Genomic DNA, 288358 nt, shown 5'->3' with positions numbered 1-288358 from the left:
AGTTTTACTTTAGTCCAGAATATTTTGGCAAAAATGGAGAGAGAATAATAGAGAGTTTATATATGTATATATGTAAGGCTAGGTGTATTACATTCTGGTTGGTGTGAATCTCTGCCTGGCTTGCCACAGAAGAGATTTTAACTAGGTTCTGCCATTAGTCAGCACTCTAGTCTCAACACTGTAAGTTTTGATCACCCATTTTTCCTGGGTTTCTTAAACTGTGTTGCACTAAAAGGGGAAGACCTGTCCTGTTCACACTTGCTTTGCAGTCTTTTGGGTTCACACTACTACCAGGCATGCTCAACCAATTCAGCTCACTCATCCAGCAGGAAGCTGTCACTTGGCTTTGAGGGCATTGTTTGCAGCCCAGTGAGCTTGCTGCTACAGCTTAGAGCAGAAATGAGAATTGACAGAAGAGGGAAGGGCCAGAATGTCTTTTTTCACCATTAATCCTGGTTCAAATCAGCCTGAATTGCTTGGTAAACCACACCCATAAATACTTTCAAGCTCTGTAAAGGTTTGACTTCGGTATTTGTTTTAGCTAAAAGTATTTCCATAAGCTCTGGTAAAACTGTCTAGATGCCAGTGGCGCTTGGCAACAAATAAAACAGTCCTGTGCCCACTTCCAGGGAAACAGCAACTATCCCAAATCCAGAAACACTAGCAGATGTGAGCTGGGAAAGCCTGTACCCTGGAGAATGTTTAACCAGGAAAGCAATCCCTGAGTACCAACTGCACCTGTTCTGGAGAGGACAGCACCACAAATGCAGCACTGTGGGACTGACTTTCCTGACTCACTGCTCTCCCTCCAGTACTAGGTTACTCCTGCTAGCAAATTGAGAGTGATATTCACAGCCCTTTCCTTCCTCAAGCTTCTGGGTACAGCTAATTCTGGTCCATCTGTTGCTGAAGGTAGGGTTAGTACTGAAGAAAGGAAAAGAAAGTTTGCTGTGCTCTTGCCTGTGCAGATGTGAGCTATTACCTCTCCACCTCAATAGGACTTGGGCTTTACATGCTATGACAAAACAAGCACTGGGAGGAGAGAGGCTAGATGGAGGTGGGGATGAAAAGGCACAGAACATGAAGAAGAAATGTGGTACTACTCACCATTAAACATTTTTGAGCAAAACTCATCTGTGTGTCATCTGTCCCCGTTCATCTCTTTCATTATATCCATCAGATATTTTTAGTCTATTGGCTTTTGGATTTATTGCTTTCCTTTCAGTTTGAAAATAAAGGGGGAAAACTGCATGCTTTCATAGATAGGCAGCAGCTGCTGCAAATGTTGCTTCCTAAACCAATATAATGAGTAAGTTTAAATTTAAATTCAAAGTACTGTTACAAAACAAGACTCAATTTTCCATTTCTTGCACACCCAATACCACTGGTGGTATCAAGACCTGAATCTACATCACTCTGTCTGGGAAAACATTAAAAAAACAAGCCAACAAATCATGCTAGTTCTGTCAGTGAGTCAGAGAGCATCTTCCTGTATTTGAACAAAGCCTGGTGAATTTAATGGATGTTCTGTGATCCTGCTTCTGAGAATGGTCTTCATTTAATCTGTTTGCTCTTCACCCTGCAAAGCAACATGGTTTGCCATGCTGTGGCTGGGACGTGGTCCCTGTTGTCTGCAGGGGCCAAGCTCCAGGGCCAGTCTTCCAAGAAAGGCACCACACTGAGAGCAAGAGCAGAGGTCAGCTTGGACCTTGATACCAGGTCAAGTGTGACCAAGGATTAAGGCATTGCTTTTGCATGGTGGGTTTCCCAGGTATTGCAGCTGGTCATGGTAGTATCACAACTAAACCCTTTCTGTAGATTAGGGTGAACTTTTCTCCATGTTTTCTTACCCAAGAACTTACACCACTTCTCACAATTTGACCTGCTTGCGGGAAAGAGGGTATTTTTTGTGCAGTATCAGCTGCAGACTCATCAATGATGCAGCCTCCTCCCATTTCTCCCTGTCCCAGGATGTTTTCTGCACTGTGGGGAAGATGCACAGATTGGGAAAGTCACACTTCATGTGAATGGAGGATGGTATAAATTTTTACAACTTCCAGAGTCTTTGTGTCTCTAAGTAGTATGTGTAATAAAAAGGAGTACAGAAAGCTATTTATAATTTTATTAACATGTATATTTTGTCTTTTATTTACTGTGTATGGAAACCCCATTAATTTATCATGGCTTTGGAAATCTGTATTTGTGCATTATTTCCTCTTCATGTATAAAGCAAATGTACAGACCCATCAAAATAAGTAAGTAGAAAGGACTGTGCTGTGCTGTGCTGTGCTGTGCTGTGCTGTGCTGTGCTGTGCTGTGCTGTGCTGTGGAGAAAAACTGCCCAGTTCAGGACAGACAAAGGGTCTGTCATTGCTGCTGCTGTGGATAACAGTGGCCTTTAAAACTGTTTCCAAAATGCAGATGTACAACTTCTACCTCTCCAGCAAATAAAAGAATACACTAGCTAGGATATGAGATACATTTGCATTGACTTGAAAGACATAAACCTGAAATGGAAATAAAAATAACAAGAATTTTTTTCAAGTGGAAAATTAGAGACAGGCGAGAAGGGCAAAATGTAAGTAAGCAGGTTTTTCACATCAGCAATTCTTTCAGGCTCTAGATTATTATTTTTTCTGTTTTAAAAACTGGCTTCTTCTTATTTTTTCCTGCTTAAATGTTTAAGGGTGTTTTCTTTAAAACTGTTGAAAACTAGCTTCAATAGTTGAGTACAGGGAAAAACTAAGAGAACATGTAGTGCTAAGCAGAAGAGTCATGCAACCAGTCTGTGTGAAGATACTTCCCTGCGTAAGTATTTTATGTAAGCAAAACCCACTAAATACCTTTGAAGACTAAACTGAGAAATCCAAATGTTGAAGATTTTGTTGGAAGCAAAGATCTTCTTAGAGGGAGTAATCTGTAGACACCCCCTTTTCTGATCTCATTTTCCCCTGCTAAGATAAGCCAGGCTTTTCACTAAGTATTTATCAATATTATTAGGGCAAGAGAAGGAGTACAGTCCCATATTCTGAAGCTGAGTTTCTGTAAAGAAACAGGAACCTGACTTTTTGATTCCCTTGGAAAAGCTGTTTTTGCAGTGTTACAACATGCCCTTGGTGCCCCCTGGAATTCGATGAGTTTCTAAAAGCTGCCTTTTGGCAGCATCAATAACCAGGCATACAAATAATCTCTGATGTCTTCCTGGCTGTAGCAGTTTATCAGTAGCACTGAGAGAATAACATGCCTCTGTCTCTGAAAGGAGGCTTCCAGGAGCTGCCTGCAGCTTACAGACACAGACAGAAAGTGTTGCTGGCTCTTTAGCATAGACACAGGTAAGAAAGTTCAGTCTTGTCATCAAGAAGGAGTGGGAGGAAGTGTAAGGGACTTTCTGAGAGCATCCTCAAAGAGCTCTAATGTGGCATATGCCAGCTAAGAGTTTCTTGTAATTGCAACTGTCACATAAAAGAGGCGAGTGCAAGTGAGTACAGAGAGATAGGCAGGAGTGCAAACCTCAGTCTGTTGTGAGTCAGTTACAGGTAACATACACCTGGCAGTGTAAAGATGCTTGCAGCCAGCTCTTACAGATGTCCTGCTCTAAGTTAATGCAGTTCCAGAGCCAAGAGCAGCTTTGACACTTGCTCACTCATTATTAAACATCAGAATATTATTTGCTGCTGTTTCTATCCTAAAAGTCACCCAGACTAGAACTGCAGGTGCTGCACTTTGGTATGAATCATAGCGTAAATATTGCCACAGTCACTGCTTGTCACAAACAGGTTTATTTCAAAATGATCATTGCCAAATTCCTCCTTTGTATGGCTGTTTTACAATTCTTCCTCTATTCCTGTCAGCATACTTGACACTGGGAGGTGAGAGAGATGGTCTTGTTTTTGTCCCTCCTCACCCTTGGAGGTACAATCTGTACAATTCACCCATGAAAGAAGGTGAGGGTTCTCTCATTTGACCATTCTATAAGATAAACAAACATGCTAATTTCACACCGTTTTTGTTGGTTTATTTTTGTTTTGGTTTGGGGGGGGAGGGTGTTGTTTGTTTGTTTGTTTGTTTGCTCCCAATTTTTTCCAATATAACCATAAATCTGATTTCCTCCACAGCAATGCATTCCGGTAAAATAAGGGGAGGTGTCTGGTGCAGGGAGACCCTGGAGTGCAATGCTGCGGTGGCTGAAGTCTCTGCCTGGGAACGCAGCATTGCACAATCATCAAATTGCATAGCACAGCTTGGCCTGACCCCACCTCCTCACCTCTCTCACCTCCTGTCTGCCTGTACAGGGGCTTCTGGGGAGATACGGGGCATTGCAGCAAGATGGACACATCTCCCATCAGACCTCCAGCCATCCCAGCCTTTGCAACATCGTGCCTTCAGGCTATCTGTCAGCCAGGGTAAGAATCCGGTAAACAAGAGCACAAATCAAAAAACAACATTGTGACCTATTTAATGGGAAAAAGACTATGTCAACCCAAGCTGCTGGCAAAACTTGTTTCATTGCAATACCTGCTAGCCAAATAAGTCATGTGTGGGGCACATGCATTTAAAGTTACCATGCTAGCAGGGTTGCTTCTCCACACTTTTAAACATCTCTGTAAAGGCTTGGTTGGATGGGAATGTATGCAGGCAGGCACATGCTACTTCTCCAGCAACAAGAAGAGTCTGAGACTTGTTTCTCAAAGCCAATCATAATGCCTTTCTTGTGTCAAGCATTCTAGACACCCATAGTATCTTCCCATGTTAGTGGTAAGTGGATGTCCCTCTGTGACCAGGCTCCATTCCAAAGAACACACTATAGAGGACACTGTTCTCCACTCCATCTTCTGCTGCATGCTTTCCATTACCTCCTCCATGCAGACAGCTGGGCAACAATTTGAGAAGAATGAAAGCAAAGGTTTGCAGGGATGTTTACAGCACAGGGGATGACTTTTGAGTCAAAGAGAGGGGGGACAGGCAACAAACCAAACACATCTATTCCAATCTGAGTAAGCTCCAAAGAAACTAAATTATTCCAGTGACAAAAGAAAACTCTACAAAAGACATGGTAAGACAAGAAGGCATAAAGCAAGGCTCAAAGTCTAGTAAAAAAAAAAAAAAAGCCATAAAAAGGTCTATGTAAAACAGCAGCTTTGATCTTCTGCCCTAACTCTGCTGGTTTCCATGTACAAGTAATGTGGCTGCAGATCTCATCTGTGAGTGGAATAGCTTCATCAACTCTTGCCTGAAGAAGATGTCCAGCTTGTGATGCTCAGAACACTCTCCTCCACATATCAGTGCAATTACAATTTTTAACGGAAGAAACCAGGAGATACTGAAGAAGAATGAGAAGCTTCCTTCTGTCATGAAACACACTGTACACAAACAGGAACACTACCACCATAGATTCACTGTATCCAAGCCCTCAGTTTGGACCCTTTGGACATTGGAGATATATATATATAACTATGAAATATTGCTGTAACACTAGTACCGGTTGAAACAAAACACTAGTGATCCTCATACACTTCATTGCAGAAAGCAACCCTGGCAAAAACTGCTGTGTGGTCTTCACAGCAGCTTTGGGGCAGGAAAAAAAATTGCTTAATAGTTCCACCTGGCCTCCACAGCATACAATTTGCTTACACAACTCTTAGAAATCTGTTAATTTCTCAAGTTAGGTGTTAAAAATGTCAGGTTACTCTCCATTTAGTCCTCTGAGAAATACTGTCTTAAATTATACATTCTTCAAAAGACACTTTATTCAGTAGACTGCATATAAGTGCCCTATAATTAGTTTTTTATTTTAGTCTTTCTGAAGTATAGTATAGTGCTGGGGAAAAAAAACGATGCAGTGCATTATAAGTGCATAGAAGACTTAGTGTTATCTGCTACTCCCTGAGCAGAAAAAACCCAATTCTTCCATCCCAATGAAACAGAGAACTTAGGTATTTAGGGCTTAGTCCTGCAAACATTTAAAAGTGTGTGTGTGTGTGTGTAGTTTATTCATGTGAGTGAACTGACAGAATTAAACAAGACCACTTCTGTGGATGGTTTTTCAGTGTCTTCAGAACTGGCATGACTGGACGTTCCTGCCAAGTGGTGTAGAAATGCCATCTATAGAAATGGAAAAGTGTTCTATTTTTAAAAAGTGTATTGAATAATGGATTACTCAGGCAATATATTGACCTTCAGTGATGATTCTTTCATCTTAGCTGTTTTTCTAAGATGCTTTTTTAGGAAAATGACTGATGCTTCTTATCAATGTTGGTTTCTACTACTGATGAGAAACACATTGTCACATCATACTTGGCAGACACAGGATGCTTAATCTTTAGTGATTTCACTTAACCCAGAAGACTCCACCTAATCAGAAGCAGTCAAACAGAAAAGTAAAACTCATCCTGCCTTTGCCTCCTTCTTTTTCTGTAGGATGCCTGCTGCAGTGCAAATCTTGAGCTCCATAGACAAGGATATTGCACTGCCCATTTGCTTCAACACACTTCAGTTTCTTTACAAAAGAAGCACAGGTAGGAATTATTCTTCTCACCTACATTCACTTTGGATGAATTCATCATTCCAAGAATCTATCAGACTTCAGTAATAACACAGAGGTATCTGTGGGTTCTTCTGCAAGTAAATGAGAGAGCAGCTGTGGAGATAGATGTTAACATGGATTGCAGAAGAAGTAGTGTGAGGGTAGAACCAATGCATTTTCATTATTTTTGGGACTCATTTGTCTCCTGCTCATTCTTTTCTCTCTGTATCTCTTCCCATCCTCACTGAGCAAGTGAAAGCTGTGCCACAGATAGGAGCTATAGATGCTCAGATCAGGGAACATTGCAGTGCAGCTGCCAAGCACTGGTTTGTGGCAGCTGTGGTCTCCCTGGCTTTCCCCCAGCAGAGGGTCTGGTTTGGCTTTCTTCTTTCCCATCAAAAAGCTTCCTTCCAAGCAACAGGAGATTCTCTCCAAGCAGGAGATTTCTCCCTTTCATACCTGATTTGTGATGGCTAATGCCCTCAAAGATACAGCAGGGAAATGACACATGGATGTGGTGCCCTAGATCTTGTATCCTCTATCAGAAAACAGAAACAGGAGGCACTGATGGTCTGACTAAGGGAGAGGGAGCAGGACAAGTGTGTATCTCACCATTTATTCTGTATTGCCTACCTAGCAAAACCCTTACTCGCACACTTTGAGCTCAGCCTACATAAGGATGCGCAGTAAGGCACTGTGCGCTTCACTATGATTCATGTGAAACTTGAATATTTTCTTGAGTAGGAAAGCTGTTTCAGAAATGTGAGGTAACCCTGGTGGTTCCCAGAACCAGTGGGAGAGAGGAACAAAATGGAAATAGTGGGGGGAAACAGGCAATAATGAGCAAGTCAATTATACATATACACAACTGCAGGTACATAACTGAAGGTAAGGATAAGGTTGTCCAGGGACCTGAGGATAAAGCTGTTCCTTTATGATATATCTCCCTTGCTTAGCATTCTTAAGAGCCATCCACAGCCCTGGTATCTGCAGTCTTGAAAAAAACCTCACTGCACCCTGCAGCTGAGTGTCATGAATGTACCTTTGCTCTAGTATGTGAGAACAAGTAACCAGTATCCTCTTGGATTTCTCTGCTTGAGGAGGAGGATAGCAAAAAGTCAGCTGAGACCTCACTGGGCCATGATATTTCTAGATGTTATTTTCTCCTTCCAGACTGTAGTGAATTCAGGATGCAGAACTACATCTGAGCTGAATTGAATTACAAACCCAGTTCATGAATTCTTGTCTTTCCAGTGTTTTGCATAAAAAAAGGTTCAAGCCCTTGTCAAAGAACATACTAGCAATTCAGCTTAAAAAAAAAAAAAAAATTAAAATCAGTTTGAGAATTGGCTTTCATCTTCTTCTGCTAAAGTTTGGGCAGAGCTGCAGCAACACATATGCTGATTTGTCAGCCCAAAAAATTTGTTTCTGCAACCAGGATCTAGCTAGGAAAATATGTAGAAACAAGTCCTGACAGTTGTGTGGAGGTTTTATAGAGACACTGGTCCTGAATTATTTTTAGGCTTGTTCCTCTACTCCCTCACAGGTCTTGATTAACAAAGCATTGTTAGTTAATGTTCGTGGAAGACAAAGGTGTTTAATCAATGCAAAATACTACCTTTAGTAGTGATTAATCAATGCAAAATATTACCTTTAGTAGTGATACCACTACAGTGAGGTATTTTATTATCTCTTTTTAATTTTGTTTTGATTATCTTCAGTCAAGATCTAGCCAAAAACACACAATGTGCATTAATGCAATATCTAGAGTGGCTGTTGACCTCTGCTTTTCTCAAAGGATAGAGATAAGGTAAGACTAGTACTTAATTAAATCAAATTTTACAGAGTGAATGGTCTTGGTGATAAAGCTTGGGGGCAGGAGGGAAGAAGAGTTTATTTTTGCTATTTTTTATTTTGAAGAATTTGAAGCATTAAAGAGCACTATAAAGGACTAGGAACTGACTCGATAGGTGGAAAAGTCAGGGGAAATGCTAGAAAATCCCACATATTCTGTTTAATCCAACTATCAGTCATTTCTAGCAACTCTGTCCTTTGTCTGTCTTCATTTTCACTCTGCATGAGGAGCCATCAGCACACAACCTTAGTCATCTGAGGGAAGATTAGGAGAAAGACCACTGGCGGCAGAGGGGCTCACGGCTGAGGAGATGGACTTCTACCTCACTGAGGTTACTGCAGGAGGAGCAAACAACCTCTGTGGCACTGGGTTTGTACAGAATCATCAGACAGGCACAAAATTCGCCTTGAGTTGAGGTGAAAAGGGCATATTACAGCCAGAGCTAAAACATGCAGACATATGCATGCTAGACATTCTGGTATCATTTAAAAATATGTTCATATTGATTCTGGTTTGAAAGCTAACTTGAAAAACCAGACAGTTGTCTGAGTCAGAATTTTCTAAACTCTTTCTTAAAGACTTTTCTTGGTGACTCTTTGATTTAATGTCTCCAGTCCCCTTCAGACAAATAAGGCAACTGAAGACTTGCATAGTGGGAAATAGGCAGCGTAGATCTTAAATCTGGCCAAATACAGAAAGAAGTGTGGGCTAGTCCCAGCTGGATTTTGCCACTTCTGCTTGGCTCTTCTTTCAGTGAGTAGTAAAGAAGAAGAGAAAACAGCTTTCTGAATGGTATTAGAAATCATTAGACAACCAAGTCTATTCCAGTATTTGATTATTAAAGTATTCTGTTGTTTTAGTTTTAAATACTGCTTCACAGGGAGACATTTTTAATAATATTATGATGGAGCATCTTAATTGAAATTATTATAGTCTGCTAAATACAGAACATTGCTGATGTTTTTCCATTAATAACTGGCCCTTCTTTCTACAAATTTTATTTTACAATCTGTGAATGGTTTAGGACAGTACAAACTCAGCCCATTGAAGAACAGATGAAATAATGTTCTCGTTATTATAATGATTTAATATTTGAGTTATGGATATATTTTTTCATGAAACCCAGGAAGAAAACAGCTGTGCCAGTATGGAGCCATTTTTGGGTGTCCTTGCCTTGTTACAATGTAAGACTATTTAGGGTGGATGTCCAGCTGTGCTAATGTAGTACTACTGCATGGAAAAAAAAAAAAAAGAAGTACAAAATTCAAAAATTCAAGCTTATTTACTGGGGGGGGGGAATAATTTTTTTTTTTTTTTTTTAATATTTGCCACTGTACATATAGTCAAAATAGTCAAAAAATAAGGAGTTTTTAGGTAAACTGTAGACTGCTACTATGTTGATTATTTTGTATATTTCTGCACTTTCTTTCTCCCTTCCTTCCTCTCTGTCTGTCTTCATCATAGTATTTGGGGAACCTTTTGCATGTAGCTTGTGAATGTACCTAGTTCCAATTCCAAGTGTCAGGACTGAGGGCCCCTGAAAATTTGCACTGAAACCTGCACCAAGGAAAGCCTTTGTTAACAGACAAGTTAGCTGGAGCAGACTACATCCACCCTGGCAAAACCCTTAAACACAGCCTCTGTATTGAACAGTTACTTGTTTAGCCAAAAACAAAGTTCTTAAAAAAAAAGTTAGCTGGGGAAAACAGCCGGCACTCTGGATTGCACTGTGTGCTCAAGTGTCTGCCCTTCATGCTAATGGGAGGGCTTGGGACCACTATCAGGGGGCAGGAGAGCAGAAGGCAACCCAGGTACACGGCATCGGGACAGGCTCTGAACAAAGGGGTTTCATCACCACCTTTCCAGACACGGGCAAAGGCCAGACTTTTTGTATTAGATCATGGATATGGTCAGTAATGAGTTGTTTGCAGGCCAGTGTGTAAAACAGCTTACTTAGCTGATATCCAAGTCTGACTTTGAGCAATAGAGCTCAGGGAGCAAGGAATCTGCAGGTAGGGTACACTGTAATGTGAATGGTGAGACTTGGCTGGAGCAGGGCTGAGTATTAGGCAGCAGAACCAGAGTCCAGCATAGCTGTAAGCTACTGTAGGCACCATCATGACCACTCCAAAAGTGAGCCCACTTTTCTGGTAATGCATGCACACCAAGAAATAGCCTTCCATAAAAGCAGTGGAAGACTCTGGTGACAAGGATGAGAAATGATTGTGTGAATACTGTGTCAGTCACTCACAGTGCTCTTCTTCAAGCCCAGGGGCAAGGTCTAGAAAAATCCCTGTGGATGTTTCCATATGGAGCAAGAGGAAATTGCATAAGCTTATATATAGCTGCCCATGAGACAAGTTTGAGAAGCAGCATTCAACTCTCAGCTCTGCAGCTGCTGCACTATGTATGGCCTTGTCATGCAGCCATCACAAACATTGCTGCAAAGCAAAACAGTTTCCTAAAGTATCTTGTTTCATGCTGGCCACTAACTAAATCAGCTTCACTTCATATCCAGATGACTCTTGCACATGCTCACTTTCAGTGGCAAATGAACAGCCAGTGCAGAAGTCATTTGCCTTCTGCTGTGCTGTCCTGAAGCTTGCAGCATACATTTCGGATGTCTCACAGACTGAGGCTGATCAAAGGAGATCAAAAGAAATTCTGCTCTACTGATAATGTGAAGATTCAAATCAAGAAGGTTCTTGGTCGCCATAAAGGTTCTATAAAAGACCTGGTGTACTGTGTCTGCCACAGTGATCAAGCAGTTATTAAAATATATTATAATGTAATTCTGGCAACAATTGCCAGAGCATCAATGGGCTGAGAATGCTTCAACTGACTCTCAGAGACTGACAAGGCAATGTGCATTTCACTCATTTATATCACATGTGTGATCATATTCCCCAAACTAGGTAACCCTTGCATTTATCTTGACTGACAGAAATAAGAAAAGTGATGTGATACATTACAATTTACTGTGGCTAATCATGGTATTGAAGAACCTACAGTAATTTGTTAATAGTCATTCATTTTATTTTGGTGGCCACAGCTGCACGTTACTGCTTCTTCTTTCCTCAGTCTTTCTGTTTGTAAAGCAGAAATAACAGCAGGTGTGAGTCACCCCTGCTCTTACCCAAAAAAACACATGCAGTCATTTTGCTTTTACCTGATTTTCAGGAAAACAAACTTTAGACCCATGTTCGATTGTTTCAATAGCCTCTCTCCTCTTCTGCAAGCAGCTTTTGTTTAATCTTCTCTCACATGATCTGTTAATGAAGCCCAGACTGTAACTTTTAAGTTTAAAAATAATTCCTCACCTCACTCACAGTCTCTAACCTTATCATGGGAAATGCTTTCCAGCATGTCAACTTGCCCTTTAGACACTACTGCTCCAAGAGAGACAGATTTGTCTTTCATGCTATGCAACTGTTTACAATGGCTTGTAGAAACACAAACATAATCAAACACTAAAATATTTATACTTCTCTGAACTTTATTACAGTTTCCATCTCAAAATAGAAATGTTGGATCGTTAAACAAAAACAAAATGTGATTTCAAATCTTAAATAGTATGTGAAATCATTCCTACACCTCCTTTGAATTATGTTAAAAAGCTTTCACTATGATCTGTAGAGTACTGATGGGCAGTAAAAAATTTATTTTGGTCAGAGGAATTTTACAATACAGACTGGATTTACAGCTTCCAATATGTTAGAATAAAATTTTAAATTAGGAGACTCAGGAAATGGTAAATACTTTTGAGGTTTTTTTAATATCCTTCTTAGTGTTAGGAGGAAAAAACACCAATTATTTTTAAATTTTAGACAAACATCAATACAATGTGAAAATTATTCTACATTTGTGAACTTCTACATCAACAATTCAAGATGATACTTCCCTGCATACTCCCATTATTTCCCCTGGTTAGCTTTCAGATCTCCCAAAACACAGAAATTGCCACCTGCCAGAAATCAGGAAGAGATACTGAGTAATCAGTGAAGAATCAATCAAATTGAAGTTTCAAATTTTAAGCATGTGAGTTACACCATAGTCAAAGCTTCAAAGCTGACTTCAAACATGACTCAGTATTTAACCTCTGTAAAAAAAAAATAAGGTAAAATAAAAAAGAAAACAAAATAACTGTATTTCCCCACACACATACAAAAAATACCTCCATCAAAAAACCTCACAGCAACAGAATATTGCTTTTGAGAAACCCTAATCCTGAAGTAATGGAAGACCCCCACCCGGTCTTTCTTGCAAGGCAAGCAATCACTTGCATCATTTCCCAACTCCTGTGACTAGGTGAGACATTGAGATGCAAACGAAGTCGTCTCTGCCTTGTGAGCTAGCAGAGAAGCTGGAATGTGGTTTCTTATCTAGCACTTGGGTGAGGAAATGGTAATTCTGGTAGATCACAAGACCACTGAAAACAAAGAAGTCTTTCAGGAGGATTGTGTCACTGTTCCTCAGCCATCTCCCAGGTCTTCAGATCACTCACAGAACCCTATCTGGGTTCCCTTGAAGCAAATGTTTCTTCCTTTTCTATTCTAATAATGATGCAACTAACTTCATTATGAGTTATGCTCCAGCTAAAGCAGATTGGGAGAATCTGAAACAAAGATTCTTAGAGCCTGCTTACGAATGAACGTTGTTAATCCCAGATGGACATTATAAACCCTGAAGCCACCTCAGATCTGTGGTGAGGAATGCCTAGGGTGTGGGAGAAAGCTGGTTACTTTCATGGAACTGCATGGAAGAAGAGAAACCACTTATGTTTATTTGGTAGCCTTTTTCCCAGGCATGTTCAATTCATGTTCACCAAATAATTTAGGTGAAAAATATCTGCAGTTCCTGAAATATTTCTGAGTGTGTCACTAATAGTAAGTATTAAAGCAAGAGCATAGGGATATCCCTGCTGCCTTTGTGTTCTTATGTCTGCCCAGCTTCCTGAAGCAGTAACTCTGGTTGGAAATTTACCATGCTTTTTTCCTGCAAGAAATCTTTACCATAAGGTAGAAGAAAATAATGATTATTTTTTAGAAAAGAAAGTTGGCCTATATTTTTAGTTTGATTTTCCTTAAGACAAATATGACTGGCGTTTGTTACACACAAATCAGACTCTGAGATGTAAAATCAGCAGTGTTCTCTGCAATGTAACTGTGATTTCCTAAATTGGATCAATTTTTGGCTAAACAGAAGTACATATGAGACTTGAGTTTTTTAATTGTTTTGTTTGTTTTTGGTTTTGTTTGCTGTTTTATTTTATTTTGTTTTTGTAGCATCTAATGGAAGCTGGTGAGAAAAAGCTTGGTATGAAATACAGTAATTTGCATCTTAGGCTATATAACACTAAACATCTTGATTGAGACCATACTCCTGTAGAAACCTAATCTTAAGCCACAGTCTAGAGTGAAATGACAGAAACTAGATTGTAAACTAGAGGATTTTAATGTTTGTATAAACAAACATGTTCGCATGCATAGCTTTTTAAGTAAGCTATTCAGTATTTTTATTTCAGGAACAAAAATCCTGAATTTAGTCTCAACAGTAATGCAAAAATCCATCCAACACTTTGACTAAATAAAATAAATGTCCTACCTTTGCTGTTCAGATAAAATGGCATACAAACAAACCACTTGTTTTCACTTCAGTAAATATCATGGCTTATGAGCTGAGATTGCTGTTTTGGGGGAATTGCTTGTGCACATGGTCTTGTCACAGCTGAGTGTGACATAGCTTATTGTGTGTACCAATATCCGTTGCTCAGACGGTTTTCACATAGCACCAGCCTCCTGTAGCTTGGCAAGTCAATTGCCATTACAAAGGAGCTTAGCTTTTCTGATTGCTAAATTATCTTCTGGCACATGCAGATTTGTCCCTTCCTCTGTGTATTTTTACCAGGAGAACAAAGAACAGCAAGGTACAAAAGTACCAAAAGAGTTTTAAAAGTTCAAATAAGTAGATTGGATCCAAAGGGAGATCATTCTGCTGTACATATGTGATGCAGCAACTTGTGCAGTACCAGGCACACTTAGTAACTGCAGCAGCACATCACAAGTTGATGAGATCTGTCCCCGGAGATTCAATGTTGAACTGACTCCTTCAGCTCAAGGGGCAACACACCGCTATGCAAGTTCCTGGCACTATTTAGAAATGTATGGGCTCTGTTATCTGGTAAATTGTAGGACCTGATAGCCACAGTGGAGTTGGCAAACTTTTAGCTGTTGCAATGGTGACATGACTAGTTATTAAAAGGTGTTGCTCCTGCATCTTAGAGAAGTGGTATGCCTTTGGCAAAATACCTGGAGTTGTGTGTATGTAGAGTTTCTCAAAAGCTGTGTTGGTTTTTTTTTAACTATTTTGAAAGTTATCCTCCAAAACTGAGAGATCTAAAGTAGTGGACAAGTGTCTTTCTTCCAAGGTTTTATCTTTGGATTATTGCAAACAGAACACTGACTACTGTGATTAGCATGGCTAGCTAAGTCTTCTCTGGATTGGATGGCATCAACTGAACTTTTAAGCAGAGGAACTGAAGGAGCTCTTGATTTCACCCCTTCTCTCTGCTAACCTAGAAGAAGTGCATTGCTCAATCCCCACAGGGATGTTTTCAATACAGCAAAGGCTGCTACGGCTGGTGTGACTGCAGCACACTGTCACGAGATTGTACAGTTTGATAGAAAATTATTTCTACCAATATCTGCCCAGTTATTACCTGTAACTGCTGCCACTGACCCTCTGTTCACTTCAGCAGACCATCACCACACTGGGCTTACAGTTTGGCTTGTGAACACATCCTGGTGCACAGGCAAGAGCAGCAGGGACAGTAACAGAGGGATGCCTAGTAGCTGTGTAACATGGTGTTTTTACCTTGTCTGAAATAATGAAAAGCTGCTGCAACATGCCTGTCAGTGTTCACATTGATGCATTATAGTAAAATTCTTAGAGAGGAAATGTGCATCCAGGAGTTGGAGGTGGTTCTAGTTCAGATTCCTATCACAGGTTTCTAAATGGGCACTCTTGTGATCACCAAATTCTGTCCATGGCTGTTGCTGAGCTGATTTCCTTTGCATATGCTTACATTTTTGCACTTGGGTTCTCAAACATCCTTAGCAAAATATCTAGGGAATTGATATATCCACATAACACTTATGACTCAGTACAAGCCTAAATCAACATGCTGAAGGTGAAAGTATTTCTGTCTCCTTAAAGGATTTCAACAAATTCTCCACTCAGATTTCCCTACGTACAGTTGTTAAATAAACTGGTAGAGAGAATTTATCTTCAGAGTAAAAATGGTATTTGACTCCTCTATGTGTGTGTGCATCAAGAGTGTAAAGGAGAGAACAGCACAGTGATATCATATGTTAGCTGACTACATGGTAACTTCCCCAAAGAGACAGGACCTCCTATCATCCAGAAAAGCATCAGTTTGTCTTGGTACATCTCAGGGCACATTACAGAATAGCAGACATGTGACTTATGGTGCAAGACCTCCTGTAATTTAGACATAACCTCCTGTTATGCAAGCTAAGTATCTTGTACTTCAAGAAAATAACTTTTTGTCCATAGTTCTTGATAATTTACTTGTAGCCTTTCAACGCTCAGTCAATACTAGACACAATTGCATAAACAGAACTGAGAAATCAAATTGCACAAAAAATATCAGAAAAAAGCTGTTAAGTAAAATATTTTCAAATGCCACACATCTCAAAAAAACCCAAAATCCAAGATAAAAAAAATCCCTTATTATGAGTTAATCAAACTAGAAGATGTTATATCTAACTCTCCTGAGGTATTTAAATGTGAATTGATTATGAAGGGAAAAGTTTCATGCTGGAAAGATACAAATGCATAGGGGAATTGCTCAAGTACTTTAAAAAGACAAGACAACCCCTCCAACACATCTTTATGTATTTGGCTCTGTGAGGTGCCCTTAGGTCAAAGAGTGCTCCTCAGATTATCTGGGTAAAGAAACATGTATTGCTTGTTTTAGCAATACACTGTGTGTCTTAAGGCATGAAAAAACTGAGAAGTATGCATCATATGATTTCTTCCTTTTCACTGTTGTGTAACAGTCTGCAAACCCTGATTTTTACACTAAATATACACTCTAAAGTTTATAAGCTAAAGCCATCATTAATGCTGGCTCTACAAGGGTTTAAGGGTGAACCTCACACAACTTGTAGTTATTCTACTACTGCAGACAAGTTCCCTGTTAAAAATCAAAGTTTGTCCACTACTGCTTACATGAAAACCAAGTCCATGTGTAAATCTACTAGTGTCTTATCTGTGTTGCAACTCTTGATGTCACAAACAGTGTTTTCCAGTAAGTATTACCGGATGCTATACACATAAACACTAGCCACCACTGGTGTTAAAACACCTTCTACCAAGCTTGGGTCCAGAGGAAAAAATAAAAAAAGGAAAACAAACAAACAAAAAACCAAACCAAAACCAAAAACCAAAACAAGATCCCTGAAGAAAAAACAATAAAGCAGTTTTCAGATACTAAAACATGGGGGAATAAAAGGACTTTCCTGGAAGTGTGTCTGGCAGCAGTGTCACCACCATGCTGCTGCGCACAGTGGGAGATGCTTCCTCACACCTGCGTGGTGCCAGCCTTATGGAAGCGGCCCTGCCGGCCGTGTTAACAAAACCTCTGGCAGAGTCGCAAAGGCAGCAGCTGTCCCAGGCAGGAGGAGCGGGCTGGGGCTGCTGCAGGGCACTCAGGGCCGGAGACCACCGGGGCACCACAGGAGCCGCCGCAACAACCTGACCCGAGCAGGATCCCTCACCGGGAGCACACGGACAGCGCTGGGACTGCCAACACCCGCCATTCGTGTCTCTTTGCCTCCAGACTTAGTTTTCCCCTCATTCTGCCAGCTGCCCACTTTAAGTCCCTCCGAGTTAAATTCCACCAGGCTTAGCGTGCTGCCACTATCTCCGGCCTGACAGCGCTCGGAATAAATACTTGAACAAACATTGCCCAACCTAGCGGCTGCGGCGGTGCAGGATGGCCCCGGGAAGACCCCACGCTGCCGCCGGGCACTCCGGGCCCCATACCGGGGATGATGGGGGGCAGCCTCTGCAGACCCCGCCCGCCCCGAGCCCGGCGGGAGGCGCGGCCCGGCCCGGCCGCCAATGGGCGCGGCGCGGCGGGGCGGGCACGGCCGCGGCCGGGATAAGAAGGAGTCCGGAGGGTGAGCGTCGTTGGGCAGAAGAGGTTGGGCAGAGAGGTGAGATCCTCAAGCGTGGTGAGCGTGGGCTGCGAGGGAGGGGGTGCGTGGAGAGGGCCGGCCTCGGCCTCGGCCTTGTCCTGCGGCCTTGTCCTGCGGTGGTGTGGTTCCTGCCTGGAAGCAGCCGCCATTCCAGCTGCTTTCTCGGGAGACTCCCGACTGCGCGCCCCGCGTCCCGGCCCTGCCGGCCGGGCTTGTTTACAGTCGCGGCCGAGGGCGGGGCGGGCAGTGCAGGGTGCTCGGCTCCGGCCGATCGTGGCAGAGGACGCGCCGGCGGCCTCGGGTCTGGCATCCCCCCGCTCTGGGCACCCTGCCTGACCGCTCTTCCTCCGTCCTTGGCAGATCCGCCAGCATGAACCCGTTCCTGATCACGCTGTGCCTCTGCTTGGGCGTAGTTCTCGGCGCGCCGAGACTGGACCCCGAGCTGGACGACCACTGGCAGCTGTGGAAGTCGTGGCACAAGAAGGACTATCATGAGGTGAGCCCCCGGGGGTACGGGCTCGGCCGGGCGAGCGCTGAGCGCCCGGAGCTGGGCCCCACCAGCTGAGTCATGTCTGCTTTGTTACAACGCCGGCCATGGGCAGCGCTTGGGAAGCGTAATCCTTCTCTTCCCAGGTTCCTTTCCTGTGTTTGTGTATTGACTCAGCTGCACTGTACTTGTTTTTGTTATGAGGGCGGCAAAAACCGCCTCTTAACGCTATTCACGCTTCCCATTCAAGTAGTCTACGTTTGCCCGATTATCATAAGCCTTGTTGTGCAGGCAAACGTGGTCTGAGATGCCTCCTTGAAGTATGCTGGTTTTTTTGGCTCCTTAGAGAGAAGAAGGTTGGAGGAGAGTGGTGTGGGAGAAGAATCTGAAAATGATTGAAATCCATAATCTGGATCATGCATTAGGAAAACACAGCTACAAGCTGGGAATGAATCAGTTCGGTGACATGGTATGTATAGAGATGTGCAATACATAGTCTATGTAATGGTGTGTAATAGATTGTAACTGCATATATTGATTTGTTTTTCAGACAACTGAGGAGTTCAGACAGCTTATGAATGGTTATGTACACAAGAAGTCAGAAAGAAAATACAGAGGATCACAGTTTCTTGAGCCCAACTTCCTGGAAGCACCACGATCAGTAGATTGGCGAGAGAAGGGATATGTGACTCCAGTTAAAGACCAGGTACTATCTGATGGTGAATTTCTAATCAGGTCCAGTTTCTTGAATGCTACATCCAGTTTCATAGAGGAAAAACACTATACCTGTTTAATGGTGCCTAGTACAAGCTTATTTAACTTGCACCATTTTGTAGCTGTCTGGGTTTATAACTTATGATTTCACTTTATACTTCAGGGTCAATGTGGCTCTTGCTGGGCTTTCAGCACAACTGGAGCTCTTGAAGGGCAGCACTTCAGAAAAACTGGCAAACTTGTGTCACTGAGTGAACAGAATCTGGTGGACTGCTCTCGCCCTGAGGGGAATCAAGGTTGTAGTGGTGGTCTCATGGACCAGGCTTTCCAATATGTGCAGGATAATGGGGGCATTGATTCAGAGGAATCCTACCCATACACTGCAAAGGTAAGTGGAGTAGTTGAATTGTATTGCAGGTGTCATGTGTTTTGTGGGGGAAAAATTGTGTGTTGGGAAACTCATACCTAGAAAGAAAGAAGTCTGTATAGAGATTAGTGCATCTGTAATTCCTGTTACACCTTTGCTAAGAGAGCATGCCTGCTAGCCCCAGTAGGAATCACTTACTGTACTGGTCCTTGAGGTCAAAATCTTGACAGACCAGTTAGAAAAACTGGAGCAAGTATTCTTATTCCTCCCCCTTGTTTCCCTTCTATCAAGCCTTATCTTGGTTGCCACACCAAACCAAGAACTCAGCCCTTGTCAACAGTGCTACTTAATGGTAGGACAGCAATTAATCTTCCCAGAACTGACCTATTACAGACTTGTTACCTATAGACCACCTAATTCTTGTGGCTAGTGTCAATTGGTTTCTTAACAGTTGTTAATGCCTTAAGTTCTTTTTCTGGATTAAATGTGCATAAATGGAGATAATGGACAGGCTTTTAGAATCCCTCTAATAATGTATCAAATGTTAAACAGGTACAAGAGGATGAAAGAGCAGTAGTTCAATTGTGGTATCACTTGAGAGGCCATAGTTTGTGGCGTTCACCTCTTAATAGTTCTGCTCACTATAGAGGTTCTTTCAACTTGTTTGGTGTTGTCTGAGTCAGCAATAGCAATGCCATTTGTTGTGAACAACATTGGCTCTGGGTTCCTGTTCACCTGTGTCCCTGTAATCTCAATTTTTTTCCTAATCTTGGCTGTTGTAGAGATCCCAGTTGATTATATAAAGTGCCTAACTTGCTAAGTGTGAAAACTAAGCAACTGAGTTGTAGTGTGTGTTCATTTAGTTGGGGAAACAACTTTGGTACTAACGTATAATGCAGGTAAGGGAAGGATGTGTTTGCTTGAATCTGTTTTAGTTCCACATGACCTGACTTCCAAACTAGGCCTCACCTCACCTCTCTTCTGCTGTAAGTGTATGTGACATCAGCAGTTCAGGCTTCACTGTAAAAAAAAAAACAAACAAAAAACCAACAAAAATGCTGCCCCCAAATGTTGTATGTAAGGTCAAGTAATACAAATTCTTAATTTTCAAAACATTCTGTACAGCTCTTCAAACTATGACACGTTAAAATTTTGGATTTTAAGTGCTTGCTCAATGAGCAGGTTCTGGATTGCTTTGTAATTAATAAATACTTGGCTTTCTTCCATTGCCCATTAATGCATTCTGGGCTTCTTTCCTTCCTGTGAGGATATTTTTCCTGCCCACTAAAGAGGGCAGAGTTCCAGAATGTGATGGCCCTCTGCACCTCAGTAAGGTTGGTGGGGATTTTTTGGGCCCCACTGTCATCTGCATTTCTGTACTTTTTAAAATCTCTGAAGTAGTTCCTCTGTATTCCCTGTCGGTTATCCTTGCAAAGTGCTGCTGAGGCATTTGGATCCTCCTCAGTTGTCCCTTGCTTTCAAAGCAGCAAAGGCACATAATGTGTTGTAGTTCTGTGCTCACCTGTGTGTTAAATGGAAAACTGTGTAATAACTACAGCTTTCTCTACTTAGGATGATGAAGACTGTCGCTACAAGGCAGAATACAATGCTGCTAATGACACTGGCTTTGTTGACATCCCTCAAGGACACGAAAGAGCTCTCATGAAAGCAGTTGCAGCTGTGGGTCCAGTGTCTGTTGCTATTGATGCGGGCCATTCTTCATTTCAGTTCTATCAGTCAGGTGGGGATTTGTTAATTACATTCATTCAGAGAGCTGGGTTCTTTAATTACTCAATATTCATTACCCTACAGTTAAATAGATGAAAAACCCCCTAGGTATGACAACTCAGAAGTCATTTTAATTCTAGGTCAGGTTTTCATATGTATTTCTTGCATATGTGTCTACTTGTCCCTCACTTTTTGCCATGATAAAATTCACTAAGATTCCTTTCTGTAACTTTCAAGAAGCTGTGCAACATTTAAGATGAAATAAATATATAAAGCTTCTTGTGAGTATAAGGGTTTTCTCACGAGAAAAAATGATTTTGCTCATGAGTGAACTTACACCTTTGTAGGTATCTACTATGAACCTGACTGCAGCAGTGAAGACTTGGACCATGGTGTTCTGGTTGTAGGTTATGGCTTTGAGGGGGAAGATGTAGATGGGAAGAAATACTGGATTGTTAAGAACAGGTAAGATCTGTGCCCTGTATCCAAGGGAGAATAGAAGGTAGTTTGTCACTTGTAAGGGCAGAGGTAGAAAGACAACAGTAATTAAAATCCATGTGTGGGAAATCTGGAGATTGTTTTCAGATAGTATGGTATGACAAAAGGTAAAATCCAGCTCGTGCTGCTGGCAGCCTAATAAACTAAGCCCAAAGCAGCCATCTTACTCTGCTTGTTCAGTTAATTTAAGGGAATTCAGTGCTTGAAACAGCCTGTGAACCTAGTGGATAATACAGCAGTGGAGCAGAGTGGGGGGAACAGGTGGAGAAAGCCTGCTTGTGAGGGTGTAATGAATTTTTTTTTGGAAGCAGAGTGCTGCTGTCTTCTGTGAAATAGGATAATACTTGAACTTTAAAGACGGAGTTGCCTCCTAGGTTGGAGGGAGAATAAATTAATGCCGAAGGGCACATCACATGAGCTTGTCTCATGTTCTCAGCATTACTGGGGCACCACCCTCAAATGCTGTTCGCAGCCTTTGACTTCTCTTAAATTGCCTGGGAGCAGTGTCTGAGCTTCAGGCACCTGTAGTCAAGGTTTGCACATCAATGTGACTACCTCGTGAGAGAATGGCTGCATTCTTCAGTTCTGTGAGCTTGGGATGCCTCCTGGGATGCTTTTAATTGCTGGAAAGCACTTAAGTTTTTGTCTGCAGTTATCTTGGATTTTCTCCACAAGTGTGGAAGGCAGCAGTCTTCAGTTTTCAACATTTTAGTGGGAGGGCAGTAAACGACTTCTGAATATGTAAACAAGCCCTTTGCTTTTGTTTTCAGCTGGGGTGAGAAGTGGGGTGACAAAGGATATATCTACATGGCCAAGGACAGGAAGAACCACTGTGGAATAGCAACAGCTGCTAGCTATCCACTCGTATAATTTGGAGACTGAACATTTCAGTACAAGAGGGGATCTAAACTGAATGACCAAACCCATGTTCGCATGTGGTAGCCTTGTGTCTTTCAAAACTCAACTTGATTTTTAAAACTTTTGAAGTATATTTTACATGTTGGTGACATGCCACTTGTTTTAATTTAATGTAAATGTTGGTATGTAAACAGCTTGTAATATTGCTGGCTTTGGACTGCTTAATCCAATAGATTCTTTGTATTTTAGCTTTTTTTTGAAATTGCAATGTGTCCAAAGGTTTACTTTTTAAATAAATACTTAAATTCTACTATATACAGATGACTTGGTATTTTGGTCTTTTTTTTTCTGCTTGGGACTTCTGTCAAATAGGCATCTTAAATCAAACTCTTAGGTGGAGTCTATATGTGTGCACCTCTCTCCCCATCCGTCACTAAAATGTAGCCTTATCTGGGAATGGCTAATAGCTGTCTTAAAAAGGAGTATAGAATTTATTATACAGATTATTTAAAATGGAAGTGGAGAAGTCTCTCTGGTTCTTTGTGTCTCGTAACAAAGATCTTCAGTTTTGTCGTCTTCTGTATGCAGCATCTGATCTTCACTTAGTTTTTAATTCTGTTAGTGTTTTCTTAATGGTACCTCAAAATACCACACTTGTGTAGTTTGTGCAGTTATGTCCTCTTGAGCATTATAGTAGAAATACACCCAAAGCACACCTGGACTGTTCAGATGGCTTGTTTCTGGAGATATGTAGGGCACTAGATACTGTCTTCCCCCTGTACCAGCTTCAGCTGGAGAAGGAAGGGGGAAAATGGAGAAACTATTTCCCTATGGAAAGTGACATTGGGCTGCTTTGTTACCTATGTACTTTGTCTGGCTTAACTGCGGTGGTTTACACAGTGCCCTATTCTCTGCAGGTATCACTTCTGCTGAAACATGAGTATTAGCTTTCTACTGTTCAGATGTGTTTTGGGTACCAGTACTTCCTGCAGAGGATGGTAAATACCAAAATCAGGAGGGGGAGAGAGCATGGCTTTTGGGTGTTGACATCAGCTCTTGCTCTTGGACATCAACTCTTGCTCTTGGGTTGTAGGTGAAGGAGGTGGTGTTCTGAAGCATATGAGCACAAGTTTTGAGTTCATGAACCCATAGGTTTTTGTGCACAATGTCTTTTCAGAAGCTGATAGCCATGCACTCAAAGGAACACTTAGATCAGAACTTGTGGATGATTAATTTCCTTATTGTTAATAATGCAGGTCTTTAGCTTGCATTTAATGAACTCTTTTAAAGAAAAAAACAAGATGAGTTATCCATAATAATAATAATTGTGAGTTCATGTGCTGCTTGTAGATGAATTCTTTCAACCTGAATTTCCTGACAAGGTTGGTTTGTTATTTTTTTTTAAGGAAGAGCCTCACTCAGCCCAGTGGCTATGTTACAAGCCACGGAGCAGAAATACTGGTTAGAATTTAGCTATTATGTTGACTTGCTAAGCTAGTTATGGAGAGCATCCACACTGCCTGGGGAAGCTGTGTACTAAATATGCAGCTCACCTGGTGGTCCTCTGAAGGCTGATACTCAGAAGGAAATGACAATGGTCTGTACATTTAAAATGAGAGTTAGGAGCAAAGTGCTGCCAGAGACTATAAGCACCTTATGCAGAAGATGATTTTTCATTCTTGCTGCTGGAACTGGGAATAGATTAACACCTGCCTCTCTTAACACTTTTTAATCCTAGAAGCTGATGTTACTGTGAGCCTGGTAATGCTTCATGCTTTGGGTTTTCTTTATTGGCTAAAACAGGAGCGAGACCATTACAAAACCTGCTAAAAAAATGGGCAACAGGGAAAGGTTTGGTTGCAAAACCCAGGGTTAAAAAAAGTTTACTGGAAAAAAAAAGTATTTTTTACAAGTAGATGGGAAATGAAAAGGAAACAGCATTCCAAAGCATCTGCTCATGAATGGGCATGTAGCTTACAAAGCCTTTGACTTTTTTAGAAAAAATATGTGATAATATAGCTATTTGTGTGGATTAAAACTTGCTGACTGTTCTGGCTGAACATCCTCAGAGTGGAATAATAATGAAAGGCACAGGGTAAGTCAGGTCATGTAGATAATATTTACACATATTATTTACACAATATATTACTGAAGTAATAGCTTCACCCAGAATTGCCTTACATGACACTATAAAGACTAAAATTTTTTTGTTAGTTGCAGTTTGTGTAAGTTTTTTCTTAGGAATATAAAGAACACATTTCAAGAGCAATGCTAAATCTGGTTTTGTGATTCCACTGCAGTGGTCCTGTCTTCTGTAAAATGGTTTTATTTACTTCAGAAATACTATAGTAAAGTAGCAAATGATTCAATAGTGGTATATGTTCTGTTGGGAAAGTGTTGTCTCTGTTCAAAGTTGTTCCTTTATGAAGATACATAGCAAATGGATGTTATGTGTGGTCATGGATAGCTCCAGAGCTGTTCCCAGAAAGCTATGGTAGTTAAAGCTCTTGATTACTGTTCCAGTGATTTCTGTCCAAAGCTTCTGTTGGTTACATTCCTACTGCTAGCTGAAGCTGCATTTATTAAAAGATGTGTTACTTTAAAATATACTAGTGCACATGTATTATCAGTAAAAAATCCTACCCTATCCTGGTTCAGGCCCTGTTAAAATTGCAGCTGTTACTGATGGGCTCTTACACATAGCTGAATGCATGAGCTGGGTATTATATTGTGTGCTAGATGGCAGTTCCGTACCATGATAAACCTTAGCAGTCCTTGCATGCTAGTATCTTAATTGTGAAAATGCACTTTTTTTAATTGGAATTTGGGAAGAGAAAAGTTTTGCATTTGATTTTCATGTGCTGCTGCTTCTAAGACTGTTCTTGTACTGAAGGTCTCTTAGCAGTTTCTCTGCTCTGCTTATTGAATGTATTTATCACTCACTGGACCTGAGTTTTTAAAGACATGTGTTCTTGAGGCAAGGAAAGTAATGAAATTAAATTATTTCACTTATAGGTGAAGTTCTTATTCTTTAGAGTCTGGTGAGAAATGAATTTAACTGTCATGTATGAAACTATTTTCCCTTAAGAGCACTCAATTTGTGATACTATCTGTTTCTGCTGAGTGGAATGGAATTTTGGTGGGGTTTTATATGTGATTAGTCTTTTTGTCTTTGCTAATGTTAAATTAATTTCCAAAAATTAACAGTGAAACAAATAATTTTATTATTCTGCTACACAAGCCATGCACTGAAGTAATTTTCAAAACACTTGGAAGAACTATGGTAACTAAATATTTGTCATTTCATGGTGTGAAAAACTTACAGGAAAGGCAAACATGATGAATTGTAGCAGTGAAGGTTCCTACAGTGAAAGATTAATTGTTGGTCTACATAACAGCGCTCAGAAAACATTGTTTTGAGACAACTGGACAAAAATGGGAATATCCACTTCAAAAAAACCCAAAAATGAGCTGCTGAGTATCAGTCATGCAGCATTTGCTCCTTAATCTCCTTGATAAAAAAACAAATCCCGTCATATATTTAAGCTTAATGCCAGCCAATAATTTTTTACGTATTGACAACAATTTCTGGCTATTAAGCAAGGAATTGAGCATATCCTGAAGCCTATCATAATGTAACCTGATGGTTCTGCTTTCTAGCTCTCTTTGGACTTTACCAAGATGTATGACAGATTGAGCACCAATTTTTATTTCTTGTCTGTCCAATACTCTTCAGTCTTTTTGCTGGGAAGTCATAGCACAAAATGCTGACTCAACTAATGCACTGTTTCAAATAAATAATTGTTTAAATCAGTAATGGGGATGTTATTATCTTATTTGTTAATCACAGTCTTATTGAATCACGAGTGAAATTTTGGGTAAGTGCAGAGTCTCCTAAAGCATTTGAAAGAAGAGCTAAAATCATAAAATTTCATTCACAATTCACAAAACTGAACTTGGGCGATACTCAATACAGCTCTTCTGAAAGCAGACAGGGAGCCCAATCAGGGACTTCGTTTGGGGGTGCAGGAGGGTTGGCCACAGGGTGGATGCCTGATCCATGGATCAATTAGTTTTAGGAAGATCAGGAGTCTCAAGAATATCAGAAGATGGCACCTGCATTTGTGTTCACAGGTGAACTTGACTGTTCTGTGTGTATTTTTTCAAGCTTGGTTGCACAAAGATTTACTGTCCAGTGATCTTGAAATATGATTTCTGCAACACTTTTTGTTTCCATCCTGTTTTCTGCTGAAGAGATACTGACAACCTTTGTGTGCAAACGAGCAAAGAAACCATGACAATGGCCATTTGTAAAATACTGGATTCTTTTTTACAATGCTTCTTCCTTGTTTTGTTCACTGACAGTTCTACCCACCCCTAGGAGATCCAAAACCTACTTCTGAGTGAAACCTGATAGATTTTTGAAATTAGGTGATGCTGGAAAACACATTGTAGAAGTAACACTGTGTGTTGTCAGGTGTGGTGCTGCAGTGCTGATACCTGGTACCCTCTACAGGCCTGGTTTGGGAAGAAGTGGTCAAAGATAGAGCAGGGTCAGAGAGTGAGCTATTCCTCTCCCCACCACCTTCAGAAGGCTGTTCCGGTTGGAGGGTGGCTTTGTGAGTTCCTCTAGGGAAAGACTGTTGATGGTCTGAGAGCTCAGCAAGGAAGAGATGATTCTCCAGCCTTGTTTTTTGTCTTACTATTGTGTGTTCTCCCAGGGTGAGAATGGTTTAGGTGTGCTCCCCTGCGATGCCACTGAGGGCCCTCGGAAGCTATTACAGCTATTACTTCCTGCCTCTAGTAGGAAAAACTGCAGTCTCAGGAGCTGCCATGGATATAGTCTAAGTTTTATTGAGTAAGATTTTTTTTTTTAATTACTACTGAAAGCTTCCTGCACAGCATGCATGCCATAACATAGATCTTTCTAAAATGAATGCTGGGCTACTAGACACTCAAACTGGCTTAGGGTGTCTGAGAAGTTGATGCTGAAATAGGATGTTGAGAAGGCCTTGAGGATGTAGCATGTCTTGAAACACACTAGATTTTGCTTAAAACTGAAGGTCAAATGGTTTCAGAGTTGCCAAGTCAGGTGTTTTTTCCCCACAAAGGAAGTATACTTCTAAGCACACCTCTGTGATATATTAGTTTATGCTACTGGTAACAAGGCAGAAAAACACACCTAGATAGGGCTGCCCACAGAACTTTAAACCAGTTCATTGCTGTGTGTGCAGGCATCCATTTTTGCTAGATATAAGGGAAAAAAAAAAAAACCCCACACCAAAAAAACCATCACGCCATGGCACAATCCTTTACCATAATAGTACAGCAATGCCAGAATTGTGAACTCGAGTTCTTCTCAATAGTTAACATTCCTTCTGCTCAGCACGTTTAGCAGTATTGCTTTCCTCATTCAAGCATGAAGCATAAACAGACAGCAGGGTTGTTTTGGAACAGGAAATATATACTGGAAACTTCAGCTGTATTGTAAAATTGCACTGGCTTTAGGAGATTTATAATAATACTCTCTTGTAGTTAAAAGAGATGTCTCTTTCTGTTTATATAGAAATTCCAATGCCTTGTGCAAAGGTTAAGAATAAATCCTGCTGCCTTTTTGCTATCCGTTGCTGGCTAGTCACAGGGAGAATGGGAGAGGACCTGTGTTTTCTGATTCAGTGCTGTTGTGAGCATTTCTGTCACATTACTCTCACAATGTAATAGAGCATTTCAGAAGCAAACCTTGTGTACACAGGATGTGATGGATGCCCATCAGCAATACTTTTGAAGTGGTATTTCTGTAGCAGTATTTCCAGACATTTCAATGAACTTTATAGCCCCTTTTTATCAGTAATTCTGCAAACCAAGAGCAAAAGAAACTTCCTGCACACTGCATTTCTAATCTAAACTGACACAGAGCTGAAAACTGGGAGAGGAAGGAGGCCAAAAGTAGTGAGGCCACCTGCCAGAGGGCAGGCAAGAGATTAGCAGCTGTGGGTGTGCATTTGCAAGAAGGCTCCCCCTTTGGCTTTGTTTTCTCCCACTATATCTCCAAGAGAGCTAAAAGTAAACATCCTCATTCATGTTCTTCTGCTGAGTTTAAATTTCAGATCTGGTCTGCATGGCCCTTTACACTTACCCTCCCTGCTTTGGTTTGAGCAGTTTCCTTTTTCTGCGCCAGAATAATAAATCATGCTGTGTTGTTAAAAGAGGGAGAAAATTGTCCACGCAGGAACAAAACAGGAAATCTGGTGATCAAAAGGGCAAAAGACAGCTGGTGTGGCACCTGGTACGGTGTGTCAGAGCTGTGCTCTCAGAGCTCATGGTGACAAGGCTGGTGCTGCGGTGGCTGGGCATGGAGAGGAGCTGACCTCTTTTTTTTTCCCCCGGCATGTGCCGACGGTGTATTGGAGCACCTGCTGAATTGATGAGACACGGTGAACAGTCATGCCTGGGCTGGGATTAGGCTGGCCGTGTTCATTCAGCCTGAGCACTGCTGACCCAGTAATTGAGCAGGAGCATTACCTCTTTCAGAGGTGTCCCTTCGAAAGTGATAAAATATTCACTGGGTGATCTGCTCAGCAGCTGACAACAATTCTTAGGCCATACTCTTGTTTATCAGTGTGGGAGCACATAGCTGTTTTGGCCAACACCCTCAGCAAGCTGGCTCACCAAACTGCCTTCACTGAGTGCAGTGGTCAGAACTACAAAAGCTGCTACCAGAAAACAGGTTGCTTGGCTCCCGATGAACAGTGTCTTGCCAAACCATGATGCAAATCATTGCATCGGATGAAAGCAACCTCCTCCGGGCAGATCACAGTGGAAAATCCTATGTCTGTGAAGTATTAAAATAAGTTCACTTGAATCAGATCACATGCTTAGTTTGAGGTTTTTATGTTTTCTGAAACCACAGCTGTATTTGCAGAAAGCTAGGAACAAAAACCAAAGGTGTTTCTGGTAGCAATATTTGGGGTTTATGAACACTGTCCCTGATGGCATGAAGCCTGAATGGTAGGGAATGTCTCATCAAAATTTCAGAGGTTCTGTTCCTCTAGGGAACTGTGTGCAGATTGCAATGTTCATTTACTCTCTGTTATTCCCACTTTTGTGTCTTGGATGTCTCTGGAAAATAGATACTTTTGCTGTCTCACAGAAGTTAATGGCCTTATCATCTTTCATTTTATTAAACCTCCTCTTCCACAGACACCAATCCCTCTTTTCTCACAGTAAATCTGTGTGGTATAATCCATGTAAGCTAAAAGCTCTTTCCTGTTCTCTGTCTCTAATTAGCTGGCATTTTATAAATGAAGAAAACTTTTGCTTGACTTTTCCAGAAATATGAGTTGGCTTTATTAAAAAAAACAGCAAAACTCCCTGTGTGTATGTTTCATTGAAAACAGAATGAAGTATTTTGATACAAATGCTCAGAAACACATTTGATCCTACATTTCAAAGAGCATCTGCATTTCAGCTGCCTGGCTTTCTCAGGGATGAGTGAGGTCCTCCTGCAGTGTCCAGGTCAGCTCCTCAGAGTGCTGGGCTGGCAGGGCAGCAGCACAGGCAGCCAGGGTGACACGGGACTGGTGGGAAGCCTGCCAGCCCCAACCTGTTCTCTGATCCCCCACCTTGTGATTGCAGTCACAAGGCCACCTCTCTGCGCCTGGCTGCTCAGACTAACTCAGTTTCCAGTCAAAGTAATTTGTGAACAACTGCTCATTTATTAGAGACTGGTGGGGTTGCTGTATTTTCTTGTGTTATTGGACACCACTAGGTTTAGGTAGTTTGCCTTTATTTTACTTCTGAAATAGGTGCAAATGTTCCAAATAATTGTAAAGAAGAATTATGTTTGGCAACAAGTTTGACAACCAGTGCTTTAACAGTCACATATATATATATATATATATATATATATATATATATACCTGGTACAGTACAAATAGTATAGTTTCTGCATATTCCCCCAAAAGTAATAAGTCAAATTTATTAATATATAATTTATACATAAATATAAAAAAATATATATCTATAAATATATATCAGTGATTAATTAATATATAATTTATGCCAGGAAACTATTGAATACTGATAAAAAGGCACATATGTGAACTAGTGTTTAGTTCACATATGTCTGTTCCTTCCTGTACTTGGTGTTTCCATGTATTTTCAATTTTGTATCATGCTGATGAGCATCTGAGGAATAATATCAGGCATTGCTGACTTTTGCATTTGGAGGCAGTCACAACACCTTCATCGTGAACACTGCCTGCTTCTCTCAGCAGCCTTGATGGCAGCTTGTGGTGTGTCCTCTTCCACGCCACTCCAACTACTAAATAGTCACTGATTCTTTAAAAAAAAAAAAAAAAAAAATCTGTGTCTTGCTTTCTCAGCAGCTCTCAGATACCTTGCAAAACCATGATGGGAGGCCATGGGAGGAAGTTGTGGTCCAGTGTTGCAAGGGTTTCATAGGTGGTGTGTCCCCTCACCCTCACCCTGCAGTGTAAGCGAGCTCTGTAGAAATGGTCTGAACTAGTATCTCACTGCAGAGGGAAACTTTAAAACTCACCCTGAGCCTTTTAGAAGGACTTTGTGGAGTGGTGTGGTTGCAGGGTTCTGCTGTATGTAGCAGAATACATACAAGTACTTGGGTATGAGTAGAATAGTAGTGAGGTAGATCGAAGCAGGACTCCAACAAAGAATATCCACTGTTCACACTGAATAAAGCTGCTTACTTTCATGCTTTTGGTGCAAACTGAGGAAAAATAAATGTGGGGAAAATAGCAACTGGGGTTAGATCCAGGCTTTGCTGTGAAGCTATACTTAAATGAAGGCAAGTTGGGTGCTGTAAGGCTGACAGTAAGTAGGGCAGTCAATGACTGGCACATTGCAGTGTGCAGGTGTACATATCCTGCCAGCAGGAACACAGATCTTAAGCACTAGACTGGGTACGCCCACTCCAAAACAAACTGGAAGCATGTCCCTAAGTGGTGGTTTTTAGAGGCCCTGTGGTTTCCCTGAGGACTACTCAGGGCATCTCTGTTCTTGCCTCATCATCTCTCCTGGCCCCTTGGGAACAGGACTAAGTTACCAGTGATCCTTCCGATGCAAAACCAGTATTGTTAGCTGACTTATACTGGCCTCAAATTACACTTGGTTTTAGGTTTCCAACTTAAAAAATGCAATGGAGTTCCTCAATAAATAGTGACATCAACATCTGTTTGTGTTTTGATATAAAGACTTTGAGAGACAATTACTATATATGCATATATGTCTAAAAAAAAGTTGTAAATACATGTACGTGCACATTATTTTCATAGGAAAATGGATTCATTAGTTTCCATAATCAGGGTGCACAAATGCAGTAAAAAGATTTTATTATTACCTAACCTGTCTTTTTTTTCTGCTTCCTCTTCAGTCTCTGGGACTTAAGTGTTGTTTGTGTTCTACTGTTGATAGTAGAGCTTTGAGATAGTAGAGCACGTGATGAGGAACAGAATAAACAAGTTCACACTGTACTTGCAGATTCTGGGAAGTTGTCACAGCTTTAAAAAGTGCCAGATAAACACCTGCAGAAAGAGTGCTTTGATACCTGAAGCAGCACTGAAATCACATCTTCACCCCTGGGATAGCAATAACTAAGGGTAAATACTCATCATGAATAATTTTGTGTCTGCTTTTGTTCAGCCTGCCTCTTCTTTAGGAACAGTAAAACACATTTGTAAGTTATATTTTAACTTGGATTTTCTTGGCAGGAGTATTTTCAACTCCTCCATGTGTCCTAATGTAATTCACAAAGTGTTCTTAATAAAGTTTTGTACCAGCACAGGGTGGGGGGGTGGGGAGAATGGGGGTGTGGATCAGGGGTGAAAATGAGAAGAGGGTACAGGAGTTGTTTACATCAAGGAGGTTGCCTAAAAAAAAGTTTGTATAATGAGACAGGAGAGTTATAAAGGGGGTTAGACAGAAGGGTCTAATACTTAAAGTGACCTAAAGCCCAGTTTTCACATCCTTATCACTCAATGAAATCACACATTTCTTTTAGTTCCTAATTTTTGCTCTCATTGGCCAATGACTACTAGTTACACAGTGTATTTCTGATCTCCTCAGGCAGTGCCAAGTCAGAGATCTAGCACCAGAGCACCTACAGGATGGATGGCTCTAGAAGCCTAGAAGTGTCCAGCCCACAGAATCATTAGGGTTGGAAGTGATCTCTGGAGATCATGCAGTCCAATCCCCCTTCCAAGGCACGGTCAGCTTCAGCAAGTTACACAGAAACCTATTCAAATGGGTTTTAAATGTCTTCACAGAGGAAGACTCCAGGGCAGCCTGTTCCAGTGTTCTGCCACCCTCAATGGAAAGAAATTCTTCCTCGTGTAGTGGTGCAACTTCTTGTGTTTTAGTTTATAACCATTGATCCTCCTGCTGTCTCTGGGCACCACTGAAAGAGTCTGGCACCATCCTATTGGCACCCACCTTTGAGATATTTATATGTGTTAATGTGATTCCCCTCTCAGTCTAAAGAGACTAAACAGACCAAACAGGCCCAGCTCCTGCAGTCTCTCCTTGTAAGAGAGATGCTCCAGACCTCAGATCATCCTTGGTCATCCCTCTGCTGGACCCTCTCCAGTAGCTCCTTGTCTCTTTTACTGAGGAGCCCAGAACTGGGCACAGCACGCCAGACACAGCCTCACCAGGGCCAAGTAGAGGTGCAACTCCTTCAACCTTCTGGCTGTGCTCTTCCCAGTGCACCCTTGGCCCTCCTGGCCACAAGAACACTGCCAGCTCATGGACAACTTGTGATCCACCAAGAGTTCCAGATCCTTCTGCACAGAGCAGCTCTGTAGCAGCAACCCCTGACCTGTGCTGGCACTTGGGGCTGTTCCTCCCCAGGTGCAGGACCTGACACCTGCCCTTGTTGAATCATTAAGTTTCTCTCTGCCCAACTCTCCAGCCTATCCAGGACCCATGGAATGGCAGCAGAACCTTCAGGTGGATCAGCCACTCCCTCAGTTTAGTGCCATCAGCCAACTTGCTGGGGGTACATTCTATCCCTTCATGGGGTCATTGATAAACAGGTGGAACAAGAATGGTCCCATTATTGATCCCAGAGAATGCCACTGGCTGTTGGTCTCCAGGTGGATTCTGCTGTGCTGATCACAACCCTCTGAGCTCTGCCCTTCAGCCAGTTCCTGATCCACCTCACTGTCCATTCCTCTAACCCACATTTCCTGAGCTTTCCTGTGAGATGTTATAGGCGACAGTGTCAAAAGTCTTGCTGAAGTCAAGGCAGACAACATCCACTGCTCTCCCCTTACTGACCCATCCTGCCATGCCACCACAGAAGTTTATTAGATCGGTCAAGCATGAGTTTCCCTTGGAGAATCCATGGTGACTACTCCCAAGTTGTCCTCTACATGCCTGGGCACGACCTCCAGAATGAGCTGTTCCATTCCCTTTTCAGGTACAGAGCTGAGGCTGACATGACTTATCTTCCCAGCTCCTCCTTATCCTTTTTGGAGATGTCAGTAATGTTGACTTCCCTCCAGTCATCATGCACCTCTCCTGCTCCCCATGATTTTGCACAGATAATGGAGGTTGGCTTAGCAGCATCTGCCAGCTCCTTGGGCACTCATGGATGCATCCCATCAGAGCCCATGGATTTATGGGTGTTAAGTCTCTCTAGCTCATCTCTAACCCAACCCTCCATTACCAGGGCAAAGTCTTCCTTTCTTCAGCCTTCCTCTCTTGCCTCCAGGGTCTGGGACTCCTGAGGGCTGGCCTCACCAATAAAGACTGAGACAAAGAAGGCATTCAGTAATTCTGACTTCTCTGTGTCTTCTGGCACCAGAACACCAGGATTCAGCAGTGGCCCCACATTTTCCCTAATCTTCCTTTTGCTGCTGATGTACTTGTCGAAGCCCTTTCAGTTGTCCTCATCCAATTCAATGCAAAGTGGGCCTTGGTCTTCCTTATCTCATCCCTGCATACTCTGATGATATTCCTATAGCACTCCCACAAGGCCTGGCTCTTTTTTCACATCCCAGAAATTTCTTTTCTAGAAACTCTCTGCTCAGCCATGCAGATCTACTGTCCCCTTTGCCTGATTTCCTGCTCATAGGGCTGTGAGGTCTTGAGCTTGGAAGAAGTGATGTTTGAATATTGACCAGCTCTCTTGGACCTCCTTATCTACTAGAGCCTTATGACATGGGATTCTTATGAGTAGGTCTTTGGAGAGGCCAAAGCTTGCTCTGAGGAAGGTCATGCAGGATCCTGACTCCCTAAGACAAAGGGCTAAAGTGTATGTCTCAAACAGCAATAACCAGACAGCTGTGGAGCCAACCAAGGATTGTTGATAATAACAACCAGTGATTGTTAGTAACGTACACTGTGAGAAAAAACAGGGTGTGGCTGGAGAAGGTGGCCATACAGAATTAGGGCAGTACTTTTCCAGGACAAACATCCTTGTTGTAACTCTTGGAGATAAGGACAACACAGTGCAAGCATAGGAATGAGACTGAGAAGTGGGCATGCATAGATTATAGGGAGGGATCAAGACAACCCAAGATGGCTCTGACCCATTTCCTGAAAGGCTGAAAAGAACAGACTGTGCATCATAACTAATTTGTATAGAAAATGAGAAAGTTATCTTCATGGCAGGGAAAAACAGGTATCCTCACAAAGCCCAGGCACATATGCCCCCCCCGTCCCTGGACTCCACATCAGCTGGAGTCAAGACTCTGTGTCTCCCCTGCCTTCCCCCTCCTCTTTAATTCATATCTCTCCCTGTCTCTCTCTCTCCCTCCTGCTTTCTCCCCTTTTGCCCTACCTCTTTATTCAAAACCCCCTACCTCTTTATTCAAACCCCCCTACCTCTTTATTCAAACCCCACTGCTGTGTGCTTATTCTAGGAGATTAGGGGCTAACTTGTATTAATTCTCACGCCAAGTGTGGAATTTACTAAAAGTTTTGTAAGCTTCTGCAGACTGTATGACTTGTGTTGTTCCCTTTGACCGCAAGCATAGCACAAGCATCTACAAAAGCATCCACAAAACCTGGAAAAACCAAAAGCATCTACAAAATTTGTGTGTTCCCTTCCACTTAAAGACAGGACAACACAGTGACTAAGGAATTGCAATATAATGTGTAAAAGGGCAAGCTTCAATCTGAAATAAGAACATTTCAAAGTAAGAGAAAATGGAGGTATAACAGTGTTTGTGTATCCTCTTACATAGGACAGTGGATCAGAGGGCGATGCAGAGGACAGTGGATCAACAGAACAGGCATGATTTGAGTCTCACATCCATAGCAATGATTTATTGTAATTTGTGCTTTGAAAGGTGTGTGTATACAACAGATGATATTTCCTGTTCTCATGAGAAATCAAATACCCTGGCAATGCTGCAGCCTTTTCATCTCTATTAATTACCCAAAATATATACAATTTTCAGCTTAAAAATACTGTTTCAGACAGCATGAGATTTCTGCTCTTCTTAGGGCTGTCAAGATAAAAAACATCTGCAAGAAAACCTGACAAAAAATCCAGATAATGGCATTGCCAATATTGATGTGGAAATCCTGTCGCAAACAATGCTGTCCATGCAATGTCAAATGTAAAGCTTCGGATCAAATGGGGATACCGTTCCTTTTGTTAACATTGTATAATACTATATAAAGTAAGTAGTTGCTGTTTGTCATGACTGTCTCTATACTTGACCTGCCTAAATCAGAATTAAAGGATTTCTACATTTGCCTGCAAGGAGAAACAAAATCTCACTATTTTTCCTCTTTTTGTAAATTGGGACTTTCACTGAGATTGGTGGTAAATGCTAGAATCCACCGTTTTGAAAGGTAAAGCTTTTCTTGGAAACTGAAAATGGACAAGCAATATTTGATGTGGAAAGACTTTAGCTGCTCTTCTGGTGTTTCTGAACACAATCAAGGTATTCTTGCACATCATCTGGAGAGCCAAGTATGAGAGGAACTCTCTGGTGAATATTCTCAGGTTTCACATCCAACACTGCTTTGGTCCCTGTAGTTGCCATTCCACCTGCCTGCTCAATGATGAAAGCCATAGGGTTGCATTCATAGAGAAGTCGGAGCTAGAAAGAAAGAAGAAACACATGATTGTCTTAGGGGGAAATTATATCAAAGGACTTCCCAAAACTTAGCATTCCTTTTGTGATTTTAGGAAATTTTGTACCGAACTTCAATTTACCTGAGTAGCAATGTCACTCAGAGAGTCCCCCCTTCCTTCTCACCTTCGCTAAAGCTTTTTGTTTGGAGGAACAGTGCACTCACTGACCTTACACCCAGGCATCACCACTATCATTTCCAAGCTGACATACAGATATGCAGCACCAGCAAAGCTGTATTTTGTCAAAAATGTCAAAAGTGGGTGTCCCACAAACATCAGCAAAACAGTTAAGCCAGTTAAGCTAACAGTTCTGGGAAAGAAAAGCCAAAATATCTTCTCATATGGAGCCTTTATGTGTTAACTCAGAGCTTGGGATAATCATGTTATGTTTAGTCAGGATGTTTTGGAGTTTGAAACTTGATGCTCCCAGTCTCATATTTCAGGATTTTATTGCTTCTCTTCAGAAATGTATATAGATATTAGTGGCCTGAACTTATCCAACTTATCCTTAGCTTCAGAAGGAGCTGCAGTTATTTATTAGAGGCAAAATTTCCTTTTTGGTTTGGACCCTGTTTACATTTTTTAAATGTTACCTTTTGAGGTGAGTGTGTTCTGGTGGAGTGCGAGCTTATTTAGGATATATGCCAAAAGTTCCTGTGTTTAAATGAACATCGATGATAGCTGGTCAGTTCTGAACAAACATTATTTCTGTAGGTTTATCTATGAAGTGCTCATGTACAACAATATTAACACATATTTTGTTTGAAGGACTCCAGAAGAGGGAATGTTTTCTGGGAAAAATGAAGTGTGACAGAATGCTACAGTGTATAGAGACAGAGAAATGGGTTGAACACAGGACTTCACTACCCGTCGTGCCTTTAGCACACTGCAATAAAACGATGATATACCACAACTTAAATAGCACTATATTACCTTCTTTCTTATCTTTAAAGCCCAGTGAAGTGCTACTTCTGGTACAAGGACTCCATCTCTGAGGCAACATAGGATCATTATATTTCACTCTTCCTCCTATTGCTTGGCCCAGTTCTGGAAGATCATGAGCCAGCAAACAGCAGTGGTATCACCATGGAACCACGTTTCAAGTTTCATGTTGCTTAGCTGTGACTATGCTTTGAGGAAAGCAGTTTTTCTTCAGGTAGCAGTGCAATTGCGCTTAAAGATCTACAGGTGGGCTCTGTCTTCAGATAGGTTTAACATTTTCACCTAATAGAAAACTATAAGCCTTAAGTTTATGAAAAATATTATTCAAAATACATTATTTGAAGATTTATTGGTAGTCTTGTACTGTAGTGTTTATTGAGCATTTAATTTTCTTTCTTTAACCTAAAGAAGGATCTGTAAATTTTAGGGCCTACATCCATGTCATTTGCATTTACTCTAGAGACTTTTGATCAATTAGTAACATTTGATTATTTTCTGCTCTCTAACAAAGTGCATAGACTGTCTTTCAGGGTACTTGCCACAAGAGTATAATTTCTCCAATAAGAAAGGATATATGTGAAAAGAACTATATACTCTTGTACTCTGAGATGGAAAGAAAACTTACTTGTAATGATAGCATATTTTATTTCTTCCATTACTCTCTTTACTACGGCAGTTCAAGCCACAGCAATCCAATAATAAATGTGGGTTAACTCCTGTGGAAACCTTTATTTTGTAAAGTTATGTAAGTACTTTGTTCCTTTGTTCTTTTGTCCTGTTTCTCATTCTCTCTTTTCAACAGTGGTTTAGTACAGATTTCAAAACAAAAAGTTTAATTGGAAGAGGCCAGTCAGCAAACCCACTTTTTTCACACACAGCAAATTCCTTTTTTTTCTCTTCCCTTATATACAAACAGATCCACATAATTTGCTGGGGACTTTTTGGGGTGGTGTTTTGGGAGCTGTTGGTTTTTTTTTTTCGCCATGGGATGCTGATTCAAAAATTTAAATCATTTTTGCCTGGACAAACATGCAGACATTTTTGGTTGTATATGTTGAAGATAATTATTTTCCTATTTTTGTTTTGAAGACCATTTGGATCTGCTGGTATTTTGGTAAATATAAGCTTACTATGATGGAACCAGTAGTCCTCTCTCCCTAAAGACTGTAGACATTAGGATATTTTGAGACCAGTATGGAAGATGGGGCAGATTCCTCCATGTACCAGCCATGTATGCAAAAACATTTGAATAGAAGGTTTTAAGTATGGTGTAGATCAGGAAAGAATGTATTCTTGGAGTCAGAACACCATGCCCAACCTGAGCAGGACTGAGGTACTGAGCCAATGATTTCCTAAGGATTTCTGCAGGTTACTGTTGATCCACAGATCAGCTGTACGACTAGGTCTCTTAAAACATATTTCTTTAAAAAGTTGATAATAAGGGTATCTGATGCTGCAGGAGAGAAGTTGAGGTTGACAATGGCCCGTGGCCCGTTGGTTTCAAAGACTGACTGCATTGCATTGCACTGCATTGTCATGGTGCACTTTGTACTGGTGTCCAATAGGGAAGTCATACTTTCCTGAAATATTGTATGAGAAACATACATTCCACTGTAATCACCTTTTCTGATCAGGTAGTTGAAGCCTGAGTTTGCAGAGCTGGTGATATAAGATCAGTGTCCTTTGGAAACATAAGGTAGGAAAACCCTTTTTTCTAGTATTGGACAAAACCCTTTCTGGGGCTCAGCGTATCCCACCAGCTGATGGGATAACTCTAGTTGCCAGTTTAAAGTCGAGAGGTTTTCCTTAGATCCGTGGTGTATCTGCAAGCTATGCACAGGTGTCTCAATGGGTTTCAATGGTACTGAAGTATTTAGAAGAATTATTAAGTCCTTGGTTGCAGTGAAAATCACTTGAGTATCTCGTAATATAAAAGCACAGAGGGAGATTTCTGGCCTAAATCAGCAATTGCCTAAATTTCTTTCCTAAATTTGATTTCTGTCTGTCATTTCGTTAGTAATTTTTTCCACAGTGGAACATTATTGTTTGTTTATTTATCTAAACTACTTCTGTGGTAATACCAGAGGTATTAGTTTGGCTAAGTTCACCAGAAAGTAATTCAGATTATATACCTTTCCTTTAGGACTCTTCTGGTTAGCAGGATACATGAAGATCCCACCATACATCAGTGTACGGTGAACATCAGCTACCATGGAGCCCACATACCTGGCACCGTATGGGGAGCTGCCATCCTGAAAAACATAGAGTAAAGCACTATATTTACCAGGCTAGACAACTAGTAGTGTGGCAAAGTGTAATTCTGCTATGAAACTGGAATCAAAGCTGCTTAAATCAATGGCTGTTTATGGATACTGCAAATACCAAAACCAGTCCTAAGTTCAGCCTTTTGTAAGATGTGATCATCTACAGGGTTTTAAGATAAGAGATTTAAAAAGCTGCAGACACAGTATGTAAACCAGAGTGCCTGTAATTTGAGGGCACCATTTGGAATCAAACCCCAGCCTGTGAAAAAACAAGGGACTGAAAACTTCTTCACCTTATCAGAACAAGATCAGAATAATTTGATTTTCGATCTTTCACTGTTTCCTAAGCCAGAGCATGAGGAGGGGTGTCATTCATGTTCAGATGGTTCCAAGAGAACTCAAACTTTTACCTTCTAGCTCCTTTGTCAAGTGGTGAAATTGTTCATAGAATTCATTCTGCAGCTTGGTTTGGGAGATTACCATTTATTCATTAATGTAATTTTCCTTGCTCTCAGCTTAGAAATTGATTTTGTTGAAGGACAGGCCATTTTAGCAAGAGCAATCAAGAAAGTATTCATGTCAGTCGCAGGTCTGCTGGTGACAGAAATGGTTAGGTAGGAAACACAGAAGACAAGCAAGGTGTCTTGAACAAATAGAAGTACGTACGGTAGACCAAATAAGCTCCACTCAAGAAATATGACATGTCATCATACTTTTATGAAGAGGAGATACAAAAGACAGATGTAAATTTAGGGAAAGCTTTTTAAGAGAAGAATTTTGCTGGTCTTTTCATATCTCTCAATCTGTCTTCAATAAAGCTGAGGAGGAATTTTCATCTTCCCAGAACATTACTATAGACTGAACTTCAAGAACATTTAATACACATATATGTTTTGTATTACAGTGCTAAAAGTCTGAAAACATCTCAGCATGTTTTTTTCTGTCTGGGTCAGTTTTCTAATAAAAGATCTTAGCACTTTCTACAAAGCTCATCTTGTACTGATAGCTAGATCTAGAAAAGTACATAGAGAACTTGTTCAGCAATGGCAGTTCGAAAACCTTCAGACACCACAAGTTAGTTACCTTTCCCAGCAAGGAAAGGCCTGGGAAAAAAAATCCACGCTTGGAAGGAAAATAGAGAAAAACATAATTCTATTTTGAGATCACTTTATCAAATTGTTCAATGTGACTGTGAAGTTTTGACAATTACTGTCTTTTAAAATGGAAAAAAATTCTCATGAAATTGCATATTGTAAAGCAACACAGCACTAGGAAGTTAAGTCCTATGCTGCTAAAGATAAGACTTGGATTTTTTATATAGCTGATAATAAAATAGGAAAAGAGAACCATTCCAGGCTACGTAATAACCCTTGTTCAACTGTACACATGTTGGTTTTCATGATTCGTGTTGTACACATTAGGAAAACTATGAAAAATTCAGAAGAAAACAATGCAAACTATGAAAGACTGATGGATAAGACACAGTCTAGAGCTTTTACATTTAGTTTTGTTTAAATCTGGTGCTATTAATTGTAGGCACAGGTGAACAAAACCTTTAAGTATTTGTTCCCTTGTTTTTCATGGCTTATGCTCAAATAATTGCATATTTAGGCTTCAAATGATGGCTTCTCCATCTCACAGCTGTTTGTACTTGTGACTTTGCAATTGTAAAAATCTGACAATAGGAAAAACCAACAGGAACACCTTAAGAGGTATTAAAAGGAGACAAGTGAGAATTTTCAGTTAAAATCTGGGAAAGATGTGATTATAGTCTCAAATTAACTTTAAAAATACAATCAAAAGAAGAGCTTTCTTTTGTGGTTTTAAAAGGTAATGAACTGAGTCCTACGAGCAGTTTGTTGAATACTAAGAAAAGCCATAACATATTAGCAAGCAGCCCCTGAACCAGACTGCTTAGGATTGCTTCTATGACATTATCAAATAAGGACTCTGTAAATCACAGGTAAAAAGTTTAATGCACAGCTGAGCCACCTGTGTACACATCATCTGACAGTTTTGGAATGTGCTAGATTTCCTATTTATATGCAGATTATTTACATAATTTGTGTGTACATGGACAGTGTTATGAGGTTCCCTTCTAACTCAGGATATTCTAAGCTCATGAGATGCCACTGACAGTTGTAGTTGCTTCTTAGCCAGACAGATATTCACCAGCTAGAGACATAATGCTGAGAGTGTGCTGAGAAAAATACAGAAGATAAATTCCTCCATTCTAATAAGGTTATCACTTGAACCACATACTGAAATAAAATTTTTACTTCCCTTAGCATACAGCTGCCTACATGGGAAGAATAAATACTACTTTTAGTTAGTGAAATGTTATTTCTTGTTTCTCCAGTTTTGCTGCTTACACATATTTTTTTAACATATGAGAAAGTTAATAGGTGTCACATGTGTGTTGGCATATTGCCCAGGCATTCTTCTCACACAAAATAATAGAGCATGAATGCTAGACCGGTTCATCCCCAGTCCTCAGCAATGCCAAGCTCTGTGCTTGCTCAATAAGCACTTCTGATTATTTAGTTGATGCCAGTGAAAGAACCTTCATGTTCCCTTAGTCAGCATCCATGGTGTTTGAGTAAACTTGTGGCTACTCTTCATTTCACCCCTTCTGCTGCTTTTTCTTTTGCTTAACACAAATGAACAAATATCATTCATAACAGATAGGTCCTGTGATATTTTTTCTTCATGTTCTGATAGAAGTCAATTTTTTTCATTTCTGTCTTCTACTGATTTCTGACAGCTCTGCTCTTCCACAGCAGAACAAGACCAGGTTTTTCTTATATAAATATGATAAGTAGGAGAGGGGGGGCAAGAAATTTTTTTTGCAAACTATAACAAAGTCTTACTGCATCCCTTACTCCACATACAGATGTGGTGACAAAAGAATAGTGGTTTTACTAGCTTTTTTGTATCATTCAGACGCAGCTTGGCTAGTTGACAGAAGAATGCTTCATACTGAAATGTGCTACTGGGGGTAAGTTTTTAATGGCATTGCTGGAATAAATCCTTAACCAACGAGTCTCAGTTGCATAGCTGTCATCATCCACAAGCTGTGATGAGACTCAACTTCTCTTGTCTCTGACTGTAGGAAGCAAAGATAAAAGTGTCCTAGCAAAGTGTGACAAAGTCCACGGGGAGTTTCAAATTCTACCATGGGTCAACCAGTGCCAGAAAGAAGGTAGGGCCTTGTGGCTACTAGGAAGGACCCATTCTGGGGAGAAGTTGTTGTAAAATTTGTGCAGAGACAGTTTCTGGCCCAGCAGTGCCCACTAAGCATTGCAGACTGGAGCAAACATGTTGCATTACAGGCAATTTTGTGAACAGAAACTTGTTCTTCAAACTGGTTAAGAAGCAGTGTGATTTTGTCATGCTTAGTAAAAAATTAGCTTCACTCTCATACCAGAAGAGATGTGGTTAGACATATGTTTCCCACTGCATCGTAGTAGTAGAAGGCTTAGGTCTGGCCTACAGAACATCAGCATCGTTCTAGTGCTTTTTATTCAGAATTGATGCCTTAGGTATATGGGGATCCACAAGAAATTTTGAGGGTCAATGGGGCTTTGTAGTCCAGGCTCTCTGAGCTGGGACACAGCTGTTAGATAGTAAGAGGAAACCTCTCTTCTACTCATAAATGGTTGATTTTTAGTGTTTTGTTGCTAATGACAATGATATAGAACATAGGACGTGTTGTGGAAAACTTTCTACTTTTGTTTCCATTTTATTTTTAACTTTTCAGTTTTTAGTGGCAATGTCAGAGAGTCATCTGAACAGCATGTTGACCGAGAAGCACAGGAAGGAGTTAATAGAGGTAAGATCTAAGGAAGAAAAATGAAAAAAAGTGACAAATAGCTAAAACTGGTGCCGGGTCTCCTGTCTTTTAGCAGCCAGAAGAGTATAGGGTGAGTAATCTGCCCGAATAAGAAGGTGTTTCCATGCCAAGGAATGTCAGTTCCTCCTCAAGTCAGAGGCAGGGGATATCCAGCAGACACCCTCACTACCCTTCTGCATGCTGGAGAGAATGGGACAAAGACCAAAACTGTGAAAATCTCAACCTGGGTCCTGCAGGGAAAGGAGGAACATCACCAATGTGGCTGTAGCTGGTTAGGCTAACAGGTGAGGCCAGAAAGCACGTCCCATGCTACTGAGAAATGGCAAAACCTTTTATCTCTAGTCCTCCCCACAATGCAAATATAATGTGCTTTCCAAATCAAGGAACTGAGTTATGCTGTTTCCAAAACTCAGGTTCGTAACAAGTTTCAGATGGGCAGGGCACTTCCTTGTGCTTTGTGGCCATAACATTTGTGCCTCAGCCCTTCTCATGCAGACAACTGTACATCTCAATGCAGCAAAAAATGTGGTTATTCAGCACAACTGAGAAGATTTCCTGTGCCCCAAATAACCCATGCACTTCTGTGCTGCTTGCTTTAAAGTAACAAAAATATCTGCCAACTTCTGTTGCATTAGACCAACAATTTCAGTATGTTTTCATCAAATGATGCACAGACTTGAGATAAAATAGTGTTTGCATATGAGTTTTTTCTGGTATGTCTCAATTTAAGGATTTAGTGAGTTACCTGATAGAGCTGTCCTCATTGATCCTGTGGGGAAATAACTCTGTCTGGTCTTTCCACTGAGTTTGATATCTCTTCAGTCTTTTCCTTGTTGCCTGGGGTTGATTCATTTGTTTAAGAGTTTTACGTTAAATAACACTTTGATGCTTTGCAAAAAAAATAAATTAATAAATCCAGTCTTAGGGCATTATACTGAATGCATAGCCTGGTATAACGTGAGCAGAATGAGAAGCACATATGTTCTTCACTTTCCCAGCTGGATTAGGTTTCAGGAAGTATGAAAGTTGTGTTGTGGGTTTCTGCTTCTCTCACAGCTGAACTGAATGCAGACTTTGAAGTCGCAAAATAATCTCAAAAATTCAAGGTCAATATATTTAGAATGCTGTGGTGTGACACTCTCTGTAGCTACAGTCTGGGTAATACAAAAAGGAGGGTTTGATATTCAGTCAGTAGCCTTGTAGCTACAGCTGATACAGTAAATCCAGATTTTGTAGTTCAGAAGGAGGAGCTTATCATGGGACCATAGTTTAAATGGTTACTCATTATATTTCCCTTTTACAGCACCCTGAGGTTTTTACTTAATGCATTTATTTAACACAAACCAAAATACAAGTATCCTTGACAACTAATAGTTTAAAAATAATCTGACTTTTTTTTTATAAGAAGAGCTTTAAAAGCAGTTTCCTGACCAAATTGAGTCCTGAGTTGATCCACATCACCGTATTTTATGAAGAATTACACTTCACATAGCCACATTTTCTAGAGAGCTTCTAGCCTTCCACACTGAGAGCCTGTGTTCTGTCCTCCTAGCACTGGTAAGTTAATAACAAAACTGTATTTGTCCAAGCAAGTTAATCAGACATGGGATGTCTCTCTATTTTAACCACCAAATATAGTGAAATTGTGCCTCACACCATTTGTTTAGGTTTTCTCCCCAGCATGTAGGTTGGTTCATGCTCCATATGAAGCAAGTAGAATGTGCAAGAATGATACTGCATTTTTCAGAGGCAAGAGGGCATGAGAAGGAGAAGGTGATGCCACCCAGATTCCTGCAAACACCTTCTGGGCAGCACGTGGAATCTAGCCCTGAATGCCCAGCTGCACATATGACTGAACTGCATATTCAGAAAATGAACTGCTAAAAAATGAGGGTATCCCCAGATGTGGTGTGCACATTTCCAGAGCTTTGTTGAAAGATCTGGTTCTTCAGCACATTTCCCTTCACACAAACAAGCTATGATTTGCCAAAGTCTAAGTAATAAAAGTTACAAAAAATGTCAGGATGCCAAAAAAACAAAAACAAAACTCAATTACATGTATATCCAAAATGGACCAGCTGATAAGAAAGGGTTACATGGGTCTGAACTCAGGAAGACCTTCAAATCCTTTTCCATCAGCCAGGACTGCATGGAATGCAGTGCTTGCCAGTGCGTGGTACATTGGGTACAGTGCTAATATTTTCTTACCTCAGGGAATTTCTTCCTTTGCAAGTATTCTGTCATTGCAGGATCAAAATACTTGGCATAACCTTCATTGAGACTGTATACCTTCCCCTTCTTCTTGATTTTAACATCTCTGTCCACCAAAATAAATTCACCAAGTCCCTGCAGGACAGGATAAATGAGATATTAGCAGGCAGCAGAAAATTTTGTTGACTTTCTGTAACAGTTGTCACACTAAACATGGCAGAAGTGCTAGCACAGCTTGATCCTTTCAGCACCAGCCTAGTGTATAAACTCACAATATTTCAAAGAGAGCAGAAAACAGAGAATTTGCATTAAATTAATGAAAACTTGTCACAATTGGTACTATAAACAAAACCTAATTGGAACAGAGTATCAAAAGAGCACCAATCAGCCCTGAAAGATGGATCATGAATCTCTGTCCTCAAATCATAAGGCTGCAAATTAAGAAATGACACTGCCTTCTGATTTTTGAACTCCTCTTGCCTGTCTTGTCTAAATATCTTAAAGTGAATGTGGTCAGCTACACCCATGTGTTATTGTCTGCAGTTTGATTTCAACTTTCACTGTCTCAACCAGAGCTGTTAATCTCTCAGTTCTTTCCACTTGGAACAAGACTATTTACAAAGGTTACAAGAAGTTTTGGTAATAATTCATCTTTTTATTTAAAAAAAAAAAAAGAGAAAAAAACCATAAAAAACAACACCATGTTATTTCCCACATCTAATTCTGGTTTTACAAATGAATGATCTTCCAGCATTCCCACAGTAACACCTCTTGTGTTCCTGGGCACTGAGGAGTGGCATAGTTCAATTGTATAGGCGGTGTTGTGCTTTTGCAGATTTTTGGGTGTGCATCTTAGGTGACAGCCATAAAACTCTACTGCTCTTGGGAAATGAAACATCACTTGGCTCGAGCTATCAAAAAAATGGTCCTTGCCTCAGGCTAAACAGTGAACATTCTGAAGTTCTTATTCAGACAGGAAAATCAAGAATAAAACAAACACAGATTCCTTTAAGTGAACACAAAGACATTGTACAAATTAAATTTTCTTAAGTGTTGGTTTGAATGAAGAGGGTTTCAAACACTTAATTGAGAATTTATCTTAATTTCACTTCTGTTGAGTAGGCAAAAACCAAGCAGGTATTGCAACCAACGTGCTCATATATTATTAAATACTTTAATACCTGGGATGCTCCAGGACATGAAAATAAAAATTGCACAAAGTGGATAGATTACAGAGACAAGGGCAAATAAAACGAAGCACAGAAGGCTCTAATGGACAGTGGCAATGTGATTAACACCATGACCGTACCGGATCGAGCATGAAGCAGTCCACTCCTTGCCCTGTGGAGAGGGCAACCAGCGTAGCACTACCATACAGGGCATAGCCTGCAGCAACAATATTGCGTCCAGGCTGCAAAGCATCTTTTTCAGAGGGCTCGTCATCTGTTTCCTGAGGAAAAATTACCATTGAACCAAAGGTTAAATTCTGATAATGAACAATAAAAACAACATTTCAATAATAATGCGCAACAGATTTCCTTTTTCTGTCTATGCAGGCCTTTGAAACAACAAAAACAGAGACTGTCCCCTGCCTCATTCAGGGCAAGTTTGGTACAGGTACATGTACATGCTGGGACAGGATGTTGAGAGTTTGTTATTTTATACATGTCAAGCAATCAATATGATACATGCCACAAAGCTGATCCCTTAGCATTATGGCCCCAGCTGTTAATTGAGGATAATCAGAAATCTGAGACAGAGCAGAGATACTAATTTTCTGTAAATGTAACATAACACCCCTCAGAGGGAATAACTGAAAGATAAATGCTGTAATTAACTTTACAGGAAAAATACTTCCACAGTACAGAATAAAAGGGTATGTGGAGCAACATGATGGAACCAAGTTTGTGCATTAGTCTCTGCTAGTGAAGGGATGTGTAACTGAACTGATACACATGTTCATCTGTTACACAGAAATGTTCATCATATTATATACAAAATAACGAAGGCATGTGATTATGTAAAGTGTGCATGTAGGCAGGAAAGTGTGCAGCTACTCATCTATAATTCTACATAGAACATTCAGGTGGCATTTTATTTCATGCTTTTAATCGATTTATGACACTCGTATTTTGATTAGGCACTTTGGTTATCATGGAGCAACAGTAGCCCCAGCAGACATGGAGCAAATATTTCCAGCCAGCTCTAGAGGTGTACCTCAGCCATGGCTTACAAGAGTTTGTCTGCTGGGGGAGGTAAGGAGGACAGCCAACAGTACTTGGGAAGGCTGGTTCCAGGCTTCATCTCCCACTGCTGCAAAATGGGTGGGGATTGCTTGGTATCAATATTTACTTAAAAGTTCATCAGTGAGTCTTGCATGGATGTTTTGGTGGTGGTCCATGGGGAACTGAAATGAAACACCCCCCCTTTCTTCAGGCCATTGCTTAGTATTTTATTGTTCCAAACTCAGACAGTTTCTCAGCGATTGCACAGGCTTATTTAGATTGAATATCAGCTAAATAGAAACAGCAGGCCTAGGCATGAATATCTGGTTAAAAAAAAATAAATTAAATCCATGAAGACTGTCTTGCGTAGAAAATAAATTATTTGCCCATCATGGTCCTAGCAAGGTGTTCCCACTCCTCATTTTATGCCAACACCCCAAGGAAAACTGAGATGTGGGACACCAAAACAACACTTTTCTTGGTACATGAAGACAGTAATTTCATATCAAAATGTTTTCATTTTCAACTGAAAGGCTTTGTTACTTAAGTTACTTCACTTACAGTTTTTAACTGCATTTTGATCAAATTTTTTATCACTACTTTGCCAAGTCATTCTGTGGAAATAAAAAAAAAAATCCAGTTGACATCCAGGCCTTCATGGGAGCTGAAATATAGCATGTACAAATATATGTGGTACTCAGTCCCTTCAAACTATGTGAAGCTGCTTATTCTGAGAGGTTATAATGCAGATAATGAAGGAAGACTAGTTTAAACTTTTGTTTGCATGTGTCAGAGCTTTGAATATTGACTATTAGTAGCTAATACTTTGTGAAACAGTCCTTACAGTACCAACTATTATGGTCTAGGTAGCATCATCTCATTCAAAAATATTCCCCTATGGCACATACATCTCACCACTAAAAGCAATGGTTGTCCATAGCAGACAAATTATTTGCAGCGTCAAATGCAGAATTAAACATTCATTTAGACAGTTTCAATCATATTAAGGTTGTCATAGCTTTTTGTATGCTCTTATTAAAGAAAAGATAATTTTGTATAAATATAGCAAAGTGCTTTGTTTTCTACAATCTGGTATATATACATGTAACTTCGGGTTATATATGATATTGTTTTAAAATACATTCTTTTTTCTGAGATGAGCTTTTCAGTCCTATTTCTTAAATGCATCTTCGATGTTAATATGGCTGAGAAACGATATATTTGTTGACTACTCAGAAAAAAACAGAGTAATACCTCCCTCAAGGTATTTGCCCAACTTGCCAAGGCAGTTGGGCTGAATTAACTTTTTTTTTCATCCTTTTTCACAACAGTGTTTCCAAGAGCTAGCTTCCAGAAAGGAGAAAAGGTTTGGAACAAACATTTTGCAGAGCTAGTTAGAATGTGAAAAAGCTACAGATCAGCTGATACTTCAATGTTAGGACTGCAGGAGTTTTGTCCTGCCAAGTACTGTGTACTGTTAAACAAGCCAGGGAATTAAACTGGACAGTACACTGTGATAATTGCTATTTTCTCTTCTTTCTGGTGCACAGATGGATTTCCTGTCCATTATATTTTGACTGTGATGGTGGTAGGGAAATACCTTTAGAGGTCTTTATGCAAAGCAATAAAGTAGACAGATGGACTGCAAATAATGAGATACAGTGACTCTGACATTATAACTCATAATTAGTGTGAGGCTGATGAAACAAAGGCTGCAGAGTTTGGCCATAGGGACACCCTCAGGTGATACCTGAGTTTGAAATTTTTTGTGTTTGTGATTTGCCTGACATCACATGAGGAAACTCTCATCAGCACTGGGATTGGCACTAAAATGACTAGATTTCCAGGTCTCCACTTGTGTCATGAATTTCATGAGTAGCCTTTGTGTTTATACTGAATTCTTACACCTTTTCTGTGAGGGACCACATGAAGGGAAGAACATTGTCCCCGTGACAGTGAAGGGTAGCAAATAAAATACATCAGAGGCATTGGGCAAAGTGACAAATTAAAACCACAGTGAAACAGAGTGAGAGTTTCATAACATATTTGTGCAGTATGAATTAAGGATTGTAGAGTCAGCTCAGTGGCATGAAAACCTGGGAAGAACCCAAGCAAAAGGCATTTATTGTCACCACATCCTGACACTTCGGCAACTGAGCGCCCCTCCAGTAGCAGCAGCTGTCATGGTCCAATCCCCTGCTGATTCTGCAAGGCTCCTCCCTCAGCCCCACTTTTCTGGTGTTTCTGATTTTCAGCAGCACCACCCTGATCTCAGAAAACAAAGGCCAGGTGGAAAATTAAATAAAGCTGAGATAGTATTTATTTCCTCATGGGTTTTTCTAAGAAACTGATAGAGCGCTCTTCTGCCATGAGGAAATGGTCCCTCCCACTGTGGTGGAGGGTGAGGATTGGGAGCAATCAGTCTTCAGGATTGAAATGCATTGTCCAAGTCTGGCCTTTTTGTAAGAGTGCTTATTATCTGTTTTGGGGTTCTTTTTCCTAAAATGAGCCAAATGTTTCCACTTTGGAGAGTGTGCCTTTGGAAATGAAGTTGAGACATGGTAGAAAATCAGTCAAAAGCTCATCTCTGAGCTGAAGAACTGGTAGGTGCTAAGGTTCACCCTTTGGAATCACACAATGGGTCTACCTTTTCAAAAATGTTATTCATTAACCTTTAATGGCCTAAAATTATGTTCTCTTTCTTAAGTGACACTTATCTACTGGAATAAACATTTCACTTTTATTCTTTCCCACTACCCTTTAGTAACAATCAATAAAGCACTTCTTAATAATTTAAAGGGAAAATGCAGCTATTGTCTACTGGGAGCTGCTGTTGTCATTTAGGGTATTTTTGGAGAGATAGCTCTAAAGAGTGGAGGCCCCTCTGCTTAACATTAGAGCACATTTCATAGATTTCATCAACACAGAAAAAGCATTTATCTGCAAAAAGCAAGATACTGCATGGTACTGGAGGTAGTCCCAGGAATGTCCTTTCCAGAATCATACCCAGGCACCATCTCAGTGTTGTCTGGCCTGCACGGCATCTGTGCTGTGGGTTTGCACTAACCATGAACAGCCAAATTTCAGGACTTGGCATGAGCCACAACCCTCTTGAGAATTGTGCCATAACTATTTGATTCACTAGAAGATGCACGTTCTCAGCAGTGATGCCTATAGTATTACCTACAGGAAATGTAAAAATCAAGGACTAACCAGCTGAAAAATACGAGGTAAAGAGTGAGGGACTTAAAGACCGTATCTTCATTTGCTTTACCATCTGAGTCTGCAAAGACTTCTTTGAAGTCACAAGTACTGCAAACTGTTATTTCACAATAGCAATGGCTGAGGGTCTCCCACAGTCATATGACCATGAGCTCAGCCTTTGGAAAAAACACCAACTGCTGGGAGATTAGCAAACAAATCACAAGACTTGGCATGACTGTAACTATTCGTGTTAGTAATTGGCTGCGTAGCTGCTGCTCTGTGCAGCCCCATGGGAGCAGACATGCCACCAGGACCCCGACGAATGCAGCTTCCTTCAGCCTTCATCGCTTCCATGCCTATGACCTCCCATCCATGGCAGGCACAGCGGCTGGCACTGGGAGGCCTCCACGCTGCTGGCCACGGCCCAGGGCTGCCAGCCCCCCACAGTGGGTGTCCAGGACAAATCCTGCAACTTGCTGGCACCTAACGCTGAGTCAAGCACCACTGAAGGAGCTAACCAGCGGCCTTGGGGGTGAGATCGCTGTGCTTAGCGTGTGGACACGTTGCCTTTGCGTGTGGAGGAAGGATGTGCTGCCACCTAACAATTTCATGGGGTTGGGTGTCCCCGTCCTGTGAATTCAGGTAGCATCTTAGCACACAAGAATATCAAGCTCTCATCTACTCTTTCTAAGGCTCCCTTTTGCCCAGAGACACCTAATGGACCATGGAAAGAAGCTAGGCAAGGTGATGAACTCAAGACATTTTGCTTTCAGCAAGTGAATTGCGCCATGTGTAATTTACTCCTCTTACCTTTTTGTAGATGGCAAATATTGTTCCTATTGGTGCCAAGCAGTCTATATTGGATGAACCGTCAAGGGGGTCAAAGCACACCACGTATTTACCCTAAAACAGAAGTGGCAAGGGAACCATTTTTAATGACATGTTGTTTCGCATCATTATTTCCTTTTACTTGAAATCTCCCATGTTTTTCTATCTGCATTTAGCCCTCCAAGCGTGCCTGATAGAGCTCGTCAGAGAAGGCTGCACTGCTGACCCAGCTGGCCCGCAGCACAACACCGACTCCCCAAGGGGCTGCCGGAGAAATTGGAGAGGACACTTTTCTGCTCAGACAGCACAAATAGACCATAGAGAGGAGCAGTCCTCTGCTGCCAAGCAGGGCAAGAAATCGTTTAAAAGCAAAAGGAGTGATTCATTCTGGAAGCAAGTATCTTCCTCGAATGAATATGTTTTGTCTTGCTACTTTTTGCTGTGAATGAAAGGACTTCGCTGTGTGGTGAGGTTTGAGGGGTTTAAGAAGGCAGAAAGAAAAAAACATCTTCGGGAAAGGGCAGGTTACATCAGGGTGAACAGTAACTCCCTGTAATACGATCCCCTCCTGGGGGAAGCCTGATGGAGCAGTCAGGTGTTTCCTTTGGACATGTAACATAAAACCGAGTTCTGCTAGCCTCTCATCTCACTTTATCTTGCTAAATACTAACGTAATCCAAAACCATCGCACCCGTGGTCAGGGAATGTAACAGTACACTTACACCTGCGATTTGGGATGTGTTAACAAGCTTAAAAATAATTATTCTCCCTCCTTCACAAAACTTTAATAATACTTTTACTGTCCACATCTCTTCTTTCTGTTGAAATCATGCCACCCACTACAGTTATTAATCAAAACAACACAGAAATGGTGCAAATTTTCTGAATTCCCCCGGGAAAGGGCTGGGTTTGGGGGCCAGATTTCCTACTTGAAGCAAGAGTGCCACCTGCTGCTGCCTGAGCCAACAACCCCCCTGAACGCCGGAGCTGCACAGACCCGCTTGTCTTTCGGGGTGATGATGGCCTCTTTGTTCTCCTCTGTGACTAGGACGCAGGTGCTGTAGGAGGACTGGAGCATGTTAATCACCAGGGAGTTGGATAAAACATCCAGCTTCTTCACCTCATCACCCGTCACATTCACAGTGCCAGCTATACCAAACCTACAGAGCAGTAAAAATGGCAAGAAACCTGAAGGAGGCCAACATAACAGGTTTTTAGGAAAAAAAGACCAACAAGTCAAGGTTGTTTATTCCTTTTATCTTCCTACACTTTTAGATAATCTTTGGATGAAAGAGCTTATAAGGTGCATTATGAGACTCTTGCTGCTAGAAAACAAAAGCATGCGTTTTGAGGCCTTACTTGGGTCCTTTTGCTCCTGTGTGGATGTTCTCCAGGCCAGAGGCAGAGCCTACAGCCCAGGTGGTAAGTGCCAGTCTTCCCCAGCAGCCCATGAGGCACCTGGCTGCAGTTTTGAGGAAGCAGAAAGTGCAGCAAACATCTGCAATATCTTCTGCCGCTGGCTGCTCAGAGCTCCACAATGGCCATTTAACCCACATTCACTCAGTCCCCTGCCACCCCAAATCACTTTAAAGGCATCCCCGGGAAATTTGCCATATGGAACTGTATCTCAGGGTCAAGGTCTGTCTGATTCAGTGATCCTCAGCTGAGCTAGAATTATGTTTCTTTTCCCTATCCTAGTTTTAGCAATATGCTAATGACACACTACAGTAGTATATATGTTTCTGAGACTTCCAGGTGAAGAAGTACTGTTTAGACTCAATGTGCATGTTCTGGGAAACCTACGAATACAAAAACCATACAGTGAAAAGATAGAGCTTTTTTATTCACTAAGGGAAATTAAAAGGAGGGCATGGGGGGCACAGAGGCAAGTGAGGGAAAGAAAAGGAAAAAGAAACAATAATTAGTCCCTAGAATGAAGTTGGCCAGTGGCAGGCCTGAGCTGGGAGTAAAGTAGGTATTTTTACTCAAAGCTCAAAGATGCCTGTCTTTGCTTTTCATAAGTACTGAGTGTTTGGGACATTTTATTGTTGGGTGTCAAGTTTAAGATTTTTAAAAAGGACCATGATTTTCATTGGTAAAGTATCTACTCTCCAGCCAATGTGTTCTCAGTCACAATCACAGCTTAGGCCTATGACTTGGAAAAAGTTCTCCTTCACTTTTGAATTGAAAATTTTTCAAAAATTCTAGCTAAGTGCTTTAACATTAAAGAAGAAACGTATAGTCTCCTATTTGGAGGGTCAAGAAAAGTCAGTGCTCATTAACTGCACAAATGCAGATGGATGCAAGCCACTTTCACAGTGGTTGATAGTTTGCCATAGAAATTCCTGAAATTTCATGGCTAGTTTCACTAATTTGAATGGTGCAAGTTACTCATTTGTATGTTTGGATACTTCAGATATTTCTGAGTCAACATCTGAAGCTTTTTGTTTGTAAAAAGAAATATTTGCTCCTTAATGTAATGGATGGTTTGGGGTTTTTTTTAAAGGTGAAGAATGATTATTATAATTAGATGTTATTCTACCTGTAGCATATCAAATTGTTTTTCTGCTGTTACAAATGATTTCAGAGATAGCCTCTATAAAGATGAAAATTATGTAAAAGCAGCTGTTCCTTTAAGCCAAGGAGGCAAAATAGCTCAATTTCACCTAGTAAGGACAGAGACAAAGTACAGTTTAAGAATAAGGGCATAGGAGCCCGATACTGTGGTTCACTTTGAGTATGTTTCATGTCCTCTCTAAGCACTATGGTCCTATAAAGTGAGGGTAATAGTTCGGAGACATTGAATTCATGATTTGCTACAATGATTGAGGACTTGGACCAAATAATCAACAGAAGTACAAAATTCCACGCCCCCCTCCCCCCCCCCCAACCCCCAACCCCTAGTATCACACATTTTGGTGTTTCTGTGGAAGAAAAAAAAAAAAAAATCCTGAAAGAATTACAATGTTAACTTTCTTTCACAAATGTATTCCTGGTCCCTTTCATGCATGCAGGTGTAAGTGCATACTGAGGTGTGTTCAGAAAAATATCTTTTAATATATATCAAGAACTTTCTATTTTAAACACACAGTTTTATTAGGGTATTCCATATCTCTGAACTCCTTCAGATATATCACCATTAAAAGACTTAAACTGATGTCTATTGAACTTGTCCATGTGGAACAGCTCAGTACATTCCAAGTTTTGCTAAGGCCACTTTTTATTCCATCTGTGAAAGCACTAGATGCCAGATAGTTATATTTGTTTTTCCTGCAGGGCCTTTTGAGACTCCCTGCCTGTGGGATACTGCTTGAGGAAGGAAAGAGAAATGCATCCCGGTATAGCAGCATATGGTGTTTCTTGCATGGCTGTTGCTTTAGAGCATTGCTTATACAGGAGACAGGGAGAAAATTAACTTCCCAAGGTAAGCCAAGCTCTGATTTGCACAGCTCAGCAGAGGGCTTGGATGTTAGCAGAATATATCACAAAGATATTCTGCATTAAAAATATCATGGTGCTATTTTCAGCAAATTCACAGTAAATTCAAAAATAGATCAGTATCAACAAGTACGAGAGATAACAAGGTGAGCAGTGCATTGAAGCTCTAACCTTACTCAGCTTAAAAAGGACACTTCCAAGGTATTTATGAATCCCTGCCCACCCCCCAGCCTTGCTATGCAAGTAGCTGTCTCTCTGCCTTCTCTTCCTCCCTGTAGTGCAAGGTAGGACTCACATGTGGGCAAGGCCTGCCTTTCTGACAGCAGAGGAAATGGCCTTTATGGCAGTCAGCATGGAGTTGAGCAGCTGTGTCAGCTCCCCCGTCGCTCCTTTTACGCGGCGTCCCTTCTCCATAACAAATCGCGTGAGCGTCAGCATATCCGTTTCGAAGGGGCTTTTGTCAGTCATTTTTGCTGGGTACCAGAGTTCCTGTCTTCTCGGCTGGACAAGGTGCTGTCTTGCTGTGTTGAGATCCTGGGTAGCTGTTTTGTTTTGAGGCGAAGCTGTGTTTGGCAGTGTTGCTGGTCAGAATTTATTAAGATGTTTCTGAGACCATGTGATTGAGTGCTCAGAATAACTGCACCCCAGGCTGGCTCCACGGCCCCTCTGGGATGCAGGAAAGGAGCCTGAGACAGGACTACAGCTGAGCAACTACTGCCCGTCTGGTCCCCCCACACACTGAAATTAGCTCTGTGCAGATCTAGTTACAGATTCTGACTGTACATTGGTCTGATTATAATGCAAAACTCTGGCTGGCTGCGTTCTTGGAAATGGCTTTCCTGTAGATCCTGCTCAGCAATGGGCTCAGCAGAGCCAAGGCTATGTTTACAAGGCACCAGAAATGAAGGCACCAGGCACCAGTAACCATAACCAGTAACCATGTGTGCCAGCATCCCACAGCACTGTGATGCCAGACAGGGAAGTTCCCTTCCCATAAGCCCAGTTTTTTCACTCTTTTGGCCTTCACCCTGAAGGAAGGTTTTGAAGGGGTGCATCTAGACATGCATTTGTTGAAGTGTTTTATGTTGCTAAAATCCATTTTAATGATTTCATTCCTGGCCTGGGTTGTTTGTAATATTATAGTGCTTGAATAAGTATTGGTTAGCTGTGGCTTGACTAGTTACAAAGTAATTATGTCTTAAATAATTTACAAATAAGACTCCTCTGATTTAAGCATGTCAATGCCATAACTCACAAAATGAAATTTTATGTTGGCTTTCATATTGTAGTGCACCACGTAAATACAGGAATGTCCAAATTTGCAATTATGCTGCCAGTAACTCCTTACAAACAATATCCTTGGAGCACATGATGACAATGTGAAGGTAGACACTCTCCAAGTAATGTATTAGATTGTGCATTGGATACATGCTATCTGGAGCACTCAAGTTATGGATCTTAATTACACTTCCCACTCTGACTAGACAGTAAGAGAAACTACATGAAGTTGTATGCTGTAGCCTTCATTTTACTTATTAGCATCACTCTTATTTTTAAGTAGAAGATATGGAAAACCCACCAGCAAAACAAGAAAATCTGGAGTAACAGAAGAAAAGTTTTATTAAGTTTCATTGTTATTCCTTTAAATCAAATTACTGCACTAAAATCTTGCCAGCAAGATGGAAACAAAATTCAGTAACAAAACATATACCTAATGTGTTTTTGTTAATAGGAACTGCAGCTGAAGCAAAAAAGTTTTGATTTCCCTTGGTGTTCCTTTTTTAATCTTTAGCATTTCTTCAGACTTTCCTGGAAGTGTCTCTTCATCTATGAAAAATACATTACTTGTAGAGTTTTAAAGGGATTTCAATGCTAAGGTTTTCTACTTTTAAATCAGCCACTAAAAGGTGTTCTAGAGATTGACAACACTGAAAGCTAGCCACAAGTAGAGAGTTCAGTGCTGCTTCCATCCCCTGTGCTTAGATTTGGGGATGTTTTTGCAGTCCTGTTCCAAGACAGAGAAAGGACTGGTGAGTGGAGTTGATCAGATGGAGCCTCAGGCGGGTCTTGTACTACATCCTCTAAGGCAATGGCTGAAGAACAAAGCAATCTTGAAGATTTCTCTTTTCTACTACAGTGATTATAGTTAAAGGTATAGGATACTGTTCACATCACAAGACAAACGTTACACAGCATGTTCTGCCTGGTTAGGAGACTTTCTTCTTTTGAACAGACTTGTAGAAAACCAAAAATAATGTATGTAGGAAGCTTTGGGATAGCACATGGTAGGATCAATAAAAGTAGGGGACAGGTTTCAGTTATTCATGCAAAAATATCTGCTGGCTTAAAGTACAACAATTACATTTTGCCTGCACATCATTGCATCATCATGGCAGCTGACAGCCTGCCCATAATAACATGCTTTTAGTGCAAAATCTCTCTGCTGTGTAGCTGGAATACCATAGACATACCAAATCAATTCAGCAAATAAGAAATGGGAGGGGGGCTGGCCTATAATTTCTAACTTCTGTCAAAACATCACATGCAGGTCTTCTGTTTATTCCAAGTGATCTTTTGCACTGGTCAAAAAGACAAAGTTCAGATCATCTTCTAACAGAAAGTTTGTTTTGGAGTTAGTGGTTCAAAGAGTGTTTTCAGAGCTAATAAGTCCACTATTTTCCTCTTTTTTATTTTTCCTTTTCTTTTTTCCTTTTTTTTTCCTTTTCTTTTTTTTTCTTTTTAGAAAATCTGCAAATGTATTTTATAAGTAATGGATTTTTTACTACATATAAAGTACAATGCTTTGAGCTTCTCAAATAACAGTCCTTCAATATGAAATTAATTTACAGTATTATGTAAAGAACACAGACTCTTCAGCCAGTCTTTCCATAAATATTGCAGCCAACAGTATAGCAATAAAAGAAATAAAACTTGGATAAAGGCACACAATTGGATTGCATGAAAGCTTCACCCTGTTTTGATAAATACTGTGATCTCACTGAAATGTAATAACCCAAATGATTATACACAATGATTAGGCTACATAAATAATTACCATTTTGGGGAGGTGGAGAAAGTCAGATTGTGTAAAAAATGTGTGATGATTGTCTATAAGCCTGAGAACCTCTCAGTACTAGGGGTTGGAACAGCTTAGGAATGTTAAAAAAATAAGCACCTCAATTTGACTGATCTAGGAGGTTTGCCCCCTAATATAAAGAGTTCTTGGGGATTATTCACACTTCCACCTGTGTATGGGCCAGTCCTGAGCCTTAAAGGTGACAGCTTTTCTAACTGAGATGAAATGTTAGTCGCTTGGATGGCGCCAGCTGAAACTGGAGCCAGTGACCTTTCACCAAAGGCCACAGTGCAGACTCTGAGGAGGGCACTGGGTAGAACTGAGAGAGGGGCTGACAGCAGACACTGTGACAAACCCACCTTCCTGCTCTGCACTGACAGGCAGGGAGACCTCTGGAAAGGGGGCTGTCAAAGGAGATTGCTAAGTAGTTCTCCCCACTGGTGGCTAGCCAGGGATGTTGCTCAAATATGGGCTTACATATTACTGATTAGAAGATAAAACCAGCTCACAATGGGTAAAATGCTAAGTATGAAATGTCAGCCTACAGGCAAAACCAAAACACTGAGAACTGACCTAGGAACATGGACAGTATTAACTTTCCTCCTATAACCTTTACATGATGTCAGCATGGTGTATTAAAAATAGATATATGCAGTCCAGGATTCCTGTAAAGTTAGAGGGCAGAATACAGACAAGGAATTATGGTAAACAGGCAAAAATCCCTGCTGTGGATTCTGTCTGCTGAGCCATACTAACAGACCACTGAGGCACTGTAGTCCAAATTGACTACTGCCAGCACTCTCACAGTCTTTTAACGGTTCAGGTCACTGAAAGTCATCTCCACTAGCCTCATTAGAATAAACATTTTCAGCAGAAACTAGGCCATTCAGCCCCTGACAGAAACGTCTTCCCCCCCATCGGCTTGGGGAACAGATGCATGTATAGAACTGTCGGTATGCCTCCAAATGCCCCTGCATGACCTTTTAGAATGAGGGTCCTCAGGTTTTTATCTGTCTGATACAGATAAAAGGGCCCTCACAGAGCATGCCCTTCCACCCTGGGTTTCAGTTTCCCCATACTTCTCTCTTGTTTTACACGAAGAACCACACTCAGTCAGGCTCTCTGCACTGATACATACAAAGCCCCCAAGTAGGTAGGTTTATAACTCATGACACCCCTATACAGGACCTCCCAGACCATGAACTGAGTTCAGTGTTCAGTGGTAGTTTACCCACAGCACATCCATGTGATCCTTACTTTGAGTTTGGTGAAGGTAAGTGGGCAGTGAGAAATAGCAAAGATTTGCTGATTTTAATTAATTCAAGAGCTGCATCCAGACAGTGGTGGACAGCCCATCTAGCTCCCAAGCACTAGCATGCTCTTCCCAGCAGCATACTCTGAATGAGCATATTAAATGTCATTATGCTTTGGGGGACTCTTTGCACCTTCCTCCTGCTTGCACAGCAGAATCCTTTTCCATGGTAATCCCCAACCCCAAAATAACACAAGGAATCTCTGGTGGAGATTGATAGCAAGACACAAATTCATGTTTTCATCAAGTAAGCAGGTTAATTTTTGGCAAAGATAGCCAGCTCATCACAGCAGAATCTGTGTATGTACAAGCTGGCTACACATATTCTTTATCCCATTAAAACCCCTCCACACAAACCTGTCATTTTCCATCCTTGTGTAGCTGGATCTGATAGAGTGGCAACCAGCAGTATTAACATCATGTGTCAGAATAAACATACACTAATACTTATGTTTCACAGACATTAATTCTCCATCGGAGTAAGCCCAGACCAAAGTATAGTGAGCAACTTTGGGAGTTCAGACACTGGTCTAGGAAAGGTCACTCACTGTAAGAGGCTGCTGAGTCTTTCCAAGACTTAAAAGAGGACAGAGTCAACTGTACTGATAGTCTGTAACTTGTCTGAGAAAGGTGAGTCTCTCCCCTGCTAGATATTAATTGCAACACAGTAATACTTGCCACACATGTGGCTCTTCCATAACCACAAATGATAAACGAAAAAGAAAACATATTTTTCCATTGCTTTAATTTTTAATGCTTCATTTAATGCAATCTTTTAATGCCTTTCATTTAATGCCTTTCAATTGCACAATGAAATTGCACAAGATTTAGCTTTAAAAAAATCTTATGAAAATATGGCTCATTTGCTCTTTTGCTACAGAAGTCAGACAGCTCAATCTCACAGTACTGCAGCGCATTCTTTGGTTCAGCTGTAAGACATTTTATCCCCTGTGCACAGTGAATCCAGCAAGCTTTCTTTACTTAGCTGAATGCTTCTTGACTATCTCAAGGTACTCCTTCACATCATCAGGAGACCCCAAGACAATAGGCACTCTTTGGTGGATATCCTCAGGCACTATATCTAGTACTGCTTGCTGACCAGTTGTTGCTATTCCCCCCGCCTTCTCAATAACAAAGGCCATAGGATTGCATTCGTAGAGCAGTCTCAGCTAGAAGACAAAAGTCAGAATGGCAGAAGTCAGGCCAGGCAATGCCAAAAATCATTAAATGATTGGCATATGATCTTAAGCCAATCAATATTCAAAGTACTCTTTGTTTCATATAAACACTGACTCAATAATGAAGGTGTGTGGATTTTTCTTTTAAAAACACAGTGACTTCTGGATTTGCTCAATCTGAGTGCTTTCTACATAGCCCATGTTTGCGTTGTGCTATTTACAGAGAGATAAAGCTTGTATGTTAAGACACAACTGTTCACAAGGGAGACCATATAGGACTGTGTGAAAATAATGAAAAACACGAGCTCTGAGCGTGGCACTAGGTTTCTCTAATGAATAACTCTATCTTATCTGCAACCTGAAGCAATATTTTACAGAGAATTACAAAACAGATCAAAGGTCTTTGCTGAATAAAGTCCCCTTGTCAGCCTCTAAGTGCGTGATTTTCCCTGACTGACCATTGTCCTGCAGATGCAGCCAGGCACAATTCCTCCACGTGAAGTCTTGTTATCATGTACAAAATGCAGATGGTGTTCTCTTTGGCAGAACTGACTCAATGGGCCAACTACATTTCAGCTTCTTACAAACTAGCTTCTAGAAATCTCAGGGTAATGCAGATTGTTTACCCTGTCATATTCTACTCAACCGGGAGCACAGCATCACCAGTTTTGGCTGATATGGTGCAGGGGAGCCTGTTTGAGCAGCCCACCCCCAGGTACATTCCACAAGCTGGATATGTTTGCACATAAAGAGAAGTCACTGCAGTTGAAACAGGTGAGCAGCAGCCCTAAAATGGGTGTCTGACAACAGGCTGCTGACACTTGTGACAGCCAGCAAGGGATGGCCATGTCCCCCCCACATAAGAAATACAAGCTACCAAGTTACAAAACACAAGCTTTGTAATCAAAATACTGATCTTGATAGTGAAATGTCTGCATAATGCAGTATTTTCTGTAACTGGGCTTATTTAGGCTTACCTTTCCTTTGGGACTTTTGGAGTTAGCAGGATACAGAAAGATTCCTCCATACACCAGCGTGCGATGCACGTCGGCCACCATAGATCCTATGTACCTCCCACCATACGGTGAACTGCCATCCTACAGAGAAACGTTCCAATAGAAGTAACTGTGGAGCACACCAGGTTAACCTCCCCCACATACCCCCCTTAGCAGTCCTAACATCTTTCATCTCCATATTTGGCTTCACTGATAATACTCAAAGTAGTTTTGGAGACTATGTCAGCATCACCTTAATTTTCTAACTAGGAAAATCCAAGGAAAAAGAGTGATAGAAGACTTCAGCATAGATGAGCAGTAGTGCCAATAACAGAAAATGTATCCCACCTCTCCACTGGCTTTAACACTCAGAAAACACTGCATTTCCAGTAGCAAAAACTCAAGTGCTAGGAATTGGTATCGGGGCTTTGTCTTTTCCAGCAGAAAAAGAATCAAAAATCAAAAGAAGTGATCTTTCCTACTTCTTCCAACCATTCTTGCCAGCTTCTGCAATTTTTTTTGTTAAAAAAATGTTAATAGTTGACTTGATGTTATTTCCTTATTGTACTCCATGGAGTACATTTTAATATCTACATAAACAACACCTTGATTGAAGAATGATGAAAACATCAATGTTCTTTCAAACCAAGATCAGGAAGTCAGGAAGGGACACCACCACTTAACAGTAGGTGTTCACCTTTCATTGCCAGTGAAGTAACTTCAGTGATGAAATGTGTAAGGCATGAGAACCTTTCATGGGCACTCCTTGTAGCTTTGGGCCTCCTGACACCAGGAAGTTGCACAACCACAAAGCAGGCCTTGAAACTACACCAGATTTCCAAGAGAGAGGCACCCCTAGCACACCCCTAGCTCGTGTTACCACTGAGCAATGACCCACTGCCATCTCCACTCCGCTCTCCAGCTACCCAGATGTTGCAATGAGGAAGCAGTAATACAACACATGTAGATAAGATTTCTTCATCATCAGACAAGATTTCTTCTCTACTTGATTATCAAATGCTCAGTATTGGCTTCAGCATCATTACTCAGGCCCTCATTCAGGGAAAAAAATATTCAAAAAAAAAAAAAGGAAGAAAGCAAAAAAATGTGAAAGATATACGGTGCAGTACTGGAGAATGCTGAAATATCTGGTTGCATCAACTGCTGCTCTCATTAGCAATCCTACATCACGTTATATTTTAAATAGACAGGAAAGGAAGCCCTGAACAGTTAATGAGAGAATGATTGGTCATAAAGCTGGAAATGAAATATGTTGCTTGTCGTCAGAAAGTTTCTCTGAAACAGGATCTTTTACCTCAGGGAATTTCTTCTTTTTGAGGTACTCTGTGACAGCAGGATCAAAATATTTAGCATAGCCTTCATTGAGACTGTAGATATTTCCCTTCTTTTTGATTTTCACATCTCTTTCCACTAAAATGAATTCTCCAATTGCCTAACAATAAGAAAGAAAAAGTGTTAGTTAACAGGAATTGTTCACTTACTTTCAAACCAAGGTAAAATCCAATAACATACACAATTTAATAAAAACTTACTACCACTATCAATTTTTTAAATAATTCAGTATCTACAAAAACATAGTCTTTGCAGTCTACATGCAAGGTATTTTGTTTAACTATATAGCACAGACAGAGCATGATTCCTGATGTCATGCAAGCTTCCTCGTACTACAATTCCAAGCACTCTATTTTCTATGCTCAAAAAATGCTATTTTACATTTGTTTATCTCGTTTATCTCTCCACTCTTTTGATAAACTTACAACAATGTAAGTCTCAGAATGCTAAGGAGTTTGGAAACCGAGAGTACTGGTTGAAACAATGCACAAATACCCTCAAATAGCTGCAGATACTCCAGCTCTTTTTAGCTTGGGCTAACTGGAAGCCTGTGACCAAGAGCTGGCCTGTTTAGTTTTCTCTAAAGTAGATTTCCAAGTTAGTCCTAAGAGTAAACGAAATAACATGCATGCATGCTCAAAGTTAAATCTGTTATATGAATAAAGTAAAAAATACATGCATTTATTTAAGCTGCTACTAATCAGCGAGTACCAAGTTATATTTCCTGCAGCTTGATCACTGCAGGTTATAAAAATTTAAGACTGGCAAATGGCACACCCTGGCTGAACACAAAGAAACAAGCCACTAAAGCAAACTACTTTCTGCTGTGATCAGTATGACTTCTGTTTTAAAACTCATGGTAAATGCATGCTAGAATGTCACATCAGCCACACACATCACTTACTCTTTTACATATCATGGTGGGATCTGAAAACACAGAAGAAGGTTAAGTACATATGCTCTTCTGGTTTACTAAGGTCTTAGCAATTAAGGAAAAGACAAATAAGACTTAAAGGATATTTTGTACTGCAGAAAACTGCTCATTTTAAATATCACATGATTACACATGCTGTGTATTTGCTCTGCTGACTTGGCTGTCTTCCTGTTGTTGAGTCACACATAGCACTGCTGCTAGGCAGGCGGAATGCAAGTCTCTTGACATTATTGCTGGTGGGTTATAAGTACATTTATACTTCATTCCTTCATTTACCTTGAAAACTGCTCCTTTGGTTGATTTTCCTGGGGATGAACAGTTCTTATAGACAGTACCTGGTAATCCCTAATACAGAAACAAAGAAACAGAAGATATTCTCACCGGATCCAGCATGAAACAGTTGACACCTCCAGCAGGAGTGGCCAGTACCAGCATGGTGGCACTCCCATAGAGCGCATAACCAGCTGCCACAAGATTACGCCCAGGCTGTAAGGCATCTTTCCCAGAAGGTTCATCAGGGGACACCTAGAACAAGAAAGAGTACAGTCAATTTCATTTCATTTCTATTGCTGGTACATGACTGGACTCTGGGATAGGGACAGCCTTCTGCTCATATCCATGCATGAGGTGGCACAACTGTTTCCATGATCCCCAACTGAGATTTTTACCGGATGCACTAATACAAATTATATATAGGATATAAACACATTGATCTAGCAATGCTCTTCTAACTAAGCCTAGCAGGAACGCAGGAAGCAGGAAAGGATTAAGGAGATATTAAAGAGCTATGTACCTCCTTGTAGGTGATGATGAACACAGCTCAGAGGAAAACTCAGAGGCACAGTTGAAATTAAATGAAACATGACTCTCAGAGTTCAAAGCTGATCAAAAGTATTTGGGAAGTTTTTTGTTTTCTTTTGCTTCCCACAAAAATGAAGTTGAAAATAGCTACTTTGGGATATATGACAAGATACAAAATATTATTAAAATGGACAGTTGGGTGTGTTTTATCTGATTTATTTTTTTCCCCCCATGTTGTGACCTGTATGTCTGGTATTTCAACCTCCTTCAGACAGGGTTTCTGCCTTTCAGAGTGAATTAGACACTTCAAATGCACATGACATGTTTCAGCTCTGGTTTGTTTTTGAAGTATGTCCTCAGGACATACTCAACAGGACTATTAGTACAGAGAGCAAGAAAACTGGAAAGCACGTTCCCCAAGTAGATGACAACCACATGGTATTTTGCCTCAACACAAATATTCATGAAATGTAGGACATGATCTTTTCCAAGGGGTAATTTCATTAGCTGGCTAATTAAGTGTCAGCTAGGCTTCCATAAACACATATGTATATGTATTCTTCTTCTAAGAGACTAATTCAAATCCTAACTATTTCAAATTCAAATCCATGTGTCTGTGAAATACTAGAACTAACTTAAAGCTGGCCCTGAGTCTTTTTCACAAACAAGTTTAGTTAGATTTTGGTCTTCCCATGCAATTTTATTTCACCAGAAGCTGCACAATAATAGTTTTTCCTAATCTACATGAAAGAATTTTACCTTTCTATAAATTGCAAAGATGGTCCCAATAGAAACAAGACAGTCAATGTTCGATGAACCATCTAGAGGGTCTATGCAGACTATGTATTTACCCTAGAAAACACAAAAGAGGGAACTAGATTAGTGACAGTATTCATCCACTTTTTCCAAGTAAAAACATTTCAGTAGGTAAATTTTCTCAGAGACTTACACAGCAATATAAACTAAAACATCTTTATAGATTATGAAGGAATCAAATTCAAATGTCAGCAATTCTTTGTCCCAGATTTCATTCTTGATTACAACTGTGATTTGTGCCAAACCAGAAGCTAAAAAATCTTTAAAGTACATAGCAGATGTACAGAAAAAGTGGAGTTTTCTCATATACTTTTTAATATGAGTTAAAAACAGGGGAGTACTTTTTTTGGTTTAGTTTCATCTGTGTAATTGAAGTCAATCCTCTTATATCCACCATGTAGGCTAGGCTGCACTTTCTCTTTGGTTACAACATGTCTTTCTGAATAATAAGGAAAACAAACAAAATGAAGATCAGCCTTTTTCATGTAGAGCTAAAAACTATATTTTACCTCTACCTATAGAGGTATTAAAAAGCACTTTAATGGCTGCCATCCTAAACTATACATTTTCCTTTATCTGTGCTCTGAAATGGTCAGGTACTACCTTAGCCAGACTGATCTTACCCAGGGTTTTGGGGGGGTCAGAAAAGAAGTCTCTGCTTTATTGCTGGATTAAGGAATCCTGTAGATATAGGAAATTGACAGTACAGGGGGAAAAGCTGAATTAACTGTACCTTTTAAATATTTTGTTCCCCCATCATTTTATTCATAGCTGTCTTAATAATAGTGTGTAACAACAGTGACATTTTTTTTTAATTGGTTTTATCCTGCATGTCACAAATTTAAGTTCAGCAATGCTCTACTCTGCAAGTAGGAATTCCTGGTATACATTGATAAAAACACTCTATTAGCTTACATTTAGTTCAGAAAAGCATTAATACTCAGACTCCCTCAGTGATCTTTGAGAATATTTGTTCAGATCTAAGGAAATCCAATGCCTAGAAAATTAACTTTGAAGATTTCTCAACAGGGAGAGAGAGAACTGCTTAAACAAAGCAAACCTTATTATACTTTGTAAATTATGTTATTGCTGTTCATTTTTACTAAATTTTTACTTAGAATTTTTACATGATCAGACCAAAATATTAGCTGGGAAATAGGGACTATCCCACAAGAAGCACATGCAGGCTTGTGAATATAAAGAATAATAAATGTAAAAAATGCTTTTGTTTCATTGTTGCTAATCATTCATAGGCTAAGTCATTCAAGGAGAATTTTCATGAATTAAAGACCTTGAGTTTTGACCTGGAGAGAATAACTCATCAGTGTGCTACTCAAAAAGTAACATTTCAAAGGAGCTTGACTGACTCGGAGCATAATTCCAGAGATCAGATGGGGATGAATGAAATGTTTTCTCCACAATAAGAAAAAAGTGGGAGAGAAAGAAGGTGGGGAGAAAAACAGATTAAAAAAAAAAAAAAATAAAACCAAGAAACATTAGTCTGGAGAGCAGAAATGACAGAAAGAACAAATGCTGATGAACACTCTCTCCACCCATTCACTTGCCAGTTTAGTTTACCTGTTTTCTGAAATTTTAGCTGAGATTTACTTTTTCAGATGTGGAGCAGTACACCTGTAAAGGCTGATCTGAAATCAAGCAGGGAGAACTTTTTAAGTCACTAACCTGTTTTTCAGTTTCCACTATCACAGCATCTTTGTTTTCTTCGGACACGATAACACATGTACTGAAGGATGACTTCAGCATGTTAATCACCAGGTCATTGGATAGAATATCCAGCTTTTTTACTTGGTCTCCGGTCACATTGGTAGATCCAGCAATTCCATAGCTAGAGCAATTGCAAGAGAGAACATTTCATGAGAATAGAGCACTGCATCTTCTAAAGTGTTCTGTTTCTTACGCCTGCAAAACCTCCTGTAAACAACAGCACTTTCAAATGACATCTCAGCTCTCTAAGCCGGTTTTTTATTTACTGCCCAGTGAATTCTTGCTGAGACATGTTACCATTTGCTGTGTTTGCATATCTAGAAGCTGCTGAAAAACACAATTTCAATAGTTTGTAAACTATAGTTTAACACAGCTAGACCAGGCTGTGAAGGCTGAGTTACCAACTGTGCTTTTTAATGAGCTCTTAAGATCTACACATTATTCCTGAATTCTAGGCTCTGCATACCCTAAAAGCTAAGAATTCATTAGAAAATTTTATGCTCTAAAAGTGATATAAATATATGTGAATGTATATATATTAATCTGACCACACTAGTTATGCTATATTCTCTGCATGTAATATACTCCTCTTTAGCAATATGATGTGCAAATTGCAGGAGCAAAAGTCTGTTCACAGACAAATCAACCTATTTATGGTTTAATGTTTTCAGTTTTGATTTGAAGTAGTAAACGTTTCCTTGGGAAAAGAACTGAAAAATACAAATAAGAAACACAAATAAAATGCTGCAAGCCAACCGGAATCAAACCATCTGGCATATGGAAATACCAGGAGATCTTATGATAGGTGATTTTGTAAGCACACATAACAGAGAAAGGGGAAGTTTAGCTCTTAGAAGAGAAAAACAGTAGCCAGCTCGGCACACATTTCAGATGTTTCTTCACATGATCACAAGATGTACTTCAGCTACAGTTCATTGATTAGGCTGAACCCTGGTATTTCAGGTTTTATGTAATAACACTGAACACACTATTTTAGCAATGCATTGCATTTCTTCAGTTTAATGCATGAGACAAAGAAAATGAACTGGCATAACTCTCTGTTCTTCTCTCTCTCTGATACAGTGACTTGAATATTTTTCCACAACTGTGAAAGCGCTTTTAGAAAAAAATGTACTTTGAACACTGTGCTTATGAGTGGAGGCACAGCAACAGACCAGCTTCTGCACCTCATCTTTTGGGGACTCCTGGGAGATGAAGACAAGGTGCCAGGTGTAGAGCCTGCAACTGGAAAAGGTCTGCGTGTCTTCCACAGCACCTCCCCTACCAAGCAGCATTAAGCACATAGTTGAGGCTGAGGATAGTCCAAAGAATTGGACTGAAGTGATCCCTACTTGTTCATATTCCCTGACAGCAAAGCAAAATCTCTGCTCATAAAATGCAGTCCCACAGCAGATGAACTGTTGAAGGAGGCTTATGAGTCCAAAACCTGCTGCCCCAGCACTGATGGAGAGTTAAACCCACTGTGCAGGGGACCATAAGGCAAGTCTATGCTCACAGATACCAAACATGTGGTCAGCTACCAACAGACACATATGTAAGAGATAAAAGGAATAGGGTCTTAAGCTTACAAATCAGATCACAGCTGGGAAACCCTGGTCTCTATGGATAGATACAGGAGGCATATGAAAGGGCTAGCACAAAAATTACCACAATTACATGTAGTCTGAAGTCAAATAATATAAAGAAAAATATATAAAGAAATATAAAAAAATATATAAAGAAAAATAGTTCAAACATACATAAAGTGGAGGATTTTTTGCCTTTTTTCTTATTATATTTTCCTCTGCATGGCTTGTAGAAGCAAATTTATTTTCTCTTTACAACATCTTCCATTAAGTAATGAAGTAGCCCATGTCTAAAGCCTTGACCAGCACACTACTGGGCATATAAAGAATATGTAGAATATTCAGGAGGATTAGTTACCCACAAGCAGTTTCAGCTATTTCACGTTTCAAGAGTTCCAGATTCCTTATGATGATGACCAGAACAACATCCCTCTGAATGGCTGACTACAGACACTATTGATCCTAACCAGCACACTTTCTAAAAGCCTTAGATATCAAAAGTTTCATAGAGAAACTCTAGTTGCTATGATGCACTATGAAAAAAACCCACACTGAATTTGATTCAACACTTCAAAGCATTAAATGGTGCTTTGATATATAGCAATATGCAAAGAGCAGTAATTCAGCCATATTTTGCTAAGCTTTGTCTTTCAGTATATTTGGTCTTATGGCTCCAGGCGCCCACACCTGCTAGAATGTATTCATGAAGTTCTACTGTCACCAGACATTTCTCAAAGACTAGACTATTGAAAAGTCAAAGGACCCGTGTCTCTTGAGAAAAATCAAGAAACCAACAAGTTACTAAAGGAGTTACCTTCAGTTCTGTGCAAGAGGATGGGCTGATGCAGCCTCACTCACAGGCTTTTCTGGTGAGAGAAACACCCATTCCCATCCTCGTCCCGATACCCACCCCACCCCCGGGAGGCAGCAGGATGCCCTGGACTCGCGGGGATGCGGGACGGTGCGGGGAGCATCCCGGGACTCACAGGTTAGCAATGCCCGCTTTACGGACGGCGGTGGAGATGGCTTTGATGGCCGTGCAGAGGGAGTTGAGGAGCTGCGTGAACTCCCCGGTGCCCTTGGCCCGCCTGCCTTCCTCCATCACGAAGCGGGTCATGGTGATGACATTGGTGTCGAAGGTGGAGCGGTCCGTCATGGTGGCGGCAGGAGCGACTAGGACCGCGGCCGCGGGCACCGGCACTTGCTTCAGCCGGGCGGGGCGGGGCGGGCAGGGGCGGGACAGGCGGCGGCAGGGCGGACAAAGAGGAAAGGGATCCCATCCCTCCGTCCTCCGTCCCACCGACACTATTTATTTATTTTTTAAATTATTTTTTTCTTTAACCGGGTCTTGGCTCAGACGTTGTGCGGGGACAGGGGCGGGGAGGGAAGGATGCTTTGGGCATTCGTTGTGTGAAAGGCACAGAGAGACGATCGACACACGGGTGCTGCGGGTAGCTCTTAAGTGTTTGCCGTGGTCGCACTTCAGTGCTAGCGGTCCTGAATTTGTGCCCCTAAATTCAGAAGTCAGTTTGGTTTCCACTTGATTGCAAAACTCTGTGTGTGTCCTTGTAGATTACAGCGAACTGCACACAACCTACAGAGAAAGGTTAGTATCTTCTGCGGCACAGGAATGCTCTCATCCTGACTCTTCAGTAGAGGAAAACCACATATTCAGTAACCGATTAAATAAGGTATTAACTTACTCAGTTTGCAGAGATCATGCTAAGCCCACGTGTCCCAGCCTTATACAACACCATGGAAGAGCTGTAAGGAAACAGCCCCTGGCAGCTGGACCCAATGAAACTTTTATAACAAGCTCTCCAAACCTGTTCAATACAAAGACATAGGCTGAGTCCTGCTTCAAAGAGTAGAAGTTAATGCACCACACACAAATACTGCTGCAATGGAATCTAGACCCCCTGAATTTCATTTCTTTTGGTTCTAGCCTTTCTGACTTTGCAGCAAAATCAAGCAATATGTTTTGCTGCTTATGTTTGATCAGAAAAATCTAAGCACTAGTAAGGGAAATCAGGTTCGCCCAACACCTGACTCTAGATACACTTTCACACAATGATTTGACAAACACAAACCTGAATACAGGTGTTCTACTCAGATTTCTTGTACTAGCCATTATTTTATATTCATGTTATAAAAAAAAATGAGTATTTTAAAAAAACACATTATTTTTCAGTAGAATACATTCAGTCTTGAATTCTAAGCTGAAAGTCTCAAATTCTAAGTTGAAACCACAGATTGAAATAATTCCAAATGGTGTCAAACACAGGGCAAAAAGTTTTTTACAAGATGTACATCTTTGCATATACATACATTCTATCTTCATGTAAAGCACATTGCATATCTATGCATTAAATTCTTCAAAGGTATGCATAAATGTCTGCTCCTGAAAGTGTAAACAACTTCAGCCTAATTTACCCATGCCCAGTATTACAGACACTCCTGCAGATATTAGATATGAGTAGTTGTAATGCTCTTCTGAACAAGATATTTCAGTCTTTGGCAAATGGTCAACAGCCCAGTATTATAAAAATGTTCTTTTAGAGGCAAGTGGATTAGGGAAAATTTACAAAACATGGAAGTTAGCTCATTCTTTAAAGGTAAGAAATGTTTTACAACCATCTAGAGCAGGTACTGCAATGTCAATAGTATAGAACAACAAATAGCAAAGATTTTCTATAAAATTTTGGATGAGTGAACTGACACTGGGTAGCAGCAAGTAGGCAGAACACCTGGGAATATATGACTAACGGAAACAAACCACAGAGTCTCTGATTAGGGACAATTTGCCTTAAATGTGAAGAGTCTAACAAGTACATCAGTAATCTGCAGGACGAGCTTCACTTCAGTATAAAATAGTCAAAATCAGTTCAAAATATACCTAAGGTTTAGATGTCTATGCCTCAGAATAACTAACCTCTTCCATCCTACAGGGAAGGTATATCATCCTTGAGTTGATGATGAGATTTTATCTCAGAACTTTTGGGGTTTGTGAGATTAGTGGGAGATGAGTTCTACTCCTCCATTCCCACTATGGAAGCCAGGTAATAAGAAGAAATGAAATTTCAATCATTTGAAAGTGTGCTGGTTTCATACAAGTCCATCCAAATGTGCATTTCTACTGTGGGGAAGGAGATATAGCCTATATAGCATGTCCTTAATCTTCTGTATTTGAGGCAACTCAATAGAACATTGAAATTAATCCACCTCCACACTCCTGGCTTTAGAATGTACGCATACATTGGTCATCTGTGGAATTCCACAATTAGTATAGAAATCTGACTTAACATTAATTAATTAACATCAAATTAATTGAGGGTAGACAAGCCATGCATCCCTTCAGCAACCATGATGTTTGGTAACTATAAAATCAAAGTAAGATTTAAAGATAGTAAAAGATTAAAAGTAGTATTCACATGTTGCGAACCTTTGGCTTTAGAAAACAGTAGTTAAATATTATTGAAAATGAATCTGTGGATTTGAGAAGGTCAGTCAGTAACGGTTGACTAAACACTGCTGAAATAGCTCACTTCTATAAGAAGAAAACAGGGACTTGTTTGCGCACAGGTGACGTCAACTAGACACGGTTCACAGCAGTTTTAGAACCGTAGGATTACAAATCCATGTAACTACTTTGAAACAAACTCTTCTCCCAGAACATAGAATCCCAGCAGCATAATTATCTTGAAAATAAGACAAACACTGATTAGAAATCCTTAATTATAAAGGTTGCCTCTTGTAGGTTCAACTGACAGCCAGAAGGACAATAGGAGTGAAACCTCCTTCACAGATAACTTTTTTTGTTCCCTCTGAAGTAAAGAATTTCCATGTGCGAAAACCAGCTTTAAATCCCACTTTTGCTGAAGAGGATCTTTCTTTGTGCAGGAGTCTCACAACTGCAGAAGTTTTATGCTGGTTGGGTAGACAGAGCGTTAAGATCAGGCAAGCTACACTGAGATAATTTGCAAGGCAACATCACCCCACCAGAGCAGACACTCTGTACCAGGTGATGCCGGGATGATTAGGGCTGGAGCAGCTTGAAGAGGATGAATGAGGCAGATCCTGGTTGCTACAATAGATGGATCAGTCTGAAAAGGGGAACAGCACACATGAAATCAGGAAGATTTCTAGATGTATAATCAATCTTTTGTCTTCTTTGCTTCAGAAAGTGCTTCATTTCGCCTGTGTGAATTTCCTGTGTGAAAGGGGTCCACACATAGCCACACATAGAATAGAACATTGATTTACAACTGTGATAGCAAAGCACTTCACCTCTCTGGACACAGGTGAAACATAACAAACTGAAGTTTAAATGTAGGCAATTATGAGAACAAATTGGCTAAAGGGTAACTTCTTTGTGTAGTAGATGTAAAAGTGGCTTCATTTGATATTATGCATTATAGTACTACCACTGATTAAGAAGTAGAGATGAACTGTAAGGTTGATATTAATGAATGTGAAGGGATTTTCCCGTGCCTAGTGCCCTCTTGTGGGAATGGGAACATTGTCAGCATCTCAGTGTGACACCAGCTATGTGAGAGTACCTTCACAGTTTTCTGGAGTTTTCTGGGACAAAGTACTTAACATGCAGGCAGCAGATCCTGGAAAGGAAGTCTGTATGCCTCTGAAATGTAGATGTTGAACCACAAGTTTTAAAATTCTGTAATTTTTACTTATCCACAAGATTCTACCATGCAAGTAAAACAAAATTATTAAATAAAAGTTACTGAATTTGCTATCACTTTTCACCTTGTAAAATGTATAAACTAAAAGTATTTTAAGTAATCACACCAAGTCTGTGTAAAGAAAAAATAAATTAAAAAACCCAAAACAAAAAACCAGAAAGAAACCCCAAAACCACAGTTAAAACCAGAGAGAGATTTCAAGGTTGAGAGATGAGACTTAAAAACTAAGCTAAGAAGGTAATTAAAAGTGGAGTTATAATTATATAGTCATAACAGTTCCCTTTGCAGAAATAAATAATTTCTGTCAATACTAAGTGACACGATGTCATGATTATATGACACAATTTGTCAATGTAACAACCAACTGGAAAAACAAAAAAGATTTTTTTTACATTTAATCTGTAAAGCTGCACAATTTAAGGTTGATGGAGGAAGAACATTTGGTATAAATGGTCCAACTCCATTCACAAACCCTAATCATAAGATTGCTGGACATGTTTTCCACTAATGTCCTTGAAGATTTTTTTGCTGTGTTTTCCTCCGTAAAGGTCCAGAATAGGGGTTGGCTTTCCCAGGTTTATCGACAGTCTGAGGAGGGTCTGATCTGAACACTTCTAGCAGTGATATACATACAATGAAGCATCACCCAGAAATGCAACATAATATCCACAAAAGACTCTTTTTGTGTAAGTGATGAAAAATATAGCCAACAAATGAATGAGTGACAGTTTAGATGGTCATTCCCTGTTCATCTTTATCATAAGAATTCTGTTCTGTGACTGAAGTACAGTCGATAAACCTATTTAAAATTACTGATAACTGTTACATTTTAAAAATTCATTTTATTCATAGTTCTCATAGTTTGCCACGGCTTCTGAACTCTGAATAAGCATTAGCTAATCCTTATAATCATGTTGTGATATAGGGAGGCTGGTAAAGAAAATCAAGGGAAAAACTCTATCCCGTTCCACAGCAAAAAATTGTGACTGCATGAAAAGCTGTTTACTTTGGGAATTCATGCATTTTGAGAAAGAATGAAGGAAAATGGAATAATGATGTATTTAACTCAAATATACAAAAATTACATTTGCGTGCATTTTCTTTTGCTCTACTGACTTGATATTTCTTTGGTGATGCAACTGTGAAAGGTATAGAAGAAACTGGAGAAGGGACATATCAAGCACATACAGGGCCAGCTCTGGAGAGCTGTAAAGAAAGTTGAACACATACAGCTGTGACATTACTGCAAGTTGGTATGACTTTAAAAACAGGAATGACAGGTGGGTAGAAAGAGCACTTTAGATTGCTAAAGAGTCCGTTTGATTGTGATAGGATTAGTAAACAGTAGCTAAAAATCCTCTTGCATTCACTAGTTCTCAGGATAACTATAAAATGCAGTTCTAAAGTCAGATTTTATTTTAAAGCTTGTCGTCATTGCTGCAAATAATCTTTCCTTACTGATGGCAGTAAAGCAAAAACATTTCCTTTAACAATGAGAATCAGACACACATGGCCATTTTGTGCTTTCTGTGTGCAGCCTTTAGCATGAGGGATCTAGTCCACAACTGAATCTTGTAGGTGACAGTGCAATACAGAAAAGGCAGCCATCACTCTTTCTTGAGATACATGTTGAGCAACTTTATCTTGACATTATATGCTTTTGTTCTTATCAAATTATTAAATTCACCCATTCATGACTACATGTAGAGGTTTAAATGAAAAGCATGATGTTTAAGACCACTTGAGATTCAATTTCATGACTTACACACATATAGAAGGGTTGCATAGGCTGAACTCCAGCCCTTGCCTTGCACGGTCCCAGTACCAGTTCATCACACAACATAAGGCTGATATGCAAAACACAGCATGTGTCAAGACAGGAAGAATTCAATAAACAAGATGGCAATGTAAGAATCAGGTTTTTGATCACCGGGAAAAGTATTTCTATTTGCTCAAGCTCCAACATCCAGGCACAGTGGTTCCCATTTGATTTTAGAATGTAGGTATGAGAGCTGAGGGACATAGCCTGCACACTTTACCTTCCTACTCCCTCCTTACATATGTGGATTAGAGCTGCTAGAAGGTGCACTCCTGTCACTGTAGTCCAGCTATTTTTGTGCTCAATAACCTAATAGGAAGCCATAACCTAAACACCAGTGCATTGCAAGATATGGCTCTGCCACCCTAGGGTCATGTTATATTATTAGGCAGGGGTACCTCTTCCTGTGAATCAGAGGGAAGCAGCATGAACACAGAGAGAAGGCAACAAGGATACCAAGGATATGGCTGAAGAAGCACTTTTTTAGTGTGACTCAGAGGAAATCACAGAATCACGGAACGGGTCGGGTTGGAAGGGACCAGAGTGGGTCATGTGATGCAACCTTCCTGCTTAAGCAGGATTATCCCAGAGCACATGGCACGGGATTGTGCCTAGATGTCTTGAATATCCCCACTGAAGGAGACTCCAGAACCTCTCAGGGCAATCATCATAAAGTAGTGTCAGAAAAAATGAAATCAGGTGTTCAGTCATAGACGCCTGATTCGTGAACTAGCCACTTGGTTTATTGCCGGCTTACCCTAGGCAAAGACACTGTGCAGTACCAAGGCTCTGCCATCAGATGGCAATGCTTATTTGACAAACTGTGCAGAACCGGAGCCTGGCAGCTCTCCGGGGGCAGAAGAGGCTGGTCTGGGGAGCTTCACGTATCTCATTCCCTTGGAAAGAGGTAGTGAAGCTCCTAGCACTGACGGTGACCAAGGAAACGGAGGGGAACCGAAAGGTCGGCTCTCTCCGTCTGTACCAGAAGACAAAAGACTGCCACTGTATTTCAAACCTACTGCTGATACAAAATCATAATTTAAATCCTAATGGAAACGTGCATTCATTATCCTGAGGTCTCTGCTTGTGCTCACTGAATACTTCACACAGTCCCATCTCTTCATCAGTCCTCCCAGTCTGGTTGTTTTCAGACAGCTTCCAGTGATTCAGCAGTACATGATTAGACCTTCTGCATTTGACGTCCTTACGTACTGCTGTTGGTGATGGCTGTGTTTATTATTTTTAGTACAGTAGTTGTTTAGGATGAGGGACATGATTTCTTGGCAGTAATTACTGGCAGTATACAGAAAGAGAACAAAAATTCAATCCTTGCCCTACACAGTCCACAGTCTGGGAATAAGAGAAAACAGAACAAAAGAGGCATATAAAGATGTTCCTGGTTTTACAGACAATCTGCTGCAATGCTTCTATTGCCATTCAAAACTTTACTGTCATTTATACACGTTTTCTTCTTTGCATGGTGCAGTCTAATGTTAATCTGTGAATGGCATTTTGCTAATATGTGCTGCATATATCACCTTAAGGAGAGAAAAAAACCAAAAAAATAAACGAGTTTTGGAAAAAATGAATAATCAGCAAGAATTACGTACATTGAACAAAAAAACCATAAAAATTCGATGTCCAAATTGTTTGAGACTGCCAAGTAACACATCCTTAACTCTTGCAGCTTACATAAACAAAAACTAGAAAACTGTCCCTGTACATTCAGTACTTCATTCTGTTTACAAACCCGGATTGTAGGTTCGGCCATTTACAGGCTGAATACCAAAACTAATTAAGTAGGCCCCATGTGTGTTTTGTGATGTGAAATCCTTATGAGACAGAAGGAGTCAAAACATCCTGTCCTCAGTTTCCACCATGTCTTAATTGCAAAGGATGAGGAAGCACTGTCAAACTCTAGGCACAGCTGGAAGTTGATTTAGTTAATTTTTATAAGGGAAAGAAGATACCTCCTTTTTTTTTTATCATGACTAATAGGATTTCTCTTTCATGACAGATACAGGCCTTAATAGGGCATTATACACGTATTTTATTCATTGCAGATGTGAGGGTTGCATAGCACTCAAGGAGAACTAGATGGTCTAGAGCAGAGGTCTCTAAACATTTTTGACATTGTGCACCCATGTAAGTGAAAAGCTCTTGAGTGCACTTCAATATATGAATGCTTAGTTATAAATTATATAACTATACTAACCTTAGGCACAGTAATAAAATATACACAAAATAGAAATGATAGAACAATGACATGAAGATAAACAACATTTCAAAGTTCTACTTTTATCTAATTATTTATTGATAAAAATGTGCTTTTTTCCTGCACCACAATGTCTTGTCTTGTGTATCCCATGGGATGCAGGCATGCCAATTGGGAGATGACTTCTCTACAGACAAAACCTGTGAGGTCTAATATCCATTGTCTCATATTCAGACAAAGGATACTTTTGTTCTGATTTACACAGGATATGACATGTCTCTCCATATCCATTTAACCTTTATGTAAGCAAAAGGTGTTCCTAGGTGAAAAGGACTTAAACAGCTATGTCAAGACTGACACCTACAGATAAATAAGAACCTGGGATCTGACAGAGCAGACAGAACAGGTTTTTAGAGATAAAAAGATGTATGTGGCTGCTTGTTTATGAAGTATTTGAGCACTAAACCAGTTGTGTGCAAGTGTTTTTAATGGCATTTTGGGATATACTTCCATTTAAAATGTAATTGGAGAAGTGCTTTTAGAAACAAAAGGATGAGATTAAATCATATAAAAACTTAGATCTTAGGAAGGGAAAAAGTGAAAAGGAGAGGACAGGAAAACAGGGAAACAAGAATGGAAGAAAAATATTATTGCACTACTTTAGAACTAGAACCAGTGCAGCTTATGAAATTTGTTCACAACAACTGTGAAAATGACATGGCAGAAATATACAGATAATTTCTCCAATGGAAACACTGTCTTTTAAAACACCTTTTTGCAATCCTGCACAGGAACTTCATTTTCGCTGATTTTTATGTAGCAGCTTTATGTTATACAACCTTCAGCTCCTAAACTTGAAAACATTCATATCTAACCATAATTTATCATGGTATACTACATTATTGCTTTAGTAATACCAGGATAATATTAAAGTATTACAAAAGCAATAATATTGCATAATTAGAATTTAAAAATATGCCTTCTGAGAAACCACTGAGATATTCTTACTGTTTGACTTTTTCAACCCTGGAAATTATTTGTTACATTAATTCAAGAACTCCCTGCCACTCCTCCCATTTTTTGTCACGTAGCAATGGCCTTCTGTAAGAAATGTGTCCCTGGCATCAAATTCTAATTGATGTACCAAAATGTTTAAGCAGATGTTTTAGTCAGGAGTTTCAGGATTCAAGGCAAAAGACCTTGAGTTCCCAGTCCTGCTGCCACTCAGGTGGATTTGTTAACATACTGGCTCCTGAGAGCCCTCCATCTAAAGCTAGCTGTAAGATACCTGCTCCCACTTCTCACAGAATTGCATGGGAACTTCTTTGGTCTGGTCACATAAAACTAGCTGAACAATTAGAACTGCTATGAGACACAGCAGTACCCCCAGGTCAGGTTTTAAGTCTGAAAGCTTTTCAACTGCAAACCTAGGGCTACTCAAGCTTTTGAGGAATAACTCTAGTTTATCTGTATTTGAAGATTTTAGGGTCACATTTCTGCAAGTAATTTGAAAGCTGCTGTGAGCACCAAATCTTAAACCAAATCTTAGCCAATAGCCTCTGCATATCCTACATCATACCACAATTGTTTGACTTATAATCCAGTTCTGACATTTATACAATACCATTTGATCCTTTCACATAGAAGGATAAATTGGATGAACCACACTTAGAGTTAAAAATGAAAACAGAGTTAAGCAACAGATAGATTTCTTGACCTCTTGCATTCTTCTTAAAGACAAAAGCTTGCAAATGAGCCATAGGCAGCTGTTGCAATGAAGAAACCCACTGATTGTTTTTTGGCAACTTTCAGGTCTATGAATTTTTAATGATATATTTAAAGTAAAATAAACCCTGTTCTACATTTAGCCTATTTTTTTTTCTTTCACTAATTCAGCTTTTTCTTGTCTACAATCTAAACTAAGTAGTTTTGGACCTGGAAAAGGCCTGTGATGTTCTGATCTTTTTTTTAATGTGGTTTTTTTTATGTTTTTTTTTTCCTATTTTTTTTTCTTTTTCCCCACCAATAATCTCATCATTTGCAACTAATAGCATGCATTTAATTCACTTTAATATATTAACATTAGTGCCAGGGAATGCATGTTCCATACACAAAGGCCTGTCTGAATAAGTACAAAATTTCTGAGTGGGCATGAGTTATGATTATTTTGCTTAATATAAATTAATTTTGCTGCAGGTATACCCTGTTGGTAGAGATTATACTCTCTACTCAAAGTTAAATTATCTTGGCAGCATATTTGTGTCCTGACTTTACATTAATTACACAAATATTTAGCAAGTGTATTCTTGCTTCCCACTGAACTCCTTTTGTTTGAATGCTCTTTATTAAAAGCATTTTTATCTAAAATGGCTTGGGGAATGTATGGCATTACTTTTTAATGAAAAGCTAGACTGGGGATTCTAAAGAAAGAAATGAAACACCCACGTGCCACCTTGGTTGCTGGTCTCCTGGAGAGCCTTACAAAGTTCAGTCGATAGATAGGACTGTGGCAGGAGGATACAGGGTTTCTGCACAACACCATGCACACTTTCTTTAGCCTGTGTTCCATGAGCTACTTATCCTCAGACCCTGGTCACAACTGCTCTTTCCTTTTTCCTTGGTTAAAACCAAGCTAGGTTTTAAGAAGGCTGACAGAATTTGAATAACAATGCTGGCAGAGCATATCAATAATGGGGAAATAGTAAAGGGCTTTGTTGCCTGATGTTCTGAACAAAAAAGAGCTTTGAAGAGATATATAAGTAAAAAAAGAAGATAAACAAAGGAAAAATAACATTTCTCTAAAATAAGAAGAGTGTTTGAATCAAGAACATAAGTCCATTCGGAGTCTCACCCTGGCAGAATACCAGGCTCCCTTTATACTAGGATGTATTTAAAATCTGATTTTGAACACTTGTTTTAGAAATGCAACTCTCTGTGTTCTAGTTCTGAGTTTTGACTTCAGGAAGACACAGCCTGGGACAGTTGGGATAACACTTATTTTTTGAATGAGCTTTGGAGTCTTGCTGGCTGAATAGCACTTGTGTCATATATTGTCTCCTCTGCCAAGAAAACCTGGCATGTTGCAATCTTTGCCTATAATTTTGTTCAGTCACTGAAGAGCATACTCTTACACTTGTCTGAGGTGGCAGGTCTCACTGGCATTCAGTTTTTACCTTGGATTATGTTTCAGATATTGGTTTTGTTGTGGTTTGAGGGGTTTCTCTCTTATACTGTCAGCTCTGTTATCTCAGTCCATTGATCAAGTTCTTATAAGGTTTGCACCACTATTAATAAGGAAGACTCCACAGCTCAGACTTAATTGACATCTCTGTAGACTAGGGGAAAAAATAGGACGTGTCATCTTCCTCTTAGATCTCAATCTGCTCTGAAAATTTAAGATTAAAAAGCTAGGTAAAGTCATTTTACCTAGAGAAGTAAGCAGGTGTACTCCTTATAGGAGAAAGGAAGTAAAACCTTGGCCAAATGAGTGAGTTTTACTTTTATATTTTCCTGAGTTTAGAACTTGTAATTCTATTTTCAAACTGTTAATTTCAGTTTACACAACAAAACAAAAGCAGAAGATAGCTGGAAATGCTGATTGCTTTGAAAAAACAGACTACAGCAATGGCCAAGACAAATGTGCTTTACTGAATAAGCAGAGTAAGAGCTATCTAGTGGCTATAATCAGCACATGAACTAAGATAAATAGTGACATATTTTAAAATCTAGCACCGTATAGGAAATTAAGGATATCTTATATCTGAACAAGAAATAAAAAATTACAATGATTTATGTAAAGCTACATGCTTTGAAATGAGAAGTTGAAACATCTCATTAATCAGGGATTTATGAGTAGTAGTGATGTAAGAACCAGGATATTTAAATGAATTAGTGGGTAGGTAGGGTAGGAATCCATAAATGTTACTCTGTTTCTCTGTATTCACTGAAAGTCAAACCAGCAAATTGTCAGTGGAGAATTCCACACTCTAAAGTAACCAAAAAAGCCAAAGGCCTCTCTATGATGGACTGCCAGAAGAATCCCTTGAGCCATCAGTGTCACATTTAAACTTTCAGAGGAATTAAAAATGAAGAAATACGAAAGCGACATGCAGGTGAAACATGCTGATCTGATATGTTATTACAATTTTTCTTTATCTTATGCAATTATAGCAGTCAAAGGGTCAGGGTACAAAATGCCAAAAGCAACCCCTTGGCTGATTTGTTTATCCTGGGAATGCTTAAGAAGGACTGCCTAGGCAGTCATAAAATTTTAAAGAGCTATGGTAAATTTCTCTGCAAATACCACTTTCATTTTTACTGCAAAGTAGATCAGTCACACAGAAACAGGTCACTCATCTCCAGTCATGACACCATTTAGACCCTAAGAGTCTAGATGTCTAAAAAAATAACTTGATTCTAATAATCTTATTCTAATTCACCTAATTTAGATGACTCTAAATAAGCGTCATTTTATTCTAATCCCTCTCTTCCAAGGCATTTTGTCTTCCCAGCATACCTCTGAAAACACAGCTGCCTAATGTGTCGGTTCAGAGGTCTCTTTCTAAAACTCAGCTGCCACCTACTCTTCAGCTGGCCAAAACTGATACTTATGTGCTAAGCAATAAGTACTAGTTTATACACAGCATAACACAGGAAAACAAAAACTAGGAGAAGTAATATAATCATATTCTCCCTGAATTACAACCGAGATCTCACATGCAAACTAACAATTACAAGAACAGCAGAGGATTGAGTAATGTTTTTCCACTGAAAAGAGTCCTTTTAAGCATTAACTCTTTTTGGTTAAACTTTCAAGAATAACTATTTGTCAATGAAATTGCACAAAATTGCCGTCAATTTTTATTCTTTCTTTAGAAATATACAAATGCATAATAAGAAGGTTTCTTCTTGGACTTCCATTGAATTCCCAGGTTATATGAGAGTTTCAGTTCCCTCCCCAACATCAGTGATACAAATTTTTATGGGTACATGACAGAACTGAGACAAGGTGACTCTCTTTACCTTAGCATTTATGGTCTGTGCCAGTTGTCCAGCAGTCAGGTCCACAGGACCTGTTTTTTATACAGAAGTGTAATTCAAATTCTGTCAGCATGACTGTGCACTGACATAAAAAGATCGTTATGTTCTGTACCAGGTATATTAGATTGTGGGCACTTGATGAAAAGGAAAAGCCAAGGTAAAACAGTTCCCCCAGCTAGAATTTAATGCTAGAAAGGTCTCTGCCTGACTGATCAAGTTCAATTTTCTCACAGCTGCACTTCACAGACAATAGTTATCAAATGGACAACCACCTACAAATACCTGCTCTGACACCTGCAATCTACAGACCACATGCTCATTTCTAACTTTGAACAGAAAGATGATGCTGGCAATCAGATCAACACAATTAGATAGCACTGATATTGTGCTGTCTGTGTGCAACAGCAGAGGTTTGGGTAGGAAAAAAGCTCTCCTGGAATTGCAATGGAGACCATCCTCTGTGCTGTGGAGAGGGACAAGGCAGCCTATGTGACTCCCAGGGAGACATGGACAGCAGTGAAAGGAATGTATGAGAGAAAAAAATCCTAACATAATGTCACATGACTGAACATGGAAAATCCAGGAGCATGAATGTAACAGAGATGTCAGTTTCACTAATTCCCTCATATACTGAAGAATATATCTCATGAAGTACACTAAGCAGTGGAAAAACAGAGGGGCAAGAAGTGTCATGAGGTGCCAAAGTTGTGTCTGAATCCAACAATTAACTACAGCATTTGCAATGATTTTCTCCTGATAACAATGTATACTCAGTGGGTTGCAGGATAAGGAATCTTATCACTGTTCATACTCTGCCTGGAAAACATCAGCTCTATTCTTCACCTTTGTTCAAGTTCCTATCCTGTTAAAACCAACAGAAAGTTATGAGAGGAAACATATCAGGAAAAAGTCCTTATACGTTTTCTTTTCTCCTTTGCATAGGGCAGGAAAGACCAGGCCTCCAAAAGTCCGAAGTGTTGCCTAGTTCTAGCAGAGATACATCTTTCTAGTGCTAGAGAAATATGAGGGTGCTCACCAGAGAGATATGAACTCAAATACAGAAGGAAATCTGTTAAACATCACGGGGGACTTGGCAAAGTTCAGTTTTGAATTTTGTCTTCAGGCACAAAGTTTTGAAATGTTCTTTCATAATGTAATTTTTTCAATTTGCCTCCATTAATGGAAGAATTGCCCCACAGACCTCTGAGGTGCTTATTAAAAAATCCAGTGTACAGGAAACATAAAGGAAAGGAGGAAATGAAGAGATTATGAGTGTCTTTGATTATTGAAAGGGAAGAGATGAAAGAATAAGTATATAGTATGGCCATAAAGAATGAGCAAACATGGCAGTTTTGAGTTATTATGACAAGACCTTATTGTCGTTCTAATTAGGAACGGCGAAAAGTATGACACAGACTCTCAAGGGAGTCAGAACAGGAGGATTCCTTAGTTTATTGCTTTAGGCTTGTCTTATAGACTAGTCTGTGGAAAAGTACAGAAAGGAAACTCTTATTGGTTAGTTAACTGCTACATCACCATCATTGGTCAGTGGTGTACACCACCTCCTGACTTTCTCCTGCAAGGAAAACAAGAGGACAGACAAACAGCACCTGGCAGTTGTTTTCTGTCTCTGAGGATTGTTTTGAAATCCTCCTATGAATTTCTCAGGCTAGCTTCTCAGGCAGGGAGCAGTTTCTGCAGGCTCCCTGCAGCTTGCTCCAAAGCTAGCATCCATACCTTATTTTGTGGATATTTCTGTCATAGTATATGTGGGTGATCCTATGATGAACTAATAGTAAAATGGCAAGATCTCACTATGTGACAGTTGTCATTTGCTAATATAAGCTCAACAGAACTAATTCACCACAGATGTAAGCAGATATTCTGAGCTATAAATCTGAGATTTCCAGAGCTGTGCTTTATTATATTAGGCCTGATTTGGACACAACCAAGTGATTATAATTTATGCTGGAATAAATATATAGAGAATTTGCATAAGCTAAACTTGATATTTTGAATATTTGCTCTCTTATTTTCTTACAGTACTTGTAGTACAATAACACTGAGTTAGTACAAAATTAGTTTTATTTTAATGTATTTATTTCCTCATTCTTACAGTCCAATCCTAGCATTATATTCACATAGCACTTGTGAGCCTTCTGTCCCCTTGGATGGGAAACAATGAGAGACAGTTGGAAAGGCAGCATTTTTCCATAGTTCAAGTCTCTGTAGGCACTGCAATATAAATACTTAATAATAAATTAGAAGTTCCAGACCTCCCATTTAGTTTGGTGAGAGTCGCAGTAGTATTTTTACACTAAGCATTCTTTTTAGTAAAAAATAAAATTCATTAATGAATCACAAGCAGGTAACTACCTGGCTTATGTTTAATGTCAAATAAAACAAGCCTCCAATATTCATAAATATCAAGCTATCCATTGTTCACTTGACAAGAGCAATCTAGAGTGATTTATTGTAAATGGGAAGCATAATAATAATGTGCCATGCCGTATGCATTTGGACAGATGCCATTTGTCAGAGAATTCTTCTGCCAAGAAATTAGTAGATTTTGGGTAAATATAGAGCAAGAAACAGGTTAGTTTATGCTCATGATGATATTCTGGTTTATTTTCTTTAGGCTATAATGTGCATTCTCTCAGTTCCGGGAAAAGCTGTTGTGTTTGCAAGTAAAACTGAGAATAGTCAACAATGATCACAATACACAGATCTTTAACAAACTGCAGGTAAATTAAAGAGCTCTGTATATCACAATTACATCAGTAGAAAAATTGGACCATATTGTACACTGAAAACAACAAAAAAATCCTCAAAGGCTGCTGTAGGGCAGCATTTGCTTAAGCCTAATTTTCCTGATCAGAAAAAAAATAATTACTTTTCTAGTATTTGCAAAGTAATATGTAATTTCATTGTTTATATATCTAATATATATGTATCTGCGTATCTCAGATCTTCTCATACTGAACTGATAAAATAGTGGATTTACCTGTATTCAAGACACATACTTAAACCTAACCAAAGTGGCACATTGACTTTAGACTCAGTCTTCCCTTGGTTACTGCAGATAGAACTAGTTAGACAGTTCTTCCTGAGTACTGGCAGTGTGGATACAATTCTCAAACAGAAGACCCTGTACTGGATCTGGCTGTGTCGGAGATACTTTCAATTATGTTCCTATCAAAGCTAGTATGATCCCATTACTTTGGAAAGACAGCTTTCTGGCAGTTTTTGATATTTTAAAAACCATTTCCACCAGACCTGCTTTAAATAAGTTCACAATTTACAAGGGCAAGTAGGCATCCAAATGTCATACAGACTCTTGAGTCCAGTCTTTGTGACCCCACATTTTCTGCTAACAGACATTTGCTACCAAAAATCAGGAAAAATAAAGAAAATCTTTAACACCAGTGTAGTATTAAGAAGCAGGCATTCTTTATTCAGCCAGATGCATGAAGGAATATCTCCTCCAAAAATTGTGCATGCTGAACACAGAAAAAGTTCCTGTTTGTGTACTATTTTTTACATACATATTCATTGATTTTCGTGGAATAAACATACATTGATAATGATTTCCCTGAAATCACTGACATATATTCTTTCCCCTCTGTGCATGTGTTCTTCTGTCCTGGGGGTCTCTTTGGGGGTGCCTGGTTGTCAGTGACTCTGAAGTCATACATGACCACCTGATGAACTGGTAAAATTTGGCACAATGAGCTGCCTACTTTCCAGTTGTTGCTCCTACAGAATAAACACTGTGTGGTTCCACAGGCCAGTGGAAGAGTAAACATTGTATTAGCCCACCAGGTGCAAACGATTTTTCATCTGACACATTCACAAAACTAAGCCAAATCCTTCTCCTCAGAATGATTTTCAAACTACATTCCCAAATTCCCTGCCTGGCAGAATGTGTTTGGTAGGGACAGAAAGTCCCTGTAATCCAAGGATAACAGTAACTGCTTTGGTGGGTTGAGAGAGAAATTTGTTCGTTATTTATGCTGGTGAGCAAGGATCTGAATCCAAATTTCCCGCCACCCTTGAAAATGCTCTAGAAAATGCAACTGTAAATTCTGGGAGAGACTCCCAACTTTTGCTGTCAGTGTCGCAAAAGTAATTAAATGTTCATGGCGTTGCTTCAGTGCTCAAAACCACTGGAAATGTTTCCATGGTTCCATGGAAATGGTTCTTCATTTTACTAGCAGAAGTAGGAACAACTTCCCACTGAGGTGCATCATCCTTGGCTTGCCTGGGAGCCTGCACCCAGCCAGCCCTGTCACACAGAATCAGCTAATGAGTGATGAACTGCTCCAAGAGCTTTATCATTAATTGCCAATCTAAATGACTGAATGAAGTAACTAATCACACATATGATGTAAAAATAAATGCTTTTATTTATGCTCTAAGCAAAGGCTACTGGGATTTTGGATGCCTTGCAGGTAAGTGACAGGGCCCCACCTCAGTGCGCAAACAAAAAGTGTGCGTCTCCATGAAGATATTTCAATGTGACCACCAGGGCTGGTACAAATGGCTGGACACCACCCCCAGCAACCACATGGGCACAGTTACTGCCCTGCCCCTCTTCCCCCACACCCTGGGAGACAGAAGTTCACAGAACCAAAAATTGTTAGGCTTAGAAGGGATTTCTGGAAATGATACAGTCCAACACCCCCACCCAGGAAGGGTCACTTACAGCAGGTTACATAGGAACACATCCGTGTGGGTTTTGAGTATCTCCAGAGAGGGAAACCCTTTATCTCCATCGCACCCTCTTCCGGTGTTCTGCCACCTTCAATTTAAAAGAAGTTCTTCCTTTTGTTGATGTAAAATTTCTTATGTTTATGGTCCTCTTCCTGTTACTGGGCACCACTGAAGAGTCTGGCACCACCCTCTTGGCACCCACTTTTGAGATATTTCTATGTATTGATGAGATCCCCTCTCAGTCTTCTCCAGACTAAACAGGCCCAGCTCCTGCAGTCTCTCCTCATGAGAGACCTGCTCCAGACCCCAAATCGTCTTTGTGTTCCCCCGCTGGACCCTCTTCATTTAGCTCTTTGTCTCTGTTTTACCCTGGAGTCCAGAATTGGACACAGCACTCCAGATGCGGCCTCACCAGGGCCGAGCAGACGGACAGCACCACCTCCCTCAACCCTCTCCTACATCTTCCCGATGCTGAGATACCACTGGCCCTCCTGGCCACAAGGGCACCACTGCCCGCTGATGGGCAACTTGTCACCCACCAAATCAACCTGTAGCTGGGGAGGCGAGGCCAGTTCTGCTGGCAGCGTTACCCTCGGTTACCCGCGGCTCGACCGCCCGGGGCCGGCCGCGGGGCGGGGCGGGGCGGGCCCGGGCGGGTGAGCTCATCCGCGGGCGCCGCGGCCGGTCCGCACGGGCGGCGAGCTGAAGCCGGGCGCGGGCGGTCGCGACAGCAGCAGCTGCCGGGCCGGGCAGAGGCCGGCGCGTCCCTGTGTGTTCCCGCACACGCCCCGGGAGCCGGCACGCAGGCGGGGCAGTGGCCGCCGCTGTAAGTGTTCCTTCGTTGTCCGTCGCCCTCTCGTCCCCGTGCTTCCGGCCGGGCCCCGCCGCGCTCGGCTGGACGGGCTGGCTTCCCTGTCCCGCAGCCTCGTGCGAGGGAGGCGTTGCTGGAAGTGACAAAACTTTCCGTCCCTGCTTTTCCTTACAAACGAAATGGCTGCAGCCAGAGCTCAGGGAGCAGAATGCTAAGCAGTTGAGAGTGTGCGGCCGGCAATCGCTGCTGTCCTTTTTTCACGCAGCTTGGGTCAGTGGCCTTGTGGGCTTCTGGTGTCCTGGAAGAGCTTTAAACGTGGATCTGTTCGACCCTCTCAAAGCTGAATAATGAAATGTTCCACTCATTGGCCTCTTTAACTCTGGAAACGTGTAGGTGAAACGCCTGTCTTTGTAAGTGGTGGTCTGTAATTCATCTGAGGATTTCAGCTTAGTTGTATGTTAGCTCCTTTACTCAGGATACTGCTTATATTGCAGAGGTCTAGTTAAATGGCTGAGGCAGCTTGCCAGTGTCAACATTTTCTGATTCCAGCCTTAAAGATTTAGCTCTTTGACACTGTAGGTGGTATTCATTAACAACAGCTACATTAAGTTGAAAACAGTCATTCTATTTAAGCACAGATTTTATTTGGGTGCTTCCTATGTATGAATATCATCAGACATGCATGCTCCGTGTCCTGAAAGTCACACACAACCTCTCCTTGTGTATTTTGAATGGAAATAAAATCCAAGGTAGTTGTGTGCCTCTTTAATGCTGTTCAGCATCTCCATAGAATCACTTACTTTGGAGGGACCACTGAAGATCATCTAGTACCTGTTCAAGCAGGGTTGGGTATAGCAAATTACCCAGGCCCATGTCCACCTTGAAATCATTTTGTAAAATAAAAACTGGAAAATTCTGTTCTTACACAAATGTTGGTCATAGGGTTTGTTTTGTTTTTGTGGGGTTATTGTTTTGTTTTTTCATTTTGGGTTTGGGTGGTGTTTTTGGGGGGTTTTTTTTCTGTTTGGTTTCTTTTTTTTGTGGGTTTTTTTTGTGTTTGTGGGTTTTTTTTCTTTTTGTCACAAATAAAGTAATGGTAAATTTGGGGGCAGAAAATTGTAAAACACATATTTGGTCTCTAATTATTTTAGGTATTTGGTCATTACTGTAATACAAATAATTGTCAATGGAGTAAAAATGGGTTAAGAGCAATATCAGGATACTCTTCCTTTACCATTTTTAAGTTATGTTTCTTTTTTCGTCTTGGATGGTTTTTTTTGGGAATTAGTATTTTGGGCGCAGAAGGGGACATCTTTTTTTGGTATTTCTCTTCTTATTTAAGCTAAAAGATGGAGTTTTCTCTCTTGGCTTATCGTTTCAGATCATAGAAATAAATTTCCCTCACTGCTAACTTCCTAGTGTAGTTGGTAAAGAATGTCTTCCATTATGCTCGTTATTCCTATAGTTTTCAGACTTAAAAGGAGACTTCTGGAATAGTACCTGTTGTTTTATCAAGGGATATCAGTGATTGAATTAATTTTCACATCAAAGCCTTATTACAAAATGTGCTATTTTTCTTGTGATGCAGTGTGAGGTCTGTAAGTTCTCTAGTTTGGATTGCTTTAAGATAGTTTTAACATGAGCAAATGTTTTTGTTAGTTTGTTTAACCCTTATTTTCATCTATAGAATCCATTCTTGCCTTAAAAAGCTTAAGATCTCTTAGGTATTTGTCTTATGTGTGTGTTGGAAAGAAGTTTGTAATTGCCAAAAATAATGTATACATATTACTTTGTATTTAAAGAGTAAAATTATTGTTGATACTAATGGTCAAAACTGAGTTCTTAATAAGATCTTAGTGTCTTATATTGTGTGGAAAATGTATAAACCTGGATTCATAAGAAGCTGCCTTGAAAGCAGTTTAAAGGACCTTAGTTATAAAACTCTTCTAATTATTAAAGAGAATGTTTATCCAAAAGGTACTTTTTTTAATTTTTAAGTTTCTTTAAATGCTAAGTAGATAGCATTGTAGCCTTAATTAGAACACCTGCTTCTTGAAAGCAATTGAATTAGCTTTTTTATACAAATGAAGAAAATCATGCTTGCCTGAAAATGAGCAGAGACCAAACATGGCTTTGTTTTCCTGATATAAAAAGGTGCTGCTTAAAAGTGTCTGGAAATTGGCCAGTGGCATGTAGGGAAAGTCTGTTTCACTGACATTCTTCTACACTTTTTGAAGAATACAGTGAGTACATAACAAACAAGTTGGTCTCTGTGCTTCAGAGATCCATGTTTGCAGATAGGATAGGATATTATCTTATGTTACCAGCTCAGGTACACGTGCCAGGCTGTGTGTTCAAGTGACTGTGTGTGGGAATAGCTGTCTCTGCTTAGTGTTAATCAAAGCAGATGATTGTGACAGAATCGTCTGCTCGGAGAAATATCTTTAAGCAAGCTTAGCTGAGTTAGTAAGGTCATCTGACTGTTCTTAGTTTGCTAGAAGACTCAATTTGCATAAATTTCTGTGGAGTTACTTCAGTGGGCTATTGTTACACAAACTCATAATAATGAGTTTGTGTAATTTATAATAATAATAATATACATTATTGCACAAACTCAGGGAATGAATTTGTGTGTGGTTTGAAAAACAGAGGAGCTGAGATAGAAAAGGGCACCATATTAGGGCTTGATGCCTGATACTTGTGTCAGCATTTGTGTGTGAGTTTGTGCAATTCTATTATTGTGCACAATAAAAAATAGTGCTTTGGTTTGTAAGGCATTAACTGGTTTATGTATTCAAATATTTGCAATAATTCCATGTTGGGAATTTTCCAGGGCTTGGCAGGTACCATGTACGGAGCTGTAGCTGCTTGGATTGGTTGGAGACTTGATCTTCTATCTATGGCCTTATCTTTCATTCATTTTTGTTTTCTGTGATTTTGGAAATGCACGAAAAGCAACAGCCGCAGTTGTGCTCTGAAACAAGATGTATTTTGTGTAGGCTTCATGTTTGGCGTACACCTTCACGACAAGATGCAGGACTATCTTAGGTGACTGTGTTTTGTGCCTGCCTTTCCCAGTCATGTAAGCCATGGCAGTCTCACATGTAAGACAGTCCTTTGCTGGCTGGTGTAGCAGGAGTGCAGTGAAATTACGTGTGCTTGGAAAGGGAGTAGATAATTCAGTGCATTCTTGATAGTGTGTTTATAGCTCCTGGCACTGTTTTATGACATCATCTCTAATGACCATGCATCTTCTGTATTTCAAGGTGGGTTTGTTTGGGGTTTTTTTAAAGTTTGTAAGTCTTTTACATGCTTACACATAGTAGTGCCTCTGATGAACAGAGGCAGTTTCAGCAAGTTCAGAGGGCTTTCTAATTTTCTCATCCAGATTATTACTGTTAGAGTGGAGTTAGACTGGAGTAGTTACCTATTAGCATTCAAAATAACTTATTGGAATAATGAAATATCAATATCAGGTATCATAATTGATCACTCTAGTTTTTAATGTGCTTTTACAAGTTTAACTAGACTCCTCTGTATAACAGTTCTCCTCCCCTTCCTGGTTCACCGTTTGAAATGGGTATTCTGGGTAGTTCAGCTGTCCCTGTTTGGTTTTTTTTTCCTCAGCTTTCACTGTACAGAGTATTTCCAAGTTCTTCCCTATTTCTTTGTTTCCTTTTTCCTTTTAACTGTAAAACCTGAGACTGAGTTACAGTGTACTGCCTATCAAAAATGAACTCTTTTTTCTTTTTTTTCTTGTAGATATTTTTAGGAAGCTTAATCTTTGCAACCTATTTTGCAGCTGTGTTTTATGTTGCCTGGAAACTTTTTTTCTCATATTTGCTTTCAGAGACCTGTGTTTCCAATTCAGACTGATGCTTTTTGTATTGAGTAGAAAACAATGTTATACAACTATAATTCCCCAAAGGATCATATCTATCCTGTTTCCCATTCTTCGTGTCTTTTATGCAACTCTGTTATGTGCTGTTGATCAAGATTGGCTCTATTCACTTTGGCCACCATCTGCTGTTACTGTTTCTTCTTTTGCTAGCAACCATCTTCTAAAATATTAAAACATATAAGTAAATAATCAGCTTTCCCTGTAATTCTATTACTTTTATTGCTTACAACATGTACTTTAAAAGTACATTTAATAAGAAAGATGCATTGAATTTAAAATCTATCTTTAAAATGTACTAGTAATTTTTTACATATCGGTGTGTGGAGGAAGTATGACATGAAATACTGTTTATGAAATTATCACCAGGACTTTGTAGCAGCATTACAATTTCTAATTTTTTTTTTCATGCCTGGAGTTCAGCTAGTGAACCTCCTTTTCTAAAGGTGAAATGTATTAACTGCACAGAAATGAAAACCAGATCTTCATATTATTAGTGCAATAAAGGAAAAAATATTACAGAAGATGATGTTGAATAAGAGATGTATTTAAAAAAAAAAGATGTCAAAAATAATGTATCTTTTCTGTGATGAGAGTACCTTGATATATCTGTATGTCCTGGGGTGACTAGGACAGTGTAAAATAGTGACGAGCTTACCAAACCAAATCCAAAGAATATTTCTTAGAACAGCCTGTGTATGAAGTAGTAGTAAAGCAATAGAAGTACTAAAAGATGTACTGTTTCCATACACCAAATTCAAATATGCACAGAGAACTTTCAAGGTGTACAGGAAGGGTTTTCCTTTAGAAGGTGAGGTAGCATGTTTCCTGTATTATATCAACACCATGATTAGAATTTGTTCTCTTTACCTGTTAAGGACAAATGAAAAGAAATACAGAACGAATGACAAATGTTAGACTGAATTAGTTATATGATTGTATACAGTGTGAGAGTTAAGTTTTTTATACTCCTTCTCAATCTCTCCTTAATTTGTCACTAAACATGTGGAAAGAGTTTTTCCTTTGTGGGAAAGAATAGTTTCTTTGTTTACCTAGGCTTGACTTGCAAATTTGCATAGCATTGCTGCTTCTATTAATTCTGCTTAGGATTTTGATAGGCCATATTTTAGTACCTGCAGTAGTAGTCATGTTGGAGGGATAATGATACTATGGTTTATTTACATTTTTGGGAAGACTTGATTGAAGAAGAGACACCATAAAATTATATTTATTCAAATGCAGTTCGACTCAAATGGTAAATAAAATTGTTATTTACAGCCTGTTCAGTTAAACTTCCCAAATTATCACATATTTATGAAAAGATGTCATAGTCTACACAAAGAAGAGCCTGGGGTTTACATATTTGATAGTTGCATAGCTACCTTTTTCCTCCTCAAGTATCAGGCATCAAGCCCTAAGATGGTGCCCATTTCTATCTCAGCTCATCTGTTTTTCAAACTCCACACAAATTCATTCCCTGAGTTTGTGGAAAAATAATAACGTATATTATTATTATAAATTACACAAACTCATGAGTCTGTGTAATAATAGCCCATTGAAGTAACTCCACAGTTACTCCACTCCGCACCAGTTCCTAGTACCTGTCATTACAACTTTTTTCTTTTGTGAGTGCACACATACTTTCTCTGTATATCATCTCAGTGGTTTAGTCATGCTGGACCCATGAGGGACAGTCTGATGCTATATTTCAAACAAAGGATCAGTATGTTGTTTTACAACACTGTTGAACTAGCATTACTGATTGAAAGCAAGTGTACAGATACCTAGACTTGAAACAAATATAACTATATATGTATATATATATATATAAATAATTTTGCCCTCTTCATTTACATGTTTTGAGAGTAGTAATTTTCAAAAATTTGGAGAGAAGATCATTACTTTTTAGCTCTGATATTACATTCTGGTTTAATTTTTATCCTCCTATTTTACTGAAGTGCATCCTTCCTTTACTGTTTTTTGCTTGTTTTTTTTTTTTAAACTTGGCTTTATTTCAGGTTTGCTTTTTATTTCAGGTTTCCTGTGTAATTTTTTTCATTGCTATAGAGTTTGTGTGTATGGTCATTCAGTGCCCTGATATTTTACTTCTTCCTTGATAATAAAAAGGCTGTCTATTTAATTGTCCACTGTCTTATTTCAGCATCCAAATAAACGGTTCATTCCTGTATTTCTTCTTGAATAAAACTGATAATTTCATGAGGTGGTTGAGGTCCAGTATTTGCTAAGCCAACCAGAGCCTGAAGGAACAGCAGATACCCATCTTGTCTGGGACGCAAACATTTATCCGTGTATTTGAATGTCATAAAACTAGCAGTGCTGTTCATGGCAATGCATCTGTTCACCTCATGTTAAGTTAATTTTTATGTAATGTGACTTTGAGCCCAAATGAAACATTAGATTATATTTCGAGCTCCTAATTAGATGACTGTCACAAAAATGCATTAAAATACATCTACTCAATTGCTCTGAATTCTGGATAATCTTACACTGGCTTTTTAATTGTTTGGGTTTTTTATTTTTCCCCACTATAAATGCTATGTGTTTTCAAAAAGTATATCCTTTTACCATCAAATTTGTCACATAAAAAGCAGGTTAAATAAAACAAGTTTAAAATGCACAACTGTTTTGCAGCTTTATTATTTGCTTTAAAAAGAAATCTTGAAAACACATTATGTAAACACTGATTATACTTCTACAGATTTTGGGCTGATATAAGTCTGAAGTTGGAAAAATAATAGTTTAAAGGCCGTGTATGTTGTTCATATTCTATAATGACTTGTAATTTTAGAGAGTGAAATTTTTTGCATATATGCTCAGCTGATTTACTGCATAGAGGGGTAATATCACCAACACACAAGAGGGTACACTAAGTCTTCTGGAATATAATTAGAGAAAACCTTTTCAATTAGGATAAATTAGTATCTGTAGAGAAAATAATGAAAGCACACTTTAAATGTAGTACTATTTTTAATGTTGACAAATATTTTGTATGAATATTTTATCTATGTACCAGAAAACTTAACTAATCCTATGTTTAAGTCCTTTTGGTTTAATTTAGTAAATATTGTGGAATTCTGTGGTTGAAGATAATTATTGTTGTTTAAAGTGTCTTAAAGAAAAAAAAATATTCTGGGCTTTTATTGAAAGTGTAGAGAGCACTGTTTCCTGGGAGTATATTTTGGTATTCTTATACTTAAAATTGTATATTTCTGTTCTTACTCTTTATTTCCTCATTCCCTTTTCATTTCGTGTTTCCATTCAGTAACAAAAAATACCAAAAACAGCTCTACAGAATACAAAAACCAATCAATTTTTGCAGTTTTAGAAAATTAGATCAGTGTAGTGCCTTGGAATGCATGGAGGATAATTGTATTTGCAAGACAGCTTAATTTTTTTTTGCTTGTCTTTTCTTCATGCCCCTCTTGGGGAGAGGCTGCCTACATCTGCTGTATACACCCAGTCAGGACCTAGGGTATAGCAGGTAATCTTCCCTAATTGCCTCATCCCAGGGCTGGCCTCTCCTCCCTACAATTGTGTTTGTACGATAGTACTCACATTTTATAAAAGGTGTTGGTATTATATTATAAATATTTTCAAATTAAAAATGTGTTTGTGCAAAACAGAGTTTGAATGTTATTTCAGTGCTGGGTTTTTCCCCACCAAGTCACTTTTTCTTTTCTCTATCATCAATAATTGTTTGACCTGCTACCAGTCATGAACTTTTGGTAGTCAGAAAAAAATCCAGGTTTCAGTCCACAGCATTACACACAGACATCATAGATGCATTGCTCATGTTGCCTGAATTTACTGAGCTATTTACTGAGCTATTTACTGAGTGAAAGAGAGTCTTATGATGTGACCTGGTTGCCCTGGTATGTTTGCAGAAGTACTGAAAGATTGTTAAAAATTAAAAGGAAGGTTTTTCTCAGCTTGCCTTCATAGACAGCCCTGAAAGAGATGTTTCTGACAGGTGGAAAGCCACTGAGGTGGGGAGATTCTTGGTATGTTTTTGTGCTTTTTGTGAAACTAGTTTAGGGAACTGTATGGACAGCTCTTACCCTGAGTCTTTCACTTAATGATAGTAGCTTAATAACATGCCCTGGATTCCTGCAAAAAAAGATATAGTAAGTCTTTGGGGAGTCTGAGTTCCCCTCTGTGCTGACTCTGGGAACTATATAAAAATTGGCTCTGAACGGTGAAGTCTATGGTGAGATGTAGAGCTGTGAAATAATGTCACAATGGAGTATCTGTTCTCTTAAGGCACTTAGAAGCATGCCTGGCTGCCTGTCATGGTGAGTGTCACTGAAATGCCGGGGAGAAAACTGTCTGTTCATCCTCTGACATCTATTTCTCAGCTAGAAAGCAAATAGAAAGGACTTATAAGTGGGCAAAATTGCATGACTTTGGCTCAATGGTCATAGCAAAACAGAGAATGCATTTCAGTTTAATTTTGTGATGAGTATCTGCCTATTGTTGCAAAACATGTTGGTGCATTTTAGTATTTTGTGCCTTTAGTATTTTGTGCTAAAAGTACAAGTATTTTTGTACTTTCCAGTGAAAAGACTTTTTGTTCTCTGTAAGGTGCCATTCTGAGTGTTGTGAGTTTCCAGCTACAAAAATGTAATTATATACCTGAAGTATTTAATTATAGATTTAAAAAATCTTCATGAGCGATCTCAAAGGAATAGTTGGAATGCACTCCTTGTAAATTGGCTCATTTTCTTGTAAGTGCTGATATGAGAGTGGTTGTAATGTGGAAAGTATATTAATCTATGGAAAATCATTGTATATGGGAATTTATTACTCTAAAAATTTAAGACCTGTGTGGTGATTTAGACTTACTCTTGTTATTTAAAATCTCAGTAGAAATAAGTCACTACCTTTTGATAGATACATTTGATTGTTTCATTTGGTTTATAAAAGCTGTCTAGAAATAATTTCATTTGAGTTCTTATCTGAAAAATACAACCACTGGTCCTTGACAGCAAATCCTGAAGCAATCAGATGCCATTCTAGCCTGATGCCATTGTGTGTAGATCCAATCACACTTTAGCTGTACTATTGTAATAAAGGCAGATGGACTTTAAATAGATTTAGAATCAGTGCATTTCAGAAATGGTTGTGAGATTATTGCCTTTCTCTTTTTTTTTTCTTTTTTTTTTTCTTTACAGAGTGCAAGAAGTGGAGAAACTACGATTTCAATATTCTAATCTTATTAAGAATTTTTTTTTGGCACTGGGAGGCTGAATATTCTCTTTCTGGAGTCATCATATATCAAAATTTGTGAAACTGTTTCCCAGTAGATGAATATGGAGACGCAGCTAGACCCCATGAAGGATGACTTGCCTTTAATGGCAAATACTAGCTACATGCTTGTAAAGCACTATGTATTGGACTTGGATGTGGATTTTAAAAGTAAAATTATTGAGGGCAGCATAGTTTTGTTCCTTGAGACAGGAAGCCAGTACAGGCAAACCAGCATTGCTGGCAAAGAATGCTGCCAGTCACAGTTTGATGAAACCTGTAAAATGAGGGTATCTGAACCCTGCCATGTTCCACTGATAAATGTGAGTACCTGTTTGTCTAAAACGGAATATAGTGATTTTGCTGTCAGTGGTAAAGAGGAGGAAGCTACTTCTGATGAAAACAGTAACCATAGCAACAGTGAACAGGCTTCTGGGATTTCTAGTTCAAAGGACTGCTCTGACACAGGGAATCATGGAAACAAGGATTTTCTCCTGGTATTGGATTGCTGTGATTTATCTGTGCTAAAGGTTGAAGAGGTAGATGTTGCTGCTGTGTCAGGCACTGAAAAATTTACAAGGTCTGCCAGGCTAACTGGTGCTTCAAAGGAGCTGGAAAATCTCAGGAATCTGATTGTACATGAACTTGTGACTTTACCTGCGGATCACTGGAAGGAACAGCTACACTATTTTACTCACTGTAGCCAGGCACCTGGCTGTGGGGAGCTTCTGTTTAGTACTGGCACCTGGAGCTTGGAGATAAGGAAATCAGGAATTCGGACTCCAGCAGACTTTCCTCATGCAATAAGAATATGGTACAAAACCAAACCAGAGGGAAGATCTGTTACATGGACTACAGACCAGAGTGGCCGGTATGTAACTGTTTCCTAAAAGCCTTGTGTACAATAATTTTAAAAAGGTGCAAGAATGGAGAATCATATAATTGCTGAGCAACGATGATGAGTACACTCTTCCATAGTTTATAGTTTAATTTCATCCTTGGTTTGAATGCTTTTGCTGTCCTCTAGGAGAGCAGACAATCTCTGCTAGTGAAACTTGCTAATGGACTTGAAGATCTCAGGCCTGTCTTGGTGATAGTGTTTGCTCTTAGTGAGAGTAAATAATTTGTGTGTATTTCAATAAGTGTATGCAGTGAATGGGGAATTATCATTTAGGGAAAGAAAAGCTATAAATGACAGGTTACTTTGTGCTCTTTTTCCTTCCTGGCTTACACAACATAAAGTTCAATATACATAACATTTAATAGAATTACTTCATATTTAGTCCTTTATCAATATCATAATCAGCTTAGAAACACAGTCTTTTCCTGTTTAGTCTCTCATAATCAACTTTCAAAATCTTCTCCATCTATAATGTTAAGAACATTGATGATAGCAAATGAACTGCAAACTGAAAGAAGAATTGGCATTATATCTAGTGTTAGTGAAGAGGACATGGTATTGTACTGAAATCTTCAATATAAGTCTTTTATAGAAAGGAAACTACAATCTGCTCTTGACTTCTACATCTCTAATTGTTTTTTTGCAATGTTGAAAGGTGGATTTTAATGGCTGTTATTTCTTTATGATGTCTAAAAAGCAGGAACAAAGTTGGAAGATAAGGAAGAAATTTGACCTAAATGAATATTTCTCTTTCTCAGTCAAGAGATATATGATAACCTTTTATTTCAGTTATGTTCATGTAAATGAATTTTTTTCACTAGCATCTATGTTGCTAGGAAAATGAGGCCTTCTGACTGTATTCGTGGTGGTTAAGGAGTTCTGCTACTAAACTGTAAGCACCATCAAACACAGAAATGTCTCAATCGTGTTTGTTATTTCTTTCCCTCCCTCTCCTCACTCCCCAAGGAGTTATTTCTGGTATGAGTTTAGGAAATTTAACTTGATATAGTCCCCTTATATCCAAAAATTCTGGATTTTGACTGCATGTGAATGTAGAGCAATTGCCCATGATCGTGTGTCTGTGTCTAGCTGCCCTACTAGCTAATGTTAGCAACACTCAGCTGGTACAGGAATCCTCCTCTGTGTGTTTTGAGTATTTGAATATTTCTTTTAGACATCTAAATCATGAACAGTTTTGACTCTTTATAATCCTTTTACTGCAAAGCCTTGTTTTTATTTTAGTGACATATCATGGCAGCTGTACACAAATGGATGGAATTTTATGGATCAATAATGGAGCAGAAAAAGCAGGCCTGACATGCATCCAGCAGTTTGATGGTATAAAATAGTATAAACTGATTTATTTTCAGGCCTGTGTAGGGTATTCCAAAAATTAATGCCTGTCAGAAAATAAGTTTTCATGGCACAGACATTAGAATATTTCTTGGTATCTTTTTAAAATCAAATTCTATATGTGATGAGCCCATAAACATAGTAGTAAATCTCATATTGCCATAGGACAATTCTTCAATTTTTTCCAATTTATCTGTCTGTTATCCTTTTTTTTTTTCCAGATGTCAAATCCTTTTCCAAAGGAGTCTATACTGTGATTCCAACCCTGAAGAAAAATAAATAACAAAGTCCACACATTGTGTAAACATTTCCAATGTTTCCTGTAATTTAACAACAGTACAATGTTTTGAAATTTAGCCTATGCTCAATTTTATCAAGACTTCCATTTTATTTGTTTTAAAGAATGATGTATTATAATACAAAAAATAAACCCCAGTTGAAACAAAGCTTTGTGGGATGAGTTTAGGCAAGATTAGATATGTGCATACAAACATGTTGTCAAAGCAGGACACACTTCTGGTTTTTAGCAGACGAACTGAACATGGAATTTCAGCATTTTCCTATCTGAGCTTTTGGGGCCAAACAAAAAGGCAGCCACAGAGCTGATGGAAAGGCAAAGTTGTGCTAATGGAAAGAGGGAAGGAGGGAAAGTATCAAGGAATGACCAGGAAGCCTGCCAAAACACACTTGATGAACAGGACACTTTTGACCTCTCTAAACTTGGATGCTGGTTACTTCCATCACTGGTATGATGACAGGTGTGTTTACAGCTGGGCCATAAGGCATATTAAGGAGCTAATCTAATTGAAGGTAAGCAGAAGGGGAAAGAGAATAAGATGTGTTTGGAAAATACTACCAAGGTTGGTTTGCAAGGTTATTTACTACAAATTAAAAAATGTGTCATGAAAATAGATGTTTGTTTTTCAGTGTTATGAGTTAGCATTGTTCTGTGCTCTTGGCAGCTGGAAATACGCAGGAAGGGAGTAAAGAATTTGGTTTTCTTCATAGGCAAGGTTTCATAGAACAAGATTGTCCAAAACCCTGCTAGGTCACAGACCAAATCCTAAGAGGCTATCCTCAACTGTGGGGAATCTCTACTAAACCTAATTATTTGTCTTTGTTATTCTGTCACATTCTTAGGTTAGGTGGTTATTTTTCTGGATCAAATGAAGAAACTGATCAATATCAGGATAAGAATTATATTTCTGGTCTTCTTATGTGCTGGAATTATGCTACCTGACCCCAAAGAAAGACAATTGTTACCTGCAGTGGATATCCTAAAGTAACGAGTAACTAGTGCACTATTACCTATGCTCTAAAAAGAAATTGCCACTGTAAAAGAAGTATAACAAATATCTAATTAAAGGCTGATATAATTATATTTCTGATAGTTTCCTTTAAAAATTTAGAACATGTCTGTTTCATTACTATTTTTTTAGTAGACTGACATAACTGGGTATATTTAGGTATGAAATAATGAAGTTAGTAAGTACACCTGAACAAATTATATGATAATGGGTGAGGAGTGGTAAGAAGTCCTAGTTCTGAAGAACAGATTATGTACTTGACCAATCTTTCTCCACTTACCTAACTCACTTTCTGCTTGTGCTTTTATGGTAGGCACTTGTGACCTTTCTGTGTGTATTTTAGCATTAAAATGTCTTAAGGGAAAAAAGCTACTGGACCAGGAGGCTTAGAACTAAGCCTGTAGGAGGGAAAAAAGCTACTGGACCAGGAGGCTTAGAACTAAGCCTGTAGGAGCAGTTTGAGTGCTAGCACTAAGCATATCTGTTCACTGAGTTTAATTTTCCCCATCTGTGAAATGGTATTGACATTATCTGTAAAATACCTTATGGTCTGCAGGTAAAAGTGCTCTCTGAGAGCAGATGACATTAATGTTCTTGGTAGTGTCTATTCCCTGTAATGTACAAATTGTATTTGACACAGCATCATAACATTTAGTTTAGCACTGTTCTGCCAGCCAGTTTTCTCTGTCACTGTGGCATTTCCCTCTACAGAATATGAAGATCTCCTACAGTACTCCTAAGAGTGGATTGTACTAATGGCACCTGGCAAAACAGCCTTCACAGTGCGTTGCAAATCATTGGGAAAATGTGTGTAGCAGTAATCGCTAATCCCACCTTTCCTCTACTAGGATCGCTTTTTATAAACCTGTGTATTTTGATAAAGTTTTCATGAATGAGAAGTCACCTTTTCATGCCTTCCCAACACATATGTGTTTTAGGGTAAATAATAAGCCCAGTAGCTCTTGATTAACATTGCTAGGATGAAGCAGGTCTTCCTGGAAAGTGAAAAAACAGGTTCTTCATTTTTCCTGTGAACTCACTGCCATGCACTCCTTGTTTTTACAGGAGAAAAGCCAATTATTTTTTGTATATCAGAGTTGGTTACAGATTCAGTTTTAGGAGCTTAGTTCCAACTAAGTTAATTAAAAATCATGCAGATTAGTGGTCTATCACATTTAGATATATGTTGTGTTTTGCTGTTTAAAAAACAACGAATTGTCTTTCTCTCCACTGCAGTTACCTGAACTTCGCTTGATGTCTTGGTCATACTCTATTCACTCTGGTACATGACGGGGAAAGTTAGATTATTTTCTTTTTCTGCTTGTGTGCATTAGCAATAGACCTACTTAACTGCAGCTTTCATCCCTGTTTTGCTGGAAGATCAGCTCGCCTGCATTACTTAAGCCACAGTAATTTAAATGTGCCAATACAGCACTGGATCTAGTAGCACAGATAACAGTGACAAGAGGGCAAAAATATCTTCAGAATATATTTAACCTATGATTGTCAGTATTTCCAAGTTCTTTCTCTCTTGTATAGTTTGAAGTTGCCTTTAGAGAAGGAATAATTTGAAAGGAAAAGTAGTTTGGAGGGGAGTAAATAAAATGCTAAGATCTTAGCCATAGCAAAATCAGTTTTGCCCTAACAATTTGTTTCCTACTTTTTAAAATGATTTGATAATTTTTCACCTTAAGTGATGAAGAATACTGATCAGATTATTTTTAGCCTCGAGCATTCACAAAATAATGTATTTTGCTCCCATAATATTTGGCTTTAAATATGGTAGGTTTTTAAAAGTTCAGTGTAGTGAAGTGATGCTTTCAGGATTTTCATTCTTTTACTGTAGAAACCTATTGACTGTGGATTTTTTATATAATTTATAATTGAAAAAATAACTTTTTTTTGCCTTAAGATATGTGGTGTTATGCAAGTAATAGGAATTTAGTTAAAACTGGAAAATGCAACAAAATAAGTAAAGCAAGAATCATTAAGTCCATCTACCAGTGGTAGCAAGTTAGAAGGAGCTAATGAAAGGCTTTATTACATTCCCAACTTTAGCTAAGTGGCTAATAAGAAATCTACTGGCATGAAATATTGCAGCTGAAATTGGAAAGGAGTGGTAGACTGAGAGGTTTTTCTGGGAAGGGGGTTAGAGTAACTGCAAAAGCAGTGGTACTACAAGGAAGATTGCTATGTAAGAATCAAGAAGGAGTATGGAGCTGATAGGATAGAAATTAATTATTATTATATACCCTGGGGTTGAAATTCACAAAGACAGGTGAGCTAGGGTGCTCTAAGATGAAATGTAAAAATGTCAGGATTTATTAAGGCTTGGACTAAGGAAGGCTGAAAACTAGACCTACTGCAGAGTATGCGTGAGCGTCCAGGTTGTTAATCCAGGAGACTGGATTCATGGTAGTGAAAGCACTGCTGGGATGATAGCAAGTAGGTGTCACAGGTGTTGGGGGAGCCCTGCCATGGCTTCATCAGAAGATACTCAGAAGCCTTCTTTGACATTATGGGTTCAACTGAAGCTGTTGTATGAGGCTGGAAGACTCAATGCAAAAGCAGGAGAGGGAAAGACTGGAGTTAGTCTTTTCTAGTTTGAAGGTATTGTGGTAATCTTGCTTTTCTTTTCTTAGATGACTTAGATTGTACTTTGATTGGTTCATGTCATACAGGTTTTGAAACCTGCAGAGCTGAAGTTAAAGAAAGAAACCACCTCTGTACAACACCATCTTTGATTTTTTTATATAGAATTTAATTCAGTCTTACTGTAATTTCAACTCCAATCTCTTTTCCTTCCATTCAGGCCATGTGTTTATACAATGGGATCACCAATAAACAACAGAGCCCTCTTCCCATGCCAAGAACCACCTATTGCCTTGTCAACATGGCAAGCCTCAGTCCGAGCAGCTTCAGGATTTGTTGTGTTAATGAGTGGTGAAAACTCAGCAGAACCAGTCCAGCTTCGAGAAGGTGAAATATATTTTTTAAGGCAAATTATTTTCAATACTTTTATAATTAGAAATCAAGCTTAGTAAGTACATGATTTGTTAAAGAATGAATTTCCTACCCTTAAAAACACTTTAATGTCTCTCTGTAATCTCCATGTCATTCTGTGGAAAAGTTACCTGCTCAAGGCCTCAGCATAACTTCATAAGTATTCAGAATATCTACATTTCAGCATTTCACTGTGCTGCTTACCTTTTCCCCCCTGTGTTTCCAAACCTAGATTTAACTTTTCATAAATTTGCTTTATTTTAATCACAGTGTACTCGAGTTTTGTAGAGGCCTTATGAAGTACCTCTCAACAACTTCAGGCCTTGGTAGATAGTTATCTTTCAGTTTTAGTTCTCCAGTCCAAGCATAGTTCAGCATGCGATCAGAAGCAGCCATTGTGTCGTAACTGGTGCCTGGAATACCTGGAATAGCTGAAGAATATTGGTTCAGTGCCCTGAAATCTGATCTCTGTGGGGGTTTTTGGATTGATAAAACATACCTTTTTCAACAGTAAGCAAATAAGCATTTCTTCTGTGTTGATTATACTTTATTATCTAAACTTCTTTCATGGAGAAGGAAGTTTTTAAGTCTTGTATGTTTATATAATGAAGTATGTCTTGTTCTCATGAGTTTTGAGATATTCTGTAAAACTGGGTCAGTATTTTCTAGTGTGAGTAGTCTGATGATAAGTAGCATATAAGAAAAGGTTAGAATGAAGCTTTTCTGGGGAAAATACCTTCTTTTCCCCTTTAAATAGGCAGGTTTATTCTTGAGCGGAAAAAAAGGAGAAAGTCTCCTTGATTTGAGAATCATCAGTGAGTTTATTTTCATGGAATTGTCTGGTTATATTTGGCTGTATATGAGACCTCTAAGGTTTGTTTCAGCTGCTGAAATATGGAAAACTTCCATGATTAGCTGCTCAGCTCCCTTGGAGAATAATATGTTCCTGTCTCAGCATTGAGAAAGCAAGAACATTCTTGACTTGCTAGGATAACAGCTTTTCCATCAGTGTTTAATGAGAGACCCTCATTGTCTTGCTTACATACAGCTGGAAATGCAAAACCAGCAAGCTGTTTGGAATTGTAAAAATTTGCAAAACTAATAGATATGCAAAAAGGGAAAGGAGTAATATTCTGAGGAATATTGTGTAAGTGCTAATGTAAAGCCTTGAATAAATATTCATGAGTTTAATTAATAGGACTTCTAAAAAGTTTGAAATGTTCTGTTGTTTTAAATAACCTGTGCGCATAGATATGGTTGTTTGGTAATTCTGGGAGGTACATGAAATGTATCCAATTTAAAATTTTGTCTTTAGAGACACCAGAAGGCCTTTCAAGGCCTTCAACTGAAATAAGGTTGCCAAGTTGTTTACATACAGTATGCTATTGCTGTGCTGCATATTTATAAAATTACACATAACTGACAGAATAATAAAATCTATCTTATAAAAATGCAATTTATTGGAAAGAACTAGCATTTTGGTAAATGGTTGTGAATAAATTTATTCTGAATAGAATTACAAGTTAGCGGAATAATTTTTCCCTTTAAAAGTCCTATTTAAAACCAGTATGCAGGCAGACAGTAAATGAACAGCAAGCAAAGTTGATTCCTTCAAGTTTTTAGAGAGCTGCATTCTGCTTTACAGGCACACATCTCTACATGTACGGATGCAGTAATCCAGTGCATAGCTGGGCTAGGTGTACTCTCGTATGGAGATTCCTCATTTACCACTTGTATTTGCAGGTCTTGACAAGAGTCTGTATTTCCTCCCATACGTGCCATTTTTCCATTCTGCCTCCTACAAAACTGTGTTTGATCTTGTCTTTTGAGATAGAGGGAGGCCATGTTTGTTTGAGAATAGTGATGGAATACTTACACAAGTAGAAGTGTGCACATTTGAGTATGATCAAAAGTGCTTAAAGTACGTCGCATTCTCCATGGAACATTTAGAGAAGAGAAGCTGATCAGAAAAATGCAATTAATAATTAATAATTGCCCTTTGGGAGAAAGCTTGACATGGACCACTACATGTATGTGTAATGTGAGCCATTTAAACATTAGACTTACTTTTCTACACTTGTTTTATTTTCCTTCAGCACATTACTGTAACACATAGAAGCTGCAAATACAGTTAGTCACAAGTACCTTTCTGTTTGTTCAATTCATATTCAAGAAGTAGATATTCAGCCATTAAGTGTGAAATAGACTGGCTTGTTTATCCTGTGCTTATTCTACCACTATGTAATCCTTGATCTTGTTTTGACATCTGCATTATAAGTGAGGAGTATGCTGGTACTGAGAAAAAATGCAGTGCTAGAAGAGCCACTGCTCCTGTGATGTAGTTAGCAGCAACAACAGTTGCCTTTGCTTGTGCTCCTCGCTTTCCACAAGGCAAAACAAAAGAGTGCAGTACTTGTGTTTGTTGATTGATCTCCAGCATGTGTCAGGGACTACAGCAGGGTAGTTGAGAGCTTGTCATATGCTACTCATCCCTCTGAGCCTGTGCTGAACTAATGCTCTGGCATGAATGTGAGAGACCTCTGTGGGAATTCTGGTTTTCAGATGAGATCAAAACATTTCTAAAATTTACAAAGCATTTCAGAAAGATGGAGGGTTCCTAATCCTGGTGCTCCCGCGAAGGAGTAGTTTCTACATAACTACTTATTTAACTGCATGTTTATATAATAGCACTAGCTCTTACCTCGTGTATCTATTGCTGTGCAGGGCTATCTCTCTCTCCTTTTCCATAGAGGTACTTGAACTTTGTGGGTTTTAGTAAATAGTAAACGTCATCTGAATTTGTGTTAGTGCAAACTATTTGACAAAAAATATGCTGGTAAGTAAAAATGTTCATAATGTTCTTGCATCTGGAATTAACAGATATAGCTTTGGCAGTTTTTTTTTGTTATAATGAACTCTGCAGGGCTCAAATGATTTTAATGATCTCAAAGATAGCTGAATGCATTAAAAATTCTAGGAAGTAATTACATCATTCATAATTATTATTTCAAGTAGGAGAAATAAATAATCTTTAAATTGTTCTTTTGCACAATTATAAATAGATTAAGATTTCCTGCTCCTGTTAAATATTTGCATGGAAAGTTTTTCACCTCCAACTCATAGAATAGGTGATTGTTGCTGCATGGTTAGTGCACTTATGACACAATAGATTTTATTTGCAGAACTGAAGAAAAAATATTTTCAGAATTATGGGCAGAGAAAATAACAAAATGCTTTGAAAATATTATAATTGCCTAAAATAATTTTGTGTAGGAATCAAGATTTTTAAAAAATTACAAGTAGAAGGACTAGGATGATCTACTTTATTTTTCCCATGGACTAACCCCAGCCCAAACTCTCGTTTTTCCCAGTGTGTCCTTGCTTAGTCTGAAGATATTTTTATGGTACAAAATGTTGTGTTTGGTAAGGAAGGTCACATCCCTGTTTCAGCTGCACTGTTTTCTGTTATCCTAGAGATGGAGCTGTCTCCAAGGCTGACACTGAAAAGCACGGTGCAGCTAGAGGACAGGGTGAGCAGCGAAAAGGGGTTGCTTGGAGCTTGTGATCCCAATCTATGGGCTAGGATACATCATAGAATACAGATGAAGGAAAAATAAAACAAAGCCCACTGACATAAAGACCATGTAAGGAAGGAAGTGAAATTATGGGAGAGGTCAGGCTGGAAGACAATCTTACCCGTTGTAAGAGAAGGCACAAGGTTAGTGAGTTAGTTAAGCTGCCTTTGAAACAGCTGCTTCATATTTCTTTCCAGAGCTAACTTCCGCCAGTAAAAAGACCTTTTCAATCACTGATCAGCAAATGCACTATTTTCCAGTCTGAAGGATTCTGTAGTTCTGTAGAGAGAACTCACTTGTCATGCCCGTGCGTGTGATTTCAGTCAACAACTGTAGGATAAATATACAGGTGTTCTACATAGTTCTTGAGTATGAATGCAGAAGGTATCAAAAAGCACTGCAGGAAATGGACTGAGACCTGGGTAGATATGCAGAGACATTATAAAACTTGGATCTTGCTCTGGGAGGATCCATAGTTCACATGATTTCTAAAATCCTTGCAAAGTAAAGGGGCTTTGGTACCTTCACTCTTTCTGCATTGAGTCAGCTCTAAATGACATGAGTTCATTGCTAATTTGTATAAATTTCTGAATGCAGTACATGCTGTTCTTCTCTCTGGACTGCTAATCTGATTGCCATTCCTTTTAGATATTCTGTTCAAGCTGTTTGTGGAGTGCTCTTTAGAAAAAAACCCTCTTACTTGCTCTAGCCTGTCTTACTAAACTTGTTTCTCACTGTAACCCTCTCTGATCTCTGTTTGCATAGAACAGGCCAACACCCTTTCCTTTTAGACAATCTCACAGTTGTGAGAGTTTTCTCCTTTATATCCCATGCCATTTGGAACAGTTTTCTGTAACTGCTTTTTGCCTTCCATGCTTTTTTCATAACATAGTTGAAGATACATGACAATTTTTCAATTACAATTTTCTTTGGTGTTATTTAATTCTTAAGATTTTACAATTAACTTTTATATAACTTTAGCTTTTTACATAACTACATGGAGCATTTTGTAATGCTTTATAGCATTTAGATGCAACACCAAGTGCAGAACCTCTGAGCCTTGTCCTGTGTGTATGCAAGTTAATGGCAAAGTTGTCACTAACCACAGTGTGTGCAGTCTTGGGCCTCTAGCACAGTGTCTATCAATGAAAGTCTGTACATCAGGAGTTTGGTATTCTGAAGTAATATATTATTACTGCTCTGGATAACCTTTATCTCTCAAGATGGCATTTGCTTTTCTGGGCTTATTTGAATCTTTGTGAAGTTAATAGTAATGAAAAAGAAAAAAAAGGGTGGAGTGAAATTTGGCAAAGTTGTCCTCCTTATTCTTAATATACTTGGAGCAAATAAATCCATTCTGCTTACATACTGACAGGAGGTTAGGAAAATTATAAGAGTGATATATGTTCACCTGACAACATTGACAAAAGGATTTTGATGGTGAATGTTGCCTAAAGTGGAATTGGGATGAAGGAGTTTAAGTGCCTTCTAGTGCATATAAGAGGCAAAGACTTTATCTGCCTCTCAGAAGACTTCACAAATGCTGTTGTTTTGTTATACTAAGTAGAAGGTGGAAAACTTGTTGAGGCTAAACATTAAGATTTTCTTCTTTGTCCTTCCTTTAGACCTTTTTTGGTCATTAAGGTAGGAACACAAGTGATGCTTTGCAGCAATTGTCTATTTCCTTTCCTATGTGCCTTGTGGTCTCCACTTAGTTGTGGTTTTTTATTTTTTCTTCCCTTTTGGTAGTGTTTCATAGCCCTAGTCAGAATACTTTTGCAAAAGATCAAGTACTGAGGTTCTCTCAAAATAACTGAAGTTTGTGTGTTTCCACCGTTGCCCTAGCTACAGACATATGCACATGATTCATCAGATTGTAACTCATGCTAGGCTCTTTTCAAGAGAAACAATCTATTAGTATGATGTAGTAACTGCATTATGATCATAAATGAATACATGCATGTGATTCTTAAACTATATCTTTTTAAAAGGACAAACAGAAAATTTAAGCAACATTTGTATTAATGAAAAGTATGCTGTTCTTAAACATCCTCCACCTTATAAAAATGTGTTTGTACATACAAGTCCTAAATCATGCTCCTTGTCTCCCCACATTGTCTTCCTATTTATTTACAGTTAAAGACACCAGCAGTTAGAGCAAAGTTGCAGGTATAAGCAAACAGAGCACAGAATCCATGGTGGTTATATACAACTGTTCTTACATGTTCAGTGCAATTATTTTTATTTCCTCCACAAAATACCAGGATGTAAGGTGGGAAGTTTGGCCCAAAATCTCAAGTACATGAAAATGTCAACTACCTAACATGTGCTGTAAGACTTATGAGTCTGTACAAACATTCTTTTGTTTACAGGTATGTTGAGCTGGTACTACTATGTGTCTATGCCGATGCCAGCATCCACCTTCACTATTGCTGTGGGGTGCTGGCAGGAAGTTAAACAGCAGTCCATCAAACAAACAGTTGCTGAAACAAACACTGAGTTTTCCTTGCCATCATCACAAACTGATTTCAGGTTGGTGTTTATAATATTATTGAAAAATTATATGTATGGGTGGCATTTCCATTTACTCTGGGGAATGTGAAAATGAGTCATATTAGCACAGGGATCAAAATAGAACTTGTTTAATCTGAACGGAAAAATCTTGACAGGACAATAATTCCAAAGGCATTATTTCATGGGAGTGGTTCTTTTTATGTGAAAACAATCTGCTTAATGGGCAACAGGGTTTGTAAATTCCACTGTCCACTAAATTTTTATCCTATATCCTTAACACTCTTCTGCAACAATGCCAGATGCTGTCTTGTTTCTTAAAATACTTGACTCAGTCCATTCTGGATACCTAATGACTCCTGCTACAATATTGCAAAAATAGTTCTTTGTTTTGCTTCAGTCTCATTGCAGTTAGAGCTGGCCTGTGCAATGGTTTGCCTGGATTGATGTAATGGTATAATGACCAGGTTCCTGAAAGATCTAGTGCAGTGGTTCCATAAAATAGAGTTGGACCAATGATTCTTAGCTCTTTTTGACCAAACTAGTATAAATGTAATTATTTTGGATACATCTATTCCTCCTCCCAGTCTAATCAAAATTCACTGAGTTTGAATTATTACAGAGTGATGGATAAGCAAAGAAATTTATGCCTGAAGATAAGATTTGAAGATAGAAAACAAGTTTCTGGAAAAATACCATTTGTTTTCACATGTATTCACCTTAGTTAGCAGAAGTCTCAGTCATGGGATTTGATTTCCTCATATATTACTCTCAGCTTTTCAAATTCATATCATAGCATCATAGAATAAGCCAGGTTGTAATGGACCTTGAAAGTTCATCTAGTCTATTCTTTCATGGGAAGGAGCTTAGATGAAGATACCTAGCACCCACTGGCCCTTGTCTTGGCCATGTGGCTCCTTGTAAAGGGAGCGACTCTGTGCCCTTTGTAAATGCCCTTCAAGTACTGAAATACTGTCGTGAGGTCCTCTTTCCCCTTCCCTGAAAAGGCCTAGCTCCTTCTGTCTTTCCTGACAGGGGAGGTTCTGCAGCCACTTGTTCGTTTTTGTGTCTTTCTTGAACTGTGAGGACAAGGAGGAGATGCAATGCCTCAGGTGCTGCTGGACAAGCTCTGCTCAGAGCGTGGTGATCCCTCTGTCCCTCTGCCAGCAGTGTCCCTGCAGCTGCAGCCCAGGATCTGATTTGCCTTCATAGCTGCAGTGTCACACCAGTTACTTGGTTCAAGCCATCGTCCCCTGAACTTCTGTGTCCCTTTCAGCAAGGCTGTCCCCAGACACGCGGGTCACAGCCTGTGCTGGGCCCTTTGGGGATGTCACCCCAGGAGCAGGGCTGTGCACTTGTCTCTGCTGCACCTCACACTGCTCTTGCAGCCCTACCTTTCAGCCTGTCCAGGTCTCTGAGATGGTGTTCCCTTCTGATGTGTCAACCTCAACAGCTAACCTGATGACGGTGCCTTCAAACCCATCAACCAGAATGTTTGCGAAAATGTTGAGCAGTGTGCAGCCCAACACAATTTCTTGGGGAGCTCCACTTGTGACAGGCTGCCAGCCTTAGTGAAAACCACTGATCACCACTCTCTGAGTGTTGTCTGTGTGTCAGTTTTGTACCCATCTTGCACCACCTCTCCAGTTTGTATGTGGCCAGTTTGTCCAGAGGGCTGTGGGAAACTGTGGCCAGTTTGGCTTTTACGGAAGTCCAGGCAAACAACGTCCGTATCAGCAGGAATTGTTATTTTATTGTGATTTGGGTTCACAGAAGGTGATTTGGGTTATAAGTATTTATGTAACATTTTTCTGTTACTCAGTTCAAAATTTTACTGAAAAAATATTTGTCTTTTAGACAGCTGTTTTGAATAACACTTTGTTAGCATTAAGACAGTGAACTACTGAGACTTTGGAACTTGAGGACTTCATATGGATTTTTTTGTTGGAATTTAAAATTAAATTATTCTAATGGCTTGCAGTTTGGCTGATTTTGGTTAAATTAATCTTGAGAATAGGAATTTACATACTTTATGTAGGATCAGTAAGAAATGCCTGTTCTAATTTTAAAATATACGTTTGACGAGCTTCTACAAATTGCTTTGTGTTTATTTCTTTGCCACTTATTTGTTTACAGTATGACTGCCTCTGCAAAAATAAGCTGTGGATGTATTCCTCTCAAAAGTACAGCACATTTGACAATAGGAATTTATTGATTTTGGTGCAAAAGATTATTCTGGCTCAGTATTGAGAGAACAAATGAAAGTTTCTGGGTTTTTTATAAAATTTCTGAAAGAGGGGAATATTTTTGTAATTTTTTTGTAGCAAAAATTAGTGGAAGTTTTAACCAGTGTGATGGTCATAGTTATGAGTTTATCTATGTGATGGTTATTGGATGAGTTAATTGACACAGTTTGATTTATCTGCAGCAGTTAGTGTCAGTGGAAGAAACAGAACTAATGTGTCTTGGGAAAAAAAAATGACAAAAAAATACAAAAATCCTCTGCAAATGTGGTGTCTGTTGTACACAGACAAAGAGGAGACCCTAAGTGTATTAGGTAGTTTTGCAGTTAATCAGGATATAAAAATCTGCGTCCTTAAAAATGTGCTCTTACAGTTATTTCTTGTTAATCATCACTTGGGAGTTAGCACAGCAGAGATTGTTGCTTATTTTAGTCAGTGAGATCAGGTAACCAAACCAGCATTATTCACAATAGCAGACACTTCTAGGAAGGGTGTGAAATGGATAGACAAGCAAATGCTAAGCATATATCTCAGATAAGATAGTGGAAATAAACTTTAGGGCAGCAGGAAAAGAAAGGAATTCTTAAAGAAGCTGTTGAAATGTGTAATGTAATTTGTATCCAGGTGCCAATGAGTTTGACCTCACGAGGCTATATCAAAGTAAATGTTAAATGGGGCTATGATGTTTATAACTTTTTATCTCCTTGTGGTCATTAAGAAATTGGCAATTTTTATAAGAGATATGGTGCTAGCTTTCATGCTCCTGCCTAATCTCAATTCTGGTAATAAAATAGGAAGTGACATTGTTTTAGAGCAGAAATATACTAGATTAAACTACCCTTAGAAAAAAAGTTGTGTAGCGACATATGTGGTTTCTTTGCATATGTAGTCAATGAAAGTACTTAAGAGTCCACTTCTTTGACAGAAAGACTTGTGTAAGGTGCTAAAGTGTTAATACTTCAACACAATCTCATCCTTTTCTACATGTCGTCATTTTGTTTTCTGTGTCAGCATGATCTTCCAAGCATAAGTGCTTTGGGCAATGCTAGGTGCTTTGCCTGTCAAGGCATAGTAGAACCAGATTACTTAAACTGAAGTTTCAAACCAAGGAGAGGCTGTGCACTGTAGAGAACATAGGCTAACCAGTGAAAACATGTAGCTGATTTCTGTTTAGATAAGAATCTATTTGGGCAGATAACTTATTGTGAATGTATATGACTCAGTGTTTAGGAAGGATTTGACCTACTCCTCCATTTTTTTCCAGCTAAAGCTCTAAATATCCTGTAAAAGTACTATAAAATAAGGTTTGGCTTATGTGGTATTATTGAATGTCCAGCATGATAAGCCTGACTTGACATCTAGCAGGTTTTTAAGATAATAATAATAATAATAATAATAATAATAATAAATTACTTGAAATTCTGGAGAGTTTTAGTAACAACAGAAAAAAATCCCTACTGGAATTTACATTGTAATTGCACCTAAAATACTTGTGTAAATGTTATATTAATATATATATGTAATTTTATTTTCATAGCCAAGTTTGAATAAGAACTTTCTGAGTAAATGTATTTGTATTCTTATTAGTTCTCTTTATATATACTTTGAGCACTTATTATTTTTATGCATATCTGTTATAAAAACAAGGTGTGACTAGTCTCTTTTTAATTATGAGTTCTACTCAGATGTAGTAGTGAGTGTTTCAAAGTGCTGCACATGTGTGAACAGGGTGAGAATGCAAATTAACTGGTTCTATGGAAATTAATTCTGTCATTCTAATATCTAGAGAATATCCTTGTCTTAGCATAGTCAGTTGTTCACATTTCTGATATCACAATTAAGTATTGTTTCCTTTTGTTTTGTTTTGTTTTGTATTGTCAGATGGCATGAAGAAATCTGTGGTCATGTGGAATATCCCTGCCGTTTCCAAAATCCTGCTGCCAGGTTGCAGGCAGTAATTCCTTACAGAGTCTTTGCTCCCTGGTGCCTTATGGAAAGCTGTGAAGAATATTTGCTTCAGCTAACTCCTCAGTGCCTCTCAGCTGCTTATGCCACACTGGGTACCCATCCCTTTTCCAGGCTTGATGTTCTGATAGTTCCTTCCAACTTTTCCAGCCTGGGAATGGCTAGGTAAAGAAACTTCTTTGTATCCAATCTGCTATATTTTTTAGACTCCTTCTTAGCAGCTAGTTAACAGTGTCAGGTTGCTGTCAATACAAAGTTGCTGTGCTATTTTTTCTTAAACCAAACTTAAAACTCTAGTTCTGACTTCATACGAGTAGATTTGTTTGCACCCTTTGTGACCTTTAATTTTAACTTTAACGGGGCTCAGGGAAGGAAAATATAAGCTTATTAGAAGTGTGGGTCCAAATTTGTCAAACGGAAGTTCTTTTGTTGGTTCTGTTGATCTAAATACTTGATGTCATTGTCTTGTTTTCTTTTGGCATTGATTTTAGCCCCACATTTTGATAGAATAGGAGTATGTTAAAATTGAGATCTAGAGTTTCTTCATAAACATTTCCAGTGTATGAGTTTCTGGTCAAATACGTACCTTCAGAAGCTGAAGGCAAATAGTAAGGATTATGTTATCAAGTTTCATAGAATTGTGAAGACTCTCAAGCCAGTTCTCTGAACGACATCTGTTCCCTCCAGCAATTTGACTATACCACTCAGATTGGTGTTATCAGCAAACTGGCTGTGTGCATTTGATCCCACAGTCTGTGTCACTTAAAAATATGTTGAACAGTGCCAGTCCCATTACTGACCCCTGAGAACACCACTCATCACTGCTCTCCACTTGGACAATGAGCCATTCACCGCAACCCTTCTGAGTGTGGCTGTCTAACCAATTCCATATCCACTGAGAGGTCCTTCCATAAAATCCATGTCTCTCCAGTTTAGAGACAAAGGTGTTGTGCAGGACAGTGCCCAATGCTTTGCATTCAAGTAGATGACATCAGTTAATTTTCCCTTGTCCACCACTGTTGTAACTCCATCTTAGAAGGCCACCAAACTTCTCAGGCATGATTTGTCATTAGTGCAGCCATGCTGGCTGTCACCAATCACCTCTTTATCTTTGATGTGGCTTTGCATAGTTACCAAAAGGATCTGCTCCATGCTTCTGTAGGACCTTGAGGAAAGACTGACTGGCCTGTAGTTCCCCAGATCATCCTTCTGTACCTTTCTAAAAAGGGGTTTGTGTTTATTTTTTTTCAATCAGGGGAAACTTCTCTGATGCCAGTGAGATCATGGCCCAGCAGGCCATGTTGGTTCCTCATGCTGCATGCATTAGCATAGCGGCTTTTAAGCTGGGCCCTTGAGGAAACTGACTTACTGGCTGCAGCTCCTCTGTGCTGCCCTTCAGGCACCTTTGTACTGACCTGTGACTTCTCTCCAGGCTCTGGGCATCATATGAGCAGGGTGGATTGAGGTTCCCCTTCCCCAGCAACTTTAGTGTAAAGCTCTCTTCACCAGCCTGGCAAGCCCAGGACTGAAGATGCTCTTTCTTACCCTTCCATGACAGATGGACCCCATCAGCAGTCCAGGTTTTGCAAAGCAAGTCCCATGGTCCAGGTTGCCAAATTCCTGGTGTGGCACCAGTCCTATAACCTTTAGCAGATTTGCCAGATTTGACTGGTCCTTTCAAGCTATAGATTTTTTTTTCCTACAGCTTTCCTCTTGCAATCCTCTTTTGGCTTAAAAGTAGAAAATTCCATTGGTACATTAACAATATTATATAGTTTTTAGTAGAAGTTTACTTGGTTTTTAATTTCATTAAGATCTAGGAAACTTAAAACTTTAGCATTCAGTCACCCTTCTCTGTCATATAAGGCTTGTTGCTTTCTAGATACTTTTTGGGGGTTACTGAGTTTTCAGTGGTAGCTCTTCACTCAATGAAAACATCAAGTTGGTTTGTACACCTATCACAAATTCTCCAGTTCTTTGCCTGGTGGTTTGATTTGGAGTGAGGTGTGGTACTGCGTGCCATATTCGTGAAGCCATATGAAACTTGCTGCTGCTCAGCAATCTTCTGTGACTTCAAAGGCATGGAACTAAAAGGCTGGCACAGGGCCTTGCTATAACTGAGGAATAAACTAGCCATTTGACTTAGCTGTGACATTAGAGAAGGATTCTGGGGAGCTGTGAAGGGCAATACACACAAATAGCTCAAAATCAAAGAGAAAGCAGATAATGATGTCTGGGCCAAAATTATAGTACACAGTAGGAGAAGTCTTCAAAATTTAGTTTTTGAATCTGTCATTATCTGAGTCCAGACTGCATGTTCAGAATACTGTAATTGTGTTTTCTTTGTGAAGGAGATGAGAAAAACCTGTGCTTTTATTCCCCTATGCTTCATCTAACCACTGTCCGTTCCAAGCAATCCATATCTTTGAAAATAAGGATGAAAGAATGGGTGTGCATACTTCCTGATGCCTGTCATTTAACAGTACATCAAGCCAAGCACATTCCAATTTTTCAAAATTTAGCTATTTTAAGAACCAGTTTAAGATGTTTAAATGTCAAGTTGTATTTGGACAGGAGATTATTAAGTGACTCATAATAGCTCATTTGTTGTTTTATGTGATTTTTCCAGTAGAGGCTTATATGTATATAGCAAGCTACTTAAATGGTTAATTCCTGTGCATGCATTGATAATTGCCTAAATTGCTTAAGCTAACAATAAGCTGTGTGCAAAACAACATCAAAACCCACACAATGGAAAAAAAAAAGTTAGCAATTACTTTGGGTTAAAAAGGTTGCTGTAGTATGTATTTTTTTATCTTCTAGTCTGTCTGTAGCAGTACAAACATAATACAGCATGCCAGCACATAGAAGCTGTTGTTTTGAGAACTCTAATTGGACTCCTGTCTACCAGAGAAGGAAACAGACATGAATTTTAGTCATTATCTGAAGTATTAGGGCTTTACAACATTTGGTACTTTTCTTTGTTCCTCTGTTGATTATACTTACTATGCTCTTCAAATCTCAAAATGCTTCTTATTTAGGAGGAATGTTTCCCCAACATTTTAGATTGGAATGAAATGATGATAGTTCTTGCACAGAATTATCTAATTATATGTTTTGAACTGTCTATTTCAGTGGCAGCTACTGTGGGTCAGCTGCATTTCTCTTGAAGTCTGACAGATGCATTATAAGCAAAACTGTAGTTGAAAGCATATTCATTGTGTTTTCTGTTCATATTTTCCTGTGTTTTTAATTGGCTATGGACTTCTCTATGGAAATATATAATAATTGCAATAATTTCCTCTTGCTTCCTACAGATCTTTAAAGATGGAGGATTTAGTTTTGCACACTATAGTTTTTGTACTGTTTTAGTTTAAGTGATTCTGTATAGCCTCTCCTAAATTCATGATAGGAAAAGAGGCCTACACATCTTTGTTGGTGATGAACTGTACAGAAATTAAATTCTTAAAGAATTGTGGGCCAAATTTAAATAGCTTAAAAGCCTGAGATTCAATGCTTTCTTTAGAATGTTGAGAATCTCATGAACATGTAACTGCAGTTAGTTATCTAATTTTAAGTTCTTTCACTAGCAGAAGAGAGCGAAGGAGTAAAAGGAGCAGGAAAGTGTGTCAGACTACAAGGCCCTAGAGCTTCTGATTAGTCTGTTCATGGAAGAGATCCCTGACCACACACTACACTGAAAGGTGCATATCATTCATGCACTCAGAGAACTAAGGTAAACATCAGGAGATTAAAAGTAGCACTATGTTTTGATGCTGTTGATGATATGGTACTTCCTGAGGAGTTGTCGACCCCGTTGGCACTTAAATATCTGAGGTATTTCACAGTTGCAGATGCTCTCATATGAGCCAGCAGTTACTCACATGAACAGAGCTGAATGAAGGATTTTAGATGAAAAGTAGGGTCTGTGTATTCACTGGTTGTTTGGGCTGTTCCAGTCAGTTCACTCCCAATCTAGCTTTGTTGATCCTGTTTGAAAACCTAGTGTTCTGATGTCTCTTCTCACTGACCTACAACTTCCTTTCATTTTTTCAGAACCTGAAGACTCTGAATTCCTTGTTCTTTTTCATTCCCTGAGGAAACACTTTATATCAAATATGGAAATTAACTTTTGGTGCCACCTGAGCCTACACTTGAGACTTTGACTCCTCTTGCAGTGTTTAACTGCTTTAGCTTTTTCACAGTCATACCAATCTCTTGTGTTTCTGTGGTGTTAGAAACTGCTTAGCAGCTTTCTACTTCTTCAGAGCAAATGTGCTGCTGTTTATTTTACGCCTCTGAGAACTGTAAGCCTTTGCATTCAGTTGAAATTCGCCTTTTGAAGCAATGTTTTTTAATGTTTTTTTGTTTCCAGCACACATTGTTTAAATAACATAGCATGGCTGCTTTTTCTGTTTAAATTAATGTGTTAATCTACTAGTTTTGTAGTAAGTGCTAGCACAAGGACATGTTCTTATTCAAGTACTATGTATAAATAACCTTTCTAGGCATATTGCATGTTGCTGGGATCTAGAAGAGGATGATGAAGGAAATGTCCTTTGGTGTATACCATGCTCCTAGTTTTTCCTTAAACTCTTAGTACTAGTAGTGGCTGTGGGATAAATGGACATCTGGTCTAACCTAGTTTATCTGTACTTACAGATAATTTTGCCCAGCAAAGCTAGTGGAACCAGAAAACTTCTGAGCACGATTCTGTAAAAAAGGATCCTAATGTTTCTTGGATCCTAATGTTATTTGAATTCTATTTAGGCTCTAAAATTAGTGGCCTTATTTTCAACTATGCTGGACACCCTTAAAAACCAAATGGCGTTTGATGATGAGAATGCTTGGAATATTTATAAATCAGGTCAGCTTATATAGCTGACTAAATACAGATTTAGCAACCCAGCTTTCAATTTCTGTTCATAAAGATCTTATTCACCTATCCTGTCATGTTAAAAAAATTGCCTTTTGTACTTACAACTTTCTTCAAAGAAAAAAAAAGTATCAGTATCTTAAAAAAATGTTATATCAGCAGACCTCTTGAGTCTTTCCAGTCTATGTCACCAAGGTTGTTAACTTCTTAAATTGAAAAGGGAGAAGGCTGAAGCAACCTCTTTGATCAATGCATCTGTAGCCACCATTTGTCTGTTCTGTATGTCTGTAATGTTACGATGACAACTGATAAGCCCATAGAAAGTCAGCCAGGACTACTAGAAAACGTTCAGATGTCAAAGTTAAATGTAAAACCTTTAATATTGTTCAGTCTTGCAGAACATTGTTTTACTATTTGATATAACTGTAGAAGCCCTTTATGAGTCAATACAAATGTAGACACACCTTTTTGCACATTTCCAGTTGTTTTTATTTGACAAAACACTCTCAAGAGTAATCCTTTAATATTTATTTTTTACATATCAGTACTTGGTTATTCACACAGAAATAATCATGTACAACTTTAAAGCAAAAAGTAAAATTACGGTGAAAGAAAAATTAAGTCTTAACTGTGGTAGCAGTAAATCAGAGTATGGCTGTACAACAAGTGCATGTGGACTTAGTGGCATTTATAGGTTGTGTGAATTGACACAAAGAGGTAACTGGGGCAACCACCAAGCCGCAGCTGAAATGCAAAGAGTAGATTTATTTCATTGACCCACTAACAACGTTGGGCAGAGACCCACAGGAGCACATGCTCTGTTAGGCTTAGTTCATCCCAGTGAAAAGAGTCACGTGGCAACCCAGGCTCCATTAGGTTTAGTTTGCCCTAGTGCACAGCGGGGAGCCTGCTGCCTGCCCCAGTATGTCTTGTGCACACACAGGTTATTAGAAGGTGGTATTGTTATTATCTTGCTCTCTCCCAGCAGAAGACTCAAGCTTATCTGTGAGAGTGTCATCTCTGCTTCTCCAAACAGGTAGAGGACGAACACTAGGCATAATAAATGGAGTTTTACAACAGTGACAGTTGTAGCATTCCCACCTTCAAGGTTACTTTGGGAGAAGCTACTCCCTGCTTCTTTTCAAATCTTATGCTTTTAACCCTCTCCTACCAGCTGTTATTAAAGATGTTTGCTGACCCTTAGCTGAAGTATTAAGTATACTTTGGTATACACTGCAATCACCATCCTTCATCCAGTTGTCATTTTGGTATCAAAACAGGATTTGGAGTACTTCAGCCATAATGTATTTCCTTATTAATGTGCCTTGTTGGTCTATTAACTCATAACAGGTGGTGTTTTAACAGAGAAGCCAGATGTGTGTTCTGCAGTATCAGGAGGATTTATTTTCCATTTCTGATAGTTTTCCATAGAGCTTTCTCAGTGCTTTTGGAAGACAAGGTACAATATTTACCTTTTATAAGATGCTTCTCTTATGGGATAGTATCACAAGACAACATCTCAGTCTGACATTACTGACCAAAATTAATACAAAAAAGGATGTTTTAGAACATGTGGACTTACTTATGTTTCAAGTATGCAACTTTATTACCATTTATAATTTTATGAGACAAATAAAGAATATTGTTTTAGGAGTTTAAAAATCACTTGCTTCTTTTGCTGAGTGGCACATGAATTCTTAAAAGGGCTTTTGGTCATTGAAGCTGGAGAGGTACTGGAGGGCTCTTCTGATGCTACTGTAGAATAGTAACTGCATGCTTTTAAAATCTAGGATTAGAATTATGGAAGAGCCTGTTAACATCATTATAGTTAAGCATTTCCAATATAAACTTGTATTTCAGAAGTTTATAACTGTAAAATCTTGTTCCCAGCTTAAAGCTGACATAAAGTGGTTTGTCTCAGGAAAAGTGGGTGTGGCTATTGCACACGCACACGTGAGAGGCCAGCATGTTTCCATGTATGTTGCATTTGTATGTCTATATCTATATATATGTGTATGCCTAATATATTTCCAAACCTCCCCTTTATATATGTGCATATATTTAGGTATGTAGGTAATACTAATGATTTTATTTTTGTTGTATAAGTTGCGTGGCATTTATAGAATAAAAGTATAGTTTTCCCTCAAAAGTGACCTGTTTATAGAGAGCTAGAATATGGAGGAATGAAAAAAATAATTGTCATTATTAAACACTGAGTTTGTGATTTTGAAATTAATTTTCAGAATTCTTTCTCCCTATGTCTTACTTTAACTCTCAACTTTTTTTTCTACCAATAGAGATATATAAGATGATTGAAAATTACTTTTGCTTGCAGATCAGTAGCAAAATAGTCTATCTCCTGTTTAACATTCAGTCAGCAGCATAAGACCATTCTGCTTAACTTTCTGAATCATATAAATAGTAGAGTGCTTATAAAGAGATTTTGCATGTATATGCTGTGAGTGGTAAGAAGCAAGATAATAAATGCAGCCAATTGTTTTGAAGCCTTAAGCTTAATTTTTAAAGGCCAAAGGAAAGACAGTGTTCAAAGCAGCCACAGGCTTCTGTCATGCAATTATCTCTGATCTGACTTGCCATACCAATTATGTGAAGCTTTCTTAGTCTCTATGATAATTACTAGTAGTCTGCAATTTACCAGCCCCACCTAGGAAGAGTCCAATCCAGATAATAGATTTTAAATGTAGACTGCAAGACCAATGATACTTAAAACAAGTGGAAGTACAGAGAAATCATTAAATCCATGCATAATTCCTCTGGCATCAATTACCAGGTGTAAAGTCAGTCTTTTTGCTGTAGACTTGGTTTCAAGTTTAAACAAAACCCCATTTAAACTATGCAAATGAACTGGTGGCTTTATTTTCGTTTTTGTAATTTTGTTTGTTTTGTTTCTAATAGGAATCTGGTTTAAGGATCCCTAGCTCTTTTCTTTTATGAGTAGTAATTTTGAGTAGTTGAGTTGTTGGTGACAAGCTTAGAGGAGGCTAAGAAAATTCATGTGGCTAAAAATCATGATGTTCTGAGCAAAAACTGCGAAGTCCTGTCATTATGAGTAGTAGTGAGGAGTATGAGCAGTTGAAGGATGCATTCCTAACCTCCATCTTTTGATTTTGGCCGGGGAAACTTTTTGGTTAGTCACAGAGAGTTGGGTAGGCAGTTTTGGTTTGCTTCTGCTCTGCTTGCCTGCCGCTGTCATGGAGCAATAGTTTTATCTACACTTACGGCACAACACTGTGCCCAGTTTTAGGCTGCATGTTTAGGACAGAGACATAACGTGAAGCAGGCATCAGCTGGAATTATTGGCAGGTAGGAGAATATGCTGTATGAGAAGAGGCTGATAGAGCTAGATTTGTTCAGCCTGGGGAAGAGATATTACTAAGACTGGTCACTGTCTGGTTACCTTAGGGCGTGGTTGCAGAAAAGGCAAAGCCATGGTTCTCTCAAAAATAAGGAAAATATATGAAGCAACATTAACAACTTGTAGTGATACATTTCAGACTAGGTACAAAGAACCACAGTTACTATGGTTAAGCACTGAAACAGGTAGTCCAGGGAGCTTGTTTGTGGAACCTCCATCTCAGGGGGCGGTGAAAAGAGGCCTCTTCAAGCTTGATTTTTTTCCTAGGATTCCAAGCCTTCAGTGCTTTTACCTGTGCTACTCCCTTGGTTTTATGTTCTGTTACGAATGACACCTCCCCCTCCATATTACCTATATGACTCATTCATGCTGCCATGGTACTTTGAGAGCCTTTCGACAATTATGGTATTTTGTTTTCAGAAAATCTGGGGAAGTAGTAGGAATGTATTCTTATTTTGCAGGTAACCAATTGGTGGGTGTAGATGTTACAGAAGATCTTTTGAAGAAATACACATTTCCTAATTCCTTTTCCTCTCCTATCCCTTTCAAAGATTAAGTAACTTTTGAACACAAACCCAGTGTTCTAACATTGCACCAGCCTTTCCAGTCTTTTCTTGTTTGTGATAGCAGGTACTAGCTATCTTCCAAGTTTGAATGTATACTTCAAACTTCTGGGCTGCTGGAAGTAATGAAACTAAAATTGTTTTTTCTATTTTTTTGAAATTTTTCAGAGTTAAAATTGAAATAATAAGTCCTTAATTTAAATAAGGTGTGGTACTTCCGGTTTTACTCTTTGTTTTTTTTAAAAAATACAGGCATTTTCATTATTACCTCTAATCCTGGCAGATAAAATTTCACATGTAGAAGTTCCAATACACTAGAAATAATAATAGCTATTGAAATTGAGGGTAAGGAATGGGATTTTTAGTGACAGCAGGTCTAATATCCTGATAGAGGATTTAATATTAGTCTTATTGCATGTGGTGTCATCTCCTGTGGAATGTTTTGGCAATAGACTGTTGCGGCTGGGTCCTGGGGGCCTGTCCGTCCCCCAGCTTCTGCCAGCAACAAGCCCAGACAGTCAGGCTGTCCCAGGGGACAGAGCCACCGTCCGGGGTTCTGCAGGCAGCCTCCAGCCAGGGGTAACCCTTGGAGCACGGGCAGAGGCTTTAGGGTGATCAGCTCTTTGAGCAGCGATTTCTGCTCTGTGATCAGCTCTGCTCAGCCCAGCCAGCTCCGTTCAGGGGTACCCCTGCCCACACAGATAAGAGACGGGAAGATCATACGGCGTTCCACAGAAGGTCTTTAATGCGGGCTTCAGCAAAGGGGGACAGTGATGGTCTAACCACTGATCTGGGAAAAAGCTGGGGTGTTTATAGGGAAGGGGAGAATCAGGAAGGGGACCAACGGTCTGAGAGGGGATAAGGTGAGGGAGATAACATGGGGTCCTGAAGCAGGAAGGGGTCCACAGCTTAGTCACAGCAACTAGGCAGTTTTATCTTCTCTTAGGGGCTTGATCTCTGGGGAGGATGCCTGTCAGAGGACTGGCTTCCTCCACAATAGACTGATTCTAATCACTTGTTTAGAATTTGTTTCATAATGTAGTTAAGACTTTGGAAGCGCCTTATTTAATGCCCACAAGGTACTCCTGCAGAATGATTAGTTCAAGAAAACCTGTACATATGCCTTTGTGAGTGTGGATAGTGGTGGTTTCATTAGAGGTGCAAGATTTTGTCCAATGTAGATTTTACTGTTTGATTTAGTTGAATGAAGAGACATATTAAAAAGTTTTTTGTTTTGTTTTCTGCTGGGAAATCATTTTAGGTGATGTAAAATTACAATGTGGAATATTTCATTACTGATTAACTATAAGTGACTTAATATATAACATTGACGATCACAATTATTTTTCTAAGTCTTTTTATCTTTCTGATGATGTAAACTGAGCTCAGTCTGAACCAGCAGTATAATATTATACAAGAAGAATGGCTTTATTTTTTTCCTTGTGCATCTCCCAGACCCTTTAAAAAAATCCCCACAACAAGCAAGCAAACAAACTCCTCTTGTCCCCATTTCCTCCTTCAGTTCTACAAGTGTTCAAGCTTAACTATGTGGAAAAAAATTGGAACCGTGAGCCAAAAATCACTTACATGTTTTAGAACATGTAACTATATGAAATAATTTAAAAGTAATCTAAATGGCTACACAAGTGCAAAATCTGTTCCTTTTCCAAACATATGACATGTGGTTTATGATTGAATCTTGTGGATGCTAGCTTTGGAGCAGGCTGCAGGCCCCATGGCCTCTCAGTCCTGCCTGAGAAGCTAGCCTGAGAAATTCATAGGAGGATTTCAAAACAATCCTCAGAAACAGAAAACAACTGCCAGGTGCTGTTTGTCTGTCCTCTTGTTTTCCTTACAGGAGAAAGTCAGGGGGTGGTGAACCCCACTGACCAATGATAGTGATGTAATGATTTACTAACCAGTAAAAGTTTCCTTTCTGTACTTTCCACATATCGGTCTATAAAGAGACCTGGAGTAATAAACTAGAAGATTTCTCCTGTTGTGACTCCCTTGAGAATCTGTGTCGTTCTTTCCCGCCATTCCTAATTAGAACGACAGAATCTGTTTTAAATATGTGCTTATATTTTTGGTTCGGTTTTCCAGTTAATGTGTCCAAAGAAGCAATTTAATTTTGTCCATGCAATTACAACTTCAGCAACCAGGTAATATATGCAGACAATGTTTTTTCTTATTTTTAATGTACTACAATTAATTTTTTGGTCCCTGTAATACTCGTGTAAATCATGAGGAAGTAGAGTAATTTCTGAGTAGATCTGTCCTACATGATTGTAATTTGTCTATGAAACTTCAAATTTTATGGCTAAATCATGAAAAAATATAGAGGTAGGTGCCCTTGTAAATATTTGTGCTTTTCAGCTGTTAGTTGAGATGAGGTATTAAGCACTGTTCCTAATTTTTATGACATATACTGACATACTGTTGAAAATAGGAATTCTTGTGCAAATCATTATTTACACAATGGTTTAGAGCTTGTTACACAAAAAGCTGATTCTAGTGACAGCTTCCTCATATTATTTAAATTTTTTCGGACATTGGAATAGGAATTTGTTCTCTTATCTGTGATTTATAGAGATGTTGTCTTTGTGGGGTGACTGGTCAGTTGTATTCAAAGTCACTTTCTGTGAACATAGCAATTAAACATCTTTACCTTGAGCCCTTTTTGTCTATCAAATGAAACCATGGAACAGAGACTGAATTTCCTACTACTGCATGTGTCAGCTACAGGCTCTTTAGAGAGGAGTGTGAAAGACTGTGTATCGCTGCATCTTACACATGGAAGAAAAAGATGGGGGAAAAAGAAAAGGATGTAAATCCCTCCACTGCATCTCCATGTCTTGATTCCAGTGTGTGTTATACTGTGTTCTGTGTACATTTTGTTTAATGATTTAACAGAGGCCTAATTGCCAATTCTCTCTTGCTTTTAGCTGCAGGAGTATAGAAACTGCCAGGAGGTAGTGTGGAGAAAAGTAGAGCCAGTGTTCTGAAATAGATGTGTTGGAAAGAAGATCAGATAGAGGATGAGCTGAGGGGATAATATAGAATCATTTAGATTGGAAAAGACTGTTAAGTTCATTGAGTCCAGTCCTTATCCTAACACTGCCAAGTCCACCACTACACCATGTTCCTAAGTGTCACATCTACATATCTTTTAAATAACTCCATGGATAGCAACTCATCCTCTTCTCTGGGCTACCTGTTCTGCTGTTTAGTAATCCTTCCGGTGAAGCAATTTTTCCTAATATCCAATCTAAATGTCCCTGGCACACCTTGAGGCCATTTCCTCTTGTCTTGTTGCTTGTTACTTGGGAGAGGAGACTGACAGAAATAAGAATATTCCAGGTACAACCAACTGTATCAGTAGAGGTGTTTCTGTATGGCTTTGTGAAAACCAGGAAATTTCTTTCTAAGCTTTCAAATTATGCATTTGACACCTCTGAAGGGTATTTTTTTTTAATTAATAAAGTTGCTGCAGTATCACTTCATGAATGTTATTTCTGGCTGTTATTATTTTAATTTTGTGTAGTAACTGAAAGCCACAGTAAATGAGTAGTCTTCCAAAAGTGCCTAATTTGGGCAGGGGCTGCATAGTCCTGTGAAACAATTCTTATGGAGTGCTTTTCTGTTTGGTCCCGTAAAGTGAAAACTACAGCAATACTTGTTTTCTGAAACTTGATATACTTCATATATGTTTTTTCATTGTGTAAATCCATAATTTCTGAAGACTTGGATTATTACCCATTACCCATTGAAGGCTTCTTTTCCCTTTATTTGGAAATGTGTGCATGTTAGGATTGCTCTTTAGGGATCTGAAAGTCCTCAGTCGCATTCTGAAGTGACAGAAGAAAATGGTAGACAAAAGAAATGAACATGTTTGGAAACTGTTGCAGTTATTGTTGGTTGATTTTGCAACTTGTTGGAATATTTTGTTAGTAGCAGTAGTTTGTGTCCTGTTTTGTGGGTCTTTTTAAACAAATTGACCCAAAAGTTCTTTTAGTTAAGAACAAAACCAAAATCCTGGCCAGAACTGTGAAACAAAGTGACCAAAGGCTTTATATATCTTTGCAGTGATTTAAAGGATTTTTTTCACTTCTACTAGCAGGGCTTGTAGGAATAATTTCCTATGAACTGGTGCTAGAAGAGCCTGCTTTTCATATTGTTCCTTTTTTTTCTCAAAAGGTATATTCAAGATAGAAGCTGTGATCAGAGGAAATTCAAGTCTAAATTGGTTGTGAAGCAAGTGGAAAGACCACAGAATGTTTACAAACAGAAAGAGATATCTGTCTAAGATTTATGTTTCTCCTAGTCTGTGAGTCAGACTGTTCCTGCTGATTTTGGTATTTTTACAGAAGTGTGATTGCCAGGTAATTTCAAGAGCGCAACACATAAGGGCTTCTAGATCTTTTGAAATACACAAATACTAAGCTATTTACTCTGGGGCAGAAATTCAAGGTTTTGGGTTTTTTTCTTTCCAGAAATCTTGAGAAGAAAGACAAATTAGAGGAAAATAATAGTATAAACTCAAAAGAACCCAGACAGGACATTTAGGACATCACTAGTGGTGGAGAGTACTTGTTTCTCTGCAAGTAATAGTTTTTTTGGTAACCATATATTTCTTCTACATTTCTCCACAAGGCTTCCCACAATTTACCACAGTCATCTTCTATATTTAGTGGAATCATTTATTGCTCATTAAGAATAATTCCTCTTCTATGGCCACCATCAGAGGTTGTAAGATTATTGTTTCGATTTTACTAATATTTCCTTATTGAGTGCTATGTGGTTGGATAGGAGTTAAATGAGGCCTTCACCACTACACTCCTTTGCAGTGGGGTTTTGGATCTTGTGGTTTTCCAGTGGTTTAGGGTGTGTCTGTTCCCAAAATTAAGCAGTTTCTCCAGGAAATTCTTATACAAATACAATCTGGTGGTAAAAGCTCTGACTGTATAAATCAGGAGATAGGAATGCCTCTCTTGTCACAGTTAGGGTTTTACTTATATTTAGGGGGGTTTTGAGACCTTCTGCAAGTACTTTATGACATACTCATTACCTCTGACTGGTAACTTTAACTTCCTAGATGTCAGTTTAGTTTTAGGTCTTATTTATGCTTGAAAATCTTATCTTTGAAAACTTATCTCAGGGTGTCATTTTAAATACCACTGGCACTTTTTTTTTTTTTTTACTTTTTTCACTGCTGCAAGTCTTTTTTCTCAGTTCCATAACATTTACCTTCTTTATGCTATTGTACAGTTTAGTTTCTTTTCCTCATAAATTGTAATTTAGTACTAGCTTTGATCGTGACCATTCAGTTAAGTCTTCCTCTGCTTAATGACTTGGATCCTATACTTCCTGTATTTGCTATTCATCCTATTTCTTTGCTGTCATATCAATCTGTCATTTGGGAGACTTCATTCCTGAAGGAAAGTTTTATTGAATTTGTATTGTTAAGCAGCTTATCTGAACTTAGAATGATCCTTTTCACTTGAATATTTTGCTAATCCCTTTCTTACTGTACTCACCAAAATCTGCTAGAATGGGGCTTCTTACGGGCATAAGTAACATTTCAGTTACTTTTGATGAGGAGTAATAGCCAAAACTTTTAGCGCTTTTTGATCAATTGCTAGTTGTCTAAGCAGAGGTCTTATATTCTCTTGCTGTGTGAGGTCTGAGGTTTTCCTCTGATTTTGGCAGCAGTGGGCTTCAAGCTGTTCTAGGGGCCTTTTCAGGTCTGAGTTTGGCCTGTCATCTTCAGGGGACATCAGCATGTGTAAAAAGACATAATTTTCATCTGTCACACGTTCTGTGCTTTTACAAAAGTTAATCCAGTCTGTTTGGCTAATGTTACTGTTTTGATATTTTAATGCTGATAACCTAAATTTGCTTCTGAAGCCACTGCTTAGCTGTGACTATGACATTCAGTCATAGCTGCTGCTCCTGTTTGGCTAAGAGTGCAGTGCTTATTTTTCAACGCTGCTACCATCACTTGCTGGCATCTTTGGGCTTATTTTGCCGAGGAATATAATTTCTTCTTTCCATCTGACTTCTTTCCCTTGTGTGTCACTTCCAGCTGCTTTACAAACCACTGTAGTACCATATATTTTTTTTCTTTGAAATTAAATAGCCTTTTGCTTATTTGGTTTGTGCAAGAACATTTGGACATGTGTGTTTAAGTGGCTTATCACACTTCCACAAGAAAGCTTTTTATTTTTAGATGAGAAATTCTGTTTATTTACAGGGCCTGATAGATGGCATAACTGCTAAGAATAACTTGAGCAATGTTACATTTTCAGCAAATTACACATTTTTGGTAGATACTACAGGAAACACTTGGTCCAGCAACTCTGGAGAGATTTTATGATCCTTCTCTGTTATTTTTGGAGTGTGTTTGTGTTGAGAGGGTTGGCCAGCCTTCTCTTTTGATTTTTTTCCCTTTAACAGGACAGGAAGGGACATAGTACTGCCTTGCACCTTTTGCTTGAAATCGACTCCATGGATGCTGACTTGAGTCACATATATTTTTCCCTGGAGGCCTATAAACCTGAGAAATTTAGTTGAGCTAAGTGACTTTTCATGGTAGATTTCAGTCAGTCCAGATTTTAGGCAGTGAGTACATTATGTACCTGTTTTGCATGGAAATCAATCTGAAATGCCAAATGTTGTCAATGACAGTGTTGAACCAATTTCTAGTTTATAGATCAGCTTGCTTACACCCAGGCCAGTAACTCTTCTAAATGTCTTTGTATTTCTGCCTGAACAAAAAGTAGTCTTAAAATTCCCACACTTTTACTGGAGTTGACTGTTAACAAGTAATACAGTGCCAGTGTATTGGATGAATTAATAGTCTGAAGTAGACAGTACGGAGACTTCTACATCTAGAGTCTGTACAGTTGGAGACATATACTTTCTACTTGATTTAGTCTGGTTCCTGAGCTAAATATTCCTTCCACAGTATTGAAGCTGTTCATGAGAGTGCTTACTTTTTCCCACACTTTTTTTCCATACTTTTGAAATGAAATGGTGCACAACTGGAACAGAAATTCCTCTCTGGTCTCCACAAGAAATAATCCAGCTTGCCTGCACCAAAATCTCCCCAATGCCTGAAAGAGATTGTAATGTGACTCACTGAAGGACTTGTTTTAGAAACATACTGTTGATCCAAAAGAAAACACTAATGGAGACATAAACGTTATCATCCTCAGCAATAAACTCTCTTACCAAACTAAGTAGTGAGCATACAAACTATGTGGAGTACTGTTTTCTGTGCTATTTAAGTGTAGTAACCATGTAGTTAACACCAGTGAGGATCTTATAGGTGGGAAAATTGATTTTATCTAAAACAAAGCCTGAAACAGAGTAGGTTTCACTTGCTCACTGTCACACTGGCACCAGAGTGGGTACGATGTCCAAGAAGTCTGTCCAACAGTCTGGCACCATGATATTTCTGTCCAGACATTAGGCTGCGGATTGGTTGCCTTGACACAAAGGACGTGATTCAAGTCCTGACATCTCTGGAGTTCTTAGCTTGTAGGTTGCCCTTTTGGAGATAACAGTGTTTTCGCTACTTACTCACCCTTTGTGAGTGGTCAGGCTTTGATCACTGCTCTTTGACTCTGGATTTGGCTATCATTTTGAAGCCTGAAAGACCTGGGAGCTTGATGACCTGCTAAATTGTGTGCCATTAACAAATGACATTGTGAGAGCCCTGTCTCCCTGCCTGTTCCTCTGGATGCTACCACACCCAATCATTCCCACTCATGTTCCGTTCATGTGTACTATTGTAGTTCTCAGCAGTACTGTGCCAAAGATCACACACTAATGAGATGTTATATTTTGTGACTTAGTTTTTCTTCTCTATTTTTTTCACAAAAGTTTTGTTAGAAGGTAAATCGTTCAACAGCTTGTGGCTGTGGTGTTCAATTTGGGCTAGGAAAACACAGGACAGTTTTTTGGCAGGACATGTAGGCCGGTAACAACCTTATAAGCTACAGGTATTTGAGGCATGTGGAGATACAGAGAGGAGGTACAGAGCCATTCTGAATCCTGTGCCTTGTCTCAGCAAGGTAAAGATGCTGATCAACAGAGTACACAGACTTTTCTCTGAAGAATATATACCAGTAAGTTAAACAAGCCTACTCAGGAGCCTGTGTGGCCCAAGAAGACTCAGACAATACAGAAGAAACCATGATGGAACATGTGACTTGTATCATAACTAGCACAGCCTGGTTGTGATGAGCCAATAACACTTGCAAAGCCTTTTACTTGGCCACAATCAAATGGAGATGACAAGACTTAACTATGTTTATGTCCAGCTAACTGGAATTCTTGCAGAAGTTGGTGTGTAGAACTAACACTGCAGAGAAAAGCTGTTGAACTGAAAGTTTAATGAAAACTGGCATGTTGATATCATACCCATTATCTAAGAAGCATGGAATGACTTATACCAAGAAAGGATTTTGCTGTGAGAGGAGGACATAGCAGAATTAGATTAGTAAAACTCTGAAGCAGTGTCTTTTCCCTGAGAGGAGCTTGATATGATTAAACTTCTTATGAGTTGGCATCAGCAGGAGCTAGATACATCACGTCTGTCTGGGTCAGTGTTTGAGCCAAGTAACTTTCATCTGAGAAACTGGTAACTTATATTTTTGCCTCAGTATTAGCTAGAGGGTATAATTGATGGAGAAATGAGCTCCAAGAATCTGGTAAACCAGACCTCCTAAGTTTTCCTTGCCTCCAGCATGTGCAGTTTTCAGTTTCTTCCCAACTCTCTCTTCTCCTGTATCATTGTAGTTAACAGTAGAATCTACTGAATCAGTCATGGGTATCATATCATGACCTTCTTGAAGTGGTTTCTGGGTGAGACTGACTGGTGCTTTGAGAACTGTTGAAAGCAGCTGATGGAAGCAGTTTTAAGATATGCAAGGCAGAGGAATATTTCTGAAAGTTGGGAGTAATGAAACAGAGAAGTTAAGAATTAAGAATTAAGCATAAAGAAATGCCTGACCAGAAGAGAGGGGGAGCTGACAAGCGCAAAAAAGGAGCAAGACTGCGAGATAAGATAAAGAGCTAGAATACACAAACAAGACGCAAAGACAAAGGCATCACAGGATAAAGGGATTCTCTGGACACCTAAGCCGGAAAGAACAGTATCGGAGTCCAAAAGGTGGTGTTATAAATGCAATGGCAAAATAGGGTTAATATAAAAAGCGATTTATTATAAAACAATTTCAATCACAAACAACGAGAGAAAAAAAACCCACAATAAATCAGTGCAGCGCTGGGTGGACAGGGAGACGTCTATACCCGGAGGTACAGATTTACCCAAATCCACGAAGGAGGGTAGACTGTCCGGGGTTTTTATAGGGATTTTGTGTCCTGAGGCCAAAACTCCGAGCAGTTACTGTTCAACAAAGAGTTTAGATGGCTGGTTGAATGAATTTCCTGGAACCGTGGAACTGAATCAGTAGACGACTGGGCAGAGTCCGTTCGCATGTGAAAGGTTCTGAGTGCTTCCTGATTGTATCCTCGGTTGGGCTCTCAGGGTGAAGTGTCCAGGTCCGGTGTGGAGTCGATGAATATCTCAGCTGGGCTTCCACTTATTGTCTGGCCTGATTGCATCTTCAGTCGGGGCTTGCAGGAAGGGGTGTCTCGGTGCGGTGTGGAGTCGATGGGCATCTCGGCCTGGCTCCTTTCTTTGTTTAGCTTAATCGTTCGTGTCCTGCTCTTTCTTTCAGGCTGATGAACGTCGCCTAGGGTCGTTACCACTTGAATGGGTAGTTACTGCTGGGTTTGGGGAAATTCTTAGGCCACACTATATTTTATATAATTTTTACATTGTTACAAATCCAGTTATTTCACGAATTTTTATCCAAGGTTACATTTATCACAGTGGTCAAAGGACTAAAAAGAGCATGTGTGAGAAGACAAGGTGAAAGTTCAGCCAAGGAGAAAATTGCTGACCTCATCTCAGAGACCCCCCAGATGACCACCAAACTGACTAAAAACCAGCAGTGCACAGCTGCCAAGGGGCGTGGAGCTAATTTTAATATAAAGCAAAGACAGGCAGGTTTAGGAAATGAATATGTGTTAGGAGTATTGTGTAACCCTAGTTTGTAAAGGATAAAAAAGGGGAAGCCAAAGCTCAAAAATGTGCATGTTTTTTGGAGGAGATATCCCCCATGCACCTCAGCGCTGAATTAAATTCATACCTGCTCTTACTCTGCGAGTTATAGAGTTTTTCTATCCACATATCAGTAAGACAGATACTCCTTTTTGTGTAAGTTCTGACTGTCGCTTTGTTTTTTAGCTTTTCATTTTTTGTTAATACTATGTTGTTTGCTGGATGGCATTTTCCATCAAGGTTGAAATGGTTTCTTGGCTGGCCTGGAGACACTATCCTGTCCTGACACATGCAGGCTGACTTTCAGCTGCTCACATCTTTGTGACCTTCTGGCTGGACAGTGCAATCCACCTGTACTTAGTATGCACTGTGTAGAACAAGAAGTAGGGTTTTTTTGCTCAGAATTTGGATTATGTTTCGAAGTTTTCAGTATCTCTGGCATACGGGCACAAAATCCTGAAAGACTCTGTTGGTGATGTGCAACACAAGGGAAAACTGAGGAACACTGATTTTTATCCAGGGAATTAAATGTCAGTGAAGTTGCTCCAATTTTGCCACATGAATTCTTCCAGGAAATAGGAGACAGGATGTACTGTACCACCTCACTGTCAGGAGCAAAAGGAATGTTGTTGACCATGCTTGCTTATCATAAATATATTATCTAATATACTGCTATATATATATGTACTAATATATATGCACTATATATATATATACACTAATATATATGAAAATAAAGGTGGAGAGAGAAAGTGCTATCATATTATATAAATATATAAAAAAACCCCCCAAGCCCTATCAAAAAAGGAAACGTCTTTGCTTCTGCTTTTTCCCTGGAGGAAGGATCAAAGAAGAAACAACGTGCAACAGATGTTGGTCGCATGACTTAATGCAGTATGATGTATAAAATACATACAGAATACAAATGTGCTTCCAGTTTGATTCTTGTTAGTAGATTATCTCAACTGAAATCTGGTCAAAATAGTCCCAAATTACACAAAGTATAAGACAACTGAATTAGTCCTCCTCACACATCTAATTGATTTTGGATGATAAGGCTTGAAGAAGAGTTTTCATACTTTGTGTGTATGTTACCAGTGCTGTTCAGTCATGACCTTTTGTTTATAGAATATGTATTTCCAGGACTGATTTTCTCCAACATGTAAAGACTGTTAAAAGATTAAGATAATGAGTCCTGTAATTATCACTAAGATAATGAGTCCATTTTTATGTTATGATTGATACTAATTTATTAATGTTGCTTTAAAGCTTAATTGAAAGTGAGATTTGATTTTCTACAGTTGGCAAAAACTTTTTTTTCAGTTGTCAAACTATGAAAAAATAATGTTTTACCATTACAAGTCCTTGCACTCTGTCTCAATTGGTATTGCAGCAGTAATTGAAAATTACATGTATTTTAACAGTCTTTCTTATGAATTTTATATTTTCATTATGATAGCATTTTTTTTTAGTGCTTAATTAATATTCAAGTGGGAAATGATCCAAAAAGCTAATCAAAGCTATTAGGACACATTGATACAATCTTACACCTTGTGTAACAGAGTGTAAACCTGACCCCAGTGACTTCATAGGTAACTCAGTAGTGTAACAAGAGCCTTGTTAGAAAGTGACTTTAATGGTAAATGGTTCAGTTTACTGATTAGTTGCACTACAGAAGTTAATAAAACCGAATCAAAAAGGTGTGTTAAGGTACCTCTGCATTGTGCTTTTGTTTTCATATACATGCTACCAGGTGTTATGTATACAGTAAATCAGTAACAGGTATAATCTATTGTGTACATTGCATATGTGGTGTGAAACTGTTCTGTGCAAGGTTGGGTAGCACATTCTAGACACTATGAAATTATCCTTTCAATAAAGGGTGGTTGTGTGCTTAATTAAAACCTGAGAAAATACGTGGCAACTTTTTGTAGAAATGTGCAAAGAACTTTTCCAATGATTAATAGCAATGTTAGCAGTTTACTTAATGCAGAAGATAGACCTTTTCTGAGGTATTTTTCAGTTGTTTGACATTAGGGGCAGAACATGGATGCTATTTTTAAATAGAATTCAACAGATAAATACTTTAGCAATGTCTGGCATCTCCAGCAAAAGAACTTTTAATTCACATCTGCATAACAAGTCTGAAATATGCTAAATTTGTTACATTTGCATTCTAAATTAATTATTTCTAAAGTACTTCAGGAGTGTAGAGAAGGAATTATTTATATTTTTCTTCATCTCAGAGCAAATTGTTTTTTTACTTGTGCCTTTCTCTTTAGTCATATTATCTTGAATATGATCCATTGTGAAGGTAAGGAAGGAAGTTTGTAATTATTTTGTGCCAGTAGCATTTGTTTATGAGTTTAGATTTGTGGGCTGTTGTGATAATTTGACTTCAAATGGACATATTTGGACTCCTATGTAAAATTATATTCTAAACACTGTACTGCTTAACAGGAATCCTGAATGCGTCAAAACAAAAAATACCTTCCCAGTAATAACCACCTTGAAAGTGGAAAATAACACAGCTGTCAGTTTTTTTACTTGATGTAGGTGAAGATACCAAACATTCATCATTATGTTTTCCCTCTACTTACAAATAATGTCACACATATATAATAGTGTCACATTATTGTGATAGCAGACCATTATAAATGGTGCAAGCCAAAAGATTAGGAGGATTTCACTTTGCTTTCTTTTTTCTCTGTGATTTACTATTACTTAGAATGAATTTTAACGTAGATTAATTTTAAGTCAAATTGACGTAACACACACACACCGAAAATGACATAATCTTATAACTATATTTTCATGAAGAGAACTCCTGCCATCTCTAAATGTACTGCCTCTTCTCTATTCACATCTAATCATCATTGCTTCCACAGATTTTCTCAGAATTCCCATAACTTCTCAATTGCATGAAAAAGTCAATATTCTCCACAGTTTGCATTCTTCACATTTTGAGTTATATATATTTGATAGTTTTTGAAAGTATTACTACCTGAATGCCTGGCTGAGGTGTGACACTGTTCTGCTGTGTGCCACTTGGAACTGAATATGATCTCTATTTTTCTGAAAGTGCTCAGCCCTCCTCAGATCACTGCACATGCTTTGTAGCCAGGAGAAACTTCATAAATGTAACTGGCCTAAAAAACTTTGATTTGATTTAATATATCCTGCTTTTTTGAAACACCTGCATAAATATTGTTAATGCTAATGGGCATTGCGTACTTAAAAAAAGGAGGAAGGATAACCATTTGTCTGAGGATTATATGGTCTTTGTAATACTATTTGTAATGATTGCTGTTTTGCGTTCAGGAATAAGTTTTTCTTCACAGGGTTCATATTGATGTCAGTAGGAGGTATGCTTTCATAACTGCAGAGTGTTACCGTTTTCAAATATGTAACATATGGATTAGTGCTCAGAACCTAAATTTATTGGAACCAAAGAAATACTTAAATAGACAGACATGGGTAAAAATGCCTATAAATATGCATATGGATTTAGATATCTTAATCTAACATAATATGTCTGAAAATGCAAGGCATACTTAAGATGTTGGTCTTGAAAAAAATAAGAGAAATATGAGCATTCCAAATCAGTTTATAAATATGACTTTTCTTTGGATAAAAAAAATCAAACAACTGAAATCAAACCTTGAATTAAACTACTATTAGTCAATGGATAGATGTTCTAGAAAGCTTACCCTCCTCCTCATATATTTTGCACAGTCAGGCGTAGCTAAGCACAAATCATCCAGATCTGAATGTAATATTGTTGTGGTGTAATCTTGTTCTGAAGTTAATGATATAATATCAAATTTTTCAAAGGGCTGTTATTGAAGTTTTCTTAGTCTGCCAGCTTGTTCCTTTTGATTAGATTTTGCTTTTAGTATTTCATATCGATACAAGAATAAATCCTTCATGTTTATAAACTGTTACCACACTGATCTTTTCTTTTTCTCTTCTCAACTTCACTGAAAGTGTGAGACATACTGTAAGTCATAACTAGCCACTTTCTTACATCACTTTAGCATTCTGTTTTCCACATGGGTATGGTACTTTGCCCTATTTGCCCTATTTTTGATTTTTTGAATAATCAGTTTTGACTGATTTTGACTCTTTGTGTTGACTGAAAATGGATCCATGATATACATGATATACAGTGTTTTTACTTCTGTGTATCTTTTTACATGTGCTATCCATATAGTTATTACTATTACTGAAAAAGATTGCATTATATGTGTCCACATTATATGTTAGAATGCTTGGTCACTTTCTTCCTCCAAAGAATGGGTGCTTCTGGTAGCTGGGATTTTGGAATAAGTTAAAACTCCAAAAGAAAAATATTTTTCATTGTTTATTTTTATATAATTTTATCAAATGTTTTTCTACATGAGAGCAGTGTAGTCCAAATTGCTTGTGTTAATTGATATGAGATTGTATTATGGATAACCTATGTATTATATTATGGATAACCTGAGTAAATCAGGTGGCGAAATTCAAATCTGATTTGTTTACCTGTTAATATTCTCATTTCCAAAAGAGTTGAGAAAAGTGTGGATGAATTTAGTTGTATTCTTTGTATTTGGTATCAAGTGACCAAGATTTTTCATCTTGTGTGCAAGTTCCTGTCATGAGAATAAACTAGAAAATTTTTTTTAAACTGCTTCCTCAGGATCCCAGCTTTTCACCTGACTTGGCTGAGTTCACTTGACTAGTCTGGCAATATGGGAGTTGCTTAAGGTGTTTGGTCTGTGTGCCTAGTCTGTGGTGCTGTCATCTGGAAATAACCCTGGGATCTCCTAGACACTGTGGGTCTCAGTACTTGTGCCAGATGAACAGTTAGCTCTCTGTGGACTCCTGAAGGAGAGACTGGGAAGAAAGAGGCAGCATCCAGGATTTTGTTTATGATAGTGCCTGCCCTTTCAGGCTTCAGGTCAAAAGCCATGCAGGTTTGAAATAGATCACGTAGCTCCTCTGAGTGACTGTCAGTATGTGTGTTCCACTTTGGAGTTTAATTGTAAATGTGCAACTGAGCTGATACAGCATTTTATAGGCAAAAGAATCTGTATCTTCTACCCATCTAGGGTTTTTTTTTTGTGCTCTGCACTGGGTGTTCACATCTTCCATTCTTTAGTGTCTCTCAATTCTGGCTTTTGCTTAGTAAAGCTTCCTGTGGCTTCTAGTCTGTAGTTTTAGCTCTTCTAAGATTATGAAAGTAAAGTAAAAAAACCCCAAACAAGCAAGTTTGTAAACAATCTCAAATTATAAATATCTAGACCTTGTGTGTTATTTTAAAATCTGAGTTTGCAAGACCTGTGAATATGGATAATGTACAAATGCATTTGTGTTACATTAAATCTAAGTGATTGTGGTCTGGCAATACTTTTGTTCATGATTCTCTTTCACTCTTTCCACAGTATTAGACAAACAGGAAGTTGAATTATATGCAGCATTTTAAAAGCAAACTGCCTTTTCCCAAGTGCATAATTCAAAGGAGGAAAAAGCCAGTGTTCAGATTGAAATAATTGTGCTGCTGTAGTCTGATATTACAGTTCTGTAGTGCCACTAGAGAGAGACAAGGAGTGTCAAGATAGTTTACTTTTCCAAGTCATGAATTACCTGTTGCTGCTTGCAACTTAAGAGAAATTTAGTAGGAGACATGGATGTGACATTAACAGGCTCATTAGAACTTTTCAGTGGATTGAGAGGTGACACATACTGTCTTTTACAAATGGGCTGGATTTTTTTTTCTGGTTATATTGTTGGTGTTCTCAACTTTGTTAAAAATATCTGCTCTCTTAATTTTTTTTGTGTAAGTCAGAAAGGCACAGTGAAACTCTGGCAAAGGCCAACACCTGATGGTTTCTTGCTACAGAATGTTTAAATTGAATATGACCTGGATCATTCACAAAGGAACTTGCATATAAGGATTGGTTGTGTGGGGTTTTTTTGCATGTTATGAATTGCAGAGAGCAGTGTGCTGCTCCAGAAGCCTTTGGTGAAACTATGCAGTAGTATCACATGGTCCTTTTTGACATACCAGAGAATGAGGTGTTTTTTTATTTGTGGGGTGTTTATTGTAATGTGTTTTCTCAATTTCTTTGTGTAATGTTTGTCTGGGTGCAATGAGGTAATGTTTGAGATGGTCTGTGCTCCCATGTCCTCAGAATGCTGAAGATACCCACTTCCATTGTTACACTCAGGTGGTACAGGCTCTGCTTTCCCTCTCTTTGATTCATAGACTTGTATAAGAAGGAGTTGGCTGAGTTTCATCTGGAGGTAATTCTCATAGAAAACTATGAAAAAATTAGTGGCATATTGCCTGATTCCACTTTTGAGAAGAAATGCTTGCTTCTTTAGGAAGTCTCATCTTCTACAGGTTTAACAGATTCTACTAATGCTATGAGATCATAGTTGGGGACAGTTTTTGTTTTTTTTTTTTAAGAGGCAATTTTTTCCAATTTGTCTGAGAATTACTGGTCAATGAGTGAATCTTTTCAATTTAGAGCCTTCTGTTTTAATTTGCAGTATGGATGTTGAGGGCCTGTTGTCTGTCATGGCAAGTCAATTGTTGGACATTTTAATTTACTTAAATTGTAAACTTATCCAAAGCTTTATGTGTTTAAATGCTGTATAGTTGTGAATATCAGAATAAAAATCTAGTCTGGGATACATGGATGTCTCTCCCACTGGAACAGCAAGAGTCATATGCACACATGTGATATAGGCTTTAAGCATATTCTCAAATAGTTATAAAGTATGAACGTAATTTGCTTTTATTTCTCCATATGAAGAGCCTTAAAAGGGCTCAGAACAGTCAAGAACAACTTCTTCACAGATAGGTACTATGATTATTTCAAGTGTTCATCTTCTCCACTGCATTTTTTGCTTTACTTTTCTCTCTTTTTCAGCTTTGGTATTGCCCTTTTTTTTTTTAATTTGTATGCAGGATATGCTTTTGATTGGCAAGAGATCCTAAGCTGATGAACTGTTTTGAGTCTGATTAGTGTCTTGCCCATGGTCAGTAACATAAGCATCAAACCTCTCATGCAGCCAGCCCTTATACCTTTAGGGAAGAACAGTGTGTTAATAACTTTGATAATGTTTTCTGCATTGATAGCATACTTGTACTGCTGTTTCTGCTTTGATACTAGGACCATTTCAAATTTCATTCCAAATTAACAAATAAAGCTGGAACACTGCAGTGGCCAGGAAAAAAGGAAGCTGGACAGTAACAGGTCTATGATTGAAATTCTTACAGTTTTTCAATTCTTAGGCTAATATCTGTGTTCAAGAGTTGCCAGCAGTTGTCTACAATAGCTGAAGAAGTATTTCTTTACGTATTTATTTGTTTTATTTTCTTTTATTTGAAAGAAAATCCGTCTGAATAAATAAACAAAGCTGATAAAATTTGAGAGTTGGTAAGCCAAATTATTCTTGTCATTCAGCAAAGGATTACATTATTTGGGTGATAGTTCAACATTTCTGTGTGTCACTGCTTCTTATTAACCTAAGAAAAAAAGATGTATTTCTTCACAAGGTTTCTTCAAAAAGTTACTTAAAAAAGTACAGTACAGAATTCCTTGAAGGAAAGTCTGTTCTGCATATTCAGAATAAATCATCATTATAGATTGGGGATTTCCTTTACTGGGCTGTTTTATGCCTAAACACAGATTTCTCATACGTACAGGACTCACTGATGTGGGCATTGTATAGCGATGTGTGGTGGGGAGCATTTTTCCCATCATATATTCTGTGCTGCCACTTCCTTAGACAGCTCTGTGTCCACTCTTGTGTGTAAATACTTAATGGTATATTTGGTTTTGGTCTAGAATACTACCTGACCTTCCTGACAGAACTCTGACTGGCAACTGAGAGTTGATCGGAGTCCTTGTCCTCTTCGTGGAGTGTGGGTTAAGGCTTCGTAAGAAAATCTAAGATCAGAGCATAGGGAAGTTCTCTTAAGAGCTTTGTGCTTGCAGCTCTATACACAAAAACAGACACCTCCAGAGTTCTCCAATGTCTTGGATTAGTTCCTGCTTGTTAATATGGCAGAATTAAACTGCAAATATTAATAAGAACTTGAAGGAAACAGCTGGTAGTTGAGTATCTTATTGAGGGCAAAGAGCTTTTCTGGGGTCATGTGTGTGACTTCTGCCTTATATCTGGTGTTTGTAACATAGCTGAATGAGGAAATAAAGAGGATCTGAAGGATGCTTTGAGACTTGTTTTTTTTGGAAGAGAGGGTAGGACCACATAATTTATTAACAAATTCAGATATGTAGATGTTTTAGCCTTTTTGTCATAAATCTGGGATTTAAGAAGATAAAGGCTTTAATCCTGTTGCCGGATGCTAAGCTTTGTAACAGATTTAGTTTGAGTATAAATGTGAAATATGGTTGAAAGGTCCTGTCCCTTTGCCACAGTTGTTACACACTGGCAACTGTTGTTGTCATATTTAGCAGTTTTTACCGTCTTTAATAAAAGGCAGAGAAGTGTTGGTAGTGCACCAGACAATCCAGTCTTCCCCTTACTGCGAGACTCGCAGAAGTTGTTTTGTATTTACTTATTTAGACTTAAGACATCCATGCTGACACCATAGTTCTTGCAAAATGACTTTAAGTTGGTTAATTTATGTTAATTTGGTGGTTTCAAATGACTTTGCTTCATCTTGCTATCTTTAGCTTTTTTATTGTAAACCACAGGAAAAGGTTTTTTCACTATTATTGTGACTACTTTGAGCATAGTCCTATACTTGTGATCACAGTGGAAGTTATAGCAATGGTCTGCTCTTTTATATGTAGTTCACTGGGAGTTTTTAAACCTTTCTATTTTAATCCTATTCTTTATTATCTGCCTAGAAACCACTCTCTTGATCACATAATTTTCAGGCTTTTGACATTTGAATGCAATGAATACATAGAATTCTTAATGGTGGGTGATTTTAATCTTTACAGTGGCAATAAATCTGGCAAACTTCTCAAGCTATGGTGTGGATTTCTTGAAGTTTTGTTCCCTTTCTCCTTTTTTAAAAGATTGCTTGATTTAGTTACCAGTAGGGCTGGTAACTATTGTTTTTATTAGTAATGCTTAAATATCAAAGAAGTGTTCCAATAAACTTTATTTTCAGCTAATCATTATAACCTGCTTATTCTAAGCTTAACTGGTATGAGTTAGCTCTCTTTGGCAGTAGATTATTTCTCTTTCCTGAGGTGTAGGAAGCCTTTCTAATTTCTTCCTTGACATGTGAGTACAAGCAGAGAAAACTGAATACAACTGGTTTGATACAGTATTTTGTCATGACATGAATATCCACATGTTTGTTTTGGAAGAGTTCAATGGAGTACATAAGAACATTCATTAAATCACAATGAAAAATATGTTGAAAGGAGAGAGGACATTATAGGACACATTGTGGGTAATCTGGGCTGTATTATAAACTAATATTTTAGTTTATTTATTATTATTTTAGTTTTTTTATAAACTAATATTTTAGTTTATCCTTGTAATGAGACTGTTGCAGCAAATGCACTGATAAAGACAATAAAATGACGGTTGGTTGTTATAATTCACTTATATTAGACATCTGAAAAAAATTCTTTACAAGCTTTTGCACTTTCTTTGCCACCGCCAAAGTTTTAATGTTTATATATTGTATGCAGAGCAGATTTCTCTGATGTGTTGGTGATGTTCAAATTACTCTGCATCCTCATATAGGTAAGAATGTTATTTGAAAGGTACAAGCAGATTTCTGTATATGAGTGAAGGAATAGTTTCATTAGAACTCCTAAAATACATTAAACTACATCAGTTGCACTTTGTAAACAATTTCATCTGAAGTCTCCTTCCTTCTGTTCCAGTCAAATAATTGCAACATTGTTTAATACTTAGGAAAAAAATGCTAATGAAAAGCGTCCTTGCTTTCCAAAGTGGATCTATACTACCATTAAACCCTAAACATTTAGTTCAGTTAAAAAGAGATTTTCCTGCCTGCTTTTGTATTTCAGTAATTAAATTTCTGACATAGATTTCTACTGATTGTGCTGACTAAGGAAAAGTTGGTCTGTTTGAGACATTTTTTGAGAAAAGATGAATGGTGGAGCTATAGAATTTTTCAGTGTTATGAAAATACAATCGTTTTTTCCATGAAAGTTAGCACCTATTGCTTGTGGTGCTTATTACATTTAACTGGAAATTTGAACTTTATTTTTTTTACTTTTTTCCAAGAGCTGATATGTGATACATTACAGTCGGAGTGTTGTCGTATGTATTTTCTCTGCACACACTCATGCTTTGCACCAGTTTGTGGCTGTGGTAGATACACTTCTGGACTAGTGGGAATCTTGTCCCATATGGACTGAGAGTTAAACTGTTAAAATGGGTGGAGGAATGTGTGCAAGAACAGTTCTCCTTAGGGAGATCAGAAGGAAAAGTGGACTTCTGAGGGTGCTGCCAGGGACAAGAAAAAGGTGATTTGTGTCCCCTTTTTCTGCAAGGGAATTGGGTCTATGTAGGATTTGGGTTAAATGAGTTGTGATAAATAGGTTTGAGTATAGAAAAATATGAAAATGTGGTTTGTGAAACTCTATTTTCTCAGATAGTTTTTGGATTTCCTTTATCTGTGGTAGCATGAAGGAAATAGGTGGTTTAATTTTTTTCTATTTAAAGAGCCGTCTGATTTTTTGCTGGGTGGCAGGCAGGTTCGTGATGACTGTCTGCTCTTTCCACCATATTGTGTAAATTCTACCTCTGCTTAACAAAGCAGGTTACTATGTGCTTTGCTATTATAAGTTTGTAGTGATTTTAACTTCTAAGTCTACTTTTAAATGTTGAAACATTTTGAATAGTGAAGTTATATTCATTTGATAATGTGACATTTGTTTTATGATGCTGCACTGATATTTAAGTTTCATTTCCCTTTAATTATAGAATAATTTTAGATTTTCAAGTATCTCCAAGATTACTTTGAAAATTTTTCTCCTCTGCTTAAACTGATTAAAGGTAAAAATTAAGTTAGTGTTTTGAATTATAAGGATTCAGTACAGTGAATTTAATTTATTGTATACAGAGCTATTTTGTCAAATAAAAGTCAAGGAGTTTGCTCTTAGGAATATGGGTCTTTTTTGTATGGTCACCAGTTTGGTAATGATTGATAGTGAGTTAAAGCAATGAGATAATTCTGAATAGCCTTGTTAGTCTTCTTGACAATAACTCTATAGATCACCAAAAGAGAGGTGCATATCATTTGGTTACTGAACAATTTTTTTAGCAACCTAAATTAGAACTTAGCATGTTGAAATGCAGAAAGAGACAGTGATAGAAATGGCTTTGCTTCTATCTTCTACATCTTACATATGTATCTTGCAATATTTAATAAGCTTCTGTCTTTTTTTTTTAACATAAAAGTTTTTGCACTTTTCAGGGCTAGCTGAAGTACAGTGCTGCAGACAAAAATGCAGCATATCAGAGATGAAGTGGTGAGTTTGGAAAGAATGCAGACTTATTTCTGAGTGGCTGTAGAACATGACTTTGAACTGTTTGGGGAAAAATTTTCACTTCCCCACTGGCTTCAGCAGCGTAAAAAGGTAAAATAATCTTCAGGGCCAGTGTTGCTTTTCTGATCTTGTGGGATGTATTTCTAGTGCTAAACATTACATATTGATAGTGCATAGTATATATGTAAAGTCAGTATGTGCAAGTTATGCCTTGGAACAAACAGATAACAGATAAATTCCTCTTTCTGAATCCCATTAGTAAGTTTGAATTATCGTATTTTCTTTGCACCAATTTGATCTAAATTGATATTTGAATAAATATGTGCTGAAAAAGTACAAAGAAGACTGGTTTTATTCACTCAGTACTTACTCCAGAACAATTGGAATACTATAATAATTCAATGGCATGAAGATACCTGATTTTTAAAAAAATATCTCCCTCTATTGCAAGGAAAGAGTTGAGGGTAAAATGAAATTGTGCTATTGGTCTACAGTCTTTGTGAAGTCTTAGCTTCACATAATTTTCTTAAAAAAGCTCTATTGGCAGAGAAAGTAGAATTCAGCAAATTCTATTTATCCACTAAACAACTTCTTTTTTCTTAAAAGCCACAGTGGACACATCCTCATACAGCTGATATGTATACCAAACAGTCTCTGCTTAACAGCTGTTTGCCTTTTTTCTTAAAATGTATGAGAAACAGGCCTCTGATTTTCAGCAGTTTTTGGTGTTACTCTGTTGTCCAGTAGTGCCAGATTAGATGGGTTATTTTTCTTTTAATGCTTAGCGTTTTCCGTGGCCAGTTGTTCTGAGCCAGTACAACAGTGCACATGTATGCATGCAAGTCTTTAAATTCCCAGAAAATAAAATGTACTCCAGTCACAGAGGTATTTCTTCTCTTTGTGAGAAAAAACAGCTACATCCTGTCCGTATAACCGATCTTTGTGGTGGATTATCAGTTAATTAAATTTAAACCTGCTGGAGTTATAGCTATAGAGCGATGGCTGTCAGCAGGAGGGATGCCACCGAAGAACTTTTATCTCCAGAACTTGGAACTGATCCCTGAGAAATATACGGAGAGATATTGTCCCTTGGAGAGTCAGGCCACGGAGAGAGTAACAGGTTCTTATTTCTACCTGTGTCTAACAGGTGGTGAGGACAGCGTGGTAGACCTAGAGGTGTGAATCCAGGATATAACTTCAGAACAGAATTTGTATTTTTATGTGTTTTCTAATCTAAAACCAACAAGCTATATTACAATTTAAATTGCAGTCAAGTGTGTAAAGTTTGCCACAGACACACTCATATTTGAAGCCAGTCTCAAGGAGTGTTGTCCCACTTTAAAAGTGAAAATGTAAAGCAGTTACACTGTCTGTGGAGGTTAACTAGATTTACCACAGAGTGACTGGATTTGGCTGTAAAACTGCTAGCTACTGGGAAGGTCCCATTGGAGTCCCTGAAAAATTATACTGTATACACAACATTTTGGTCATCAGGTTCATAAATCTAAATTGATGTGAATGCCAAATACCATTTGAGGTTTTAAAAAAATTGATCAATGTTGACAAGACAGAGTAAGTAGAAACAAATTCTAACCATTTGGCAAGATGTAGACTTAAGTAAGTCTTCAGGGAAATATCCAGGAGCTACTGGTTATGCAACTGGTATTAACTGAATTTAACTGTAAACATAATTATTTTTGGTCGTGATAGAAATTTTGGAATATGTTCACATCCTATGAGTGGTCAATATCCACATGCAAATATGAGTGCATGGTCTCACAAAAAGAGAGAGGTTTTAGTGTACTGGGAGAACTTCTCTCAGGTGAATACATGAGAAGCAATTAAATTTTTTTCTGCTTATCTTAAAATTTAAAATCCCTGGTGATTTAAAAAAAAACCCAACAAAACAACTAAACAAAACCACCTCAAAATTAATATATTTAGACATATGATAGTCTAGTTGCTGTGGTGCTGCAAGACAGGAAACCTCATTGTATTCTTCTGGATTTGGAAAAATACTTATTAATATAATCTGTGTCAGAATTTGGCCAAATAATTTGGCATTATCAGTTTAACAGCTTCAAAACTGAAATTCTCTCTTCAAGGTTGACTGGATAAATTCACAGGCAGAAGTTATCAGGCCACAGAAGAAATGTAGTATGCAATAGATGTTTCTAGAATATAAAGGTGTTGCCTTCTTTTTGGCATCTTTGAAAAGAACTTGTAAATATAGTCTGTAGCAGTCCTGGATTACACTAAAAGTATTTGTCTGGTCCTTAGGATGGACCAAAACAGATTTGGAGATGTGAAAAAATGTTAAATTTATAGAAGATGCAACAGAAGTTCATTAATATGTGATATTTTGTATTATAATTAATTAATGCAGTTCTTAGTTATGCTAGCTATTTCCAATTAGACTATCCCTTGCTGTGTGCTTCAGTAATAATAGCTGGATATCTTTGTATGATGAATGAAGTAATTCACATGCACACTAGCTACTTCAAGCTAAACTATCCCTTTACTATATGATTGTACATTAATAGCTGGATGTCCTGTATAATGGATAAAGTAATTCTCAGGCACACTGAAGCCCTTCTATAACTGGATGTGATGTAATTTAATCTTATTTCTCCATCAGCACGATAAATGGGACTGCATGTGAAAGAGAATCTGTGTTTGTTTGTAAGACTTTACTTGGAAATAGTCTTCCAAAAAGGAAAATGAATGCATGGCAAAGAGTCCATGTTCCCCAAAGATTCTGTTTATAGTTTTGTTGAACTTAGCATTTATTGTAAGGGTGGCAGATTGTTCTAGTTTTAACAATCATAGTGCTGTTCTGTTTTAATATTGCATGATCTGTGGGCTGCCATAAAGTTATTACAAATTGAAGGGCTGATATAACATGAAATGAAGCACCTCTTCTGAATGTTCCTTTTGTTCAGTATTTAACAAATTAGTATGTTGACATTTGTCACTGATGGATTTCATTATTTGGTGAAAGGGTTTAGAGGGTTTGACAGCATGAATGGTTTGTCCTGCAGACTCTGGAGAATTGATAAAGGCATCTTTGTTCTTTGTGCAAAAGCACAACAGATATCTTATTGACTGATGCATACAGAAAAGAAGGCTTGTATAGCTGCTGTGCAGAATAAACTAAGAAAATGAAGACATTACATATTCTTCTGTTTTTCTCTCTTTTTTTTTTTTTTTTTTGCTAACAGCATGTATCTCCTTAGTCAAAGTAGCCAGAAGCATTGGATACCCATTCAGTAAAATGAAAATATGTAATTTTTATCAGTTTATATACTGATTATAGGTGACAAAAATAAGAAAAACAGGTTATGGATGGTAGTATAACTGATTAGATAAATTTCTACATTTCTAAGATCAATGTTTATTTGTATAAATAAATAATAAAGGCTTTTTAGCAATAATGCTGAAAATCAGAAAAGGCAATGCTGGATTTGTACCATTCTACACCAATTTTTAAAGTAAAATGAAAGAATTCAGCAAATCGATTAATAACTACCAATTCTTAAAAGCAAGAATTATGGGTGATACTGCATATGGGCAAAAATTAGATTACATGATTTGGATTACTATCTTAATCCTTTTTGTTTGCTCCCCCATTTATAATTGGAACAAGGTGCATGAGTGTAATGGCCACCAGCTGAAAATTGAAAAGAATTGTATCTGTGCCTCTTCTATGATTTGAGAAGTTCTGATACTAAAAAAAAAAATAAAAATTGAGCTTTACCTCTTTATGTATTTTTTTCTTAGAAGCATCAAGAACTTATAGCCCTTTCTCCTCCAGTAATTTTTTTGGGTTTCCTGCATGATTCAGGTACATAGTACATATCTAGAGTTTTCTCATTCTGCAGGTGTAGTATTTGTCCCAGGAATTCTTAAAAAAACAAGAGCATTTCTTAGGTTTGGTTTTGTTTGTGATGCTGCATTTACTGTAGCTCATAGAGATTTAATAAGAACCACTTCTGCCTTCCAGCAGATTTAATTTCCTTTAAAACAGTGATACCACAAGACATTGAACTGAGAAAAGAATCCTGGGAAAGTCAAAAAACAAGCAATCTGTTTTACCTTTTTCATTGATTTGGTTTTTTTTTGTTGTGGATAAAATCTTTCTTGCATAAATTAAGTGAAGAAAAAAATTACCTATTCTTTATTTTGTCTTGTCCATGTCACCTTTTGAGAGCACTAACATATAAGCCATTAACTTGAGTATTCTCACTGAATATGGTGAAGCATATATATATTGCTTTCTGTCTAATTGTTTATCATACCCGGTTATTTGCACTTTGTCTCCCTGCTGTGTTAATATGTGCCAGAAACTTCATGGTTTAGTAAAAGGAAGTCCAAATCTTCCAGTAATAACAATGATGGAAAGCTACAAATAATGAAATCCATCTACGATCAAGTAATATCATCCATCAGTGACAAAATGTCATCACTTAGACTGGAGCTGAGGAATGTTGCTAGTGACTGTTCATCATATTAATCATTTCTAGCAAGAATACAAAGAGTAGTTTGAAAAGTCAATAAAACAAATGCTATATTCATTTCTAATACAAAACAAGAGAATCTTCTTTTTTAAAGCTTCCCTTTGGCATATGAAAGGAAAACAAAAAAAATACACATAACTATTTTATGTTTATAAAATGAGAGGTGTGAGCACCTGTATCTTTCCATTGCTCCCTTCTTGAAGAAATAATATGATCAATTAAAATATTTCATTACAATGATCAACATCTATCCATTGCTATTTTCTGTTCACTTTTATTAATTCCGGTGAGCACGTAAGATTAATTTTGCGGTTCTTATATAGCTCAGTGTTAAATGAAAAAAAGTTAATGCAAATGCATGGTTTAAATAGAGACTTTCCACACTATTATTTGTTTTTAAGTATTTTCACATGATTAATAGTATAACTGTTAGTTTTTTTTAATATTTTCATTTGATCAATTTCTAATATTTGGAAGGACTCAGAAATGTGGTAGAAGTTTCATATAAAATCTGGAATGCGGAAAAGTCATAATGTAAACCAAATATTGCATTTATATGTGTATATAAAATTCTTGCTGAAATTAGTGGAGCTATGATATTTCCTTTGTCTCCTTAGACATGAACCTCAGCCTCTGATCTCTGATATCAGGAAGAGTAAAGATGTTTTATCATCACTATTATCTATCAGCTGTCTTACATGAAACAAAAAATGTAACATAAAAAAATCCGTATCTTAAGATACTTTGCAGAACAATCTGAATTAGAAATAAGTTTATTTTCTTCATAATTTTTTTTTCTCTGTAATTAAAGAACTGTAGATTGACTTCCAATCTCTCTGGTTTTTAAGAAAAACACAAGTTACCAAATTAAGTAGTACAACTTGTAAGATTTGTTTGGAAATGTCTGCCATGACACAGTGCAACCGAGGCAGAAACCGGCCCTCCGCCGGGCCGCTAAATAATAGCGGGGCGCCCCCCGGTAGTGCCGAGAATCTGTCCTACAGATTGCATCCGAGTCACGGGCACCAAATTTTTATACTATGGATATTTAGTAAGGGATCTGGAAAATGCTGTCACAAATTATTTTCAGTGTTAGCAGTGTCAATATTTTTTTGAAGAGCAGTTGCAAGTGAAGTGTGAAGGTTAGAAAATGAGCTGGATAAAATACAGAGTTGGCTTTATTGCTTTTTCTTAGTAGTGAAACAGGTGCTTATATTTATTGAAGTCACTTTATTTGCACTTAGCCATAAATCAGTTAACTAAATCAATTAAATATGGAGAAGTCATTGTGTAACATACAACGTGAAAAGCTGTAGTCTCTCAAGGTGTTTCTCTTGGAAAGCTGCAAGATTTTTGAGTTTTGTAGCCATTTGTTACTAAGAGGTGTTGTGTAATTGATTTTTATGAAAAATGTGTTACTTTGTGGGTTTTTTGGACAAGAGGTTTCAAACAAATCTGTGGAAAAATCTTGATTGGAACTTGAGGTTTTGAAATTGTAGTTCTTTCCCCCCACTCCATAATTTTCTGTGTTTGCTTCTCTTTGCAGTAGCAGTCAATTTGCTGCTTGTCACAATTGTTTGGATTAAGGAAGTTTCTAAATGAAACTTGTTGGGCTTATATATGACATTAATAAAGAAAATATGGAGAGTTCAAAAATATGTTCATGCTTTGTGATTTCCTCATTGTGATACAGAATGTGGAGGATGAAAATAAGTGAGCTGAAAGCGTTGTTAGGCATTCTGAGGGTGTCATAGATCAACTGTTGAATAACTCTCCAGCTCCACAGTTCTTGCTTGACTTGACTTCTGGTTGTTCTTGTCATGTCTGGTTACTACGGAGCTTATTATAAAATTGGGTTAACTTACTGCCAGTACTTGAGTCTCTGATATCAGACTGAAGTTTGTATGTAAAATATACCATTCTTTGTTTCCTTTTTGCTTTACTTCCCAAGTTGGGGTATTTTAAACACATAGGATATATTACCATGATATGAGTCCAGCAGGATATCAGCCACAGATAAGTTGTTTGGTGATTTTTTGTAAAAACACCGTTTTTGACCTGTATTTTTGGCACTGTCAGAGTGTTTGCTTTGTGTGTATTAGAGAGAGGATGAGACATAATTGTTCGAAGAAATTAGTTATATTATTACCAGACTGTTCATTTGCAAACAAGTAGGGTGGGTGAGTTGATCTGCTGGAGGGCAGGAAGGCTCTGCAGAGGGACAGACTGGATCATGGGCTGAAGTCAGTGGTATGAGATTTAATAAGGCTAAGTGCTGGTTCCTGCCCTTGGGTCACAACAACCACATCTTTCACTATAGCCTTGGGGTGGAGCAGCTGGGAAGTGCTCATTGGAAAAGGACCTGGGGTTGCTGGCAGACAGTGGCTGAGCATGAGCCAGCTGTGCCCAGGTGGCCAAGAAGGCCAAGGGCATCCTGGCCTGTATCAGCAACAGTGTGGCCAGCAGGAGCAGGGCAGTGACTGTTCCCCTGTGCTGGGCACTGGTGAGGCCACACCTCAAGTGTCCGGTTCTGGGCCCATCACTGTAATAAAGACACTGAGGTCTTTCTCTAGAGTGTGTCCAGAGAAGGGCAGCAGAGATGGGCAGGGATCTGGAGCACAGGTCCTGTGAGGAGAAGCTGAGGGAGCTGCAGTTGCTTAGCCTGGAGCAGGCTCAGGGGAGACCTTATGTTCTCTACGGCTGCAGAGAGGGAGAAAGGTGCAGCCAGGTGAGGGTCAGTCTCTTCTCCCAGGTAACAAATGACAGGACAAGAGGAAATGGCCTCAGCTTGCCCCAGGGGAAGTTTATATTAGAAAAGCTTTATTCACAGAAAGGGTTGGCAAGCATTGGAACAGGCTACCCAGGGAAGTGCTGGAGTCACCTTCTCTGGAGGTATTTAAAAGATGTGCAGATGTGGCACTTAGGGACATGATTTAACGGTGGACTTGGCAGTGCTGGGTTAATGGTTTGACCTGATGATCCTAGGGGTCATCCTGAAATTAAATGATTCTATGATTCTATTTTGTGGTGTGCTCCTGATCTTGATAGTCAGGTCTAGGAAAATTCTTGTAACTCTTCTGTTGTGAGTGATAGTTTCAGTCTGTGGTGTTGGCATTGTATAGGTTACTTGGATTGTGGACAGAAAAGCTAGGACTTCAAAACAGATCCTGTTCTAGAAAAGAAATGAAACATAATAAGGCCCTTTTTTGTGCAAAAATTAAAACCTCCAAAATGTTTCTTGTCTGCTAGGTGTTAATTTTGTTGGGCAACTCAGTAAGTAAATATCTTGTTTTAGGAGATAAAGCTCTGCATTTTATATTTCATGTACCCTGATATTGAACATAAAGAAAATTTAATTATGTGGAATGAATTGGATTGATAGTCTCCTATAAGCTGATCCTACATTATTTGGGAGTGCGTAAAATTCTTTAATGTTTGAAGCACATCAAGCTTGTATCCTTTTGTTTCAGGTCACTATGATTAGTCCTTTTGTGGTAGCAAAGTAAGATCTCCTAGTGTATAAAAATTACATTTGTCAACTCTTGTCAACATTTTAAATTTGGCTTAGTTTATTTTTATGCATGATAAAGTTACAAAGCTGTGTTGGTCTCTGAAGAGACTTTATAAAACCTTCTCTCTGAATAATGTGCAGACAAATCAAGTAAACCATGACCTGCAAGTCCAAAGACCTAGAATGGTGTCACAGTTGTATGTGATATATATGTACTGTCTTTTTATGTTTTCTTCAAGGTAGTTGGTTTGGTGTTAATATAGGATTGAAGATATTGAGAAGGGTCAAGAATTGTTTCAAACCCTGCTGTTTCTGTGGTGGTTTTGAGCTTAGGCTCATGTTATCCTTTTCCTTTCACTATATAAATTCTTCAGTTTTATGGCAAGTTGTGGTTTTTCTGTTGAACAGCAGTAGAGTTTCTCCTGTGAGGGCTTCACCCTTGTTTATACATATCCTCGCTGTCTGGTTTAGGGCTGCAAAATACACAAGACAGAGGAGATTACCAGTTCACAGAGCAGCTGCTGCATGGGTGTCCAGATCCTTATTTAGGCACTAGATTGAAATTTGCAGTTTCCATCTTGAATTGCAGTATTGAGTTGACTGTTCCTATCCTCCTTCCAAAACATGGGGGTTAGTTTTCTTTCCATGTTGCCTACCCTAATGTGTTGCTGCATGACTTACAGAATAAAAAGTTACTCATCTGCTCTAGAGTGACTTTCAGCTGTAACTTCTGCCACTTTTTGGTTTCTCCCTATGATGGTAGGAAGGCAAAACTTTAAAAATTAGTTTCCATTATTTCTAGAGTAGTGCTCAGAGTATTCTACCAGATCCTTGTCTCCACAACTGCATCTGAATATATATTTGAGTTTCTGGTATACTGTAAACCTAGGAGGTTTACAGTAAAGAAAAAAATTGTAGTTCTCTCAGTACTGCACTGTAATACACACTAGACCAATGGAGATTATAGAGGTGAGAATGTATATGTTGAGTGTTCTTGTGTCTGTATTCCAGTGGCACAAGTACCCACAAAGATAAATTAAGCTAACATTCAAAGTCTGATGTAGATACTGCAGACATCATGTTGATACTGTTCTTTGTATTACTGGAAGAATGTACTTTTGTCATGGTTTGCCACTGGCCAAATGCCAGGCGCCCACAAAGGTTGCTCACTCACCCTCCCCTCCCATAGTTGGGCAGAGGAGAGAAAGAAATGAAGGAAGGGTTCATGAGTTAAGGACTGGAAGAAAATATTACAAGGGCAAATCAGGCTCAGCTTAAGGGTACGAAGTGAATTTATTACTAATAGAGTCAGAGGATAATGAGAAGTAAAATAAGACCTTATAACACCTTTCCCCCCCAGCCGCTCCCTCTTTATGACCAACAACGTAGGGAGACAGAATGTAGGGACTTTGGTCAGTTCATCACTGAGATTTTCTTCTGCTGCTCTGGGAGAGGAGAGTCCTCCCCCTGTGAGACCATGGGGTCCCTCCCACAGGAGACAGTTCTCCGTGAACTTCTCCAGCGTGGGTCCACTCTCACGAGCAGCAGTCCTGCCAAAACTGCTGCAGTGTGACTCCCTCCCACAGGCACTCAGTCCTCCCAAAACTGCTGCAGTGTGGGTCTCTCTTTCCACGGGGTGCAGCCCTCCAAGGACAGGCTGCTCCAGCCTGGAAGCAGGGCCTCTCTCTCCTCCAGGTCTCCCACTGGATCACAGGCCCCTCCAGGCACTCACCCGCTCCACCATGGGCATCTCCCACATGGGCTGCAGGTGGATCTCTGCATGCCCCACGGATCCCATGGGCTGCAGGGCACAGCTGCTGCACCGTGGTCTCACCATGGCCTGCAGAGGAATCTCAGCTCCAGCGCCTGGAGCATCTTCTCCCCTTCTTCCCCTGAAGAACTGTCATTTAATTCTCTTAACTTTCCCAAATTCCAGTAATCTTTAAATGTATACCTTAATTTTAATGTGTTCCTGTGAAAATATTTGAGACTTCTGCTGTCCCCTTCTACGTGTTTAAGAAGGAAATTTTTAGAACTACAATAACTATCTCACCTGTTTATTATCTGATTACATTTTTTCTAAATAAAAGACTCAAAATATGATTTTTAATATATATACAGATACCTGAGTGGTATCTGTAATAGTGATTTTTGGTGCTACTTTTGACTTCAGAAGCATTATTTCTCAGGCGACTAAAGTCTTGGCTCTGTTATTTCCACAAGTATGTAGGAAAATGTATGTGCAGATCTCTGTGTATTGAGAAGGAAATATTTCTACTTCAAAATGAATGGAACAAGTCTTTTAGAAAAGAACTTCATGTTCCCATTCTAAATGTGTATTTAGGTTCTTGCACATACATTTGGCTAGGGTTTGTGCTGTGTGTCAATTCTGATTATGTGTGAGCAGCCAAAGATATCACACTGTTGCAATGTGCAAAGCAGCACTTGCCTTTAAGTCATGAGTCCAGAGGAAGTTTTGAAAAACTGCTGTTAAGAGATTTGGTTTCTCAAATGGGCAGATTACTGTTTAGAGCTTTAGGACTCATTGGAAACCTTTTATTTGTTAAAGAGATTATCTATTAAGGATGTCTACATTGGTGGATTTGGATGATTGGAACATCAGGATTCTCTGGCCTTTTACAACAATTTCTTTCCCTTTGGAACTCAGTTTTTTCCTTTATATGTATCTGTGCCATTAGTTAAAGTGTTGAGATTTCCCTTCACTGCAATTTAACTGGGGAGGGGAACGTGTTCCTTCTTCCGGTCAAGTGATGCGAATATCTAAGTTATGAGCATGGGATTCAGGTCAGAATAGTGTTCTTTTACTTTAGAAGGGTAACCAAATGTACACTTGTACACATACACATAAACAAGTCATTAACTTCTTTTATTTTTGGAGTCATTGGGAACTTGTCCAGCTTCCTGAGAAGGACTTGTAAGGTTGTTGGTTTTTTTTGTTAGCTGGGAGAGGTTTCCCATCTTTCTTACCACATCCAGTTTGCCTGTTCTGGCTTGCTTTAGAAACTTGGACCCTACTTGCTAGAGGCATTTATAAGCTGCACAGTCCTTGTCAGGTCTTGATGTAATTTCTGAGGTGAATCATCTTTGTCCATTTCTAATGTATGAATGGATTTCTTTCCTTTTAAAGTAGAATCAAAGAAATGGATATCAAGCCTTATAATTTGTTCCTGCTAAATCAAACAGATGGTAGGAGGGCCAAATTTATCTTCTTATTTAAAAAACAAAACCAAAAAGACAACAAAAAAAAACCCCAAAAAACCCAAAAACCCCAAGCTTTTGCGATATAATTACCAGTCAAATTATTTTGTTTTTTACTGAGACACTCACTTGAATTATTGAGTGTTTTAGGAGCAGTGCTGGTAAGTTACAATGTGCAATTAATAATATTCATAACGTTTTCCCAACACAGAGAGGACATCAGCCTGTTCAAGTAAGTGCTGAGAAGGGTCACCAAGTTGATTGAAGGGATGGAGCACCTTTCCTGTGAGGAGAAGCTGGGAGAGGTTTGTTCTGCCTGGAAAAGAAAAGGTTTTGGGTTGACTTAACTGCAGCCTTCCAGTACTTGAAGGAAGCCTGTGAGAAAAATGGAGAAAAGCTTCTTGGGAGAGCAGGCAGTGACAGGACAAGGAGGAATGATTTCCAGCTCAAAGACAGAAGATTTAGATTAGATGTTAGGAAGAAATCTTTTCTGTGAGGGTGGTGAGGCTCTGGAATAGGTTTCCCAGAGAAGCTGTGGACTCTCCATCCAGACTGCAAGACCAGTCTGGATGGGGCTCTGAGCAACCTGGAGTAGTGGAAAGTGTTCCTGCCCATGGCAGCAGGGTTGGATCTGCACAATCTTTAAGGTCCTTTCCGACACAAGCCGTTCTACAATTCTATGAACATTGCATGTCCTATGATGTTAAAAAGGTAGGTTTGGTTAGTATAAGTGAAGCAGAGTTTCTGGAATTCAAATATTTATTGAAAATAGAAAATCTGTGTTTTAAACAAATACATAGATGCAAACTTCTTCCAAACTAACTAGGTGCTGGACATCTTCCAGAGACGTGTTCAGTCTTTGATAAAATTACTTTTTAGAAAAATGTAAACTTTTGAGTGGTTTGAATTGGCGATAGTACTGTTTGTTAAGGGCAAACAAAATAAAAGAAATCATTTAAGGTGTTCTCAGAAAAGGAAATTGCTGGCTCTACTCAGACTCTAAAATTAAATTCTGTTGCAGTACATCATCTCATTTTAGCCTTGTAGGAAGCCGTACTCATATTCTTTGGCCAAAATTTAACTCGTATGCATTTTTCTTACTGAAGTGATTGGTAATCTGTCTGTGAACGAGAATATTGTCTAAATGTGGTATTTATGTTTTTTAAGTGATTGGATAAAGCAGGAAATACAATCTTCATTGTATATTTACCTACAATAGATTTAAAATGCAAACTGTTCTTTGAGCTTTATTATGAGGCATGAAGTTACTTTTGTTTTGCTTAACCAAGTAGCTGAAATGTTGCCACCAGTATGTCTGGAATGTTATTTACTTGGTCTGTTTCTGCGGTTTTTCTTTGTAACACTGTACACATGCCACAGCTAGGGGTCATTTACTTAAATCTGACCAAAGTAATACTCAAAACTGTGGTTATTATTCTCATTGGAGGCTTTATAATGAAAGATTTATCATGTTCTGTAATTTCTGTGCTCACAGTTTCCCCCCATCTCTCTCTCCCTTTGTTCTCTTAATCAGAATTGCTTTTGGCAAAGAGTTGGAGAGATGCTGTTTTTACTTGGTTTTTTTTGTGCTGATTCCTCAATTTAGTACTTTAACTTCTTGCATTGTTTCTTACAGTGCCACCTGATTGAAATGTATTAACTTTCTGGGCTGTGTAACTACTTTTTTTAATAAGGAGATAGTTGTTGAGTACGTTTTTCTGTGTAAGTGTGTATCATATTTTATGGTCCCAGTTTCAGACTGGGTTGGAAGAAAACTGGAACTGGTTGGTGGAAAACTGTGCGTGTTTTAACATTTCCAGCGGAAGGGTAGGATGGGTGGGGAAGGTCTTTGGAATGCTGATGAATAATATTTTACTGTTGGAAGTGTCCTAAGGCCATAGACTCCCCTCTCATGCTTGGAAGGCTAGACTTAAAGACCTCTGGTCTTGAAGGTACAGTTGTGTTTTATTTCCTTTGTAACTGAGAGAAAAGTGAGAAAAGAGTTGAATTACAGATCTTGGATACCTCAGGTTAACACAGGAGCACTCTGCAGATGGTGGTCTTGGTTTGTGTCCTTGCTACTCCCATCCATGACATGGTGCCCCGTTAACCCATGTTAGTCAGAGGGATGAATTGTGCTACCTTTATCTCCTAGATGTACTTAGTTTCAAAAGTTGTATCAGTTTTGAGATGTTAAGGTATGTAATGTCCATAAGCATAGCAGAAATTGCCTAACAGTAGCACATGAGTTAGGAACTGCAATAACTTGCAGTTCAGGGTATTTTCAATAGCAGAGTTTTCCCCTGCAATTTCTTCTTTCAGTGCTTGAATACAAAGCAGAGTAGATAAAGGCTGGGTTGTTCCCCTGCTGTTATGAAAAGCAGATATTTACTGCTTCTCACTTCTGTGGTTGCAGTAAAATATGTCCTCCTACAACTCCTGTCATGAGATGGTATCTTCTTAGCTTGTTTGTAGTTCTGGCAAACACACACGCTTTACTATGTATGACACTTTATACTTTTGGATACTGATTTGTTTTCTTTATTAAATGTTTCTCCTTTATTTATTTCCATCTTTAATCATCTGACTGATAAATACTTGCTGCCAATGTTAATACTGCTTGTATTTTATTATCCTGACTTATATATAAACATTTCTGTTGAAATAAATCAGTCTTGTAATATGAACAGTATAAAACTTTGATTTAAGTTACTTCTTAAAATTAATAGCCATTTGGTGGTTGAATGCCATACAACTGTATGATGGATTTTTAGTTGGATTTTCTGCCAACCAACAATAAAGTACAACTTAATTCCTACAAATTCCTGAGATATAAACTGTTAGTCATGACCTAGCATGCACACACTACTAAGAAGCTAACAGGCTAATAAAGCCTACCTGAAGGGAGCCTACAAGAAAGATGGAGAGGAGAAACTATTTATAGAGCATGTAATGACAGGACAAGGGGGAATGGCTTCAAATTGAAAGAGAGTAAGTTTAGATTAGATATTAGGAGAAAGTTCTTCCCTGTGAAGATGGTGAGGCAGGCACTGGTACAGATTTCCCTGGGAAGCTGTGGATGCCCCATCCCTGGAAGTGTTCAAGGCCAGTTTGGATGGGTCTCTGAGCAACTGGGACTAATGAAAGGTGTCCCTGTCCATGGCAGGAGAGTTGAAACTAGGGGATCTTCAAGGTCTCTTCAATCCAGTCCATTCTTTGGTTCTGTTATTATGTCCATGCAATACATATTGTAAGAGTAATGGATTCTGTCACTCGTTTCTCTTGTGCAGCCCACACATCATCTTTCTGTCACAAAGTGTACTGCCAGGAGGAAGCCATCTCTGTGGAACACGTCTGTGCCATGAAATTGCTCATGCTTGGTTTGGACTGGCCATTGGTGCTCGTGATTGGACGGAAGAGTGGATAAGTGAAGGGTTTGCCACTTTTTTAGAAGATGTATTTTGGGCTAGGGCACAACAGGTAAGGTGATGACATGTTACTTCAAAATTAATGTGGAAATCAAAATTATATGTGAATTAGATATAAATTAAACCTCCTGTGCTATGAAGTAACATTTTAAAATGGTATTGGAATTAGCATGCTTACTTGATTAAAAAAAAAATAAATTGATTCACAATGAATGCAAATCTTTACAGAGGTAGAGGTCAGTGCAAATGAGAATAGAAACATCTGTTCGTCAATGATTACTTTCCCACAGATTTTCTACTCAGTTATTAAAATTCAATTATCAAACAATTGCTGTGCATTATTTCCACTTCTGTTGTGTATCTGAAACTGGAAAAATCAACAATCTTACTGCATATTGTAGTATTCCAGATACCTAATTAAAATTGTTTGGTTTTTTCCAATGGATGACCAAGAAGTGTACTTTAAAGCAGAATGGAAGATGATTTTAGATAGGGCACACTGACACTTAGACTTTTTTTTCTCTTCCACTGCCCACCAAGTTACTGTCCTGTCAGAGACTTAGAAATCACTGCCTGCCTTAAGGTGAAAAGCTCATTAAGTTACATGTCATCTAGTAAAGTGTTTTTCTTATGCAATTCTTACTTTCGTAGCACCTCTGCTACTTCAAGCATTTTGTGTGTCAGTTCTTTCTTCCTGTGCCTTTGTCAAGTTCTACCCCTTTAGTCTGCAGACCTCCACCTGAGCAAGAGCATGGTAGAACTGGGAACTGATATAATGCACTCTTCTGAACCTCCATTTTATTATCTGGCATATTTATAGCACCAAACGAAACAGAGTGCCTTGTTATGTACCATATTTCTGGACAAAGATAGAGAGAAAGGCTGTCCAAACACTTAGCTTTTCCCTTTTGGTTCTAAAACTCATTTGTGCCCTCACTACATTTCTGTGTTCATATTAAGTCTTTGCTTTTGTTAGTCACTTGAAAGCATTTTGATTGCAGTAGACATCTTCCTTGGAGCTGAGTGTAATGGAGAAAACAACAGAACAGTGTGATTCGTTCCCTTGTTCATGTGTAAAGCATACTTTTTGAACACTATTGAGTAGTTTTGATGCAATGCAGCCATAGAATTTAAGGATCATGGGTGTATTCCATAGTGCCTGAGAATAATTCTAGTTGTGACTGAATGTAATGCTGCATAATATTAGCTGCTTTTGCTTTCCCCAATTTCCCATCTATTCTTACAATAGCAAAACATAAACTCTAATTATATTCAAAGTAATTATTTTTCAGCTGGCAACCTGGAATTTATTTCATAAGTTGGCATATCTGTTAATATTATGTAAATGGGGGGAAGTACAACAGGGAACTTCCCTGAGTATGGCCGTAGTAGGAAAGAGGAATGAAGCCAGGACACAATGTAGCTCTTTGCTCTCACTTTGGAAAGAGTAAGGAGGCAACCAAAACCTCTATGCCAGGTATCGCTACTGTATATTCAGTTCATTTCTTGCCATTCACTGAAGGGAAAACAACATGCCCATCTCTCTCCTCAGTCAGAACTATTTAACTATTGATTTGATGTGCACAGTGAGGCTTTTGTTTTCCTTAGTGCTGCTATTATCTCTCATAGCAGCAACTGTTATTTATCTTGGATATTGGTACTGTTTCCTGCCTCTTCTGTGCATTAAAGAGAAGCAAACCAAGTTTCTTGTTTTGCAAATTATTATTGTCTGTTGGGAAAGAATGATGAGTGATCTGTGTTTTTTGTTTACTAAGCAGCTGTCACATGATGAAATAAAAGGGCAACAGGAATTGAAAGCTTTACTTCGCTGGCGCAGACTCAGAGATGAGGTGCAAAACTCTGAAGAAGAGCTGCAAGTTCTAAGGTAACAATATGGTAACATCATCATCACTTTTGTATGTTCACTCTCTCCTCTTTTCCACATTTTCTCCCTTCAAAATACATCCAAATCATCTGATTAAATCTACTGTGTTTCCTTATTTCCTTCTAATAAACAAAGAAAATGCAAATTAAAGTGATTGGGTTATACGTCTTGACTTTAATGCAATTGCATCTCCCTTTCTTACAGAAAGCTTTTAGAATCCATGTGATTTAGTTTGATATGAGGTGTCTCTTAGAAGTTTACAAGAGCTTCTATTCAGGGAAAAAATAAAAGACCATTTCCTGAAAAAGTTCACTGTTGAAAGCCATAACAGAGTAATTTTCTTGGCTGAAGACAAGCACTTACATTAGTATGGGATCTAACTGCCAAGCCGAATGAAGCTTTGAAAAACAAGGAAAAAATATAATATATAAACTATATAAACCTACTTTCTCATTAGAAATTACTAATATTTATATTTAAACTAGAATGCTGGTCTTTAGGTATCACATGCTAAACTCAAGGTTCCTTTGCAGGTAGCTAAAGACAGTCTTCCTTCACCAGTGATTAATAATCTGGGCAGTTCTGATTGGTGTGTTAGGAATTTTCCACAGTCTTTGATCTTGAGTGTCTTGTAATTTGAGATCCACTGAGCCTCTGTGGCTTGTCTCCTCATGGTCTTCAACCATGAATAATGAGTTTTCTAATCTTAATTCAAATTAGCCATGATTTCTCACCAAATCATGGAAGTACAGATTTCAAACAATTATGTAGTCTATTCTCCTTCCCTGAAATGAAGGCAGTACACACAGACCATCCTAAGTGGGTTCTTACTAATATATTCTTAGAATGCTCCAATAAAAAAGTTTTCATAAGAGAGACAAGCTATATTAGTGTCTCAATAAGACAGTGTTAACAGTTAAAAATTGCTTCCTAATGCACAACTGAAATACTGTTTATTCAAACAATGTAGATTTCATTTCTTTCTTTCACCAAGTGGAAGTGACGAAAAAATTGATACCCATATTCTAAATTATCAGCTTTTAAATGTTTTTGGAAGACTGTTGCTATTTCATTCCTTTAAAATCTTCCCTTCTTCTTGTGCTTGCCCAGTAGAACCTAAAAAGGCTCTACTATATTTGGACACTCTAGAGAGTGTTCACCAACATAGAAATTCCTCTCCAAGGCTTCATGTAATCCAAAAGCATATCACCATCTGCAAAACTGTAGTCTTCCATTGATGTCTTTTACTTTATTTTTATTGATGCATTGTGTATCTATGTAAGCAGAGTCAATGAAGTTACACAGTTGTGTAAATGTTCAGGTGTGCAATTTGATCATAGTTGTAAATGAAAAAGCAAGTTTAATCACTAGTTATTATACAGCTGCTCCCAACACAGCTACCAATTTGCATGCTGAGATTTTTGTTTGTTTTAATTATTTTTTTTAATATGGGTTCTTGGGATATGATGCTTATCTGGGTAAGTCTTTTCCATTTTCAATACTGTGTAATCAAATTTGTTGCCCTTTGTGTGACTTATATACCTGTTACTTTCAGTCAAATGTTACGTGGTGTAAATTTTCAAAATAATTATTTTAAGGGCCATAGTACTTTGTAGTTGGAAACTCAAGAAGGATTGATTTACTTTGAAAATGAAACTTATGCTTTCTATTGGGTTGCACATTTATTAGACATAATAATAAGCATTGTTATTACCTTTTGGATAGTGATATTCCTAATGCTAATACGAAAGAGTGAAAAATTAATTTCTCATTTGAAAAATGTGTCTCCAATAGATACTTCAGGTCAGGAACATGATGCCACTTTGTGATTCTGGCCATTTCTTCTTCTCTGATATCCCTTGTTCTTTGTGATTGCATTTAAGGACTTCCTACTGATTTCAGTCAGATATAAATATTTTCTACAATTTTTATGCATATGAGTAAGTTCTCTTTTTGCCTATTTATTGTTGGGTTTTTTTTTTCTTTTTTGTCATCCTTCTGAAAATATGTTCTTGTGCTTTCCAGAAATGGCATGTGAGAGAGAAAAATCTCAGTCCTGGCCCTTGGTCTGGGTTGTGAGTCTGTACTGAGGCTTGGGCTGGTTCAAACTTGTGTTTTTATACAGGATATTGAAAGTAAATTATAATTGTTACTTCTTGCCAGTCATTTCAGGAAGAAAAAAATCAACCAACTCACTCTTCCTAAGCATAGGCTCATTCTTCCATTACTTTTTTTGTTCCCTGTTCATCATATGATTATCTGTGCTTTCTCCTGACAGCTGTAAATATCTGCCCCAAGCCTATCAGCTGATCCTATCAATTTTTGATCCATCAAATGAATACCTGTAAGATTGGGTGAAAGCACTCAGCAAACTGATGATCAGCCTGATGTTTCTGCTTATTATGGGTACTTGGTATTATGTTATAGTAAGTAGCATGTCATAAGCTACCTGTTAAAAAAGAGGTCAGGTAAGAAAGAAATTGGATAAGTGTCTTTTCAACAGGCAGCAGCTCCAAAAGGCAGCACCAGCACATCTTAATATTGAAGATGGAGTTTGTGGCACTTCCATGCTCATACAGGATGAGACTTCCAAGAGAACTGTGCCTGTTTTCTCACAGAATTTGAAACAAACCTACAGGAATGAAAACACCTGTGAAAAATGTCTTGGCACTTGTTTTGCTGGTGATCTTCAACACCAGCACTTTCTATTCAGCACTCTTATGTTAGGAAAGCAAAGAAGACCTGTTCTGCAGAATAAAGCTGGTGTTGACATTTGTGTCATCTCCTGGCCCTTACGGCTGAATTGCGGCTTGTGGTTTTTCATTAAGGCAAGCCAGTGTTGATATCTAACTAAATTAGTCTCTGAGTTCCACTTGTGTCAGGTCGATTCTGTCCTGAAGAAATGCTTCTGATTGCTCTGTAGGTGTTTGAAGAGTTTTATTCTTTCTGTAAGGAAATGTGCTTTCAGATGGTCTCTTATAGTCTCTGCATAAGTTTTCATGACCACCTGGCAAGTCAGAGCATTTAATTACAAAGGACATCCCAGTGCATTGTACTTTCACTACTGTAATGTACTCATCTGCCCAACAAACAGAAAGCAGCATCTTCTACTTCCTTCAGAAATTTTCCAGGATCTAAAATGTGCCAGATAACATCTTGAATATTTTGAGAAAGCTTGTCTTTAGCATTATGCTTGGCTTTATCCACTAGGTTAGACACAGCTTTTGTAGATCAGTGTAGAAAGATTTCAGTCTCTGTACTTTCAATGTCTGGTAAATACAGTAAGCATTGCTTTAAAACAGTGTTCTGAAGTACTGATAACAGAGAGCAGGGTTACATTCTGAACAGTTACACTCCTTTACAGAAATTTTCAAGAATATATATGCAGCCTTTGCAGAGAAATGTGTTAAATGTTTTCTGTATGGAATTCTTCACTACCATCATCCAGATGCAATACGCCTTTCTAGTCAGTCCTAGGATGTACATGGGCACAAAGTCAGAGGAGGAGGGAGGTATGGTTGCCTAATTTAGAATAATTGTGATTATGAGGGAGATCTCAATTTAGTGTGGATTCTGTAGCCTGTGCTCAAAGTCCATTTTCCACAGTCAATAGACTGGGCTATATATTAAGAGAGAAAAGAAGCAGTTTTTGCTTTTTATGTATGCAGAGAATGATGAAAAGTCACATATGGGATGTGAGCAGGTCTTCCTTCCAGGAGACTGATCCAGAGGGGAAATAGCTGTATTTCTGCTTTCCTACTGTATTTCTGCTTTGTGTGTCTGCAATGTTTATACAGTCTGAAAGAACTGGAATTGCCGTAGTATAAAAAAACATTTACTGCTATCTTTCTTTCAATGTTGAGGGAAGATCATAGTGGAAAGATATTTATGAATGATAACATGGAAGAGGACTGTGTTAGAAACACAGTGTAAAATTCAATCTGTTTTTTTTCTCTCTACTTTATTTCAAAGTTACATTTTATGAAAATTTTGTGTGCAGTCCATTTCATGTGCATAGGCCTGAATAATAATGTCTTAAAAAAACCCCAGTTTAGTACTCTGGACAAAACTGTAGTGTGAAACTGTGACACAGATATAAAAAAGGAAGAATGTTTTCCTCAAGGGAGACACAGATATGGAAAATAACTTTGATCCCAAGTGTTAGCTCCTGAAATCACACCTGCATGAGGGGTGTGGTTTGAAGAATCTTGCATTGCTGTGGCCCATATTTCCCCTATTCTGTAGAAATGAAGGGAAAGATGTTTGGTTTCAAAGACTGGCCATTTCAAAATCCATATTTAGAATTGGAGAGGTTGTTTTAGTCCTAGGGTTAGACTCCTGAGACAGGCATCTGTTCTCAGACTACTGTTGGGTTGTTTTCTGAATAGAAGAAAAAATCTAGATGATCTAGATTTTTCAAGACATACTATGCCTGTGAAGGCACTTCTTAACGAATGAAGAAAAAATGTTTGCATAGCTGCTCTTTAGTTTCAGTCCATGCTCTTTAGAACCTAGAAGTCCTCCACACTTAACTGTTGTAGATTTGTGGCATACCATAAATGTTATGTTAAAATGCTGTATTACATTTTAAATCAGGCAGTAAATACTATCTTTCTTTCTAGACATTGTCTGTAAACCTCAAACCTGTGTGCAAAATTTTTCCTCTTAAAATTTGAATTTTTCTTCCAATCCAAATGGAAAAATGAAAATCAGAACACTCTGCAGCAGTCTAGTGCCTGCAGATGGAAGAGGTTGCTTTTGCAAGGATAGTCATGTAAGCTGTTAAGCCAAAGTTCAGGTAAAAAAAGAGAAAATTCTAGTCAAACATAGTGACTTCACTATCTTTCCCTCCACTTTCCCTTTCCCTTAAAATGTTCTTTTCGTTTATTTGTTTCTGTTTGTTCATGACGTGTCTGCACTGAAGAATGACATGCAACCTGGTGTCTTGCTGGCTGTAAAAAGGCTACCCCAACCTACTGATTAATTTTATTTAGAAGAAAATTCACTTGTTTGACTTTCTAAGTCAATTTATGTACTTAAGGTGAAGAAAAAGCCTGAGCTAGTTACAAGTGTTTAAAGTTATTATGTCACACAATGCTTTCAATTATGATAACCTGTAATGTATGACTTATTTCTTTACTTACTCATCCAAAACTTAATTAGTGTGTTTCCATTTTAGGCCCAAAAAGGAGAGCACAGGAGAATTGAGTGAGTCTGGAGCCTCTGTTGTCAAATATGGTCTTAAAGCAGAAAAAATCTTCATGCAAGTTCACTATTTGAAGGTGAGTGTTGTCAGCTGATTGTTTTGAGATTGCTTTATGAATATCATAAAGACTTTGGTCTTCTGGATATCAGAAAATTACACAGGTTCTGCCTTAATTTTTTGCAGGGGTATTTTCTTTTACGATCTCTGGCAAGGACAATAGGAGAGGCCTCATACCTTGCATCTTTACGGAAATTTGTCATTAAGTTCCATGGGCAGCTCGTCCTTTCTCAGGTATTTGCTTGGGCTTGTTCCTATCTTTTGGAAAAACAAATAAACCAAACTTTTGGCTTGGCTACCTAAATCATCACTTATGCTTGTAATGTAAGGGGAGAGGCAATTGTAATTTGGCAATATAGGTAAAATTCCTACCTGCTAGAGGGCAGAATATTTTTTTTTCATGGTGACACTTGAATCACACCCTACTAGTGTCCAATAATATAAACAATGAGGGATTTTTTTTTAACATGATACTTCAAAAGGCCACTATTCATGGTACTGATGTTCTCAAAGATTTACCACACTGGAATCATACACATGTAATCTTTTAGTTTGTGGTTTTTGGCTGTGATCAGTCAAGTATTTTCGCTGATTCCTCTCTGTTTCTGAAAGAGATTATACTTATGAATTGATATTTTTTTATTTTTTTTTTCTCTGCATGGTGTTTCATTCAATACTTCTAATTTCACCCTATTTCTTGTAAGGACAAAGCCAACTAGGATTATAAGTAGAAATTTACCTCCTGCTAGGTCTTTCTGTAAAAGTCATGTAACTACTAGCTCTAATTTTGTTTTGATTTAGAAAATTACATAGCTCTCTGAGCCCAAAGTTGTCAGAATCCTGTCACTGGTGATGAATCCAGCTTGCACAAATAGCAGTGCAGCTTCTTGCTTCAGTAATGCTGTGAAAACAACCATTCATTCATGGGGGTGTCTGTGAACCAGGTCACTGAACTCATCGTGGTAAAAAGCAGGCCGGGAACAAAACCCATGACGCCACAAATATTTAGCATTGCTAGAAGACCAGCGTGATGACAGTGAGGGGCAAGGGAAGAGAGAAGGGCTATGAGTGACTTTCTGAAACCACCTTCTTTGCTGAAGTCTGCTTATTGACTTGTAATGTTGAAATGTTTGAGGATATTTAGGACAGTGATAAATATCTCCTTGAAACACTGAGTAAGGTCCTCTGATTTTGTGTAACCCAAATCTAACACTTCCTGTTTCTTACAGCAACAGTGATTTTTTGCTTGCATGCATACTATTTTGAATCTCACTTTTATGGGGTGAGATGTGTGCCCAGATATCTTACAAATAGCTTACGGACCTGGGATATTTTTTTTATGTCAAGTCACCCAGAGGTTAGGAGCAGTATCTCTTAAGACTGCATTTCTGCCCCTTGTAGGAATGTTTGGGTTGTTAAGGGAGTTAATACTGCTGCAGTTGTTTCCTGTGCCATGTTACTGAGACCATAAGCAGTTACATTTGGCATAATGTGGAAAATGCCAGTGACTGTATGAGCCTGTACATTAGGGTGTCCAAAATCATAAAAATGATGCTTTGCTTTTACACAGCTGGACAAATTTTGAAAATTACAGAAGTCGTGAGACTGCTAACAAGAAGCCCAGCATTTTAAGCTGGTGGTAAGGAAGGTGCTCAGATTTTGGTAAGAAAATGTTGCTCCTGGTTGATGTAGGGTGAGTTGTGTCAGTAGACTGTTTGAATGCTGCAAAATGTTCAGCAGACTGTTCTACTAGTCATGGTAGCTACCTAGCACATACACTAGAGACTTCTCCCTTTGTCTGCCTAATTCAGTCTCCTAAAATGAAATACCACACCCAGAAACATCCATTTTGGTTATTGGGTTAAAAACTGCTCACTGTTTTGTTATTGAATTATTGAAGCAAAAGTTAAACTTTTGTTTCTTAGGCTACTTTTTATTTGGATATGTGCAATATGTCCATAACTATGTGCTTAATATAGGTAAAGAAAAAAAAAAGGTACTTTCCTTCATTTGGAAATACCACCTGATATGGTGGAAAAAGAATGTTGTATGTTAAAACTTCTCTTGTTTGCTTTTCCCTTGTCTACCAACAGCATAAGTCCAGGTCCTAGAGAAGTTCTTGGGAAGAGAATTTTAACATCATACTGGCTTTTAGTCACTGAAAAATGAAAATGTGATAGGGCTATAACCAATTAAAGTGCATTTTCTGTCTTTGTAAGAAATCTTTAAGATTGTGGTTTTTTGGGGGTCTGGTATAGGTAGATAATGAATCACAGCAGGAGTTGTAAATGCAGAAGAAATTAAGTCAAGTTAGTACAAAGTTTCTTATTCAAGATCCTTCTTGAACAAACATGTTGTCAGTGTTTAAATGAATAAAAGATTTAAAATAAATAGAAGTGCAAATGCTAAGTTTAAATACTATAGTGCTATGCTTTCACCTTGTCTAAAATAACTGTAAAAGTTCCCAGGTTTAGGAATTGTGGGAATGAGGGAAAGTAAAACAGTGAAAAATTGCCCATGTTATGAATACCAGTCTTGTTTTCTGCGGTGTTTGTAGTAATTTTCCTAGATGGGAGCTGCAGGTGCAAGGAAATTACTTCATATGTGAAACATTAATCAGTTTGCCTTTTTCCTTCATTTTGCTTGCATGCTCAGTAGATTTTTAATAGCAGCTTTATTTTAGTTGAGTTAGAAACAGATGAGTAACACAAATCTGGAATCTTTGAGAAGGGTTTTAAAAAAAATATTCAATTTTTCTTTTTATGAGAGAATTCACTTACAATTGCTTTGAGTGAACTTCTAAAATAATGACTGGAGTGGTTTTTACTATAAATAAAAAGAAAGAAGTACAAGTTGCTGATACTCCTAACAGAGTTAAAGCTGTTGTTCTATTTCATCTTGAAATAAAAATACCTTCAAAACAGAATTGTTTGCCAACTTTAATTTTTGTATGGTTCTGTCTATTATAATGGCCAACAAACTGACTTTTGACTAAAGCTAGATGGAGGTTCTATCACCTGGGAATTGCACTGTTAATCTGTCTGGTAATGATTGCTCTTCATGATAGAATGTATAGTGGGGGACTCTTGCTTACTCTATATAAAAAGTTGTCAACAGAAGCCAGGAAAGCCAGGAAAATGTCTAGGGAAGGAATTCCAAATAAGCAGGAACCTAGAAGGGTTCTCATTGTTTATTTTTCCCACCTAGAATGGACAAATTAATATTTGCTGCTTAGTTATGTCATTAACAAACTGCATATTTTTTAGGAATAGTTTAACTTTGAGTGGATTATTCCTTCAAGGAACTGGATGTAAGTGTAGTTGAAGTTTATTTGTTGCCAAGTGAATGTCCATTTGGATCTATCACTTTCAGTCATGAGATCTCCACTGTTTTTATGCACCCCATTACATTCCAGTCAAAGATTTTAAACAAAAGTATCTGTTGGTTGTAGAGTACTTAAAATGTCTGGATTTGAGATTTTAATATGAAGACATAACTTGTCTTTTAATATTGAATGTTCTTTATTTGATATTAATATGTGTGATCAGAGAGAGGTACTTGCCTGATGCTCCAGAACATTTCAAGGGTAGAAACTTGCTGGCCATTGCTCAAGACAAAAGTTGGAGTAGTATTGAAACACCTTTTGGCATGAAATAAAAGGTCTTCTAACACCACATATATCTAGTTACCACTTTAAGTAGCATTCATTTCCAGTCACTTCTTTCAACCTGTGTCTCAGTTTTTGGGTCCTGACTCCTCTTTGCTTTTGGCTCAGAATACAGTACATCCATTAACTGTGCAAAGAAAATTTCTCCTTGATGTCAAAGTCCCAGTCTTTATCCCAGCAAAAGCCCCATGTTACGGCTGTGATTAAAGTTACTGGCTTCATTCAGGATTATAGTGAGAGCAGATGAAAGTCACCAGGGAATTTAATTATAAGGGGCTATCAGATCCTTAGTAAATGTGTTGAATTCATTTTTTTCAATGGCTTTTCAGCTTAGCCAAATATAGTAGAATTCCATGTTTTCTAGCCTCAGGGTCTCTAGCCAGGTAAGAGCAACATGATGGAGTTATAAGAAAGTGAGTATATAAGGAGAATATAAGAAAGTGAGATTATTTGATCGTATTAATATAAACCAGTTTGTTAATATTGCAGCACTTTGATAGCATGTAGTGGTTTCTAACTTATATAGTCTTTATGCCTTCATTGAATTACTTGCAACAAAGACAAATAAAACCAAACCAAAGTATAATTTGCCTTATGGTCTGATCCAGAATTTAGTTAGGGTTACCATAGTTATCTACAAGTCTTTGCTTCAAAGTGTAAAATAAAGCATCTTAAAGAAGTGGCATCAAATCTTAAAAAAACTCACATTATTGTCTGATTTTTCTCCTGGACACTTCTGAACCATTTCATCTGTGGAGGAAGAAAAAGTAACCTGAAAGTAAACTTTCTCTCCAGATAGTTATAATGGCAAAATTATAAACAGCTGAAAAGTCAGACCTATAATGAGATGTGTCATGCAGACTTGATAGTAGGCAAATGTCAAAAGCCATGCTAATAAGAAGTAAGTGGTAATTTGCTTTCCTACTCCGTTTTGCAGCATTGAAATACGAGCAGTTAAGATATAATACATTAATCCTTGTTTTAAGAAGTTGTGTAGAATGACAGTGCCTTTTTCTTAATAGGCATTTGGAAAAAAAACAGCTTTAATCACAAAGAAGATGCTTAATTTCATAGTATAGTATACAGATTATAAAACCATCCACTGTGATTGATTATGAAAAGTTGATGGAATCTAACCAGGGAATCTAGTTGCATTAATGTAGACACAGTGCAAATAGGGTGAAGGATAACTACTTCAGGTTTACTATTCACACACTTTTGAAATAACTTTAACTATGATCTCTTCATATTCTTTATTTGGATATAAGCTCACTGTGTATCCCCATCAAAACATTCACAAGTGGAAGGAGACAGTAGTTCTCTGTTTATATACAGAATAATGTAGTGTTTACATACAACAAAACTACAAGTAGTTGTATGAAATAAAGTCATCATCATCATCATCATCATCATGTCTGCAAAACATTGTGATTGGGACAAAATGATTCCTGCCACAGTTAGTGATGGCATTCTTGCCACACTGAGTCCAGTACTGTGTAATTTACTTTTTGTCATAAGCCAATTTTGCAGCCACTGCAATGCAACCTGAACCTCACTTATGATCTAAAGGAGGAAGTCTTAACTGCATTACCAGTAGTTTCAGTTGTGCAATCTATTTTATTTTGATTCCCTAACAATGTCAGACAGAGAAACAGTATTTTTTGTTGACTGTTATGACATGTTCCATAAATAAAAGATTTCTGCCTTTTAAGAAACATTCTTCAAGACCTTAGAGAGCAACAATTTGCAATTGTTGTACAGTACAGTCAGCCTGTACTTGTATACTGAAGTGAGGAACATTATTAGTGTATGAAACTTGTCTCCACAAAGATTAATACTAACAAAGCAGATGCATTTATTTCATGAAACAGCATATAAATGAATAATTCATATTAATAAACCCTATTATTATGTGATTGTTCAAAGGAGTGTGTTCTGTCAAAATGATTGTAATTAAAATTAGGTTGTGTAGAGCACGGGGTGCCAGAGAACCTTTTAGTGATTGATGTCTTGTTGTAACTTTCTTAAGAGGGCTTATCATACTGGTATAAGTGAGGATGATAGTAATGCTCTTCAATTGGCACTGCATCGTCTTTGTAAAACCATGAAAAAATTTCTAGTTATCTTTTATTTGAAGAATTTACTCCTTAGGTGATGTGGTTATCAGCAATATTGTGAATTTTGTCACGGAATGAAGAGTAGGTGGGGTCTAATCAGGCACATGCATTAAGGAAGAAAAAGCTTTATGCAGTTATGTGGTTAAGGACAACATAATAACATAAGCACTGTGAAGTGAACGTAAACACCCTTAATTTGGGTGTTTCTTAACTTTCATATGTAAATCTGCAGCCTCTAACAGTTTTAAAATAGTTTGTGTGTGTGTATTATAGATAAAATAAAAGTAGGAACATGGGATTGTGTTGAAATAGTCAGCAGACTTTTCAAGCCTGTTTTCTTTCAATGTTGACAATTCTTGCTTGAGTGGGTTGGAAAACTGACAATATAATGTATATTGTATAAATAAGAATATACCTTATGTTGTCATTATATCACCACAGTGGATGTATGAACTTTTTTCTTACCATTCTGTTATCTGTAGTATTTAATCTCTCACTACCAGTGAAGACACAGGGTTCTGGCTTCATAAATATACTAACTATGCTCCTCTGTTCATTTTCCAGGATTTTCTTAGCATGCTGTTGGAAGACATTCCTCAACAAAAAAAGTAAGAGCTAGTCTAGAAAAGCCAAAGAAATACATAGAAATAAGATTTTAATATGTGCTAGCCAGAAATAGTGCTAGTCTGAAGATTCCCATTACATATACACACAAAAAACTACGAGAATTGCTGTGGTTGTCTTATACCATGTTCTCCCCAAACAGTGCCTCTAACATGCATATTAGGTCAGAGGTGATGTCCTGTGTTCACTCTGCAATCTGAAATGCCAGGCATAGCTGCCTGCTCAGACTAACCTGTGATTTGCCTGCCAACTGCTTTTGGCATATGGATCGCTAGAGCAAGGATGCCAGAACCTTGCTGTGAATCTGGGATACCAGAGAAGATGGATTTTTTGAAGAAGTATTCTGGTGCCATGCCCTCTCAGTCAGATATTGTGCTACATGAGGCAAGATGAACATGAATAGAAGTCAAGCGTTAATTGCCTGACATGTCCTTCAAAATCCTCCTGTGACTGTGACTGGTTGAAGATGATAGTCTTTAGCCACACTTTGGAGCTGTCCATGCTTACAGTTTGGTTTGTTCTGTGCTGTTCTAGACTGTGCTACAAATTCAGATTCTTTTGTAGTGGAGCTTTACATATTACAGTTTTAAAAATTATTCACTTGAAAAATACATTGTTGAAGGCCAGGATTGCAAAAGTGTTCATAACTCTGTGTGAATGCTTCGGAGAAAAAAAATAAAATATTATATTAATTGAGGTCAAGTGTATTGAGTTTTTTAGTGAAACACTTCGTTCCTGGTAGCTAAGGAACAGAGAAGCTAGGTATCATTGGGAAAATACGTTTTGTGGTATCTCAGGTTTAGTTTGGGTGCTTTTACATTCTCCAGTGATGTAGTGGATAATACTCTCTATATATGATTCAATATTGTTTCTCGGCCAAATATAATGAGGTATATTATATGGACTAGATGTGAAAGTGATTTTTAAATTATTATATATTATATGTATAATTATATAATGTATATTACATATATATATGATTATACATTGCCATGTTAAAAAACTCCTGTTTTCCTTCATTTTTTACTTGTGTTTCCCTGAACTCCAAACCCACTGCAAAATGTTGTTGCATAAGCATCCATTTTTTTTATCTAAAAACATATTCAAATTTTCTATGAGACTAATGCAAGAAGTATAGCTCCATTTTTGATACATCACATTACAAAATGTACGAAAGAAATTTCAGATATATGGTAACTCATTTTGCAATCATAGATATATATATATATATAGCATATCTGAACTATCTATTGCCAAAATTACTTGGCAGGTACCAGAAGCAATGTGAAGAATCTTGATATATAGGAGGTCTTTATTTCTTATCTGCCGGGAGGGTGTTTTTTTCATTCTTGAATGCATCCTGTGGTTTGTTCAGAAATACTTACCTGAAGTAAAAGAAAAGGGAGGAAAGATAAAAATCAAGTATTTTTAGTGATTATCTGATCACAAGTGCTTTTTTGCACAAAGTTTGATATAGGAATGAAGTGCATTTCAATATTAGAGCAAAAATACTTTGTAGCACATAAAACCTCTCAGGCTTGCGCATTTCTACCAAGTAAAATTTAAATGTTTAGACTGTGCACTTTAAACTTGACAAATATCAGGCACTCTAATACACTGAAGTTTGTAATGGAGGCTGGTCTTAATCATAGAAAAAGAAAAAATAAAGAGATATTTGTAGTAGATACTCAAACCAAACCTTGCCCTCAGCTGTGACAACAGGGGCTAACTATGCAGCTATTAATGGAACCTGGCTTATGGGAGACTTTTGTAATGCGAACAGGATGAACATTGGCAGAAAACTGTTGTGAAACAGTGTGGAAATTTTCTGTACTTATTACACTGTTGTAATGTAACTTCAGCTTTCCACTATTCGATCCAGGGACTGATGTAAAAGATTCTTACCTCCAAGTATTTAATTCCTTTAGCTTTATTCAAAGGAAATTTTTTTAGTACATTCCCAGTGATGAATAGCTCCAAGATCCAGATGTAACTTTTTATTGATCTTTGCTGCCTTCTTTACTTGAAGTAGGTCAGTTTTATGCCTAGTTTATAGGGCTACTTCACTTCCTGCTCTGACTCATTTACAATGGCATGTTAACTGCAGGAATCCATGCTGTGAGGCAGAATCCTTCTCTTTCTGGACTGCAGCTGAATACTGACATCAGATAAGCTGAGCAGTACATTGTGGTCCTTTATAATTTCTGAACTTGCCTTTAAGACTGATTATTTGTCTGAGTGGAGGACTAATGGAAAGAATGACGAACAAATATCGATGATTATCCTTCTCTGTTTACAAAGCCTTTTAAAATACTACATGCACTGGTTAGAGTCTCACATTATCCTGGCCTTTCTGAGGAAAATCTACAATACTACCCAACCAAGGTATTTTATTTACTCATATAATTTGAAACTTCACTGCATTGAAAGAAACCAAACCAACCAAACAAAACACCAATAAAACCCCCTCTTATGTGTCTCTTAGATCTTAGAGTGCACTAGATTTGATAAAACTCCGGTGGCTCTATTCTCCCCAAGGCTTACACCCATAGTCTTTGCTGCAAGTTGATCTTTTCCACATCTGCCCAACATGTGAGCTTCGCAAAGAATCAGTGTTTACCCTTGTAACAGAGGGTTTCACCAGTCTTAGATAAATCAGAATTGCTGCTTGTGCAACCGCTTTATGACTGCAAAATTTTTTTTTAACAGGTCAGTTCTGCTCTTAGGGTTTTTTTGCTGGTATTTTTTATTTCATTTCATTCAATGAAGTAAACAAATCTACTAATAAGCTGTGGTTTTAATAATATATGATAGGTAAAGGAAGGCTTGTGTTGTAGCTCTCCTGTTTGTACTTTTAATAATCCAGGTTCACTAACTACATCCCTTGGATGTTTTCACAAATTGTCAATTAAATACTTAAATAATGCTGCAATTTCAAACTCCTCAGCTATGTAGATGTATCTCTTTGTTTCACGTTTGCTTTCTTTGATTCACATCATGTTGTTGTGAATGTGATGATTTTGAATGAGACAAATAGCTGATAGACACATAACTACTGAAACAAATAATTGTGAAAAATTACTCCCAGTGGTTTTCATTCCTCAATTTTTTTTTAATAAGCCAAAATGTTTATGCCGGATAAAATCCAAAGAATATCTTCAGGAAGGTATGTCTGGTTGACAATCACTAATTGGTCATTGTGTTTTGATTCACTCTAATTATGCCTCCATACTTAGCTGGAATACCTTACTTTGAAAATTACTGACATATATAAACATATGATGAAGCAGATATGCTTGTATAAGTATTTTCAGTTAGATATGGCAGATTTTTCTATCTTCCTTTACCCTATAAAAAGAAAAGTTGCACACTTTCATGTTTTTTCTCCTCAATTTAGGCATTAAATGGTTTTATGTTAAAGTTTGTAAGAGTACCTTAGAACCTCATGCAGTGAAAATTTCATGTATAGCCATCTTTTATAATGCTAATTTTCAAATTATCATTAATGCTAGTATTTTACAGACTTTGTTTTAAAATGTTGAATCTGAACCATGTGTGTGATGTTAGTCATTGCTAAAACCATTGTTCTTATCAATCTAAACAAATAGACAAGGAATGAGATAGTGGATGTAAACGTTCTCGTTTTACAGTAGGGAACTGTTGTACAAAGCAATTGAAGAAACTTGGTCTTGTAAGAGTTACTGCTAGTCAACTCAACCCAGATCCCACTGTCCAATACAGAACCTTAAGCAGAACGCGATTCAGGAATTCATACAGACACCAGATTTAACTCCTTACAGATGCTTAACTGCAATGTAAGCAGGTGGTAAATGCCCTTACTGAACTGCATCCTCTACAAATATCAGGCTCTCTATTCTTTCTCTAGGACACTTGTTTTGAGATGGCAATCTGTTTGTGATAATATTTTTGGATATAGTTGTAAGTCAAACAATTTAGCAGGAACATTTCCAACATCTTCATAGTTCTTCAGTACTGACAATTAAGAGATTCAGAGTAGATCTTTGCAAAAGTCTGCTCATTACAAACGTATTTTAAAAAAAAATAGTGAATGCCTCTTAAACAAGTTTTTTTTTGTTAGGCGCCAACAGAAATATCCTTATTTGGAATTAAATGAAGTACTTGTGTGCAAGTACAACAGATAAGATTGCATATGGTTGTATGACAGGTGTTTCTCTGAAACTGTGGGTGCTGCTGGCAGAAAAAAAATCAGTGTTCCTGGTCTTGCCCTTAGGAAAAATGACAAAGTTTTAGGAGAGACTGAGAAACTTTCTAGTGGTTTCTCCTGGATTAGTGGTGTCAAAACAGTGTGATTTCCCTCAGTGTCATAAGCTTATTTCAAAGCCAGTTCTTGAAATGAAATTGAGGGTATGTTAAACAAGAGCTCTACACAGCAAATGTAACATGGGTTATTTTGCAGAGATTTTTTTCTCACACTATAGGTTTCATTTCTGGGAATGGGGGAAAAAGATGATTAGCTGACATGGTGAGGCTGTGCTTCTTATCCCTTGGTAAGACAAATTAAGTGTGCAACTAAGGGAATTTTCCCCAGCTCCTAGCTCTGCTTCAGCGTTAGAACACTACGCTGTATTTGGTTTAATTCATGCAATAACAAATAACAAATTTTTTTATGCTTCTTGAGATAGAATAAATGGTACAATCCGAGTGAGCTACATTTGACTGTATAAAATTTTGGTGTCTTGTTTTAAGCTAGTTCCGTATGCATGTTTTTAGTAACCAGACAGAAATAAGAAATCAAGACCACCATCATCTTCTGGGGAAAGTAAATTAGTCGACTGACTGTTTGGTTATATTTCTCTATACTGTTATTCCCAGTCAGGGGACTCAGCTAATCTGATTTAAGACTGGACACCGATTTTTAGAGCACAGTGGTAAGGTTAAGGTAATTATAGTCTGAGGGATTAGCAGTCAGATGTTCTAAATTTACTAAGTTTGCACAAATAACAAGGAACAAGTCTGGATTTTCAGTCATTTATTTTAATGTAGACCACTACACAAGCATCACATATATGTTCAGTTTTCTGTAGAAAATTGATTTATATGGTAGTCTGACACAAACAATGGTAATTTCCTGAAAATTCAGAATTTTGGCAATGTAGAAAGGCTCTCTCTTGGCAGCTGTGATTATTGAAATCATATGATAAGTTGAAAGTGTTTATTGGGTTGTTTGTTTTCTTGATTCAGAGCTTGGAAATGGCTGGTTTTTTCATTAATGTTTTGTTGGTTGAGTCTACAATGAGTCTTACCAAGGCATTACCATGCACAGGACCATACACATTTGTTCTGATTCTTAGAATATTTGTATTCATTGAGGGCTTACTCAACTTCCTTTTTTCAGTACTTGCATGTGTGATCTTTTAATTATTATTACTTTTATTTTATTTATTTTTATTTGGCTTCACTGCAAGCTGGGAAGTTTTCCACCAGAGTTGAAGTAAATACCACAGAAGCTGCCTACAGAAGTAGAAGTGCAAATATAGTTTCTGAATTTACAAATGCTTCTGTATGTAGTTATTTCGGCCTCACACAGCTTCATCGTGACAAACTGTTTCCTTTTGTTGAATCTGCAGACTATTCTGTGATTTCACTGTGAATGTTATCAGGATATAAAGAAAGTGCAGAAAGGACAAAACTAAAATATACACTTAGTAACTTTGAGAATTAACATCCATTAGCGCCTTTTAAAATCCCAAAGTTTATCCATGTAACAAGAAATAGAGCAGCTGTTCATACTTTACATGTTTCATAAATGTAGTTTACCACAAAACACTTTTTCTGTCAATCCTTGTAGGCACTGAATTTATGATTTAAGTATACAAAACCTGATCTACCTTTTAATTTGCTCATAGGACTTCTGATGGTTTTATTCATTAAAAAAAAACAAGAATGTTGTACCACTTCAGTACAACCAATACTTGAATTTAGGGGATTTCACTAGCTTCTAAAGGATTATTTTTCACATGAAAAAATTGGTATTTTTTTGCATATCTTCTAATTATTTTTCTTTTTTTTTTTTTTAAAGGGCTGGATTAACTGTAGAAAGCATCTTCCAGAACTGGCTGGATACTTCTGGAATACCAAAGGTAAACATAAAATACCAGGTCACAGTTCCTTCTGGAGTCTTGATTTTCTCATTACATTATATGTTTTTAAATCACTACCTGAACTTGTAACAGGTATAAATAAACAGTTTTGATGATGACTGCTTTCCACACCTTTGTATGGCTTTAGCTTTTACCAATTGCAGGTTTTTTCTTCTACAACTGTCCCAATAAACCTGCAAAATTTATCCTAGAAATTAATATTGTAGTCATATGAAAGTATACTTTACAGTATAATGATGGAGTCTATTCAGTGTAAGGAGCGTTGTTCACAGTTTTTGGAATATGAATTATTTGAAAGCATTGCTAACAGCAGTAATTAAATGTTAAATTATTTGTACTTTGATAACTTGTGGATTTTGTGACTTGCTTATAAATCTGCTGCATAGGTAACATCTATTTTTGGTATTCCAGCATTGAGACTAAGGTTTTTTTTCTGCTTTTAATACTAAAAGGTTTTAGATTAATTTCTAAATTCTGTGAACTGAAAATGCTTAGTTGTGTCTGTGCTATGTGAAGTCTCTGATTATTCATTTTAGACCAAATCTGGGATGAGATAACAAATAATATCTTTACATTGATCTTTGTAAAACCCAACTTTATACGAAGTAATTTTTAGCGTATCCTCGGGACTCACTTTCTAACTGATTTCCCCTAAGCAGGCATCCCTTAGGTTGATTGTGATTTACCCTGCCTACTGCTCAAATTTGTTTCCACTTGTATGAGTATTTTAAAAAAAAATACTCGTACAAACCACCAACTTTTAAAAGTTAGAATGTTAAGTTCTGGTTTCCATGTGCAGAAGTTCACATGCTTAGGCAGCATGACTCAGTGAGCACATTTGCAGGTAGAATTGACAAAATAACTGGAGAGCTCTGACAATGGTCAGAGAACCTGATCTGTACCCAGACACTGTGGCTGAGCTCTTGCCTTGACAGCCTGGGAGATGTGTGTGTTCACTGATCCATGTATGCTGTAGAAGGCTTTTGGGAAAGATCTACCCTGAGATCAAAATGTTTCAAGACTATTTGAATATGTTGTAAAATCAAGGTGGAGTTCGTTTTTTGGTATAAAGTTGTTGAAAATAAAATTAACTTTAATTAGAAGGGCGGAAAGGAAGCGATAGTGTCATCATGCATCTTGATGCTCAGTCATTTCCTAGAAGAGGACCTTGATCTTAATTCTCGGTTTTGGTTTTTGGTAAAAAATTTGCACACATTGCCAAACAGCTGATTCAAGTATATGGGGGAGATTGATGTTGCATAGCTGTAGCTGTAAGAGGCTGAACTGGCTCCTGACATGTAAGAGCTTTCTTATCTACACATATCTTTTTGAGGATGTGCTTTATTAATGTCTGACAATCAACTTAAAATCACAAATTAGGAAGATAGGAGCAGACTAAAGGACTGGAAATGGTTTTGACTAATGTGCAAACTAAACTCTGTTTTCCTGAGCGCCATAAGTCACTCAGAATGAATAGTGAGTAGTTTCATTATACCCTGCAACTGTCTGTTGCTTATGTAAACAAAATATGTATCAAAAATATTTCCATACCTAACAGGTTTTTAAGTTGTTTGAAATTTTCTTTAATGACTACAGAGATGTCCCTGGTATTTTGGCTGTTCCATATAAAAAATGTCAACAGGAATTTTATTAATTTAGTATTCTGCTTCTGAGCATCTGGTGCTCACCTCTTCTCTCTCTCTTTCTCTCTTCCTTCCCTCAATAATATTGTTGATCATAAAATCATAAATGGTTTGAGTTGAAAGGGACATTAAAGGTCATCCAACCCCCTGCCATGGACAGGGACACCTTCCATTAGAGCAGATTGCTCAGAGCCCCATCCAACATGGCCTTGAACACTTCCAGGGATGGAACATATACAGCTTTTTTTGGAAACTTGTTCCAGTGCCTCACCATTCTCACAGTAAAAAACTTCTGACCCTCATATCTGACCTAAACCTACTGCTTCAGTTTGAATGCATTCCCCCTTGACCTGTCACTACATACTCTAAATGTAAAATGTCTCTTTCCATTTTTCTTGTAGGCTCCCTTCAGGTACTGGAAGGTTACCCTTTCTCTTTTCCAGGCTGAACAAACCTAACTCTCCAAGCCTTTCTTCACAGGAGAGGTGCTCCATCCCTGTAATCATCTTGGAGACCCTCCTCTGGACTCGCTTCAACAGACTGATGTTGTGCTGGAACCCCAAAGCTGGATGCAGAGTTCCAGGTGAGGGGCAGAATCCCCTCCCTCCCCTGATGCCCCCGCTGCTTTGGATGCAGCCCAGGACACATTTGGCTTTCTGAGCTGGGAGTACCCATCCATGTCCAGCCTCTCACCCACCAGCACCCCCAAGTCCTTCTCCCAGAACTGCTTTTGACCTGTTCATCCCCAGCCTGTGCTGGTACCAGGGGTTGCCCAAACCCAGGTCCACCACCTTGCACTTATTCTTGTTAAACCTCAGGAAATTCACATGGGCCCAGTTCTTGAGTTTGTCCAGGTGCCTCTGGATGGCATCCTGTTCTTCAGGTGTGTCAACAGTACCATTCAGTATGGTGGCATCTGCAAATTCTTTGAGGGTGCACTTGATCCCTTTGTCTGTGTCATCAGTGAAGGTGCTAAATAACACAGGTCCTAATACAGACCTCTGAGGGATGCACTTGTCACTGATGTCCATTGGGACTCTGAGCCATTGACCACTACCCTCTGGATGCAACTGGCTAATCACTTTTTTACCCATCTAATAATCTACTATCAATTCCCTCCATCTCCAATTTACCGAGAAGGATGCTGTGTCAAAGGCTTTACAGAAGTCCCAATAAATGACATCTGTAGCCCTTCCATTGTCCACTCATGGAATCATTCCAACAGAGAAGGCCATGGAGTTGGTCAGGCAGTACTAGCCCTTGGTGAGGTCCTGCTGGGTGTCTTAAATCACCTCCCTGTCCTCCATGATCTTCCCAAGCACAGAGACAATACTGACAAGTCAGTGGTTCCCAGGGTTCTCTTTTTTGCCCTTTTTAAAGATGATTTATACTTGTCTTCATCACTCATCAGGATCTTACAGGAACCAACTTCCACTTTATTGAAAGAACTGGAGTTGTCATCCAGTGACTAGGAAACCTTATTTCCTTTGAGCTTTATTAAATCATTAGAGGAGCCTTTGTTCCTTCAATTCAGACTGTAGAGGTTGCTTAGCAGCTCTCAATATGTTCGTATCTATAGTGTAAGTATGACCATAATTACTGACTACAGAGCTGTAAATAGTGTAGGTATACTTGTTTTACAGGACCTGATGATGAAATCACCTTGTAAAGTGTTTAGATTATTTCAGCAAACTAATAGCCCAGCTAATTCAATGAATCTATATGAAGGCATATAAGATCACAACTTACATGCAGATGAACTACCTGCATTATAAACAGCAGTCCAGAAATGGCACAGAATTTAGTCTCTCTCATGTAGTTTACTAGGTGAGTGGGCTAGGGTGTGCTGACAGGAAGGTTTCTGTCAGCTCCTTTGGGCACAGTCAGTCAGTGTGAGCAGAATGAGGTATAAAGTACACACTACAACTGCCTACTTTCTTTCAGTACTGGAGCAATTGGAAAACAGGAGCAACTGGAAAAGCATCTGGTGGATATCTGCTTCAAAGATGTCCCAAATGCATAGTAGCAGCATCCTGCACCCTACACACAAGATCCAACAACTTTCTGCTTATAGCCCTTGTTAAACTGATTCTGGAGTCCTATATGACAGTTAAAGTCACTCTTAATATTGCAGCACCTATGATGAGAAATTGCTTGAGCAAGCATTTAAACATTTTAAATTACAAATACTAAGATTTCACTGCATTTGCAAAGGAAACCTCCTTCCTGGAGAGACTATACTTTGTAATGGAATTGGGTAATGTGTATCGTGCTGTACTTAAATCCCAGTGTGATTCCTTTATATCTCTCTCATATAAGAATTTTTGTATTTTACACTTGTTGTGGTGTTTTTGTGTTTTTATTTCAATGTGTTGGTGGATTTTGCACAGGAAATTGATGCCATTTACTGAGTATAAAGAAAAGTCACCTCAAGTGGTTCATTTACAACATTAGCTATCAATGTGATTTCATTAATTTTCTTCTGTGTTATATTCAAGTCTATCCCCTGTATGTAACTGGTACTCTTTAATATTTGGTAACCAAATGGCCACTTAAAACCAGAGTTCTCAGCCCACCTCTTAGTTGACTATCTTCACAGCAGTGTCTGTCTAGCTTAAGGACACTGTAAGGGTACAAAAAGGTATGCAAAAGACATATAAGGCTAAGTACTTTCTACTCCTCAGACTGCTAAAGCAATTTTACCATCTTCCTTGCACACAGGAATCTTGTATTCTCTATATTTTGTATTCTTTATGGTCATAAGACATGTCGTCTCTCTAACTGAAGATCCTGTACTCCTTTACTTGCACTTTTTTACATTTGCCATTCCAAATTCTCTTTCCAGCTCTGTCCAGGGAACTGCAGATATATAGATATAGATGGTACAGAGATAAATATATGCTCCTTTATAGTTGCAGCTTAAAACTATTGAAACTTTAATATTTGTCAATTTCCATTACTGTTTCGCTCTTGGAAAAGTCATCTGTTCTTTTCTAAATACTGGTCTAGTTTCCAGGCTCAGGTATATATGAGCAGTAATCAAGAATAACTTGATGTAAGGGAGTCATACAAATAAATAAAATCAGAATTTGGCTTCCTGCCATGAAAAAAAAAATTTTTGCATGCCAACTAACATTTCCAATTTGTTATTTTCTAAAACATGAAAGATTAATGTTATGAAAAAGAAAGTGTGGTTATAACCTGGCCAATTCTTTCTTTCACGGAAGAGTGCCACTCCACAATGGTTGGTTTCAGACTTGCTGAACAGGGTTTTCTCACACACAAAACAATAAGGAATATAAAAAATGAAAAGAAAGTATTTCTCAAATACAAGCTTTCATGAGAGTTTTTTCCTGGGGACATGTCATGGTGGTATTAAATAAGGTAAAGTATATTGTGTGGTTGAAAATTCCTTTTATCAAATCATGCAACCTTCAGTATATACTTCTGTCTCAGAAGTGACTTATGGGGGGATTAACTTTAGACAATGAGTTAAGCTGGCAAGGAGTAGAATCAGAAGAACCAAATAGCTCTACAACTGGAAAATACCTGTGAAATCACTGTAGTCCACTTCAAACCTGCCCATGATGATTTGTTTTCCTAAGTACAGTTCAGTTGTTTATTTCAGTATATGCAGTGTTTAATTAGAATTTAAGGCTAAAAGGCCATATGCATTTTTAGGAAGATTTTCTCAGCTCTGCACAAACTTGTCTTTGTCTTATATTGCGCAGTTACTATTGCCTGATTTTTTTATTCTACCCTAGGTAATTAACCTTTTTTAAATAAGCTTTAAAGTCTTTACCCCTTTTTGAGTTCTGTTGTACGCTGTTTAACAAGTAGATTATTAAACATTAAGTAGTGTCTGCATCATAAAAACTTCTAAATGTATTTAACTCATTCCAGTTTTCATCATTTTTTATTCTGCTTTTGAAATGGCACATGCTATTATTTACTGGTAAATTTCTTATATTGATTTTTTCTTACCTGTGTATTTCAGTTGGTATCTTGTGTAATGAAATTGATCATCTCCACATTTACTCTCCGGTTTATAAAAAAAAAAACAAAAAAAAAAGGAAAGGGGGAGGGAAGAAAATAAGAGTGGTTAGCCTCCTCCTTCATGATTTTTAGTTTCTATTATGTTCCAATTTCCTACACTGTAACCTACAAGTCTCAGTATCACAGAATGAGTCAGGTTGAAAGGGACTACAAGGGATCCTCTGGTCCAACCTCCTTACTCAAGGAGGGTCATCCTAGAGCACATTCCACAGGATTGCATCCAGGCAGTTCTTGAATATCTCCAGGGAGGAATAGCAACCTTTCTGGGCAGCCTGTTCCAGTGTTCCCACTCACACAGTAAATTTCTTCCTGGTGTTCAGGAGAAACTTCCTGTGCATCAGTTTCTGCCCATTGCCTCTTGTTCTAGAGCTCGGCATCACAAAGCCTGGGTACCTGGTTCCATCCTCTGACACCCTCCCTTCAGATACTTCCAGATATTCATGAGGTCCCCTCTCAGTCATCTTTTCTTGAGGCTGAACAGGGCCAGCTCCCTCAGCCTTTCTCTGTAAGTGAGATGTTCCAATTCCCTACTTACCTTCTTAGCCCTCCTCTGGTCTCTCCACAAGCTCCATATCTCTTGTCCTGAGGAGCCCAGAGCTAGACACAGCACTCCAGATGTGCTTCACCTGGGCTGAGTAGAGGGATAGGATCTTCTCCCCTGACCTTCTGGCAATGTTCTTACTAATGCAGCCCAGGACACCATTGGCTTTCATGGCCACCAGGTCACACTGCTGGCTCATGGACAGCTTGTTGTCCACCAGAACCTCAAGGTCCTTCTCTGCAGAGCTGCTTTCCAGCAGGTTGATCATCTGGGATTATTCCTTCCCATGTGCAGTAACACTTGAATTTGCAGACCCTGAATTTGCCTTTACTGAATTTCAGATGGTTTACCTCTGTTCATCTCTCCACCCTGTCGAGGCCCTTCTGCAGGGCTACACAGCCCTCTGGGGTATTGGTCACTGCTCCAGCTTTGTGCTGTCAGTGACCTGCTGAGGAGGCATCTGTCTCTTGTCTGAGTCACTGCTGGACAAGTTGAACAGCAGACCTTGGACCCAGGACTGACACTTGGGGGACAACCCTAGAGAAAGTCTCCCAGCTAGACTCTGTGACAATAAACACAACCCTCTGGGATATGCCATTCAGCCAGTTCTCAGTCCACCTCACTGTCTGCTCATGTAGTCTGCACTTCCTGAGCTTGCTGTGAAGTTGTTATGGAAGATGGTGTCTAAAGCCTTGCTGAAGTACAGGAAGACAACGTGCACTGCTCTTCCCTCATCCATCCAGATAGTTGTCCCATCACAGAAAGCAATCTGGTTGCTTAGGAATGATTTTCCTTGTGTCATGTGATCAAATAGCTTCCAGCTTTAGTATAAACACCCCAAATATGACCTCACAATTACAAAAAATTGAAAGAGGTGATAGCACTGTTGTATCCTTCTCCTAGTCCCTTTTGTTATTTTATCTTCCCATTAAAGTTAATTCTCATCCACTGTTCTACCCTAAACAGTATTTCCTGATTAAGGAATTGCCAACAGATACTTCAGAGTATGTACAGCTCTTAGTGTATCTTGCAAGACTACCATGCCATGTTTTCTAATCTTGATTGAACTCTGGGGTACAGCTTCCAACAGTTACAGCAGCAAATATTTTGCCTTTTTTTTTTTTTTTCCAATTCTTTTCTCCTATCTGCACTGCTTTTTGTGGCTGTGATAAAGCACTAGTTTCATGTCCACATACTAATGGACTTGTAAGTCATCAACGTGTCTGGAAATACACAGCCAAAAGAAATCTTCTGGTGGTGAATATTAATTTATTGATAATAGATCTGGTTTTGTTTGTAAATGGTTAACTCTTGGATTTGAGAAACCTGGTATAGTGGAATGTGCACCTACCCATGGCAGGTGAGTTAGGACTATAAGGTCCTTAAGGTCCCTTTCAATCCACACCATTCTGTGATTCCATGATTGTCCTATTTGAAGAAGAATAACAAATGCAAGGGAAGGATTGGAAGGGAAACTCATAGCAAAACTATTTTAAAATTTTTACTGAAATGTAATTTTTTAAGGGTTTTAAATAAATGCAAGTAGAGTACTTCTGTGGTTTTATAAATTTTAGAAGGATGTCATAGCAGCAATTCCAGTCCTTAATATGATTTCTGATAAAGCAACATATTCTTAAGAAGGGCCCTGGCTTTTGCCCCAGTTTATAAGCTTTATAGATTTCCTGTTTCCTTTTGATAAGACAGAAGTACAGGTGAAGGGATAGCTCTACACAAAAATAGTTCACAGGGTAGCAGTTGTGGTCAATAACTAACAAACCAACCACACTGAAATATTTTTAAAAATATTTAAAAGATAAAAAAATACTCTTATTAAACTTTTGAATTATCTTTAGCTGTTCACCTAGGTTTTACAGAGGGTAGCCAAACATTTGTCTTGCATTAAAATCACTCTCACTGAATGAGAATGTAAGTTGAAGGTATGGATTGTTAACACTTGCTATTTCTTATTATTATTAGTTATGCCTTATTTTGCAGTTTTTCTTTCTGGATGTACATAATAACTACTGATTGGTAGATGGCAACATTGGAACCAAGTACACAAGTGAAATGCTCATTTTTTGTTGAGATACAGTAAGTTAGTAGGTATTGGCAGTGAGAACGATCTGTTAAGTACAAAAATCTCATTCAAACATAAACAATTCGGAGAAAAAACAGGAAAGGGGTATAATTTTCTTCCATACTTATTAGAATTCAGTAGTGAAACTGTTAGATTAGTTTTAAAACTGGTGTTAAATATTAGCCCCAAGAACAAAATGTTGCTATTTAAATACAAAAAGTTTGAGGCTTACTCCTTGATTAGTTTTTTGTCTGAAGATAGAGATTTTTGTGTGTATTTTACTATGAGTGCAGAGAATATAACTGATTCAACTGAGGGATGAATTCTATTTGAGAAATGATGTGAAGAAAGCATAGCAGCTGCCTTAAGATATGTACTTATTCTTGTACATGAAAACCACAGTTTGAATAACAGGCACTTCCCCTCAGGAAAATTGGTTGGTTGGTTTGTTTGTTTGTTTTTATATTAGCAAGGTTGCAGATTGGATCCAAAGTTCTTAAAAATTTTATTGAGTATAGGTCAACCATATAAATTATTTAATGCCTTCTATAATGATAACAAGCACAATAAGAAAGTTTTTGAATGTGAATCATCAGCGCTGAGGTTTTTCTGAAATTATCAGTTTTACTGGCAACATTATATACTATTTTCTTAGAATAAGAGATTTAAGAAAATATAAAAATGTAATCAAACAATGTGTATGGTACTACAGCATTCATAAAAGTTAGATAAATCATGAAGATAAACGAATCAAGAGATTTGTCTTTATGTTCTTGACTCTTTGAAAAATGTTTTAGATAAAGACTATCCACCTGAAAGTTCTTCTAGATAGATCATAGTATATAGAAAATTTGGTATTTTGTTTGTAACAAACTATCAAAAAAGTTGTAAGGTCAGTTATTATTTAAATAGGTTCTCTGTTGATCTAAAGGAGGTTATTGGCATAAAATGACCATGTAATTGACTTAGCCATTCCTATAAATTGCCCTTAAGATATGCTGAATGAGACACAACAGTCATGTATTTTAGTTTCTAGAACAGTTTGAAAAGTTCAAGAAAATCACTTATATAAAAAAATACGTCATTAAGGTCAGTAAAGACCCAAATTTAGTACACAGCTCTTCAAGTTCAGGCATGGTTTAGTCTTGTTATAATTTTAGAAGTTTTGATGTAGTTTTTTTCTGTATGGCATATGATTGCTGATTTAGAGAAAAAGACATTTGAGATCCAAGTAGCATTGTTACCCAGTATTGTGTGATCACATTTATAACTGGGTAACATGCTGCCTCAAGTGAGATGCCCACACAGCAGTGAATAATTTGGGGTCTTGGCTGAATGTAGATAATATTTTTTAAAATTTAGATTTGAAAGTTTTGGCGTAACATTTTAGTGCCTCTGTTGTTCCAATTTCTAAAAGTGAAGTTTAAAACTTTAGGAGTTTTAGGAGTCTCCATTCATTGAATAATTAAGAAAAAAGTACTTTTGAGATTCTCAGTTGGAACCATGAGTCTACATTGAGGATGAGAAGGATGTTTTACTGGTTTTAGTTTGATGACCTACTAAAACGCTGGCCTCTCCAGTTAAAAGCTAGATTTTTCACAAGTGTCCTTCTGTTTTTCTTCAGACTACCTTTCAGTGTCATTCAGCTCAGAGGTAAAGTACTTGTAGTAGTATAGTAAATTTGCACAAGTTCAAGAAATTGAAGTGCATTTGAAACAAATATTCAGTTTCTGAAATAATTGTGGACTGGATTCTATGTGTTTGTTCGTTAGTTTAATAAATCTCAAGCAGTCATTTTCATTCCCTTTTCCTATTAACTGCACTGCTGAACACAAAAGCTGTGTTATGTGCAAGAATGAGTGAGCTTATCCATTGCAGAAAGGAGTTATGTTTGGTATCTAAAGAACAATAACAGTTTGCTGCCTGACTGATCAATGCTGGATCAAGTTCACATTCCCAAGCTTCCACTCTCCCACATACGTACACAGGAGGCAGAAACATAGCAAACAGAGGGAGGACAGGCCCTCTTTTATGCAGAAATGTTGAACTTAGACTTGTCTAATAAGGACACAGCTGGGCTTACATGGCAATAAACATAAGTTTTAATTATTGCTTGTAAAAACATCAGAAAAAATGCACAGAAGTTAGCACTAATTAATTTTTAGCCTGTTCATTGTTTTCTTTACTCAATGGAAACAAACCATAAAGGTTTAAAATATTTTTCATTCTACATTGACAGAATTTTTTTCTAGTTTTTGTAGTTTTTTTTCTATTAGTGTAATTAGGAAAGAGTAGCCTTTGAGATATCTGAAACCTCTCCAGTTTCAAATTCCTTATAAGTAATTTTAGTGAATTGGAACAAGGGTGTGAAATAATAATAAGTCAAATGCGACTCTAGGAAACAATATTTGAGATCTTTTTAGTTCAGAAAGAAAAAGAATTGGGCCTGAAACTGAGGTAAAAATCTTATGTGACGGAAACAGGTTGCTGTATACCCTCCAGAGTGGTCTGTGGTTTTTAAAAGAACACACATTTTACTTCCTGGAAATTTTTCCTAGGCTTTTAAAAAAACTTGTTTGTAGCTGAAAAGAGTGAATACCTGGGGAAGATATATTGTAACATGTACTCTGTATCTGAAATACATGCAGCCCTCTGTGTGCTGACCTGAAAAACTGTGACTTGTGGATTAACGTGTAGTGATTCAGTCAGAAGCTTATAGTGAATCCTGAGGGTTCAAATGCTGCTGCTGTATTTCCAGCTGGCTAGACTTGAGAATGGAAGTTCTTGCTTTTGAGCCCTATCCTTTTTTTCAGACACTGCAGAAATGCTGAGTTACTGAATACATTTTGAGAGCGATGATAACCAAGTTTTTGTAACAGTCTTCATTCCATCTCCACCAGTTCATTGTCTTCGACACAAGTCAGCATGAGCAATGTTGAGATATTTCTCAGTTTATAGTACCTTCCTTATTCCTTTTGACTTAGTGATGCTTTAGAGTCAGATTGAAGACACAGATGTTTATCACCTCTTTAAAAATGGAAAGTAAGTGATTTTTCTAAAACTTATTCCATCTCCATAAAGAAGGAATGCTTTATCTATTCTGTCTACTCCCTTCTAAGGTCAACAAGGAATTTAAATGCTGAAATGAGAATGTCTGAAGAAAGATAGTTTTGAAAAGTCAACAGAGCCAATATGTGTCATGATTCAGTTTATGGTTAATTGTCCTTAACATATGGGTCAGCAGTATATCCTGGCCAGAGGGCTGGAGAACTTTTGTTTTGAGTATGTTTCATTAGTAAAGCCATCAGAAGTATTTCTGATCACTTCAGTGGACCAGTAAAACTCAAATTTCAATACCTCTGGAAGTTGTATTTTATTTCTTCAACAAGAAATTCAACAAACAAGTGAGGTTCTATCAAGCTAGATCCAGGCCTTAGCCACACACACTCCCAGCAACTGCTAAAAATTAACTTTGTCTTGGCTGAAATTAGGACATTATCCGCTCGTTATTCTTTACCATTTATATCACGCCCAGATCCTACACCTTCCAAATGTATACACATATACAAGCACAGGTATCATTTCTGTATATATCTTCCAGGGCAGGAGGGCTGGTGTAGTGCTGGTGTTACAGTCTGCATCAGAAGCTCATGTCTGCTAGAGCAGTCCATACTCGTTTTTCATGGTAGCTCTGTTTGTGTCAGACACTGGCAGTGTCATTCAGCAACCAGTATTACACTGTTCAACATTACAGACTCTTATCACCACAAAATCAAATCCCCCTGAGGTACACTTCATGTCACACTAACTGTTCACTTCATGTACACTAACTGTCAGTGAAGAAAGTATATCACTTTTCATTTTCAGGTAGCTGGCTGTATGGTGGGACCTCCTCAGCACATGTCGCCTTTTCCTCCTCCGATGATGATGGTCTGAAACTTTCATCTTGGAAGCAGTTAATTCCAAGATCCCTGGGTGACTGGGGTTCAAAATCTTGTCGTTGTTCAGGACCCCACTTGCAATAATTTTTCTTTTGTGTCACATGATAGAGAGGATTTACAATCTGACTGTAGTCTGGAATACGCATCTTCCAGAAACCCTTAGTGCCTAGGAATGTCTGTGTTTCCTTTTTGCAGGTCAGTGATGATTGTCTTGGTTTAAGATAGTGTTATAAATAAAATCAGCCAAATTTTATCAATAAGGATTTTATTTTGCAAAAAAATTTGCAAAATCGAATTTCAGAACAGCCACAATCAAAGTCAGCATCGAGCCCGGGGTAGGTGCTGGATGAACTCCAAACCAGCCTCTTTTACACTGGTTCCCCCCAAGTTCACAAACTGCCCTTCGGAGAGCCAAATTTTATACCGTTTTTTTGGCCTGAGGCTATGCAACTTCAGTTTTTTTTGTCCTTCTTGTGTCGTTACATATTCATATTTCTGCTGCTGGTCTGTTGATGAGATTTCCAAGAACCGAAGAGAGTTTGAGTAGATTTTCGGGATCTGGATATTAAGATGCATGGTCCTGAGGAATTAGACTAGATCAGGCGTTAATCACTGGGTTGTTGGTAGGCCCATCTTGCCTGGGTGGACCCATCTTCTCTCGGTGTTTTCTTTGTTCTCTTGCAAATTACTCCTCTTTCTGGGTTCCCGGCAGCAGCTTTTGCAATCCCAAGTCATTTGTGTTTTATGCATGAAAAAGAATGCTTTATACCTGATTTTATACATGTACAATAAAACGCGAATTATACCAACATATATTACAGATAATTTAAGGGGAACACTCTAGAATGAGTTTTAATCAATCCCCTTCCACCAATATGGAGAAATGAATACAAGTAGCTGTTACAAGTGAAAAAGTAATAGTTCACTAAAAAACTGAAATAGCAATAGGTAAAAAATAATAGTAATAGTTACTAGTTGGATAGTTACAAAGTTGGTGACATCTCATGGACCCCCCAGCAACAAAGAGAAACTCAAAATGGCAGCATATGCCCTTCCCCAAAAGGGCACCGGGCATGGGCAAGCACTGTAGGGAAACAGAGGGCAGATGGTGGCTGCCCTCCCCACCCTGGGGTCAGGCAGGGGCTCCACTGGCAAATGCAGCTGGCAGACTCTGGCAGCGGGCACTCGGCTAGGGTGCGGGACTCGTGCGGGGCGCTGGCCGTCCTGTCGGCAGCAGAAGCAGTGCGGCTGGCTGGGGCACCTCGCACTCGCGCCTTTCCGCCTCAGCCAGGTGCTGCTGGTGGGCTGCAGTGGCTGCACGGAGCAGGGCGCTCTGCTCCTCCGGGCCTGCAGCCAGGTGATGAAAAATTCACTCTGAAACAGTTCTTGATTGTGACATGCAGCCTCTTGAGTTGCTACTGTTGCAAGTAGAGGCAAGAAAAAGCCGGAAGGCAAGCCAAGTGGCCAGAGAGAGGCAAGAGGGAAACTCTGCCTTGGTGCCTTGACTGTTAAAGGTCCTGGGACAGCCCCAGCCCTTTCGTTCTGTTTGCAGCCCCAGGATCTTATAGAGACAGTAATGATTTTTGGGCACAGAGAGGTATGGAATACAGTAACTTTTTGGGCTATCCAGGACAGAAACATAGCTGCTGCATTGCTAACCATGTCCATTGGACTCTAATGATGCCCATTTGTCATTTTACTCCTAAATACTGAATTTTAAATGCTGAATTTTCTGGGCAAGTCCCTTGACCTTGCTTTATGGCAAAACTAGCCTTCAGGAGGATTTGGCTTATCTTCTCCCCTTTCTCTCCCTTTTTTTTCCTGTGCTGTGTTGCCCCCATACTGTGATGCCATCACTGTACTGCAAGTGTTCTGGAGCCTCCCCCTTTTCCAGTGCAGTCTGGATCAGTCCATGGCAAATAGTGGGGCTATGTTTCCACCCCTGGGGCAGTCAGTTCCAAGTGCACAGCCCTCCAGCTGAAACCAAACTGTGGCCTGACTAAACCTGTGCTGCTAAAGGAATGGGAAAAAACACATTAGCAGTGTCAGTGGTGGCACCACTTTGCTGCCTTGGACTGTGCCTTCAGTCTGTACTGAAGTTCCAGCACATCCAGCACAGCAGTGCTCAGAGGTGGCATGATGTCGTTCAGGCCACGACAGTCCACTGTGAGTTTCCATTCTCCATTGGACTTACACACTGGCCATACAGGGCTGATAAAGGGTGAGCAGGGCTTGCTGACCACTCCCTGGGTGCCCAGCTCACAAATCCTCTCATGGGTGGGGACCACAGAGTCCCAGCTGGTGCAGTGATGTGGTAGGGATCAGTACCTGTTGTTCTTCAACCCTCAGCAGTCCCACAGCAGAAGGGTCCTCTGAGAGACCAGGCAAGGTGTTCAGCTGTCTAATTTCCTCTGTCTCCATAGCAGCTATCCCAAAAGCCTAACTATGACCTTTTGGGTCTCTGAAATACCCTCTCCTGAGGTAATCTATGCCAAGGATCCATGTAGCTTCTGGGCCAGTCGCAGAGGGGTGTTTTTGCCATTCATTCCCAGCCAGGCTCACTCAAGCTTCCAGTAGAGTCAGCTGTTGGGATTCCCTTGTCACCCCAGAAATAGAGATGGATTCTACCTCTACATGTCTTGATGGCATCAGGGTACTTTGTGCTCTGATGTCATACCCTTGCATGACTGATGTGCCAGGGCATTGGATCCACACAGTCCAATAGATCTGATTCTCCCTCTCCTCTGCCTGTCTGGAGTCAGGGCCCCTCTGGTCATGGTTCACTTCTTGTAGATATAAACTGAGGTCCTTTAAGACAATCAGAAGTTATATCAGCCCTTCTTTTCTGTCTGAGGGAGGACTTGCCCATTGGAAACTGGAGTGGCATTTATCCTTGAAAAAAATTTCCAGTGGTACCTGTTCTTCACTTCAGCTCACGTAGCCATGCTGTTAGTGCAGAGGTGGGTTTTCCATCACACTTCCTCATGTCCTCTCTGACGTGATTCAGGTAAAACCACAGGTTACCTCACAGTTTGTACTCTCTCAAGCTGAGAGGTGCTTGCTGCCAATAGCAGAGACTCTGTTCCCATAATAGTGAGGCATGGGACATTTCCTCTCCAACTTACCTGAGACACCCGCATATTAGTGAGAGCACCTGGTGAAATCAGGAGGGGAAAAAAAAAGAGCATTTTAGTACACCCTGAAAATACCATATTCTAGATAATATAGTCTGATACATTAATTATTTCTCTTACATGTTATGTAAGATTATTTAGTAATAAGATTTAATAAGCTTATTATTTAGAGATCCAGTGCTCATGTGGTCAGAGATATTTTTCTTTATCAGATTATGAATCTGATCATGCAACTAAATAGGTGGCTGCATGAGTGGTGACTCATCTGTACCTAAGAACTTTTTTCACAAAGCAGAGTTGCCAATGTGGATACAAAGAAAATATTTGTATAATCACTTTGAAAAAATATTCCTGCTGCAATATATGAAAGCTGTGTTGCAGTGTACTGAAAGCACATCCTCAAAGTTATTGTTTCAACAGGTTTTTGTCTCTTGGAGGTAGAGATAGTTTCAGGAGGAGCAAGTTTGACTTGAGCAGAATTTCTCTGGAGGGATGTTACATTGAAAAGTACCAGACACAGCATGCTGATCTGGAAAGAGCATGTTTATACCAGCACAGCAACTCTCAGAGGAATGATACCATTTAGATGTATGATATCAATATAAATTAGCACTTTTCCTAAAAAATGGATAATGTCAGAAAAACTTGAGTTTTCGATTCAGTGGATAAAGCTGTATCCATGAAGACTGCACAAAATCAGTTGGAGAACTTGCCGTTTTAACAGGAGTGCATTCTGGGCTAGATTTATTTTCAGTAGTTTTTATGTGGTGCTGATATACTGTTTCTTGCAATGTGGATGCGTCAGCCATCTTGTCATTTTCAGATGTAGCCCACTGCCTCCTCAGTCTCTCTGTGAAGTCCTGGTAGCAGTAGCACTGTTGAAATCCTTGCAGTTGTTTCCCAGTCAAATGTTTCAAGCCATATTTAATCAGCAAGTGAGCTACCAGATAAAATACTTTTTTGTATTTTCATTTTCTGAACCTTTTCACAAAAGATTTGAAGCCACGTTTTTTCCTGCTGAAACAATTTTCTGGTCACACAAATTTTTCTGAGGGCACATTGTATTCTTAGTTTACAAGTAAGCTAATTTTCTAATTTAAACTAGAGTACTTTCTTTCCTCCTATAAATCATCCTGTTAATTCTACTTTAAATTATCCTTTTCTGATGTCACAGTGATGATGGCATTAGCCTGAGAAAGTAGTCTGTGCCATTCTAGCATGGTAGAATGAAACTGGTGGTGGGAATCCATATTTTGTTTTCTGTTCAATGGGAATTGTAGAAAGATACAAAACTGCAATTGTATACTGGTGAAGTTAACTGTATCTTGTAGGAGAAAATTCCTTCTCTGTGTAGCTACTGGTGTCCATGTAGATATGAATATATAAATGTCAAGGTGTATGTGTGATGTAATATTCAGTAATTGAGGTTCTAGAAAGGAGATGTTGGAAAATTACTTGGCTGCATTAGTCGTCAATTTCCTCTGCTTTACAGGAGCTCTTCTGAAGTTCATTTACAGTAAAGATTTTTATTCCTGCATTTCCCATTTTTTTTTATTTTTGCCTTCCAGTATCCAAGGACTGTTGAAAAGCCAACAAAATAGTATCAATTCAGTGTTCACCTTAGGTGAAACCACCTTCTTGGTTTATCAATACTGGTCGTTTCTGCATAAGAGTAGCACAGAGGAGCTGAAGTTACAGGCAACCTATGCAAAGGAAAAGTTCATTTTTATGGTTTTTCACTGAGTTATGAAATACCATTAGTAGCAATCACAGCCAGAACAATTTTAAAATAGTTCCCGTTTCAATGTAAAATGAAAGAGTTGTTTGCTGCAAAAATATTCTCTTGTTTTCTAGGTTGTCTGTGATTCTGCATGTTCATTGTGTGCTTGGGATCTGGTGTGACTTGATTAAGAGCTGGTATAAATCATTGCTTAAGTCCAGCATATTTGGTCTGTATTCACCCAATTTGTAGAAAGTGCTACCTCCTCCTCCAGTTTTTCAAAATTAAGTTCTATTTAATCCTGCTGCTGCAAGAATAAGGGATCCTAATATGACATGTATAACTGCTTATTCCCAATCATAATTGCTGTATAGGACAGATCGGTTAGCAGTCTCTGAAAGATAGTCTTCCTGATTAAAGATGGACATGCAGGAAAGACTAATCTCTAAATTTCTATTGTGAAGGGATTCAAGTATGACAGCCAGTGTCATGTGGACAGCAAATAGGATATGGATGGAGGCTAATGCAGTCATTCCCATTTTAAATTTGGTGTGACGCCCTTTCATCTGTGTAAGTAAGCTTTTCAAGTATGGAGGAGCACAGTAGGCAACAGAATGTTCTTAAAACATCTTTTCTCCCATCCCTTTCTTTGCTTTGTTCCCTCCTCTTTCACAGCTCCCCTTTTCTTTTCCTCTTCCTCCTCTCTCTCTTCCCTGCTCTCTCCCACTCCCAGCAAAAATTCCTGCTCTGGTTATGAGCTAAATCTTATTGACACGTCAATAAACAGAGATAAGAGTTGATTGGTAAGAGACACGGCCAGTGTGCTGTGACCACCACTTGTTAGGTCCACCCTATTTCTGCCACTGCTTTCTGTCTTCTGCATGCTATCTGTAAGGGCAAGTTGGCTCTTACCTGACACTGCAGTGCTATCATCTTAAGAGTAGGTGAAGTCCAAGTTAGGATATGCACAGCAGTCAGCACCAGGGAACTTCAGATGTTGGCTTCACAAGGTACATTACCATAAGTCAGTTAACTGAGATGAAAAACAATTCCTCTTGAATTTCCTTCACTGCTGTGCAGCCACTAACAAGAAAACAAGAGCCTCCTCTGAGTTTGAACACACAGTATGTTTGTGTGTTTGAGGATTTTCATCCCAAATCAGCCTCAAGATCTGTAGGTCTGAAAATGTCTGTCATAACTTTTTTCCCCTTAGTTTTTTCTAAACATTTTACAGGAAAGGAAGTACTTCAAGGAAGTCCTTTAAATGACTTAAAGTATAAATATGTTTAATTGTTTCTATGGTCCAGTGTTTCCCATAATTACTTCTGTGGGAAAGCACAGTCTAATCTGTTAACTGATCCAAGGAAATACTGTTTAAGTAGTTTCATTAATTTGTGTTTGCCAGTAACATAATTTTTTGTTCATTCCCTTTGAACTATGTTCTGTTCTTTCTTCATTTAAATACACTCAGTTCAAGAGTTAATTTGTAGACACTTTCAGAATTACCATTTAGTAGAAAAATCTATTGTGGCTTTACAAAGTAAAAATGTGCTGTTTATACTAGTTTCAAGTAGACCTGTTGTGTGAAATAAAAAACTACAGTAAGATTTTCTTTTGTGATATCTCAGTTTAAAAAGTTCTTCTTTGTCTAATGCTTCATAGTGATGTTGCTTCTATTTAAAGAATTGAGTTTGATCTTGGCTTTGATCTAAAGCTTTTGATCTTGAAAGAAGGATGTTGTGGCTGTAAAACAAAAAGGCTAGGAGAGATTTTTTTTCTGCAAGTGATAAAGGGATACTCTCAAGATTTAATAGTCACTTATTGGATCTTTATTTACTTAAATGTCTTTACAAAGTACATCTAATTCTATATATTGAGGGTTTGCTTACACACATGCTTTAATGCTCCCTATTCTTTAGCTAGAGCTGAGATTTCCTTTTGAAGCTTTCACAGAATATAGCAATATGAGTATAAATAATTTTCTAGAGTATGAATAATTTCTAAAATACTGACAATACTTTAGTAACATCATTTTAACTATAACAAATATGATGCACTCTATCCTTTGCTGCCTCTTGTTTTTTAAGTAAAAACACAAAAGCACTTGATAAAATCCTAACTTAGGTATTAATAGTATTTGGATTTTGCATAGTTGACATAAGAAGGGCACAAGAGTACCTGATGAAGTCCCACACCTTAATTTAATGACCTGCTCACAGCATGTTGTAGAATAAATAAAGCCTATAGCCAAGGCTTTATTTATCGATAATGGGCTTGGTGTGGTACGGTATACCTACAAAGCTGCTTTGGATCTTGCTTTTAAGATGCATTTCAGACCCTCCAAGATAGCGTAGTTGCTGGATTCTGGATGTGAGAGCAAGTACCAAGGCCAGTGCTGTAGCAGTTGGTGGTGATCATCCTTGAACTATCCCCACTAGGCCGTTCCTCTGTCCGTAAAGACCTGTGACAGAGCATGTTCATAGTCAGGGTCTCGAAGAGAGTGCGTATGTCTAATAATGAGAATGTAAACCGTGACGAGCATGGATGTGGAGGCTATGAATGGCCCTCCCGTCGGCGCGGAGGGAGGGAGCGCGGGCCGGGCCGGGCCGGGCCGGGCCGGGCCGGGCCGTGCTGTGCTCCACACCTGCGGGGCGGGGCGAATGGTGCCGAGCCGGGCCGGGCCGAGCCGAGCCGAGCCGAACCGAGCCGAGCCGAGCCGAGCCGAGCCGAGCCGAGCCGAGCCGAGCCGGGCCCGCGGCCGCCCCGCTGGGGGTGTCTCAGGCGCGGCGCCCTGGCCGGGCCGCCCCGGAGCCGGCGGGCCCTGACGTCTTTAAGGCAGGCTCCTCCTCTCCGCGGGGCTCCGGGGGCCGGGGCGCGGGGGCGGGAGACCCTGAGGAGGTGTTTCATTTCCTACCGAGGGCTGCGGTGTGCCGCTGCCGAGCCCGGGAACGGCCGCATGGCGTGGGACGGAACGGGGCGAGGCGGAAAGGAGCGGGCGCGGCTCCGGGGGCTAGCGGCCGTCGGACCTCGCTTCCCCTGCGCTGCCGCCTCGGGGCCCCGGGGAGCAGAGCGCATCGCGGATCCTCCGCGGGCGATCCCGCCTCACCGTGCGCTTTCTGCCCTGTGTAGCCCCTGCTGGAGGAGGGAGAGACGTGGAAGGACTGTCAGCTCGTCCAGCAAGTGAGCGGCGAGGTGAGGAGGAAACCTTTCACAGCTGTTACGTTGCACCCTCTTCTTCCCCTTGCAGATCTGCTCCTGGAGTTTTCTACCTGACACACCATCCCCACCCTGACACGCTTTTGCTTTAAAAAAGAATTGCTTTTGTATTAAGAATAAAAATATTAGTATGGAGGAAAAAAAACCAAACAAAAACCACCAAACGGTACTACTTTAGTCAATAATAACAACCACGCCATCCAAATATGGCTTTGGTAGTCTGGAACAGTGTTCGAGTGGGTGGCTGGAAATAAATCTCTTACTTGAAATAGAAGTGTAAGGGATAAAGCGCAGAGGTTTTTTCATACTGCAGTGATAACTTCCTATTTTGCAACCTGGTCTGACATCAAAATGTTCTTTGTGAAAAAGCACTTAAACCAAAAGCTCTAAGATGAAGAACATCACCTCACACTTCGATCATGTGCAAGTAATAAGCAGATTACCTCAGACCACATCACTTTAGAGAGGAAAAGTGCTTTTTTCTTTCCAGTGAAGCAGTGAAAAAAGTTGTCTTGAGACTCTTTATAGCTCTTTACTAATGCTGAGTAACAGCATTAGTAAAAGTACAGTCGGGTTGCATCTTCTACCTAAAAAATCACCATGATTTTGAACTCCAGGTCACAAAATGGATTCAGACAAACCGGAGGATCAGAAAAAGCAGCAAAAAGAAAATGAAGCAGGATGAAGTTGTTTTCCAGCAGGTAAGCAATCATGATGTCAGTTTGTGTATGGGACAAAGGGCAGAAGATTCAAAATGCTTTCTGATTATGTCTTCTTAAGCTTGGTAGAGATGTTATTTAGTGTCTTCAACAAGATAATAGTAAATGGATGTTACAGATAAGGTTTCAGAGTCAGTACGTAGATACAATGGCAAGAAATTAATAACCTCTTTAGACGTCTGTATTCGGGAGACAAAATTTTCATGTATTTTGTATTTAACTGGGACATTCTCAGAAAGAAAGCGAACGATGCTTTCATCAGAGAAATACAGCCCTTGAGAGCTTTTGACAGGACCTGAAGCACTTTTTTCAGATACTGGTAGGTGAGAGACAGTTTTTATGGTAGATATTGGAACAATAATATATGTGATGTGCTTGTTGAAAGAAAATATTTGGACTATGTTGTTGACTCTTCATTCAGATGGTGAATTCAGAAATCATCTGTCTGTAGTATAGATTTCAGTTAATGAAAATGTGATGATTATTTTAAAAATTACTACAGAAGATTTTAAAGCCTGAATACAACCAAATTTAAACTGGTTTTAAACCAGTGAATTTTGATTAATCTATTGTGAAAGACCTGTTCTATAAGGTTGCGTTGACCATTTAAATTGCAATGTAGAGAGGTAAGTTGTTAACTGATACTAAATAGCTGTGTTCTGTCTCTTGAGGGGAAAAAAAAAGGTGAATAAAGATGCACTTCCAAATGCATTATTAGAACTGTGATTTTTTTTTTGCTTGCTTTGGTTTTGAAAACAAATTTATTATTGTATTTTAAAGCTCTTGTTACTTTTAAAGGATTAAAAGAGTAGTGTGTTGGTTTGCTGTTTCAACAGTGCTTCTAAAATGCATCATGAATCATTGCTGTTTCTGTAGCCAAATTCTTGATAGCATGACTGCCAGCTCCTGGGATATGTTGCCTTAGTATGGGCATTGCAAGTATATGACAAATGTCCACAAAGTACATTGTTGTGGGTGGATGATTTACCAGCTCCATGCTTAGCTAAAAATTGCCAAATAGCATCCTTTAATTCACGACTTTTCTTTTGTAACTGGAATACATAATTTAGGAAAGATGTTCTCTGTTGTTGTGCTTTAGAATGGTGTGATCTAAATCGAGATAGCATAAACTGTTTCACCAGGTAATTCCATTTCTGTTCATATATCTGTATGTGAATGTGTGTTTGTGTGCATGTGTAGCATTTGATTTGTATTTGATTGTAGCATTTGCAATCATTTTATGCTAAGATGAAGAAGATTTTTGTAAGATAAAAATTGTATTGCCTTGGGAATTTGTGAGCAAAATGCATTGGTGGTACAAATAACCCTAGTACAAACCAGACTGCGTGCATTTTGAAGCACTTTTTAAATGGCGCAAAGTAGATCCTCTGTTACACCTTGAACAGCAGGTTTAAAAGTGCTTTATGCTGTTATACCAATCCTACTCTCTTTTTATAGGAAAAAGCTTCATTAGTGCAAAATTCCTTTGTACTGATAAAACTCATTTTCTGCTGAGGATGTTGTTCTCCAAGTGTTCCACAGTTTGTGAGAGAGAACTTCAGCATGTACCTTGCAGTGATAGAAATGCAAAACCTGATGTGTAAACATAAGATATACTCATTGTTTCAAATAGTAATTCTAGAGCAAGGTCTGTGGGTAGACATATGAATTAAAATTGAAGGCAAGCATAACCATTGTATTCTACTATCTATAAGTATAATTAATTCATGGAGATCCAGGGCAGATTCACAGCACTGCATTTGCAAGGTACTTAACCGCATGGGAGGGAAGAGGCGTAGCAATAATCTTATATTTGATAGTAAACCACTATTCACTGAGATTGGAATTTATGTTGCCTAGAAGTTTGACCATGGCAATGGTGACATTTTCAGTAATGTTACAGATAAGAGAATAGAGGAGGAAAAGAGTGAGGGACCTCCCTGGTGCTAGCAGAGCTTTATTATTTGGTTTCAGAGTTGGTTGCACTAGGTTTCCAACCTTGACTTACCAGTGCAATTCCTACTCAGTGTAGGTGGTGCTAACCTCTGTTGCATGAGAATTATTGAATTATTATTGAAGTTGTGTCTGCTTATAGAAGAAATAGCAATGTACAGAAGTTAAAATGGCATTATAAAAAAGTTAAAGTATCTTCAGAAATAAACAAGAGAACAAGAAAAAGAAAAGCGTGTAATGGAAAAGTAAGGCTACCTTGAAGATAGCAGAGAAATAGAAATAAAGATGTGGAGTGAGAAGAGGGAGGTGAGAAAGCAAGCAATAATAAACACAAAAGTCAGAGAGTTGGTAGCAGCTCATATTACAACTGTGATTAAAATAAGGATGCTAATGTATTTTGCTACAGCTATAAAACTGAGCTTTGCTTTGATCTTGCTTATCCTTTCAAAACAAGCACCAGCTTATTAAATATAGCTTCTAAATTTTCAAAACAAGCACTAACTTTTTATATGTAGCTTCGAAACTTCCATCTGCCTGTGCTGTTGGACTTTCCACTAAGCTTTCATGTGCCTGTGCTGTCCAGTTTTCCTCTATTATTTTTCTTCTTTGTGATAGGAAATCCTATTTCTAATACAAGATGGATGACTTTGCTGTACTGAGTCACTGCCAAATCAAAGCAACTGCGTCCAAGTACAGAATCTAGGACAGAAAGATAACTGTATGGAATAAATGAAACTGAATGGTGAAGGAAATATTGCTGACAGCTGCCGAGGAATTGCTTATTGAAAAAAGTTGCCTTCTGAACAGTTAAGTTTGTAGGAGCTGACTTTACATCCACTTATATGTATTTAAATAACATTTGGGGGGATACTGTGTGCTGGGTGAAACTACGTTACTGTAGTGTTAACTGTGCTCAAGAGTGGGGAAGCTTGTGTAGAAAGGTGTGGTGCTGCTTTCCAGTGTGGATCCACACGGTGGATTACAGCAGTGGAACAGAATCAGTGTGTGAGAAAGACTTCTATCCGAATAGCTGAAGGTTCTCTTACTTTAACTCTTATTTATTTAGGGTTTTTTTTGTTTGTTTTTAAGCTTTTTAAAATTTCTAACCTTTTTGCTCTTCTATCTCTGAAACTCCTTATATTTTCTTAACACCTTTTATGCTAATTTTTTCTTTCCTACTTCTTTTTCATACCTTATGTCTCTCGCTGTCTTCTTTTGACTCTTTTGGTCACCTTCAGTACTGTTCATTCCTTTCTATTTACTTTCAGTCTCTCTATCTGTTTGAAAGAAATAAAAAATCAAGTTGAAAAATTAAAAAAAAAAGTTACCTTTTGTTCACCATGTTTTCTGCTCATAATTTTCTGTAGCTACTCTTCTTACAATATGTGTACACATACACAAATTTAAACGCATTCACTTTTTGCATTTCTACTTTTGTCCTCCTTTCTGTTCTTGTTTTCTATTTTTTACTCTTCATTTAATATTATGCTCTTCATGTTGTCATGTATCTAGTCAGCACATTTAGCAGTCAATAGGTGTATCAATAGAGAATGCCGTTAGTATATGAAATTTAGAGAAGGTGTAACATAGTTGGTAAGAATTACTTGGTTAAAATAAGCGTTGTTTTATAATGAAGAGTATAATAGAACTGTTAGGTGGTGTTATGATGATGATGATGTTTGTTTTAATAGTTGACTGTGTCTGCTTGAAAAAAAAGATTCCATTATCCTATCTGTGTTAGGCAGAAGAAAATTATCTTCTAGTCAGACTAGTGGAATTGTGGCGTGTGATCTGTATCTGTTGTGGAGAAACATCTTTTCATTTTGAGACTAATTCACTTTTACATGACATTCTATGTCAAAACATAAAAGCTGATTTGAAAATATTCCAGTGTTATAAAATGTATCATCAGATGACATAAAAAGGATACACAGGATTTAGGAAAAACATTGAAATAAGCATGCATATATATTCACACTAGATAAGGAACGTGTTTCCTGCATATGATCAAAAGTGGCTTTAACTGTTTCAGTTTTCGTTTGAGTGTATACTGAAACTCTGGGGAGTGATTCAACTTTTCCGGAATAATTTCTGCTGCTTTCTCAGAAATACTGTTTTCTTGTGTTTAAAATTTGTCTGCTAACCACTACCAATGTGACTTTGATTTTTTTCCTGTTGGTTGTTGCTATTGATTCTTTGTGTCACTCCAGAGATTTACAATTGTAAGTATTTGAGCTGTGTTAATAACTTGAGCAAAAATTACGTCGTTGATATAGCTTTTAAGTTTCTAATAAAAAATAAAAAACCCAAATCAGTTGTGGGTGATGCTAATGCTAAATGCTGTCTTTGCCCTTTAATAATTAATTCACTGCCAAAAGTGAAACACAAGAAACAAATCTTGTAATTCTCTAAAATGAGTTGTCTTGTTATACTGCAAGTAGAAAATATTTCAGAGTTGCATAAAAAAATACTGATAAAGTACATGTAGTATTATAGAGCTGTTAGTTAACTATGATATTTATTCAGGATGGTGTGCTTCTGCTAATTCAGGTAACTACTATTAACATATAATGCATAAAAATTACATTAAATCTTTAATTGACATGTATTTTTTGTTTGTCAAAGTGAGTATTTTTATTTGAATCTACCAAACTAATGATCAAAACAAGGATCAAATCTGAAATAATCTGTTGATTTTGTGCAGTACTTAACAGCTAAAAGAAACATGGCAAGAAGTCCTAAACTGTTATTCAGTGATGTTTGAGTGGTGTTATTTGCTGTACCAAATTCGGTTAATTTCACAGAACTTTCTAAAAACCCTGTAAACTGGCCTTCACTGATTACAGAATACGTTAAATTCCTTTCTCATTCAGAAATTTGAATGGAAAATTTTTCCCAGCTCAAGTACAAGACCTGCCATAAATGTTGTTAAGCTGTCTGGGAAATAGACAGTGTCATTTAAAAGCTATTTTTATGAGTACATAAGAATATAATTTCAGGCCATTGGAATAAAGTAATTTTAGTATGTAGTGCTCCATCCTCAAAAGAGTATTTGTGAATTGTTTGGAAACTTTTTAATTGTGCTGTTCTAAAGAGCTGTTGTTTTTTAGGATAGTGCTGCTTCAGAATTCACCTAAGAAACATTTAATAGAATACGAAAATACTGTGTCTGTGTGTAAAAGAAAAAAAAACAAAACAACAAAACCAAACAAGAGTGACATTTTTTGTTTGGTAATTATTTTTTTTTTTTAATAGTCCAGTTCTGACCACATCAGCTGTATCTTATTTCTAGTAGTAGTATGCCAGGATCAGAGTTTTCTTTTTAATGGCACCCAATCTCTCTTAGCAAGGAATTGTTGTATCCATTTCATATGGAGCCTCCCCGATAGATATTAAGTTGTTAAAGAGTGAATGTGCTCATTACACCACAGTAAGGCCACATTTTTAGATCAGTCAAGCAACTTACCACCATGCATATGCTAATGATTCTGCTCCCTTTCTGACTCTGAGATGACCATCTCTAAATTAGAAGATCTCATGCCAGCATTGCTATGTATTGAAATGGTTTAAAGTTTGCAGATATTTACATCACTGTTAATTATAATTGTTCAAGGAAGCAACTGCCCTGTGCAATTGTAGATTAAGGTCACTTTGTTGTAAAAGACAAGGTTTGTCCAGAAAGGCAGAAAAAGGCAGTTTTAATTAGAGGGGTTTGTTGCTTTTGATTTGTAGGAAGATTTAGTTACACATTTGTGATGGAGCACTGTTTGGCTATCAGTCTCACTGGAGGCATTTTAAGGTGATGTTTGTGTATGTTATCATGTGATGCTATCTAGAACTACATTACTGGGATTGACTACTGCCACTAACTTGTTCAGTCTGCTGTTGACTATCCTATTTTTGGTGGTTGAAACATGATGATTCATACCTTAGCTTAATAAAAATAAGTTTTGTCTTTAATAAAACAGGAAATGGAAAATGTGAGAACAGTTTTACTCTTTCCAAAATAAAAAAAAAACCAAAAAGCATTTGATTATTTTTAATATTTCTCAAGTCTATGTCGCCAGTGTTTACACAGTGAATTCTGAGTGGTGATATAGTGAGTTCTGGGAGCAGAAAGAAGTCTATCCCTCTCTGGACATTTGCAACTGGAGCAGCATACCACATTTGGAAAAAAGTAGTGCACTGCATTCAGGCACTCCATAAGTTTTTTCCTACAGAGTTTTCCTATGGATTTTTTTATTAGCTGAGAATATACACTTGTGCATGCCAGCTGAATAATCTACTTGATTTAAATGTCCCCAGGTTCTTCTTGACTGTATTACTATAATGACTCCTAAGGAGTTTTGTTGGTCTGCTGGCTCGAATGTGTGCTTTATTTCAGTTTTACATGTGTTTTATTTCAGTCTTATATTTATTACGCGTTGTCAGAAATAGGCTTAACTATTTTTTGATGACCGGTCTTAGCTATTGTCCTCATTGTATGTCTATTTTCAGTTTGGATTATGTTCACATGCTATATAGTAAAAGCACATGTGTTGTAGTCTGTAAGTACAGACATTTTTTTAAGAAATGTGCGGGCCCGGAAGGTAAGGCTAGACCTTTTGCAAAGCCTGGTAAAAAGGTTTTGGTAGTTCTCAATCTGTTTTTTCATGGCCACAGTACTAAAAGCAATCATGGGTACAACTTAAAATACTGTCATTCTCTCCCCACCCAGAGTCCCCTAAGAAGCTCTTTTAGAGCAGGAAGGTAGCTTACAGTTGAAAGCAAATGCATTCTTTGTTGCTTTGACTGAATGGACAGGATTAAATTCTAAAACGTGTGTAAATTGTATCATACTCATTTGGTCTGTGCTGCATGTATTTTCTTGTGCTACTTTTCGTGTGGGCGCAAACCAAGTTAACTGATCACAATTGTCTAACTCACCACATCAGATGCTTCATGTGCAGGTTTTTTAAAACCTATGCCAGCATTTGAAATTAGACTACTTCCTAACATTACTCTGTGTGTGTGTGTGTGTGTGTGTGTGTGTATACATATATACTTAAATTTCCATAGTTTTGATTAAAAAATTATTACCAGTGACAATTTGCTTAATTAACTACAAGATTTTTTTTTTTGTCCTGTGCTGGAGCTCATAATGATTTTTTTTAAGAAAAGCTTTTATTTTTATCTGGGAAAATTGCTGATGAAAAGAAAGGCTGGGCAATTATGTTGCTCTGGATATCTTTTTCGCTTTTCTGCCTTAAATTTAGGCATCTATTGGACATTTTTAATTAAAGTTATTAGACCGCTACATTGACCATGTTCGTTTAAGAGATGCTGTGGGGAAAGCCCACAAAAAAGTGATGGAGATGTGTGAGCTCCATCATTTTTGGTAATCTTAACAGATGTGTAAGGAGGAAGATGATATTACTGTCCCAACCACAGGAACCATTTTTTTGCCACTTTGAGTCTGTGAGATGGTTTGGGCATGAGACACAAGTTCCTTGCTGAAATTGGATTTCATTACTCTTGCTTCCTAAAAAATCTTATGTTTTGAGTTTATGAACTATATTCTGTGTATTCTTCAGGCTACATGCCCTAAATCAGCTGGACATCATGTAATGAATTTATTTAGCAGTTGTTTATTTCTTCACTCATGCCTGAAATACCTGAGAAAAAAGGGGTCTTAGGACTTAGCATGGAAGACTGATGAGGGTCGCATGTTCTCTCATCTACATTGCAAAAGAAAATGAAATATAGCAAGACAGTATTAAATGTTTCCATGCTCAAGCTCCTGTTTATTTCAAAGAAAAAATGACGTGTAGTGCCAGTTATGCAGTAACTGTAGTTGTCTTGTTTTTGTTTAACTTGATTTCTCTGTCTTGGCTGTACTTCTGAGAAACATGGTAAAGCTATTAATATATTAAAATGCTTTACTGAACCAGGCCTTAGTCATTCATCCTCAAGATTTACTTTCCAAGTAATCACTTCCTCATTGAAGAGGAGATTTGCTTTCTCCTAATATTGCCCTGAGAATTTTTTTCTGGGAGATATATGTCAATATTTTAAAATGTATCTATTTATTTTTATATCTAAGTCTTACAGCGTAGATGACACCTTTGGGAGAGGGCAGATAATGTCTGAGGGACAATAACTGTGGAATCAATTTGCAGAAAGCTCAGTTTCCTTTTACGTCCTGCAATTTCCTCACTCCTCTTTTGTCTGTTAAAGAGACTGCTTATTAAAGCAACAGTAGGTTCCCTTCTGAGTGTATGCCAGTTCATACAAGATGGAATTGTTAGTTTACCACCCAAATTTACCTTTATTGTGGCTTGAAAAATGTGGTCTATTTCTTCACAGCAAATTTTAGCCTGAGTAAACCTTCTAGATTTTCAAATGCTTCCAGAAGGAAGTAAAAAAAAAATTTAATTTTATCTGTTGTGGAATACAAGCAACACATGTATTCATATTTAGGACAAGTGATTGCATGAAGGGTTTGGAAGCCAATGGGAGTGATTTCAGCTTACCTGATTTTATAGATGGGAATATGTGAAAGGAAGGTGCATTTTTAATCTCTTCATGGTTAATATAATTAATATACCATACTTTCATTTTAATATCCCTCCCCTTATTTTGTAACATCTGTAATATTTTTCAAGGAATTAAACATTTGCTCTTACTTGAAAAACTACTGTGCTTATTTATAAATACAGGAGAGGAGGTGTAACTGACAACAAAATGCTTGTCTGTAGTATATCCATTGCTCCCAATTTTACAGCAGCTCAGAGTGGCATAAAAGAAGCTGGGAAATTTGAGATACTTCAGAAGATGCTACCTAGTAGCGTGAAAATACAGTTTTTATGCAACTCAGTGTTTACAAATTATCTTCTACTAAACAAGTGCCAAGTACTTTTTATATAAGGACCTCATCGCCATTGTGTGAGATACCTCAAAAACACGTAACGTCTCTTAAAATTTTCTGTCATTCAAAACTGAAATAAAAACGTTTATCTTGATTTTACAGATCATAATCCAAAGCATGGAGGTAATATCTGCTTGTCTGCAGATACCTAAGAAAGTTGGGCATAGCAAGGAGATGAAGTCACGTTTTGTGGCCCAACGCAAACCTTAACACAAGGGCTGTCTGTATTATAGATAAGAATTGAGTCAAACATTCTTCCATGAAGCAGTTAGTCCTCTCTGCACCAAAATGCATACAGGTTGGTGATATTTTAACCTGCAGCATCGATCAGAACAGAACACAAAACAGGTCAGTCACATCTAGGGCTGTAGCTTCACTTCCCCAGTACTATGAAAGTTCCAGCGCGTATAGCAATGTAATTGAAATGATGATCTTGAGCACGGGAGGATTCATCTTATCACTATTTATATTGTAATAGAACATAATTTCTAGTAATGAATTTTAGCTATAGTGATTTTAGATTTTAAGTATCAATATAGGTGTTGGCTTTGAGTCTATTTTAAATACTAATAATTTTATGGACAACTATTTACGTTTTTGTCTTTGCTTGAATGTGTTATGCATCCTGTAATCTTTAATGCAAAGAGAGAATGAAATAATTAATAAAAGCATGCTAAATAATGGTTTTTTTCAGTGCAAAAAATTTTGATTATAAAACTTTCAAGCATAGTGTGATAAGATGTTGAAGGGCACAATAGCAGCCAGAATTTTGCCTGTATGTTGTGTCTTCGCAGCATAGAAAGAGGTATGATGGCAAGTCTGTTCCTGTTTTATTAACTTGGAGGTAGTACAGAGTTGGAACTTATGATAAAGAAAATAGCATGCATAACCCTTTGCTACAGAAGTCTGTTTATTCTAGCGATGTGTGTTTCTTCACAACTGACGTGAGACAGAAATGTAGAGTTAACTGTCTTGTGTGAATGTCTTGTGTAGCTATTCAGCCTTCTGGTATAAAGTGGCACATGAGTAAATATTTAACAAGTTATATTTAATAGAAACTATCTGGTCAGACTATCAGGTTCTCTTTTGCTTCATCAGGAAGACAGGGATTTTTTCTGAAAACAACCCGTTTTGTACTTCCAGAGGGTATTTCATATCTTGCACTTGTTTTTAATCATTTAAAGCCTGTGAATATCCCATATAGGAATTTGTTTGAAGTGTTTTTAAAAAGGAAGGTTATGTAATAGCAATGACCTAGATGGCATGTAGACGCTAAGTCTCTTCATTTGTTTTCTCTTGTCCAGAGCATTGAGATGGGAAGCATTCTTAGAATTATTTTTAGATTTTTAAAAGTCAGCCTTGATTTCCCTATGTAACAGTAATCCCTTGGCTAGACCTGAAAACAGTACTGTTTACTCTTCAATAGTGCCATATGTTTCAAATTTTTTGTTTAATTTTGGTGCCTGTGTTGTTTTGATTTTTGTTTGTTTTTTTTTTTATTTAAATGAAGCCCTCAGAAACTTATACTGGATTTTCATAGATTAACTGCTTGGGTATAGAAGAAGGAGCTACCCAATGTATCCATGATTCTTTTTATAGTGTGCCTAAATCACAAAGTGTTGTCTAGTTTGCGTGTTTAAGATTGTCTGTAAAGGTCACTTCTTTGCTCTGTAATTGCATTGTCTTTATGACATCACATTTTCTGTTACAGAAAGATGGCTGAGCAGTTAGGAGTCAGTAATTCTGGTTTTCTTCTTAGCTTATATCCTGCTTATTTTGCATTTACATATTCATTTGAGAAGTGAGCTATTGCTCCCAGTGCATCTTTACACCTCCATCATGGAGCTGCAACTGTTTTAGTCGATGTATCCCTCTTTCTGAAATAAAAAGAAACTGAGTGCATCAGTGTATTTCTCTAGCACCTACCATTGCTCCTCATTCCATTTATAGCATTAAAATCTGTGAAACTTGTAGATGTTACCTTAACTATGCATAGGCTACTGAATTACAAAATGAGCTGTGCTATGTAGAGAGGGTAAGAAGTTTCAAGTTCAGCATCTTTGTAAGCTGGAAATATTCTTATCTAAGTGTTTTGTTACTTGTGACACTAAGTCAGTACCTGTAAAACACACTGAGTTTGGTAAATGTGAGAGTTCATGGGGTTTTTGTTTGTCATTGCTGGTGTTAGAGCAAGACTGATGGTTTCAAGTAAGGGAATTCTATTCTTTGGGCTGCACATATGTTTTTCACTATTGTACCTGTATCTGTAGTGCAATACAACTTGATGTGTCCAAATCATATCATACTCAGTGTTTGACTATATTCCTTTTATCAGTGAAAAGCTAGGGCTTTTCAGCTTATCTTGAGTCATCTTGATCTGAATATTTTCATTATCATCAAAGCTTAGAATAAGCCAAATGCATAAAGTGTTATCAAAATGTCTTTTCATGACAGCATAAAAATCCCCTTGTGACCCAACAAATCTGCTATGGAAAAGTTACTTTTGAAGACTAGTGACGTTTATTTGGCCAGAACATTGTGAGTATCTGTTAAAATTTATAAAAATCTGATTATGGATGCTGAAACACGAACTCTGGATTGCTCATTTACAGATAAAAAATAAACCTCCCAACAGAATAGCTTAGTCCTAATTACACAGAAGAAAAACAGGAAAATTAGAGAAGTTGGATCAATATACCATCACCTTCATTATTGTAATTCTAATTATATTTAAAATTTTAATGAATTTCTGAGTCACAGTAGGTGAAGTGACCAATTATTATCAACACATATAATATCCTTGAGGTTTCACAGTGCTCACTGACAGTCATATGTTGTCCAAGGAGATCCAAGTAGGCATAGGAAAGGAAGAAGGGAAAGGATAGGTTTGCAAGGAGGCCAGCCTGGGGTTGCATCAGGCACGGAACAGCCAGCCAGGTAAGGAAGGGGATTGTCCTGCTCTGCTCTGAGCTAGGATGGCCTCACCTCCAGCATTGTATTTTGCTATATGAGGAGCAGCTGAGGGCACTTGGTCTGTTTAGCCTGGAGGAGACTGAGGACAGACCTCACTGCAGTTACAACTTTCTCACAAAGGAAACAGGAAGAACAGGCACTGATGTCATCTCTGTGGTGACCAGTGACAGGACCCCTGGGAATAGTCTGAAGTTGGGTCAGGGGAGGTTTAGGTTGGATATCAGGAAGAGATAAACCAGAGGGTGGTTAGGCACTGGAACAGGGTCCCCAGGGCAGTGGTCACAGCACCAGCCTGACAGAGTTCAAGAAGCATTTGGACAATGCTGTCAGGCACATGATGTGACCCTTGGAGTCAGGAGGGCCAGGAGCTGGACTTGTTCCTTGTGGGTCCCTTCTAGGTCAGAGTCATCTGATTCTGTAATTTTAGAAGGAAACTCAAAGCTCAAGGTTTTTGGTTTGTGTTCAGCCTCTCTAGCACCTGCATTTTCCACTTCTGGGTTCTGTTTCTGTGGGAGTTTCACAAACAGCTTCACTAGTGGTCTGTAAAACACTCCAGAGCAGGACACAAGTAAAGTTGCTTTAAGTTACAGGTAAGGAGAATTTATCTACTTATATTGCATTTGATTTCAATGTTAGGAGTTAGGGGATGGGAATTAAAAAAATATATGAAGGGAATGTCCAGTTGAAGATGTCCTTCCTATTCTGGAAGCTAGCTTAAAGTGCTAGTGCCTTTTCTTTTTCCAGTTTATTGAATTTATTGCCATCTTGGCTTAGTTAAGAGTGGATTGGGTGGGTGTTTTGCTATGCAGACTCTTTCCAAAGCACTGGCAAAGATTTACAGTAAATCCAGCTGAGTTTCCCTGAGGGTTTGGGCTGAAATTCTGACTTTCATATTAAATTAGGCATGGTTACAACACAAGAATTATTTGTGAAATTTTAATGAAGCATGTGACCAGCAAAACAGGCAACAGGGATGCAAATCATTGGTTAAAAAAAAATATATCCAGTATACAAAGGGCTGTTATATGACTTGAAGGGACATAGGTAAAAAGATAGCCTTTATATGTTTAAAATAAAAAAGCACCTCCCCTCAAACTTCTTTGTGGGAGTTACCCTTGTTTGAAAATTTCACCTGAAAAAAGGGCTTCCCTTCTTTTTTCTAAACACCTGAAACTTTAGGCAACTAATCTATGTATTTCAACCAGACAGTGTTTTGGGGTTTGGTTTTAGTTTTTTCCTGTTCAGTTGTGTTTTTGCAATACTTTAAAATACTTTGGCAACTGTCTTCTGGAGTGTGGCAGTGACCAAAAGTACTTTCTATTCATTTCCATGGCCTTATTTTTATCTCTGTTACTCTTATTCTTTATAGCAGGCTGCTGCCAATATTTTTGCTAGTATTTTGGGTCTTACAATGAATGAGAACCATGGCATAAACCTTGTCCCATGCCACTCCAGGCAGAAATCGCTATGAAACATTGAAATGACCCCTGGAATGCCACTTTTTTCTTTTTTTTTTTTTTTTCCAGTTCAGAATTGTGCTATGCTTTGAAAATAGCTGTGTCTTTGACAAGTTTAAATTGATGTGTGATTAGAGAAAAGATTGTTAAAAATTCTGGCAATTATCCATCTCCACTTGAGTCTTCTTCATGGTTCCTGCTGGATTAATCACTTGCTTATGTCAGAATTAGCATGGCTGGGTGCTTAGAGGGAAATGAAAGATAGTGACATAATCATGAAGTAGGCCCTCCACATGGCAAATGCAATCCTTTTCTTTTCCTTTCCTGTCTTGCATCATATTCCATCTGTCTGCATTTCCACATTGTTTCCTTGTAATTTTCCTCTTTATATTTTAGGGAAGACTTGATTTTCAGCAACCTCGTACATCCTCACTCCATTTGCAAAAAAAGGCTATCATGAGAATGAAAATACATTTCTAACCAGGGAATGTTTATAAATGTATTACTGTAATGAGTACCTGTGTTTTACCTGATATAAACCCCTGTTATGCCTAGGTGTTTCTGGTTTGCTTGTGGAAAAAAAAAGAGGGAGATGATGAAGGGTTAATGTCTGCTTGTTTTGTGATTTTTAATTGAATTGATGGGAAGCAAATACACTTTTTTATGGAGCAACTCCATTCTACTACAGATACACTTGTCTTTTTTTTTTTTTTTTGTACCATTATGCATCTGTTCTTGTGGAAGATAATGTAATATATTATAAACTGCAGAGACCTGATTCTTTGTGACTATGCCTGTTTTAATGTGATGAAGGAATTTAAGCATGTTAGGATGTGCAGAAAATGCTAAAATTGCAATTATATTAAGAATGTGATGGATTCATTTTAGCTCATATATGAATGAAACTTCATGTATCTATCTTCTCTTTGTCACAAATGGAACACTCTATTGGTGTTGAAGGTGCGCAGCAATTCCCAATCTTTGCAGCCTCTTGGCTAGTTCAAGAAAATTTCTACATAAAATGTTTTGTGTTTTTTTCCTAATGTCTTGGCTCCCATGCAGAAGCAAAATATTAAAATGTTCTTTGACTGCACTGCTTTAAGTTGGGTTATCTTTTGAAGTCTTTACAAAAACCTCTATCTTTGTTCCTGGAAAATCTTAAAAACTGTCAAGTAGTTTGTGGGGATTTCCGGGTCTCAAGGAGACAAGAGCAGTTGTTGGTTGCTATAAAGATGTTTATTGTATGAATGCATCAGTCTTGAAGGCAAAGAATTCAGAGTATTAAAGTCTGTACTAAAAGCTTTTGGTATAAAATCCCGAATTCTGAGCAACAGCTTCCTGGCATAAAGTCCTATTGGTCTGGATGGCAGCAGAAGCAGTTGCAATAGTTCTTCTTTGGGTGTGATGATGATGATGACGGTGCTCCTTGGTGGTGGTGGTGGTGGTGGTGGATAGCATTCACCCCAATACAGAGGATTCTATTCATAAATCATCTAATTCGCTAAAAACACAATTCTAAAACATTTTTTCTACACCAATCTAGGCTTAATTCTTAATTTACAAAAGCAGTGTCCATCCTTACCTAAATTCGACATATAGAGAATTATCTGTTTACGTGAATAGCTTTGTCTGTCCTATCTAGAAATGCAGGCTATGTTTTCATTATGTTTAAGACTAAGTTAATTCTGTAAAGAGTAACATTATGGAACTTAAAACTAGGCTTTAGTTTTTTAGGCTTTTACTAGCTAACACAATTTCTTAAGGTACTTAAGCTGTATTTCTAGTTACTTAAAACTAAAACCTACATTCTTCATGACTATGTAGTCTAATATATTTTAGTTCCTTTCTCTCTTCGAGGGACTCAGAGAGGCTTTTATTTCAGATTCCAGCAAAAAACTCCTGAAAAGCAGGAACAAGGAGTATGGGGGGAAAGGACAGCTTAAAGCTGATGGTAAAACATAGAATCTGTACATACTTGAATCTCTGATAAAGTGGATTTTGATTAATTGCAGGATAAATTATAACAAAAAGCTAACAGGTTAAACTAGGAATTCCCATTATTAATATAATAGAAACATTAAAAATAGAATTCACAACAAACAGGATGTCTGGTCATAACAGTGCAGCTTCAGCTGCCTGGTGTTTATGCAGCTGACCTTCTGTGCTGACATCAGACAGCAGTGAGGAGCCTCGTGACTGTGAATAAGAGTCCTGTTTAATCTGCTGACACCAACATGGTAGCTTGTGGAAGGAATGAGCTAGCCTTTAAGGAGTAATGTGAAGAAATTAATTACTACCTCCAGGGAACAGCAGATACACCACTCCTGTTCTGTTGTTGACACATCCCTTCTGTAAAGCTTTAGTTTTGCCTCCAGTTGTGGCCAGTGGAACTTTTCGATTTCTTTTTAATATTACTGTAATTTTTTTTTTCTCTGATATTAAATTTGGAAATAGGGTGTGAGTAGTATGGAGAGTTTATTTGAAGTTCCTAAACTACTTGTACTGAGAGGATTAACGAACCAATACTTATGGGAGATGGGCTGTGCTGGCCAGGCAAAAAGACACAGTGAGCATTCTGTGCATCATGGAGTGCATTCCTCCTTGACCATTTACAATAGGACTATTAAGGAAACACCTTCTTCAGCACAATAGGCAGGTGAACATTCCTGCAGTTTGAAGCCTGAACCAGACTGGCTGACATTTTAGCACAGAGAATATTTTGTGTTCACAATCCCTGCCTATCATGTGATGGCTTATGAGAGAGTGAGGCTGGCTCTGGAGAGCTGCAGCACATGAGGCTCTCATAATTGCCATAGGCAAATATATTATTTGCATTCATATTGTTGTGAAATGTGGTCAGCTGGGCCAGCTGCACTTAGTTGAAATTAACTTTCTCTATTGTGTTCTGTTGCTCTCAAAATTTGCATCTCTTTCAACTGAAGACTGCCCTAAGTTTTGAGGGGAAAATCTGTGAATGTAGCAAAATAAGAGGTAAAAGGTATCTAAGAATATTGGTCTGAATTTGTGTTCTAAAGCTGTACATACAGATATTCATTCTGATTCATTGCTAAGTTCTTAGATTTTTGATTGTACCCTACTTTCTGATTTTTCTTCCTCTTCAAGGAAAATGTTTGCTTACAGCATAAGAAATTCTGTTTTGTATCACCATGTGTATTAATGGTATATTTGAAATAAAAGTTTTAAGCCAGGAATACCTATTTCAAATATTTCAATATCCTTTTGCCAAGCCATTTGTTTACTGAACCTTTGAAAAGAGAGATATAATGTTCAATTAACTGAAGGAATGTACAACACTTAAATACCACACCCAGCCTGCTTAGGAGGACAATATATTTTTTGTGCCTACATGCCCTTGAATAGTTATGGGGAAAGTTTTGGGTTGGTGTCAGTTTATAGTGGAAAAATACAAGTCTGAAGCTATTGTTTGAGAAGACAAAATGTGTATCTGAAACCAACATGCTGGAAGAGCATATGGTACAAGAAATATACCTTTCTTATAGTAGTGAAATGGGATTGACAAAAAGTTCTTGCAAAGTTTTAATGGCCTCTCAGACTGGGGGAAGTTTTCTCTGAGTTCTTACTTATGTTCTTAAAGAAGGCACAGGATGTAGTGGGTGTGTGTGGGCATCTGATTTGGCTTTCTCCCCTTCTCTCGAAACCAAAAAGAGGTGCTGTGTTTTAAGCAATGTAACTGCACACTTTTAATTGGTTTCATTATAACTTTTATGTTTGTTTGTTTGTTTGTTTGAAAGAGATGATTTTAGAAAGAAATTTGGCAGTGTTGCTTTTTGATTTTGTTGGGAAAGTGTAATTAATTCTTGTTAAGGCCTTGCTTGGTCCTCTTCAGGAATCATCTTTCTGTGCCATCAATATCTCAGCAAAGTAAGCTAAGCTTGGAGAACACCAAACACATCTCCTGTGACAGGAGAGGATGTGGATTTGATTCTGAAAAGGTGGGTTGGTCTGCAGCAAATGCACTTGACACCTACAAAAGGCTTCCTTCCTCCCCACCTGATGTCCTCACCAGCTGTCCTGACTCCCTGCCTGTTGAGGTTCACATGCTGGGGTGTGGGCAGAGCTTCACCTACACCTTACTTGCTCTTTCTGCAAAGGTATGCTAGGGGTGCAGCAGCCTTTTCTCAAGAGTGTGAGGAGGCATCCTACAGCTCAGATGGTTTGAATGTTAATCATCAAGTAGAAGGCCAGGTCCTTAAGTGCACGAGGCTATGTTGAGGGTGTGGGCATTGTCTGCATTTCTCCTTGCTGACTTTGAAGCTATACAAGAGCCAGCCTGCCATGGTCTCCTTGCTGATCCCTTTTGCTTTGAACAAGCTACAGTAATTCATCAGAGGATGCTCTGCCAGTATCATGCCAGCATGGAGTATGTTGAAGCTCCTCACTGCAACTAATGCTAAAAGCTGGAAGCTTTTAAATATGTTTTTTAATCCCTTGTGTTACCAATTCATATGGTCTGAAGTGATCAGGTTGATAAATTGCATGACTCCAGGGTGAGATTAAGAAAAAGTAAAATGTGCTCTTTCATATATTCTGGCCACAAACTATCACAAAACTGAAGTTTTCTTACCTTCTGTGCATGTATCTACAGGACAGTGAAAAGCTACAAATAGTGCATTCTCAATCATCAATACACATTATTGATAGTAAGTTTTCATAGGAAATTAGCAGGCACTTGTCTATTGTGGATTGATGGTAACTTGGTTGTATTTTAATGGGAGACTTGGATCACTTCTGCTTAAATGTCAGTAGATGTTTATTTTGTTTCCAAATAATAACCTTTATGAAAAGAAGAAATGAGGGTGATTAAAACCATAAACCATAATCTATTCAAGATTCAACAAATTCTGGTTTTTTGAGTCAGAAGCTCTATCTTCACTTTTCATTTTTGTGCATACCAGGTTTCTACACATAGGTGCATAAACCAAAGACTGCTGCATGCTTCTGTGAAGCTGAGTTCCCAAAAGAGAAAAAGCAGACTTCCTAGTCCAAACCATATTTTGCCTTTTATTGGTCAGTTAGACATTTTAATATTGGGCCAATTTCAAGTCTAAGCAACATAGTTCTGTACCAATGTGCAATTCAAAGGATTCAGTCCTTAAGCAAGCTCATCACAAGCATGTGATGCCCATGTCCACAGCAGTCTGCAATTTATCAAGTGAGGTGAAAGACCAGAGGATCAAAGACTTCAGACTTAGCTGAAATTAGTAGAAATTTTTACAAATGTGGCACACACAATTATTGTTCTGGGAATGAAGCCACTGAATCAGTGTTAGCAGATATGGTCTTTTAAATTAATTTTTGTTGTTTTAAGTTTACTTTTGAGTTTGGAATTTAAACTTGAGGACCTGAGTAAAACGCATATGTCTGTCAGCTGTGATGAAGAAGAATTGTGTGGTTTTTTTTCAGTCCCATGCTATATTTAACTTCAGTGGTTCCATGTTTTATAGGCTAGAATGAAGCTAGAATGCAATACTCCATGTAACAAAAAGCTAACTATACTCTTGGAATGAATCTAGGCTAGTTTAAAATAATTGCTACTACATATATTTTCTCTAATGAAAACCTGAAACTTAATGTAACCTGGAGAATGAAATGTTACTGTACTGGCATAAAGCAATACAGAACTAGTGCTCTACAACAGCTTATGGAAAAGCTCAATTGTTTTGTGGTTGTTCTAGTTCACCTACATAAATGTTTGTACTATTAGCAGCATGACAAATAATTGTCCGTTTTAAAAGGTACTGAAAGAGTAATTTAGTGCCCAAATACATTAGCTACTGTTTTACTTTTTAGAGAAATTCAGCTGCATGAATAGAAAAGTGACTGAACCTCTCCGGTAGTTCACTGCATGTTCAGTGTTTGTGCCTTTCAAATTACAGTGAGTAGGTGTAAGGAATGTAAATTGTCCTGAGACACTGCACAGTATGTAGAGATAGAATGGCTGCACCCAGCGGTATCTGGATCTTCTTCCACAGTGAAGTGAATACCACTTCATTTAGTGATCTCAGAAATACCAGTTTAGATAGATTAGTGTAGGATAACAGGGTGCGTTTGTCCAGCCACATAACCATAGCATGGCTGGAGGAATAGGAATGCTTAGTGACTTGCATTACTTTTCATAGTTCTTTACAGATATGGTCAGAACTTTGCTTTCACAAAAATAAAATTCAGTGTAAAGATGTTTTTTAACAAGTTTTCTTCTGCTGACTGTTGAGCCAATAATTCAAGACTTCTTCTGCTATCATGTTTATTTTGTCCTGGCTGTTGTTACTTACAATGAAGTAAGTGTCCTGGTGGGTGTCCTGGAGGTTCCTCTGGATGCCACCTTCACCAGATGAACAGTGCAGCTCTGTGTAAGCTTGGGAGAGGAAACTATGGATTTTCTGCATCTTTAACTGGATGATAACCCTCAGTGAAGTAGGCTGCTCTGTGTGTCTTGTGAAGTTTCCCACTCCTGAATTGAATAATTGTGTGAATGTTCTCACAGTTCCTCTCTGCAAATATTGCAAATTTCTCTGTTCACTGATAGTTCCCCACTGACTTTTAGGCAAGATATTTTACCCAGTTTATAGAGAAAGAAATTGAAAAGGACCTAGTTACTCTAAAACTGTGAATGCATGCCAACATATTAGAATTTTTATTAATTTTTTTTATTTGACCTAGTACAATCTCATTTGTATATTACAAATGGATAGATATCAGGGGTTTTTTTCACAGGGTTTTTCTGGGGTTTTGGGAGGTTTTTTTTTTCAGGTTTTGTTGGGTTTTTTGGTCTTTTTTTGTTAGAAAGATTTGCATTGATTTTGTAGTAATATTGTTATTGAGGGTGATTTATTCCAATTCTTTTCTTTTGAGCTGCTGAATACTAACTGGCAGATGATATTTCACATTGTGGATTCCTCTCTTTTTCAGGCAGGATGGCATTTCATGCACAATACAGGATGTCAAGGCATGATCTTACAGCATCTGGAGTTGCTGTCTATCTTCAGGCTAGGCTGAATTCTTTTGGGGAATTCTTTTGAATTCTTTAGGGGATTGTGAAGAAAATACAAAATCTGCCAGTATATATTTCCTAGTTTTAATTTGTGAATAAAAGTATTAAGGAAAATTGTATCAGAGGTGTGCAGGCTGTTCTTTGAACTTTCTGGGAAAGACTGGTTTTGTCTTTTCTTTTCCTCAAAGATCTTCTAAGGCATACAAATGTGGATAGCTAGTAGTTTGTGCTTCAGTTGACTTGAGACGTTACCCTAGTGCTGTACAGGTTTTTCTCTCCTTTCTGCTAAAGTCGAAGCCCTGGGCTATCATCACACTTCTTTAGCATGGCTACCAGGGAAGAGGTTAGATGTGAAAACTGAGTCCTCTACCACTATATTGCATTGAATGGCAATGTAGGTCACTTAGACTAAGGCTTTTATCTAAATTACATGGCATTCTTTCTTACTCTTTACCCTTTTCCTTAGTTATAATTTCCTATGATGATATATTTGCTTCAAGGGCATTCCCATCTGATTTCAGAGAAGAGGAAGAAAACTGATCAGCTTTCAGGAAATTCCTTTGGTAACTGCAGGGGCTGGGCTTGTGATATCGTGGTATTAATAGTTGCTCCTCAGAGATTTTATGGATGCTGTTTTTCACCTCCTGAAAGAATCAAGATTATTTTAGTCTTGTTTCCTATAACATATGCTCACATAAAGCTAATTTTAGTGTGTACACATTTACCCCCATATGTTTTCTCTTGTAACCTGGCTTTTTTTTAATCATGTGTGAGAGAAAGATAGATGTCAAAGACAACCAGTAAACACTAGCCAGGTAGAGGAAGGAGAGTCATTAAATCACGACATGGAAATAGAGCTTGTGATTTGTTAGAAACAGGGGATCTCTCTCTCTGTAAAAAGATCCTAGAAGTTTCTGAATAAATTTGAGAGTTGACAATCAACCACACTGAGGGGAAACATGGGAAACTTACATGGGGGAACAACACAATTTGGATGATGATGCTTCATTGTGATGGAGCAAAGCTCTTGCTTGTGTGACCTTGTATCATTCTCAGACAGTAGTGTCAAAGGGACAAGTAGAATGTGGGGTGCAAGTCATAAGCAGAAAACAGGATGTGTAAATCAATTTCTCCTTTTGATGCTGATGATCTGAATTCTTTTAGGCAAAATAATTCCCCTTAGATATTCTACAAATTACTCAAACAGTTGCTCATTTCCAGTGTATGATCTGTAGACCTCTGCCCCTGAATGGGCTGGTTTTGCCATACATTAACTGGTTTTATCTTCCAGCCTTGAAGATCTATCCATTCTCTCTTGCACTTTGTAGTACTTTTTCAGGAATGACTTATATAAGCATAAATATAAGGAACTTTTTTCAAAGAGGAGTATTGAAGATCATTCAGAATTCTTGATGGTATAACCATGGTTTGTGTTGCACTGCAGTTACTGCATGCCCCGCTGTATAAGGGGAACATGCAGTTGTATTTGTTGTGATGTTAGCCACATGTGTGGCATGAAGAAGACTTCGTGATGTATCTTGCTTTTTCACACTTTCATATAGGATAATGTAATGTGATCAGGCAAAGCTGATAGGACAAATGCAAAGGTAGTAAATACATTCTGATGAGGTTTTTAGATTAATTAAGTTCTAGGGCTATCTTGTGAGGGGATTGTGAAGAAAATACAAAATCTGCCAGTATATATTTCCTAGTTTTAATTTGTGAATAAAAGTATTAAGGAAAATTGTATCAGAGGTGTGCAGGCTGTTCTTTGAACTTTCTGGGAAAGACTGGTTTTGTCTTTTCTTTTCCTCAAAGTTAACTTACACTGACTGTGCTATACTCATTTAGACAAAGTTAGCGATGAACTCCACTTGGGTTGTCCAGTCATATGAGTAGTCACGCTTGCTGTCTCCAAAGCTGGACTAAGACTCCTGAGCCAATTTCAGATGATGCTGCTTGACCTCTTACACAGAGTGCATTTGCATAATACTGTTAACTAGACAGAAGTACTTTTTTTTCAGACTGCCTTACAGACCAATTTAAAATACAGCTGGAAACTCATCCCAGCTTGTTTAGGTACATTACTTCCCTCATAGTCTAGTAGTTGTAGGTAGTCAAATATGCTGTGTGTGCATCATTAGATAAGAGGTATTATACTTTGGTAATGAAGAACCAATTTCTTTAAACTTGCCTAAAAGTAAACAGAAATAATTTATTTTTCACTTTATTCTTGATTCACCTAGTTTGTTGATGTATAGCTAAAAATGCTGTGACAAGTGTGTATTCTACTTAATTTTCCCTTTGGGAGAAGCCTAATCAGACAGGAATGTTTCCATATTAATCTTATTAAAATTTACCAGTCTCTCTTTCCCTGCCATGAACTTTGGCATATGATGAGAAAGAAGAAGAGACAGAGCCAAGACAATATTCCTAGGGACTAGATATAACAACTGATATCCCATCATAGCAGCAATGAAGAAATCTTGCATTATCTGTGTGAGCAGAGCAAGTTGTGATAATCTCTCTTGTTCCACCTGAAAGCACAGTGGCCTATGAAGCAACTTCTGTTTGACATTGTGCACAGCCTTAACAGACAGAAAAATCTTCATTCTTATGGTTAGTAATTGCATTAACTCTGTTCCAAGATTTTTCTGGTGCTAATTCACACCTTTCTCAGGCATCTTATAGATAAGGAAGAAAACACTGGTTTTCTCTATGTATTTTGCTGCAAGGTACAAATATGCATGTGGGTGGTATGTGTCTACATGCATTATAACTTCGAAGAAGTTTTTACCTTCAAGAAGCCCATCTCTGACTGTCAAGGATGTTGCAGCTGTCAGCAAGAGTAGGTCAGTGACCATTTAAGTAAGCTGAAGTCATTCTGTTATCTACCCTGTGGGCAATTTTTCATGGTATTTTCCATGTTAGCAAACTTTTAGAATTGTCAGAGCTTACAGGACATTCTTTCCTAAGTATGAATCGTCCTTCCAAGTTTCCTTAAAGAACTTGGAGAAATAAGTTGTTTGATTAGTTCCCACAGTCCTTACTGTGGTCTTCCATGATATTAACCAATTAAACTCTTAAGAACAAGGGAGAAGGGAGTATCAGAAATGAGGGGAGAGACTGCTTCTGCAGGAACCAAGGTAGAACCTTGGTAATGCCTAGTGCTGTTTTATGTAGTAACATCAAATAACACAATGAAACCATTTCAAAATACAAGCTTTAGGATAGGAGATACTAATATAGTGCTTTTGTAATTTCTGAAAGGTTTCAGCAGGAAAGAAAGAAATTTTACAATCCCCATTAGGACATTTCACAACATACCCCTGTGCCTATTTCACCTATTTCACTACATCCTAAGCAAGCTGGTTTTGGATGATGCCTAATTTATAACCCATATTGCAAGTATACACTGGGAAACATTGCTTAGCCTGACAGCAGTAGCAGTGGTGTCAATGTTTCCTTTTGTTCAGGTAATCCAAAGTTTTTCACTCACTAAGAATCTTTCAATCACTGAGAATTCTTTAGTTGGTGGGAGCTGAAGGCAATGTACAGCTGAGCCTATAGAGTAGCTCAATACTCTTTACTCAATCATAAAATTTTCCATTGTGAAACAGTGGTTTCCTAAGAAGGAAGAAAAGGCAGAAAATCCATTGATTTATTTTAGACCTTGTTTTAAAAAGTATCTGCTGTATCCATTTTCCAAGTAACACTGATTTCAGCCCTGGAAGGGAATTGGGGGTTAAATGGAAATAAAGGACAGCCCTGAGCATTTCAATACATGAGCACTTCCAAGAAGACAAGTAGGTATTTAAATATACTCAATGTTTACACCATTTCTTAGGATCAGGCATGTACTTTCTTGAAATAAAGTGTATTTCTTAGGAGTTGCATGGCCTTGTCATTATCCTTTTATGCCTCCTGCAAAGAGCAGTCATTGTTAATTTTAGTTCCTCTCACGATTCTTTGGCTTCCCTGGCAGCTTTTTTTGCAACTAAGCTCTTTTTTTGTTTCGTATAACTATCCATAATATGCCTAAAAAGTCTGTTAGTACTGTGGTCTGGACATTAACTGATGCATTTAAACAACAACTCTTTGTTTTACCCTTAAGCAGCGTTTCAGTTGTCTACTGAAACTTCATAGTCTAGTTGCAGGATGTCAGGGACTTCGATGTTCAACAGAAAAAACTTCAGATTATCTCTTCAACTGCAGCCAGTGTTCTCTGTGGTAGATTTTGGCATGTGCCAAAGCATAGCAGAATGGCATTGCTGTGGCACATGTGAAATATGTCAGGTCATGTCCATCCTGCAAGTTGGGACATAAGTAAAACTGTATGTAATTTGTACTGTGGGAGGGATTTAGGTTACCCCTCGAAGTACAGTGCTACTGTGCTCAAGAATAGTTAGCATCTGTTTTGAGTAGAAAGGCTCAGAGCAGAAAGCTCTGAGTAAAATGTCAAAACTTCTGCTGAATACTTTGGCTTGGGACTTTGATTTTAGAGGGAGCTTACTGGGGTGGGTGGATGGGTGAGTTGGGGAATTAAAATGAGTGGAAATTCTCAGGAAAAATTTATACTTCAATTCTGGTGGCCTAGGACAGGATAAGGTGACTGCTTTCCTGTGGCCTCAGTGAATGCCTGAACTGAAGTGAAGCAGTGGTGTTCACAGGAGCAGTGTCTAGGGGCTGCAGCTGGCTGCATGATTGGGTGTGTTCTCCTGAGAGGTGTATGATGCAACCTCAGCATCTCCCAGGCAGAATATTTGGTAGACTGTTTCCTCTGCACTTGGGTGAGGGTTAAGGGCAGCAGCATTGTATAAATCACCATTGTCCCTATTTATGCTCTTAGCTGGTTTCTTTAAGGCAAAGGAAACAAGAAGGAAATACTGCATTTAAGTAAAACTCTGAGAGAAGGGCTTTGTCTTCTTAACAGAAAATGTATCAAGAGAGCAATATTTTCTTGCTTTGATATATCTTTTTTTCTTTTTTTTTTTTTTTTAATTGACAAGCTGTTATAGTGCACTTCCTGCATTAATGTCAGAGCACTTTTGTCATTGGATCTGTGCTGAAGCAGTGAGTTCAGTCTGATCAAAGGATGTTCAACTGGGTATTTTAATTTATTCTTCTAATTTACTCCTTTTTCTTACACTTTTTTACACTTTCTTACGCTTTTTTCTTACACTTTCTTCCATGACAAAAACATAACAGATCCTCTGTGACACAGGGAGTCATTGAGTAGTGATGCCATCTGGAAATGTATCTTAGTTGTAGATGGATGATCTGTGACCATTTTTCATGTGATAATACTGTATCAAGGTAAAAGGAAAAAAAAAAATTGTAGTTTTGTTACTGATCACTTTGCAAATGTGGTCCTAAAATTTTCAAGTATGTCTAAGTTTTTATGATTTAGTTGCTCATGGGAGATAGCCACTGTGTTTTAATAGCTTGTGTTCTTTGCCCCACAGGCTGAACAGCACAATATTACCCGCTTTATTCTATGGCTGTTTCTTTCCCCATGTGCAATTTGTTATGGTTTGGCTAGTGTGTATTATTTCAAACCTCTTTTTGCATAGAGAATGTCTGTAAAAAAGAGTATGGAAAATACCCCTTGAATACTGATCTGTTAGAATATAAGCACTGGAAAATGCCCCTGTCCAGAGCTTAACTGTTAAGCAGTGTTTCCTAGTTCTAGCTCTGTTCTGATGTCAAAACATGAAGATCCATTCCTGAATTATTTCTTTGTTCATGTCTATGTTACTGACACAAAATGCAGTTTTATGCCAATGACCCTAGTATCATCAATGACTTTGGGAAATAACTTCTGTTTTGTTCCATAATTTAGAGTTCTTCTTGGTACAGAGAAGCAAGAAGAAGCAAAGCAGCAATCCCCCTTCAGTTTTGGTCTCCTTGCCCTGTCAAAAACCAAAATCCAAAAAAAACCCAAACAACAACGACAAAAAAAAAAAAGGTGTTTTGTTGTTTTTTTTCAGTGTTGCTTGGGCTGTGTTTATTTAAAAATACCAATGTTTTCCATATCTCTTGGATTCTTTCTTTATAATGGAGGGATTATTTTTTTTTTTCTGAATATGGTCATGCTAGAACCTGAGGACAGAAGCCTAACTTGTTCTCTGCTGTCTTCAGTTGACACTGTGAAATATTTAACTGTGATTATCCAAGTGGTAAGGTAATCACAGGTAAATAGAACTTCTGTAAAATTATTTACTGCATGAGAAAAGCAGTTTCATTTTGATGTGCAGGGTGTTGGACCTGGAATTCTACCCCATGAAAGGAGTGGTGGCCCAACTCTGGTGCCCAGAGTTGGCAGTGGAACCTTCTGCACTGGTTAGATTCCAGGTTGACACTAGAAATTGTGTTCTTGAATGTGCTTTGTTGTGTGAGTTTTATGGACACTTGACTGCATTATGTATCAAAACTTGCTGGTTTTTAAATGAAATACAATGCTTAGATTATGCACAGTTATTGAATAAAACAGACTTGTTTTTTGTTGGCTTTGTTGCTGTGTCCTTTTGGAGTGGGATGAGAGGAGAGTATGGTTTGCTATATGCATGAATCTTCTCTTTCTATTTTCAAAATCTGAAATTGGTGTAAATGTAGAACTTGCTGATTTTGGTGCTGTCTCACTTAAGTCATCATGTCTAAGAAGTCATTAGTTGTAAAGTTGTCAGGAGGGGCCTTCAACTTTCCTGGATAGTTGAATATGATAACTTTGAATACAGTCATTTTATTTGAGAAACAAGGAGGAGAGGGTTATGTTTATCAGCTTCCAAAATACTACTTCACTACTGCGAAGATGTGAATACGTTTAAATAATTTCAAATTCACTTGTGTATTCCCTAAACTCTTAATCCTTTACATATATAGTGAACCACAAATCAAAACAAAATTGCCGCTGTCTTTCACACTCGTTAGAAGAAACTCATTTGCATATGGACCCAGCTATTACAGGGGACACAAGCTCCTCCATGTCCTATGGCAATTTCAGGAAGGCAAGGAGACAGCATTTATAGCAGATGCTGCAGTGGAGTTGGTCCTTGCTCCCACCCAGAATTTCAAGAGCTTGATGATCCCCTGGTTATGTGGTTGTCACTGAGAGATTGAGACACAGCTGGGAGGTGCATCTGTGCATTTGTGTTGGCCTCATGATAAGGAAAGTTGCCCCATCATGAGATGTCTGCAGCATCAAGTGAATGTTCTTGTTCTCTTAGGCAGTTAGTATGAACGCATAAGTAACCTCTTCATTATTTTTTGTCAAAGTGACAGTTGCAATGTGCCAGACCCCTGCTTTTTTATTGCTGATTCAAATAGTAGTTGTTACTAGCAACTGAATGGCCAAATTTGATTTGGTCAGAATTATAAAGTTTCTGTAGCTTCCAAGTTTTATTGGCAGTCTTAATAGCTCACAGTATTTCTTTTCCTCTCTTACCACCATGTAAACATGAAACTGAATTTATTTCTGGCTACTTTTAAGAGGTATTAAAAGTTATGTTTGTAGTTTGCATCCAGGGTTTATTTAAGGAAAAAGGGAGAGGCAAATTTGCCTTCAGGGGATGTGCATAAAAATCTGTTTCTCATATTTTCTTTCAAGTGTCTCCCTAAGTCTTTGAGCACCATGACAAGGTCAAAAGTCAGCCTAGAAATAAATCAATTAATGGAAGAGCATTACTGAATATTTAAAAATATCTTTAGCTCCTGATTTGCTTGTATTTTTTAACTTTTTTTAAGTCTTGTCAGTATTGTCATCACATACAATATAAAGGTTGCAGCCTCTTCAGACTCTGAGGTGTGGACATTGCAGAAAGAGTTTTCCTCAATCCTTATGAGACTGTTGAACTGAGGAGCAGACTTCTGTTTCAGAGATTGAAACAAATATCACTGGTTTCAATATCATATGTATTTATTTAATTAAAAGTAAGTAATACCATGCAGAATATTCTCACTGAGTTGCAAAATAAGAGAACACTACGCTTATACTTCTTTTCAGATTCCAGGTTGAAACTGTTAGGTGTTTCAGGTTTGTGGTTTTTCACTCAGCCTAACACCCACATGGTAAATGACATTTCTGTGCTTTTGACTACAGTTGATCATATTTGGATATATCAGTGCATTTCTGAATTTACAATCCCTTAAATAATCCTGTTTGCTAAATATAGGGTGTTCTGAGGGCATGAAATGTAGCATGAATGATTTGTGTTTGACAGATATAAAATTGTAAGACAATGAGTAATGAATACAAATTGAAAGAGGGAAAATTAGGTTAGATAGTAGGAAGAAATTCTTTGCTGTGAGGGTGATGAGACACTGGAGCAGGTTGCCCGGGAAGGATGTGGATGCCCCAGCCCTGGCAGTGTTTAAGACCAAGTTGGATGGAACTCTGAGCAACCCTAGTCTAGTGAGGTGTCTCTGCCCATCACACAAGGCACTGAGGACTAGATGATCTTTTATGTCCATTGCAGCCCCTTAACTTTATATGAATCTATGATTTGAATGAACTTAAAAATGTAGCTTTTGTTTGGTTATCTTTATACAGAGGTAATACAGAGTCATACAGAACCACGTCCAACCATGGCATGAAAGGACTGTACAGAGGAATGGCCATGTCTAAAGAACCTGTTCTAATTTTGTGTTCTGTGCAATCGCAGGTCACATATACAGGTCAGAACAGAAAGGGCAGCTGAGCTTGAGCTAACAGAAAACAGGGACTTGGTTTCACTTATTCTGGAGTGATTTGGTTGCTAAATTAGTATTTATCTGGCTGCTGACTCCTACAGGAATTGAAGGCATCCAAAAAGAGATACTTTTGAGTCTAATTTCAACAAGTTAATGTGGCCTAACCATGCTAATTGTGCTTTCTATTTCTGCTGAATACACAGCTGCCACAAAAGAGAGCTAGAATGCGGTAGTCAGTGGGCTATAGTACCAAGGTTGGAGTTAAAAAGTAAGATTTGTGGTACTTCGAAAAATTAGAGTCACCAAATGGTTTGGGTTGGAAGAGACCTTTAAATGTCATCTAGTGCACCCTCCTGCCATGGACAAGGCATCTTCAACTAGATAAAGAGTGTCTATGCTTCCTACCCTTGCATCTATTTGCTGCAAACTTGTGTCTCATTGGGCTTAGTGAATACTCATTACCTGTTTGTTAAGCCACACAAACATTAGATCAAGCCAAACCAGAGCAGACAGGTTTTAATTTCCACTAGGGTTCAGATTTAGTTTTAAACTTTAAATTAGGACTGAGGCTTTGCCCAAACTGTCAATACTAAGCACCAGATTATGCTTCTAGGAGGAAAATCCCTTGTGGGTAGGTTGTGCATGGCTGTGCCAGCTCTCCTGTAAACAGGCTCCCCAAGAGCAGAAGCCCATCCTTCTCTTCGCCAGAGTAAAGCAGTGCAACAGAAAGATCTGACTGTATGTTTCCATTCTGCAGAAGGTTTCTGCGGCTCCTTGTTGTCTTAGAAATGAAATAGTTTTACTGTGACACAAAGCAGCATGATAATCATTTCCTTTGAGCAGATGTTGGGATTATTGTGGCTTATTTTTCTGAGAAGGAAACTTCTATGAACTTCAGGTGTTATGAAGCCTGATACAACTTGACATGGAGAGAAAACCATAGGCATGGGAGCAGTAGGCTATCTTAAGAGTCATAGCATGTAAAGTTGTCCAGGTGCGACCATTTTTATATAGTTCCTTTGATCATGTCTGTGTTTTGGTCTGGCCACAACCACTGCATTTACAGTCATGGCCACATGAATGGTCTGAAAGATGATGTGATTGTCATGGGATTAAATTACTCACTGAGGTTTGCAGTGAATGAATTCTGTATCTCTTGCTTGCAAAATCAAGTTATTTCTCTGAAAATACAGTTAAAAGCATACAGGATATGATGTTTTTACCTAGTTGCATAAATTTGCCTAGCTGTGTTAATTGGAAATTAAGAACTCTTTGGGATCACACTGGAAGGTGTTATAGCATGCCTCTGTAAAAACAGTGTACAGTTACGTCTTGTTGAGCATGTTTTTGTGTTAGTAATATTACTTACAATAAGACAATGTTTTCTTTTCTTGGTAAAAGGAAAAATGCACTATTTCCAGGAAGGCATAGGTTAAAAAGATATCTGTATATCTTGATTACTGTTTAATAAACAGAGGAAGTAATTTTAGTTCTTGCCGCTTGCAGAAGTATTTTCCATGAATGAATATATTCTCTGAATTTTCAGACATTAGGTAATAATATCTTTTCCTGTTTGTTTTGGGGGTTGAAATGTAATTTACAGGGAGATGCCAGTTTCTTCTGAAACTTCAATTTTTTATTTCTAGGAGTGCAGCCAGCTTCATCTTGCAGTATTTCTTGAGCTGTGTGTTAAATTTTTATTTTAAAGAGAAAGCTATGAAGAACATGAGAGCAGGGAGTGGGGGGTCAGGAATGTGTGTGTGTATGTGTGTGGTGGCATTTCTTTGCCATCCATAGCAGTTTGTGAGTTTAAATGAAACACCAGCCAGGACAACTTTGATGTATAAACTAGAAACAGCAAGCAATTCAACTCAAGATGATGGTTATGGTGAGGGTGTACTCACCATGGCTGTTTTTCTCAAAGTGACAGAAACATCTAGTTGTTTTTTCTTGAAAAGAAAGTGCAAACAAGGTAAAAGCCATGCCATGAATTTTTGCATAAGAGCAAAGCATCTCTTTGTATCCTGCTAGTAGACTGCTTGTTTGTGGGTTATCTCATCATACCTGCCCTCATGCGTATAGCAGGAGTGGCCTGGAAAAAGAAACAGACTTGACCCTCTGAACAGAGTTATTAATCTAATTAGATATCCCTCCATCAGAGATTTTGACTATTTTAATTCATTGTTTAAATTTGGATGTCAGTATTTACCTTCCATTGTGAAAGGAAGAGTGGAAGTCCTAGAATTAGGAAATTTAACAGGGTCGTGTGTCTTGATTTACTAGTTGTCTTAAAGGAGTCCTCCATGTAATTATGGAAGAGCTGAAGGGAAGAAGTGCCTTTATTCAAAAATTGTTTTGAAAGTCTCTGAAAAACATTGTGAGACTTCAGTTTGTGCCTCATAGATTATCTGTTTTGATATTTTTGATCACAATTTCTATCCTGCTGTTGTTACTTACAAAATGAAGCCTTCTATGCACAAGAGGAATTACCAACTACTACTTTTAAAATTAAAAGTAGTCCTGGACTGTAAGTTGAGAATCATAATAGCAATAAAAATGTGTTAATTTTATTTATTATTGCTGCTATTAATTGTGGAACTTGAAAGCAGACAATAATGGGAAAACACATCAGACTTCTCAGTGTTGGGGTGCATTAATCTCAGAGTCTCATCTCTCTGGGTATACACCAGATATTTTCTCATAGATGGTAATTTGGCACACATGACACACATGAGGAAGGATCTGAATTCTTCTACTTTTCAGTCTCTAGGCAATCTACACATCTAAAAACTGAATGTGATGGGATAACAGTGTAGTAGTACAAATCCCTTGTGTAATTCCTAAGCTAAGGCAAACAAATTTTCAGCATACCCTAACTGTGTGACAAATACGGCTGTAGAACTAGGAATTGTAGTTGTGAGCTACTGGATACTTTATCTTTCTGTAGGAACACTGCTCAGGAACAGCTAAATTCATTTAAGCTTCCTGAGTGGAAACAAAATCATGCACAAATCAGATTAGTAGGAGCCTGCAATGGGAGTTCCTATAGCAAATGTCTGTTGTAAATAGATGTTTATCTTAAAATGCTGCTTCAAAGAGAGATTTTTTTTTTTTTTAGAAATGGTATTTATCTCCTTGTATAGTGACATACTGAGAAAGCTGCAGTCTGAAGGATTGTGTCCAGGGAACAGATGCATCATGGACAGGAGTGGTGTTGACTTCCAACACACTCGGGTACACTCATCCATAAGGACCACCTACAGGGAAGGGAGGGTGTAATTCAATTTCCACTCTCATTCAGTCCCGTATCTTTCAAGATTGATACTTGTGAGGGCAGCTTTTGCCGTATGGATGGCTTTTTCAGTAGGGGCTGAACTGAGGCAACTAAGCTATTTTCACCTAGCTATCTTTTTGTTTTGTTGGTTAGTTTGGTTTTGGTGTTGCCTTTCTTCAGAAAGAAGCTATAAATAGTTAAGCCTCTCTCTCCCATTTGGTAAATCTTTTTTTTTTTTTTGCATACAGGATCATATGCCAAAAGTACATTTATCCTTTTACAGAGCTGGAAGTACATAAAATAGAGCCTGTGAACGTATTTCCTTTAACTCAGAAGCCAAGAGTCACACAGCTTGCAGAGGGCTCATCTGTCTGTCTGAATTTGCTCCTAATTCCAATAAGGAGTAGTACAAAAAGTGCAGAAGATACCATTCTGCCACTGCCATACAAGCAAAAATATTGGTGATACGGCTATGTAAAGGTGTCAGGACTGGCCTCAAAGTGCATGTATAAGTAAAAACCTCTAATTTTCCTCATGTGACGAATTGTTGTAACAGTACATTAAATTTTGGGTTTATAATTGAGATGTAAATTTTAAGCCTTTCAAAGTTCCTGTTTTCTCATGCAAATCTGGCTGTTTCCAGTTGCTGAAGTCAAGGCTTAGCATTTGTCTATTTACCTTCATGGCCACAAATAATTTCTCTGAAGTGTTTAGAGACATATAAAGTCAATTTACTAGAAAAAGTTTTTTGGCAGATCTCCAGTGATCAAAACATATGTCAGAAAATGCTTTGATAATACATGCACTGTTACTTGTTTTCTTGATTTAGATTCCATAGCAGCTTCCTGCTGGTTTTTAAAAACCTTTTGTGTTACAGTTGGAAAATACAGCTACTGAATTTCATCACTTTATTGGCACATAGGTTACATAATTTTGTGCTGTACTGCACATATATATTATTTTGAAACCTTTTTATTCCTATATATAAAATTAGTTTGACCCATACCAGTATACTTGGTATTGCCAAATAGGAATTGACACAGTGTGTAGATGTCATCAATAATAAAATCTTTGAACAAGGTGTTTGGGAGTGTGTAATGTGTTCATTCAACCTCTACCAAATTTGAGCAAGTCTGTTCCCTGCAGCACTGTGTATTATGTTACGCTCATTAATGTCTTCATGTTTCAGCCTTGCACTGATAGTTTAAAGTCAACCAAAGAATATAAAATGTCAAAATAAATTTAAATGATCACAGTGTGTGTATTTTAAAATGATTACTCAGAAGGTGTTGTGTGCTCCACCCTACAGTCCTTGCAGATGAGTTTCACTGAAATCTGTGGTAATTTTGTCTCAACAAGTTCTGCTGCTAAAATCAAGTTTGTTATGTCTGAAATGCTTAACGTAAAAATCTAGCACAATGCAAGGCAGCTGCAGCTCAGATGCCCTAGTTTCTGAAAACTGTGAACAAGTCTGGTGTAGATAATCCATGCAGTGTAACAAAAAATAGTCACTATTAATGTTCACAACAAAACCTTTTTTTTTTGTAATGATATTGTCAGAAATAGCTTGTCATCTAATTATTATTTCTTTTTCTTTAACTTTGTTGTTACAAGATGCTTCTCTGATGTCCTCTTCAGAAGTTTTAGCCTGAAGTCATTTTAGTCAGATCTGTTCTGTCAAATTCATCAGCTGTTGCAAGTATCCATTCAATACATTTTGTTTAAAATGCTGTATTGCTTGTTCTTAAAGTATTTGTATGGATTTACAGTTTTCCCAACAATAGCATAGCATTACATGCACAACTGTCAGAAAATTAGTGCAAAGCTGTATTAGCATTTTAAATCAGTTCCTGCTAATTTGCTCTGCAAAAATGTTTGTTTGCAAGTCATGATGAAGCTACAAATGTGAAAAAAAAAAATATTTTTTAGACATCTGAACAGTAATTTCTCGTTACTCCATTCAAGGTGCAATAAGATTTGTACTTAAAAATGTGCTGCATAGGATTTTTTCTGTGTATTTCTTGATTGTATAATTGAGGAAATTTGATTTATAGTTAGATTCACTGTAGCATTTTTTCCAGAGGAGCAGTGTATCAGGAACAGCAACTAATATAAAATACATGGCCCAGCTCTCTTACGCTGAATTGTCTGTGATATTTACGTAGTGTTTTCGAAGTGTCACATTATATAATTTAATTATGAAATTGTATGCGTAAACTAATATAGCTGAAAAATTAGCACCAGATTTAATGTGGAAAAATGCAGAGATTTGATTTGAGCCTGTAGTCTCTATGCTTGACTTTCTTTCTAATATTGTTCTTCTTCTTTTTGGGTGGTAAGTGCATTTCTGTGAAGAGTACTTCTCTGCCTTTTGTAATATGATACTTTAAACACACCTTTGAGTGTTGTTCAAATACAAACTAATTGTGGAATACTGAAGGTTTTTGTCTGAGAAATAGAAATATGAGGTTGTTTCATAGTAATTACCAAAATTTTACTTTTGTTTATAGACACCTAATTATTTTTTAATTTTCTTTTTATTAAAGTTTATAAATTAAAATACAGTAGAAAATGAATAACAGCAAAATACAGTTTGAGAAATCATTCTGTAGGTGTTAGGCAACATCATGTTGTGCCTTGAATTTTGCACTACTGTGTTACAACTGAATTTAGTTGTTTCAACCGCAAAGAACAAAAATTTAATTGTAGTGCTTCCCAATTTCCAGGGATGTTTGTCTGTGTCTCTTACATAAACCCGAAAGCCTTTAGACAGGGCTCAGGCGAATCGCTCAGACAGAGGCAGCTTTTGAAATGCAGGCAGCAGTGTTTTGTGCAGGTGCATTTTGTCCCAACAAGTTTTGCCAGCACGCATGGCTCCCGTGTGCACATGCAGCCTCTGCGCAGCTGCAGCTTGTTCTGCAGCGTTTTGGCTCTGGACATACCCCTCCCGGGGGGATAGTGCAGGCTCATAATCAAGTGCCCCATAGTGAAAATGTGGGAAAATTGGAAGCGAGATAGAGTTTCAACTTCAGATACATTGAAATACTGGAAGAAAGTATTGGCGCTCTGGAAGGTGGTGAAAAAGTGGAATGTGTGAAATCTCAGAGGGAAGACAATTTCATCCTATCATTGTATTTCTTTTTTCCCATAGTTTTTTGCTTCCCATAGTGGTTTTTTTTCTAAATTTTGTAGCACAAGTCTTTGTTCCTATCCACTCCCTCTACAAATCCAGGGTTTCAACTGAGCAAAGTATGTTCATTTTCCTTTTTTTTAAAACCTCGGCTTTATATAAAAATATGTAAGGTTCTCCCCTGCTTTGACGCCCTGCCAGATTTTGTGGTTTTACAACCCAGTTTCCTGGAGAGGGTTTTAAAAAAATTATTACCGTTTGTTTTTTTGGTTTTTTTTCTCTTCCCTATTGCTGTGTGAGTAATTTAAAAACAAAACAAAAACCAACTGGAGGAACTGACTGTCCGGAGGAAACAGTGAGCTGTCAAACATTAAGTAAACATTCCAAAAACAGAGGAAAATCCAGTCACCAAAACCAAAGGAAAACACCCCAACCAAGCAACCCAATGTCTATATAATAAATATTTATTAAAAAAAAAAAAGAATGTTACTGTAATGGAATTCACATTTTTCTCTTATGAGTAACCTGCACTGCATTCTTTAAAAGACAGACAATATTTGATTTAAACAGTAGCAGGTATAAATGGAAAGGGGAAGAGGTATTCAACAAACAACTGGCTAAAAGCCACCTAAAAATATGTTTTCCCATGATTTTGAGGTTTCAACAGCCTGACTCACCAGCCTCCATTCTATCCTTTGCAATTTTACATACTCAAAATCTAGATTAGACTAATCTGTTTTGCTGTCTGCTGCTGCAGTTTAGAACTGTGATGTGATATATAGTGCATGTGTGTATTACCACAGTATCACAGATCTACAGAGAGAGCACTTACTGTTGGAACTGGAAACCTGAGATTTAAAAATTAAATATATAAATGGCAGCATTGTATGCATTGAAAAGGCCTTAAATTGGTTTCCTTACTCTAAGCAGCAAGGGTTATCATTTTCAAGGCTGCTATGCATAAATCAGTAATTTTCAGTGTTCAGGCCAATAAGCTCTGATTGGCTGGGCAATACAAATTTAGCCATGTAAATGTTGGAAACACCAATCACGACAGTTTCTTTGGGGTTTTGTCTGTCTCCTGCTGTACCACCACCCCTCTCCCCTGACCCTCCCTACTCTGCCTCTGCTTTACTTTTCAAGTCAGTTCAAACTGTATGGTCAAAGATCCCAAAGGGACTGAAAAAAGGGAAAACAAGTTTTCCAGAGAAAAACATTCCTAAGCACTGTATGGAACTAAGACAGCTTTGTGAAAAAAATTGCTCTCTGTTAATATTGCAACTTTGTTGTTTTCCTGTTCTTCCCCTTGAGTTACATTTCAGAAAGGTTCAGATCCCTGTTTTGCTCCATGCAGATACATTCAAGACTAGTAAGTATTGTAAACACTATGTTTCTATTGGGGCAAACTGGTTTTTGACTACAAAGGGTAATACAGAAAGACAGTATGTACTGGAAAGGCTGCTTATTTATACTGGCTTTATTAATGATACAGACCTGCTGAAATACCGTTGCTGCATTTGTTTCTTCCAGACAGGCTGCCTGTGAGCTGGGCTTTGTGTTGTGAAATCACAGAGACCAGCATTTGTCATTTACTGTAAGCATGCAAATTACCTAACATTCATAATTAGCAGAAATTACAGTTGCAATGGACCTTTTCCTTTCATTGCTTTCATTTGCATTAAAATTTTATTTACAGTAAAACAAAATGCAGTTATTTCAAAGCTTGTGAAATATGTGCTGTCCTTGGCAAACCTTGGTGCACTTGGTTTTTCAGCTATTAAAGTAAAAGGATATGTTTATTGACTATGTTTTCTGGAAGTCAGTGCACTAGCACCTGAAATTAAGAGTCCTTCTGCAAATGGACACGCTTATCTTTTTACAGAAAGCAAGAGCAGAAAGCAACATTTTTTCTTTTGGTTTTTCTTTTTAGAAATGCAAATATGTTCAGAGGCAGATGAAAAAGTGGTTTACTTTTGCACAGTTATTGCCCCTGGAATTGTAGGATTTGTCAAAACTAGTTTTGTGTTGTTTAATGCCAAAATTAAAATTTCTAATAAATGAGATTATTAGATGAGAGATAATATTCCCAGAAGAGCATTGAATAAAAATGGCTACACTATGCAAAGGGAGTAGGAAAGGAAAGAAATGGAATATGATCACCAAGAGCAAGACGTAATTGCAAGGGTGGAGCATATCCAAGACTGGTTTGTGATTGGATTTAGGTTATGAAGAAAAGTGTGTGTATTTAGTCTGAGAGAAGACAAATACTAGAAGCACCACAGCACGGCTGTAATCAGGTTAAAAGACTGTGCTCTTGCTAACAGAGTGGAACTGAAATTGCATTTGCAGTAAGTATGCTCTTGTCTTTTGGCCTTTTTAGAGTAACAGGGCATTTCCTTTGTCATGTGCTTTACCAGTTCTTGGAGTAACTCAGCTGTTACGGGTTACAGCACTCATTTTGAGTATCAGTGAAATTCCTTTCATGTCGCCTTCTTGCCTCTATTTTCCATTTGCAATTGGAAGTTGATAAGAAGTTGGATTTATCAACTTGTTGGATTGATCACTTGTTTCAGGTGTGTTTATGAAAGAAAGCCACTGTCTGTTGCAGAGTTCAATCACAATATTAAAACTCAGCTGAGAGTGTTTTACCCGCCGGTTCCAGACTGGGCATTTGCAGCACAGCAGGTATCTGTTCCGTGAATTTAGGGGTATATGATATACAGACTTCTTTAGGGAAGGGTTACAGGAGGAAGAATATTTCTAACACATGTGTAATCAGCTTACTGTGCCTGTTTGGATTTTTTTCCAAGGTAATTTTTTTTTTTTTTTTAAATGGTGAAATCTGTGACAATTTAACATGCTTTTCCTTCTTTAAAGTGGATCTTTCTGGAATTTATGCAGAGATAATTGACAAAATTAAGACAGATCCACTGATTCATAGCTAAGCTGAATGTGGGCAGCAGTTCACTCTCATAAGAATCAGTGGTGAAATAGCCATGAAGAGAAACATATTTCGGAATATGGTGCCTGCTTTGCTTATGCCTCTACAATGTATGCACTCTGGATAGGAGGTGTTTAATTTGCAGAGGTGCTGAGTGCACCTGGTTCCCAGCTTTCTGGGACTTAGAGGTATGGATCCATCTGAAAGTCAGTGCTGCAGCGGCTTCCCAGGCCAGAGTCAGTGGTGCACAGAAACTGCTGCATATTGTTGGAGCTGAGATGTCTGTGCTTGAAAATACTAGGGTAGTAAAAAGCGTTAAATTTCCAATAACAAGTTGTTTATTTTAGTGTATTTTCAGGCTGAGTTGGCTAAAGTTTTATACAAATTAATGACTTTGTTAGATTCTGCTGAGAATCTGAGCAGCTTTTAATAGAAATTGGTCTAAGTCTGTAAAATGTTACATTTTGAAATATTACAGTTTGAAAAAGCAATAACTGTACTATCACTGCAAAATTTTACAGTTTTGCAATTCATTCACTAAGCCCTCTAATGTCATTGTGAGAGGCACTTTTAAGTGGGCCAAATGCATAAACTACTGAGTAAGAGGAGGCTGCTTCTTTCTGTGGAGGTACTCGTGCACATCAAGTTAATTACACCTGAGTGTTTGCAGCATTGTGCCCATAAACTGTGATTGGCATGGAGTATTGGTGTTGGTGACAATGTGGCTGGGATCTTGAGGCATATTCAGGGGATTACTTTTAAGCATGGGGAAAAAAACACACAGCAAGCTAAATCTCTGCTGCCTAATTTCAGAAAGAAAAGGTAAAAGTGCTGTTGGTTTTGTTTTTTTTAAGACAGAACAATGAAAGGTTTATTTTGCCAGTGGAAAGTATTCCTTAATCACAGCTGTTTGCTCTTTGTTACTACAGCTTTCATAATTTAAAAGACTTGCAAATGTCATTAGACTCAAACTAGAGTAATCAACTGTCAAGTTTTCATTTTTTGAAAATAGGAGCTCAGTGATAAGGCACTTTTCTTAAATCAGTAAGACACCTTGGAAATTTTGTCTGGAAAAATAATGATGAAAGTAGTATTTTTACAGTCTTTTATAAACTGAAAACTTTAATGCCAAGTTTCTTGCTGGAGGGAAATTGTTATAGTGAAGTTACAAATACCTGAGAATTGTAATTTATAATGGAAACTTAAGGTCTGTTTTTGCTGCAGCAGCACACACATTTCTAAAATGAAAGATACTGACTTCACTAGAAGAGCTAATAGAATAGCTGCTTGCCTTTGCTTCTTAAGAATAAGACACCTACTAAGCAGGTATTTTGCTTGTACAGTGGAATAGGTTGCCTTTCAGTATTCAAAAGCATTTGTTACTTACCTTAAATTAGGTTTAAATTATTGTTATCAAGCCATTTCTTAAGTTAGTAGTGGGATTGCACTGTTTAAAACTTTTATGTGAATAACTTTGTGCTGTCACTGTGCGTAGCACTGCAGGTTCTTGCTGGCAGCCAACTTTCAGTCAACTATTTCCATAGTAGATAAGATTATGAATTACTGGTGAGGTACTGCACTTTGTGGTTATCCAGCCATTCGTATTATAAATAATGCTCTGCTGCTGCACAGTTGGCCCACTGCTCTGTGGCATTATCTGCTTGATTGTTTTCACGTTTCTATGTAAATTCAGTGATGAAGTGCTGGTCTTATTTTCCTTACTAGAAAAAATAATCCATTGAAGCTAATGGGGGCTCTCCTTCCATAAGAAGTATGTAATGAGCCCACAGATCAACAGACTTTTCAGATACCCTTCTTGGAGGTCAGTATTCTCTCTTCCCTCTCCTTGCTGTAAGAGGCAGAAGTGAAATAGCGTGCAGTCTTGGATATAAGTGAGTGAATGCTGTTTGGTGGAGGATAAACTCCCCTGCTGTCAATACCAATGATATTATGGCATCTGCCTTTTTACCAGGAAGTCCTGCTGCAGCCCATCCTGGTTCCTCCAGGTGCACGTACAAGAGCTCAAGCAGGGCATAAAATATCTAAAGTGGAACGCAAAAATGCACAGGTCAGGATATAGAATGCTCTCTGCTTAACACACATTAGGTTCTTTTGCTAAGGGGAAAAGTAGCATGGGAAGGAATGACAGTAAACAGAATAGTTTCTCTGCACATTTATAGAATGAAAATTAACAACTTTAGTCTGGGTGTTTTGAATAAGGATTTATTTTAATTTTTCTGCAACAACTGCTTTTGCCATTGCTTTCTCAGCAATTTGTCAAGCATTGGAAATTTTAAAATATCTTTAAAAAGGAAGGTTATAGTAAATTATTGATGGAAAATATGGTACAAAATATCTATTTTAAAATTCAGAACCTAGGATGCTCTTTGATTTCAGCATGAAAACTTCTCTTTGTGTTTGTTTCTGGAAATCAAGTTCCAGGTACCTCTATTTTATGTTAAATGATTCCAGACACTCTGCAATGTGACGCATAAACCTAATGGATGGAGGGCATGAAATCAAGTTATTTTAAGCACTTTGCTGAGTCTTCCTTACAGATGCATAAAAACCAACCAACCAAGCCAACCAAACAAAAAATCTTAAAACATTCCCACCACTGGAGACAGGTTAAAAAAAATAGTTTAATTATTATGTGAGTATATCTGTATATACTTACATTCACATACCAGTATTACAAATGAGCATAGAAAATTGCAAGCAATTAATATATTTAAAGTCTCCAGTTTTACCTCAGCTGTGCGACTGAACTTATAAGGGGGTTTGTACCTTAAATGTCGTATTTTTATTCTTCCCCCTTTATCAGCTAAGTAGTTACTTAGTCTATCTAAAATATTTTTTCTGTTTCTGTCACATTTTCATAAAACCAGCACACATTTATGTAATCACAAGAACGTACTCATTTTAGGGACTTTTTTTAAAAGAGAGCTGATTGGAGGCTAGTGCTTTGATGCAGTTCTGTTAAATTGAATAGAATTCCTACACAAAGCTGTATTTATGAATCAAAAACCAAATCCATTATCAAGATCAGAAAGTTCATTATCAAGATTAATAATGTTGTGTCTATATGAGAAGGTACTGATCAGTACATGTGATGAGATAGTTCCTGATTTCTTTTAATTCACCTATCCTAGACATTACAGAAAGTCTCATCTGAAAAACAGATGAGCAGAGTGTAGCACTTATATCACATTTTAAATTCATTTATCTGATAATTATTTCTGAAAACATTAGTACTTCAATTAACTTTTTGGGTTTAGTTTGCTTTTCTTTTAAGAAGTTCCGTTCCTGCACATGCTAATGGTGTGCAAATGCTTTCTCAAGCCACTCCATTTCTTGCACTCCTTCAAACGAAAAAATCCGCAAGTCAAACTGCAGTTTGGAAAAGCTCATGTCCAGCAAGTTTGAGCTTCTATTATTTTTATACTTAGTTCTAGTTCTAATGCTCCTGTATAGGTGAAATATATATTTTGAAATACGGATTTTGAAAGAGAAAATCTGCAGTGAGATCCTTGCTAGTAACTACAGTATCTTTTTAAGTAGCACTGGGCTTAATAAAGATGTTGTGCAACACTCATCCACTTGTTCTCAGATCTTTTAAGGGCTTGTTTTTATTTTTTTCACAGTGTTGTCTTTTGAAACAATTTAAATTAAAACTTTATCCATATTTTTAAAATCAGGAATTAAAAGTAGTGTGGTACACTTGTTCTGTTCCATATCATACTCATCATAATAGGATTTGAGCAGCTTTTACAAAAGTATTAAGCAATGAACTTTTGTCATGTATTTCATTGTCTTGTCCTCTGCTCCTGGAGAGAGCTGTGTGCAGTGCTTTGTTTCAGAAAGGATTTTTTTGGGGAGGTAGAAGTGGTTACTTTTTTTTTTCTTGCTTTTTGTTTTTTTTCTCCCCTTAAGTATACCATGCTGTGTATTTATAGTACAGCAGGCAAAACTGAGAAACTTGGCCTACATCTGGACTGAGAGGTGGTGATGCTTGTGACCAGTCTTAGGTGACAAGGCAAGTTTTAGCACAACTTACTGAAGGCTTCAGACTCCTTTTCAATGAGCTGGTGTTCAGGTGCCTTTTCAATAAGCTGGTGTGCTTTGAGTGGAAAATTGTGGAGCAGAGAAAGTGCCTGGCTGTCACCTGTGATCCTTGGGCAGCAGTCAGAAGTGGCTGCCTCAGAGTCAACAGTGTAGTCTGCAGTGGTTGATTTTGTGGGTATTGTGGCGGGAGCTACAAAAAAACTTGAAAACCAGTATGACAGGTAACCAACCATACGGTAACCTGTGTTGCTAGAGTCATGGTGCCAGTTATCTTCTAAAGTGCCATTCATTTTGGGATGATGAGGCAACTGAGCTGCAAGGTGACGGCAGGTGTGGAAATCAATGGCTTTCCATCACAGTGAAAGAGTTCTTTCAGACAACTGGATAGTTTTAGTCATTGTCACTGTGAGACCTTAGTTAAAAAACTAATTCTAGAAGCTTATGGTGGTGGATTGGCATCTCTGCATCTTTGATCAATGATGACAGTTTCATGACTGCAAACCCTATGTACTGATTTTCTAAGTTCCCAGCAGCACCTATTCTTTAGACTGTTAGAACTACATCTGCTTTAAGGTTGTCCATGATTAAGACTTGCTTGGAGATATATTTCTGGAATTGGAGTCCACTCAGTCTGGTCAATTGTATTCTCAACAAATGAAAAAACACCCAAGACCAACACTCAAAACAACAACTGACCGGCAAACCAGAAAACAACTCTAAAAGAAAAAAGGGATTAAATGGATGTGGTGTGTTGGAAAAATTGTGAGTATGCACAGGCTGTGTTGGACACGGCAGTCCGCCAGAGCCAGATTTCAGATCTGAAGAAAATATGGCTCTGGAAATGCATTTTATCTACAAATGTTAAAATACACATGATATAATTAAATACGAAAGCCCTGATTACCTGTTCTTCTGAAATCAGAAAGGGTTGAAAAGAGAATTGATTCTTGTGGATTCCAGCAGCAAAGGGTTAAGAGATGGAAGTGCAGGTTCCACTCTGTGCTTTAATGCTTTCCTCCAGGAAGGCTTGTGACATGGTTAATGCTTTATGATGAATCTCAGACAGCCCTCCCTGAAGTGGTGCTGTATCCCGCAGTGCCAGCATGAGCTGAGTAGAACTGATAACACTTCCTTCAGCACAGCCATGCTAGGAGTGAAAGCTTTGAAGAGAAAGATTCTTCTTCAAGTTCTTTCTCTGAATTCTATCTGTTTGGGGCATCTAGTAGGTACTAGATCTTGTACCTTTGTACTTAGCAGAAGGGGATGTGTTCTGATGAACAAGCTGAGATTTCCCCAAGACCTGAGCACACCATAAGAGAGTTGGAAAACCTGTATTGAATTCCTTGAAGACAACAATCCTAGCTGAAATCTGGGCATTGACTGAGTCTTGCTTTGGTAGGTATAGGCAGAACAAATTTCTGTGATGGAAGTGGCCAAATGTGCACCAAACTTCCAAGGGAAAGGATGATACTTCTTCAAGCTGGCCCTTGCTCAGTTCTATTGCAAGGATATTTCATACTGAAGAGGTATTTTAACTTCCTGGGCTAGTTTCCAAAGATAGGATTTTTTTCAGTACTGGGCAGTGAGGCTACTTGCCCAGTAGTTTACAATTTATCAAAGCTTAGAAAAAATAGTTAATTTTCTTTGGGTGCTGAGGGTGTTCTCACTGACAGTTGTGGCTCATATTCCATCATTATGCGTCTTCAGCTCTTCATTTTTCCGTGTCTACTGTAGTCCGTCACTTTCTTTTAATGCCTCAGAGGACACTTGATAGCCAGTTGGTTTCAGAGGATCTGGATGTTGATCATTCAAGGTGAGATTTTCTATACTGCCACTGATCAGTTTAAGCACATTATTTGGAGCAGTTGAGACATACAGTTTTGGGTGGACAAATTAGGAGGCAGATACTTGTGCTTCAGCATCTGCTACAATGTGTGTATGAAATCTTTCCACCAATTGCTAAGACTTGGTGGTCTTTTCTATGAATCATCTAATATGTAATAGTGAGAGAATCTGGAAAATAAAACAAAAGGTCTCCTTGGCTTTCTTCTTTGTAGTTAGATGAATAGTTTGCTGAACCTGAAATGCCTCTGTTGGGTATACTGTTGGATGAGAAAAGGTGGTCTTAATGCCAGCTGCTTACAGCTGGCAAGCACTAACCACAGGGTTGATACTCTGATCACCTCCCTACTGCTGGGGACTCCTGAGATTGAGTGAAGGGATGACTGAAGATCTTGCTGTTGCCAGCTTCAACTTTGGTTTGTGTCACAGTAATGCTGTCCATGAAGTATGACTCGAGATGCAGAATTTGGCTTCCTGTGTTCACTTTCTCTTAATGTGGCCATTTCATCTGAAAGCAGGAGCAGCACATCCTGGAAGTATGATAGTAACTGACAGGGCTGGTAATCTGCATAGACTAGAGAATGTATTTTAATTTTTTAATGCTTAAAAGGGAATTATTAGGCTTGAGGGTAAAGTTACAGTGAAATGTTTCTTTGCGAAAGCTAAGCTTGAGAAAAGCACTGCATAACTTGACTGAACCTGCAGTGGAAGCCACCTGGTTTTCATTTTGCTGGCTCAGCAATATGTTATATCATAAAGGTTTAACCATTTTTGACATTTCAGTGCATTTATGTTAGATTGCAGGTGTTGAATTTTTTTTATAAGTGCATCTTCTCCCCATTAAGTAAATTGCTGGAAAATACTTCATACTAAAGCCTAAGAAAAAAAGTTTCAGTTTATGGACTGGTAGAGGTGGCTGGCCTTTTAAAAATATTACCGGTAGTGTGTTACCAGAATATCAGACACAGAACATAAAACGGGTATTTGAGTCCTTCATTCCACAATGTTTTCATATTAGTGGCAAGAATAAATCAAACCTTTGTGTTTTAGTAGGTATTGCCCTTAAAATTATTCCTATCACAGTTTATTTACTTTCAAAAAAAAGTCTTAATTTTGATATCACAAGGAGAAAAGTAACTGGGAACAATATGCCAGTGCAATTGTTTATTAAATAAATTGGTCTCAGTGTCATTTTTATGTTCTACTAATAAGAAGTAAGTGATGGCAGATGTAAACGTCCCAGAAAAAGCATTTTGAAGTATAACACAAGTGGAATGCTGATGAACCTTTTGGAATTGTTACTTTTTGAAATAAGGCTTTTTGAAGCAAAGTGCATAGGAATATAGATTTTTTTAAATTACCAGGTATAATTCCTGATTTGTGTTTTTAAAATGGTTGTTGAAATATGAGTTGCTGAGCATAGAAGGAGCCATCTGAACAGACGCTGAGAAAAACTGCACACAGTAGGAAGAGATACCATACAAGTGCAGCTCATAAGTAGATGAGAATGTGTTACAGACTGAGATATTTTGCTTTTAAATCTAGTGAGGACTAGTTATCTTTCATAAACGTTGAAAGGGGAGCTGACTTTTCATCAAGAGAGAAGTCAAACAAATTGGCCCAAATAAAGTTGAACAGAACTCAAGCTCACTATGTGCTTGTGAAATTTTGTCAGCGTCTGGCAAAGAGGGGCTTTATTTTGCAAACCAGTTCAAAGCATTTTTATGTCAGCTGCAGAATACATTTTTTTTCCTGCATATTAATCAAAGAGCAGACTAGCTCTTTCAGAATTAAACTCTCTTCTGTAGTGTATTAAGATACACTAGTTAACAGCTGTGTAGTGTGCACTTTTTTATTGAATTCATGTTACTTGATATGAGTGCATTTTAGCCCCTGAAGGAGGGCGGGGGGAACATGCCTTGTTTTCATTTAAAAGAAGTCACTGTGCTGATCTGCATCTAAAGAATATATTTTGAGGTAAACAATGACAAGATCTGATTAAAAACATGGTGGAGTAAACACTGTTTTCTTGAATTTTCAAGCTACTAATTTTCTGGACACTTTGAGGAACAAGGTGATTTGTTCTACAGAAGTTTTTATTTAGTTGCAGCCTGCAGAAAAAAACATTCAAGGAGGTGGGAAACAGTTTATAAAATGAGATTCATTCAGGTATTTGTTTGACCAGTTTGAAGTAAAAGTGCAGAGATGGCCTGGATCTATAAATCCTGTCTCCTGGACTAGTGGCATTGCTTTTGTGATAGCATTTTATGAGGAAATTGAACAGGCTGCAGAAGGTTGAGTCAGTCTCTCTGGAGGAATTTAAAAACACATAGACTTGGTGCTTAGGGACACAGTTTAGTGGTCAATATGGCAGTGCTGGGTTAGTGGTTGTATTCCATGATATTAGAGGTCTTTTCCAATCTAGGTTATTCTATAATCAAATTTTGTCTTAAGGGAACCATTCACAACTGAACTAAGGGATGGGGGGTTTCTCTTTCTTTCCTAAGAGGGGAGTGGGAAGGAATTCAGTTTGAGTTGGGAAAATTTTGTAAATATATAAATGAAAATACATTTCATGTTTTTGGAGGTATGACACAAGACTATCTTCCACCAAGCACAGGAGAAATATACTGTGCCTTAGAAACTTTAAACATTTCTGTGTAATTTTCAAAGGTCGGATTGCTTTAATTCTCTATAAGGTCTTGTTTTTCTTGTATTTCAGCCAGCGTTTTCCAGTGCACAGTAGTGATTTTTTTTCCTTTTCTCCCCTGTTTTTTGCTCAGTGTAAACAGTTCCTTGCTGTGGTTACACAGACAAATATAGCAGAGAACCCTTTTCTTGGAGAAGATTCTGCCTGTGCATTTTTTAACCATTTTTGGGAAGAATTGATCTATTTGTGCATGCGGGAGAGGGAGGCAGTAGCTGTAAATTGAAGTGACATCATATATATATTACTCCCATTGATCCACTTTTAGACTAGAGCCAGGATAAAAGGAAATGGCATCAGGGAGGAAGTATGCTCATTTAGGCACAGATCCCAGTGTGATAATGGAGTAATAATAGAAATCACGCCACTGTCAATCGGTTGCTGCATTACTCTGAGGCAGATTTCCCCTCCAAGGAGGCTTTCAATGACTTCATTCAAGTGCAGGCAGGAGCAAATGGGATATTCAACATACCAGCTGTACAACTTTAGTGATTTGTGTCCTGGCGGACGGGTGCAGTGCAAGTGCTGGTGCTGTGGATACTCAAGTAGATATATCTGTGTCACATTTCATGGCTGTGAAAGGTCAGTAGTTAAATGTTTCAGTGGCAATTTTTTTCTAGTATAAAGGGTGAATCTGGCATTTATTGCTTTTGTTAATGTAAGAATTGATAAATCTGCTCTTTCGCGTGGGTGGTCTTCTGGGATGTGAGGTGGATGACCTCTATAGCTGCTGTACCAGATCTCTGAAGAGGAAAGATTTGTTTTCTTTGTGCTTTTTACAGATTAGGGATTGTACTTTGAAAATTCATAGTTTTGTTCAAAGATTATTTGTAGTAAACCTTTGAAACCTACTGATGTATGAAGATACTCTTGTAACATAATATAATGGCTTAAGTGTTTAGTGTACTGATCTGAATAAAATACAAAGAATGCTTTTCTTACTTCTGAGAGATTTAGCATGCAGTGAATCTCAGTTACACTTTCAGTTTGTTTATATTTTCTTTAATTCTTTCATCTTGTGTTTGTAAAATACAGACACAGTTTTGATATTCCCTATGATTTACGGTTTGTTTTACGGGTAATAACCTTGTTACTTAAACTTTAAAGCCACCACATCAGGTAACTTAGGGGAAACAGGGAACAAAGGAACAATGGTTGTTTAGTGCCAGGACAAAGTGAATTCTTTCAAATGGCTGAAGAGTTGGAGGAGAGGTTTTACAGTCCTAAGGGCAAGATAATATACAGTGCTGGGATACAGCTTTATAGAGGAAATGATGCTTAATTACAGAACATGACATGACATGACAGAAAACCTCTATGTGTTTGTGAATATGTGTGCCTGATCACAACATATTAATTTATTTCCTCTTTGTAGTGTCGATAGTCACAGCTTAGCTTGGAGAGGGCCAGCCCTGAGAAAAGTAGTATGATTTCCATGCAGCAGGCATAGGTTGGGACAGGAACTATCTACTTTGCAGTATAAATAGATGCTGTTTCAGCAGCCACTGATGTAGTGAAAACTATTTTGTGATCCTCACCACATTTCCTGATTGAGGTGATCTGCTTTCATAATTGCATATATTTGAAATTTTGATTGAGCGTTCTCTATTATAGCTTGGGGTATGGGGGGTTATTTTATTTTATTTTATTCACTGAAATTTTGCATTTAGGGTGTTATGGTTGTTTTCTGAATGTTTTCAGCCTGAAGGCACAGCTTGAGGCTGTGACAACTGTCCTGCTGTAACTTGCTGTATCTGTGTTGTATACATTTGTATGGATGTTAGATATTCAATGTGCATTCACAGCCTAGGAGTTGTAAAGGAAAGTGGTTATGCAGTGCTTAAAAAGAAATTTGCATTTAGGTCTCTACAGTATTTATGTTTAGATAGCATTTAAAGCAAGTGCCTCTTTGTATTAAGCAAAAGGCAAATAAATTGAAAATTGACAACATGCACCCCAAATAATTCTCCTGGTATGAAAGATGGAAAGTAACAGGTGGGCAGGACAAATAAGGATGGTGGTGAGAAAACAAAAAACAGTGGGAGTGACGTTTCTGACAGAAAATTCAAGTCCAATTTTTTGATGCTTATTTGTAACCACTGAAAGAATGCTTTGGTGAGAGTGATACTCCTGTTGTGTTTGGGAAAAAGAAAACGTCTGCACTCCTGAATGAATTTTGTAGCAGCCTCTGTCATGAAACTAGTCGAATTTTCTGTCTCTTGGCCTAAGATGGGGTTTTAGGCAGAGTCTCTTCTATTGAAAGGGTAAAAGTGTAGATGAGAACATTCCTCTTTTTGCGTTATGAACAAGTCGGAGAACAAACTGTAATAGCTGCGCCCACTAGTGCCGCTGCGGGGAGAGGTCTGCCAGCGTTCCCCTGCCATCGCCCCGCCCTCTCTGCTGGTGTTTCCCAGCTCCTGCCTTGGACTGCAATTAATCCATGAGATGGAAACTGGTATGTAAGGTACATCCTGGGCAGCTGGAACGTGGGAAAATAGCAGAAGCCGTGGTCTCATTTATAGAATCATAAAAGATGCTGCGTTTGAGGGGGCCCAAAAGAATCATCGAGTCCAGCTCCTGGCCTTGTACAAGACACTTCAATAATCATACCATATGCCTGACAGCATTGTCCAAACACTTAGTGAACTCTTGGCATTGTTTATTTGTTTGTTTTATTGGGGGTTGGTTTGTTTGTTTTACTGACTATCAAATCTAAATTGATAGGTGTTTAACCTATAATTCTGAAAAAAACTTCAGCCATGATGCAGTACGTAAATTAAGGACAGACATAAATTAAGGACATGGCTGCTGCTCCACTGCTGCTCTTTTGTTGGCCTCAATGAGATTCTGTAATGCTACCTTAAACAATAGCTTTTTGTGGGTGAATCTGTATAGCAATTATACTGGAGATATATTATTAAAAACTCAGGTGTTCTATACCTACGTATTCAAGCAGCTGTTCTATAGTTTCTACAAATTTAGTATTGTTCTTCTCTTTTTAGTTAGCAGGGAAAACTTTCTAAATCAGAAGTAACGTTTCTTTGTGTGGTGTTCTGCAAAATTCTGTATTTTATTAGTGTTCAGAATTCCAGTTCCAAGTAGAGCCACTTCCCAGAAGCTTTCCCCATTGTATTTTTTAACTTGTCTCACCAACCCTCTGGCAGCTGCTCTTGGACTCCATAATAAGCATTTAAGCTGCCATTTTAGTAGTTGTCCTGAAATGAAATATTCAATATTTTTAAATACCTGGCCAGTTTTAAGGATACAATTTGATTGTCAGGCTTTGGTATTACTTACAAAATGTTCCACTATGAGCTAGTAAGATGTGAGGTATTTTCAGCCTTCAGGAATACAACTAACTTTACTAATAAAAAAATGGAAGGAAACCAAAATGCATTATCATACTAGAGATCTCCTTCCCTCTTTATTCTGATTTAGGTACTAAGCAGCCTAAAAGGGAAGAAAATGTCATGTTGCTAAATTAGTTATTAATGTGTAGGTATTTTACAGATTAAGACTTAACCAGAAGATCCTTGATATCTTCATGGACTTGCTATCAGAGATCAAGGATGCAGTCTTGTTCAGTCCACATAAGCAGCCTTGGCTGTGGGATGTGTTGTTGGAAGAGGAATTTCCTATAGCTGACTTCATTTCATCCCTGCTTAGTGCATTGATGCAGCAAAGTGGGCTTGGGCAAGCGGTGAGGTGGGAACAGAAAATGACCAAATGTGATGAAAGCTGGAAGTACTGTCAAAGTAACAGGATGTCTTTTTTCTTTAATCTCTCTCAAGAACATTCAAAGTGAGCAGGGTTGGTTTCTTTTTGTATGCAAAAGCTTTACTGATATTCTTTTCCCTTCCCCTTTCCTCCCCTGGTGCAATGATGAATAGTGGGGAAAGTTTTGGGGCATATAACGAACTTCTGACTGATCACCTTAGAGTCTGAATTTCCAGTAGATGTTTCCTGGCAGCTGCTGCAATTTCTCTCTGAGCTCTGTTTGAATTATTTATTTGTTCATCCAACAAGCCTATTAAACAGAGCACTTAAGCACTGGCTACAACAGAGTTCCTGTGCTGTTTTTTTTCTTTTAGGTTACATTAGGTTCTAGTCAAAATGATAGATTCTGGAGTCAAGCAACTATCTACTGATTATATATCCATGTATAGATGCTATACTGTGTGTGCCAGAAATACAACATTCATGCATATTTCCCATGAAAGAATGGCTGGTTTGTGACTCATTGCATTAAAATATGCCTCAAAATGTGTTTTAGAACAATTGTTTGGTGGGTTGCTTCTTTATGTTGTGTTTCTTTGTTCACTGTAAACATACTATGCAAATGCTTGTATATCAGATAAAAATGTCACTCTAAAAAATTATATATTAATGTCTTGCTGATTCCTCAAATAGTGCGCTGTAAATTATTCTCTTTTTATTTCTTCCAAACCCAAACAAAATAAAATTACTTATTTTATATACTCCATAAAAATCTTATTTATTAAGCCATGATTATATTTCAATAATATAAGCATGTTTTAGATCTGACCTAACCATAGCAATGGAAACCATGGAAAATGAGTCCTAATTGTGCTCCAGCACAGTCTTTCAGAACACAGACACATAAACCCTGACATTTTTTCAGAAACCAGCTAGAGGTCCAAGTTGTATTTTAAGTGCATGCTGAAACTACGCAGGTTATCAGTCTTGTCCTCTTTGGTTTGTTTCCATTTACATTGCTCACCCAGTACATATGTTCATTCACACATGGCATTTATTTTTCTTATAGCTTCTCCCTGACCAGCTGGTCTTACTTCTGGAGTCCCTCTTGGAGGAGAAGACATTGTGTCCTAGAATATTGCAGTGCTTGGAGAGAACATACCAGCTCCGGGAGCAAGATGCTGAGGTAAGTCATGCCACTGTGCTGTTGACTAGGAATGACTGTTCCACTAGGAGCCAGGCTCATTGCAGTTCTTTTTTTCTATGTCTGAATCTGAAATTTGATGATCTTAACTCCAGTATTGTTGCACCTTCATGGGCTGTAACGACTCAGTATTTCTGTGTATTTTGTGTAAGTTCAGGTGTGTTTTGCGTGCTGTGGTAGTAAATCACAGCACAGCCCAGATGTCCAAACTATTTTGTACCTTAGGGAGCATATTTGTTCAGGTGTTCAATTTTTCACTACGTTTTTCTGTGTAGTGGAACCCAGTTTGTTTTCATTGTGATATTGTCTCCAAATGTAACCTTGTCTGTTATAGTCTAAAATTACTCTTCCCCATTGTCAGCTTGTATTGTTCCTCATTGCATGCTCCAAAGTCTCACTCAAGATTTAGGAAAGTTAGCTTTCCAGAGAGACTGTGGTGTTTTCTGGTTTGGGGCCTTAATTTAATGTTTTTTATAGTTGCCTCTAGTAAGCCCTAGTGACATTAATAGCCCCTGAGGAAAACACTGTTTTATATGATATTGTAAAGGGTAGCATCCCTGCTCCAGAGTGCTTTATATGTTTGGGAGGCCAACCAGTAAATCTTTATTACCACGTGCAGTGAGGACTCTTACGTCCCATGGTCTTGTCGAGCTGTGAGGGTTATGACAATTAAGGCAGCAGAAGTAGTGGCTGCAAGCACCCTTGCAACAAGCCTTTCCTTCAAGTACGTAGTATTCAAGAGGGGAGGTAAGAAATTGCAATCAGTGATGAAAATAAAGGATGTGTACAGATAGATATGTGTGTGTGTGTGTGCATGTATCTGCATGTGTATATATGTATGAATATATATATATGTATAAAGCAAGGGTTAATTATGACATAGCATACAATCAAGCTACTGTGCAATGAAGGAATATGGTGAACTTAATATTTGGCTCCTGTTTATTTAAAAACTACCTTGCAGAAGGTTGCAGAAAGTGTGCCTGACTTACCTTGTTATAGTTGGAACTTTGTGGCAGTTACTAGAACTGAAGGAGAGAGCAAAATCTTTCTCTCTTATGCTGTAGTTGCTGTGTGGATGCTTGGGAAGACTTGGAATTCCAGATCTTAACATGAAGACTGATAGAACAGTTGTTCTTTTTCTATCTTTTTCTCAGAAAAAAAACACAAAAAACAACCAAAAAAGAACATTTCAATTGCTGCTATTTACTGCACCTTTTCACTTCTTGTTGATCCAGTTTTCCAAATGCCAGATTTGTTTTTAATTAGTACTTGAACCAACATTTCTATTTATAGGCATTAGAATATATTTTAATCACATCTGAATACCAGTGAAATGTCAGTGGTTCTATTATGGGAAGAGGAATTAACAGGGAGATAGATCAAAGCAATAGCTATGTTGTTGTTGCTGTTTCATGCCTGTGAATTGTAAGCGCCAGGCCACAAGCTTCAGTTTCTCAGGTTTTTCCTTTTTCACTTGCATGCTTTCTTTTTTCCTTGCAGTACTTGAAAAGTACACAGTCTGTCAGAATTCTTCTTGAGAAAAAATTCCACAAACCCACAAGATTAGGACCTCTATAAAATGAATGTAATCTCCATTTTATTTTACAAGGTAAAACCAAGGGTTTAGCAAGACAACTCACTTAGAAGTATGACTAAGATAACATTACTATTAGCATTTTACCAGTCATCAGATCCCAGACACCTACAGTTCTTTATAGGGAACTAGCTTCCATGGCCTCACCTACATGTAGAACAGACTATTTGTGCCTCATTCTCATGTATGTGCACAGGGGATTTTTGTTCTTGTAACCCCAGGACAAAGAATTGCAGTCTGAGCCTGTTCTTATCTAGATTTAATTTGTGAAGACACAAATCACTTATAGTGATCCTGTTGTGCTACTGGAGTTCAAATGTTCTCAGTAACTAAACATCAGAAATTAATTTTTAAAAATAAAAACATAAAAAACTTGCAGGCAGGCCAATAAAAGGAAGAAAACTGTCAGTGTCAGAGGGTTTATTCCAGGATTTTTGGAAATGAGGTTATCAGCTGTGTTTCATCCAGCAGCAGAAAGTTAAGAAATAAACTTGTCTTGTTTTTGAAAAGTAATGTTTAAATTCACAATCATCTTCCAGTAGGGATAAGCAATGACAGTGCCAATAGTGGAAAAGAGTACACAAAAGACTGTGTTTTTTTCATATTTTCACAAAGTTTGGTCTTAAAGTCTGTACATAATTATTTTGAAGATTATTACTGGGAGTCCTTCTGTCCTGCACAAGTATAGCATGGAAAGTCCTTGTTCATATTTCTTAAAGCTTTTCTGTCTATATCACTGAAGCATCTTTATGTTGACTTTAAAATTGACCACGCTTCTTTTAGTAAAGCATTGCATACTTGGTGGTGTCTGCATCTGCCCACAGCAAAGTGCGGATCTGTCCCCAGCCAGTGGAAGCTGCCAACAGCACTGTTTGGTACTCCTGACCATTTGTTACCATGTTCACATCCAGACTTAACAACCTGTGGACACAGATTCTTCGGAAAGGAGTGGAGGGTTTGCAGCAAGTTATCTGTCTTGTTTTGATTCCTTTGTATCAGTCGGGAGAGGAGAAAGGTCAGAGGAAGCCTTGGCCTGGAATATAAAGGTTGATCTCTGTTGAAGAGATCTCCTCAGCTACTTAGTGTAGTTCCCATCCTCTCTCAATTTAGGTTCCAATGCAGATACTCAGGCTCATTGTTTATCTCCCTTCTAAGACAGACACTGATTTGAGTGCTTCTTTTAACAAACAAAGAATAAATCATAGGTTAAGTAACATATTTGTGATCCATAATGTATAACTTCTGAGCCGCAAGAGCCAGAACTGCAGATGGCTTAATCACATTTCAGACTGGTCTGCGCCTAGTCTTGGATGCCAAGAGAGGCTTGTAGGGCATCTGCCAAATTGCAGAATTTGTGACTCCTTTCCACTTTCTGCAGTCCACTTCTGTAACAAATAATTATTTAATTTTCCATTTTTTCCTCAAACCTTGGAACATCTGAGAAAACACAGAACTACAAGTTTGTTTTCAAAAGATTAAATTAATTGGTCTGAGCTATTTGAATTAAGAATATCTAAGAGATCTTTGTTTTGAAAGCAATGAAGGTTTCAACTTTTAAAGCCATTTTTCAATTCTTCTCTCTGTGCCTTGGCTCAGACAAGTGGTATCAGACAAGTGGAAAGCAATTCCATGGAAGAATGATTGTGTCCTCAATTTTATCTTCCTGTTCCCCTATCTTGGTGTGCTGCTTCCCACTACATAACAAAATAACTCATACGCAGGCTACATCTCCATGACATACCACATCTTGCATCCAAGAGGAGCATTATAGAAGCTGGCTGCATTTTGAACATGACACAGTCCAGCTGGAAGTTCAGCTGGCTGGGGAGAAATGGGATATGTTATAAAGCAGCATCCACAGTTGCCATCAGACAGCACAGTAGGATAATGAAATTTAAAGCGGGTCTGGGGTTGGTTTTGGTTTTTTTCTTTCCAAGGTGGCTGTTCTGTGCAGCTGTTTCATTTATTCAATATCTAGTGTCTGGTAGAATGTGGAGAGTTGGTCTACATGGAGAGTTTTGGGTGGCTAGTATTTTTTTAAATCTGTCTAACCTTGATGATGTCCTTTCTGATATGACAGTGCAATCTTATCTCATTGAGAACTTTCATATAAATAAAGTAGAGTCAGTCATTTACAAAAGACAACACTGTGAGATCTGAGCTAACACTCAATGAATCTCTTAGCTAGAGGAGCTCTCACATTACTCCCCTTATTTCTGTTCTTCACTTGGTCAGAGGCCTGTAATTTGTGGGCACACAAGGTCACAGAGTGTCTGAGTGGCCTGCAGAGTAGTGAAAAATGTGACAGGAAGATCACAGCCGTCAGAGAAGAACAGTGGGTATGACACTTTCAGTCCTCCTTAAGACCTGACAATATTCTGCAAGAGGGTTTTACTTGTTGCTGAATTATGTAAGAAGTGGTGATAAAAACTACAGGATGTGGATGAATGAGAAATATTTATGGTGTATTTCCCCAGATTTTTTACTGTAGAGTTAGCCTTCCTTCCTTTCCTGCTGTAGGTATCTCTTTTATCTTGCCTGAACAGCATATGGAAAGTTGCTTTGTTGGTTATCCTTGTCTCAGCAAGTTGACTGAAATGCTCTTCACTTACATAATGCTTTCCCTGTATTTGGGATCAAATGTGGCATATTTTGGAGAGAGAAGAGAAACTAGAACTCTTTCTGCAGTAAATGTGAGTAAAATGAGTTAAGATCATAATATCATCAGTCATGTGGGTGGCATAAAGCCATTCTCACACAAGTACTTCATTGTGCATGAGGTCTGCCTGTGAGACCAAGGCTATAAAATGGTGGCATCTTATTTCACTGACAGAAATGCAGTCATGCTAATACAAACCACTGAAGGTGCTTGGCATCCTAGAAGTGGTGAGAATTGTGTTAGGACAAAATAACTTTGATTCATTGGTCTTTCCTAGCCTTTGAAAAGCTGGCAGACATGGAAGTACAAATGAGTTCTTGTCATTTCCCATCTGATGGTGACTGTGTTGAGCTGAGCACATTCTCAGGTTGCATAATTCAGCTGTCCTGCTGATTGTGGATGGGCATTGTTTGAAGTCACACTTATGGAACGGAGCTCTGTGGACAACACCATAAAACTGTGTGAGAAAAGGGAACTGCTTGGGGAAGGTCACTGCACACTTGCAGAAGGCACTTGGAGAGCTTTCCTTTCAGCACAGCCACTGGGCCAGGCCTCCCTTGGGGCAGGGACTCAGAAGCAGTCTCCAGCTTCTGAGTACAACACAATTAGTAATGTGTTGCAGATACCTCCACAGGCTTGTCCGTCCTTCTTGACTATACTGCGTAGCAACAGGTAGGCATATTTCAGACAGTGGCACTGCAAGCTCAGAGGGAGAGCCATGGTTCTTTTCCTTAAATGATGTCATTCTTGGTATGAAACACCAAATCAGTAGATAAAAAGGGTGACAGCTTGAGCTGATTACAGGGCTTTGCTTTCTAGTGAATTTGGGATTTTTCTGCAAAAGGAAAAATAGTTTCTATATTTATTTAATATTTAAATATACAGTTTATTATTCAGTTTCAGTTCAAGTCAGGATTTTGGATAATACAGTATGTTTTGCAGGACTTACAAATCTGCTGTGAAAATTTACCAGGAGCGCAAAATAAATTTCACCTGCCTTTTCCTTTCTGAATGTTTCAGTTAGAGCATACCATAGGTATGGTTACACTGAATATTTTTTTATTTGCAATTGAATTGCAATTAGCACATCAGGAGGAACTTGATATAAGGAATCTAGAAAAGAATAATAAGGAACCTAGAAAAGGCTCTGTAGATGAATTGGCCTGCATGGTAAATTTGTTTCTGGAATAAATCATATCTGAGTTTTGAACACTCAACCATTACTGAGGCAGTACCTTCATAAAATGGAAAAGAAAGAAGAAATATGTGTTTTCACAAAGTGAAATCTCTTTACTATTATCAGTCAGGTGCTTTTGACACACATCCTTATAGAAATACTATCTCTTTTCCTTGCTCTACTTCTCTGACTTCCCTGTGCAAATCCTAGCATTGGATATCTGTCATAGAATGCCTTTCCTGTTTTCACTAGAAAAAGAACTAATTTCAGGGTATATTGTAGACTGTCCTCACTGCTGATAAATGTCTTGACTGAAGCCGTAGCCGCTTGCAAAATGTCCTCTGTGATCTTGAAAAATTTTGGGCCTTCACTCTGTTTCATGTTCTTGTTCATGTTGCATCTAAATGCAATTTGCAGTCTCTTTGGTTGGTATTGATATTGGTTAATTTTTCAAAAGCATGCATTTGCAGGAGCTGAATTTTTTTCCCAATGAAAGGAGCTTAGAAAAGGGTAGCTTCTAGGAAGGTGGCACTTGCTTCCCAAAGATGAGGTCCAAAATTCAGTGTAAAGCTGAGAAAATTGGAACAAGATGAGGGGAAAACTTCCAGTGACAGCCATGAGAGTCATCCCATGAGACTCACCCTGGCTCATGTGCCCAGTGTGACTGAGTGGATGTGTTGAGAAAAATTTGTAAGACTGGCTGAAGGATAATCTTGAGTAGCTATACTTTGGGTTTGTTTTGTTTCTACATGTGAAGTAGGGGGCTTTTCCAGCCACTTGAGAAGAACAGAAAATCCCTCTGTCAGCATTAGCTGAAGGGCATGATCAGAGCACGAGATTTATGGAGCACTGGAAATAGCTTTGAACCAGTCAGCACTCCTGGTCCCACACCCCTCCAGGAGCCAACAGCAATACGCTTGTTCCAAGTGATCTCAGTGGCTGCTGGGTGGCATGAGCAGAAGTTTTTGTGCCCTGACTGCTGCCATTACTGGTGCTCTTCACTTATCATCCCTGATTTTTCTAGCCAGTTCTGGACTTAATTTCCTCTGTCTGGCAGCCTAAAAATTTAGCGAGACTTGGAAAGCAGGGAAGCTGATGGTAAGAGGGAACCAAAAATGCATCTGGGTTGGTTTGGCATTTCTTTACTGCTTATCCAAAAAATCTGTGGAGGAAGGGATTGGAGATAATTTCGTGTCCTATTGTCCAGCAATGAGAATGAAATGGTAGGGTCCTCTGGGCTTCTGAAGTCAGTCCTAAAGGTTTGCTGAATTGAATGCAATTGCTTTATATAAAATTTTACTCAGTATTTCTGTGTCAGCCAATACAAACCCAGTGCTGTAATATAAACCATCTGCCTTTGTCAAGAAATTTAAAAGGTTACTCTGTTTGCATATATATGATAGCACTGGCATAGATGCCATGACAAGGAGGGGGTAGTTTTTAAAATACAAACAAAATTCCCTAGCTATCAGCCATAGGGATGTTCCTCTGAGGTCTGCTTTTTTTGGGAGGTTTTTTGGTTGTCTTGTTTTGGTTTTCAATTCTGAAAAACAATCTGAAAGTATTTTTATTTAAAATAAACTTACTTTGAGACTTTATCCAAATAGCTCATAAAATGCTTCTCACTTCTGGTTAAAGTCTGATGGCAGATGCAGAGTATTCCTAATAGGACCACAGATTTGGAAAAAAATATACTGTGTCCTGTGAAGTCTAAATGCTTCAAGAAGCAGAACAATTCAAAGGTGCAGGTTCTGATGTCATTTCTTAAACACAGATATGATTCCACCACTGGGTCACTGACTTAATAACATGTGGGTAAAGTCTGCTGTCCTACTTTCAACAGTTGTGCCACTCGGAGTTGCAGTATCCTGAAGAGGGATTTTGTTGTGTTCCACATGGTGTAAGCCTTGTCCTAAGCAACAACCGTCACTGTATTACAGCAGCATGGAATAAAAGAGGTAGAGAAGGTGACTGAAAAATATCAAACATGGAGAAAAATCTAAATGTTCTCATTACAGGAATGAGCACATTTCTGAGTTTATAACATCAATGTATTTTTCACCTAAGAATGTTTGCTGGGCATTGAAGAAGGGAGAGTGTGTATGAGAGTGATGCAAAAGGTCTTTGGAGTAAAAATCTTGTATTTAATTAGTTTGAAAGTTGGAAGCCAGGTTTTAAGGAATGTGAAATTAGAAGGATGTGAGCATGGGCTGAGTAGGCTGGCTGTGATCTAAGTTATGGAAAAAAAGACAGCCATATTGTTCATTGCTTAGAATTTGAGTCTTATTTTCATATGGAGTTCCAGATTCTGTCTATGACAGTAATCTTGGCTGATAATAACAAATGTTTTGACCACAATCAGTGTGGGAGACCAAAGATAAAAGGGTTTTTTGCCTCTAGTTACAAGATAGATAAGATATAAGCAGAGAGATGGAGAGAGGGGCATAGGCAAAGGGGATAGCTTACTGTTGCCTTGATACTTACAGCAGCCTTTCCTTTTGCTGAACAGGAGATATAATTTAACAATAATTGGTAACAGACTGTTGGTGTGCTTGATCTCAGACTCTTCAGAGTTGCATTTCTGCATCAGATGTATATGTTTATGTGCTTTTTTCCACAATAATGCCTGAATTTATAAGCCCAGCGTGCTTTTATGTGCATATAATAAATAACCTGTGTTGAAAAACATATGCAGACACTATATGGGTAAAAATTATAAGCAGACTCTATCTGGAGACAGCCAGAAGAGACAGTGGTAATGGGAAGTGTTTGAATTGCCTGCTATGGTGATATAAAATAAATTTCTGCAGATTCCAGAGATACTGTTGGGGTAGGACAAGGGATGACAGCTTCAAACTGAAAGAGGGCAGGTTTAGATTAGCTGTTAGGAAGAAATTCTTTCTTGTGAGGGTGGTGAGACACTGGCACAGGTCACCCAGAGAAGCTGTGGATGCCCCTTCCGTGGCCGTGTTCAAGGCCAGATTGGCAAAAGTGTGTGTTTGGATATGTACATATGCCAAAGCCAAGCTTACCTTGCTGAAGGCAGGAGGCTTGTCCCTGCAGTACCTCTCTGATGTTGGTTGGGACCTGGTCTTCCTTCTCCTCCCTCTGAGGTGCAGGATCTCCTGGTCCCCCAGCACCCTCTCCATACTCACCCTCACACTGTGTCTTCACACATGCAGTCACACTCACAGGAGTACCCTGCTGGGGAAGGAAGGAGTGAGAATTGAGAGCAGACAAGGTGGCACAAGCATTGCTTCTGTCACCAGCCAGAAGGCAGCCTTGCTCCTGAGAGCTGGCAGCGCCAAAGCAAAGCTCAGCACACTTGTCCAGTGAAATTGTTGTAAAGGTGGATGCTGACATCTTTTCTGCCATCTTCATCTTGCTGCAAGCTGTGAATGGCACTGGTGCTCCAGCATGCTGAGCAGGCAATACTGAAAATGCAGGCAAAGGGAAAGCATTTGGTTCCAGTATAAGTGGTGTATCTGTGTTTTAAATGAAGATTTATTTTTTAAAGCCTTTGTTTTTGAAATTTTGTTCACATGCTGTGTTTTCTTACCTTACATGCACTATGATATAGGAGCTGGTCTCCCCAGTATGGGGACAGTGGCAGTGCAAATGTACACGTGGAGAGAAAAGCCTTCAGGCACCATGACAGTGTGGTCTCCCAGACAGTGCTGTTGAAGCTGTCACACTGCTTTTGTGCTGGTGGCCTTTTTGTTGTCTAACAGTTCTCTGGGTCATTTCCCTATTATCACTTTGTTGGTCTACTGTAAAGCTGGAGACCATCCTGTTTTGTATCCATCTCCTGTTAGACAGGGTAAGGAGAAGGAGGCTGAAGAGCATTGAGATTACAGAATTCAGCATCCCAACCAAGCCTCTTATTCACAGTGACAGCTTTGACATCAAAAGAGAGACACAGTCAGTGCCACCTTTGAAAAAGGATTAGACATGGCTTCTTAGTCTCTTGCCTTTTCTGACTTCTTTTGGAAAATTTTTTTCCTACCAACACAGCTGTCATTGATCACAGATGGGGCCCACATAGGGAGAAGTGTGTCTGGTTTGTAGCTCTCTTCTGTAAGCCTGAAGTGGACGAAAAAAGGGCATTTGTCTTCTCCAAACAAGTCCTCAGCATTTGCTGTCTCGCCAAGAGTGAATCCTGTCCTGAAGTGCTATCCTTTGGTTGCTATGCCTTTCTGATCACGGAGAGCAGCAAGGTTGCCTGCTGCTCTGCCTGGGCTTTCTGAAGCAGCATGTTTTGTGATTCCTGGCTTCTGTTTGGTCCTGTAGAAAAGATCCTCTGTGCTGGCTGTGGGAGAGATACATGTTTTATTTGCAGGTGGAAGTGGAGTCATGTTTACAGCCTGTGTAAGCTGATGAGGTTGCTCTTTAGCAAGGCTATGGTACTGTGTAAACTTTTAACATTGTGTTCTGTAGAACTGAGTGAATGCTAAAACAGGAGCATGTGTTTGGAGGGGAGGAGAAAGGACAGAAAGAAAATATATGTCACTAAATCACATTTATAAATGTGAGAAGGTTCAAGCAGGCACCTGTTGCTGCTTGAGGCTTGCACAAGTGTGGAAGTATTGCTGCCTGGCCCATGGGCACACTAGCACAGGTACAGGTTCAAATGCTGCCAACTATCCCACAGTCTGCCAATGACCGAGCAACAGAATTTGCCTTTCAAATATTGATTGTGCTTCTTATACTAAATACAGTAGTTGCTGCATGAGCTCTACCCACAGCTCTTCATCAGTGCTATTGAGTGAAAGAAGGAGGGAGGTATGGGGCTTGCATGTCTTTCTTACCAGCATCCTTCATAGTGTGCAATTGCTTGATCTCTGCAGAAATATAAATCAGAAGGAGTAGAATTAATTGAGAAAGTAGAATATTGCTACCAATATTACCAAAATCTAATGTCTGATATTCTAAAATGCTAAATTATATGCTAAAATTAGCTTTTAAGTGACTTACTTTTTAATGACCAGTTCATATTCCAGGTTTTAAATTATTTTAGACCTCTTCATAGTCCTCCTCGTAATGACAATTAGCTCCTGACAAAGTTTTGATCTGCCAGCCCATTACTGCCTTAGAGTTTCCTGAATGACCATGCTTTTTGTTTTTGTTGGGGTGTCAGTGGGCTGAGCTACTCATACTGTGCTGCACAGCTGGAAAAGAGGTGGTCCAATGTGGCGGGAATTGCCTGTACAATCTGTCTTTACAACGTGTCTTATACAGCTGCTTACACAATCGGTGATGTCGAATACAGAGCACGGTGGAGCTTCATGAGCTCAATCTGCCTCAGGTCCAGCTACTGAACGGCAGTTCATTCCACTACTCAAAGTAAAATACAGCCTGAGTATGGCTATCAAAAGCCATTTTTTAAATTTGAAATATTATCATCATTTTGTCCGTAACTCTGGAAAATTGAGGGGTTTATACTGTAACAGAGCATTGCACTGTGAGAAACGACATTAACTGAACCTTGATGTCGTGAGGGTCTCAGGAAGAAAGACTGCCTTAAAGATTGCTGCTGCTGTGGTGGTGTGTCCAGCCACCCTCTGGTTTCTTTGGGCTCTACAGTGCTGTCAGAGCAAGCGCTACAAGACCTGAGAGAAAACTTAGGCTATGAAAAGTCCAGTTTTTGATCTAAAATAAAGCTAATTTAAGCTGATAGACAGCTCCTTTACTCAGTCTCCTGACAAACACTTGGCAAACACAATAATCACAACTACAGAATCCTTGTAAAAAGAATGAATCCATTCTATTTGCATCCAGTAGTTTTTTGGCTATTGAGTACAGTCTTTCAGATTGCCAAACTGATAGTCTGTCAACACAGTTGTAACACAAAAAGCTGCTTCATTGCTCCTGATGAGCTGCTTCAGCATCCCTCACTTGGGCAAGTTTCAATGAAATCAAATTCACTTTCTAAAGTACGTTTTTACTGTGGCATAAAAGATAGGAGTGCCCACATGAAATTCAGACTATATAGAATGAAAAGTCATTGGTGTATTAAAGAAAAACTGTTACAGATAAGATGGGGGGGGACGAAAGTCATTAAATGAAGTGTAAAATTAAACTGTAATTTTTCTATGCCAAACAACTGTAAAACCTGTTTTTTAGATCAAATATTGCCCAGCAACATTTTTTTTTCTTAATTAAATAGGAAAATTATCTAATATTTGCATCTAATTTATCTGTAGATAGGAAGAGACTAGTGATAAATGCTTTCAGATGAAACAGAAAAGCATTCTGGTGCTCTGGAATGCTTCCTTATTGTTAATTAAAATTTATCTGTTGTAGTATAGCTTGGTTATTTGAAAAAAAATCTCTGTTTTTTCCTCTCTGAATTAGACTGGAGTCTGACTTCTGAGACTCTTTAATTAACATTTAAGAGTCAAGTTGTTCAAACAATTTTTCCAATAGAATCTGAACCTGTATTTTGTAAAGATCACAGATACCTCGTACCTTTAATAAAAGTTCCATTTTTTTCGACAATAGCTCCTACTCTATTTCAAATGATCCCGTTTTCTAAGATCTTTAAGTATGTTGTTTTTGTTCAGTGATTTAGATTTGTTGTCTTATGGCGCCTTTTAAATTGGATCCAGCTATTAGCAAAATGTACTCATCTTCCCTGAAGCTAGATTCCCATTCTGCAGACCAAAAGTTTAGTAAAGTCTAACTTTTTTCTCCGTTTAATAAAGGCATGGTTTAAATTACTTGTTTTCTAAATCTTATGGGTAGACCTCAGTAGTAAAATATTTATTTTTTTGCTTGTATGCAGCTCTGAGAATTGGATTCAATTATCCTTAAGGACTCCTTCCAACTCAGCTGTGATTCTGTGAGATTCTGTGATTACTGTGTGGAAAGGCCAAATAATTGGTTTGTTTAGCCCGGTGAAGAGAAGGAGTGACCTAATAGCAATCATCTGTACCTGAAGTGAGCCTGTAAGAAAGATGGAGAGTGGCTATTTGCAAGAGCATAGAGTGACAGGACAAGGGGGAATGGTTTGAAACTGAGAGTAGCCCTAGATTAGATATTAGGAAAAAATTATTTAATCCAAAAGTGGATAGACGCTGGAACAGGTTGCCCAGAGAAATTGTGGATGCCCCATTTCTGGAAGTTGCCACATCCAAGATTGCATGGGGCTTTGAGCAACTTGATCTAGTGGAAGGTATCCCTGCCATGGCAGGAGGGTTGAAACTACATCATCTTTAGAGTCCCTTTCAACACATTTTATTCTGGGATTCTATGATTGTGTGGGGCAGGGAAGAATAACATGGATTAGTCAAAAGAGTTGATCATGTGGGCCAGAAACAATTAATATCTCTTTAATTTAAGACATGTTCAGAATATCTTTAAAAATATCGTTTTCTCAGGTATATATGTCACTGGGAGCTTTTCTTTTGAAAGCCAAGCTGTGTATTTGGTACCTTACCTGGCTTTAGTCTGTCAGCTTCAAGCACCGTTTCCCAAAAGGTCTTGGCCCAGGTTGCTAAAACAAAGGGACTGCCTTAGAGCTGTGTCATTAGAATATTTTATGTAAATTTCCCCCCCTCAAATAATCTCATGCAGCAGCTTGCATTGTTTGAAAACAGACCAAACAAAAATTTTGGTCGTGGTATCTTCCAATGAGCTGTCAAAATGCAGGTAACTTTTGAGTTACAAACAATATTGTGCAATACTGTTTATTTTTTTAAAAAATGAAATTAAAAGATACTATCAGACTCCTGGAATTAGTAAAAGCTTCTGCTCGTATATTTTGTCCTATATTTGGGACCCTGCTGTCTGACAGTAGCATCCCTTCACAATGTTCCTTGTAGGTACATGCCAATACTTAGATCTCAATGTTGTTGATACTTAAGAAAATTGAATTTTGTACCTGAGACATTTGAGTGTCTCTGTCTTCATGTTACTGGACTGTGCCTCAGAAATGTACTATTCATATGAGTATTGTGTTGCAAAACACAGTGACAAACTTCATTCAGCTTAAAAAGCTGGCACAGGAGACAGCCCCAACACCTCCAAAAGCAGGGTGGGAGGAAAAAACAATTGCCGAGCAATGAGAATCCATCCACAAGGAACCTGAGGTGTCAGCAGGCCTCCATTGCTCCTCTGCCCCACTTCTCCCCGTCCTTGGCCATCAGTCCTGGACTTGGGAGGACAGCTCTTAACCCTGGTATTGCAGGCTGAGAAAATAAATTTCAGTTCCAACTTCAGCATGTGGGTCCTCGCAGCTGCCAAACCAGTAAGAGTGTGGGTGGGTGGGTGGGTGAGCAGTTAAAGGTGTTGCTTCAGATCCAGCAAAGTCCTATGTGCTTTCTGCCAGCAATAACAGGATGGATTGCTGTGAATTACTTTTCAGGTTTAGTTTATATTGTTTACGGTGTAACCGGCCAAAACGACATATGCTGTGAATCTCTGAACTGTAGAAAAAGCACAGGGAAACATGCAGAGAGAAAACTGCAAGAGGACTAATGAATTCTTATTTTTGTCGCTGAGTATTTGCTCCTGGGAGGAAAAGAAAAGCCAAGAAGAGCATACACAGGATGTGGTATGGTTAGCCCAGTAGTACCACAAGCTGCTTGGTTTTGAAATTTCCTTTTGAGACAGTTTTATTGAAAGTGCCTGTTCACATGACTCATTCATTAGGCTGTGAAGCATTGGGGCCCATTTTGCTCTTGCCTCTCTAAGCACTGGATGAGATGCTGGGAACTGATTTTTTTTTTTTTTTTTGCGCCCTACTCTAATGTGACTTAAATTCTTATGTTTGTGGAATCAGCCTTAGGGATATGGAGCATCATCGAAAAATCACTTCTTTGTAGTGCATGTGTTTGAGAAACTGTTCTAGCTGCAGTTTGGGCAACACGGCTGTCTACACCATATGGTGCAGAGGGTCGGAATGTAACCAATACATTTCAGTCCACATTGTGCAAGGACCCCCCTGCCCTTCTTGCACTCAGAGCCAGCCTTGATTTCTGTGCTTTGCTTTCTGGGGTCTTGTACAAGTCACAGGGAGCCAGAAGGACTGGCTGAGCTGATGGTTTCACAAGGTCCTTCAGCAGCCATTGATTTTCCTGCAGTTTGGTCTGCCATGGATTTGGGGCAGACAGGAGGCAAATGTGTAATCTGAGGATAAGAGGCATGCTGCTCCTGCCCCAGCTGGCAAAGTGCCAGCGTTTCAGGTCTGGGAATGTGCTGGGATTTGTACTCACCCTGGGAAAGAAAAGGAAAAAAGCAAAATAGAGAAAGAAAAGTGTGTGCTGTCTCAGATCTCACTCAACAAATATTTTTCTTTTTAACTATTTGAATAGATGTTGGTTGCCAAGGACAGAAACCATATGGAGGAAGGAACAGGCACAGCTTAGTTCTGTGTTTTCCAGAGCCATTGGAATTCAGATGATCCAGCCATGATGCACTGTCACTCATACATGGTGTTAGCATGTGAAGAAGACCACACCAACGCCTTCACAGAGAGAATTTTTTTCTGCTCTCCATGCAGCTACAATGGTTGGACCTAGAAAACTGTCCTGGGAGCCAACTGGCTTCTGTGCTCTTTAAGCCAGGTCCCTACTTGTTATCAAGAGTACTCAGAAATGGGGGCCCTTATATCTTGTGACTCCACCTTTAGATCCAGAAATGCTTTAATAACTGCAGGGGAAAGAAAAGCCTCCACCAGGAGGTATGAAGAGAGCCCCATCCCAGAATACTTTATAGTCTGCTGTTGAAATATTCTCACTGAAGGCACAGGTTGAGGTCATGAGCGACCACAGAAGCTGCACTTGATTGCTTACCTCCTGGGTAAGTGCTGTAAGTGCTGGATCATGAGATGTAGAAGAGCAGTGATCACAGGAGGGGGCCACAGACCCTATCTCCTCCTCATGTTTCTCCTTGTTAATACCAGAATACATTAGGAATTCTGTTTGGATTTTTTGTTGTTTGTTTGTTATAAGAAGAATGTTCTATGTTATAGGAAGAATGTGCAGAGTACAGTGTATCTACAGTCTTTTAAATGTGTTTATATTGTTTGGTTAACTCATCTTACAGATAGGAAAGGTGTATGGTTGAGTTTTGAGTCTGGGTAGTTTGACCCAGGCAAGGAGCTGCTTGGTGCTATGAGAAACACCCTGTAACAAAGCTGGATTGCCTGGGAAGATTTACTGGAGAAACATTTAGTTGTCTCCTGGGAGAAGCAGCAGCTGGGTAGGGTTTTGAAGGTTTACATTATGAATATGGGCATATGCAGCAAAGTGAGTTGAATCTTGGAAAGCTATTTATTTTGTAAATTTAGCTCTGGTTCCACTAGCAGGAATCCTAACAGCTGCTATTTTGTCAGCAAGAAGCTGTAAGAAACAGCAATTATTCCCTATCATGCACAGCACTGTTGCTATTCAGTATCTTAAATGCAGCAAGTGCAAAACTCACCCAGTCCCAAAACCTCACAGCTTTTTATTTTCATCAGGTGTGTTCAAACTATATTGTATAAGGGGTCAGCTGAAAAGAGGTATCAAGTACACAGGACCTGTGGTCATTTATCACTTGTTATTATGCTAATAGGATTAACATCTAATGTAACATAATTCTGTAAATTTTTTTCCGGATCTATAAAGTTGGCAGGGATGAAAATTATTTTCAAAACCTTATTTCCAAAAGCAACAGTGTCTTTTTCCCCATCTTCCCTTTCTGTCTTCAGTTCTCAATGTTACCACTACATCTGTCATTCAGAAAAAGGTTCATATTTGGCTACTTCATATAAGTACAATTTGGACTCAGTTTTGAAAACTATTAAAAATGTTAACATTTCACTCTTACTATGAAAGGTGATTTCTATTAGGTGCCCTGTCTTTTGAAAGATGGTGAGAGAAAAGGCTGAAACAGAAGCACTGGGAGTTATTCCACTTAACTGGTTTCCTTTACTATCTGTGCTGAATGGCTAATGGAATATAAAATGTTAGGCTGATCACTGCCTGCAATCAGGCAAGCCTTGCTGGAGGGTAAGATTATGCTTACGCCACAAGAATGGCTAAGAACAAAGTCAAAAATGCAAAGACAAAACATGTAATTCATGTTCGCACTACTTAAGTAGACCATTTTTTCACTTGCAATTTGCTAGAAAACTTTGTTACGGTGTGTCAGTAACTTTTTATCCAAGTGTATTGGTAGAACAGAACCACATCTTTTTAAATGCAGATGAATTTTAAATGCTTAACAATGTGCTTAAAATCTGTTAGTAGCAGAACTGATTCATTTAAGTGAAAGTTCCCTCCTTCATGGGTTGATATCTAACTTTTTGGCATGGATTTAATATTGGTACAAAATTACATTTAAGCCTTTTTATGACTTGTATGATAAACAAGGGGTTACATAGGGGATATTATCAGTTATTTTCTGTGGCTTCTCCAGACCACTGCAGTGGTAATTTCTGTTTCCTGCCATTCCCCCCACACCCCGCTTTTGACAATAAGAAAGAAATAACCTCTAGCCTAACTTAAAAGAAGGAAAGTCAAGACTGGAAACAGTGGCAGTGAAGATGCTGTGTGCTTTGATCTGGGTTAATTTCTAGCACAGAATCAGGAATTTGTTTTTTGGTACCCTGGGTTTCCAAAGCCCAGGCTGAGGTGCACAGAGCTTTGGCTCCTCTGTCCAGTTGACTGACCTGCCAGGCTGCAACTTGCCAAAAAATACAAACCCAACAAAGATGAAAAAGCCAAACTGGTATGGATATATTATCAGCACCCAAACAGATAAAATATATAAAAATGTTTGTTTGTTTGTTTGTTTTACCTAGTATTATTTTTCTTCCTAAAGGTTCGTCACCGATGGTGTGAACTTGTCATCAAACACAAATATGAGCCTGGGTATGGAGACATTGAGAGATTCCTCAGAGAAGATCAGGTAAGTTACATTTAACTAGCATTGAAAACAATCAACTTTTCAACACCCTTATGCTGAAATTAAAAAAAATAAATTGGTATATTTTCTTGCTGCAGTTTGTCAAAAACTTGGCTATGTATTCATTTTGTTCTTCTGTGGTCCCCTAAACATAGCAATTTAAGGAAGCCACCTAGGGTAGGAGTATTCAACTCCACCTAAACATGCTAATCTTTTATCAAGTGGTGAAATAGAATAGAATTCCTTCTCTCCTTGTATTTTATCCAAGCCAGAGGTAGGAGTGATGCTAGGAATATACTTCTCAGCAGGTTTCTTATGCAGGATGAGGAAGGTAAGTGTGGCTGTGAATGCCAGTGCAGGTATGAGGTAGGTGCAAAGCAGTCGGTGCTGAGGTAACCTCAGTTTTGAAGATGACGGCCATAAGTACTAGAGCACAACAGTGTACATCCAGGGAATGCTAGCCTCCCCATGGTTAGGGACATGCTACCCTGTATTTTCTGGGTTGTGAAGGCCTTAAAAGGCTGGACATACATGATTCCCTTAACATGGCCTTTTATTTCGGCCGTTGTGAATTTAGAATTCTAATTGTACCTCTGCCTTGTTATTTTCTATTTAACTTTTATTTATCTTTATTCGCTATAAACTCTGTAAAATCAAGATATTCCCTGCCTAGGATGATTCTTAAATATTTAAATATAGGTTTAAAAAATGTAAAATGGTGACGATACATCAAAATCTAGGCAAGATATTAATGTTTTTACCTTTTATGCTGGCAATGAACAAAGCTATTTACAGCCAATGAGGGTTTTGTGTTTCCAGGCAACATAGCACAATTGAATTATTGCAGTTTGTCATGCCTTCTTCTAGCTCAGAAGTATACCTCCTATTTATATCTCAGCCAATAAACAGGCCCCGGAGCTCTTGGCAAGTTCTGTATTAAAACAAACAAACAAAAAGGACATAAAAGAACATAATTTTATAAGGAGTTACATATATTGAGCATATTTGTATTCTGTGAAAGTATGGAGATAACCACCAGCAGAACCTGGGGATTCGAAGAACCCTTGAGTTGATAAAACCATACAGAATTGCATTATGTTTGGAATAGCTATTATGCCAAATAAAGACACTTTCTGCAGTGTAGGGAAATAATTTTTGCAACTTTTTAATGTAATCTTCATTTCATTTACTTCAGCAGTGCATACAGTTAATGGTACAAACAGCTTCTGGTGTGATTACTACTTAAATTAGAGCAGTTGCATGTCTGTACTGATCATGTAACATGGCTTTTTTAAAAGTCTGGGAAAAAATGCAAATGAGCTATTTAAATCCTTCAAAGTTCTACAAAACAACAGTGTGTTAACTGCATGTTAATGTTTAGGCCTAGGGGAGAATTATAAATGCTGGGTAGAGAAGGTAGTTCCTATAGTAAGGAAATCTCACCATTTAAAAAATTCTCATTGAGAGCAACTGGAACTCCAAGGCCATTTGTGTGGCTGTCAGACCTTGGTACAGCTGCAAACCTTGGAAATCTGAGGCTTTGGTTCTCTTGGTGTCAGAGCATGCTTAGGGAATTGGCAAGGAGTTTCTGCCACTCTGAGACTTTCTCCTTTTATTTCAGTCATTGTTAAACTTTAAATTTCTCTTCTGGAGAAGAGAACTTCTCTTCTGACGGGTTTTTTAAGGCCATCAGCCAATGCTAGAAAGTGCAAAGAATAGCATTAAAAAATGTATTTTCTCAATGCTATCTAAATTTTTCCATTCCTGCAAGTGTCCAAACAATAACTGGAAAAGTCATGCTAAGCATGCTAAGATGCTAATATTTTGTCACATGTGTAATCCTATTTTCGTAAGTGCAGTTTTAACATTTACTGAATTCCTGTAATGAGCTGGAAAAAATGTATCATCAGAAAAAAAAGATGATCTTCAATATGTTTCCTGTTAAGTTGGCCAGAGCTTTGTTGGCAGTGGTCAAAGGGGCCCAGATCTCCCTACAGGAGCCCCATTGCCTTTTTTTGTAGCTGCTATGTCCAGACTAAATAGTTAGGAAAGTCTGCCTTTGTACCCAAACAGAATTTATGCATGTTAAGCTGTATCTCTGATATAATGGGAGTCAAACACAAACATGACCATATACAGCTGATGTCCAGTTACAGAATTGCCAAATGGGAATTTTGGAGTGGAGTACTTCAGTCTTTGTTCATGGATATGTGAGTAAACATGACAATTGGAAAGAAAATGTGTATCCTGTTGAAGGAAGGAGAAGCTTTTTTCTTAAGGGGCATTTGGAAAAAAATCAGGTAGTGGGTAAAAGAAAACAGTATTCAACTTGAAAAGTGGCAAGGAAAGTGGAGTGAGGAATGATTTTCTTGTCATGCCATAACACAGAACTCATACATTAATAGTTTGTTTTTACATAGTCAACACAGCATATAGACAACCACCCTTAGGCTAAAGAGACACAGAAAAAGCTAAGATTTTTTTTAGGGGGGAGAATAGGCATTAGAGAGTAAATGGTATTTTCTGTATTTTGCATTGTCTATTTTGTTTCATATTTAGTTTAAATGAGTACTGGGAGGTCAGTGGCAAAAAACCAGCTAACTAGATATTACTGGTGGTAGGATGCCTGTGTATTATATTCCTCTTTCAGGCCATGGGTGTGTATCTCTACGGTGAATTAATGGTGAATGAAGATGCAAAACAACAAGAACTTGCACGGAAATGCTTTGCTGCAGCACAAGAACATATGGATGCATCCTCAGCCAAAGTGGTGGCAGAGATGTTATTCTGAAAAGGTGATTTTTCATTTTAATCCCAGCACCCTGAATTTGCTTCATAGAGAAAGAATATGCAGATCTCACTGAATGTGGTAAACTTTGGCCTACCATACAGCTTGTGACTACTTAGGCTGAGAAATAACTCTTGTTACATATCTTGTTGGCTTTTTTGTTTCTTTTTCTTAAGCCCAGCTGCAGGAGCAGTGAGTTACATACATGTAGGCAAAACTGGAGAACGTGGAGAATGGCTTTGTTGTAATGGACTGTACAAAAGGCAACTGTAAGTCCAAATGGCCAAAGAAGGCCAGGCTCTGCGTACAGTTGTTTCCCATTCTGTATTCTTAACTCTGCTTACAAAAATTTCAATTGTGCAGGGAGCATTTCTGTTTAATAGAGCTGCATGTGTACTTGACAGGCAGCACAGTCTTTGAAAAGAGCCTGATCCCACAGTGGAAATATGAAACTGGGCTGGAAGCAAATATGAATCATGTGAGAACAAGCTGATAATTCAGATGTTTTTGTGTTAAGGGTATTGAAGATTGATTATGAGGTAAGAAAAGTAGCCTTAAAACAAAGAAGCTAGCTTGTTTGAAGTTACAGGAAGAGGAATCGCCAGAGAAGAACAAGAATTGCAAAAAGTATTTATGGAATAAAGAGTGACGCAGGCTATAAATTTGCAAAGACATTTTTCAGTTCTCTCTTTGAACAGTTGGAGGTAGCCTTACAGTGTCTGCACATATATCTTTAACATATAACCCAAAAAGATTTGTATGAAAGTTTCTTCCAGTACAGCATACCTCAGATTTTTGGTTAATCGTATCAGTCATTCGACAGACTGATTGCCTTGGTTGTTAACAAAACTTTACAGCTGATTTGTGGTATCAAAATTCAACCTTCTAATTTAGCAGAAACATTGTCACCTAATTGCTACCAAGCAAAAATCGTCATTTTCTCATGTTCTAGCAGTATTTGTGAGTTCCACTTGATTTTGTAGTGTTTTTTGCTGTGTTTTTAGGAAATACATCCAATGACAGATACTATGAAAGCAAGTTTGATTATGAAAAGCCATGTTGTTCTTCTGTATAGACAAGAACTGTGCCTGCCAAGAAAACTTTTTTGGGAAAGGTAGATCAGACTGTAGAGTGGCCGGGTATCAGTTGTGGGGTAGGAGAGACACCTTTTAAATAGTTAGGGCTAGAAAGACTCTCTTGTGTATCCTCAATTATCAAGGATTTGCAGGAATTTGATTTATGTTCTGCAATTCTTAATCTGTCTTTGATTGTCTGAAGGCCAGAAACAATAAAATCAAAATTTCTAAATCAAAGTTTCCAATGGTAAGTATTTAGCACAAGAAATTTACATGGTATGCAGGTGTTAGCAGTAGCCTAGAATTACCCCTTTGACTTTACAGACAGAGTGGAAGTGTATGGTGAGCTGTAACATAAAATCTAAAGATACTGAGCACAATATTCTGTGTGACTGCACAGCTTTCTTTTAATGTTATGGCTGTTTGGGTTCCTGGCATGATGATTTGTGACTTAAGATTAAAATCACATTGCCAGGGATTACCACACAGCCATGACCACAGCTGCTAGCATGAAACTCACCATTAACGGTCTGATGTGTGCACAGCGTGGAATCCTCTCCATCTATCAAACAAACAAACAAAAAACACACCAACCCTCACCCCCAAACAAAAAGAAAAAAAAAAAAAGAAAAAAAAAAAAGAAACAAACCCCCAAACCTACCAAAAACAGAGGAGAGCAGCAGAGCATCATGGAAGAACCTCCTCCGAAAGCTATCTCTGCTGAGACTGAGATCTCTCTGGCGAGGTGCAGAGCTTAGCTGATTGGTGAACAGTGATTGTTTTCCTCTTTGTTCACAGTGGCTAAGTTCTGCACCTGAAGAGAAGGGAGAGGAGACTCTCTGCAGGGCAGAGAGCATTTGCTGACTGAGATCCCTTCCTGCTGAACAGGCAGATTTGCGATGAGTGCATTTGTCCAAGGTTCAGTGTATGAAGAATAAGAGGCAGAGGCAGCCTAGGAAGGACCAAAGACTTTTAGTTTTAGTTAAGAATAAACACTACTTCTTAAGTTCTCAGTCTGATTGCAAATATAAGCCATTGCTTACAGTAATTTGGTTACCATGCTATCCTGAAGGTCAGAGGAAATGTTTGTGACTTTAACTGAAATTGTCAATAAAGCCTTTGTTTTATAGTCTTCTCTTTAATGGATGCTGTCATGATCTCTCTGCAGTTTTAGCTTAGCACTGTGTGTCGTTTGCAGGAAATGGTGGCAGCTCCAGTCGGAAACAACTTATGGCTGCTGCTGTTGTTCCAGGCTGTTGATGGACCCGTCCTCCGGTGCCTACTGAGCTGATATCAGTTCTGATTTTACACACTGGCTCAGTTCAGCAGGAACAGGAGTCGAGCCCTAGAGCAAAAAAAAAAAAAGATGTACGTTTCCTAAGAGCATTTGAGAAATGTTGTTGCTGTTTTCTCTCTAAAAATGAATCAGTACATATTATGATATCCTGATGTTAGACACTAAATGGCCTAAGGTGGAAAAGCTACCTCAGTACTGTTTAAGAGGACTGTTGGCTAAAGATGAGAAGGTATGTGGATATGTAGCACATCACACAGTATTGCTCTGGTAACTTGCCTCCAACATTATTTTCAGAGTAACCTGCTAATAAACAAGAGACTTAGTGCTTCCACCATGGATACTCCTTGTCTTCTCCAGACCTTGTTGTGGTAGCTCTAGGAAGCTAAAGAAATCATTGTTAACTCTGTAGCTACAGTTACACTCTACTGGTAATCTAAAAAATAACTCGGTTTGGGGAGGCAATCAAGAATGCACAGATATCCCTGCATTGTGACGGAGTAATAACTTTATTACTTTACTGCTGTTTCCGTTGCAGGAAAGATCACAGACAACTCTTTTTAATAGATCTTCTACTAAACCCTGATGGTACTAGGATTTCATTGACCCAGGACATCAAAGGAAGGATTATGTGACTGCTAAAACAATCAGCTGACAAAAATATTTACCTTTCTGTATTTCTAGTGGTTCATTGTAACTGAGAACACATGCACACAAAACAAACTACACAAACACACACGTGTTAGTCTGGCTTTAAGTAATTATTTTCTATAAAAATTTTGGGATTTATCCTTGTACTTCGGTAATACAATCATTCTGTTTTGCAGATGCCAAAGATTCTTGAGTTGAACAGCTTTATTAATGTGGGCATTCTGAAAAAGGATGAAACTGTATTGTGTACTTAAAATTTTGTTTGTAACTTTTATGTCGTATTTTAAAAACCTCAATATAAAATCAACAGGGGCTGGGATGGGACTCATAAGATTAGATAGGAGCAGAAATAAACTGTGGAGAGTTACCTGCCATCATCCTGGTGCTGGGATGGAACTGAAGAAGAAACAAAGATCATCATGCTCTCTCTGTCATGTTTAGGTTAAATTTTGCCAGAAATGTCAGGCCTCCCATTTTCTTAAAGTGTCTTTCATACCCTTGTGATGTTTCTTTTGCAGTGGTATGTCAAGTGTATGTCTTCTTTCCTGATCAATGAATCTTTACATTTTTAGAAGACACCGTAATTGTTCCTTTCAGGAAGTAAGAATTTAAACCACAAAAATCTGTGAACTTATTTCCTTGTACTCTACTGTTTTATAGCAAATCCTCTTGTAAAAATAAATTATCTTTTTTCAAGTACATATAGTGTTTCCATTGCACAGTGGTTCAACATTAATTTAAAAACTTGGGAAGAGGAATTACTCAATTTATGCTTTTGTAGCAGGAGAAAAGCACCTGAACTCATTACTTAAGGGATGTTAATGAGAAAAAAATAAATGGGGTATTCTTTCTTAAAGTTCTTAGGCTCAGAATCTGTAGTAAAAGCCTGCCTCAAAAGTGTCTTCAGTACAAAGAGTACAGTTCCCTTTCACGTCACATTTTCTGACCTCTCCCTTTGCAGGCATACAGTGTCAAAACCTGAATTAAGGGACACTCAGCAAATTCTTTCAAATGTAGGAAGAGTTAGGGAATTGTCCAGGAAGGCGCTGAGACACCACAATGACTTCTAATGTAGTGACACTCACAGACGTAGTTATTACAGGATCCCATTCAGAACAGTTACGCTTCACTTCACAGGTTTTTTTCTGCAAAGGCCAGCAAAGGAAACCAGCTTGCTTTCTACCTTTTCCATTGTGTATGGAAAAATGTAGAGCTGGATAAGACTCTTGTACAAAATATGCAGAAATTAAATACATCGTAAGCTTCTTCAGTACTATCAAAGTACTATTAAAACTATAGGACAAGTAAGATATTAAATGCATTTTAAAATATCACTGAATTTTCCTTCTTTCAGAACTTGCCCCTTTTTTTTAATATTGAGCACATCAGTAGTTTGTTTTGTTTGCTTCAGCTCTTACAGTCTGCTTCAGCAGTATTAACTTGAACGTTTCCCCTCACCACAACTTCATGACCCATCATGCATGGTAGCAACTGAGAAAATGAACAGAAAATGAAACACAAACACCAAAAAAACTAAAAAATGGCAAGAGGCAGGGCCCGTCATCAGGGTTTATAGGGCCTTTTGTTACTAACCCAAGCATTGTGAAAACGAGTGAGGCTCCAGATTAAGAAGAAAGCTGAAGGTGGCATTGAACAGTTACTGTCACCATAACTCATCAGAGAGCATAGAAGACTCATGTATGTATTACTTAGTAGGGTCATTAACACGATACAAACATTACCCTTAGTTCCTTCTGAATCCTTAAATTCCTTCATGTAAAAGCACTGGAAGTGAGCCATATAATTATTTACAGAATCACAGAATAAGATTAATTGGAAGGGACACATAAAAATCATTGAATACAACTCCTGGTAAAACACCATCCCCAAGGGTCACACCATGTGTTTGAGAGCATTGTCTGAACACTTTTTGAACTGTCAGATGTTGTGACCACCATCCTGAGGACCCTGTTCCAGTTCCCAGCCATCCTCTGGGTGAAGAACCTTTTTCCTGATATCCAGTCTAAATCTCCCTTGGTACAATTTCAGGCCATTCCCAGGGGTCCTGTCCCTGGTCACCACAAAGAAGAGATCAGAGCCTGCCCCTCCTCTTCCCCTCACAGAGAAGCTGTAACTGCAGAGGTCTGTCCTCAGTCTCCTCCAGGCTGAACAGACCAAAAGCCCTCAGTTGCTCCTTTTATAGCAAAACCCCCAGCACAGGAGGTGAGGCCACCCCAGCTCAGAGCAGAGAGGGACAATCCCCTCCCTTGATGCCCCCCAGGACAGGGTTGTCCCTCCTGGCTGCCAAGGCACTGCTGGATCATGTTTAACACATCATTGACCAGGAACCCCAGGTCCCTTTCCATGGTGCTGCTTCCCAGTGTCTCATTCCCCAGTCTGTCCATACATCCAAGGCTGCCCCATCCCAGCTGCAGAATCCAGCACTTTCCCTGTTGAACTTCATGTGGTTGGTGATTGCCCAAACCCCTGATTTGTCAAGGTCTCTCTGCAGGGCCTCCCTGACCTCAAGAGAGTCAACTCCTCCCAGTTTCCTCCCACCTGGGAACTTGCTTCTTATCCCTTCCAGTCCTACATCCAAATAATTTATGAAGATGTTGAAGAGCAGAGGGCTGAGGATGGGGCCCTGTGGAACCCCACCAGTGGCAGGTTCCCAGTCTGATGTCACCCCATTCACTGTGACCCTTTGTGCCCAAAACCCATGACCCAGTTGTTCACCCATCCCAAGATGTGTTTATCCAGCTGTGGGCTGGACATTAAGTCCAGAAGGATCCTGTGAGAGACAGTGTCAAAGGCTTTACTGGCTTCCCTTGGTCAGCTGAGTGGGGTACCTTGTCATTTAAGGAAATCAGGTTTGATAAAGAGGATTTTCCACTCTGGAAGACTTGCTGTCTGTGACCAATGTCTTTCAGGTGTTATTCAGTATCCCCAGAATAAACTTCTCCATAACTTTATCAGGCACTGGAGTGAGACTGAGAGGCCTGTCATTTCCTGGGTCCTCCTTCCTGCCCTTCTTGAAAATCAGGACAATATTTGCCAGCTTCCAGTCACCTGGGACCTCTCTGGATTCCCAAGACCACTCAGAAGAAACATTTTGTGACTACATAAGCCAGCTCTTGAAGGATTCTTGGGTGAATCCTATCACGCCCCATACGTTTTCAAGGATCCAGCTGGAGCAGTAGATCCTGCACATTAAGCTTTTAACAGGCCCTATCAAAAGCCTAACAGAAAAAAAAACAACAAACAAACATTATTGTTCATTTTATTCACAATTTTCTCTCAAGGTGGGTGTTTCTGTATTGAGTTACTGACAGAAGAATGTTGCAGAATCTAACTGTAGTAAATAAAAGTCAACAACAAAAAATCTATTTCCAAACTTCCTGTAACTAAATCATTACAGGAAGTCACGACTTTTCAAATGACACCTCCATCTAGGAGATGCACCCAATGGTCCAATTCACTGTATTCTATGACTGTATGTGGCTACAACACAGGCTTCTATATAGGTATGCCCTTGCCCTTAGGTTTCATTTACATGTTTCATAGGCAGCCCCCTCTGAATATAATACAGCATTTTGTAGGGTTTTTTTGCTCTTCCCATCCCTAATTCACTCCTTTCCAAACATAGCAGTAATTTTACTCTGAATAGCATTAGAAAGCCCATTGCTGGAGAATCTCCCACTTGCTTCATCAGGTCAACATCTAGTTAGGATCTTGGTGATTCTTTTCAGGATGTACCTTTTAGCTCTGAAAATGAATCTCAGATGAAAAATTAAAACTGTATCCATATAGTTAGGCAAGGATCATCACCTACTTTCTCGTGCTGCTTACTTTTCAGAGCAAAGGCAGACCATAACAAGGGGGTGGTCCTGCAGGTGGCCCCTCGGTGGGCATGCATTCGTTCCTTGCCATACACTTTCTGTTGCAACTACAGAATAAAACACACCCTTTTGCTGACAGCTGTTTTCTGTCTGCAGCTTTGCTGGGAGGTGTTTGCAGCTGCTGCTGTCTCTGTGATTTCTCCTTTAGGAGGGAATTAGCTGTACCCTATTGCCCATGCCTCACACAAAATAGGGAAGGAAAAAGGTCTTGAAACAAAGGTCTGATCAGAAATGCAGCCTGAGCAGGTGGGCAGCTTGGGGAAACAAGGTGTAAGGAGCCTAAGGATTTCTGACATATAAAAAGGACATTATCAAAAAAGTTATATGGAGCATTAAAATGTATCATGTGGAGCACTGCAGCCAGCCAGTTCATCTCCACAGCTGATCGAAGTCTTGGGAACTGGTATTTGTACTACGGGAAATATTAAGTGTTGGTTTGCAGGCTCCTCTGTATACGGAGGTATGTGGGAGGAAACCATGGTGCTTTTGTATGAATCAACAAGCAGCTGAGTTATCATGAGCCATTATGTTCCAAAGGCTCTATTAGTTTGGAGTTGATTCTTTCCATGCAGAAACTGGACTGTAAATATCTGGAAAATCCACACCTTCCAGGCCCTGTGCTGCAGGCTAGTGCCAGCTGGCACATGTGCATGCTGCAGCAGTTCTCACTTTCAGTACACATGATTTAAGAGAAGTAGTATGTGAAATATCTAAGGCTATTCAAACTTTCACCAGTGACTTAATGGTATTTTATTTTGAAAAAACACATAATAAGGTACTAAGGTAAGAGTAATATGAAAAAAGCCCATATACTGAGCACAAAACCATACTCTAAATCACTGAAAACCCTATTCAACAACTAATTCTTAGTATCTAAAAAGAAAATAAAATAATTCATTTTCTGGTCTTCTTCATAAAGTATCTTGTAGTCTTTTAAAGCTATGAAATATCTACATTTGTGCTGACTACACAGTTCCCAGTATTCACAAGTCATATCTGATGTCTTCTCTAACAGTCAAAGATTTCACCAGACATCTCATTTCTCTTCTTGGCCTCAATTGCTGATGCCCAAACTAGTCAGAAGAAAAAAATTGCAAGAAAGGACAAGGAAGCAACCAAATAGAGGAGCCTGACTTCTCTAGAATTTCACAAGCGTACTGAATTTAGGCACATAAACGAAATGTAAAGTGAACATATATACTGATATGGCTATGCTGGTTTGTTTCTTTGGACACAATATATTGAAAAATTTATTTTAAAATCTTAGCCAGCTGTTAGGCTGACATTTTATGTCAGTGCTTATATAGCAGTGCTTAAAGAAATCAAGACATTAGCACAGTCTTTGGGAGACTAACTGCATTTGTCCATTTGCTGTGATTTAAACTAACTGCATATTTTCTGCACAAAATTAAGAATTCAAATTAAGGTCCTGACTCCTGATGCTTATACCTGCTTTCCAGAAGAACAACAGACAATTGCTCTGTTACCTGAAAGCATGCAGAAATTGCAGTTCTGTTAAAAGTTGCTGTTGCATGATCATCAGAAAGCAGAACTTAGTTTTCAACTGACACCACTTCAGCTTAGCACAGTACCCCAATAGTAATGCCCACAGTACAACCTGAAAAACCCTGCATTCCCCTTGCAGAGATGGCAGCTCTGCTGTCTTCTCACATGCCCCTGAGCAGCAGCTGGACATTGCTGTACCTTTTAGTTAATGTAGCTCACTTCAGTCATCTGAATGCCTCCTTCTCACAATCCAGGCTTTTCCTCTGGGCTTGTTGGGACTGGTGTCTCAGCACTGGAGCTCTGCTGAAACTCGTCTAAGACATTTTATTCATGGGCCAATTTTGGCTGCTTTGCCACTGGCATCAACCCCAGCCATCCTGACTGGATCTAAACAGGCTAGTTTGAGAAGCTGTTGCTTGGCCCTGCAACGTTATTAACTTCATCTTTAATCCTGAAAGGACAGTGCTCATCATCTACCACACAGAAAAAAACATCCTTTCATTTTTAACCTCAAGTTGTTTCTTCACAGTAACATCGTCCCACTTTGTTTTTATATTTGGTAGTGAAAGTTACTTGCTCTACAGCTGTACCTCCTTACAGTCAACTCTTCCAAGTAAAAAAGAACTAAAAATTAAAATATCTCAGCAACTGTCTTACTCCAGTCTGCATCTGTCCCTTGGTGTGCCTGAAACTCACCTGGTTAACTGCCAAGCATGACCAATTAAAGATTCATTCAGATTTATTCAGTTTTACTCCTGAAAAGTACTTTCCTTTTTTTATTGTTCCCTAACGTAGGGAACCACACTGCCCCTTATCCCTACAGCCATCTTTTTCCTCATAATATGGCAATATTACCCTGCAAAACTGGCATTAATATTTTGTAATTGCCACCACTTGTGCTGAAACCACCCATCAAGCCCTGTTTGCATTATAATCTCCTGTTGCTTTTGACTATACATGAAGGCTTTTTAATAAGCTTCCAGTTTTAGCTGAGGGAAAACATTGTTCCTGTTTGAGTATTAAAAAAATGTAATTATATTATATAATTGCTGAACTTTTTTTTTCCTTATCATGGTTTAACCCTAGCAGCCAATCCCCATGCAAATGCTTGCTCACTCTCCCCTCAGCAGGATCAGAGAGAGAACTGGAAAGATAAATGTGAGAAAACTCAGAGGTTGAGATAAAGACAGTTTAATAGGGAAAGCAAAAGCCACACACACATGCAAAGCAAAACAAGGAATTAATTCACTGCTTCCCATGGGCAGGCAGGTGTTCAGCCATTTCCAGGACAGCAGGGCCCCATTACATGTAATGGTGACTTGGGAAGACAAACACTGCACTTCAAATGTTCCCCATTCCTCTGTCTTCCCCTACTTTATACATGGAGCATGATGTCATATGGTCTGGAATATCCCTTTGGTCCGTTTGGGTCACCTGTCCTGCTGTGTCCTGTCCCAACCTCCTTGCACCCCCAAATTCCTCCCCAGCATGGCTCTGTGGAAAGCAGAAAAGGCCATGGTTCTGTGAAAGCCCTGCTCAGCAGTAACAAAAACATCTCTTATATTATCAACCCTGTGTTCAACACATATCCACAACAGCCCCACACCAGCCTCTGAGAAGGAAATTATCTAAGCCTAAACCAGTGTACTTCTTTACACAGATGAAGAGTCAGATAAACAATCACAAGATTTTGTTTTATACAAGAACAGGGAAGCCCATCCTACTGGCAGCTCCTGCACACACCTTCTCCCCAGCACTTACCTCTCTTCAATCAAATCACAGGAATGTAAATTTCTTACAGGAGGGAGGGAGGGAGGGATTAGAAAGCATCCAGACTAGAAAATAGACCAGTTTTACCTAGTTGCTAAGCTAGCTGATTCACTATTACCGGTATGAAGTAATGCCAGCATCAGAAGAAGGGTAGATGTGACACAGAGAAAAGCTCTACATCACAGAACAAAGCTCAATGCTAAAAGCTGGTGTAGCACAGTGTTTTTGAGTCAAGAGCATTCAGCATCAGAACCACAGGTTTATAACATGCAAAACCCAAAAAATATTCCCCCATTTGTTTTGTAAAACAACTATTAAAGGCTTGTGCTTTTTGGTTGTTTTAGAGGTGGTAAGGACCCAGTGCAGTCAGGAAGAACTCCTTCTGAATGGTTCTTTCTCCTGCTTAATCTCTGAATGTCTGAAAAATCAAGAGCTAAACTATCTTTCAGAAAGATACTAAACTATTCAGAAAAGAAAACGGAATTGATAGGAAAATTATGAAAATGGTACAGCAGGATGTCACATGGCAGCTCTTTTTGTACTTTCTTTAAATGCATGTGGATTTTAGACTCTACAATGCATTTTGAAGGAACGGTCCCACAGCAGTGATAACCATTTAAGTGGTGCACCAACTGGGCTGTTCAAATGCATGATTTTTGAAGCAGAGGAGGGAGAGCATTGATACCAAATTCTGTTCTTTCGTTCTACAAGTTTGCCAGATCTGAAGAAATAAGCAGGGAACAATTGATTTACAGATTTCTGTGTGGTTAGACACAAGTCTGTGAGTAAAGGATCTCAGTAGAAAAACAGATATTCAGCTCATACTTGATTTTATATGCAAGTTCTTAAACTTTGCTATATGATGTTTACACAGGCTTAGGGTATTCCACTTTAAAAAGAAAAACAACAAAAGAAAAGAGACTGGATCTACCATTTGTCCATTCATCTTGGATCCTGGCCAGAAAGGGAGAGAAGAGAAAAAAAAAAGGCAATGCTTCTGCCTAAAGAGTAGATGCATCTGAGAGCTTGTTCTGCCAATACAATTAGTAGGAGAACTCATGAAATCAAGATCAGAAGAGCCATGATGAAAAATAGTCAACAGCTGTCATCTGAAGACTTTAAATCCCAAGGAAATTATCTTTCCAAATGAGATGTTACTGCTTAATTGCAAGGTTTGGGCTTGACATTTTCTCAGTATCCACTCATGTTCAAACCACTCAAAGAAAGCAGCTACAGCAATTCAGTCTGGCCTGAAAAGTGTGCTGTGCAGCAAATTGCTCAGCACTGGCCATTTGTACTTCAGAAAAGAAGCAAACACACAAGACAAGAAAGTTGAAACGTAATAGTGAGGTCTGCAATGAACTTGGAGAAGTTTTCTGGTCTATGAAAAAAACACTGGTAGGTCCTTCATGTTTCCAGAAAAGCTGCTATTGGTCCTCCCTGCTAGAAGCTCACAAAGCGCCGGAATTCACAGACATGTATCACTGATTTCCATCTTATAAATTAATCCTGTGTCATATTTCAAGGCTTCTCTCCTCTTCCATGGAATCTGATACTGACTTTTCCCCTCTCTATTCACAGACATCTGAAGCTGATATGGAAGTGCAGCACAGTCATGAGATTAAAAGCACTTAAACACTGGTAGTCTCTACAGGGAACAATGGTACAGATGGGAAATCTGTATCACCAGCTACCACTACAAGTAGTTTCCAAGTTAGCTGGAAATAAGAAAGCTGAAGTCGTGTTTTCAAAAACCTCTACATAAATAGAAGTTATGGCATCATTAGTCAAAACAAACAGAAGCTGCTTTCTCATATGTGAAATATTAAGGGAACTTTTAACAGTAGCAGGCAAATGACATATTGCATGCACCTGTTTTGGAAGCCTCAAAATAAACCCACAAGCTAAGAAATAAAATGTTAAGGACTGAACTGTACATGCAGGCTAACTGGTACATACACATGAGACATCTCAACAGTGTAATTCACATAACCAAGAACATGTAAAAACTTAATCTCTTCAGGATGGCATTTATGCATCTGCAAAAGTTCTTAGGCCTAACATTTTTATTGAAAAGGACAGAAAAGAGGTCATTGTTTCTGAGGGTCTATTTTTTTATTACATGAGTCTGTCATCTGACAGTACAGAAGAGAAGAAAGAGGCTTTAAAAGTAGTAAGAGATCTGAAGCTAGTTAAATATGCAGACCTATTAAAGACACTACTGCTGGATTTTTTTGCTGCTACTTGTTGATACGCAGGTTAATGGAATGTCATATATGGAATTTTTACTTCCTAATTCTATCAGTATTGAATATAAAAATCACAGCTAAATTCCTACAGCTGAGTTTCAACATGTTGGGTTTTATCTTTTTTGTCACTCCCTCCCTTCACACACATGCAAGAACATAGAATGCGAACTAAAGCACCGTCCTTGCCTATGAACTACATCACTACAACTCAGCTAGAGCCAGCTGACATTTCAGATTTTTGTTTCTGTGGCAGACAGCAGTGCAACGCTTATCCTAGCTGGCTCCTGGAAGCTCAGACAACAGTGAGCACACTCAAGCCATCAGAAGGATCTTGTGAGGTTCATTCCTTTCCAGCAACCAGACAGCTGGTTAAAGGAAGATGGCCAGTGAAAGGAAGGGAAACACCTCTGTGGCATTCACTAGTGAACAGACCAACTAACAGCAAATTCCCAGAATAAGCTGCTCTCTGCTAGGGGAGCAAATGGAATGTCTACCATGAGCATATCTTTTAAATCCAGGCAAGCATTGAAGAAAAAACTGTATCACAAGTAAGGAAAACTTGCCAGAGAAGTGGATTTAAGCAGGCCCACATCTGAATGCTGCAATGAATTAAGTGCTTGTGGGATGCCTCTAGCACTCAGCTACACTGGCTTAACTAGTAGTGTTGCCCAACAAAACATGCTGGTTGTTTAAGAAAGCCATTGCAGGCCATCAGGAAAGCAAAAAAAAATTCAAGCACGTGCTCTGTGTGCTCGTCGAGCACTCCTCTCAAAACATTCCAGGGTTTGACTTTTCAAACTTGGTTCTAGTAGAAAACTGCCTTTCTATGTCTGAAATTTTCACCTTTCTTTAAGCTTCTTATATCACAGGGAAAACTGTGTTTTAATGGAGTATGACATTACTCCTTCACACAGAACATTATGTACTTTATTCTGACATCAGATAATACAGCAATGAAATGGTATAAATCTGATTTAACAGTGTTTCGTTTAGTAACTGCAAGTTGTGCTAGGTGCTTTATCCTACATTTCTATAATACTAATGCTTCAGAATTTTTTGGAATTGTATCCCTGCCAAGCCAAACATATACCACAGACTTCAGCTCACTGAAACAAATATTAACTCTGTCTATTAACAACTCTTGGCACTTACAATGCTCAGAGTATAGAAACTTAATCACAAATGCTAGAAGTAACAGATTAAATGTTACTGTCTGTCAGCTAAATTGCAGTATCTGACAATACATGACAAAATAAAATACATTCTGCTTTGTATAGGCACTGTACTGAGATCCTGATTAAATAAAAGCCACAGAAATGACCTTTTTTTCTGCCTGAAGAAAATCCACAGAAACCATGCTGCAAAGTTTGCAGAATTCAAAAAGCTCTAACTTAGCAGTCTTAGACTGCAAAGAAGCATAATCAACAAATAAGTAAAATTTACTGTCTGTATTTTTATAAAAAAAAAAACAACTTTGAAACAGAACAATTTTGTAAAGTTCTCTATGTTCAGTGTACTGTCCAGAACCAGGGTGTGTGCTGTGGACAGAATGCAAGGGAACAACCTACTTGAAGTCCGATTTCAGGACCTATTGGCTGGTTCAGCAAAAAAATACAGCCTTGAAGGCTCCAAAGAACATTTCCAGAAACCAGCAATTACAGAGGAAAAGATGCACATTGGATGGATAATGCAGAAACCACCATATGAGAAATCTTCCATTACTCAAATTGCTCTGTAGCCTTCCACTGGCAAACTAACAAATGTAGCTTCAACATCCCACAAAATCAGAGCTTATATCAAAGTTAGATCATAATTCAAGCATAGTGAAAGAGTAAGGAAAAAGAAATGCCAATGATTTGTAACAACTATGCTAAAAAGAGAAAAAAAAACATGCCAGTACAGATGCATCTTTTTAAAGTTACAGACAGCATCAATTAGGTTTCTTCCTTAGAGCCTCCTGAAACAAGCAAACCCTCCTTAATATTTAAATCATTCTGTTTTTCTTAAGAAGCCAAACACAGGAAAACATGAATGTACCAACTCACTACTAATTTTGGGTTTTTACTGCTTTCATTGTACATTCCCTTCCTGCTTGAATTGATTTCTCCTTCTTTATGAGCATATTGGTTTTATTAAAGGAAGTTAGAAGAATTTTCATGCATTTTTTCAGTGGAAAAATAAAACCACTGATAAAGAAAAGATACCCGGCCCCAAAACTGCCCTACACATCTAAACATAATACCCATACCATTCACCTAATTAATCTGCAAGAAACAGATATTGCAATTCTTTGCTAATCTTTCTTCTACATAGTTAAAATTACATATAGGCACAATATGGAGAAAACACAACCAAAGAGCCTCATATCCAACAACCAGATTAGACATTAAACAAAAACAAAACAAAAAACCCCAAACAAAAATAGTCCTTCTTCTTTTGGGTTAAAATTTCAGATTGCTTATCATTGTAATTTATCATTCTAAATAGAGGCACTCCACATCTGTTTTCACTAGACAAATACTTCTGAGTTCAAGACCAAAAAATAATTTAGTTTAATCCGATATTTTTCAGTTATGGTATTCAGGGAACAGAAAACTGGGTTGCTTGATTTTACTTTTTTAGGTAAGCGTGGCTACTAACATCAGAAAAATTGCTATATATTTCTTTCTGAATTTTTATTTAAAAATATTTTTTAATCAAAAATGAGGAAAAAACTCTTTTCTTTGCAGACATACATTATGTGTTTGCTATTTCTTCACTAGCAAACGGACTAAGAGGGCATGTAACTTCCATAATATGACTCACTGGGAACAAAATTGTAAGAAATCAGTTAACAGCATAACAGAAAATATCTTTCCACTTCTTACAGCCAAGGGACACTAAGTACACTGTTTTTCTTTCCCCTTGCTCAAAAACAAATGCTACATTCAAAAAGCTTTATTAATTCAAGATACATGTCTTGGATTTTATAGGTAACTATAGTATTCCAGGTAGCATCTTTGAGTAGCACAGCATAGGCACTGGAATTACAGATAAGAAATACAGGAGAACAAATTACTGAGAAAAGTTAAGATGCTCTGTCGCTACTATTTTCCATGCTTTTTTTTCTAGTTAAGCTAAAGACAGGTTCACAAAACGTCTTGCGAAAAATACTTTCCTAGGGGTAAAAAACGTAAGCCATAACCTGTCTATGCTTCTTGCATATTTTTTATCTCCTGTCTATGCAGGAGAGAAAAAAACTAGACAAAGAAGTAAGCAAATTACTGCTGGACACAAAAATGAAGGCAGTGAGTTGCAACCTTTACAGGAAATCTGTCCCTTCGAACAGGAAAATTTCCTTATGCCTTTGCTTCACTTGCCCTCTTTTGTCTGAATAAAAGCCCCATATTTCTTAAATGAATAAATAACAGCATCAGTCACAGCACACTGTTAAGTTTGCTTTATTCCAAGCAATTTTATGCCTGCAGTATCTGTTGACAAAGACCAGCTATTGGTGTAGTACTTAGACGAGAACACTGTCCTGTGAAAGCTGCAATATTGAAAAAAAACCCCACATTTAGCAAATCTGGGAAGAGTTTCATTTTGGAAACAT

General features: G+C 38.4%; 4 protein-coding genes across 9 annotated transcripts; 2 read left to right on the top strand and 2 right to left on the bottom strand.

Annotated features, from left to right (window-relative positions):
* The first annotated feature begins 17510 nt into the window (after window positions 1-17510).
* On the top strand, window positions 17511-22575 carry CTSL (cathepsin L). The gene is made up of 8 exons (XM_014252294.2): window positions 17511-17620; window positions 17963-18098; window positions 18436-18558; window positions 18640-18795; window positions 18967-19191; window positions 20743-20911; window positions 21246-21363; window positions 22167-22575. The coding sequence occupies exons 2-8, from the start codon at window positions 17973-17975 to the stop codon at window positions 22264-22266; spliced, it is 1017 nt and encodes a 338-aa protein (XP_014107769.1). The 5' UTR covers window positions 17511-17620; window positions 17963-17972; the 3' UTR covers window positions 22267-22575.
* A 12967-nt stretch (window positions 22576-35542) lies between these two features.
* On the bottom strand, window positions 35543-56051 carry LOC102099145 (fructose-1,6-bisphosphatase isozyme 2). Its single transcript, XM_005522620.3, has 7 exons — window positions 55643-56051; window positions 52907-53069; window positions 51892-51984; window positions 46962-47102; window positions 45650-45787; window positions 39457-39576; window positions 35543-36347 (listed from the first exon to the last, which is right to left on the bottom strand). Exons 1-7 carry the CDS (start codon window positions 55813-55815, stop codon window positions 36153-36155), a joined length of 1023 nt encoding a protein of 340 aa, XP_005522677.1. The 5' UTR covers window positions 55816-56051; the 3' UTR covers window positions 35543-36152.
* A 4412-nt stretch (window positions 56052-60463) lies between these two features.
* Window positions 60464-70312, bottom strand: FBP1 (fructose-bisphosphatase 1). The gene is made up of 7 exons (XM_005522619.3): window positions 70110-70312; window positions 67496-67658; window positions 65756-65848; window positions 64577-64720; window positions 63224-63361; window positions 61891-62010; window positions 60464-60904 (listed from the first exon to the last, which is right to left on the bottom strand). Exons 1-7 carry the CDS (start codon window positions 70277-70279, stop codon window positions 60713-60715), a joined length of 1020 nt encoding a protein of 339 aa, XP_005522676.2. The 5' UTR covers window positions 70280-70312; the 3' UTR covers window positions 60464-60712.
* Window positions 70313-88308: 17996 nt separating this feature from the next.
* Window positions 88309-276043, top strand: AOPEP (aminopeptidase O (putative)). Of its 6 annotated transcripts, none has more exons than XM_014252315.2 (17): window positions 88309-88436; window positions 97512-98455; window positions 103958-104124; window positions 110096-110255; window positions 114359-114607; window positions 159434-159623; window positions 161350-161456; window positions 166636-166738; window positions 166846-166953; window positions 173068-173111; window positions 179189-179249; window positions 199512-199574; window positions 200216-200299; window positions 252074-252190; window positions 269450-269536; window positions 272184-272328; window positions 275230-276043. In XM_014252315.2, exons 2-16 carry the CDS (start codon window positions 97644-97646, stop codon window positions 272322-272324), a joined length of 2493 nt encoding a protein of 830 aa, XP_014107790.2. In that variant the 5' UTR covers window positions 88309-88436; window positions 97512-97643; the 3' UTR covers window positions 272325-272328; window positions 275230-276043. The 6 variants fall into 6 exon arrangements, with proteins under 6 accessions (XP_014107790.2, XP_014107789.2, XP_087910494.1 ...); XM_014252314.2 differs by having other exon boundaries at window positions 161347-161456; XM_088054367.1 differs by lacking the exon at window positions 88309-88436 and adding an exon at window positions 88553-88831 and having other exon boundaries at window positions 161347-161456.
* The last annotated feature ends 12315 nt before the right edge of the window (window positions 276044-288358 follow it).

Source organism: Pseudopodoces humilis, chromosome 4, assembly GCF_049639895.1.
Source record: "Pseudopodoces humilis isolate 2021_Gansu_Grassland_sample_001 chromosome 4, ASM4963989v1, whole genome shotgun sequence".
Classification (NCBI taxonomy): domain Eukaryota; kingdom Metazoa; phylum Chordata; class Aves; order Passeriformes; family Paridae; genus Pseudopodoces; species Pseudopodoces humilis.
Note: the sequence above shows the minus strand (reverse complement) of the source record. Positions and strands in the feature narration are given on the sequence as shown.

Bases quoted from the DNA above. Each gene is read 5' to 3' on its own strand.
- CTSL (XM_014252294.2), top strand. From the start codon at position 17,973: ATGAACCCGTTCCTGATCACGCTGTGCCTCTGCTTGGGCGTAGTTCTC. The intron at 18,559-18,639 runs GTATGTATAGAG...TTTGTTTTTCAG, and splicing joins TGAATCAGTTCGGTGACATG to ACAACTGAGGAGTTCAGACA. The intron at 19,192-20,742 runs GTAAGTGGAGTA...TTCTCTACTTAG, and splicing joins CCTACCCATACACTGCAAAG to GATGATGAAGACTGTCGCTA.
- LOC102099145 (XM_005522620.3), bottom strand. From the start codon at position 55,815: ATGACTGACAAAAGCCCCTTCGAAACGGATATGCTGACGCTCACGCGA. The intron at 51,985-52,906 runs GTCTGTGCAGCT...CTTCTGTTTTAG, and splicing joins TCACCCCGAAAGACAAGCGG to GGTAAATACGTGGTGTGCTT. The intron at 47,103-51,891 runs GTAAGAGGAGTA...ATTTTTCCTCAG, and splicing joins TATTTGCCATCTACAAAAAG to GAAACAGATGACGAGCCCTC.
- FBP1 (XM_005522619.3), bottom strand. From the start codon at position 70,279: ATGACGGACCGCTCCACCTTCGACACCAATGTCATCACCATGACCCGC. The intron at 67,659-70,109 runs GTGAGTCCCGGG...CAATTGCTCTAG, and splicing joins AAAGCGGGCATTGCTAACCT to CTATGGAATTGCTGGATCTA. The intron at 60,905-61,890 runs GTAAGCCTAAAT...TTTGTCTTCTAG, and splicing joins CCAAAAGTCCCAAAGGAAAG to CTGAGACTGCTCTACGAATG.
- AOPEP (XM_014252314.2), top strand. From the start codon at position 97,644: ATGAATATGGAGACGCAGCTAGACCCCATGAAGGATGACTTGCCTTTA. The intron at 166,739-166,845 runs GTGAGTGTTGTC...AATTTTTTGCAG, and splicing joins TGCAAGTTCACTATTTGAAG to GGGTATTTTCTTTTACGATC. The intron at 179,250-199,511 runs GTAAACATAAAA...TGCCCTGTGTAG, and splicing joins ATACTTCTGGAATACCAAAG to CCCCTGCTGGAGGAGGGAGA.